Raw genomic sequence first — 288,358 nt, 5'->3', positions numbered from 1 at the left:
ACTTCCTAGAGAGGGAACTCAGTAAGAATCCTATTAAAGCTAAAAATCCAGAGGTTGCCTGGTCATTTGGTTGCTGTTAGATGAGGAGGCAATGGGTTTAGTTTATCATGAAGAAGTGTAATTGCTGTTACACAATGGGGATAGAGAGAAATGTGTTTAGAATTTGTGGGATCCATAGGGCATCTCTTGGTATGCCTAAATTTAACTGTGAATGGGCAATTACTCAACCATCACCCAAGAAGATCATGGTTACCAGCAGCCCCCCAGGAGTGAAGGCCAAGATGAAGATCAACCCATCAGGTAAGCAACTTAGCAAAAGGGCTAGGAAAGGGTGAGGAAATATAAAATGGATAATATGATTAGTTTCAGCCTTCACACCGGTTGAGGCAGCAGAGATTATAGTTTGTGTCAGTGATCCATCTCTTGCAAGTTTTCTCACTATACATTGTGACCAAGCACCATTCTGAGGCACACAAGGGAAAGGACTGAAATATGGGTGCATATGAGCAGTTCAAGGAGTGAACCATAGTAGGAAGACTTGGTGCTCTGCTCCACTCAGATGTCATTGACTGCCATTATACCACTTCTGTGAACAGCTTGGGTGTACTTTTTTCCCCCTGGAAGATTGAACTTGAGCTATGTATCTCCACATCCTTTAGAGACCCAGAAATGCCCAGAAATGTATCCCCCTGACCTCCTACTGTCAGTTCTCATGAATGACTGATAAGCACAAGACTGATAAGCTTTCTTGCCTAAGAGCTCCAAGGTGTAAGTCACACTCTAGAGCAGGGTTTCTCAACCTTGGCACTGTTGACATTTTGGATGTGATAGTTCTTTGTTGTGAGGGCTGCCCTATGCACTGATAGTCACATGCCTGCCTTCTACCCACTGGATGCTGGTAGCAACCCCCAATCATGACCATCAGAAAATATCTCCAGATATTTCCAGATGCCCCCTGGGGTCAAAAATCACCCCCTATTGAGAACCACTGCTTTAGAGGTTTCCTCCAGGATGGGAGGCAACTAGTTTCTGTACTACTTTCAGGGCTTGCCTGAGAGTGTACTCTTCATTGGCTTTCTCCCATCTCTTGCTTCCAACTCCCTTACAGCTTTCCCTAGAAGGATGTCCTTAATGAGTCACCTGCTCAAAGATCCTCATTTTGGGAACTACTTACAAAGCACTCAACCTAAGACAGCATCCATATTTAGTCAGTCCAGGTGGCTTAAAGTACTAAATGTAAATGGCAAAAGCATAACACCTTTTGAAAAGTTATAAAAAAATTTTTTTGTGACCTTGCTGTAGGTCAGGTTTTCTCAGATAAGATACAAAAACCATTACCCACAAAGGAAATGACTGATCAATTCTAGTGAAGTAATATTAAGAACTGTCCATATACAAAATCTCTATAAAAAGGGAGAAAAGACAAGCCATTGAATGTTAAAGATACGCACAACACATAGAGCCAACAAGAACTAGTATCCATATATAAAGAATGATCATAAGTTGACAAGAAACACAGACATCCCAATTGAAAAGTGGGCAAAGGACTTGGGTAGGCCTCTTCTGAAAATCTAACTCCAAATAAGCAATAATCATATAAGCAATAATCATATAAAAAGATGTTCAGTCTCACTAGTAATAAGGAACTTGAAAATACACATGTGTTTTGATATATTAAGTACCTACCAGATTAACAATTAAGTCTAATAACAATAAATAATGATGAGGGTATGGAGCAATAGGAATTTTTAAACATTGAAGGTGGGAGCCTAAATTGGTAAAACCATTTCAGAAAATCATTTGGCATAATCTGCTAAAATTCACATATCCTGCAACCCTTCAATTCCTCTCCTAGTTATGTATACTAGAGAAAATAGTGCACAAATGAATCAGGATGCTTATACAAATATGTGCATTGTAGTACTGTGATAACAGCCCAAAATGGAAATGACCCAAAGTACATCAATAGTCAAATGGATAAGTTGTGGTGTGTTCATATAATATAATATTATATATCACTGAAAATTAAAGAACTATAGCTATCTGAAAAATATGGTTGTATATTACAAACATAAGGAAAGAACAAAAAGTCAATTACAAAAGAGTGCATTCAAAATGACTCCATTTAAATATAGTTCAAAAATAGAGAAAACCAAACTATATTGTTTAGGGAAAACACATAGGTAGCAAAACTACAGAAAAGCCAGAAATGATTTTCACAAGAGTCTTCTGAAGAAAGAAAGGGGGTATTGGATCAAAGGGCTTCTAGGATCCTGGAAACTGTTTTTTTTTTTTTGACGTAGTGGTTCATTTCGTAATTATTTTAAAAATCTTAATTTTATGTACAATTTTTCTCACATAAAAGAGTTCAAAGAAAATCTAATATTCTTCTCTTTGATCACTGTTTTAATTTGTTCAGGCTGCGCTGACAAATTACCATAGACTGTGTGGTTTATAAACAACGGACATTTATTTCTCACATTTCTGGAGCTGAAAGTGGGAGATCAAAGAACCAGCATATTCCGTGTCTAGTGAGAGCCCACTTTCTGGTTCACAGATGCGCCTTCTCCCTGGGTCCTCACATAGTGAAAGTGGTGAACTAACTCTCTGGGCTCTCTCTCTTTTTTTTTCTTTTTTATGTATATTTTTTTTTTATTGGAGTTCAATTTCCCAACATATAGTATAACATCCAGTGCTCATCTCCTCAGTGTCTCTGGGATCTCTTTCATGAGGCTGCTAATCTCACTCATGAGGGCTCTATCCTTATGATCTAATCACCTCCCAAAGGGCCATCCCTTGAAACCATCACCTTGGGGGGTGCGCAAGGATTTCAACATATGAATTTTAGGGGACACTCAGACCAGAGCAACCACAATCTTTTATACACCCCAGTATCTCAACCCATTCTTCAATGTCAGATTTCAATGTTACCTTAGTCCGTTGATTCCTTTTTATTTTATTTTTTTCTTAACAGCCACCAATCCTTGCCTGATTAGCCCTTTCTCCTCTGGCGACCCTCTGGCATTTCATACTTGTCATTCATGTTGTGTTAGCACTTTCAACATCTTTAGTCTCTTTCCTTCTCACCATATTCACTCAGGAAACTGCCGACGTTGGCAGTTTTGATTATCTACCTTTTCACAGGCTCTGGAATCTGGGGTGATGCAGGGATGATCAAACATTAAAAGATATTTACAACTTGACTCACTTATGTTATTTAGTCTTGGTTAGACTGTCAATCTGCTTGGAAATCATTTTTATGGTCCCAGTTTGCTTTTTACTCTATTCTCTCAAGCAACTGTGCTATAATTTTATCACTTGGCTAAAATTCCCTACCATGTTTTTGCTGAGTTTTATGCCCTTTTTATAAATGTTCCACTGGATACCACATCCTGAAAATCATATAGACACTTCAAACTCAGTATGGCCACATTGAAATCATCATATCCCTTATTCTCCTTCGAAGAAGGAATACCTGCTCCCGGTACACACCACCCAGGAATCTAAGCCGCCAGACACCCATGACTCAGTGTCCCAGTCCTCTTTCTTAATAATATCACCAATTCTTCACCATGTCTCATACTGAACAAACTCAGTGTAATTTATTTTTCTTCTCCTTCTTTAGCCTCTAAGGCACTGTTCTAATGCCATCCACCGTGATTTCTCAAGGAGACAGTTGAAGAACTGTCTCTATAGATTTTCTGTCTCCGGACTCACTGTGAAGCATAACCACTGCATGCCAACTACTCATGCAATTATGCAGGTAATATTATTTGAGAGTGCCCCAAACTTATAGGGAAAAAACCCTCCAACTCTGTAGCCTGTGTATATAGTTTTTATAATCTGAACACAGACTCCTGACTGACTCCTCTACTGTCCTGTCTCCCATTTATTCTTTGGTCCAGCCAAAGTGACCTTTTTGCTCTCATCTAATTATGCCTCCATGTCTTTTATTTATGCATGTCCATGTCATGCATAAATAAAATCTTAAAAAAAACCTTCCTATTTCTGGAATTATCACAAAAACTGCTAGCCTTAACACAACGACTTCATGCATAGTGCTGTATCTTTAAATTTGGGGATGACTGGTGATGTGGAATAGGAGAAGACTTAGGTTTAAGGGAATGCATAGAAAAATTATCATAACATTTTTATAAAGATGTCATGAGAATTTTTAAAAAGTATTTTATTTATTCATGAGAGAGAAAGAGAGAGAGAGAGAGAGAGAGAGAGAGAGAGAGGCAGAGACACAGGCAGAGGGAGAAGCAGAGACACAGGCAGAGGGAGAAGCAGGCTCCATGCAGGGAGCTGGACGTGGAACTCGATCCTGCGTCTCCAGGATCATGCCCTGGGCTGAAGGCAGTGCTAAACCGCTGAGCCACCTGGGTTGCCCAAGAGTTTTTAAAGCTCTATAAAGTAAAAACAAGTCTTCTCGTCTGCTTTTTTATGCCTGTACTTAAAGGGGATAGAGGATATAGAGCATTCATACTACAATAGTGGATCAAAGGTCTAGATTACAAGAGATAGCTATAAATCTACAAGGCCTCAATAAATATCCTTCATATTATGCTCCATGCATGGAAGAAATTGCTAGCTGGTTGTCAAATGGATAAGTTGTCCTCTTTACCTGGGCACTTTGAATGACCATTTTTCCAGATTCCCAGGGAGACAGGTAAGGCCACATGACTCAGTTCTGCCAATGGATTGTGAGTGGAAAGGACATGTGCTGTATTCTAGCTGAGTCACAGAAACCTCCCATGCTAATCTTCCTTGCTCTTTTCCACTTGCTGGTGGCAGGAATGGAAAAGATTCCTATGGGGACCATGGAAACCAGATGTTAAAAAAGAGAGCACAAGATGGAGAGAAAAGACTCTGTTCTTTTGCCACTGGAAGGAGGAAAGGTACTCAACCAGGAATATCCAGAGATCAGACTGTTATGTGAACAAGAAATAAACTTTTATTGTGAAAAGTGCTGAATGGCGAGATCTGTTTGTTATAGTAGTAAGCCTAATCCTAAACTATACAGAAAAATATTTCCTTTCTCAGCTATTTGTTCATGCATTCCTTTCCTTTGAATTATTTAAAATGTGCAAATAGGTTTGGGCCATTTTTCTTCTACTCCCATTTTAATAAGAAAAACAAATTTAAAAAAGAGTTTTATCCATACTCAAGCCCTGTGGATACAAAATCTCACTTTACCGCTTTGCCATGCACTCTAGCTTGTCCTTGTCTGAATCCGTTAGGTGGCTCATCTCCCTGAACATCCTTCTGACCTTAGGAAAAGGGGAAAGAGAGATTCCAGAGCCAGCAGCTTTTGAGTTAAAGAGATGATGACTCAGAATTACACACAGCACTTCCTCTCACACCTCATTTATTTGAAGCTGGTTATACAGCAAGAGAAGTGGAAAATGTAGTCTCTAGATGGCAGGCTGTTACCAGCTTCTACTACTAAAATAAAGAAGAGAAAGGGATGCCTGGGTGGCTCAGTGGTTGAGCGTCTGCCTTCAGCCTAGGGCATGATCCTGGAGTCCTGGGATCAAGTTCCATATCAGGCTCCATGTATGGAGCCTGCTTCTCCTTCTGCCTGTTTCTGCCTCTTTCTCTCTGTGTGTGTTTCTCATGAATAAATAAATAAAATCTTAAAAAATAGAAAGAAAAGAGAAAATGGGTATTGGGGAATAAGTAGCTGTTCTGTTGACTTAAGTATCCATATACACTTATTTTCACTTTTATACCACCTTAGTTCTCTCCCCAAGACAGACAAATCAGCTCAGACTCCAGAACATTAAGTGGTACACAGTCCTTTCCATCAGTTTCAAATGTGGTTCTTTGGGTTCTAGAAACCTAAAGAGTAATACATAAATAATGTATATCTACTTCTCATCCATAATAATCATCTATTACTGTGTAATAAATTACTCTAAAATTTAGCAGCTTAAAAGAACAAACATCTATATCTCACAGTTTATATGGTTCAGATGGGACAGGTCCTAGGGAGGGAGTCTTCCTACTGCTGCTGCTATCAATTCTCCACCGACACCTTTCACAGAGGCACAGCCCCTAAAGTCTCACAAGGATGCACTACAATGTATGAGTGACAATTCATATCTTACCACTATTCAGGTGGCAAGGTGGAAGGAAGGCTTTTGTTCTTTGTTTTTGTAATTTTCTACTCATATTTGGGCAACTCTGGGGGGAGGGACAGGGTAATGTGGTGGAGGAAAGTCCTTGCTGTGACTATTTTGATATTCATTAGAAACAATATATCCTTTCTGAGATTTTTGCAGTATTATTAAAGAATGGAAAAGGTTAAAAAAGTTCGAGAGTGACTTTCATGGAAAGTTCTGGTTCAGGGTCTCTCATAAGTTTCATTCAAGACGTTGGCCAGGTCTGCAATCATCTGAAGACTGAACTGGGGCTGAGGATCTACTTCCAAGATGGTGCACGCATTTGGTTCTTGGTAGGAGGCTTGAATTATTTGCTATATGGACATCCCCAAAAGGTTGCTTGAGTATCTTCACGACATAGAAGCAGCTTTCCTTTCTTTTTGTTTATCTTTTTACAAGTTTTATTTAAATTCCAGTTAGTTAACATACAGTGTAATATTAGTTTCAGGTGTGCAATTTAGTAATTCATCACTTACAATACCCAGTGCTCATCACAAGTGCCTTCCTTAATCCCTATCAACCATTTAAAACATGCCCCTGCCCACCTCTCCTTCAATAACCTCAGTTTTTTTCTCTATAGTTAAGAGTTTGTTTCCTTGCTTGCTTCTCTTTTCTTCCCTCTATGTTCATCTGTTTTCTTACTTAAATTCCACATATGTGTCAGATCATATGGTATTTGTCTTTCTCTGACTGCTTTTTTCACTTAGCATAATACTCTCCAGCTCCATTCATGATATTGCAAATGGCAAGATTTCAATCTTTTTTTTTTATGGTTGAATGACATTCCATTGTATATATATGCCATTTCTTTATCAATTCATCAGTCGATGGACATTTGGTCTCTTTCCATAATATGGCTATTGTTGAGAAGGTTGCTATAAATATCAGGGTGCATGTATCCCTTTGAATCAGTAGTTTTATATAAAAGGATAGTAGTGTAATTGCTGAATCATAGCATAGTTCTTTTTTTTTAATTTTTATTTATTTACGATAGTCACAGAGAGACAGAGAGAGAGAGAGAGAGAGGCAGAGACACAGGCAGATGGAGAAGCAGGCTCCATGCACCGGGAGCCTGACGTGGGATTCGATCCTGGGTCTCCAGGATCGCGCCCTGGGCCAAAGGCAGGCGCTAAACCGCTGCACCACCCAGGGATCCCCATAGCATAGTTCTGTTGACAGCTGTTTTCCCCTATGGTGACTGATCAAACAGAGAGAGACCATCAAAACACCTTTTTTTTTTTTTTAAAGATTTCATTTATTTATTCATGAGAGACACACAGAGAGAGGCAGAGACACAGGCAGAGGAAGAGGCAGGCTCCATGTAGGGAGCCTGATGTGGAACTCGATCACGGGACTCCAGGATCACGTCCTGAGCCAAAGGCAGACACTCAACTGTTGAGCCACCCAAGCATCCCACATCTTTTGTGACCTAGTCTTGAATGTCACACACCACTGTCATATCCACTATCCTTTACTCACTAATAGCAAATTACCAAGTCTAGCCCACACTCAAGGGGAGGGGAATTGGGCTCCACCTTTTGAAGAGAAGATTACAAAAAAAAATCTGTGATCATATTTAAAACGATCACAGCCTGCTTTCTGGCTGTGTGTGTATATGTGATTATGTTCTTCACATATATTTTTATTGTAGTAAAATATATATAACATAAAATTTACCATTTTAACCTTTTTTAGTGTACAATTCAGTGGCATTAATAAGTACATTCACATTTTTTGCATGGCCATATATTTTTTACATTTGTCCCACACTCAGCATATACTCATCCCTTCCCATATCTCCTCCCAAATCTCAACTCATATATGTCAGCTCTAGGATTTGACTTTGCCCTCTTGAAAAGCCTATAAACTAGCCTATTGCTGTTTCATGGATGCTGGGTGAAAAGAAAACATTTTATTAATCACAGAACAGCACACAGTAGGAGTATCACATTTGGATCGGGTCCCTTGTTCTCTGAATCCCATAGAGGTGGTACAGAGAGGCCCAGGTGGGCATGTAGGGTGCCAGAAAGTGAATGCTGTGGATTTCTATCACAGTTGAGTTACCCTGAGCTTGGAAATCTCCCTCTTTTATGGCAAGCTAGCATTTTGTCCCTGTCATCAAATGGCATGGCATTCTTTCTATGTCTCCATCTTCATATATTGTTTTCTATTTCCAAAGAACAATAGTCATATTGGATTAGGGCCCATCCTAATGACCTCAACTTAACTTAATTACATCTGCAAAGACTATTTTCCAATAAATTGCTGTCTATAGGTACTCTGGGCTAGAACTTCAATATATCCTTGTTGGAGGAAGAGCTCAAGCCAGCACACCCCCATCATTCCTTTTTACAATACTCATGGTAATTATTCTATGTTCACCTTCCCAGGTAGAACATTTTTCCCTTTTTCATTGGATCCCCATTGTTTGAAATAACAGAGCACTTGTTAAATGGCTGACTGTGAGCTGAAAAGCAAAGCATTGGGCTGAATGAAGACTGGAAAAGCAGGTCAACCAAGAAATTGAAGCTGGAAAGTTCCAATCTAAAATAAAAAGCAGAATCAAATCACAAGCCAGGGTTAGACACAGAGTGGGTAGAGATGTAGGGGAGTTATAGGGAAGAGGAAGGTCAACTCAAGAACAAATTTTATAAAAGCAGAATTTCAAAATGCTCCCTCTGTTTTGCATGAGGTCTGCCAAGACTCTTGAGCAGGAGACAGAGCCCTAAATTATTCATTTATTTTTTTTCGTCAGAGTTGCTGAAATGGTTTCCTCATACTTCCCTTAGACTAAGGGGTGTGATTATGACCACACAATCTGGGTTCCTCAACACAAATTTTATGATACAAAGGAAAAACAACAGAACACAGAGAACATACACAATATTTATGGGTGTATCATTATGTTTCTGTAGCTTTTGTTTATTACCTTTTCCTGAAAAGATATTTTTATTTGTATAATTCAGTGGCTGACTGTGTATGCCCTTGTCTCCCCACTTCCCAGTTCAGCTACAGTTTAGTTTTTGATTCACTACCACTGTAAACAAATAAAAAATTTCATACTACATGATATGAAAATCTTTCAACTTAGTAATTTAAAAATATTTTTAATAAGGTGCTGGTAAAAGTTAATGCAATTGATAGGTTAAAATCAGTACTTCCAGTACTATGTTGAATAGCAGTGGTGAGAGTGGACATCCCTGTCTTGTTCCTGATCTTAGGGGAAAGTCTCCCAGTGCTTCTCCATTGAGAATGATATTTGCTGTGGGATTTTCGTAGATGGCTTTTAAGATGTCGAGGAATGTTCCCTCTATCCCTACACTCTGAAGAGTTTTGATCAGGAATGGATGCTGTATTTTGTCAAATGCTTTCTCTGCATCTAATGAGAGGATCATATGGTTCTTGGTTTTTCTCTTACTGATATGATGAATCACACTGATTGTTTTATGAGTGTTGAACCAGCCTTGCATCCCGGGAATAAATCCTACTTGGTCATGGTGAATAATTTTCTTAATGTATTGTTGGATCCTATTGGCTAGTTCTTTTTTTTTTAATTTTTATGTATTTATGGTAGTCACTCAGAGAGAGAGAGAGAGAGAGGCAGAGACACAGGCAGAGGGAGAAGCAGCACCAAGAGCCCGACGTGGGACTCGATCCCGGGTCTCCAGGATCGCGCCCTGGGCCAAAGGCAGGTGCCAAACCGCTGTGCCACCCAGGGATCCCCCTATTGGCTAGTTCTTGTTGAGAATTTTTGCATCCATGTTCATCAGGGATATTGGTCTGTAATTCTCCTTTTTGGTGGGGTCTTTGTCTGGTTTTGGAATTAAGGTGATGCTGGCCTCATAGAACGAATTTGGAAGTACTCCATCTCTTTCTATCTTTCCAAACAGCTTTAGTAGAATAGGTATGGTTTCTTCTTTAAATGTTTGATAGAATTCCCCTGGGAAGCCATCTGGCCCTGGACTTTTGTGTCTTGGGAGGTTTTTGATGACTGCTTCAATTTCCTCCCTGGTTATTGGCCTCTTCAGGTTTTCTATTTCTTCCTGTTCCAGTTTTGGTAGTTTGTGGCTTTCCAGAAATGCGTCCATTTCTTCTAGATTGCCTAATTTATTGGCGTATAGCTGCTCATAATATGTTTTTAAAATCATCTGTATTTCCTTGGTGTTGGTAGTGATCTCTCCTTTCTCATTCATGATTTTATTAATTTGAGTCCTCTCTCTCTTCTTTTTAATAAGGCTGGCTAATGGTTTATCTATCTTATTAATTCTTTCAAAGAACCAACTCCTGGTTTTGTTGATCTGTTTCATGTTCTTCTGGTCTCTATTTCATTGAGTTCTGCTCGAATCTTTATTAACTCTCTTCTTCTGCTGGGTGTAGGATCTATTTGCTGTTTTTTCTCTAGCTCCTTTATGTGTAAGGTTAGCTTTTGCATTTGCGTTCTTTCCAGTTTTTGGATGGATGCTTGTATTGCGATGTATTTCCCCCTCAGGACTGCTTTAACTGCATCCCAAAGATTTTGAATGGTTGTATCTTCATTCTCATTAGTTTCCATGAATCTTTTTAATTCTTCCTTAATTTCCTGGTTGATCCTTTCATCTTTTAGCAGGATGGTCCTTAACCTCCACGTGTTTGAGGTCCTTCCAAACTTCTTGTTGTGATTTAGCTCTAATTTCAAGGCATTATGGTCTGAGAATATGCAGGGGACGATCCCAATCTTTTGGTATCAGTTCAGACCCAATTTGTGACCCAGTATGTGGTCTATTCTGGAGAAAGTTCCATGTGCACTTGAGAAGAATGTGTTTGGATGTAAAGTTCTGTAGTTATCTGTGAAATCCATCCGTTCCAGTGTATCATTTAAAGCTCTTGTTTCTTTGGAGATGTTGTGCTTAGAAGACCTATAGAGGGTAAAAAGCACTAGATTGAAGTCACCAAGTATAAGTGTATTATTATCTAAGTATTTTTTCACTTTGGTTATTTATTGATTTAAATATTTGGGAGCTCCCACATTTGGGGCATATATATTGAGGATTGTTAAGTCCTCTTGTTGGGTAGATCCTTTAAGTATGATATAGTGTCCCTCTTCATCTCTCACTACAGTCTTAGGGATAAACTTTAGTTTATCTGATATAAGGATGGCTACCCCTGCTTTCTTTTGAGGACCATTTGAATGGTACATGGTTCTCCAACCTTTTATTTTCAGGCTGTAGGTGTCCTTCTGTCTAAAATGAGTCTCTTGTAGACAGCAAATAGATGGGTCCTGCTCTTTTATCCAGTCTGAAACCCTGCACCTTTTGATGGGGTCATTAAGCCCATTCACGTTCAGAGTTACTATTGAAAGATATGAGTTTAGTGTCATCATGATACATATTCAGTCCCTGTTTTTGTGGATTGTTCCATTGGACTTCTTAAATTTTAAGAGTTCCCCTTAAAATTTCTTACAGAGCTGGATTGGTGGTCACATATTCTTTCAGTTCCTGCCTGTTTTGGAAGCTCTTTATCTCTCCTTCTATTCTGAATGAAAGCCTTGCTGGATAAAGTATTCTTGGCTGCATGTTCTTCTCATTTAGGACCTTGAATATATCCTGCCAGCCCTTTCTGGCCTGCCAGGTCCCTGTGGAGAGGTCTGTTGTTAATCTAATATTTCTCCCCATAAAATTTAGAGATTTCTTAACTCTTCCTGCTTTCAGGATCTTCTCTTTATCTTTGGAATTTGCAAGCTTCACTATTAAATGTCAAGGTGTTGATCGGTTTTTATTGATTTTAGGGGGGCAGGTATCTCTCTATTTCCTGGATCTGAATGCCTGTTTCCCTTCTCAGATTAGGAAAGTTTTCAGCTATGATTTGTTCAAATACATATTCTGGCCCTCTGTCCCTTTCGGTGCCCTCGGGAACCCCAATTAAACGTAGGTTTTTCTTCCTCAGGCTGTCATTTATTTCCCTTAATCTATCCTCATGATCTTTTTAATTGTTTGTCTCTTTTTTCCTCAGTTTCCCTCTTTGCCATCAACTTGTCTTCTATGTCACTCACTTGTTCTTCCACCTTGTTAACCCTCGTCGTTAGGACTTCTAGTTTGGATTGCATCTCATTTAACTGATTTTTCATTTCTGCCTGATTGGATCTAAATTCTGCAGTCATGAAGTCTCTTGAGTCCTTTATGCTTTTTTCTAGAGTCACCAGCAGCTTTATAATTGTGCTTTTGAATTGGCTTTCTGACATTGAATTGTAATCCAGATTTTGTAACTCTGTGGGAGAGAGGACTGTTTCTAATTCTTTCTTTTGAGGTGAGGTTTTCCTTCTAGTCATTTTGCTCAGTGCAGAGTGGCCAAAAACAAGTTGCATTGGGAAAAGGAGAAAAAGAGAGAAGAGAAAGAAGAAAAGAAAAAAGAAAAAAGAAAAAAGAAAAAAGAAAGAAAGGAAAAAAAAAGAGAAAAAAAAGAAGAAAAGAAAAAAGAAAAAAGGGGGGGAAGCAAACAGAAATCAAAAAACAAAAAACAAGGGGGAGTATCCTCCGATTCTGTATACTGTAAATACCTTGACTTCCCCTGGAACTTTCCAGTGTTGCTTGGTCAATAATTTGTTTTCCCCCGTCCATCTAGCTGGTCTTCTGGGGGAGGGGCCTGCTGTGCTGATTTTCAGGTCTTTTTTTTTTTTTTAATTTTTTTTAATTTTTATTTATTTATGATAGTCACACACACAGAGAGAGAGAGAGAGAGAGGCAGAGACACAGGCAGAGGGAGAAGCAGGCTCCATGCACTGGGAGCCTGACGTGGGATTCGATCCCGGGTCTCCAGGATCGCGCCCTGGGCCAAAGGCAAGCGCCAAACCGCTGCGCCACCCAGGGATCCCCTGATTTTCAGGTCTTAGCACTTGGGGGAGCTGCTCAGCCCCCTGCCTGGTGCACTGCTCAGTGAAAGATGTTTAACCTGTTTATCAGGTGAGGCCACTGTGAGGCTCAGTGGGGGTTGTTTACCCGGTGAGGCCCCAGGAGGAACAACCGCAGTGGCAGCGCCCAGCTCTCCAGCCCTGGAGTCAGCTCCTGCAGTAACTATGGAGCTTTCCGCCTGCAGGGCCTGGAGGCTCCGGGGCGGGGCCGCTGATCTGCTCAGCTCGGGGCAGGAGCGTCCTTGCTGTCCTGGGCCCTCCCGGTCTCTGCCTGTCCCGGGGGGAGGCCGGATCCTGGGCTGTGTCCCGGCGCCCTGTGCTCCCGGTCTGCCCTGTTGAATTCGGCTCCCGGCTGCGCAGCCCCCTCCGCGGAGCCGCCGCCCGAGCCCCTCCGAGCTGCTCCTGGGTCCCGCGGTGCGCGCTGAAGCTCTTCAGGGAGCTCGGCGCACTCTCCCCGGGGCGCAGGTGTCTGTTAGTGTCCCAGGGAGCCCGAGGGCATCCCCGCCCTCCTGGGTCCTGCTCCAACTCCCTGCTAGCGCCTTTCCGCTTGGGAAGGTTGGTGCAGCTCCTGCTTCTCCGGGACGGGGCTCTCCTGTCCTGGGGACACTCGCCCCGGCCTCAGCCCGGCTCCTCGCGGGGCCCCTCCCCCTTGGAGGCCTTTTGCTTCTTTATTTCTTTTTCCCCGTCTTCCTACCTTGATAGAAGCGTGAACTCTTCTCACTGTAGCGTTCCAGCTGGTCTCTCTTTAAATCTCAGGCCGAATTCGTAGATTTTCAGGATGATTTGAAGGTTATCTAGGTAATTTGGTGGGGACAGGTGACCTGGGGACCCTACTCTTCCGCCATCTTGCCCCGCCTCTCCCTGTGTCCTTTTTAACTCTGCCCTTTACTCATTCTACCTTTGTTGGCCTCATGATCTTTGCCCCCTGATACTCCTTCAGTCTGGAATGCTCTTTCCCAACATAATGTCTTGGCTCATGCCTCTTGTAGGATCTTTGGTTAGATGCTATCCTTTCCATGATGTTTAAATTGCAACCTCCCACAACAATTCTTTCCTCCCTTCTCTGCCTTATTTTTCCTGTTGCAACCATGATCATCTAACACAGTATATGCAATCTCACAGTGATCCAAACTCCATCAGAGAAGGATTTTTGACTAAGCTTTTCATTGATGGATTCCCAGAATCTAAAATGGTGCCTGGCACAAAACAGATGCTCCACAAATAGTTGAAGAAATGAATGAATGAATGATAAGCACTAGTCAGTCTTTTCCATCTAGGCAAGGGCCTTTGTGGCCCTAGAGGCTTATAATTAATTTTCTTAAGACCACTTGACCAGCAGGGGTGGGGGAGTGGTAGGATGGGGTGTGGAAGCCAGAGGTGAGACAGAGGGGACTAGTTGGAAATAGGGGGGCAGGATTTGAGGGGAGCTCAGAAACCTTGCTCTATAAAGCCAAAGTTCATAGGATTGATATGGCAGTTTCTATGGGCTGTGAAATTGGAGTTTAAACCAAATGAACAAATATTTAATCATGGTGTAAGCATTTGTTCCAGGAAGGGGCTGGAATCTGCGGGAGACTGAGGGTTTGGGTCAATATAATGGGTATTGCAAATTTCCCAAGTCCTCGGAGTTGTTCTTATCTCTCACTGATCCTATTCCCCCCTCCCACATACACACATCACAAGCTTCCTTTAAAAACATTCCTTGTATGTTGTTGCTGCTTTTTTGTTGTCAGCCTAATTGTGGAAGGAAGTAGGGCATGCTAAGAAAGCACATGCAGGCTTATGTGTAAGCCAGAAGTTGAGAGGAGTCTTTATCTCCAGGGGTACACATGACAGATCAGTAGCATAAGCTTCCTTTTTGGGAACCACGATAGTGGTCTGAGCAGTTTGGTGGAGTTGTGTGGAAAGGGCAACTATTCCTAAAACAACATTCCAACCCAACTGAAGTATGTGTGCTATTGTTTAAACAGAGGTCCCTTTCCTTGGTTTTCTCTGAAAGCAGATATTGAAATTATACACAGACTTGTCTTCCGAAATACATACCAAGAAAGGGGATCTGGCCGTTAAAGTGAAAATGACAATTCTTCAGGCCAGGTATTTCAAGGTTGAGTGTTTTCCCCAAGGCTGAGTGTTTGATTTAAAACAACAAAACAAGCTGGCAGGTTGCAGACGGGGCTTGACACATTCTCAATATAAATGATGAAGCACAGTGCAGGCCCTGGAGTTCACCTCCCCTTAGGCATCAAAAAAAAAAAAAAAAAACCAACAACAACAACAACAAAACCACACAAAACAAACAAAAACAAAAACCAAAAAACCCCACAAACAAACAGGGAGGTGCCCACGTCCCAGGATCTGAGCAGCAGCCAGTTCAAGTGCCAGTATTTACCTTCTTTGCATCAGCAGTGGTCACTGAGAAAGATTAAGTGAACTCCACACTCCCTCTTAATGAGACAAAATGCTACTTCATCAATGTCAACTGCTCAATACCTGAGTTTCACTTTGTATTAAGCAAAAAAGCAAAATCTAATTCCTTCTCAGAACCATGAGACAAAATCCAGATTTATGCTCTCACCACAAACTGGATGACACACTTATTTTAGAACTCAAAAGGAGAGAGAAGACTAATAGGGGAAAAAAAACCCACAAGAAAAACTAGTGTCCTACAGCAGAGGGAGAGATGGGTGTCTTTTTACATTGTGCATCAGATTGTTTTATAAACATTTATGAAAGATTAAAAACCACTGAGCATATTAAGTCACTTCTGTATTTATGAGACTTTATCACTTATGAATTACAACTCTGGGCCTTAACCAGTGAGTAATACTGACAGTGGATGAAAAAAATTAACTTTGGATAAAAAGGCTTTATTGTATCTGTATTAAGTGTGTGTGTTTGTGTGTATGTGTAAACCAGCTAAGTACTTTTAACATTTACTACACAGTCAGATTCTTTTTCAGTTCAAATTAAGGCGGTTTCAAATTAAACATCACAGTTTCACATACATGGCCTAATTGAGTCTCACAACAAGGAGGTGGTTATGATTATTTCTCTTTTGGAGATGAAGGACCGAGATGAATGACCCTTAGCTGAGGGTCACACAGCTAGCAACGAGGACCAGAACACCTAAATGTAGTGACCTTTCTCTGTTCCATTAGCTGCCATTCACTCATCAAGCTACCATTTATTCAGTACTTCCTACATGTTGTAGGTTTGGTTTTTTTAAAAAAAGATTTATTCATTTGAGAGAGAGAGAGAGAGAGAGTACGAGTGAGGGAGAGGGGCAGAGGGAGAAGCAGACTCCCCACTTGGTCCAAGGACCAAGGACCAAGGCCATGACCTGAGCTGAAGGCAGATACTTTACTGACTGAGCCACCCCAGAACCCCGTCCTGGGTTTTTATATATTGTATTTCATGCACATGAACAACCCTGCAACAATAACCCTACAAAGTGTGTGTTTTTAATCACCACTCCCGGTTTACAGAGGAAGAAATTGATAGAAGTCATTGGAGAAACCTGTCTTAGGTTTCTCCACTAGTAGATGATGATGCCATATTGTCACAGGACTTCTGATGCCAAAGCAGTCACCCTTTCTATGTAGCACACTGCCTGAGAAGATTTTTAAAAAGATTTCTCTCCTTTAAAAACAAGACCAGAAAAACACAGAAACAAACCAACAAAAAACTTGAAGTTCATACAAATGTAATCATAAATAAAGGTATTTTGAATATGGTTCATAGTAGAAAATGAAAATAAAACTCATAGAAGAATATGCCAGTGTGGTGTGACAAGTAGAAGGTGTTTTTCAGCTTTCTCATGTACTATATTTTTGTGCTTCATATGATCCTGCTTTGGTGAGCTTCCTGTGAGTCTTTAGTCTTTCTTGCAGTCTCCCCAAACATTTTCCTTAGCTGAGTGGCAGGGCATTCCTTCCTCACTGGAGGACCTCGAGCAGTCACAGGGATATATTCATATTCCCAGGGAGCAAAGTGGAGGGAAAGCTGTGAAATAGGTCTAAAGAATATACTTTATCTGATCCTTAAGATAAAAATCAAATGCTATTGAAAGGCACAAAATCAATTTTCTATTTAGTTGACAGATGCTAAACAATAAAAAAAAGTCTAATTACTTAGATGCCTAAAATCCCATATTTTGAAACTTCATTTACTTTTGTAAGGATAAGTATTTCCATGGAACAATTCCACCTGCAGAAAATGCTGGTTTTCTGAGAGAGGAATGCACCTTCTGAAAGCATGAAGAGGATGACTAGATGAAGAGACACTAGTCCCAAACATAAATGCTATCTCCTTGAGATATCTCACATTCCCTCTCCAGCCCCACAGCCCTTTCTTAGAGATCCCACTCTCAAAACTGCCCCTATAATTTTTGTTCAGACCCTGAGGGACCTACTTCCCTGGGTCCAGAGAAGTTGCTCAATAAACAGTTGTGGACTGTACTAGTTTTCTGTTATTGCTGCACAAATGACCATAAACTTAGTGGTTTAAAACAATGAGAATTTTTTATCTTACCTTTCAGGAGGCCAGAAGTTCAAAATGTGTCTCACTATGCTAACATCAAGGTGTCAGGAGGGCTGGATTTCTTCTGGAGGCTCCAGGGGAGATGAGTTTCTTACCTTTTTCACCTTCTAGAGGCTGCTCACATTAGTTGGTTTGTGCCCTCTTCCTCCCTCCTCACAACTAGTGATGTCGTGCCAAGTCCTTTCCAGGTTGCCTTCTTTCTGGTACCCCCTTTTCTACCTCCCTCTTTTACTTTTAAGGACCCTTGTGATTACATCAGACCCACACACATAATCTGGGATGATCTCCCCATCTCAGAGTCAGCTCATTAGTAACCGTAATTCCATCTGCAACCTTGTATCCTCTTTACAGGTCACACGGCATAGTCCTAGATCTGGGGATTAGAACATAGACGTCATCAAGGGAGAGGATGAGTGAAGATGCAGTTCATACATACTGATGGACTGGATGAACAAACTAGAAAAAAATAAGTTTTGCCTCATCATCCATTTTTTAATTCAAAGCATGGTTTTGAATTGACGGTGTATAAAGACCATAAATTTCAAAAGAACCCAAAGACTGGAAGCTTGCATTCATCACTTTGCAAGGTCCACCGACTGTCTAATGACTTCAAGAACAATAATCTACAATGATAGTGGGAGATCAAGTGATTGATATCACAGAGTATTTAAATCTCTATGCTGTAAAAATAAAAATCAAGCGTTTTCATCAGGAAAAATAAATTATGAAAAGGCTCAAAACCATTGTATCTATTTTATATCTGGCTTCCTGATCATGCTAAAATACTTAGTATGGACTGAGGAAATGCCAAAAATCCCAGGGATATCACTTTCTTGAATACAGATCCTCATTAGAGCAAAACCAAAGGAACTGAACTGTTTTATCACTATCCTGGGGGGAATAGTGCTTAAATATATGTGTTAATAATACATTTAAAAAAAATTTCTGTGACATACAACAGTGAACTTTGTTCTTCCTATCAATAGCCTCATTGCCTGACACTTTACTAGCAGGAAACTTATGTAAGGCCTTCACTGACCATCTCCACTCCACTGGCGTGGGATGAGTTTCACACCACAAAGTAACCCAGATACATCTTTCTTTTTTCCCATCAGAGGAACAGGAATACAACTCTCTCCACCCAATTGGAAGGGCGTGTAAAACTAGATATTAAGTTTCCAAAAGACATTTAAGGTCACTAGTAGCATCTAGTATCTGGCATCCTTTTATACAAAATAAAAGTGCATTTTGGATGCACTTTTCCCAAACCACAGTAATATCCCCATGCCTCTCACATCTACAGGGCATGAAACTGACCACATCCAGAGAAGTAATCCTCTCACTTGGAATTTAGAATCTCCTATGTCCTCTTTAATATATCCTCAGTTAAAATTTTTTTTTTCAAGTTTTCTTTTGGGATCTCACTGTTGTTGATGACCTACCATATCTTAAGGGACAATTGAAAACAATCTACCAGAAGTAGAAAGCCATCAGTTCTAGCTGGTAATTTCCCATATTACTCTTTTTTCTTAATACAGGCCAAATTACTCTACTAAGCATCACATAGATTACCTTATTTAGTTTAATACTAAGAAAACTATCCCCACTTAACAGATAATGAAAATTAGGGCTAAGCAAAATTAACATACTTAATATCTGACTTCTAGAAATTGTGGATTAGGGACTCTAACCTGTCTGAGGTCAGTATCCATGACTTTGAATGAAGAAAATTAGTGTGACCATTCCCAGGAGCTAGAATGATTTTATTTTATTCTCTTATGAAGAAATCTAATAAAATCATTATTGAATGTTTAATAGGACCTATAGAAAAGTAAAATCTTTTAAAAAGCTATCTCAGAACTGTCATGCAACATTAACATCATACTATTACTTTGTTAATAATCTAAATATATGGTAGCATAGGATCTGAAATTCAAAGAATTGCAAAAAAAAAAAAATGTGTTTCTAGATCTTGTAAAAGGGCAGAGTTTTCTATTGATTCCTCACTGCCTTTTCTAAATTTTACTCTCCCATTTCAAAAATCACAAAATGACACATTTTGGTAATAAATATTGTTTTGATCTTTTAAAAGTAACTTTGAGGGAATCCTAGGGTAGCTCGGTGGTTGAGTGCCTGCCTTTGGCCCAGGGTATGATCCTGGAGTCCTGGGATCAAGTCCTACCTCAGGCTCCCTGTATGGAGCCTGCTTCTCCCTCTGTCTGTGTCTCTGCCTCTCTCTCTCCTCTGTGTCTTTCATGAATAAATAAATAAAATCTTAAAATAAATAAATAAATAAATAAATAAATAAATAAACAAACAAACAAATAAATAAATGGATCCCTGGGTGGCGCAGTGGTTTAGCGCCTGCCTTTGGCCCGGGGCACAATCCTGGAGACCCGGGATCGAGTCCCTCGTTGGGCTCCCGGTGCATGGAGCCTGCTTCTCCCTCTGCCCGTGTCTCTGCCTCTCTCTCTCTCACTGTGTGCCTATCATAAATAAATAAAATAAAAAAAATTTAAATAAATAAATATAACTTTGAGCAGCTATGGTATACAACTGTTTGTGTTTATATATCATATATAAATATATCTAATTTTAACTGTAGTAAAAACATAATATAATATTTACCATGTTAACCATTTTTAAACGTACAGTGCAGTTGTGCTAGGTTTATTCATTGTTGTACAACAGATATCCAGAACCTTTTCATCCTGCAAAACTCAAACTCTATATTCATTAAACAAAAAAAATCCCCATTTCTGCCTCTTCCCCTCAGTCCTTGGCAACCTCCACTCTATTTTATGTCTCAATGAATATGACTACTTTAAAAACCTCATATAAGTGTAATCAGACAGTATTTGTCCTTTTGTAACTGACTTATTTCACTTAGAATAATGTCCTCAAGGTTTATCCATGTTGTAGCAGGTGACAGTATTTCCTTCTTTTTTAAGGCTGAATATATTCCATTGTATGTATAAAACACATTTTGTTTACCCATTCATCCATTGATGGAGCTTGGGTTGCTTCCACTTTTGACCTGTTGTGAATAAAGCTGCTATGAACATGAATGAGCAAGTATTTCTTTGACACTCTGTTTTCAGTTCTTCTAGCTATAAACCCAGAAGTGGAACTGTTGGAACATATGGTAATTCTATCATATGAATTTTCTCTTGAGGAATTCCCATGCTGTTTTCCAGAGTAGCTTTACCATTTTACATTCCCATCAACTGTGCACAGGGTTCTAATTTCTCCACATGCTCATCAACACTTGTTATCTAAATGCAAAGGAAAGAAACTGGACTCTGACACTATATACAAAAATTACCTCAAATGAAGTTAAGATCTAAATGTAGAAAAAAAAAAAAGATCTAAATGTAGGACCTGAAACTATCAAACTCCTAGAAGAAAACAAGGGAAAAACTTTATGGTAGCATTTTTTTTAAGATTTATTTATTTATTTATGATAGACATAGAGGGAGAGAGAGAGGCAGAGACACAGGAGGAGGGAGAAGCAGGCTCAATGCTGGGAGCCTGATGTGGGACTCGATCCCGGGACTCCAAGATCGTGCCCTGGGCCAAAGGCAGGCACTAAACCATTGAGCCACCCAGGGATCCCCTATGGTAGCATATTTGACAATCATTTTTTGTTTATGATACTGTTTAAAGACAACAAAAGCAAAAATAGATAAATGAGACTGAATCAACTTTAACTTCAACGTTGTGCATCAGAAGACATAATCATCAGAGTGCAAAAGCAACAGATTGAGAGAAAATATTTTCAAATCACATATTTGATAAGGGTTTAATATCCAAAATATATAAAAACTCTCACAACTCAACAAAAAATAACCCGATGAAAAAAATATGGGCAAAAAACTTGAATAGACATTTCTCCAAAGATGCTATATAAATGGCCAATAAGCATGTGAAGAGATATTCAGCACCAATAATCATTAGGAAATGCAAATCAAAACCACAATGAGGGGCACCTGGGTGGCTCAGTGGTTGAGCATCTGCTTTTGGCTCAGGTTGTGATCTCGGGGTCCTGGGATCCAGTCCTACATCAGGCTCCCCGCAGGAAGCCTGCTTCTCTCTGCTTATGTCTCTGCCTCTCTCTCTCTGTGTCTCTTATGAATAAATAAATAAAATCTTAAAAAAAAACCCACAATGTGATACCTCACATCTATTAGGTAGAGTATTGTTAAAAAAACAACAGAAAACAACCTGCGTTTTCATATATTTCAACATTCATTAGTTTTTCATTGGTTTGCTACATTAAAACATGGCATCCTATAAGTTTATAATGATATACAAATAAAGGTATGTTCTAACTATTGTTTAATGACTTCAGTTGTGAATTTTCATCCAGTGGGTAAAAGTAAGCCCAGAACTAATGATAGAAACCCATTATGTTCCCACAGGCACATTCATGTACTCAACACACTTGTATTTCGTCTCTGGTCTTTGGGTTGGAGCCACAAAGTGGCCTTTTCCCTGGACTCTATTTCCTTGAAAGATTTAAAGCATATGTTGTTTTCCATTTGGGATTGACATTGTACTTTATGGAATCTGTTAGGCTTGTGGGATTTGTTGTTTAGTTCACAATAAACAAGGTCCAGCTAGTTCATATCATTACTTTGTGTGAATTAGGAAAAGGTCGCTTGCTTGTATAGACTGGGCCTCATAACTCAAATCTCATTAAGTGGAATGAGGGGCTAGGTTCAGCATCTACAGCCCATTCATTTAGGTGTCCTTGTGCGATCCAGGAGAATAATTTTAGATATTAATTCCTCTTAGAGGATCTTGATAATATGGTACTTAATAAAATAGCATATTTAGCTCTCAAAACAAGCCTTTTTGTGACTTGATTTTCATAATGCCTTTAATCCTTTATCTTCTTCCAAGGCCAGACTCTTTGGAGGAGGTGGTCTGAGCTATTCTTTTGCTGTGAAGCCAGGAAGTGGGTTTCTCAAGAGAAGCTGGCACCTCTGCTTCAAAGAGCAACCTGAGTAGAATTCCTCAAAAGACAATTATGCAGTATGATGCTTTGGCCTATAGGGATTATTGTCTATTTGTAATGGTAGGACTATGATCATTGGCAATCTTCTGCCTGCTCAGAAAGCTTTGCTTGTATTTAACTTGTAAATGCATCTGAGGTCATCCTATTAATGAATTATTTATTCATTTATTGTATACATTTTTTCTTGCTATGTTCTTGGAAGACACAATGTAGAATTCTTCTCTGCTCAAGGAATTAAATATTCGGCAGAGCAAGCTAATGAACACCTTCTTACATTTTACTCAAGTGGGTACATGCAATATAGGTCAAATAGATCTTGTTGAGTGTCTGACTTAATTTTGCAAATGAAAGATGCTGTAGCTCTTGATATGAATGGATAGAATCGAATCTTTATGCTTTGGTTATTTTAAATCAATGCTGTACTCTAAAAAGACCATTTCAGACTACATATAAATGAATAAAAAACCTGAAAGGTCAAGAACTTTGAATTCTTCAGAATAAGCTGTCAAATATATTATAATCTACCTAGTATTGAACATATCTGAAATTACTCTGAGGATTCTACAGGGTACTTATCAAAGAAAATTAAAATCACAATTTAAAATAAAAATTTTTGAAGTAGCAAAATATATCCTTTCTTTTCATATTTAATATTTTAATTCTCATAAAGATTTTACTTATATCTGAAGACTTCTTTTTCACAGTAACAATGTCAGGTTAAGGAGGACAGATAAGAAAGCCTATTCTTTAACTATATTGATTGCTCTGCCTTACACTTTCAGTTCTTACAGTATTTTTTTTATGCTATTAAATCACTTAATTGCTCAAGAGAGTGAGATAAAGAAGATCAGAGCTTTTCCTGAAGTAATTCAAGGTTGGATCTATATAAATCAGGCAATTGTATTTTCTTGCCACAAACCTGTTTCTTTGGAGCAGGAGATGTTTCCTTAAAGATAAGACAGTCTAGAAAACAGACTCTGGAGATGTAAATATGAATTCTTTTTTTTTTTTTCAAACATGAATTCTTAATCTCACCTAAGAACCACAAGATCTCACCACTCCAAACAAAAAATAAGTACATCTTTTACACATGTTTTCCTCTCTGTATGTTATTTATCTTTTTACTCAACCAAGGATCTTATTTTATCTGAATGTCAGATAAAATTTTCCAGTATTATAGACTGCAGACTATAAGTCAGATTTTACTCTGAGACTTGAATTTATGTCTTTGATAGGAGATACAATTTAACTCCAGTTTTGCTTGCTAGCAGATGCTCATAAACTTAATGCCTGAAGAACATTTAGAAGAATGAGCTAATTGATTATTGACCCTACTTAGCAAACCACTGGCCTGGGATACACCTGAATCAATCTTCATGATTTCCTGCTTTAATTGACTACCAACTCCATAATAAATAGATTAATTTGCAAAGGAAATAGGCTGTCTTGCTTAAAGATTTTTGATTAACCTTGGAGTAGCTGTACAAGTGTTAAACATAGTTGTTTTAAAAGATTATGAAATGACTACGGTTTGTGCTCTGAGAATCGAGCCTTCAGACCAGGTATTGTGTGCTCTGATTTATACAGGAGAAGCATATTTCTAAAAAGGCATAATGAAATTACACATTCAGAGTAGGCATGACTTTTCCATAATTGCTATAGCCAGAGATGGGATTAGTAAAAGAAAAAAAGCCTCCCAGAAAGTTAACAGGGCTTGAATATTATTTAAAATATTAAAATAATTTTGATTTATAGTTGATTCGTAAATTCTAAACTTTGGGCAAAGTATTTTAGAACTGAAATAGACCACATACTCTAGTTTCCTTACTTTACAAACAAGGCAACTAAAGATCAGAAACATAAAATAAGCAATGGCCGCATCAGGATTGGAACCGAGATCTCTGATGGCAGAAATATTTCTATTTTAACCATCATATTCCAAAACAGCAATTCGGTACTGATATTGTTATAAGGTCTTTCCTGAAAATTCTCCGTAAAATAGAGGGATCCTTATTCTCACATATTGCATGCATTAATCACTCTGCAAGAATTTGGATTATGGATATCCCAATCGCTGAGTTCTGTGGTCCAGTAATATCTATTAAACTTTAAGAATGAGTCAGGGAATACTTTTGGGCCTTTTGAAGAGGATTTAAATGCAAGGGAAATGAAGGTCTTTCCATGGAGAGTGGGCAGTGTAGGACAAAGTGGGAGAGGGACTGGGAAAGTGAGAGATGGAGAAATCATATTGAGAAAACCAAAGGAAACTGGGCCAAATAAGAGATTGAGATGAATCAGAAGTCCTGAGTAAATGATGGGATTCAGTGGTGAGTTATCTTTTTAATTAGACTAGCTTGGGACCAATCTAGTGACATTGGAGCAAAGAGGGAAATGATCTTACTTGTCTAAATCTCTTTCTAAAGCCATTGCAGTTACTTGGAGCAATGTTGATGCTAAGCTGAGGCAATCTTGCATAGCTTGACACTGAGACGGTTTTGCTCTAAAGGCACAAATTCGGTAACACACGTTATTTATTCCCTATTAAAACTGGATAATTATTGTAAAGAATTGTAATTATTGTGTGCGTTGAATTGAAATATTTTGTAGCATGAATGATGGCAAAAAACTTGAATATGATAATTGTCAATTAATATGTAAATTATTCTGAGCAGAAAAATAGTTTATCATTTTTATAAAAATTTATTTTTTATGGAATGGCATAAGCTCTTTGATGATCTAAAAGTTCATTTTTTTTTAACAGAATGGAAATTTTAAGAGAACATCTAGAAGTTCAAAATTTATGTTAGGAGAATAAGGAAAGAAACGTTCTAGTTATTTATTTTGAACTTTTAAAAAAAGATTTATTCATTTATTTGAGAAAGAGAGAGCTCAAGCAGGGGGAGGGGCAGAGTTAGAAGAAGAGAGAGAATCTTGAGCAGACTCCTCACTGAGGGCAGGGACTGACAAGAGGCTTGATCTCAAGACCCTAAGATCATAACCTGAGCCAAAATCCGGAGTTGGATGCTTAACCGACTGAGCCACCCAGGTGCTCCTTGAACTTTCTGTTAGTAATTTGGTAATTGTTTTTTCATAATCACACTGCCTGTGTCAATATTATTCTCTTGAAGCTTCTGAAATGCAGTATTTTTTTATGAACAACCTCTAGAGAACTAAAAACAAAATAATAATGAAGGAGCAGAAGGCAAGCTGAGGGCAAAGCACAAGCTGACACCACACAGCCCCACCCCCCAGTGGGATATGTGTGACATTCCTCAGGTGCTCCTGGCTGCCCTGGAACAAAGGAAAGGGAAAAAACAAATGGTTAACTGATAGAGATCACAGTCCTGCAGTACATAAGTCTCCATCAGTTTGCAACTATCTTATTGATTTACAAGAAAAAAGCAATCTTATCAATAGCCAAACTTCCAGAAATCTATAGACTCAATATTCTAGACCGCTAACATCACCCTCCCCTCCATAGGATAAAAAATCTATAATCAGTCACCACTAGCACTTAGAATGCAGCTCTTTCTGCCCACCAGTCCAGTCCTTGCACTTTAATAAAACCACCTTTTTGCACCAAGACACCTCCAGAATTTTTTCTTGGCCATTGGCTCCAACCCCACCACTCCAAACCACATAAGTAATGTGACAAAGAATATACTCATTGGCAAGGTCCTAGGAGTCTCTGAAAATGAATTCCACAGTATAAGAACGGAGGTCTGTGAGGAAAGTAGTTTTCAATTCTTTGAACATTTATTTTCAAAGAGTATAATGAACCAATGAAGACTAATAGGTGCTCTGGCCTTAAAATGTAAAATAGTGTGAGTACCACACACATAACAGAGAAAAGCATATTCCCACTCTGAGCCTCATTAATGATGAGTATTTACTATATTTTATGTTCAGTGCTTTTCAGGCATTATCTCCTATAATTTTCCAGCTTTATGAAATATGTGATTTTGAACTTAGGGATGTTAATCAGTTCTTCCAAGGCCACAGAGCTGGATTTCATGTATAAATATTGTGATAAACTCTTTGTTTTGGGGATGATATCTGTGGTTATCACATCTCCGATAGAGAGTGTGTAGGGCATCTGAGGTAACTGCAGACCTCCTGCCTCTAGCCCAGGTGCTCTGACGGAGCAGCCTTAGGTTCTTGGGCAAATTCCGGCACATGGCCTTTAAGGGTGAAGAGATGGGTGCGACCCACAATTGTAGTTAAACATCTTTTCTAATGCAATTTTTCTGAACTCCTTATAAAGAAACAATGACCCCTTGCCGGGAGTGCAGTCCTTAGATTCTTGCAGCTTCGTGTAAAATTTAAGGCTCTTTCGAAAGGCTCAAGAAAGAGGTCAAAGAGGGTTTTCTTCTATTTGTATCAGGGAGACAACCATACTTCTGCTCTTTTAACTTTCCTCCATTATAACAGTGGAAGGGATTGAATTTGCTATTCTTTCTAGCATAGCACTGACTTATGCTGACAAAAGATTCTGAGGGTTGGCTTGGTAATTATGCTCAACAGACCAACTGAAAAGTTGGTATTTTAGCTCCAGGGGACTCCTGTGAGTGAGGCTGCATTTAAAAAATATGCAAAAAAGTGAAGTAGAAAACTAAAGATTTCATATATAGACAGAATGGAAATTCTATTTGCTATGTCTTTAGTTGGTTTTATTGTACCTAATACTGCAATTGTTAAACAAATAGGAAAATAAACATTACAAACTGTGAACATGAAAAACAAATTAAGAGCTAAAGAAGGTCTAGGCATAGAGGCTGCTTTTAGACAACAGGCTGGAACAATGGAAACTTGATCAAGACAAAAGAGCCCACCTGGCTGGATGAGCTACTTAAAACCAGCACAGTTACCAAAAAAAAAAAAAAAAAAAAAAAAAAGGAAAATCCCATATGTCCCTATATACCTCCTTATCTTCTTGCTTTTAATTTAGCCCCCACCCACTAGTCCATTGCAGACAGTCTCTGTTCTGCTATCCTGCCCCTCCCTGAGGTATGTTCCTGCCCACACCACCAGCTTCCACCTGACCATCATCCCACATTCGGGAGCCCTGAAAATTTATCCATAGTGTCTTTCCAAAACTTTGTTTTTATAATTTTGTTTCCTTAATATTGACTTTGTCCTTTCAAAATTCCACATATTTCTGTAGCACATCTTTTTTATGAGTAATAATCATTATTAACCATCTCCACGTAACCAGGGTACAGGATCACAAGAGCCACTGGCTGGGGGTGGGGGTGGGGGACCCAAACAGGCTAGGTTTGGCCACTTGTCACTGACAAAATCTTTCTGGCTCAAGGCAGTCCTTATTGCTTGTCAGAAGGAGGGGGTAGCTTTGGTTCCCATCTGGGATGCTTTGCCCTCAGGGTTTTTGCCTGAGTTTAGAGATAACCTGGAAAGAATTACTTAATCAATTAGAAAGTACAGACTGAGGTCAAAATGGAGGTAGTTGGTGTCCTCTTTCAGATCCCCACTATCAAAACACCATTCCATTTCTATGGAAGGAAAAGGGACAATGGTCATTTCTTCTGTAACTACTTCTTGATGACCAGGGGTGACATAGGGAATGGAAGACTTTGACAGGGTAGGAGAACTTCATTTATTTAATCTCTCTTGAAACCAAGTGAGGGCGTCTCCATGCTTGTGCAAATAGCACAGGCTCCTGTTTGACAAACAGAAGAAGTCAAACAATAACCAAAAAGAAAAAGAACAAGAAATATAATGATGCTTAGCATGGCATGTTTCCATTTGGAAGGAATCAGATTCAATCAACTGCTAAAAGGATCTATAGCCAGGACATCTATAGCAGTGATATATTTAAATCTTTCATGGCTTCAGTTATGCTTTTTTTGGAATATATATAATGCAACACTGTTTTAATGAGAGCACAGATTCCTCTTTGGGCTGCAAGCAAGATACTGAGGACCATTTGGTTTTGAAGGACCACTTTTCGAATCTGTGGGTGACTGCATGCCAGGTTTCTTTAAAGATGCCCATGGTATGCTGGGCTAAAGCCTCTACTCTTAATTCTGTATCATCAGAGGTGCCTCCTGAGACAAATACAGCTGAGGGATAAAACCATCAAGAAGCCCTCTTTGCCTGCTGTCTATCTATAATAATATCCTAATTATGAGGAATCATTGTTAGGTGGGAGATGGCTTGTCCCAGGAGATAAGGGCTTCCCCAAATGTATCATCCAATCCAGTCATTAAGGAAAGTGGGATCATCCACTATTTCCACAAGTCCATAGCTGACTCCAGTGGGGGTATGCTCCAGCTTTTAAGAGCAATTTCTCCATGCCAGCCACATAGAATCAGTCAAGGTGAGAGGTGAGTTACTAATTATTGGTGAGTCCATTCTATTGTCCAGCTGTTCAAATAATCATATACCCATGGGGTATTTTTATTACCCCACAGGGCAATAGGCATGAAGATTGTCTATACATGAGCTATGGTGGCAATTTCTCTGAAATCTACCTCAAATTGTCTAGTTTCAGTTTGCAGGGCTTCATGAAACAGAGCAGTTTTAGTTCTCAATGATTTAAAGTAAAGAAAATGAAGGAAAATTAGAAGTCTTAGGAGAGTCATAGCCAGATAGAAAAAAAGAGAGGAATTTAGGGTCTAGCCCAGTTTCACAGGCATACAGAAACATTCAAAGACAATTGATCAGAACTAGAATCTAACATTCATAAAGATGTATTACTGAAAAAAAATTTTCTCTCTAAATTCACTCTCATTTCCATCAAAGATAACCAAATTGAGACGAATTGTAAAATAATCTTGTTTTAACAAACTTGGCCTTAATTATTTAGATAAGCACAGCAAGAAGCGGGGTTGACTATATAAATTCTTTTAAATCTGCTTTGCTAGAACTTTTTATAAGGAATTTCACATTGAACTGTTAATAGCCTCTGCAGGCCAGAAGCCAAGTCAAATACTTGCCATCAGATTTGCTTGTAATACATAGATTTGGGTGAATTCCTCTTCTTGGGGTCCCCCCAAATATCCTGAGGTTTCCTGTACCTGCCAGGAAGGAATATGCACCTGGTGAGGCTGCTGGGAACTCTGTAAGCAAGGTCCCCCCAATTTCTGGGGGCTCTATTGACTCCATAAAGTCAACCCTTAGTTCCTTAAAGCTATCTGGCCATATATGAGTCTATGCATGCCTCTCTCAAATATGACATTCTAGTTAAAGTCTTGGTAAAATAACCAAAGTTTCTGATGGTGTACTGTTACAAGGAGAACAGGTTCCCGTTGAACCTAGGCAAATCACTTTAATTGCCATGAAAGAAAAAATACTCACTGAAAGTTTCTGAGTTCTGGAGGGTTCAGGTAGGGAGAAAAGCTAAATGCCTCAATTTGTTCACAAAGAATATTTTATCATATTTTTGTAAGTCATGGATATCTTAAGAGAGCCTCCTTAAATCTGGAAGAGGAAACATTAGACAACTAGCAATGTTTTAAACAAGAGTCAGAAAAACTATAATCACCTTCCTTAATTCATTTGGTCCCATGTTAGTAATTCTTGTTCTGTTGGATGTAGCTTTTCCTTTAGTTCTGGAAATTCCCGCCCAGTTTAGTTTTATGATCTTAAAGATATCCATCTGAAACCTGTACTCAACAAAAGTCCTTTCCATGAATTTCCTTGAAGAAGAAACACATTTTCAAGAGCACCAGAATAATGACAAAAGACTAAAAAACAGACATGGTTAAAGATCTGATGAGAGTTCATTACAATGCAGTTGAAATGAAAATCGGGTTGTAAGAAAATCGAGTTGTATATGTGATACACAACATTTCAACGATTAGAATGTCAAGAGGTGACCTTATATCAGGATACATTAAAACTTTAGGAATTTCATATACTTTCTAGAACACTTATAGTATTTGCCCATATAGTAAAACCCAACATTTATCATTTGTTTGATAATATTTCTCATGTAACTTAACATACCAAAGCCTAATTAGCCAAAATGACTTCAATTATAATTCGAAGCTTGGGAAGTTTGTTAAAAGCACAGACGTAAATAGGATTACAGGTCATTACACAACTTAATATTTAATTATATATTTACCCAAGGTGGCAATGAGAGATTCTACAGAAGGTTATACGGTTGTTAGCAAAACTTAACTCCTTTAATATGGAGAAGTTTTAATTTTCTTAAGTAATCAAAGACCTCTAAAGACAAAACATAGAAACAAACTTTGGCTTTCTGGGTTGATAAAAGAAAGAAAAAACTTTGTTTATAATTAAACATATAATTAAACTTTGTTTATAAAAACAGACCAACAATCTGAGAAAACTTTGTCTCTCTAACGGAGAAGAAAGTCAAATCACAATCCTTCACTAGTGTAATTTTATTTTATTTTATTTTTTAAGATTTTATTTATTTATTCATGAGAGACACAGAGGCAGAGACACAGGCAGAGGGAGAAGCAGGCTCCATGCAGGGAGCCTGATGTGGGACTCGATCCTGGTCCCCAGGGTCATGCCCTGGGCTGAAGGTGGTGCCAAACTGCTGAGCTACCTGGGCTGCCTATACACTAGTGTAATTTTAAAACTCATTCATTCCAATCTTAGTTGTGACCATGCATAAACTTCTTTTCCAAAGACTTTCTTTTACAAACATTCCACATCTTTCTTTTTCATTCAGATTTTTCCTAAGTTTTTTTCTTCCTAAATAACCAGTCTCATTTTAGGACAAAATTACTTTCTAAAAAAAGAAAAAAATGAAAATAAAAAACAAAACAAAATTACTTTCTTTTCCCCTCAACAAAAATGTATTCCCATTCCTGTATTCCTATTCCTCATACCTTTTTAAATCAAAACACATCTTACTTTCTTTGCATACACAGTTGCTCTCCTTATTATTTTCCAGCAGTCTTAATTACATTGATCAGAATTTTACTTTTAGAAACATTAGTCTCCAGGGAAAACTAAGTAGTAACCGATTGTAAACTGTTTGTTACCTCAGGATTATTTAAATCAAAAATTTATGAATATATTTCATAATCTCTAGAAGCATGCTTTTTTTAGTACAACTTTAAATTTTTTTAAAATTTATTTATGATAGTCACAGAGAGAGAGAGGCAGAGACACAGGCAGAGGGAGAAGCAGGCTCCATGCACCGGGAGCCCGACGTGGGATTCGATCCTGGGTCTCCAGGATCGCGCCCTGGGCCAAAGGCAGGCACTAAACCACTGCACCACCCAGGGATCCCTTTTAGTACAACTTTAAATAAAGCACCAAGCATGTTTACTAATAGACACAAGCATCCTTGGTTTCTCTGCAATAAGAAGCCAAAGCAGATAAACCTACATTCAATAATGAACACTTTAGTATTCTATCTTATTTGGAAAAGACTTAGATATCCAGTGAATTCAACCCAATTTATCATTTAGCTTATCAAAACTTCAAGATTACTAAAGGTTTTGAAAGGCATAAACCATTTTATTTACTTAAACTACTGTCCCTTAACAGTTGCCCATGAAAACTTTATGAAACAAACAAAATTGACGATCATTTTAAGTCATCTTTTTGCTGACAAACTGCAACAGAGATAACATGAACTTATGTGATTTTTAGTAATCCATCGTAGAACAAAAGTTTTATATTTAATGCTGAGAACTCTAAAGAAATGTTTATTTTAATTGAACCAACAACCTTGAATTAGCTTTAATATTGAATATGTTGCACCTGTATCCATAAAAAGTCAATCTGTTTGTTCCCCGCTGTCAATTTTACCTGCCGCTCCTGTGGGGAAATCTGAAGTGAGCTGTTAAAGGCCAGGGGAGTCCTTGGGTCCCTGTGTGCTGGTTTGGGAGGTGCTTCAGTTTGAACCTCACGAGGAGGTGGCCCAACAGCTTCAGGTGCTTTTTGCTCCTTGCTAGTGAGGGTAGGAGGAGCAGAAGCTGTTGGTGTGGAGGTGCTGAGGGTGGTATAGGGGCCAGCTGTGGGAGCAGCCCAAGAGGTGATACAGGAACCGGAATGGGGTCAGGAGGCAGAGGCACAAAGGTGCCACCAGCGAGGCTGAAGAAAGATTCAAAGTTTGGACTAACATTTCTTTTTCTCCACCTCCTGTCTCTCCTTCCTGTGAAATAGGCCTTTTCTGTTGCTTTTCAGCCCTCTTCACTATTTACTCAGAATATGTCCTAATGGACTCTCTTTTAAAACAGAGGGAGTATTCCCCTTCTTTCTAGGCAAAAGTTCAGGAAAAACACAGAAGAAATAAAACTATAATTAAATGAAGCCCAGAGTACCTCTGTCAGTCTTTGTTAATCCCCCAAAGTCTGGGGACTCACTGATTGAACCAAATGACTTCCTAGTTTCTGGTTCTTTCCCATAAGTCAGAGCTTCACCAATGGAACCAAATGGCTTCCCAGATGAGCTGAGAGAGCCAAACAAAAAAAAAACCCCTATTGGAGTTTTTTTTTTTCTTTGCCTATTTGGAGACAACCAAATGGGAGGAAGGAATCCAAGAGAGCCATTCAGTAGTCATTGGTCATCTTTCCTCTGAGCTTGATATATACGTAGACCAGGTGGTGTTCCAATAAAAGTCATTTTCTTCTCAGTCATAGGTCTATAACTTGGTTATAGGTTAAAAGTTGACCGTTGGACAATATTCTTCCTAGGAGGCTTTGGAAGGGAATAGGATTAGCATTCTCTATCATGTACACACATACAGACACACACACACTCCAACAGTGATCTCCCCAAATGTGTACCTGGCTTCCCATTTTATCTCACACCCATTCCTCTTCACAGATTATAGCAGTCCCTGCTTGATTATAGCAGTCAAGCTATGCAAGCCTGAACCAATGGGTTATGGAAACCTGACAAATGTTTGAAAATTACCCAATAGCAATGAGCCAAGAAAGGACAGGACGGTGTGCACTTACCAGGGAACTTACCAGTCGGTGATGAATTTCTAGGGCCTGCTACTTCTTTTTTTTTTTTTTTAAGGTTTTATTTATTTATTCATGAGAGACAGAGAGAGAGGAGAGACACGCAGAGACACAGGTGGAGAGAGAAGCAGGCCCCATGCAGAGAGCCCGATGTGGGACTCGATCCCGGGTCTCCAGGATCAGGCCCTGGGCTGAAGGCAGTGCTAAATCGCTGAGCCACCAGGGCTGCCCGGGCCTGTTACTTCTAATTCATTTCTCTGTTTCACAAATGCAGTTAAGGCAGTTGATGCGAGTCCATGGTGAAAGAGAAAGAACACTGTTGAAGTGAAACAGGTTTCAGCAGCTGCAGAGGACTTCTGTCCTGTCCTCCCCATCCAGGGTGGACTAGCCACAAGTAGTTCACACTGACCTGTCACAGCCACTAGCTCAGAAAATGAATGAGTGAGCCCTGGTGCACTGCCCTGGTCAACTGCTCCATCCCGGGGACTCCAGACTGGTGGAGGGAAAGCACTAGAGAAATCAGAAGCACTGTTCCTGGCTGGCTCACCAAAATTGCAGCCATGCGCAGGGCTGTAAGAACACCTGGCTTCTGGGATTCCAAGCATACTGGATTCGGCCCCTCACTGCCAACCAAATCCAGAAGCAGAGCAGTGGTGGTACAACAAAAAAGGCATTTGTTTCAATGAGTCCAACACCAGGAAGACAGTGGACTAACATCTCAAAGACTCTCCAAGTTGCTGAAAATACTTCTAGGTTTATATAAGGAAAATGCGAGACAAAGTTGGGTGGGAACAAGTAGGTGGGCAGTAAAGGTCAGGTTGATCTTTATCTTGGGGTCAGTCAGGTGGGGTCTTGATGGCTCAGGGTAGTCCTTATTTCTTGGGGACTAGTTTCTGTTACCATCAAGGGATGCTTTCCCTGCAGGGTCCTTTGCCAGAGTTAAGAGATTAGCTGGAAAGAAGAACTTATTCAATTAACAAGTACAAACTAAGATAAAAAGGGAGGTGGTTGAAGTCCTTTTTTAATTGCAATGGACTTCTCTGGACTAGAGAACAAGAGAAGGAATTTCTTTCTTTCTTTTTTTTTTTTAAGATTTTATTTATTTATTGGAGAGAGAGAAAGCATGAACAGTCGGGAGGGGCAGAGGGAGAGGGAAAACCAAGCTTCCTGCTGAGCACAGAGCCTGGCAGATCCCAGGCTCGATCTCAGGACCCTGAGATTGCAACCTGAGCTGAAATCAAGAGTCAACGCATAATCAACTGAGCCACCCAGGCACCCCAGAGAAGGAATTTCATTCGCACAGGATGAGAAACCAACAGGGAATATGTGTGAATCTAATCGTGTTCTAATTGCACTAAAAAAATTAGAACAATTTGTTGACTGATAAATCTAGTGTCTTCTACTATATCTCCACACCCCTATCTCCTTGGAGAGAGCAAAGAAGCAATGATGCAATGCCCTGAAATACTACAAAATCACAACTCAGTCAATCCAAATTTCTAGTCATATGAGGAAACTCAAGTGGATAAAGTATCGAGCATAGCTCAATAACTTGATTTTTAACAAGACTTTATTCCTTTTGTTTGAGTTATTTCTTTTTATTTTTTACTAACATTTTCTATTAACATATAATATATAACATACATACAGAAAAGTGCAAAAATCCCAACTGTAAAAATTGTTGCATTAACACGAAATGAACCCCCCTGTGCAACCAGGACAAAATAGGATAAAAACAAACATTCAGGTTCCAACTGATATCCTGGGATACTTTACCTGCTTTTTATTGTGCCTGACTTCAGTGGTATCTCTTGGCCACATAAAGCTACTAGAATATTTTCTCAGTTTCTTCTTTATGAGGCTGCTGTTTAGGAGTTGCCACAGGCCTACAGGAAAGGTGGTCCTGAACGTTGGCTTACCTCACCACGTATTCCTTTGCAGTATGTTGGTTCCTCAATTCTGCTGCCCTGTTAGCTCTCTGATACCTTCAAACAAATATTTTGAATGGATTATCTGGTTTGCAGTTGTTTTCCTTGGGAGGATTGGTCTGCACAAAGCTATTCCAGGGAAATGGAAAAATGTGAGTTATTTCCTTCACCTGCTTAATGCTTCAGATTGAAAGTGGCATCCTCGATTTTTTGTAGTATCAGAAACATCTGGGGAAGAAAACTTGAAATGAAGGAATATTTCTTGAATCCTTATCATGTACTCAAAATATCATGGCTATTTCTTTATTAAATAAAGAAATATTTATTTCTTCACTTTATTATCTGCTTTGCAAAACTATAAATAACTGAATTGTACTTCTGTGTATGCACAAAATTTTTGCCTACAGAGCAGACCCAAGAATCCTTGGTTTATTTCCATGATGAATAGAAGAGGATGTTTAAATGTTAGGAAACATAAAGATCCTTGGTTCTTATTAGAATCCACCCCTTTAGGCAAGAAAGTGGTTTTGTGCTGAGAAATTTTAGTGCACACGATTTTTCCAGAAGTCACAATAACCATTTTGTGAACCGTCAGGGATAGCTGCTTTGCTCTATTTTTGTATGGTGATATTAAATCTGAATCCCAAACAAAAATGATTTACTTTACCTCCAGTTTGTTAAGGAGAATTACCTTTACATTATAAAATAAGATGGGCTTTTATATATGTGATTCCTTCTTTACACTTTTTTTTGGTATTTTTTTATTGGAGTTCGATTTGCCAACATATAGTATAACATCCAGTGCTCATCCCGTCAAGTGTCCCCCTCAGTGCCTGTCACCCAGTAACCCCATCCCCCACCCACTTCCCCTTCCACTACCCCTTGTTTCCCAGAGTTAGCAGTCTCTCATGTTCTGTCACCCTCTCATGGCAGATTTTTAAAGATGTTACTCTTAGGTAAATGGACAAACTTGGGGGGGCTGGAACTGTAAAGATTCGTCTGAGATACTTAGGGAAATGGTTAACATCAGGGAGGAGGAGGAGGAAGAGGAGGAGGAGGAGGAATGTCTGGAGTTGTAGCAGGGTGGAAGTAATCAAAGTAGACTTTAGCAAGCTGAAAAGTCTCTTCTCTGTGAAAGGACACAGGAATTCTGTGATTCCTACTCCCACCCCCACCCTTGCTGGGTTCTAAACGCAGACCACTGAAGCCATCAACCCCTCACAAGGACCTAGACCAGAATAGCTGAATTCTTTGGTCTCTGTTCCTGGGAGTGCTTGAGTGTGACCTTTGTAACAGAAAGTCTAGAAAAATGTGGAACAGTAATTACAGGGAAATATTGATTAAATATCATTTGTGTGCCCTCAGCTTGGCCTAAAGCTATGCTCATCTCAGGATGCTGGCTTATCTGGAGGATATGGCTTATGATCTTCAAAAAGATTGATTTTTGTATGTTACACCATCCTTGTATCCCAGAGGTAAATCCTACTTCATCATGGTGAATGATCCTTTCAATGTGCTGCTGAATTTGATTTGCTAATATTTTACTGAGACCTTTTGCATCTATCAGGGATATTGACATATTTGTTTTCCCCCTCAGGAAAGATTGGGAAATCTCCTGAACAAGAGTTTATCTTAGAGGAAGCTGTTGGGCCCACATCCTTTGTCAGAGAACAAGCCTTAGTCGGAAGGAGGAGATATGTCACTTAGAACGTCCTCCTGCACAAACTGGTCTGCCAGCCACACTCATCATAAGCTGTTTGCCCCACACTTTGTTTCCACCCTCATTGTTGATGCTCTGAGACCTCATGATGCCTCTTTCCTGCCACTGCTTTTATGCTCACCTTAGAATAACAGTGTCAAAGCTATGGTCATTATTATCTGGTGTTCTCAAAGTTATCAGCCCTCAGTGTACATGAGATTTTTGTTCCACTTTCCCTAGAGGGTTTTGCACTTTATACATTAAGAACCTAACATAGTCTAAATTCTGAATCTCATGTCGTCCTTCCATATACCCCAACAGCAACTCCTTCTCTCTATTTCTCCTTTTGCACTCTGGGTCTTTCCCTAAAACCCTCATCTGCTTTTACCCAAAAGTAATGTCCTTATGCAAACCAATTTATGCAAATTTTCTTGTTTTAAATAGCTGACTACCTCTCTGGTTTGCTTTAGGTAAGTAAAGATAATCTTGAAGGCCCGCAGTGAACACAGCCCCGTGTCACTAGCAGGTATTACTGTCCAATTTCAAACTGGGTACTGGTAACACAAGCCTTTGTTAGAAAAGTAATCTCTACTTTTTTAACTATATTCCTATTAAACTCATTATAATAACATGTTATAAATGCATCTATTGCCCCCAAACCTGTAGGATCTGTATTAAAATACCATGGCTATTACTAGTTCTGCTTCATCTTGAAAGAGCTCAAGGTACTCGTCCAGGATAAACGTTAGCATTTTTCCATGGCTAAATTCTGCACAAACTACATGAAATTAGAATGGTGTTTGATACTTGGTTTAGCTTAGTGATAACAGAATGGGAATACATTGGTCTTTTATTTTATGATGAAACAGGATTAAATTCTCTTACCTAAAATGGTTTCTGAGACAAAAAAAAAAAAAAAGGAAGCATTTTCATCAGAAATAAACAGAAACAGTTGGATTAAAGACTAAAATAGTTGTTTAATGAAAAATAGCATAGTACAGTAGCAAACAAAAACCCAATGAGCCTGGACACAGGAAGGCTGCACATACATCCCAGATGCTCTAATAAGTAGTTTAGGGACCTTAATTAACACTCTGAGTCTTAGATTCCTCAGATATTAAGTGGGGATAAACATCTAAAGTCACTTTGTGAGTATCACGTTGAGGTGATGCTTATAATATCTCCAACTTAGTAAGGCAAATGAAGGGCAGTTATGTTTCTTCAATCTTGGAATTTTGAATTGGATTTGCATGACAAGTGTTTAAAAGCATCTGGCACTACTACAGTTCTCTTTGTTGGTCTTGCAAAGTTTACATTTTAGCAAACTTCTAAAGGAACACATTTTTTCTGGAATCATTCTTAAAAGCTGCTTTAAAATTTTCTGGTTTTTAGTTTGTTTTGTTTATGGTATCATAAGATGCAAAAGACTTGGTCCAGGTGAAAAGCCAATAAGCTGCTATCACTTCAGTTTTGCCAGGTTACAGAAAGAGAGAGAAATGTCTAAGATACTGTAAAATAGAGAAATGATCATTTTCCTATTATTAGTATTATTTGCATAGAAATATTCTTGAGAGTCTCTGAAATTGAAAGTCTGGGCAATTGGCTAAATGAGCAGATGCTGAAAATATTTGGATGTTGGATAAACAGTGCTGGATATAATAGCAAACAATACCACCAAAAATGATCATGGACAAGCTTGAGAAGAAGAAAAAGAAATCCTTGGATCCCATAAGTAGAGAAGGAATCTAAATAAACTCAGGATGGGTTCTGGGAGAAAATTTCCATAGGAAAACTTCCCCATCCCAGGACAAAACAGATTACTGAAGAATAACATAAGCACACTGAGAATCACGAACTCATAATGAAACATTATTAACCAGACAGGGAAACAAAGCACCATGAGAAAAAAAATCAGAAAGTAGACAAACATTTCCTCTCAAAAAAGCCCTTTAAGAACTGTAGATAATAGAAAGAGGCTATAGATTAAGTATAGTGGGATGGAAAAAAGATGAAAGAATAGAAACTGTAATGAAAGAAAAGAGCATCAGAAAAAAATGTTTACACAGTAGTTTTGTATACTTCATTCTTTAAAACTTTCTCCCCTATTTCTAGTCCCTTTGCATCAACAGATGTTTTTGCTACTTTGAAGACACCTCTACTAGTTTACTAGAGATGCTGTAGCAAAGTGCTTCAGATTGAGTGGCTTAAACAACAGAAATGTATTGTCTCACGGTTCTGGAAGCTGGAAGTCTGAGATCTAGGTTGGTCACTCCAGGCCTATGAGGGCAAGTCTGCTTCCCTAGATCTTTCGTAGCTTCCAGGGGTTTTCTGACCAGCTTTGGTGTTCTTTGGCTTCTGCTGCATCACCCCAATTTCTACTTTTATCTTCACATGATGTTGAGGACATCCCAACATCTCCCTCCCTACTCCAGTATGACTTCATTTTAACCAATTACTCCTGGTCTGTATATGTTAAATCTAGAGAAAGGAATATTCTACAGGTTGAAGAAGGTCCCATCTGATGGTCTCTCTTTTCTGTGTGAAGTATAAGACCAGACCATCCATGGAAAATTATAAGTGGTAATGAAAGAATCTGAAAAGGGTGGGGTGCCTGGGTGACTCAGTTGGCTAAGCATCTGCCTTCGGCTCAGGTCATGATTTCAGAGTCTTGGGATCAAGTCCTGCATCAGGTTCCCTGGTCAGTCGGGAGTCTGCTTCTCCTTCTCTGTTTACCTCTCCCCCAACCCACCACTCATGCTTTCTCTCTTTCTCTCACATAAATAAATAAAAATCTATTTTTTAAAAAAAGAGAATTTGAGAAGGGTAAAGGATTGGAACTGTTACCCCAAAGAATACAAACATCAGCTGAATGGAGAGAGTTCTGAGTCCAATTAAACCAACAGTCCAATTGAAGCCATCATTTTGTATCTGAGGCCCATAAAAACAGTGTTATCTTACTTCTATTCTATTCTATTCTATTCTATTCTATTCTATTCTATTCTATTCTATTCTATTCTATTCTATTCCATTCCATTCTATCCTATGCTATGCTATTCTATTCTATTCTATGCCATGCCATTCCATTCCATTCCATTCCATTCCATTCCATTCCATTCCATTCCATTCCATTCCATTCCTATCTTGTGTATTGGATTTTACTTTATCTTACTTGATTTAATTGGTCGAGGCAAAGCTGGGGATCTTTGAGCACAAACTAAGACATATGAGATTGCACTTGTCCAGGACTGGCTTTGCTGCTTGGCAGCACAGAGAGAAGAAGCTGAAGAAGCAAGTAGGGTGGTTAGAGCTCCCGACGAGGCAGGCAGGATGGGCTAAAGGTGGAAAACAAATCTCTCCATGGTGGAAGAACAGCTATGGCGGCAGGATGGGGATGAGAGAAATGGAAAGATGGGAGGCATTGTAAGAAAGTGAGATTTTTTAATCTGAGAAGTTGGAGGGGGAACAGTTCCAAATAGTTGACCTATGGTCTGGGGTGCAGAATATGGAGTGCTTCTAGGCAGCCAAGGGGGTGGGCTAAGCAAGGGCATGAAGGCTTCACTTGAGGGTCGCCTTAACAGGAGGTGAAGGTGTTCACAAAGGCCAACTCTATTTTCCAGTCTTATAGTCCCCAGATGTGCTCCTGTAATAGCTATGATTTCAAAATAGGTGGCTTTTCTTACTTAGCTTTCTCTCCACACCATCTTCTATCTCTCTAAGGTCATGTAACAAATCACTTTCCCAATAAGGAGCAGCACAGGGACATAAATCAGTGTAATTCATGTATGTTTCCTTCTTTCTCAAAGACTTGTCTAAATGAAACGTTACAATATATTTTAGTTACACAAATTACATGTGGGCTTTTAAAAACTTAGTACGTGTACTTTTTAACCTTCAAAGAACTTTATAGATATTAAGGTCATTAATCTTCTTAACACTTTCAGAGGTAGCATAATTCAGTCTTTGAGTTGAACTCATTCAAAAGATTAATACAGAGGGTGATGAAGTATTTGGCCACCTGATACAATTCTCAGATACTATATCTGGTCTCGGTGAAAGTATTGCTTTGGTCACTTCTGACAGTTTTATCTTTGTTCCTCTGTTCATCAAGTGGGAAGCTGTCATCAGCAAGGACCCACTTAAAGCTTCACAAAAATCAAAATTATAGATTAAAGCTAATAATCAGATTAGAATTCCAAAGGGTAAGAGTAATTTGTGATAATTTCCTCTGAAACCCATAAGCCAACTAAAGTAATTCTGGGCTTTCTGAGCTCTCTCTTCTCCTGCTTCTCGTTTATTTTCACTGTTTATATCTCTTTTTTTTGTAGTTCTCTCTTTCTACATATTTCTCTGTATGTAGGGGATCTTTATTCACCTCTGGAAATCTTCCTGGGTGCTACTCTCTTAATGGATCTGGCTCCTCCTTCTTAGTCTTCTAGCTCTCTTCCATTTCTTTCTTCCACTCTACCAACTATTCTTCAACATGTATGCCTCCTGAGCTTGTCTTTTGGCCATGTGGAAGCAATCTATTTCCTGGCCCAGACCCTGGGATATCATCTTTTCTATCCTCACTTTCACGTTTCATTACTATCATCACAACAAAGGCTACAGTTATTAATTAACATGTATTGAGCACATACCATGTGCCAGGTGAGTAGATTACTTCTCATTGTGAAGATGCCATCAAAAAGGCAACAACACAAAGAGACAGTGATTTGTACTTGCTCTGAGTCTCCAAGTAGGGAAAAAACTAAAATAGGTTGTCAATTGTGGTTTAGAATAAAATGCCTCGTCATCAGCCTTTGCTCTGTTACTGATAAAGTGAAACATCAGGTAAGAAGCAGAGGACAAAAATGATGACATTGATTGAACCAATAGCAGTGAAACTATGCAGTGGGTATCAACCCAGCATTGCTCTCAAACAACAGAAAAGACTGAGATGAATTTTCTTTGTACTGTAGTCAATCACTTGGGTGGCCGAGACACATGTAGAATTCAATTTCTGATTGCTGCATGAAAATGTCCAGGAAGAAGCTATATCTGTAGAAGACATTTTTCTCACCTGTTCAAGGTTGCAGAAGTAGTTCTGGGGCTTGTGAAGCATGCAAAAGTGTGAAGGGCATACATCAGAGGATAATGGAAAGAAGTTTGCTGTCTATTTTGCAGGAACTATTTCCTAAGGAAGAATCAAAACCCCAGAGCTGAGAGGGGAATTAGTATCTAAAAATTCTCAGTGAAACAAGTGTTTGCAAATTGTAGGTGACATAGGTGCCTAATGATTACACAGCTGGGAAATATAGAGTTGCCTCCATTCTTTGCTGAGGCGGAAGAAATATTAGCTGCTGGAATGGATTTGTAGGTGGGAGCGAAGGAGTTCTTGAACACTTGGAGGACTGTGGTTCATTGTTGCATGGCTACATGCTGGCTGCAGCGAGATCATGATTCCTTACCTACCCTGGTTGGGGAAACAGTGCAAGTGGGGAGGACATACCTCTTCAGTTTTCCATAATTCATTGTAAGTCTTAATTGGGGCTTCTGTACCTTCAGAAAGGCAGGAAACCTTAACCCTAGTCTTTTGAAGGGTTCTTCTCTCTTCATGAAACTTGTGTCATAGTTGTAAGAACTTACTTCCTACTAGGAATTCGTGGCATGGCATCTGGTCATTGAGGCACGTCACTGAGCCACTAACGCACACATGTGAACAGTAAGACAGCCATTCTGGCTTTCAGTCCTTGAGGCCCTCAAGGTCCTCTGGCTCCTTGGTACACCCCTTGCCTTGTGTCCATTTCCAAGGTGCACTCAGAACCATTTCCCCTCTGTGATGTTTCCACTGCCTTGTCTGCACTGCCCACCAAGCGAGCAGCAGGCCCCACCTTCTCATTTCCTGCAGCCCCGGAGAATCCCTCCGCTGGGGCTATTTGTTCTCAACCCCATGCTTCTTAAAAATATTTTGTTAACACCATGTAACCTTCCTCCTCTGGAGCTTGTGTGTTTGGAATCCAAAGGCTGGAGAAACTCAGAGTAAATTCTGCTTTTTTGTTGTTAGATTACACTTCCCAGTCAAGAAATGCATGACTGTGTCATTTCTCTCAAGGGAGAGAAAGAAACTTAGGTATCAAAAATCAAAAACATTATCTGGTGGCAGTTGTGTATATAAGTTTCCAGAATTTAAAAAGCTCTGGCCAGTTGCCTGGAGCTGTGGTCACCTGTCAAGGACAGATATGTGCCATGCCAGTGACAGAGGACACAGTGCTGTTCTTCAGAATTTCTTTTTTTCTTTTTTTTTTAATTTTTTTAAATTTATTTATGATAGTCGCAGAGAGAGAGAGAGGCAGAGACACAGGCAGAGGGAGAAGCAGGCTCCATGCACCGGGAGCCCGACGTGGGATTCGATCCCGGGTCTCCAGGATCGCGCCCTGGGCCAAAGGCAGGTGCCAAACCGCTGCGCCACCCAGGGATCCCCTGTTCTTCAGAATTTCAATGGATGAGACCAGAATGGCCAACCGCAGCCCACCATTTCACTCATTAGCCTAATTCTTGGTTTTGCTACTCCTGTGACTTAATGCTAGTGAGGCAGGCATTTAGATATACACACCTTTTTTGGAATTGTTGGCACATAGAGGTGCTTCAGAAGTCTTCCTGGATGTGTGCTGTGACTTCTTTTCTTTCATTTTTATTTTTATGAGCTTTAGTTTTTTTTTTTATGAATTAATTTTTATTGGTGTTCAATTTACCAACATACAGAATAACACCCAGTGCTCATCCCATCAAGTGTACCCCTCAGTGCCCGTCACCCATTCACCCCCACCCCCCGCCCTCCTCCCCCTCCACCACCCCTAGTTCATTTCCCAGAGTTAGAAGTCTTTATGTTCTGTCTCCCTTTCTGATATTTCCCACACATTTCTTCTCCCTTCCCTTATATTCCCTTTCACTATTATTCATATTCCCCAAATGAATGAGAACATACACTGTTTGTCCTTCTCCGGTTACTGTGGCCAAGTTCAAAAAGGGTGTTGCCTGAGTTCTTCTCTGGGATTTTGATGGAATCTTGTCTCACATTTAGATCTTTCATCCATTTTGAGTTTATCTTTGTGTATGGTGCAAGAGAGTGGTCCAGTTTCATTCTTCTGCATGTGGATGTCCAATTTTCCCAGCACCATTTATTGAAGAGACTGTCTTTCTTCTAGTGGATCGTCTTTCCTCCTTTATCGTATATTAGTTGAGCATAAAGTTTAGGGTCCACTTCTGGGTTCTCTGTTCTGTTCCATTGATCTATGTGTCTGTTTTTGTGCCAGTACCACACTGTCTTGATGAACACAGCTTTGTAGTACAACCTGAAATCTGGCATTGTGATGCCCCCAGATATGGTTTTCTTTTTTTAAAATTCCCCTGGCTGTTTGGGGTCTTTTCTGATTCCACACAAATCTTAAAATAATTTGTTCTAAGTCTCTGAAGAAAGTCCATGGTATTTTGATAGGGATTGCATTATACGTGTAAATTGCCCTGGGTAACATTGACATTTTCACAATATTAATTCTGCCAATCCATGAGCATGGAATATTTTTCCATCTCTTTGTGTCTTCCTCAATTTCTTTCAGAAGTGTTCTGTAGTTTTTAGGGTATATTTTGAGAACCATTTGAATGGTAAATGGTTCTCCAACCTTTTATTTTCAGGTTGTAGGTGTCCTTCTGTCTAAAATGAGTCTCTTGTAGACAGCAAATAGATGGGTCCTGTTTTTTTTATCCAGTCTGAAACTCTGCGCCTTTTGATGGGGTCATTAAGCCCATTCACGTTCAGAGTTACTTGAACTTCTTCTTAAAGGGGAGTTTTAAGAGTTCCCCTTAAAATTTCTTGCAGAGCTGGTTTGGAGGTCACATATTCTTTCAGTTCCTGCCTGTCTTGGAAGCTCTTTATCTCTCCTTCCATTTTGAATGAGAGCCTTGCTGGATAAAGTATTCTTGGTTGCATGTTCTTCTCATTTAGGACCCTGAATATATCCTGCCAGCCCTTTCTGGCCTGCCAGGTCTCTGTGGAGAGGTCTGCTGTTACCCTAATATTCCTCCCCATGAAAGTCAGGGACTTCTTGTCTCTTGCTGCTTTAAGGATCTTCTCTTTATCTTTGGAATTTGCAAGCTTCACTATTAAATGTCGAGGTGTTGAACGGTTTTTATTGATTTTAGGGGGGGATCTCTCTATTTCCTGGATCTGAATGCCTGTTTCCCTTCCCAGATTGGGAAAATTTTCAGCTAGGATTTGTTCAAATACATATTCTGGCCCACTGTCCCTTTCGGCGCCCTCGGGAACCCCAATTAAACGTAGGTTTTTCTTCCTCAGACTGTCATTTATTTGCCTTAATCTGTCTTCATGGTCCCTTAATTGATTGTCTCTTTTTTCCTCAGTTTCCCTCTTTGCCATTAACTTGTCTTCTATGTCACTCACTCGTTCTTCCACCTCGTTAACCCTCGTCGTTAGGACTTCTAGTTTGGATTGCATCTCATTCAATTGATTTTTCATTTCTGCCTGATTGGATCTAAATTCTGCAGTCATGAAGTCTCTTGAGTCCTTTATGCTTTTTTCTAGAGCCACCAGTAGCTGTATAATGGTGCTTCTGAATTGGCTTTCTGACATTGAAGTGTAATCCAGATTTTGTAACTCTGTGGGAAAGAGGGCTGTTTCTGATTCTTTCTTTTGAAGTGAGGTTTTCCTTCTAGTCATTTTGCTCAGTGCAGAGTGGCCAAAAACAAGTTGTGTTGGAACACGGGGGAGTATCACTGGTCCGTCCAGCTGGTCTTCTGGGGGAGGGGCCTGCTGTGCTGATTTTCAGGTGTTAGCACTTGGGGGAGCTGCTCTGCCCCTGCCTGCTGCAGGGCTCAGCGGGGGTTGTTTACCCCGTCGGGCCCCAGGAGGATCAGCCGCAGTTGCTATGGCAACTCTGGAAGCCTGGATTCAGCCTCCGCAGGAACTACGGGGCTCAGGGCTCTCGGTTCTCCGTCCGCAGGGCCTGGAGGCTCCGGGGCGGGGCCGCTGATCTGCTCAGCTCGGGGCAGGAGCGTCCTCGCTGTCCTGGGCCCTCCCGGCCTCTGCCTGTCCCGGGGGAGGCCGGATCCTGGGCTGTGTCCCGGCGCCCTGTGCTCCGGGGCCTGCGCTGTGGGATTCGCGCTCCCGCCCCGCATCCCCCTCCGCGGAGCCGCCGCCCGAGCCCCTCCGAGCTGCTCCGGCCCCGCCGTGCGCGCTGCAGCCCTTAGGGAGCTCGGCGCACTCTCCCGGGGCGCAGGTGTCTGTTAGTGTACCCGGGAGCCCGAGGGCATCCCCGCCCTCCTGGGTCCTGCTCCACCTCCCTGCGGGCCCCTTTCCGCCCGCCCGGGAAGGTTGGTGCAGCTCCTGCTCCTCCGGGACGGGGCTCTCCTGTCCTGGGGACACTCGCCCCGGCCTCAGCCCGGCTCCTCGCGGGGCCCCTCCCCCTCGGAGGGCTTTTGTTCCTTTATTTCTTTTTCCCCGTCTTCCTACCTTGATAGAAGCGTGAACTCCTCTCACTGTAGCGTTCCAGCTGGTCTCTCTTTACATCTCAGGCTGAATTCGTAGATTTTCAGGATGGTTTGAAGGTTATCTAGGTAACTTGGTGGGGACAGGTGATTTGGGGACCCTGCTCTTCCGCCATCTTGCCCCTCCCTCTGAGCTTTAGTTTTTAAAGAATTTATTAAATTTTTAAATTAAGATTAAGATTTATTTTTATTTTATTTTATTTTATTTTATTTTGTTTTATTTTATTTTATTTTATTTTATTTTATTTTATTTTATTTTATTATATTATTTTGCCACTGGGTTCCTACTTGGAGCAGAAGCAAACAGAACAGAGGAAAACCTTCAGTGGTGCTTTGAGAACAGAATTCCAGCTTATAGACACTGAAAGGATGGCATGCCCGGTACAGTTTTTTGGTGTGTGTGTTACTTTTTCCTAAAGATGCCAGAAACTATGGAATTGGGTCACACACAGAAAGCTCGAGCAAGAATTATGGAGTCAGGCCGCTTGTCCTAGTGTAGGATCAAAGCCAGGAGCTCTTTATGTGTAGATAGTTGGGCTCCTGAAAACTGGATTCTTCCACTTTCCTGCTCTTCCATGTCTTGCCTCTGTTTGGGATGACTACTGTGGTCAAGAAGAACAAGACAGTAATGGAATTCTCCTAGTTCTGTGTATGTATAAACCCTATTCAAAATATATTATAATTGAAACTAACTTTGTATGATCACAAGAGCCCATTTATAACGGAAAACGGCATAAAAGCTTGGCAGCAACAAGCCAGGGGGAGAGCAGTTATTTAAAATGATTCATTAGCAACAAGAAAACACTGTAGGGCATGAGATATTATCTACCATAGGGAAAAATGTGGCTTGGAGACTAGTGCTTTTGAACTCCTTCAGGTCATCACTATTTAGAAACAAATGGTATGGTCAAAAGGTGTTTTTTCGGTTGCATTGTATAACTTCTTTCAGAGGCCCTGAGAGAGATACACAAATTTTATTCTCCACTCTGAGAGGGAGAGCTCTCTGTGTGGGTGGCCAGGGAAGGTTATTTAACAGTATATATTCCCAGAGTACCTGCCATGGTAATTCACTAATAACTGGCTGAAATAATTATGATAGAGTTTCAGTGAGCATTATGCTGTGTTAACCACAGAATATTGTAATTGCTGTGAGAATGACCATGAAATGAGCCATACAATTTCAAAACATACTTAGCTATTTCCAGAAAGGGTGCAAATGGGAGTTATTATGCCTCAAAGATTCAAGGAAAGCTGATTAACAGAACTATGAATGGAGAGAGGATTAATGACCACATTTTTTATGCTTTATGGTCGTCTGAAGTTTCCTTTCTGATTTTATATTAACATTCCATGAGAGTCCATACATCATTGGATATTTCGGAAAAGATACTGAGGGTAATTTATTGATATTTCGAAGTTAGGTGTAATGAGGAGAGACTTCCCTCTCTCTGAATTTCTAAACTGAAGATTCCAGAATGCTCATCAAGCCCCCTCCCTTAACCCTTCCCCCGTCAAAGTCCAGACTGAGAGCAGGCATAGATTGGTCCCATTTAGGACATGTGGTATGATGACCAGTGAATGGCAAGCTATGCAAGAAACTGAATTACTATTCCTGTTTCTCTTTCAATGCATGCTCCCTAGATCTGTCTATCCTCCTGTTTATCTATGTCTGGATTTTCCTCCAAGAGAGTTACCACATCAGAACAGGAGCCAGCATGCTATAGCTGTATAGGAGAGAGCTTAGATATCTGGTGGTCAATGAGGATACTGTAAACTAAGAAAGAAAATCCTGGAGAAAAAGCAGGTTTAAAGGAAAAGATAACATCCTAACTGTGATTTCATTTAGCTCATATTCTTCCATATGTCCAAATAATATAATTTTAAAAAGCCCATGTAAACACTTATTATTTGTAGATACACTATGTAGCCACATTCCCTTGATTACCAGTCTGGAGACCCTATTGGAAAAAGGAAGCAAGTTTTATTTGATATGATTAGAAATTGACTGGGCTTTGCATCCCTCTTCTGTACCTTCTTTGATCAATATTAATAAACTGTTATTAAGCACTTGCAATTGGAAGTATTTCATACTCTTATTGTCTAGTCAACTCTGTTGGACTATAGTCTGAGGAGTTTACAAATGTGTGTATCTGAGTCACAAGAAGAGTCAAAGCTCACTAATTGCTTTGCTCCTAACACTTCAGCCAATCACAGCTATCTAAGGTCTTTATTAGCAAAATAAAAGAAGTCTGAAATTTTAATCAAAATTTTAGGAGACATGAAATTGTTTATCTGACATCCAATTTTGATTCCAATTTAGGGCACTATGTTTGGAATAATAACTCCTTGTACAGGGGCATTGTGACAAACTGCCACAGGAAATGACATTGGAAACACTCTTTTTTTAAGGTAAAATCACAATATAGTCTTGTACTCTGCTTGTTTTGTAGACAGCTGTTCATACTACTTATATTCTTTTCCAAGTCACTTATTTATCTTTGAGGCTGTTTCTATTTATGCCAACAGTTTGATTGGTTTGTGGAAGAATGTATGGGGTAGAGGAACTCTAATTAGATGACTTAAATGCATGAGAAGCTTGAAGCTGTTCTCAGTAGTTTGACTAATTGAACCCTACCCACGTTTCAAGGTCATGTGTCCATAAGCATGGCATGTTACTTAAAAGTGTAGAACATGACCAGTGGCAACTGCATTCACACCAGGAGCATGTCCCTTCTGAAAGAAGCAACTGCTGGTCCTTGTTGTCATGAGGGGTTGTGAGGTCATTATTTATAGATCTTTTGATATTTCAATAGAGGATAAAACATTTTATGTGAGGTCTATTACAAGATGCTATTAATAATTCACAGTAAACATATGCTGTGCAAGCCAAGCAAAACTTGCCCTCAGATCAGAAATGCCCCACTGGTTTGTAGCATCAATATTAGAGCATCTCTCTTTTTTTTAATTTTTATTTATTTATGATAGTCACAGAGAGAGAGAGAGAGGCAGAGACATAGGCAGAGGGAGAAGCAGGCTCCACGCACCGGGAGCCTGACGTGGGATTCGATCCTGGGTCTCCAGGATCACGCCCTGGGCCAAAGGCAGGCGCTAAACCGCTGCGCCACCCAGGGATCCCTAGAGCATCTCTTAATATGGCAGCTGAGGAAAAAGCATTTACATGAAAGGTTTAAAGGAAAAATAGTAGAATATGGCCCCTTACTGCTTAACTCATTTTAAATTTTTTTTAATTTTTTTATTTTATTTATGATAGTCACACACAGAGAGAGAGAGGCAGAGACACAGGCAGAGGGAGAAGCAGGCTCCATGCACCGGGAGCCCGACGTGGGATTCGATCCCGGGTCTCCAGGATCGCGCCCTGGGCCAAAGGCAGGCGCCAAACCGCTGCGCCACCCAGGGACCCCCTCTATCAAACTTTTAAGGAGAAACAACACCTATTCTACTAAAGCTGTTCCGAAAGATAGAAAGGGACACAGAATACCACCAATCTCATTTTATGAGGCCAACATCACCTTAATTCCAAAACCAAAGACCCCACCAAAAAGGAGTTTTAAAGACCAGTATCCCTGATGAACACGGATGCAAAATTTCTCAACAAGATACTAGCCAATAGAATCCAATAGTACATTAAGATTATGCACTATGACCAAGTGGGATTTATCCCTAGGATGCAAGTTTGGTTCAACACTCATAAAACAATCAACTTGATAGATCACATCAATGAGAGAAAAAAATGAGAACCATATGATCCTCTCAATAGATGCAAAGAAAGCGTTCGACAAAACACAACATCCATTCCTGATCAAAACTCTTCAGAGTGTAGGGATAGAGGGAACATTCCTCAGCATCTTAAAAGCCATCTATGAAAAGCCCACAGCTTTATAGGGGAAAGGAAAGAAAATCAGTGGGAAATATCAGAGAGGGAGACAAAACGTGAGGGACTCCTAACTCTGGGAAATGAACAAAGGGTAGTGGAAGGGGAGGTGGATGGGGGGATGGGGCACTGAGGGGGGCACTTGAGGGGATGAGCACTGGGTGTTGTACTATATGTTGGCAAATTGAACTCCAATAAAAAATATACTAAAAACCCCATAACAAATATCATTTTCAGTAGGGAAACACTGAGAGCCTTTCTCCTAAGATCAGGAACACAACAGGGATGTCCACTCTCACCACTGCTATTCAACATAGTACTAGAAGTCCTAGCCTCAGCAATCAGGCAACAAAAATAAATAAAAGGCATTCAAATTGACAAAGAAGAAGTCAAACTCTCCCTGTTCACAGATGTCATGAAACTTTACGTAGAAACCCAAAAGATTCCACCCCAAGATTGCTAGAACTCATACAGCAATTCGGCAGTGTGGCAGGATACAAAATCAATGCCCAGAAATCAATGGCGTTTCTACACACTAACAATGAGACTGAAGAAAGAGAAATTGAGGAGTCAATCCCATTTACAATTGCACCCAAAAGCATAAGATACCTAGGAATAAACCTAGCCAAGGAGGTAAAGGATCTATACCCTAAAAACTACAGAACACTTCTGAAAGAAATTGAGGAAGACACAAAGAGATGGAAAAACATTCCATGCTCATAGATTGGCAGAATTAATATTGTGAAAATGTCTATGCTTCCCAGGGCAATGTACATGTTCAATGCAATCCCTATCAAAATACCATGGACTCTCTTCAGAGAGTTGGAACAAATCATCTTAAGATTTGTGTGGAATCAGAAAAGACCCCGAATAGCCAGGGGAATATTGAAAAAGAAAACCGGAGCGGGGGGCATCACAATGCCGGATTTCAAGTTGTACTACAAAGCTATGGTCATCGAGACAGTGTGGTACTGCCACAGAAACAGACACATAGATCAATGGAACAGAATAAAGAACCCAGAAATGGGCCCTCAACTCTATGGTCAACTCATCTTCGACAAAGCAGGAAATACTGTCTCCTGGAAAAAGGACAGTCTCTTCAATAAATGGTGCTGGGAAAATTGGACAGCCATGTGCAGGAGAATGAAACTAGACCATTCTCTTGCACCATACACAAAGATAAACTCAAAATGGATGAAAGATCTAAATGTGAGACAAGAATCCATCAAAATCCTAGAGGAGAGCACAGGCAACACCCTTTTTGAACTTGGCCACAGCAGCTTCTTGCAAGATACATCTATGGAGGCAAGAGAAACAAAAGCAAAAATGAACTATTGAGACTTCATCAAGATAAGAAGCTTTTGCACAGCAAAGGATACAGTCAACAAAACTAAAAGACAACCTACAGAATGGGAGAAGGTATTTGAAAATGACACATCAGATAAGGGCTAGTATCCAAGATCTATAAAGAACTTAATCAAACTCAACACCCAAGAAACAAACAATCCAATCATGAAATGGGAAATAGACATGAACAGAAATTTCACCAAAGAAGACATACACATGGCCAACAAGCCCATGAAAAAAATGCTCCGCATCACTGGCCGTCAGGGAAATACAAATCAAAACCACAATGAGATACCACCTCACACCAGCGATAGTGGTGAAAATTAACAGGACAGGAAACAACAAATGTTGGAGAGGATGTGGAGAGAAGGGAACCCTCTTGCACTGTTGGTGAGAATGTGCACTGGTGCAGCCACTCTGGAAAACTGTGTGGAGGTTCCTCAAAGAGTTAAAAATAGACCTGCCCTACGATCCAGCAATTGCACTGCTGCGGAATTGCCCCAAAGATACAGATGCAGTGAAAGACCAAGACACCTGCACCCCAATGTTCATAGCAGCAATGTCCACAATAGTCAAGCTGTGGAATGAGACTTGGCTGCCCATCGAAAGATGAATGGGTAAAGAAGATGTGGTGTATGTACACAATGGAATATTACTCGGCCATTAGAAATGACAAATACCCACCATTTGCTTCAATGTGGATGGAACTGGAGGGTATTATGCTGAGTGAAGTAAGTCAATCAGAGAAGGACAAACATTATATGGTCTTTTTCATTTGGGGAATATAAAAAATAGTGAAAGGGATTATAGAGGAAGGGAGAGAAAATGAATGGGAAATATCAGTGAGGGTGACAGAACATGTGAGACTCCTAACTCTGGGAAATGAACAAGGAGTAGTGGAAGGGGAGATGGGCGGGACGTTGGTGTGACTGGGTGATGGGCACTGAGGGGAGCTTGATGGGATGAGCACTTGGTGTCATAATATAGGTTGGCAAATCGAACTCTAATAAAAAATATACACACACACAAAAAAGAAGTGTATTGACCAGAAGGTAGAATGTGTTTTGAATAAGTTAGTTGTTTTGAAAAAAAAAAATTGAGTGTGTTAAATATTTAAAAAAATGTGATCTGCTGATTGCTCAACAAATTTTTATACATCCTAAGATTGCTTTGAAAATTTCTTGTTAAGTTATTCCAACACCTATTCATTGAATGCTGTCTTTCTTCTACTCACTAGTCTAGGCATATAGAGACTCACATAGTCATTGCTCTCAGGAAACTTAACATCCTGGTGTCTGTGGGGTTGTAGGTGGCTTATAGTCCTATTCTCTCATAATTGGCATCCATGACAAAACAAGGACTACTGCATACCACCTCATTCTAAAGAGAACCATTAAACTGCTGCTCACTACTGGGGCCCAATCACCTCACAGAAGTTTCCTAGGCTTTATAGAACCAGACTTTCTATGGGCCAAGTCCATATATGGTGAGCAATGTCGAGGGAAGAAACTCTGGGGGTTCCTTGTTACTTATTTGGTAGGGAAAATATGGAGGAGGACAGAAAGGTGCTTTCCATTCCCAGAATCTAAATGGGAAGGGCAAGGGAAACTCTGAAATAGAAGCTTATAGAGGTTTGGGATGCTGGCAAGAAAATGGGGGACACTGGCATTTTGTTTATTGTTGGAAGGCGGTTTGGGCAGAATTTTGCCAACGTGTCCCTTTTTCTACACGATTTGAGAGAAGAAAATTGGAGTGGACAACAGGGCTTAGAGAAGGGCAGTGCTGGAGAAGCCAACTCCATCCATTTGGTGTGTACAGATGTCAGAGCATCCAACGGATCAAATGGAAAGTGGTCACAGAATTATTTTGCTCATATCCCCCACAAAAGGCCTGTCCCCTAAGCAAGGGACACTGACAAGAAGAGCCTTGGGATAAGAATTTGGCGATAAGAGTTGAGCAAGAATGGAAGAGGCAGAGTTGCTGGGAATCCCCACGTGATGGCAAGGCCTTCTGCATTTCCCCCACACTGTTGAGAGATCCAGCCCTGGACTTTGATTCCCAGAGTCCATTAGTGGCATTTGTGTAAGCTGGGTCAGCAGCTACAGCCAGCAAGCAGAGAACCACAACCTGGAACAGTTAAGTACAATGATGTCCTTTCCCTGGTTTGTGTTCTCTGCTTCTAACCCTCAGGAAGCTAAAGCTAGAAGGGAAAGGCAGCCACAAAACTGAATTGGATATGAGACTAGCATTTTGAAATTGAAATAGTTTTAATAACAAAAGAGACTAGAGATTTTATTGTCTCTCTTAGATGTCTGGAAGTAATAGGAAATGTATATGCCATACATCAAAAGTGAATAAAAGATTAAATATTGTTTACTATTGAATTGGGACCTGCCAATATCCAGTTATACAAACAAAGAGGATAGTTCCAGAAGTTGAGTGCTATGAAGAAAATAAATGGAAGAAATGAGATAGAATTTCATGGAGGAAGGAGAGAAGAAGCTGCTTTGCCTTGGGTAGGCAACCGAGACTTATTTCATTCAACAAAATTTTATTGTTTTTCTGTCCATGCACTATTCCCAGCTTTGAGGATATAGTAATAAACAATGCAGACAAAAGTAAAACCATCAATAATCTGTTTTGAAGGTGTGAGACAGGAATTATATGAAGGGGGTAACCAAGCAAAGATAGGAGACAAAGAGCAGAAAAAGAACAAGAAAGGAAGAAGCATAGTATATTAGAGTTTTAGAAGGAGAAGTCAGTGGCTAAAGCCTATGAAAAAAGTAGAGATTTAGAGAGGGTGTGGGGGGGAAGAGATAAGATTGGCTGCAGCCTGGATGGCTCAGTGGTTTAGCACTGCCTTCAGCCCAGGGTGTGATCCTGGAGACCCAGGATCGAGTCCCATGTCGGGCTCCCTGCGTGGAGTCTGCTTCTCCCTCTGCCTCTCTCTCTCTCTGTCTCTCATGAATAAATAAATAAAATCTTTTTAAAAAAAGATTGGGCTTAAGGACAGGTGAGATCCATGAAGAGCATGCTGAAGAGTGGGGATTTTACTCTGGGAATCCCCATTGGATGGGATGGGAAGCCATTCGGAGACTTTTAAATAGGGGAAGTAGATGTTTATGTTTTATGTATGTCTTATGTTTTTAGTAAAATTACTCTGATTGCTTTGTGGTGGGGGGCGGGTAGGAAATAAGAATAGAGGTAGGGAGATAAAATGTGGGTTCTCACTATGTTCCTGACAATCTCATCCGTTCTTTGTAGTAAGAATAAATGATGTTGGTCACTTTTCAGCACTCCTTTTCCTTCATTTCAAAATACTCAGGGATAGAGATACTTTGATCTGAGAAAATTAAAATGTTCAGCACTTTTGTGCTTTAGTAGGCCTAGAAAGAATTTAATTGATTTAGGTTAAGTAAGACTTACATTAAACTGATTGCTTTTGATTTAATATTATCTTTCATATGAGAATGGAAATTATTTTCACATGGTTGGCAATGTTGGAAATAATTACTCAACTTCAGTTGATAAACGGTCTAAAAATTACTTTATTAGCTCTCCTAAGAGCACATTTATTACAAATAACACTAGCCACATGAGAGAAGAACCACGAGAAGGGTCAAGGACATCCTATGAGTAACTGAGGTAAAGGCTAAAATACCATGTTCTCCTAATATATGATGCACTGACAGCATTTGGCAAAACCATCTGGAAGAGACCCAAACTGAGACAATAATCCCAGTTAATAAGCTCCACTGAGTGATGTTCATCAACTGATAATGTGAACTTAGGTTGAACTCTAGTCATAAGACTTGGAAAGAGGGAAGTTTGAGAAATTGTATGTTCCTCACTGTGAAGTGATGGGCCAGAGTATAAGATCAATTCTAGGGACAGCCCGGGTGGCTCAACGGTTTAGCACGGCCTTCAGTCCAGGGTGTGGTCCTGGAGACCCGGGATTAAGTCCCACATTGGGCTCCCTGCATAGAGCCTACTTCTCCCTCTGCCTGTGTGTCTGCCTCTCTCTCTCTCTTTCTGTGTGTGTCTCTCATGAATAAATAAATTAAATCTTAAAAAAAAAGTTCAATTATAAGAATGACTCTAAGGGGCAGATAATTTCAAGGCCAAACCTCCAAAAACCAGAAACCACTAAGCACCTGTTGATCATCTCAAGTTCTATTTCCAAACCCATCTCAACTGAAGAGCTTTTGGGAGACCCATTGCAGGACTGAAGTTTTTTTTCTCTAATTTGAACTGACAGTCACATTTTTCTGTAAATCACAATTAAACAGTCACTGGAATGTGTTGGGCATGCAGGCATCACAGTCCAGGAACTCACAGATCTGGAGGACTGTTTTTATCATTTATAAGTAAAATCCCAAGTAGACTAATGCAGTCTATCTATTAGGGAAATATGGGTTAGCAATTGTCTGGTCATGATTTTTTTTTTTTTGACTTTGAAAAAGTAAATTTTTTTTGTATTTTTTCTTTAAAGATATAATACAGGCTTACTATAGAAAATTTGGAAGTTGGGCAAATGTAAAATAGAAGAAAACCTTAAAATTAGATGTAAATACCACCCCTATGGGTGGTCACCACCATTGACATATACACACACAATGAGCAATTACAATAGGACCCATTTGTAATCTTTCAAATGCTCAACAGACCCTATTCCTTGCCATTAAATCCAACTGATTTCAGCATAATGTGACTGTCAGGGAATGTTCTGAGATTTCCAAAATATGCTAGAATTTACACATTCAGAGCAGTCACTTTGGGAGTTCATGGTATATGTTTATTCAAATGCTGATACTGAGCAACAAATTTGTGACAGTCTTTTTGCTATCTACCGAGGGAAGGCATGTGGCACATGGCCAGGGCCCTGCCATACCCTGTCTCTTTTGGGACAGGAGAAATGAAATCCCTCACCCTCACTCCCAGAGCAAGACTGTCATGGTGTGTCTGGTGTGAAGGATGGGGAGGGGGAGGACTACATATTGTAACACGAGACCCTTTGATCTTAACTTAATGTCATAGGCATGAGAGCATCATATGGCCCTTTTGAGATTTCTGACCCAGGATCTGCCCTGTCCTTGAGATGACAGGTACTCACTCTCCAGAGATCATTTGGAAGGCAGGGCCTCCTCTGTGTGTTCCTACCCTATGCCTGTCTCTCTTTATTGTCAAGGGAGGGCTCTCGGCTCCAGGCAAGTGAATTATAATTGAGATCATTTCATACCAATGGAAGCCTTTCAAAAACCCTCCCTAGAGACAAAATATTTGAAATAAACTCAGTCCCTGCCCTCAAGGAGCTCACAGAATAATAAACTTGCTCTTTTGCTTGTTTTAATCACAGTGCCATTTCAGCAGCCAGGCACCTGGGGTACTTGACTAAATCAGCTTTTCTGCCACGTTCCTTTGCCATCTCTCACATATTATTTTACTTGTGTCTGGACAGCCATGGAGTGAAAATGCAGGCTGAAGTTTCCCTCCCCCTTCTGCAGGGTCTCTGCTCTTGGCTTTGTTCACACCTTCATTTCTTCACACTTATCCTACTGTGTTTAAAATCTTTAAAATGTACTGAAAATAACAAATCATCAGGTAGCTTATTCAGTTTTGGCAGGGGGCGGGGGGTATTCTATTGCACAAATCACATTTCCTCTTCCTTTCTAATTCATCAGTTAACTATTTCATTTGTTTTCAGTTTTCTAGATCTTTACTGAAATATTCATCTGTTGTTATTATTCTTTCTTCTGTTCTTTCAATTTTGTTTCTTACCCTTTACTATTAATATATGGAGTCTTAGAAAAGAGAAAATATAGAGTCGCATGCTCATGGTACCATTTTGAATGAAAAGTCTACTTTGACATGACCTAGAGAGGTGGGATTTGCATTAGGGTTCATCAGGTATACTTTGTGATCCACCCCCAGCCTGCTCTCCCAAACTTAACTCCTACTTTTAGGCTTTATGTTTTTCTGACTCTGGTCATCTACTTCTCATCTCCAATCCCTTTGGTCTTTCTTGAAACCTGCAGCTGAACATGCTCTTTCTCCTCCATCTCAAATCCCAGAACACTGTGGTACTTCACTGGTGTTGTGCCCCATGATTTCTTCTTTATTACGATCATTTCTATGCATAATTTCATTTCCATGTTACACAGAAGCTTCTAACGAGTAGTTGCCAAATCCTTTAGTAGGGGAAAAAAAAAACCTGGGCTTGAAATCAGGTGCAGCCATACTCAAGTAATAATTGTAAGAGTAAGAAAGGTTTAAATTTACAAATTCTCCATAGCTGCAGGAAAGAAAAAGCACTTGATAGGATTAAATAACTGCTAATGATGAAAAAACATCCCCTAGCAACTAGGAAAGAGCTTTCTTAAACTATAATGTTTATAGATTTAAATAAAACTTACAAGAAAACATTACTCTTGATGGACATACCAGCTCAGACATATTCCCTTTAAGAAAAAGGAAGAAGGATGCCAACTATCACTGCCCCGGTGTAACATATTACTGAAGATAGAGGCTAAAACAACAAATCTTAGCTTCTATATGATCTTTAGTTGCAATCATGCAACTATTCTGGCCAATGGCATGTAAGTGAAGGTTACCAGTTATACCACTTGCCAGTCTGGCCTAGAAAACCTCATGTGAATGATCCTTCATTCTTTCCCCCTCTGCTAGGTAATTGGGAAGATGACTTTGCAGAATAAGAGGAACTATAAGCTTAGAACCCTAAATAGCTGTGCAGAGCAGAAATCACTCCCTTTCCCCTTCCCAATTCACAATGGACAGTTATATGAGCAAAATTACCAACTTTAATTGTGCTGAGCCCTAAAATTTTGGCCTTACCTTTATAGCATTTAGCCTGTCGAATACAGAAATAGAGATGCTACCATAGCAAAACCCTGAAATGATGGCATTGGTTTAGTATTTGACTGTCAGGAGAATGAGATATTCCTTCAGGAAAGTGGACTATTGATGCTATGATTGGTGAGTGGTATCTATGATACCTTGGAAGGGATACATGCCTTCTGCATCTAGAGTATAGGAGAATGGTTAGAACCCAAGTTTTAGTGTTTGCTCATTGTTATTTGCTTTTAACAGTATTATAACAAAAAGTGAGTTTAGGAAAGAATTGGCTGATTTTCAAGAAGAAATTAAGAATCTCAGAGTGTTGGGGAAAGCAAATGCTTCCAGACCTAAAACAATAGGACAAATAAGACTGAAAAGAGACTTAGAGGAAAAAGACATCAATGCTTCTCATTAACTAAAAGAACGCAGCCCTGGGCTGAGATCACATCGAGAATATTGCTTTTTATCATAGCCCATTATTTAAGATGCCCCAAAGGAGCTGTCACTCAGTTAGAGGCAAGGATTAATGCAAGTACACAAAGAAATGAAAAAAATTATAATTTTGTCTTGGAAATAACTGATTAAACACAAATTGACTAGAAGTCACTTAATTATCTAAGGGATTCCTTGTCTCCAAAGTAAGTGTGAGCCTGGCTTGAAAAAGCTTGTGCCTTTTTCTCTATAAAACAACCCTAGCACCATTAGAAAATGTGTTATCAAATTTGAATAGCTCACAAGCTGGCACACTGCTCACCACTTGCTTCAAATGTGGCCAAGTGATTTAATGACCAAGAAGAACATACAAAGGGCAAAGCCAAAAGCAAAGTGCACTCCCACAGAGAACAGCAGACACTTCAATATCCTGGGCAGGAATCTTCACAATGTTTGCCTATCGGATTCTCTCCGTGCCACAGACCAATGACTGATGTGTGTTTCATATTCGTCTCTTTTTTGGATGGTAATTTTTATTGCAGAGAGCCTATCTCTGCCACTATGTATTGGGTATAGCAGTGGGCAGAAAACTTGCCTTCTTATTTTTTTGATTGTCTGACCATGGAGAACTACATATCAACCCGATGAGAAAACTGGACATTACCAAGAGGTCCTGGGCTTTGAGCCATGTGCAGTAACAGTGGGGAGAAGAATGTGATATATGTGTGAAAATAAGACTGTACATGAATATGTCATGACTAGAGGCATGGGTCATGGCAGAGACTGGCAGCTAGCAAGTAAAATCCATTCTACCTTTATTACTGGGCACAGGACTTGACTTTTGCCAGACTTCCTTGCAATTAAGTGTGGCAGTGTGACTGAATACTATAGAATGTTAATAGAATGCAAGTTGAGAAATGGCCATTCCCTACCCACCTCCTTTTAGTTCTTGATTCACGAGAAGGATGGATCAAACCTCTCATGTGTGCTCCTACTTACTATTTTTCTCTTTTCTGGAATAGTGATGTCCAGGGAAATTTTGGAAACCATGTGTCGACAATGGCAAAGATGCTATCAGCTTAGATCCGTAAATGACTATGCAAAAGATAATCTCTATTCTCCACTGCCCTGGAGTATTTCTGCACCATTATCTGAACAAAAAAATAGACTGCTATGTGTTAGCATCATTACATTTTGGGTCTTAGCATACCTTTATTCCTGGGCACAGGACTTGACTTTTGCTAGACTTCCTTGCAATTAAGTGTGGCAGTGTGACTGAATTAAAGCCACATGCAATCCGGTGGGTTAGATAATGTAGCAGTAGTTTCAGGCAATGACAATATTCAGACTCAAATGGATGGCATCAAACAGTGTGGGTAGGTTTAGAATCATGATCACATCAGGTCCTGAGGATACAGAGAAGTTATCTCTCACAAGAATAGGCTATCCAAGTGGTCAGCAACGAGATGAAAGAGTTCAAGTCCATTTTCCAATACAAGTGGAGGAATTGTGGGAAAAGCCATTCTTATAAATCTAAAAATCTGTATTGGTCACTTTAAGAATCCTTTTTCCAACTACCAGGAAACACAGTACCATTCTCACTTCCAAGTATGTCTACAGAAAACTTGAAAAAATACATGAACTCTTTGTCCTAGTTTAAAAAATTTTTTTTAAATAAAGAGAGAAAGAGTAGACATGCATGGGGGCATGTAGGAGGGAAGAGGAAGAGAGAGAATCTTAAACAGTCTCCACAGCCAGCATGGTGCCTGACATGGGGCTCAATCTCATGACCCTGAGGTCATGTTTGAGCTGAAAACAAGAGTCAGATACTTAACCAACTAAACCACCCAGTCACCCCTTGGTCTACCTTAGTTTTTATTTCAAGAAAGAGTTACTATATGAATAATATATCATTGTGGTGGGCTCTATTTTGAGCCCAGTGGAGAGTTATGATGTGATGACCCTCTGTATTGCCCTTGAGATTCTCACAGTACACCCTGCAAGCAAGAGAAGAGTAAATCACATGATTTGAGAGGTCATGCTGTATAGCTGGATTGAACATGAATAAGGGAAGAAGACTGGGAACTTGGACTTCTATATATTGGAAGCTTTGTAATAACCCTGAAGTGAGAAGATCAAAACAAACTATCAGATATTTTTTTTAAAAAATCATTTCATGGTTATCATTACATAGAGGATTGTGCTTAGCTTTAGAAGTGAAAAAGAACTGTTATATATATGTCAGCATAAATGGATAACATAACTCCCATACCTTTTGCTCAAATGGCCCAATAAGAGAGAGATGGATTCTTTTGGGTGTTCTTCATAAGCCCCTGTGGGAACCAAGGGCACTGCGGAATGAGGGGGCTCTCAGATATCTGGGAATAAACACTATCCTCTAGTAGACTTAGTTTGAGAGGAAAACAGATGCATGATATTCAGCATTCCATTGTTGGGATGACACTCTGTTACTGCTTCCTTGGGTTTCTAAGAGGGAGAAGTGCCTGAGTCTTTCAAACAAGGATTTAAATGATGTAAAATTTGTTGAGCTCACGGAAGATCACCTGCACCTCACACTGCACCAAACTGATAGATCTCCTAATATGAAAAAAATAGTTAAGACCATAGCACATTCAAAAAATAGGATCACATTCCTTTTGAAGTACACAGACCAGGTTATTTTACTCATGAATTTTTCTGTTTTGCAGTTTCTTTGAAACATTTATCCTTCAACTTTCAAGGATGATTTTTGCCAAGTCACAGCACATTTTGAGCACACCCAAAAACATGTTTCCTGAGATATGGACAATGATGCGACATCAAGATGTTGCTGGCATTCAGTTTTAACATAGAGCTCTAGCTTACAGATACTCAACAGGATCCTGCGATGTTGGTACCACCTCATTTTAAATTAGTGCCTCTTGACAACAAGAAAAAAGAAATTATTGAATATTGCTGCACTTTTTTTCTGAACTTATTAATTTATGCACCTGTATTTTTTTTCTAGTTAGGAGTAAACATACTGTTTTCTACATTTTTAAGAATAAACTAGTGTCTATCTCAAGGGTTTTGTGAAGATCACACTAAATGTTTAAAACACATGGTACATGGTAAATGCTCAATAAATGTTAACATATCATTATCCATGAAGTTTGTGTTTAAAATAAATTTAAATGGTAAAATGTTTATTGAATACAAAATTGTACTATGATGCTGTGGTAATAAAAAAGGAAAAAAAATTCAATCTTGATTCTGCTAAGACCTTAAAATCTAAGATATATACTGCCAGTGTTCACATTTATGCAGCAAAATGAAACAAATCATTGTTATAATCACAAACAGGTCACTTAGGGAGAAGAGACAGTTTAGGAAGGTTTATGAATCCAGGAAGCACACGGAATTAGAGAAGAGAATTCTCTTTTTGAAGAGAGTATGTCAAAATGATCAAAACTTTCTGGGTTTAAAAGTAAATAGATTCAGTAATTTTTTTTTTTTGGTATGTGTCTCATACCAAAAAAAGAGAGAGAGAGAACACAAGCAGTGAGGAGAGGGTCAGAGGGAGAAGCAGATTCCCCACTGAGCAGGGACTTGATCTCAGGACCCTGAGATCATGACTGAGCTGAAAGCAGACACTTAACCACTTGAGCCACTTGGTACCCCTAGAATCAGTAATTCTGAGAATAATGGCTATGCTTCTGTCAGTTTAATCATTTAATATCCAAAATATAGTGACTTCGTACTTTGAGGAAATTTTTACTTTGAGGTAAAGTATATACACTGTAACTGACACTTAAAAATTTATAGGTTGGTTCTATTATTAGCTGTTAAGCACAAATGACAAGAATGTTTTTCATAACATTCTGAATCTCTATATGCTTTCCAACTAATTCTCGAAGAAGGGAAAGAAAGCAAGTCAGATGTATGAGAGGGGAAGGTTTTTTTTCCAATTAAAAATCCCTACAGTGAGTGAGGGAGTGTTGGATGTTTTTAAAATGATGAAAATTAGTAGATTACTTGCTTTTCTCACTGAGATCCAATTTCTCTAAATCTATTGTCTTCAAAACAAACTTACTTTTTCCATTTAATCTCAAGGAATATTTTATTTTATTTTATTTTCAAGAATATTTTTAAAGTTACTAATGACAAACTGACATCCTAAAAGGCAGCTGATGTCATTTCATACATCTAATCAGGGAAAACACATTGTAATATTCCAGCAATGAAAGATAAGAAATACTAGCTTTCCTGTTTTGCAAACAAAATAGCAAGATGGCAAAAAGAAATACAGGAACAGCCTTTAAAGGCTAAATATTTCACAGGGCAGTTAAAGTGGATTGGCCACAGAATTCTATGCTGCTTTGCTGGTAGTAAGGAAGAGTTTGTCACAGATGATGTTAATCAGAGCTGTCCTATATAAAGCACCTGCCTGGTTTGGGGCACTCCCTATACACCTCATCTCACATGAATGTCAAGGCCTTTTTGGGATGTAGTTAGTCTTATCCTCACATTACAGATAAGGAAACTGAAGTTATATGGATAAACAAGTAAGGGTTTGATCTGAATCCAAAACTGATTCTCTTTCTATACCAGTCCAGACTAAGCCTTTATACCATTATGAATAGTGTCATTTTAAATATTAAGAAAGGCATCATGAGATAAGAGCATGTTTTGTGAAGCTTCATAGGAGTTGCAAAAAATGAATTAAAATCCCTACTCCTGAGGACTCATAGTTAAGTAGGGGATAGAATTCAGATCATAGTAAATGCAGGACGATATGCATGAGGGCTGTGAGGATTCAGACTACATGTTTCAATCTCGAAGCTGGAAGTGGGTTATTGGTTAGTTGCCAGTGTACATATTATAGCTGAACACAGCTGAGGGCACAATATACTCATTAGATAGGTTCCAGTTGACACAGTAACAGGCCTGTGCATGATACTGGGTAGAATTTTGTATTGATTTTTGTTTCGATGACATTTTGCTCTTGGGAGTTTTTTTATGAGAAATTTGCTACATTTGATAAGACAAATACTTAAATTAAGACAGAAGGCTCTTGATCTATTACTGTATATTAATATACTAAAATATCCCTTCCTCCATGTCATTCCTTGGCTCCCTATGGTCCTCACTCACGCATTTCTCACCTTTCTCCATTCCTTCCCCATCATGTAGACCCTCTGCTTACACCGACAAGCAAACACCCTGGCCTCAGGATAAAATTTTCTAATCACCCTGACTCCAGTCTCAATTTTAAGAAATTCAACATGAACCATTCACGTTGGCCTCCAAGGTAAGATTTCCTTACTATAATCTTACTAATTTCCTTACTATAATCTATAATCTTAGGCTGATTTAATTATAAAAATATAAAGAGAGTAAAGGTGATTTCTTTCTACAAGCATTAAGTTCAAATATGAAAAGTCCATAGATGGAAGTATAGAGAAATTAACTGGAAAAGTTCCAAGAGGTTAAAACAATTCATACTTTAATTATTCTCTGAATTCTCTTACTCTTGTTGAGATGGGACAGACACTCTGGTCTATTGTCTTTGACTTGCAAATTTCTTTAGAGACAAGCCTAATTCCCTGTTCTCTCTTGGTTCAACATTTTATTTTTATGAAAAAAGTACATTTAAAGTTGCCTTGGTGCTTGAGTAATTCACTTGATTAACCCAATAATACAGTTAAACTACTTTAATAATATATATTCTTATTTTCAGTTAAAGAGTCAATTCAACACAAGAACACTCTCAGAACAAACAAGAAGGTTAAGATTTAGATTTTGTACTTTATTTAAAAAAATTTAAGCTGCTAGGCCCAAATATGTACATAATATTATTTACTTGATTATCACACAATGAAAAGCCACAAGGATTTTTAGTAATTCGGAAATACAGCATTGCAGGAGGGTACTCCTTTGTTTTTATATGATTTTTTAAGTTTTACTATAAATGAGTGATAGTTCTATGATTACAGAGCCCTAGTTTCATGCCTAGAAATTTCTTTTGGATTATTTAGCCTGCTTTTCAAAGCTTTATTAAAGAGAAAATAGGACTGGATGTATTAAATAATTCAATTGAGAGCACAGAACAACCTATTAAAATATTCACCTGCTTGTCAAGTTTGCACATCTTATTCCATTTATAAAGTTATTAAGTTTGCACTTACAGAGTTATTAACTTTTCAAGGAAAAGTCATTAATTCTTTTCTTTGCCAGGATGCCATGATCTCTTAAATAAATAACTCTTCCAGTGGAACACAACCCATCAGTCAGTGCCCTGAAAGAGTTAACACCGGACTGTCACCCAAATTCTTTTAAATAGATCATTTACACATGTGTAACATGTCACTTTTTAAAATGGGAAAATTTTTTTGCGTTGATTTGTGTTGAGGATGAAAGTGAGTGTCATTTTATATATCTATACCTATAATGTATGTGTTTACACATGTGTGCAGGGACTCTCCAAGCACAAGGTTTATTAATGTGACTAAAATATCATCATCATCAGTGTAATACCCTACCTTGCAATGGAAGGAAATATTAGGATTGCAAGTCCCCTAAATATATTTAAAACAATGACAAGTCTCCGAACTTTGGAATGAGAACTTAGATTTCATCTAGATATTACAAGCTTTTCCTTTGACAGCACAATCATTGAAATGCAATAACAGAATAAGTCAGTTGTAAAGAACTGTGGACAAAGCCAAGTGAAGTTTGGGGATCAGAATTCCAAATCAATTAATTATAAAAATAATGCTAACACAAAAAAGCAAGCATGAAAGGAAATAATTATTCTTCATTTTGGGATGAGCAGAGGCATTTTCCATTATCAAGTCACTGGACTCCTCATGATGAAATTTTCATCCTCAAGTTATACCACTTAGGAGAGGAATACAATATATTAGAGTACGTAATTCACACATTCATTTTTCATTTGGCTGAAGTCCTGTGTCTTTGACTTCTTCCAAAATTTGGCTTGATGAGCAGATTCTCATGAATTACTTTTCTGCAGAAGGATTATAGAGGGGAAAAGAAGCAGTGGTATGAGACATATTTAAGCACAATAGGAAATTAATGTGTAAAATACACTTTCGAATTCTACATTCTCACGGAGGTGTCCTTGAATATAATTATTAGGAAATGAAAGGAATTTTCTTTCAGTTTAGCACTATTAGAGAATAATATGTGAAGAAAAAAAGAATTTCTTAGAAAATCTATTCTAAAAGCCTTTGGTAAGTCACAAACATAGTAATCCTGTTCCTAATTTCTAAAGAGATGAGAAACTAACACAGAACTTGTATAGGGGCTGCATATGGTGGGAAGGCAGCAGCTGATAAGTGAGTTGAATTACATATGTGTCTTTGAACCAAGGCAACCTCCCTAGTCTACAATCTTTCTTGGGAATAACTTTGTTTTTTGGACATAAGCAATAAGAAGTCTGTACAGCACCACACTGCTAAATTCCTCTCTAGCAGTGGGAAAAGGGTGCTGGGTTGGTTTCTTTCATCAAATCTGACCCTCAACCTTTCTTGGCTAGAAAGTTGGATTTATATTACTCCTGCAGAGTGAGTTAAAAGGAGGAGAAGAGTCTTTGCTCTTGTGAAAATGGAGAGTTTTCCACAGTTTCTTCTATTTGGGTATCACGGGATCTTTGTATCCCAAACATTCTCCTGTGAGAAATGAGCTATAGAATCACCTCTGGGGCAGCCCTGGTGGCTCAGTGGTTTAGTGCTGCCTTCAGCCCAGGGTGTGATCCTGTAGACCCAGGATCGAGTCCCACGTCAGGCTCCCTGCATGGAGCCTGCTTCTCCCTCTGCCTGTGTCTCTTCCTCTATTTCTCTCTCTGTATCTCTCATGAATAAATAAATAAATATTAAAAAAAAAAAGAATCACCTCCGGCCACCACCATGGGCAGCTCACTCAGATCCATTTAGTCTCACTTCCTATCAGGCATAAACTATGTGCAAGTTCATGGTAATTAAAGTAATTACTACTTTACACCCTAACATTTCTAGTTCTCTTTGAGATGGCATGGTTCCTCTGTCTCTTGCTGTCTTGGACTTGTACATTTCTTCATAGAAGTATGCTATGAAAATAGGACTAGAGTATTTTTAAATAATTTTATATATTTCCCTATATTTCCTGTAAGATAGATCAGATTTTATAACCCATGTCACTAACTTACTAAGACACATTTAATAACTTCACTTGTGCAAATATGGGGAAATAAAAGAAGTCTGAAATTTGGTTCATTTGACTTTCTCCTGTCTTTCCATATATTTGAGGCATGAACTCAGAACCAAAGCATTAATCTTGCTAATATATAGAAATGCACATAATTCCCTGGGTACAGCATATTTGGTCGTCTCCTATGCTTTCTGTCATGTTGTCCATCTGCCCGGAACTGCCTTATCTTGCCCTGCGTAATGTTCATGGGTTTGGGTGGCAATCGCTCCATTTTAGAAACAGCATAAAAACATTCTTTTTTAAAATAATGCATAATATAGGTTAAAAATACAGACATTAGTTCCACCTGCAAGTCCTATGACAAGATAGCCTTAGTAAGTGAAATGAATCTGGCACATGACTCAAAATTTTGTTAAGTATCAACAAATTGTTTTTTTTTTTAATCCATTTTGCTGAGAACCTTGCATATGCAATTTACTCTATAAAGCATGACTTTCCTAGGACTAAGTACTTAGGTAACAATCATGGTTAAGCTTTAAGAACAATCCACAAAATAACTTAATGATGCAAGTCCTGCCTATAGGTTATGTAGCTAGAATGAATTTTAAAACTTTCCTTCCTCATTCCAAAGTCTAGGAAACCTAGCAAGTCTTTTGAAGATAAGTGCTTAGTCCTAGGTTAAAACTAGAATCCAAAAATTTACAGGTCTTCAGTTCTATCATGACTTTTTAAAAGTATTTATTTATTTATTTATTTATTTATTTATTTATTTATTTATCTATTTATGAGACAGGGAGAAGGGCAAAGGGAAGGGGAGAGAGAGAATCTCAAACAGACTCCCTGCTGAGTGCAGAGCCTGCCTCAGGCTCAATCCTACAACCCTGAGATCATGATCTGAGCCAAAAACCAAGAGTCAGAGGCTCAACTGACTGAGGTACCCAGGTGCCCCTTCATGATTTTTTATAATTATGGAAAAAGCCTAGTTGATTTTGTAGAAGGAGAAGTCAGGTCATTTTTGCTTGAGCCTTAAAGCCCATTTCACAGAGATTTGTTCTTGGTGGACATCTCCCAAAATAGACATCACTTGGGCTTATGCTTCAGGTGACATCTAATAGGAACTATATGCTTAATTATCGAGGTTGTACAAGAGCCATAATGAATGAAATCAATAAAATTGGCTTGGTATTTAAACCAATAGCTGAGGGAGCCACCACTACTCAGCTCTTACAAATTACTCTCATGCTGGTACAGAGGCTCCAGGGTTGTTAGGGTTTACATTTTTTTTCCTGTGAGATAGTACTAATATTTGTGTGTTTTTTAATGTAAAAATTTCCTATTTTTCTAAGTTGGCAATGAATGCTCTTTTAAAAAACCACTGTGGAAGTTAAAACTATTCTGTGTGAACAAAATTGACCTGCAGTTTTCCACATGTTGTGTATCTACCGAGCACCTGCAGGTAGAAATGAAAACAGAGGGCCAGGTGACTAGCCAGTCGTGCAGAGAAGGTCATTTGGGCATAGAGCCTGCATTATTTATTAGAGCTAACAGGCGTGAGCACTTACTATGGCCAAGAACTATTGCAACTGTTTTACTGGCTGTAGCTCATTTCATCCTCATGAAATTCCATGAGGTTGACATTATCATTATGTTCATATTAAATTATCACCACATTAACTATCATTATCTCCATATTAGTAGCTTGCGCATGGTTACACAGCAAGTAAGTGCTGAAATATGGATGCAAATTCAGGTCTAGCTGAAGATAAGGGGCTCTTAAACTATGCCTACTGTAAGGTCTCTTATAAAAACTTTGCAGTTTAGAAAATAGGAAGTATACAAAAGAATTTAACTTTGCTTTTAGTTACAGTATTTGCTTTACTTTTTTTTTTTTTTAAGATACTTTGTGCCTAAGGGATAATTTCACTATGCCGAAGACAAATGTTCACATAAAAATTCTTTACAGAGGTAGCGTTGAGGAAATAGAATATAAAAGAATCCTAATTGGGCATACCCCTCCCAACTTGGAAAGTAGTAACTAATTTATTTCCCTCCCCAAAAGACAAAAGGCATAAAGAATATTAGCACCAACCTGGATTTCTTGTTTCTACAGAACCTCAGGGTCTACATCTTCCTGAGATGCAACTTGGGCAGGAAGTGAACTTTTCTATGAATAAAATCCAGAAAAATATTAATGCCACAATTTTCAAAACTTAAAACCTTATAAAAAATGCCTCAAGTTCAAAAAACTTTTTTTTGGCTAACGTTTGTTTTCTTTTGATGAAAATATGCTTTGTAAAGGTTACTTTTGGAAAAATGCACAATTTCATAGATAATTACAAACTTTGATTTACACTTGTATTTGTATTTTGAAATAGTATTTGATATTTTCATAGGTAAATTGTTACCCCCGAACACTGACTTTCATATTTCCCTGCTGTAATGAAAAGCTAAAATGGAAAGTTTTTTTAAAAAGAGGCAAGATGTCTTAGCATATTGATCATGATCCAATTTTTCTATATATTTACAGAAGATTTTCTCTGAATTTTGCCAACTAAGTATTTTGTTGACTTTTTTTTTATTTTAGAGCATCAGTCAAGAGAGAAGACAACTCGTTTTGCCATATGTGCCCAATCACAAGGAGATTATTTTCCCCTAGTATTTATACCACAGACAAGAGGTGTCATCTTACATTCACACTTGTACAACATCCCTCGTGTCCCAACAGGCACTCTCAATCACTTTTATTAAGAAGTATTCTTTAGAGAAGATACATTTACATAGAGTAATGATAATCAATCATAAGTTTGGATCATTATAGAAGTCACCCAATGGAAGTTGTTGTTATACACTTGTCATTGCAACGTTGTTACCCTTCTACATAAGCCTTTTTTAAAAGACTACATATATAGAGGTTAGGGTGTGGAGATCACAAAGAGAGATCAAGAACAGAGAATAAACGAGAACTCAACCATAGCATTCTTTGGTGACCAGGTACTTAATGATCTAGGATTATAGTTCTAATTATAGCATCAGAAATATACACACAAGTGCTGTGTCTTAAACATCTTAGAAAGTTATAGTCAACATTACATGTTTTGGAATGTTGTATCATATGGATTTAAAGTTAGCTTTAGTGATGAAAAAAACCACTCATGCTGGAAAACACATGGGTGGGGTTTGAAAAATTTGTACCAGGAAATATTAGAATGAAAAAAAGCAAAAGTTTTAAACATGTGTAAATACATCAAGTTAGTTTAAATATTTTGCACACACAAGTTAAAATACATACTATAATTAGAAATTTGATTGTTTCGTCTATATCCACCAAATTACATTAAATCAAATGAGACAAAAACTTTGAAAATTTTTTCGTTGCAAAGTGGGGGAGACCTTTATATTTTGAGTTCCTTCATAGGGCAAATGCAAAAAACTACTTCCACCTGAATAACCCAGTGACTTATATGTGTCCAGTTGAAAAAGATGGGAGTTTTACGCAGTTTTGCTTCTCTTTGAGTTTAATTGAACTCAGAGGAATAGAGTTGTTCACACAAGCACTTACAGCAAAATTAAAAACTGAATTCTCACCTTTGTCAGTTGGCCAATACAGAAGGCAATTGAGAGGATAGTTACAATGATACCAAGCATTACTGCATAAATAATCCCTATTATCACTATGGGAGAAAAAGAGAACAGAAAATTACCAAAGTGTGAAATAAACTACCACATATCAACTGAAAAATAAAACAATTAAAATCAGGGTAATATCACTTTGTCTTTTTATAGGAAATACATTAATATACTTTTATGTATATTATATATTAAAAAAATAGATTTTTCACAGTAACCACATGGGAGACTGGAACTTGGAGCACTAACGTCTTGTCCAAGGTCACACATCTAATGACAACCAAGACTGCAGAGTTCCAACTCACTCCCATTGTTCTTTACAGGACCTCACAGGCATAATTATGGATAAGAGCCATGAGGACATTCTACCTCGATATGGAAAAAAACCACACACCCTTTCATAGTTTCAAAACTATGAGAGAAAATAATGTCTTGATGTACAAAAGGATATTGGACAGATCATTGAATCTTGTTGGAAAGTTTTGGAGGAAATAAACTAAATATAATATACACTAATATTTTATAACATGTGTATACTAATTAGTGTAGTTCTAATGTAATATACAATATAGACTATACTGGAGGTATACTAAAATATTTCTCAAGTTTTACATGTTGAAAATGAAACAAAATTTAAGTTAGAAGTAGTCTTGCCTATTTGTGCATATTTGTAGTGCTTTCAAATGAGGTCAATAGAACTGAAGGCAAGACATACAAGTAAAATGGCACATTTATTTGGCTAATTTATGTTTAAAATACTTATTATTGATATTTAAAAAGTAAAAGTAGCTTTTCCTGCCACTAATATTGCCCAAACTTCGTGTCCATGTAGCTGTAACTCATGAGCTAGTGATTCGGTTCTACAACCCTTTTTCTTGTGTGAAGTATGGACACAAGCCAACTGTGAAGGGAGACTTAGAAAGGCCAAATAGTAAATGAGCTCATAAATCAACTAAAGCCTGATCCACAGCAGCACCAAAGAAGGGGGGTGACAGTCCTCCAGGCACAGAAGACTGGGAGAATAACCCCAAAGTGGTAGCATAAGGCCCAAAATGAATCAGAATTGAGATATAAATGGTTCATATTTAGTCTCGACATGTGCCAATTAATCAAATGATTTTAAGCTTCTTGCTTTCTTTACAAGTAGGAAAGAAGGAAGTTCAATTGTTTTATAAGTTCCGACGATACTTTTCTCAAGTAACCGTGTTGGTTATGAAGCTAAAAAACCTAAATTAAAAGAAAAAGTATTATCGTATTATGTACTTCTAGTTCCAAAATATTTAGGAAAATAAGAAATGCATATTTCGATTTTAAAAAGAGCATATATTGCTTGCCTTTACAATCTTATATCATGAAAGTTAATAATATACCCTATTCTGTTTTAAAAATTGATGCTTTTTGGGGCACCTGAGTGGCTCAGTCAGTTAGATATCTGACTCTTAATTCCGATTCAGGCCAAGATCTAGGGGGTGTGAGATTGGGCCCCACATTGGGCTCCATACTTAGCACAAAGTCAGCTTGGCATTCTTTTGCTCTTCCTTTCCCTCCCCTCTGTTGCTGTCCTCTCTCTCTTTGAAATAAATAAATAAAATCTTTTAAAAATACAAAAGATAAAAATTGATGCTTCTTATTTTCTTAGACATTGGGAACTAGCAATGTATAATTTAAGATGAAATTATTGTTATTCTATGTCAAATATTAACTTACCTGGTTCAGAGAAAATGTGGACAAGTTGTTGTCGTCTTGCTTCTAAAAAGACAAAATTTCAAAATAAAGTCAGAATACATATGGTAAGTCTTTAAACTTCCATATTGGAATTAGATTGTTTAGTGGGTCTCTTTTTAACTGTGTTTGGGGAGCTACTGTTCAATTTAAGTAGTTAGCTAGTAAAACTTATGAAGTACTGTGTCAATCTTAACACTAGTAATTCCACTATCTACTTTGAACTACTCAACAAATACTCATGGGCAGAAATTAGCAAACCATCTCCTTAAATGAAGGAAAGGGTATGAGAAAGTACTGGAAGAACCATTTATTGACTTCTACAAAAAGCAGGGCATTTAAAAATAGGTGTAAAAATGGAGAGAAGAAAGGAGACACAATAAGCCATCACCCCACATGAACTTCAGTCCAAAGCCAACAGAGTCATGTTGGTATCAATTTTCCAGACTTATGCCAGAGCCACCATCTGAAGCCAAATCCTTATTGTGTCTCTTCTGAGCTTTTGTCTGGATTCCCTATCTGCAGAAGTTTCTAGTGTTGTTGCCTTAATGTACCTTAATGCACCACTAGCATTAACCTGATTACATTTCTTTCTCTGCTGTCACCAATACCCCTTTATGTCATGAAGTAGTAAGACTACTACAGCCTTACGGTCTTCTTGAATATAACACATTATACCACATGGTATCATGTAGTCAAGGACTTGGTTATATTTGGTCATTCTTTAGAGTTTATGTTTAAAGCTTAATTGGGGCTTATCTTCTCTTTCTTCATGGCAGTTGATGGTTGTATATGAGCTCTGGAGCAAGATAGGTGGGTTTTCATTCACAAGAATCTCTCTTACTAGTTATGGGTGTTGGACACGTTACTTAATTTCTCTGTGCTTTAGTAATTTCTTAGGCAGACAAAGATTATAGTTCCTATCTCTTTGGGTTCCTATGAGGATAAAATTAGGTAATGCATGAAAACACTTGCAATGCCCCACCATGCTAGCCATTATTTCTAAAATTCAGGGCATATAGCATTGTGTGTCTGTATTTGACTTTTAAATGTTTTCTGGTTGGACACCATCATATTGGCTTCACATTGAAGTCACTTTGAAAATTAGATTGTTTCATTGAATGCAGAAACCTAATAATTAGTTCCAAGCACTTAACCTAATTTTCCTCCCGTGGTCTCTGTTCTTAAAATCTGCTGCTTCCATTTATCCCAGAGCATTTTCTCCATGTTTCTATTAACTAATGATCCTGCAGTCACTCTAGGTATTTTCTGAGTTTAAAAAAAAAAAAAAATCTGGAGTATCCTGCCTAACCCCCCTTCAAGAGACACTCCCTTCCTACTTTCAACCAGCTCTTGTGGAGTCATTGTTTCCTGAGAAAAATAGAGGCAGTGAATGTAGCCTGACTGCACTTCTCTTAATACCCAGCGTGGCTTAAAGTTCTCATTTAGCAGGCAGTTATGATATGTCAGGCTCGGGGTGGAGCAATTTTGCATACAGCTTCTTATTTGACCTCTAGAGAAATACTATAAGATGAATATTATGGGCCCATTTTAAAATGAAGAAGATAGAAAGCCTTTGCAGAAACTACCTCAGCGTTAGCAGGTGGGACAGCTGAGCCCTGCATGGTTTGACCCAGGGCCCTCATCACCACTGTACAATAAGATCCCTTCTATCTGGCCCACCATTTCATGGTCACTTTCGGTAATTATACACTCTGCTAGATGGTTTTAGTTGCTTTATCCCACAGTATTATTTCTGTGAGATATTCCAGAAGTGAGAATTCCCTTGGAGTAAGGATTGCATCCACTTAGCGGTGTTTCTCAGTGTTGGTCAGAGTTTCACCAGTGACAGGTTCAATTAAATAGAGTTGCATCATAACAGTGCACTCAGAAGCAACTATTTTAAAACATGAATAAACCCTGTTTTTTTGTGTTTCTTTTTTCTTTGTTTCTTAAATTCCATATATGAGTGAAATCATATGGTATTTGTTTTTCTCTGACTTATCTCACTTAGCATTATACTCTCTAGATCCATCCACATTGTTGCAAAAGGCAAGATTTCACTCTTTTTTATGGCTGAGTAACATTCCATTGTGTATATGTACTATATCCTCCTTAATCCATTCATCTATGGATGGACACTTGGGCTGTTTCCATATCTTGGCTACTGTAAATAATGCTCTAGTGAACATAGGGATGCATATATATTTTCAAATTAGTGTTTTCATTTTCATTGGGAAAATATTCAGGAGTGGAATTACTGGCTCATGTGGTATTTCTATTTTTAATTTTTTGAGGAAACTCCATACTGTTTTTCACAGTGGCTGCACCAGCTTGCGTTTCCACCGGTAATGAGATAGGTGAAGGGGATTACAAGTACATTTCTTGTGATCATTATATTGTACATCCAGAACTAATATACTGTATGTTATTTATACTTGAATAAAAAAAAATGGTGAGCTAACTTTGTCCCCCATTTGGGAGATGTTGGTACATATTGCCTGAAGGGTCTTGTCTTGTACTAGGAATGTTGAATGATGGGTCTTCTGTGGAAATGAAACCTGTATAAAACAGAAGTTGGAAAAAAAAACAGCAATGAGGTGAATGAGTGGATTCTAGAGCATATCATAATGCAAATTTATCCCATGTCCCTTCCAGTAGCAGATCCAGAATTTCTACATAGCAAGGGCTCACAGAAAAGTCTATCTTAATTCCCTCATGTGTAAAATGATGAAATCTGCCTCAAAATGTCATTGTAAGGACTGAACTAGTTTTGTGCAGGTGTGTACATATACATACACACGCTAGTAGAGTACTTGGCACCTAATGAGCATTACATGCATGTTGCTTATTATTATCATTCTTATAAAAGAAGGAGAGGCTGGAAGCTGCTTTTGCATGGCATTTTCCATAACTTTGGATAATTGTCAATGTTAAAGAAAGGAAGAGACCCATGACAATTATGTAGGACATAAGTTCTGCCCCATGTCTTCCTGTCTCCACCTCCTTGGTACCATTCTATTTCACTGGTAAAGATTAAAACAGAGACATGAACTGAATTCAATTTTCTTCTCACTTGATAGAGGATGAGTCAATTCTAAAGTTCCCCACCCATACTTCTTTTTTCTTTTTCAAAAATAGCATTTCAGAATTGTAATGGAATGGTGGGAAATGATAGCTCAATTCTAAGATTACAGGCTGGGGATCCAGACAACCAAGTGATACATTGAGTTCTAGGCCATGGTTATTCTTTAGAATAAAAATATAGGCACACAAACATGAATATAAGGTATGTATTCTCATATATCCTTTTAAAATCTCATTACATTGTAAATTGATTTTTATAGTTACACAATTATGCTTGCATTTTTAAATTTTATGAATATGAAATTTATGAATTATTTTTTAAAATTTTTATAAGTTAAATAGGATTTTTTTTAAATTACAAGAGTAATCTGGGGCAACTAGGTGGCTCAGTCTGTTAAGCATCTGCCTTTGGCTCAGGTCATAATCTCAGGGTCTTGAGATTGAGCCCTGTGTCTGGCTCCTTGCTCTGTGGAGAGTCTGTTTCTCCCTCTCTCTTTGTCCCTCCCCACTTACCTTGCTCTCTCAAGCTCTCTCTTTCTATCGCTAGTAAATAAATAAAATATTTTTTTTAAAAAGTAATCTAGATTCAATAAAGAAAAGTTGGGAATAAAACCACCCAGAGATGGACACTTTAAACATATTGATGTATAGCCATCTGAACTTTAAGCTGTTGCATCCAAATATAGGATCATTGTGTTTAAGTATATATAAATATGTATATAGTGTTTTATATATATGCTAAGACATGTGCCCTTTGTTGTTGAGTATTCTCCTATGACAAGATTTTTTTTTATAAACTCTTATTTTTTTAATTTTTATTTATTTATGATAGTCACAGAGAGAGAGAGAAAGGGAGGCAGAGACACAGGCAGAGGGAGAAGCAGGCTCCATGCACCGGGAGCCTGATGTGGGATTTGATCCCGGGTCTCCAGGATCACGCCCTGGGCCAAAGGCAGGCGCCAAACCGCTGCGCCACCCAGGGATCCCTATGACAAGATTTTTAATGGCTGCATAGTATTCCACTATGTAAATGTACCATAGTTTAGTTATCAATCTTTGACTTCAAGCATTTATGTTATTTTTATGCTTTTGAGAGTTGTAAATCATCTTAGATGACCATCAGTGAGCTAAACTCTGAGGATGTATTTCTGCTCATTCCTTTGAGACATTCTAGTGAGGGAAATGGTGTCCAGGTATGAGGAAGAAGGGGTGGAAGAGCACCTGCAGACATTCCTCAAAGAGACTGTCACCTTGGCTCTTCAGCTAAATGTTTGATGTTTCCTGGAGAGTCCACAAAGAATTGAAAATGTCCTTGACATTTCTAGTCAGCTTACTCGAGGATCAAGTACCAAGACCTGCCTCTTTCTATCAGCTGCCAACTCATCCTTACATACAAATTGTGCAGGCAGGAATCATTGTCCTCAAACTCTGCAATGTTTTCTCCTCTCTTATAAATTCTGTTTTCATCTTGTTCCTCGACTTGGTCCTACTACCTGATTCATCACATGTATTTAAGCAATTGCTACACAAATTAACTAAATAGCATGAAAAATGACATATATCTCTAAGCTCATCTTCAACACTCAGCTGTGAGATTTCAAAGATAATATAAGAAGAACTACTTTAAAACAATAAATTGATAATAGAAATTTTAAGTTTTGGCAAATATTAAAATCAAAAGTAAAGAAAGGAATATTTTTATTAAGAATCAATGAAAGTATGTAAAAAATATCAAAAGGGATAACTAATGAACAAAAATAATCTATATTTCTTAGTTAATGTTACATCTCCTTTCCATCTTTCAGTTCAGTGTGATTATTTACAGGTAGGGCATAAACCTATAATCACTTTAGGATACCAAATGGACTCTTTTGAGACATAAAATTTGTTTCTGGGGCTGCTAGTTCCCAGAGCTAGCTCCTTTTGAATCTCCTCAGCATTAGAACAGTGTTTTGTACATAAGAGGGGTTCAGTCAAATACTAATAGTTATAAATTTTTAGCTAATTTCTTAAGAGAAACAACTGAATGAGTTTCCAGATCACATCTAAAATGAAAACAATGAATTAAACAAGCCATATGGCAAAGTGGCATGTACAGAATGAGTACAAGCATATTTGAAAATCACACATTCATAGAAGACCAACAAAATATTTTCAACATTTCAGTAACATGTACACACACACTTTTAAGACTGGAAAACAACAACAACAACAACAACAACAACAACAACAAAAAACTTAAACTGAAAAGCAAAGCAAACCACACCAAAGTTTTTAAGTGTTAAAAGAGTTAAAATGTTAAAAATGTAACCAAAGCCACTGAGGAATTTTGACTGTGAACACAAATATGCCCTCCTCCAGGCTGCCTAACTCTTCTGCAGGTCATCAGGGACAGCCTGAATTGGGATTAGCAGGGGTCAGTTAGGGAGGTGCTCAGTCTATGGGTTGATGCTCCTCCTCCTTCTGAACACCTATAAGACCCTACGTGATCCAGCCTCCCCCCCCACCTCCCCATTTCATTGCTCGCCCCTCAACCTTCTCTCTCCAGGCTCCAGCCACACTAGACACCTCTTGTTTCCTCAAATGCACCGCACTCTTTCCCACGTCCACACCTTTGTTCCTCCTCTTCTCTTTGCCTGAAGCATCCCCTCCCACTCCCATCTTGCCTAACTGTCTGCTTTTCAGGTCTCAGCCCAATACCATTTCCTTTTGGAGGCTCTTTCTTATCTCCCCTACTTGGACCATAAACTCCACCAAGTCCCCAGTGTTTGGCATGGTGTGAGAAAGGCTCAATGAAATCTTATGATTGACTGTTTGGAATCCAGATATGTCTTCCAAGGGCTCTGGTGGTTACTGGGAACTTTGGGTATTCATTCATTTATTCGTTAGTTCACAAAAGTATTTTTGCATTCCTACTTTGTGCTATGTACAAAGAACACAATAGATAGATAGATAGATAGATAGATAGATAGATAGATAGATAATAAATAGATAGATAGATAATAAATTTCCCTGCAGGGAAATTCCAACTTAGTAAAGAGACACAACAATTCGATCTAAGTCTCATAAGGTATTTTAGTGTGGTGGTGATGTGGCACACAAAAAAGGCTGTGGTCAGTTCTATGGGGAGGAAGAGGAGATGGAAAGACCTCATGGAGGTGTTCTTTGAACTCATCTTGTAAGAACTGTAGGATTTCGACTGTGTGGACATTTAGGTGCAGTTAGCAGTGCCAGCAATGCCCTGAAACTGAGACATCATTGAGGGAACTTCAAGCATCTATGGGGCTGCAGAGTAAGACGTGGAGAGAGCAATGCAGTGAGCAAGGGAAACAGCTGAAGAGGTGGTGGAACACCATGTTCCCTGGGCCCTGGCAGGGAAGTCAGACTTTATCCTTAAACCAGTGGAGAGACAAGAAAGATCTGAACCAAAATTTCATTTTAGGGAGATCACTGTCAATGGTGGGTTGGATGATGTGGGGAAAAACAGCATGCCTAGAACTTATCATAAGAGGACCCCATCTTGTGTTCTGTAGTGGCCAAGATAAGCAGTCCCTTCGTAAACCAGCCAGCCACTCCTCCTCCCACAGGGTCCTTATCACTACTTGGTGTTGCTTCTGGTGGAGAAGACCTATAGTCTGAGAGCTTCACAGACTAGAAAATTGTATATATATATATATATAAAAGATCCAGCAAGAGGATTTAGCATCTCTTAAAATTGGTACTTTAGGGGCACCTGGGTGGCTCAGCGGTTGAGTGTCTGCTGTGGCCCAGGGCGTGATCCCGGGGTCCAGAGTCCCACATCCGGCTCCCTGCTTCTCTCTCTGCCTGTGTCTCTGCCTCTCTCTCTGTGTCTCTCCTGAATAAATAAATCTTAAAAAAACAAAACAAAACTGGTACTTTAGGGCTTTGAATTTTAAACAAAGAGAAGGAGAAAAAAGTATTTTAAATGTAGAAATAAAGTATATATAACTTTTTTTTGTATAAAAATTGAGAAGATGCTTAGGGAGACAGAGCACATTAAATTAAGTTTTGAACTTTATCAAAACCATTTTCATCCTCTACCAAATAGGTGTCCTTCTTCTCCAACAGCTATTTCTCAGAGGAAGCAAGCGAGCATTTAATGGAAATTTTGTTCTAAAGAAGTAGAGACTGAAGCTCAAGGCTCCCAACTAGTCAGAACTCAGGAATATCAAACATTGAAGACAACACATTGTTTAGAGAAACAAAGTCCTTGAGGTAATTTTCAAAAATTGCATTTACTTGTTTCAAGTCCCAACTGCCAATGTTGCATTCTACTTGCACCCTTACGAAAACTGATTGGTGGCCAAATTGATTTGAAGCTGAAATTTTCCACTATTGTTCCTAGAAATAGTTGCTTTAGTTCTCCAGATTTAGTTGCTTTGATGCAATTTCTTATTATAGTCACCTTAAGCCACCAACACTGTAAGTAAATAAATACGGTAAATAAATGCCCTAAGAGCAACTTGATAAAAAAATGTACAAAGAGATACTTCTTTTCTCAACAATCAAATATCTAGACTTCTCTAAAAATGATCTTTGTCATAGTTTTCCTTCCATTTTTGGGAAAAAAATAAAAATATAAGTATTTCGATAGTAGTTAACACCCATGCTTGCTTAGCAGTGTGAGGAGGGCTTAGACATCTCTTACTAAAATACACAGTTCCCAAAGGAAAAAAAAAAAGTCGGCTTGAAGGAACAATAGCTCTGCTCACTCACATACGTTTTCTATTTTTTAGGAATTCAGTTAAGTTTTAAAGAACTTGCTGGTTATTCTAAGACAAATTCACATAAGACAATCTGAAGAATTTTATCAATCAGTTCAAATTAAATATACTAGCTGCTGGTTGAAAAATGTCACGAGAGACAAAAGAAGTATCTCTTTGTACGTTCTCAGGTGCTTAAGCTACTTTCAAAATTCAGGGTAAGGAAACCAAAATCCCACAATACCCCTAAAAACCACCAAGGAATGTTTTGATGCCTACATTTAACAGTAAGAGTCCCTTAAGTCTGTGTAGCTCTCCCACATTCCCTGAGCCCCAACCAGCTAAGTAAGAGATATCTGTGGACATATGCAGTGATGCAAAGCTGCAAAATTTCTGTGAATACAGGGATTTTAAGTAGGGCTTTTTACAATAGAATCTTTAGTTGGGTTGACGAGGTAAAAGTATCCGAGCAAATCTGTAACCATTAAATAACAGATGTGAGTTGCTTACAACTCTTAGGGTTATGAGAAATGTCTCTCTCTCTTTTTTCTCCCGTGCTCTGGGCCACTAGATCTCTATAGCTAAATCACGTTTCAGCAAATCCTATTGCATCATTTGCAAATCAAAGGTCAACTTAAATACTGTCCTCTTTAATTCAGAATGTGCTTTTATACTTTATATTATAAGGTCTTTTTTTTTTTTTTAAAGGCTCTAGTTATTTATTCATGAGAGACACACAGAGAGAGAGGAAGAGATACAGGCAGAGGGAGAAGCAGGTTCCCTGCTGGGAGCCCCATGTGGAACACAAGCCCCAGATGTGAGATCACACCCTGAGTGGAAGGCAGATGCTCAATCACTGGGCCACCCAGGTGTACCTATTACAAGGTCTTTTGGAACATATAATCCAAGTTCCTTACTTTACAGATAAGAAATTTGATATCATAAAAAATAACTGATAAACTTAATTTAACACAGCTGGTAAGGAAGAGAATGGTGACCTAATTCTGCTGACTTCCAATAATATATCCATTTCCAGATCTGTGCCTGGTCAAATCTTGTCAGCAAGATTTCTTGGATGTTTTAGCATATTAGTTGGTGAACATTGGGGTGCATTGTGCACACACACAAAAAGACAATTAAATTCCTTGAGATTCTGGGATCCCAGGGGCTAGGAGTTTTAAAATAGTCATATATTCTTCATTTTGATTTTTTCATACTAATTTATTGAACTAATTATATCTCTTAGCTTTCAGTGTTCTCTTGATATAGTCACTATGAGAAGCTGTTTTCTGTTCTAGTAACATTCACATGAGGATCATTTTTTTTAAATCTGTTCACTTCTTTTAGGAAGAACATATCCAGGGTCACCTGGGTGACTCAGTTGGTTAAGCATCTGCCTTCACCTCAGGTCATGATCCCAGGGTCCTGGGATCCAGCCCCGTATCAGGCTCCCTGCTTGATGGGCAGCCTGCTTCTCCCTCTCCACCACTTGTGCTCTCTCACACACTCTCTCAAATAAATAAAATCTTAAAAAAAATAACAAAGTGCAATTTTGGACAAATACTCTATAGTCTTGCTTAATGCCCCAGCTTCAGGTAGCTGAGCTCCTGTCATGATGTGATAAAGCCAGCTCTTGCAGCTGCTGGTTTGGATTTGGTTCCTTTCTGACTTGCATTTGATAGAAGTCTTATCTTGCAAGAGCAAACTCTAACAAGGCCACACCCTGCATATGAAATGCCTGTAAGTAGTTTCCAAGTCAGAAAACTAAATTCTCTAAGTGCTGTAGTTTTTATTTTGGCATTGTAATGACCATAAAAATTGATTGATAAATTTATCTCTGGAAGTTCTACACAGCTCATTTGTGGTAAAATAGGGACAAAAATTCACATCTCTTGACTTCCAACTCAGTATCTTTCCTGCCAGGCCCTATTGTTTTATACAGAGTAAATTTATACATGGGGGATCTGTGTGCTCCAAAAAATGTTTGGAGAAGACTATTGCTGTGAAGCAATATTTTAAAGGAAGTATTTGGTTTTGCTCTTGAACCAAAGCATTAACAAACTCAGTCTGGCTCGAGTTATAATAATATAATTAGATGTTCATCCTGTCCGTTGTCATTCATTTTTCTTTTTTGAAAGGGTTTAGTAGGCTGAAATAGCCCTTAATATCTAGAAAAATTGAGCTTTCTAAAGAATAAAGTGGTTGTTGTGATAACATCTGAGCCTAGTGTTTTGGAGAGCCCTCAATATTTTTGAACTCTCTGATAGACAGCTCTTAAAGAAGGAAGCAGCCTGGTAACTGGTGCAGTTATTGGGAGAAGTGTCAATGCAAAGACCCAGTTTCTGTTCATTTACAGAGTGGCATCCTCTGGCAGTTCCCACGCAGCTGAGTGATCACATTTCCACCTTCCTTAACTTGATAGAATAAGAGCTCCTCACTGAGTCTGCCTTGAAGCTGCTGTGGACTAGGATAACAACAGCTTTCCTCAAGGGACCTTGAACATGATAGCCTGCTTCTGGATGGCCCAGCTGCTGGCTATCCTTACTGTCCCAAGTTATTGGTGAAGCAGCAGGGATGGAAAGAAAAATCAGCCTATAATCTCAGCCATTGTGCTTTCTTTGGCCCAGACAGAAAGCAAGAGATATTTATGTCTATTATCTTAGTGATAAAGGAGATCAGATTTCAGTCTGATATGATTGATGCAGCTGCTGCCACTAACTAGTTGATGATATGATTATGTCACTGAACACATCTGGGCCTCGGTTTCTTGCTTCTAATACGAGAGTAATGGAACAGATATCCTCTAAGGAACCTCACTAGTCCCTGGATATTTATATGGCTGAGATAATAATATTCATATTAGCGCATTGTGTATTTACCACATTCTGGGTACCCTTTTTTGCTATCTTCAAAGCAATTACCTGAGCACATATTATATATTAATCATTATTTGTAGAGGAGAAAAACAAAGATCAGAAACATTGCCTAGCTTGCCTAAGATTGTTGAATAATAGCAGAGCTGGGTTTTGAATTCAGATCTATTTGACTGCAGAACCATCTGTGAAGGTCTACCATGATCTATGCAGAATAAAAAGAAATGAGACCACCAAATAAATTGTTCTCAGAGATTAAATTCTCAAAAAATTATGTAACAACTCTGAAGAAACCTTCATTTATGGCAAATCAGGGCTAACTGAAGAATACAAAAATAATAATTTACCTTGTGCATAACTGAGGTGGGAGGGGCATACCCCTAACATAGAAGTGTAGAGTGTATAGAATAGAATGTAGCCACATTATGGAAAGACAGGTGTTTTCTGTTAAGCAACAATTTGCTACCTGAAATATCATCTTTTTGAGCCAAGCATCTTCCAATCCAATTACCATTGCCTATTTTAAATTCTCAGGACAGAAGAGGATTTCACATAGTTCAAGTGTGCCAGCTTTATTTAAGGCATTGGCATTTTGGTAGCTCCTCCACACATTAGGTTTGAGCTTAAAAAGGTTAGACTGGGTTTGAAAAATTCTAATGAAAAGTGAAAATTTTATCTCAAAGCTCTCACACCACTGCCCCTGCTTGAACAATGACAAATGGCAACAATAGAAACTAGATCAGTATTCTCAGTCCTGATCGCATATTAGAATCAATCATCTGTGATACACAGATATGAGATTCCAGGGGGCTGCCAGCAGTGAGAGCCACTGCTCCAGACTAACGTCACACGTAGAAACTTCATTTTCCAGAGTTTTAAGATCTCTTATTACATTTTCTTTAAAAAAATTATTTTAGCTATTTATTTGACAGAGAGAGAGAGCACATTGCAGGTAGACAGAGAGGTGAGAGAAAAGTAGGCTCCCTGCTCAGCTGATGCTCAGCCCCAATGAGGGGTGGATCCCAGGACTCTGGGATCACATTCTGAGCCAAAGGCAGATGTTTAACTGACTGACCCACCCAGATGCCCCTCTTACATTTTCTAAGGTTCTTGCATCACCCTTATCTAGAGCTTGAACAAATTCAGAAAAACAACTAGATATTAGCCTGATTTGCTTGAGAAATAAAAATGTACACCATTTGCCATATTAAATGATGATATTTCTTGTGGTTTTGTCTTAGAAAAGCCCCTCTCCCCCACATTTGATTTAAAGTTATGCATTTTCCAAGGGTAAGTGTGGAACAGAGAAAGCAGAATGGCTTGGATGGAAACATGGGTAGTAGGCCTGGAGCCTCACACCCTGTGTCCATGGCCAGCTGGGAGCAGTTCCAAGAAACCCCACAAGAACTTATTGTTCTTTAGTCTAAAACTTAGTTTTCAAATTGCAGTTTTCAAATTGATATCCCTTGGCAGACTTTCTGTAAAAGGACAAAGAATACAGAATAAATATTTTAGGCTTTGCAGGCATCATGGTTAGTCTCTGTTACAAATCTTTCATGATGTCATTACAGTACAAAAGCAGCCATAGACAATACATAAGCCAAAGCATAAATAACTAAGTATGGATTTGTTCCAATAATTACTCATGGATACTAACATTTTAATTTCATATAATATTCTCTTGACACAAAATATTATTCTTTTGATTTTTTAAAACACCTAAAAAGCAAAAACCTTTGTTAACTTGAAGGTTGAAGGTTGTACAAAACCAGGTAGTGGGTTGGATTTGGCTCACAGGCTGTCGTTCGCTGGTGCTTACATTACTGTATTTAGAATCTCTGGCTATAGAACCCAATCATCACTATTTTTCTAGAGACAGCCTCTTAGATGATTCTAGCATTTACTCAAGATAGTGAATTCCTACAGTAATCAGCCTTAAAATCAACTCACTGTGTCGTTACTGGCATTAAAATATTAAACTATATGAAACAGAAGACAGTGCATCACACATAATAAGGACAGTTATTATTTTGTGGAATTTTAATTCATATATGTTTATGCATTTGTGTAAAGTGAGTTGCAATGTACATTCACTATGTCTTAACCACATTTGAATACATCTGTAGATTAATATGCCTTGCTATACTCTACCTGAACACCTGGCCCCCAGAGGGGCTGAGAGAATCAACAGCCCATGACACAACTGAAATCCATTCAAGGCACAAATGAGTTGTTGGCGGGGTAGTTGACTCCACCATAGAACAATATTATACAGATTTTCTAAGGTCCGTTAAAGCAGAGTTTCTATGTGTACTGTGCCATTAAAATGATTAGAGAGCTCTGAGAGAGAATTCATTAAGCACATAAAGTTAGCTAACAGGATAATTACAAATAGGCTATGTACCTTCAAAACATGTCAGAGAATAAAGGCAAACTGACCATAGCATATAGGTCAAAACATCAGAAATAAATCATTAAAAAAAGAAAGTATGGAATAAAGACAACAAAAGATACTAATAGGAGTTGTGAATCCATAAATGCATATACATTAAATTTCCAGACTAAACTAAAAAGACTTTTAGATTTAGTCAAAATAGAAGGGAAAAAAGACTCCAATGCATGTATGCTAGATCACAGGGAACACAAATAAAAGAATGCAAGATGTGTAAAAAAATAAATGCAAAGGTATATTAGACAAGTAAAAATAAGTAAAAACAGGAATCGAAATTTTAAAACTAGAAAAAGTACAATTAAAAGCAAAGACAATTAAAAAGACATGGAGGATTAATTTATACCATTAAAGGATATATTGCACAAGGACTTTTAGGTAAATATGGGCCATTATATCCCGAAAATATAGTAACAAGATATAGAGAACAAAAGAAGAAATTGACAGAATTACAATATTAGTGGAAAGTTTTAACAGTTTTGTGATAGGTCAATGAAGCAAAAATATAAACACTGACCGGACCTGAAAAACACCTGGCTTGCAACCACAAGTGATTGCGTGTTCCTATATTCCCATACACTCATTTTGAAGTGACATTGCTGAATTGCCTGTCAGGATGCTTTTCAGATCTGTACCTGACAGAGTAGTTCAGGGAGGACACAAGAGACATATCTGTGCAGTGTTTCTCCTAGCAGGATGCAACTTCACTGCCATGATTCATCTTTCCAGTTGCCTTCAACCCATGTACTGTATTCATGTTTAATACTTTGGGATTATTTTATTTCATTTGAAGTGATAATCATGAAAGGGAGATCCTGAGATAAAAGACTTATCTAGCCCAGATTAAAAGGAACAAAAGGCTAGTATCATAGCCACACAATTCAAGTTCATTAACTGCACCAGAAGACCATCAGCCTTCATTACAGTCTCCACTTTAGTGAAAGCACAAGCAGAGCACTGAGGGACAACGTTGCAAGGAGAGGAAGTGTCGAAACCTGGACTATTGCTCTGAAAGAGACAAATTAGGCAATTTAATGTATTGATTAAGGGCACGGATTCTAGAGCCAGCCTGCATGGGTTCAAACTAATTTCCCTAACTACTTGCTGAGTCCTTGGGCAGCTTGATTAATCTCTCTATACCTTTGTTTCATCTTTTGTAAAATGGGGATAATAATTGTCTCTATCTTAAAAATTATTGACTGAATTAAATGACATCTAATTAAAATATGTCTAAATTTTCACACAAATAGGAAAGCTGCTCTTAAACATGGAATTGCTAGGAACCACAAATAACCAAACTAATCTTGAACAGAAGTGGAGGACTTACACTTCAAAATTTCAAAACTTACTACAATGCAACAGTAATCAAAACAGTATGCTGCTGCTCAGAGAATCAATGGAATAGAATCAAGAGTCTAGAAGTAAACCCATACATATATCAATTGATTTTCAACAACGGTGCCGAGGCCATCAAATGGAGAAAGAATAGTCTCTTCAACAAACCGTGCTAGGACAACTAGTATCCTAATGTGAAAGAATGAAGTCGGATTCTTATCCTACATCATCTAAAAAAATCAAGTAAAAAAAATGGACCAAAGACATAAATATATGAGTTAAACTATAAAACCTTTAGAAGGAAACATGAGAGTAAGACCTTGGATTTGCAGTCAGTGGTTTTCTTTTTTAAAATATGATGCGAAAAGCACCTGCAAAATTTTTTTTAAAAAATAGATAAATTGGACTTCATCAAAATTACAAACTTTTGTGTATCAAAGGATGCTCTTAGGAGAGTAAAAAGATAATCCACAGGGTGGGAGAAAATATTTGCAAATCATCTGTCTACTAAGAGGCTAGTATCCAGAATATATAAAGAACTATTACAATGTAACAAAAACTCAAACAGCCCAATTTAAATATGGGCAAAGCACTCAAGTAGACATTTCTCAAAAAAAGACATACAAATGGCCAACATGAAAAGACGCTAAATACCATCAGTCACTGAGGAAATGCAGATCAAACCCACAATGAGATACGACTTCACATCCACTAGAAAATAACAAGTTTGGCCGAAGATGTAGAGAGATTGGAGCCCTCATACACTCCTGGAGGGGCTGTAAAATAGGGCAGCTTCTGTGGAAAAAAGTATGGCATCTCCTCAATAAGTTATACATAAAACACCACAAGACACCAAATTTCTACTCCTTAGGTAACCTCAAAAGAGAATTGAAAACAGGAGTTCAAAAAAAAAAGTACAGAAATCTTTATTTATAATAGCACTTTTTACAAAAGCCAAACAAGTAGAAATGACCCAATGTCCGTCAATTGATGAATGAGTAAATAAAATGTGGTATATCCATGCAACGGAAGAGTATTCATTTATGAAGAGACACTTGACACTTGCTACAACATGGATGAAAGCACTTAGCATACTAAGTGAGGAAAGCCGGACATAAAGGGCCATGTGTTGGATGATTACATTCATATGAAATATTCAGAATAGGAAAACTGGTAGAAACAGAAAGTAAATTAATGGTTGCCAAGGGTTGGTGGGAGAGGAAATGAGAGTTTAATGATCTGGTATTTTCTTTTAGTGTTATGAAAATGTTCTGTGATTAGATTGACACTATGGGTTTACGACATGGTGAATGTACTAAATACCACCTAGTTGCATATTTTAAAATGGTGCAAATGGTGAAATTTGTTACATGTATATCTCCACAATAAAAAAAAATTAGGGGTAGCCCAGGTGGCTCAGCGGTTTAGCACCACCTTCGGCCCAGGGTGTGATCCTAGAGACCGGGGATCAAGTCCCAAGTCGGGCTCCCTGCATGAGGCTTGCTTCTGCCTCTGCCTGTGTCTCTGCCTCTCTCTCCCTCTCTCTCTCTCTCCCTCCCTCCCTCTCTCTCTCTCTCTCTCTGTGTGTTTCTCATGAATGAATAAATAAAATACTAAAAAAAAAAAGACAGTAACAGAACATGTAAAATACCTCTCCAAAAAGGAGACACATATATTTATCTAAAGTTTCTTTCAGAATTCTTTTCAAACTCTTTGGAGGATATAAGATAGGACTCAGTGGAAAAACATGATATATTCCAAATTCAGAGATTTATAATTGCAAAATTTTTTATTTGCTATGAGCCAATTTATTCATTTAATTCCATCATTCATTTTATTCTTACCAAATAACGTAGGAGTATTTTTATGCTGCTCTAAGGATGACTTTCCCAAAGGATTCTGAAATTCATCTGGAAGAATAAACAAAAACTTCTGGCTTCAGGGGCACCCGGGTGGCTCAGTGGTTGAGCATCTGCCTTTGGCTCAGGGCATGATCCTGGAGTCCCGGGATTGAGTCCCGCATCGGCAGACCCTGCTGTCCTGGTAGGCTGTGATGCCCTCCCTAGATACCTTACATTTGCTCAGCTTCTCTACTTATTATGGACAGGAGGCTTGGTCTGCAACAAGCTGGTTTGCCTTGAACCGAAGCCAGAAGTTTGTGTTGTTTTTTTTTTTTGTTTTGTTTTTTTAAAGATTTAATTATTCATGAGAGACACAGAGAGAGGCAGAGACATAGGCAGAGGGAGAAGCAGGCTCCCTTCATGGAGCCTGATGTGGGACTCGATCCCGGGACTCTGGGGTCATGACCTGAGCCAAAGGCAGATGTTCAACTCCTGAGCCACCCAGGTGTCCCAACTAACTAGAATTTAAATAAAAACTTGAAACAACAAACAAAAGGCTGGAAAGCAGAAATGACCTAAAGTATTTGAAATGTGGCATAGGTTAAATAAACTCTGATTATACATCAGATGTAATATTGTGAAGCCATTAAGAAGTTTTATAAGTGCTATTTACTAAAATGGAAAATATGCTCTTTCAGATTTCAGAATACTGCATAGAGTAACTTTTTAAAGTATATGTTTATAAACATACCTAGAAAAAAATTTCTGGAATATTTGTACCAAAATGTCAACAGTGCTTCTTTCTAGATAGCAGATTTGGAATGATTGTTCTCTTCTCTTGAGAAAAGAAGTAGAACATGTTGGTTAAGGCTGAGGGCTCTACAGTCAAACCTCCTGGAATTGCATCCAGTTTTCCTGCTCACTATGTGTCTTTAGGCACTTTAAAAATATTTTATTTATTTACTTGAGAGAGAGAGAAAGCGGAAGGCAGGACGGGAGGAGCAGAGAGAGGGATATGCGGACTCTGCTGATCACGGAGCCCAACGCCGGACTCAAGCTCATGACTCTGAGATCATGACCTGGGCCAAAATCAAGAGTATGGATGCTTAACCAACTGAGCCACCCAGGTGCCCCTCTTAGGCAAGTTTTTAAAACTCTCTGAACCTCTGTTTTTTCATCTGCACAATGAGGATAATATCTATTCCATAGTTATTGTCAGAATAAAATCCATGTAAGGGGCTTAGCATGGTGCCTGTATAGAAAGTGTTCAGTTTTAGCCACTAATATTTTCCAATTCTTATCTTTCCTCTAATAAATATGTGAAAAGTTAAATATAGGCCCTGACCCTTGTCTTCTCTTTACCTATGGTTTTTGTCGAGTGGAAAACTCTTTGTAGCACTGAGTAAATATTTTGTATCACTGGACTCACAGTACCTAGGGTCAGAGGCAGTGAAAGTAGACCTGTGATCGCTATTTGTATGGAGACTTTGAAGGTATAGTAACAAGTTAGGGCCACAGGAGGCTAATACTACAAAAGACTAATGTCAATCACAAAGAAGTCTGGTTCTCATATTGGATTAGAAGAAACATAGCTTAGCAGAAAACCCTTAACTTGACTCATTCTCCACTTACTACCAGGGATCTAAACTCTTCTTCCCTACATCAAGCAAGTTTGTTTTTCCTGAGGTACCTAGTTAATCGCTTACACTTAACACCTCCACCGGTTGGTTATGTACACCTCGGAGAGAAACCCGGCACTTTGCTTGGATCTTCAAAAGCCACTTGCTAAATTTGGTCTGATTCTAAAATGCCAAGGGAGATGAGACTCCAGCCGGAAGAGGGTAGAATCTCCTCCTGCACTTTTGCTTTGGAGGCTGGTATCGAGCTCAGGGACTGAAAGAAGACTGTACAGTGTTTTATGGTTTGGGGCTTACGATGATTTTACAGTCACGTACTTTTCTGAGACAGACATGGGCCAGAACACTCCATGACTCCCATGAGGGATAGAAGTCTCTTAGCGAACAAAGCGCTCTAAGGTTCTATATGCTGCCACTTTTCTGGTACTCTCAGCTGCTGGAACATGGCAGCTGGCAACTTGGGTTGTGTATCATAACAGAGTTGTGTGTCACAGGACATGTGTATGAATTGTGTATCATAACAGAAAACACAAACCTTATAAATAATGGAAAATGGGAAAATTATCAAGGATGGTTTATTTCATCTGTTCACCAACAATTCTTGCTTTTTTTCACTACCAGATCCCTGAAATCAGTTTCACTAGGCATTATAACCAAGTTTATTTGAGGAGTAATAACCACAATGAAATGCATCTGCCAGGAATGGATAAAGAAGATGTGGTTTATGTACACAATGGAATATTACTCAGCCATTAGAAACGACAAATACCCACCATTTGCTTCAACGTGGATGGAACTGGAGGGTATTATGCTGAGTGAAGTAAGTCAATCGGAGAAGGACAAACAGTGTATGTTCTCATTCATTTGGGGAATATGAATAATAGTGAAAGGGAATAGAAGGGAAGGGAGAGGAAATGTGTGGGAAATATCAGAAAGGGAGACAGAACATAAAGACTCCTAACTCTGGGAAATGAACTAGGGGTGGTGGAAGGGGAGGAGGGCAGGGGGTGGGGGTGAGTGGGTGATGGGCACTGAGGGGGACACGACGGGATGATCACTGGGTGTTATTCTGTATGTTGGTAAATTGAACACCAATAAAAATTAATTTATTTAAAAAAAAAGAAGTCAATCAGAGAAGGACAAACTATATGGTCTCATTCATTTGGGGAATATAAAAAATAGTGAAAGGAATAGAGGGGAAAGGAGAAGAAATAAGTGGGAAATATCAGAAAGGGAGACAGAACATGTAGACTCCTAACTCTGGGAAATGTACTAGGGGTGGTCGAAGGGGAGGTGGGCGGGGGGTGGGGGTGACTGGGTGACGGGCACTGAGGTGGGCACTTGACGGGATGAGCACTGGGTGTTATTCTGTATATTGGCAAATTGAACACCAATAAAAAATAAATTTATTAAAAAATAAAAGAAAAAGAAATGCATCTGCCAGGATCTTGGTTTTACTGCTAATATTTGTCAGCATCGTTTCATGATAGAGGCCTTAGAAAGCAGAGGTTATTTGTTCAGTTTACTTTTAATTTTTTTTAACTTTTCCTAATTACATTTTATTGATTCTCTGCAGAAAATTTAAAAAGCCTTAGAAAACAATAAAAAAAAGTCACCTACAATCCCAACACGCAGAAATAACCTTGGGATGTTTCTCCTCAGGACTTTTGTGTTAGTTTCAACCTAGGTCATGTCTCATAGAAGACCACACAGGCAGGTACTTATTAAATATGCAGAAATGTTGATAATGGCTGGAAATCTATTACATACCTGCTTGTGTCGGTAACTCACTTGATTTTTCATGAGGAATGATTTCAGTGACAGCTTGAGTAGAAACATAACCTATAAAAACAAGTTGGAGAAATTACTTAAAATGTGCTTCCCAAATTGGTTTATAGATATTTTTTTTTAAAAAAGATTTTATTTATATATTCATGAGAGGCACAGAGAGAGAGAGAGGCAGAGACAAAGGCAGAGGGAGAAGCAGGCTCCCTGCAGGGATCCCGATGTGGGACTTGATCCCAGGACCCTGGGATCACGATTTGAGCAAAAGGCAGATGTTCAACCACTGGGCCACCCAGGGGCCTCCTTTCTTTTTAAGATAAATGTTTTCAATAATTCTCTATAAATCAAAGTAAAAAGAAATTCATCACAAGAGTGTTAAATCCGGTTCCCAATTTAAAATTAGTGCCAGTTTTTTTTTTTTTAAGTTTATTTATTTACTTGAGAGAGAGACAGAGAACACGAGCAAGAGAGGCAGGAAGAGGAAGAGAATCTCAAGCAGATTTCCTGCTGAGTGAAGAGCCTGACCTGGAGCTCCACAACCTGAGCCAAAACCAAGAGTGGGACACTTCACCAACTGTGCTACCCAGGCACCCCAAGTGCCTGTCAATTTTGAGGTACCATCTCTTCTTTCCCTTCTCTTAGGGATCTTTCCCCAGGCGTTCATAGTGGAGTGCCCATTTCTTTCTAAAAACCCAGTTTCACACCAAGCTAATGAGATTCATAGGTTTGGGAACTCCACTACAGGCCATCTCAGGCTGAGCTTTGAGAAGTCACTGAATGTTAGGATGGAAGGGAGTTTAGGTACTATCTACTCTGTATTTTATTCAATAGGCACAAGGAGGAAAGTCTCTTGGATTGTTGAAGAAAAAGGAGATGCCTTGTTTCTTTACTTAGTCACTCTAAGCATGTGCTTTTCAAACTGCTATACCTGCAGACCTATGTAGTAAGAGGCTCAGGGTATCCGGGTTTATCTCCATGGAGCTCTCATTTTTTCTAAGCAAATGACAATGAATATTCCTTCTTTTCTTCTCCTCTCTCCCTCCCTTCTCCTTTCCTTCCCTCCCTTTACCTGCTTCCTTGTTGATTCAACCAATATCCTACTACATGTCGAGAGTTGTGCTAGATTCTGGAGATACCCTAATGAAGAAAACAGCCATAATACCTGCCCCTTTGGATCTTCCAATTAAATTAGTATATTATGGCCTAGAATACAAATTTTTGCAAAAATTTTAAAGTAAAATCAGGGAACTTTTAGAGGATCTCAGTTGATGACATTATGTGCTGGTGGGAGTGTTGCAATACCATATTCTCAAATCCTTCTTAGTGTCAGAATTTGATTTTCAAAGAAAGGTTTTGAACACACTTAAGTTTTCTCCCATGTCAGAGTTTTTGACCTTGCCCTTCCCTTTTCCTTCCATGCCTTCCCCCCAGATTTCTTAAGTTGGCTTTTTTTTTGGGGGGGGGGTCAGTTCTCAGCATAAATGTCACTTGCTCTGACAAAAATTTCCTGCTACCCTTTTGCAAGTCAGCCTTCTGCATTATGTGTATCACCTTTCCTGGTTTAATTTTCTGTGTGGTATTTATCATTGTTCTTGTGTGAGTAATTTACGGATTGGGTGGAGTGTTGGTGATCCTTCCCACTGTGGGGTGCCCCCACCCACCCTGAGTTGATCCTCCTGTGGAGCTCACTGGTCTGCTGTGGCCTCAGCATCCAGCCCCTGGCACAGAAATGCCAAAAGAACACTTGAATTCAGGGACTAGGAATCCCATAATTTCAAGAGAACTGGCTCTCCATTTGGAGGATGACATCTGATAAATTTAGAATTAGAAATATCTGCATGGGGGTTGGGGTAACTGGGTGACAGGCACTAAGGAGGGCACTTGATGGTATGAGCACTGGGTGTTATACTACATGCTGGCAAATTGAATTTAAATAAAATGCATTTTTGAAAGACTCAAATATTGTTTTTACCCTTAAGATTCCTTGAGAAATAAAAAGAACCTCTTTTTTTCTCTCTCCCTAACCAAAGATGTTGAATTAGCCTCTCACTTTCCAGTTTCTTCATCTCAACTGATAAGGAGGGGGGAGTGGGGGCAGGATCCTGTTCAAACACCTTCCATTATTCTATAAAGTAGTCACATCCAGAGAATTTCTTCAGATGTTTCAGAAAAGGCAAAGATGGTAGCAGCACTGGCACTGATGGCAAAGGGGGTCTTTGGGATCACGTGGCCTTGATGAGCTCTCAGGAAGTGTCATCAAAGGTCTTAGTACACTATTGCTTGAGCAGTTGTAAACCTGAAGAAGTTCTTTCTTTACCAGGAAACTTTTCCAAATATCCCACCCCAACACCACCGCAAAAAAAAAAAAAAAAAAAAGGAATAATGCATCCAGTTTGATGGAGTAGGCCCCCTCTGCCCTCTGAACAACACAGAGAATACCTCTTCTCTCTTCTGTGTAATAGCTCTCCAAGTATGGGACTACATTTAAATATTACCACGTCTCCTCTGCTTGTTTCTTCTTCTTCAAGCTAAATGTCCTTATTTATGCTTTATGACTTGAGAACAAATGAGAGCAATTGTGTTAGTTTTCTGTTTTCCTGAAAACACTCAGAAATCATCATCCCGTCCCCAGATTTGCTCTCTAATCAATCATTACTCTCATAGCTAAGTTATTTATTAATTTACTATGACTTTGTTTAGTCTCCATTCCTAGCAGGCAGGTACCAACATCATGCACATTTTACAGATGAAGACACTGAAGCAAAGAGAGGATCCTTTGCCTTAATATTCCCCAGCCTTTCAGGTGTGGAAGAAGGTTTGAGCTAGTTCCATCTGTTCCTCATGCTTACGTTTTAGCCATTAAACTATTTTTTAAAAAGATTGTATTTATTCATGAGAGACACACAGAGAGAGGCAGAGACAGGCAGAGGGAGAAGCAGGCTCCCTGCAGGGAGCCCAATGCGGGACTCGATCCCAGGACCCTGGGATCATGACCTGAGCTGAAGGTAGATGCTCAACCGCTGAGCCACCCAGGCATCCCACCATTACACTATTTGATCCTCTAATTATATCTTGGAAAATGCTAGATCCGTTCCGTGTCTCCTACAGAGGTCCTTGACGTGTGCTCCAACTTGAGACATTTCAAGTAACTGCCTGCTCCTTACCTCTGTGCCAGGCACTACTAATATTTTCAGCACATAAACACTGCATTTGAGAAGACATTGACTATATTACTCTCAGGAAGAGGCCAAAAATATTGCTAATTTAATACAACTTAACAATACTCCATGTCATGATCTCAGAGATCGTGAGATGGAACCCCTCATTGGCCTCAGCACTGAGCATGGAACGCTCAGGATTCTTTCTCTCCCTTTCCCTCTGCCCCTCCCTGCCTGCTTGCTCTCTCTCTCAAGATAAAAAAATAAAAAATAATAATACTCCATGTTATTTATTTATTGTAATGAATTGATTTTGATATTTTGATTTCTTCCCAAACCACGTAATAAGCCAATAAACCAATAAGCATTGCTTTCTCTTTTTCCTCTAATCATACCTCAGTAACAGACCCCAGAGTGGGAAACAACTCCCCCCATGAATTCAGAGTTCCTTCTTGTAGCTTGGACTCTTTTGGCAGGTGGAGGAAATTCGAATTTTTCATAAAACTTTTTGAAACCCGAGGACCAAATAACCATTTAGAAGTTGAAGACAAGGCAACAAATTTATTCACACAGAGATATTTCTCATGATATTTAATGCAATTCTTTTCCCTCCAGCTAGGCTTAGCACTGAAGCATGCTTTTCATATTAGAAAATTGTGATCCAGCCATGATTACCAACCACCTCAATCCAATTCCTTCCACCCTACCAGCTCAGGCCCAATAAAGATCCATCCACCAGACTGGGATCTGAAATACTATTCATTTAGTTTTTTGTTTAAGTAAGAACTAAAAGCAGGCAGTTTATATTTTAATCTATAATTTAATATCCACTATAACAGCATCATGCTAAAAAAAATCCACTTACCTGAGAGTAGTAATACAATTACTATTTTTTCATACATCCTGAGATGAGGAGCTGGCTCTCAAAACTCAAAACTCAGTGCCTGTAACCCACCAAGGACGGGCTGCTGTGGCGGTCCAAGGCCCCAGCCCGGGTGCTGTTATCTTTCAGACACACATTTTTGAGGCAGCAGTTGATAGGCCTGGGAGGTATTTTAAATTATGCACATTTGTCAAACATTTGTCAGTGAAGATACATGGATAGCTACCTGGCATTATTAAAGTATTAAGTAAAATCTTTACTGCAGGCAACCGGCTGCTGCTACGTGTTAAACTTCCTTTGCTTAAGTGGGCATTGCAAGGCAGTGGTCTTCAGGATCTATCCAATAGGACAAATCAAAACTGGGCCTTTGCCTTTGAGGCCTGAGGCTGGGGTCCTGAATCAGGCTGGAGTAGCTGTGTGGGAGCCAGAGAGCTCCTCATTCTTCATGCAGAGATTCTTGCGGGCCAGGATGAAAGTGGCTTCTTAGGTGTGAAATGAATGTATTGGAGAACTTACATTACCGTTGAGTGCTCTGAGGTTTGATAGAACTTTCAAACTCCTGACAAGTCACACAGTGATAGGAGAATACATGAGACACAAGACAATTTTAATTCAAAACAGCGTTTCAACTGAACAGCTAGTGCCCACATGGCTGCAGTCAGAGCATCATTCCCCTCCAAATTACACCTCCCTCAGCAAGCACAAGTGAGGGCCAGCACAATAAATGCAAACACTCACAAATAAAAACAGACGCCCCTGAGACCTTGTTGTAAAGCAGATTAAAATGAGGAGTATGGCAGCTTGAGGAAGACCCATTTTATTTTATTTTATTTAAAAATTTTTTTAAAAATTTATTTATTTATGATAGTCACACACAGAGAGAGAGAGAGAGGCAGAGACACAGGCAGAGGGAGAAGCAGGCTCCATGCACCGGGAGCCTGATATGGGATTCAATCCCGGGTCTCCAGGATCGCGCCCTGAGCCAAAGGCAGGAGCCAAACCACTGCGCCACCCAGGGATCCCGAGGAAGACCCATTTTAAAGGGAGGCAGAAAAAAAAAAAAAAAAACACCCCACAATCTGAATTAAATCTGAAACAGCTCAAAAGAAGGTGATTTGGTACTCTACCTAAATCTTTCTGTTAGAGTCGTGAATATCTTTCCTGCTCGCCCCAGAAAATCAACTTGCTAAGTCAGCAACTTGTCAAATAAACTTTATGTATACTTTTACCCAAAATGTGGTTTAAAAAACTATTTATGAAACTAATGGTTTGTAGCCTCAGAAAATGGAGCCACGGGGGTGGGTGGGGGTGGGTGGGACAACACCTTTACTGGGGAAAAGATGGAGATAAATGTCAGCTAACATCCCAAACAGGGGGCTCTGAGGAACAGTGCAAGAAAGTTAAAGCCCTGGAATCTTGGAGGCTCTCGGAAGACATGGCCAATTTATGTAAAACAATTACAGCAAAGTTTACAAATAGTTAAAATGTAACCAATATTTAGGAAACCAATAACTTGCTTAAATTTAGTATTTGCTATGGCTGGATATCAGGTTAGGTTGCAGAAATTGTTTTCAACAGGTAGCCAAATAAAGGAGATTTATTTTGGATATTAATCTGAGCAATAAAGATTATTTCACATGATTTCATATTTTTAAGGAGAGAACAATTAGCATGACCTTTAAAAATGCTATTTCCCTTTGAAAATAGGTAAATAGATTAGTCACTACCCTCACAATGGATTACTAGTCAGGTACTAGAATCATGTTTTCGAAAAAATAAAATCATGTTTCGAAAACAGTTGATATGGAGACTCAGAATAAAAATAGAAAATGGCAAGATCCAAAACTGTATATACAAAAATAAAATCCTGTTTGATTTTTTTTTCTTCTGTACTTGTTACCTCTGCCCGGAACATACTTACTATCTTCTTACATGATCTATTTCTATTCTGCTTAGGATCTCAGTTTAAGAGTATTTCCTCCAGGAAGTCTTCCATGACTTCCTAAGTCTTGGTCAGGGGTCCCTGCTGTGTACTCATATCGTACCCCGTAAGTCATGGGACTTACCATAGTGCACTACAGTCATCTTTGTGTCCTCAGTGGACTATAAATTCTAAACGTGCATGCTCTGCTTGAGGCTATCTTATTTACCACTGAGTTCTGGGAGCACAGCTGACAAAAAATATTTGTCAAATCAATAAATGATAAATGCATACTGCACTGCAGAGAGAAGCGATTTCTCTCCGGCAATCTTGGGGAGCAGAGGCAGATCTATCCAGCGCTCTCTCCCCTATCTACCTACCTAACTCCTATGTAGTATGGTAGATTCAGGTTACCCCCAACATGGAAATCTCTCACTAAGGCGGAAAGAGAAAAGGAAAATCAGTCTAAAATCCGTGCCTTCTTCAGCGTGGACTGAGTGGCCTCCGAGAACACTTTTCTTAATGTGACCCCCTGCTTTCCTAGATAATCCCTTGATTAACCACTCTTGGAGCTCTTGTAAAACTCAGCACTAGTTCATTTGTTGTCCTGCGTGATTATCTCATCGTCTTTCTAGGTCTTGTCTCCCTTGTTCCACCTCCAGCATCCGACAGGACAGCCTGCAGAGGCTGACGGGCAGTCGGGGAGTCATCGCCAGTGCTGGCCCCTGGAAGGCCCAGACCGCCGCTTGCGTGAACGCGAGGCCGCAGGGCAGAGTGGATGCTTCGCTCTTGGTCACCGGGAAGGACTTGCTCTTACTAATGTGAAGAGCGGGAATTGATCTTGGAAACCGATTTGTAGCATCCTTCAGGCAGACTTGTTGACTCCACCTGACCGGATTAAGGACAGGCAAAACCAGGAGTGTTCTCAGGACAGAGAGTGGAGGTGAGCCCAGGCATAGCACACGAGGTGCCTGGAAGCAGGACTGCGTAGTGACCTCTTGTGGCATGTCTGCATAATGGAGAGGAAAATGTAAGACCTGAAAAAAAGCAACAGAAAAAAACATGCATCAGATTATACTTCTCCCTTCCACGCATTTCCCCAGTTTTCTTTATATTCTTACTGAAACACGTATTCCAGATCACCGTAAAACCCCACCTGTGAGATACATCATGCAAATGTGTCAGACAAATTTACGTATCTTTTGAGAATTTTGAGTCAACGCCTAAAGTAAACAAAAACTTTCCGGACATTTAATCGAACATAGGAAGCTTATTTCAATTTTTTTTAAAGATTTTATTTATTTATTTATTTATTCATGAGAGACACAGAGATATAGAGAAGCAGAGACACAGGCAGAGGGAGAAGCAGGCTCCATGCAGGGAGCCGGATGTGGGACTCGATCCTTGGACTCCAGGATCATGCCCTGGGCTGAAGGCAGACACTCAACTGCTGAGAGGCACTGTATGGCTTTGGGCTATTTTTTCATCATTGCCACTAGTCCAGAAGAAGGATTAATTACAATGGGCAAAGGAGGAAAATCAGTTTGGATCTACCAGTCTAGCCCCAACTTGATTCACCATGGGGAAGTATGCCTTTTTGCCAATTGCTTATGTCCCAGCTATCTCAGGATCAGACTATTATTCCTCAAGCTGGTTGCACGCGGGTCTAAGCAGTCTGTGGCGAGGTCTACTGTATTTGTTTCACACGGAGAACACAAGAGGATGCGAAGGGGCGACCGGGCTTGCGCTAATGGGCCCCTCATTAGTCACCCTAGGAAGCCGTAGCCTACCTTGCCAGAATGGTTTAACTTCTTTCCCTGACCTTCTTTCATTGTCTTAGCATTTCAAAATTAAGTAAACACAAATTCCACGAATCTGATGCTCAAAATAACCGTATTAGAGAGGCACAACAGGGTCAGGTTTCCCCTGCTATCCAAAAGTAGAGTGTTTTTGTGAAACTTTTCGTAGATCAAAATGGCATAAACCAAAGAAGCAATTACCATTAATTTATATAGAATTATATCTGAGCATTTCCAGAATCCCCCCCAAAAAAACCTCTCTCAGACTTTTCTAATACCTTAGGACACATCTTGCTAACGGATGCACAAACAAGTTGAGATAAAGCCCTGGAGCTCACAGACACAGCTCGGGCGGTGGGGCTTGAAGCTGAGATGCAGCGGCGCGCGTGGGGTCCCCGGGGGGGGGGAGCTCGCGGGGCTGCCCCGGCTGCTCCGGGTTCTGCGGCCTCCACAGCTGTCAGCTGCCAAACACACACCCAATACTAGTTCCACTTGTCTTTTTTCCTAAAAGCAAAAATGCTTTGCAGATTTCTTGTGGTTCCTGGAAACAGGTTCTACCATAGGGCCCTTGTAAAAGCCAAGTTGCAAGACGAACTTTCAAAAACGCAGGGGATACGGGTCTTATCATTCTTGTTTTATACATGAAAAAATAAAGGGGCAGATAAGAGATTGAAAATGTATTCCTTAATTTGATTTTAAGCATATTGATTTAGTTGCCACTATTTAGGAGGAGGTGTATTTTAATTGAAAATCAGGAAAGGGGGGTGTCTGGGTGACTCAGGTGGTTTCATGTCTACCTTCAGTTCAGGTCATGAGCCCAGAGTCCTGAGATCCAGGCCCGGTGGCCCCGTGGGCTCCCTGCTCAGCGGAGACTCTGCTTCTTCTTCTCCCTCTGCCCCTCCTCCCACACGGCCGGGCACCCATGCCCGCTCTGTCTCTCAAATAAATAAATAAAATCTTTAAAAAAATAAAAAATAGGGAAAGGATTTACTAATTGTTTAATGAAAATGATTTATTGTACATATTAGGCATTTATTAGCAGAGGATTTACTTAAAAGTCTCTCCCCTCTTAAACATCAGAAATATTTGTCAAGAGTGAGCTTGCGTTCCCAAATAGCCAGGATCCCCTGGAGTTGAGGGAGGACTGGCTGTCCCTTGGGACTGATAGTCTTTCTTGAGTTAGCCTCCCCCTTTCACCAGCTTGCAGCAGTCAGCTTAGACTACCTTATAATCTGGAAGAATGCCAAAACCTCAGTGTCTTCAGCAGTGCTGGTTCATTTCCTACTCACCTTACTTTTTGTCTATTGAAAAGCTAGGGTTTCCATGATGGAGACTGAAGGAGCAGCCCCAACTTGGAATATGCTGTTCTTGGTGCAGAGGGGAGAGAAAAATGGCCAAACAGGACAATGTGTTGTTGTTTGTTTGTTTTTAAAGAGTTATGTATTCATGAGAGACACACAGAGAGAGAAGCAGGCAGAGAGAGAAGCAAGCTCCATGCAGGGAGCCCGATGGGGGACTCAATCCCAGGCCTCCTGGAGTCACTCCCTGAGCTAAAGGCAGATGCTCAACCACTGAGTCACCCAGGTTGCCCCAGGGCAATGGCTTTTAACTCTTCTGCTCACACATGGAACATGCCACTTTTGCCCACAGTTTTCAGCCAAAGCATATCACAGGCCAAGCTGACATCAGTGGGGCCAGGAAATATACTTCTTCCAGAGAGAAGTTCTGCAAGTCATACGGTAATGGTGAGGATATATAACACACTTTCGAGAAGGGCAGTAATCATTGAGGACAATAATTTTAATCGACCGTATCTACTTATACTCTGGGCCCAGCTTCGGTCTGCATCTGAGTTTATAAATCCAGTTTAGTTAGGACACCTGTCTAGGGCTTTTTAGATTTAACCCAGGTCCCATTTCCTTTCTTTACAACCATGAGATAATATGCTGTGTGTTGGAGGCGTGCTGGGTAAATGCCCAAGAGGTCAGAAATTCTCATCTCAACATGAGGAGTATGCCATGAACAAGTGCTCCAGGCTGTTTCCACTTCCATTGAGCCATCCCACTGGAATCTGGTATCAGGCATGATCTTTCCATGGAGGCTTAACAGGTCCAGTTGGCTCTGCATCTGATCAACCATTCAACAAATGATTAGTGAGCACCTACCAGGCACTGTATCAAGTGCCAGAAATACAATCATCAGTAACTCAGGTTCCTCTTCAGGAGCTTGCAGCTCACCTGGGGGGCAGATAAGTAAGAAGGCAATCATATTCTGAAGCGCCAGAGTACATAATAGTGAGCAAAGGGCACCATAGGAACACAAAGAGAGGTTCCAGACTCAAAATGAAGGGCATTAATATGTGCCAAAATCCAGTTATAGAATAAGTAACTCACAGAGATGAAAGTACATCATAGGAAATACAGTTAATAATATTGTAATAATAGGGGTGCCTGGGTGGCTCAGTTGATTAAGCATCTGACTCTTGATTTCTGCTCAGGTCATGATCTCAGGGTTGTGGGATCAAGCCCCATGTTGGGCTCAGTGCTCAGTGGGAAGTCTGCTTGTCCCTCTGTCCCTCCCCCCCACTCATGCTCTCTCATTCTCTCTCTCTCAAATGAATAAATAACACCTAAAAAATATTGTAATAATACATGGTGACAGATGGTGACTACACTTATTGTGGTGAGCACTGGATAATGTATCAGTATGTTGTACACCTGAAACTAATACAGCATTGTATGTAAATCATATTTCAATAATAAAAATTTTTTAAAAGGAAGGCTTCTAACTCAAACATCAGGTTCTGGAAAGACTTTCCAGATGAAGCAAATAGACATAGAGGATGAGTAACCAGGTCAAGGGAGAAGAAAGCACATTTTAGGTAAAGAAAATAGCATAAATAGCGGTCTGGAATAGCGGTCTGGAATTGAGAAACAGCATCATAGTGGTTTGCAAAACTGAAATTCTAAGGACATTCACAAAAATGTGCATGTTTATGCTTTTCAGTGTCTAGGATGTCAATTCATTCTGCCCCTTACCTCTGTGTATGTGAATTTGGCCCTCATTCTCTACATAAAGAAATACTGGGGGAAGTGTATCAGCAAAAGATAAAAGACAAATATATAGTAATTTCTTATGTATTTTTTACTGAGATATACACAAAATTTAAGTGTGCAACATGATGTATCAGTTATATATACACACACGTACGTGTGTGCGTGTGTGCGTGTGTGTGTGTGTGTGAAACCACCTCACAGATGAGTATATAGAACTTTCCAACATTCCCAGTGATTTCTCTCTTTCTCCTTCCCGGTCCCTATCCTGCTCACTGAGGTAACCACTACTCTAACTTCTAACATCATTGATTGTTTTTGTCAATTCTTGAATTTCATATGAATCAAATGACATATTATCCAGTTATACTCTTTCATGTCTGGATTTTTCCCTGCTTAACATGAAATCTAAGAGATTCACTCAGGTTGCTAAGGAGATGTTTCTTCTATGTCACTATAGTTACCCAATTGACTCTGCACACCTTATTGAAAAGATCATCTGTTCCCAAGGTAATTCACTGAGGGTAATGTGTGCTTTTGTCTTCCAGCTGCTTTTAAGATTTTTCTCTTTGTCTTATATTCTTAGGATTTTGGTTATTATATGTCTGCATGTAATTGGGGGAAAGGGAATCTGAGCTTCATAAATTTGTGAATTGACATTTTTAGCAGTTTTGGAACATCTTGACCATTGTTCCTTCAAATATATTCAATTATTGTTTCTCACTTTACCCTCTGGGTTTCTGGTTAAGTATACATTAGATTTTTTTTAAACTATCCTCATTTTACATATTTTTTCCCATTCCTTTTTTTTCTTATGTGCTTTAGTTTGGATATTATCTAATGACTTTTAATAAGCCTGCCATTTGCTGTGTCTAGTATGCTGTTAAATGTACATTATGATGGGTGCGTGGGTGGCTCAGTCAGTCAAGCATCTGACTCTTGCTTTCACTCAGGTCATGGTCTCAGGGTTGTCAGACGGATCCCCACAACCAGCTCCATGTTCAGGGGAGTCTGCTTGGGATTCTCTTTCTCCCTCCTCTTCTGCCCTTTCCTCTATTTGTGCTTTCTTTCCCTCTCTCTAAAATAAATAAATAAAATCTTTTTTAAAAAAAAAAAACCTATATCATGAGTTCTTTGATTCTGATATTACATTTTAAATTCAGAATGTGCATTTGATTCTTGATGTAAGTTCCCATTCTCAGCTAAAATTCTGCTTATTTTCATCTGTTCTATGTAACTTTTACTTTGATTTCTTGAACATAACTAATCATAGTTATTCTAGTGTTCTTGTCTGCTGACTCTAAAATCTGGACAGATGTAGTTCAGCTTTTATCTTAGTTATTTTTATTATGGTGAAATATGTGTCACATAAAATTTATCATTTTAACAATTTTTAAGCTTACCTTTGAATGGCATACTTAAGTTTATTCACAGTGCTATATAACTATCAGCTTTTGTTTTTAAAAATAATTTTTTGGTACATTTTCCTATCTCTTTGCATGCCTAATAATTTTTTTTAATGTAGGACATATAAAAAGCCAAGCTTTTCAGCTTCCCATCTATACAGTTTCAATGAAGATGTCCCAAGGAAGAGATTCATTATGGTTTGTTGGAGGCACTTCCCTCTGGCAGGAGCTTGTTCTGTTTTTTCCAAGGTAGCTCCCCAGACTACTGTACCTTTCTAGATTTCTGCGGTGTGCTGAGGGAGAAACAGGCTTTATGGTTGGGGCTCCTCTAGTCCCCAACCTGTTATGCCAGCACTGATTAACCTCCAAAATCTCTGATGATTTTTCCTCCCTATAGTGTCATTCTGCTTGCAGCTTATTAATCTTCCCATGGAAGAAATCAACAGATAGGAGAAGGCACACCCCTGGCCCCCCCACCCCTACCAGGGAAAGAAAAGATTCCCTCTATGAGACTATGTAACTCCCTATTATCTCTCATATCTGCAGAGAATTAGGACACCAATAGCAGAATGTTCAATGATGTTCTCACCTTTCTCCCCCAAATGCCGAATGTGGAAGAGTAGTTGGATCACATGTTTCAAATGTCAATGAGCAAATAGCCAAGAGTCATTTTTAGTAATGGACTTCCAATTTTTTAAAAACTTAAAAAAAATAACCCAAAGAAACTGGTGGTATTTGATAAAATTCTGGGATTATTCATCCCAATATCTCTCCTATTTTGTTTTTTCTTGACTACATTCTTAAAGTCAGAGGACAGAAACTGTGGGGCTTGCTATAGTCATAAATACAGAAGAGCTTCTGTAAATGAGCTTCTATTTGGGGCCAGTCTAACCACAAATAATGCATTTATTTTCAGGTTACAAAACCATAGGATACCTATTATACTGTTACTCTGTTGGCTTTGTCTGATAAATCCATGACATTAATGAAAAGTTATTGAATACTAACCAAGGATCAAGCATTGTACTAATTACTTCTTGTGGGTAATTTATTAATCCTCATCATGATTCTATGAATTAACTACCATTCCCCTAGAGTGTGGTGGAGTCAGGATTTGAATCCAAGCAGTCTGTCACCAAGGGCCAGGTTTATATTCTATAAACTATATTCCCTCCTGTTTTACTGGACCATAGAATGTAAGGTCAGTTAGCATGGTCTAGAAGGACAGGGAGAGATCAAATACTAAAATTAGGGCATTGTTCCTTATTTGCATGCAAGGGTAGGTAAAGATGTTTTAAATAGAGACTTCTCTGTGCCCTGAGACAGGTGCATACTGTTCAGATGAGTGGACTGGACTCATTATGGCCAGGGAATAGAGAGTGAGAGGTGAGAATGGCAAAAGGTATGGCTAAAGATGGTGGTCAGTGAGATCATCAACCATGTTGGAATTTGAAGTTTCATACCATGGACAATTGCTAAGCCATGGCAGGCTGTGCAGCAGTAAGGTGCCATACTTCCTCAGGATGGAAAACAGCTGCTAGGGAGACAACTCCGCTGCCAAGAAGAGTAAGAAGACCTTAGCAGAAACTGAAGGACAGAAAAGTCAGGTGTTTTGAGGAGTTTGTTGAAATTATTCAACAACAATTTAGAACTCAATATTGAATGCTCTTGTATTTAACTGGATGAGGGGAATGAGAGGCAGGCCACATGTGCTTTCAACCTTTCTAGGGGATTCTACAAGCAAACCAGGTTTCAAAACCAGGTTTGTGAAGGAAGATCATGAGTTTCATTTGGGTATGCTGAGATTGAGATTTCTCTAGAAGATCAAGGAGTCAAGGAGGAAATGGAGAGGTCAAGGAGGAAATGGATGATTAAATTTGGCACTCAGAAGAGGGATCTGGAATGGAGACAAAGGTGCAGAGCTGTCAGCCTATAGAGAGAAGGAACTACTACTGGACAGGAGACAAGGGAAAGTTCATACAGTCTCTAGGCTGAGTGGTCAGGTCCCAGAATATTGCTAAGCCTTCCCCTCAGGAACTGGAGTCATGGAGGTGGCCCAAGCTATATTGTCAAATAAGTTCCAGATTTCTAGAACATCCAGCTGAAACCTTACAGAAGACATGTTTCTGCCCAAGAATTCAACCCTTTTCTTGGGGAGCCTTTCTTCCCTTCAGAGGCAGGCCCACAGATGACATATATTTTATTATGTGACCACTAATTTTGACCATAGCTAATTAGCTCACACATGGACACCTGATACAACTATCTGGTTCCCCTCTGGAGAATATTTTATTGAAAAACACTGAAAAGTAGAAGTTAGAGGTTAAGCTCTATTAATGATGGTGTTCTTGGGTGAACATCAACAAAAATGTCCTGAGCTCCATTGAACTGCTGGGATGTTCTGGCCATATCCATATAGGCCCTTTAGTCCTGCCTTGACACTCCCATAAGTGAGATGTGAGCCTGCACTGTCTCTTCCAGACAAGAAGGGTTTTGTTTTTGTTTTTGTGTTTTTTTTTTTTTAACTATCTGTCTAGTGTAGAAGGGATTCAATTACCCTATAGCCTTAAAAATATGCCAAAGGATGGTGCTGGCCTTCTGTGGCTTGGAGCAAGCTCATATTGCACAAATCTGTTTCTCATTTATGTGGTTCAGCCAAAGAGCCAGGGCTGGTTTTTTCCCTCATAGAATGTGACAGTACAGAAGGCCGGCATCCTTTTTATTCAGACATTCTGTTCAGATCCTGGACAGAAGAGGGAAGAAGAAATTACTGGAAAATTTCGATGTCTGGTTTTATAGGACAAAAACTCTTGGAACAAGAAATGATAGGAGAAGGCATTTTCAAACACACAGCTAATTACTATGTTACTAGACTCACATTCTATTAGCTGGTATGATTTAATAAATGAGTCATATGGAATGTTCCTAATGCCTTCAGTATAAAAACTGTGACTGATGCTAGACATAGCTTGAAAGAATATACAAGAAAATACTGCGTCATAAGAAAGAAAACAAGATTGCAGGAATGTGGTCCTGCAATAGTTTCCGTGGTGATTTAGAGATCTCTGTGTTTAAATTTTATAGATTATAATGATTCTGCAAGATGCCATAACTAATAAAAAATTAAAACCTAGAAATAAACATTATTCCTTAAAAGGTACAAGACTGTCAATGAGACACCTAGTTAACATCATTGCTTATCTGGGGAGAACATTAAAGTACAAAGTAAATGTCTCACTTTGATGACATGTACCATTCAGTAAAGAACAACTACTTTGGCTCTCTATAGAGGCTTTGCCTTGGGTGAGCAGGGTCGAAGAGGTAACTGTGTGCATTCCACATGGTATTTTGAGTAGAGAGACTCAAGCAGAGAATATCGCTTGAGCTGGTTCTTCCTATCCAGACCCAGGAGAAACTGTCCTGTAATACCTTTCTCCTGGATCCTCTGAGCTACTCTTTTTATTCACCTTTTTTTCCCCAATTTTAATTTTTGGCTTCATTACTTGCCAGTATTGGCAAATAGAAGGCACACATTAGAAATTTGGAATCTGAGGCTATGCTATGCCCCAGGACCCTAGCATGTCCAGTATAGCTGGGGGTCTTTTAATCAAAGCACTATCATGTTTGTGGCATCTGTATCTTCATGTGGGGAGAAGGCTGAAGACTGAGAAGACAGCCCATGAAGCCCCAATGTCTGTGGAGGAGGTGTTTCTACTTTTGTTATTCAATCTTGGGAAAAAGCCAACACGCTAGTTGTAGCTCCTGGGAGACCAGCAGTGCCTTGAGAGGATGGCTTGAAAGCAAGGGCAAGTTGGTTGGACCTTAATACATGTCCTTCAACTTAACCAAATGATACTTCTGCCACAAAGAATGGTTTATGTACGTTGCTCCGAGGCAGTGTCTCTCAATTTTTTTAGGTCATGCCACTCATCCCTTCTATCCTTCCTCATTTTTAATTAACCCTGGAGATTTTATTGATTTTTACTTTCTGTAATTAGTATTGAGAAATTAAAAGTATATGAACACAGTTTTTAAAAGTGACAGTCCTGTGAGATTCTAATGCATCCTCCTGGGATGGAGAGGGAGTGTGCAGAGTAGTTGCTGAATACGGTACATCTCTTTGACAGTGTAAACTCATAAAGCAGTTAGCCAGGAAATTTAATTTATACATTCAGAAAGTATTTCAGAATGTGAAATGTGTATTTCAGAATTATCTTACTCAGATAATTGCGAAAGCAGATGTCCAGAATTCCTCTTCTCCTTGCTTTCCCTTATACTGCAAACTTTACCTAGGCATTATTTAACTGTGTATTTACTCTATGAATGCAAAAAACATTGAGGAAATTAAGCCTTTAGCAACAATTTTCCATGTAGAATTTTTAGTCGATAGCTAGTAAATAAGTAAATTAAGAATAATTAGGGTTTTTCACTGATGTGGGAGCCATACGTCTATATGTGTTTACAAAACAGAATTCCTCAGAACCTGAAAATCTGCATGTTCCTTTCCTCAAGTGGCATAAGCTCACATTACTGAACAAGTGCTATTATGTAGCTCTCGTACAGCATTTCTCTTGCTTCCCTTTTTAGCCACAAGCTTTAAGGAATGCTTGCATGGTGGCTCTGCACGTAGACTGCCAGAGTTTCCAGTTTACCACATGTTCCCTGTGGATGACACTTTGATCGTGTCTAGGTGACTGTTTTTTTCTTAGAATTATTTGGCAATTTGACACTATGAATTGAAAACCATTCCGTGTGGCACATTTGTTGAACCAGAGATGTCATTTCTGAGACTTTATTTTGATGCTATAATGCTGGTGGAGCCCAAAGAATTAGCCCCAAGGACAGGAGAAAAAATGTAAAACAACCTAAATAGCCAGTAGTAGAGAAATGTTTAAATCCATTATTATGAAATATTAAGTGGGCAAAAAAATTATCATAGAAGGATATTTAATGGCATGGAAAGAAAGTCACAATTTATTGTTAAAAATATAAGTTGCAAAATAAATGCCCCATACGATCCTTTGTGGAGAATTACTTACTTTTGTATGTTGCTGGGAACCTGTATGTGAATGCATAGAAACAGGACTGCAAAGCATATATTCTCAAATAATGGGATTTTTTTTCTCCTTTTGCATCTGAAGTATTCTACTATGAGAATACACTGCTCTTTGCTAATAATAAAAATTAGTTACAGTTAATTTATTTAAATAATGACTAGAAAAATTACAAAACAGATGTATAATTTCTGATTTAAGAAGATCCCTCTCTTCTAAAGGGGGGAAAAAAAACCCTGGGGGTTTGTTCCCATTTTGATCACTAGAGGTCACCAAAGTCACAAAGATTATTAGTAAAATTTTTTCTTTTCCTGAGTCACAGAGGGATGTTTCTGGCCTCTCCTGTTACGCAGTTTTTGAAGCATTTACTGGAAAGCCTCTTGCTGCCTAGTCTTAAGGAGAGTAAACTGTTTGGACTAGTTTTTTCTAACATTAAATATTCCCTGAAACAGAGAGTCATCTATCTATGGGACTATTCAAAACAGATGGGTGTTTCTGTAGAATGTGATTTATTTCCTCCTCTGATACCAAAGGGCCTATTGGCTGATACCTGCTGAATGTGAGTTCTGAGCAATGTTGTTGAGACAGAACCACAGAACACCCAGCAGCAGCACACATCGTTTCAAATGAAACAGCATGGACCATTTCAAGGAAAAAACGTTGTACCTTTACTGGTAACATGTGTGGTGTATGAGGGCTTTAATGAAGCAGAACATTCAAGAACACCCATTGCATCTTTTGAATTACAGACCACACTACTTTTTTTGCACATCAATAATTCTGCACTTTTTAAATTCAACATAAGCCTAAATCCTGAGACCCTAAGATTATGGAGAACTGGGGAAGATTTAAAAGCTTGATTGGAATCTTGCAAACATTGAAAGAAACTGTCTCATTCCAGAGGGTGCATCAAGCAGCGAAAGATATAACAACCAATTTCAATGTGCTTAGCGTGCCCCCGTAATTCATATTTTAAAAATGAGGTTTCTGTAATTAAGCAAGATGTGGCATATGGAAGGTGTATGTTTGTCAGGAGTTACAAATAAAGGACAGAAATGCAATAGATGAGAAGCCTCTCATATTTTCAGTGTTTCAGTTACCAATAGTGAAATTAGTTACCTGGTCATGTTGATGAGTCTGTGTTTGAATTAGCCTCCCAGAGAAACTAAGCAAACCATTCTTTTCTATAAGAACTCTCAGTGCTCAGATACCTGACAAATCCAAGGTTAAGGCTTTGGTACAACCATAAACTAAGAGACTTCAAGCCAATATCAACGTGATACATTTTGCATTCAGGCTTGTTCCTTATTCGGTGGACTTCATTTGCGTTTGATCTTGGTTAACTTTGAGGTATCCAAGGTTCCCATATTTCATAAGTTTCTTTTTTTTTTTTTAAGTTCAATCCAACAGGCAGGCAAGGGAAATCTAAACCTTTAAAAGAAGTGAAAACAACTAGACACAGTTATATATTTTCACCACTTTGTTTAAAGTAGCACATCGCTGTACGTAAAACACTTCATATCATTGCATTATTTATTAAGCTGTAAATAGAAGTCACATTTTTCTGTTATGTTTTCAGAGACACATTGGAAAACATGTTGTTGGGAACCTGTTGTAGGATTCAGGGGAAAATTTAGTTCAATCTACAGATAGTAGTTAATGATGTCCTGAAAAATCATTACCAAGAAATAGCTGTTAACCTAAAGGAAATATTTATATAGGGATTCTAATATTGTAGATCTCATACCTGAAAGCTTGCTTCTTTACGGAATTTCACAGACTGTATTCTAAAGTCTACTAGACATCCAGGTTTGCATTTGTATTTATTAAGTGATCCAGAGCACTCATTAATTTTGTTTTACTCTTATTATGCTTCCGATTTCTGGGACTATTTTTTCTCATTATGATACAGTAATTTTATTTAATAATGAAGTACATATATACAATCACACGGGTACATATGTATGCATATGTGTGTGTATGTGTATGAAGTGATCATTTGCACGAAAGTAGAATCAGTTGTTTTGTTTATAAAATTTGTCTTAGAAAGTATTAGGGAGAAATTTTCTTTTTTTGAGAGATTTTGAAATTTAGCCGACCCAGGTACCATTTCTCTCTTCTGTGATGCTTTGCTTCCGTAGTCATTCTCTTTTGTCTAAATCTGCAAAGTGGAACTTTCCTCTATTAAAGAGAACCAGCACATTTATGTGATTCCAGATTCTTAGCAGTGTCCGGAGGGCATTTCTTGTTACTATGTTGGAGCTTTTCCAGCAAGTAGCAAAGAGTGTGAGTTATCATTCAGGTCATCTGGAAGAGTTAATTCTCTTTTGAGCAAGTCTGATTCTGTCAAAATACAAACCAGAATTGTTATTGGACATGTAGTCTGAACAGTGATGCACTTAAGAACTTGGTACAATTGAATTACCCGTGGGTTTGAGGAACATTTTGGAGTGGAATATACTCTTCATATATCTGGAGACAAGAGGTCTCGTTCCTATATCAACTCTTTACCTTCCCATGGACATCAGGAGGAAAAACAGAAAGGAATTTATTCACTTGTCTATAATGAGGAAACTTAGGGAAGTCTACCCGTTCTCCTGGATGAAAACCATTGCTGTAGAATGAGATACATGGTAGATGCTAAGTCTCTCATGGCTTTGACTGTGTTCTTTGAGATGACACTGGAAGCCACCTTAGTAGGCTATGATATCTGTAACGGCATGCGGCCAGGCACTGGATTTTGGATCTCAGTGCTCTTAGCTTGATCCTAAAGCTTTGTGATACTAAAAAGTTTCTTAACTTCTTTCCATATCAATTTATCATCTGCAAAATGGAGATAATACATGCCTTAGAAGAGTATTGTGAAGACAAGGAGAATCTCAATGTAAAGCGTTAACATAACGTCTAGATTGTAGTAAATGCTTAATAAAAATGTGTTCCCTTCCACAGAAAGTTGTTGTAGGATTAAATAGCTTAATATTTGTGAAAGTGCTTTGTAACCTACAAAATGCTAATCCAATGTCAATCATTGTTAATGTTTTTTTTTTTTTAAGCTGTATTTGATATGTACCTGCTTCTTTTGGACAACTTCAGGCATAAATATACTGCCTGGACTGGACAAATATTCTATATTCTAACAAATAATCCAAAACTAAATTTTAGAATCTACATTTTCTCCCAATAAAAATCATAACTGATTTAACAAAGAACTAACCTTATTTTTTTGGAATAGCTCTCATCTTTCTTACGAACACCAAAATGCTCCAAAGGTAAATAAGAAAATACATAGGGGGGGGGGGGGGCAAGAGAAAGAAAGAAAAGAAGGAAATCAGGAAGAAAGCAGAACAATCTACCTTGTGGATGATTAAATGTGGCCTGTGTTCCTAATTACTTTAAAGAATGGAAAACATGGGCAGTCCGGGTGGCTCAGCAGTTGAGCGCCGCTTTCAGTCCAGGGTGTGATCCTGGAGACCCAGGATCGAGTCCCATGTCGGGCTCCCTGCATGGAGCCTGCTTATCCCTCTGCCTGTGTCTCTGCCTCTCTGTGTGTGTGTCTCTCATGAATGAATGAATAAATAAAATCTTTATTAAAAAAAAAGAATGGAAAACCATTTTAAGATGTAGTTTATTTTGAAAGAAATGTCTATTTGACACCTACAAGTAAACACATATCAGTAAATAGGCCTGGAAAAGCCTGAAAGCATACTTTTGAGGAGGAAGCTATTCTGGAAGTTCCCACCTGTGTATAGGAAAAATTTAAATTGTGCAGACGAAGTCCTAAGTCCATCCTGGTAAAAGCTAATGCCACTTGAGGGATAGACCCTGAGAATTTAGTGCTCTTCAAGAAATATTACTGTGTACTTCTGAGGGGACATTAAAAATAGAAACTGAATATGTAAGTCACTAGAACACAGAATATATACAGACTTTTCTCCTCTGAGCAGGAAGCAATTGGAATTCGTTAAATCCAGGTTAATTCTCTGTGGGGATGTTTCTTCATAAATCAGGGTCCTAATGTACAGTGACTTGTGCAAAGTCTTAGAAGATATCTTAGAAGAATCAAGGTCATAAGTCAATCTTGATATGAAATTACAAGGCAATGAGTCAGAAGAGAAGAAACAGCAAATAGGCTGAGAGAACTTGCTTTAGTGTTAAACTAGCCTGTTCCTGCCCCTTACTTTGTGACTTTGGTCAACTTGCTCAAACTACAAGCTTCAATTTCTTCATCTAGAAGATGGAGATAATAATGATATGTTGCAGCACTGGCTTGCAGATTAAATGAGAAAGTGTGTTTAAAAATTTTAGTACCGTGTTCAGCAAATAATAAGTAGCTGTGACTATGAATAATATTATTAATAAAATACTCCATCATGAAGATAGGGGCCTCCAACCAAGGGCCCTTTGTGGAAATATGTTAGGAATGCAGGGGCTGTCCTGAAGAATGTTCTGTGCTAATTTTAACTGAGAGTGAAAAATGACTGCTTAGATAACAAGAACCAAACAAAATGGGAATCATATTCTAATATGTTCTTTCAATGTCTCTTCAAATAATAGTGACACTAGACTAAGTAGAAACAGCCTCAACCTAGAAGATGTGTCCCTTGAACTTTGGAAATCACGTATTGTGCCCAGAGAACTTAAAACATATTATTTACTTTTAGCTTTGGCTAAAATAAGGCTAAAATAAAAAATATTTTATTTTATTTTATACAAGTCAGCTAGAGGAGGTACATTAAAAATGCTATATTCCTATAAATATATATAAAATACATTCAAACTCCTACTTGATCTTAGTTCTTTTTGGTTACTTCAGCTGACAAAATTGATGGCCCAGAATTGATATGGTAATTTTACCAGATAATCCAAAGCCAAATTCAAGACGGCATCCATTTTTTTTTCCCTAAGAAAAATTTTATAATAATTAACAAAAAATTAACTTTATTATTTGGAACAATTACCAACTTTTTTCCTCTGAATACCAAAATGCTCCAAAGTAGGTAACTGTTGATAGCCAAGGGGAAAATGATGCATCATCTTCACTCTGTTATTTTTCTTCATCATCTACACTTAACTCTGGGGCTGCCTGAGGTTGCCCCTAGTCTGACAGCCTGTGCCAAGTATTGTGAAGTCTACCTGGAAGGGTGAGGGGATTTCCTAAAGGAAGGCCAAACAAAACCCCAACTAGAGTGAATGTTCCAAGAGAGGCAGAGGAAGGGATGATTTTTCCTCAGGCAGATTTTCTCTTGATACTGCCAAGATTTGCATCTACAATCCCTAAATCCTCTTGGATGGTTCATTGAATTGGTCAATAAAAGCCATGCCTTTTCACAATGGGTAGGTATAATTTGTCCAGGTATTTGTTTGTTTTCTCATGAAAATAATTACAGTCTTTGTTCAAAAAATATTAGCATTACAGTGTTCAGTAAAGCAGTCATAGAAGTAGAAGATAAAAATACATGATTATAGCTCAATAAAATCAAATTACCATTAGTGTTTCCAAGAGTAAGTAACAAGCCCATCATGGCAACAGAGAGCCATGGGTAAGAGAAGATTGAAAATCAAGATAGGGATACAGTCTGGGAGATTGAACAAAATTTGTGCTAAGGCAAGTAGCAGTGGGGCTGGAATGGAGAAGGGAATCGATCCCTTAAAGATAAGGGGTGGAGTGCATGTAAGGGGTGACATGGAAGAATGTTTTTAATTTTTAAAGATTTTACTTATTTATTTGACAAAGAGAAAGAAAGAGTACATAAACAGGGGGAGTATCAGGTAGAAGGACAGGGAGAAGGAACCTAATGCAGACTCAACCCTAGGACCTTGGAATCATGACCTGAGCCAAAGGCAGAGGCTTAACCAACTGAGCCACCCAGGCGCCCAGATGGGAGAGTCTGAAGATGACTCTTGGGTTTCTAGAGTAGACTGTGAGGGGGTGGAGCTATTCCCTGGAATGAGGGAAAAAAAAAAACAACAACAACAGAGAGTAAGTATGAAGGGAAAGCTAATGTGTTTGCCTTGGATGGTTGAATCATCAGATATAACCAATGCAAATAGATATTAAGATCTAATTCTCTGAAATAACATTAAAAATAAAAAGCAATCAAATATGCAGCAGTATACATCAAGAACATTTGGTGCTATAACAGATAGAGTTCAAAATGCCAAGCCAAAAAACTCAGAAAATATATTGAGCTTTTAATACTAATTAGTTTTATATTGACTCGAAGATGTTCTAATAAAACTCAAGTCATTTACCAGACAATATACTGAAGTATTCTAAGTTTAGTTCAGTTAGTTAATCTTAGGATAGAAAGATTATACTTTGATTTATTTTTAAACAGGTCCAAGTATTTTTTGGAGTATTTTGTAGAGATTCAAATGTAATAACTAGGCTCCTTGGTTGGTAACTATTAAGATGCTTTTGCTTTTCGGGTGGCCCACTTTACCAAAGGTACTATGTGCCTGGTCTAGAGAGTCTCTAAGGAAACTTCTAATTCTAAAATTCATTGATTTTTAGCAGATATTTATTAAATACCTTGTAAGTGCAAGGCACAGTGCTTTCTTAGTCAACGGTACTACAGTCCAAGATTCATGAGGAATCTGAAGGTGTTTTTGGAAAGAAAAGTTGGTGCAAATGTTTATTTTTTATTTGCACCATGAAATCTAGGCCCTGCCCCAACACATCAGAGGTTGGCATTTGGAGATATAAAAAGCAATACAGAAGTTTTCTGAAGCATTTACAGAGTTTCAATAGCTCACTACATGAAGTGGGGCATATTTGTGGACTTAGTTTGTCCTGAGAAGTTTCTGCAGATACCCCAACAATGTCTTTCCTGGTGTTTTAATGTTTACTGGTATTTCCTTCTGCAGGATATCTGCTCTGCTTGTCTTCCCGCATGAGAGAGTGCAGATGTTCCCAAAAGCATCTTTGCAGGATTTACTTGAAGCAGGATGCTGAAAGAAGCGGTAAAACTTGAAGGGAGCTGGCAGAGTGAGAGAGAAGACAGAGGAAGGCAGCTGGGCAGGGTTTTCCAGGCTACAAGCATAACCTGTTGTCTAGGAAACAGCTTCACTTTTTTTTTTTTTTAAATGAGAATGATCTCTTGGTGTTACAGAGGCCAGAGATGTTCTAGCACTCTTTCAAATTTTCATCATCCAAATAACCCTATTATGATGACACTCTTGGATATTCTGTTTGTCTCACTGAGGCCCTGATTTTGCAATTTGGTGTTTCAATTGGTGAGTGTTTTTAAAAATGAAATTACTAAAACATTTCTGTGTTTGAGATACACTAGGCCTGGAGATAGGACAGATAGTTTCAAGGAAAAGGAAGACCTGATTTGACTCCAAGCAAGTAAAATAAATGAGTGATTGTAAACTCTAGTCAAAGGAGCTCTATAAACAGTTCTCAAAGTACTATGCATATGATAAAGCCGCTACCATTCTGGAAAGGCGATTTCAACCAAAACTCTAGGATGTAGGTGACTACAAGTGCACATAAGTAAATATTTAATAACCTGTGGTATAGTGCACTCTTGAGAGTGACTAGGTGCTTCTCTGAAGATGGGAAGCATTGAGTGTTTCCCCAGGGAGTTGAGGACTTACTAGAGAGGGAGGAATGCTTTAAGGATATTACCATCAACTGACTAAGTCAAAGAGACAAATTCAGAAGTACATGTATACACTGTGATGATAAATGCATTCTGAAAGAATGGGGACCATACTCTCAAAATTGTACGTAAAGCAATGCACACAAAGTAGTTCATACTGTAGCTTGTGGACTAATACGGATCTGTTCCAAGAGAAGCACAGTAGGGCTTTTAAATATGTATTTGTGCTAAACCAAACCAAATTTGTCTACCAAGGAATGCAGAAATTTCTTGGCCATGTTCAAGTCACAAGGCAGATGGAGAAACCATAAAGGTGAATCTGGGAAGAAAAAAAAACAACAACAAAGCCACTGACCTCATCTTTCCTCAACACTTTTCCAAAGGACAACAGCTTGCCCCAGAAATTAAATTAAATGAATGAGTAATGAGCAGAGATAGAATAAGATAGGAAAGAGGCCTACTTAGAAGTTTGACCTTCAAACTGTGCTGAATAGCCATGAACTTCTGGCTTCTCCCAACCAAATCCTTGAATATATATACATGGCATGAATTATTAGGGATGGGACCACGGTTGGGTGGATGACTCTCTCAATGACCATCTCCTTTTAGAATGATTAGTCACTCTTTCCTCTTTATCATCATCATTGTGAAGCAAAGCCAGTTCTCTGAGATGAGAAAAAGATGTCAGAACTCATGAGATGGACAAAGCATGAAAGTTGGGCAGTTTGAAGAGGAATGGAAAAGAAAAAAGAGATTATTTCCCATTTACCAACTCCAGGACTAGGTATAAAGGAGGAGTAATTAAGATTTAGCTAATGTTTGTGGTACTGCATAGCAGTAGTGATTTATGTATATTACTTCATGTAAACCTAACAATTCAAAGAGAGAGGTCTCCACATTTTGCAAATGAGAAAATCAGAGGTCAATTATATTAATGAATTGCCAAAACTCATACCCAGCTGTGAGTGGCAGACTTCAGTTTTGAATCATGTCTTTTTCCATGACTTCTCTGGAAAGTCCTATCTCTTTCTATTCCCCAGTGCCTCTTTCCTCATCAGCCCTGCATAAGTTGCATGAATTGGCCTGGTAGCACTGCCAAGACGGAATCCGCTGCTCTGCCCTTCTTTGGATGGCTTGCTTTTACCTGAGGACTCTACTTTCCCCCCAGGTGTCCTAATTAGTCCCTCCTTCACTTCATTCTGTTCCCCACTCAGCTATTACCTCCTTGACCTCACCACTGAATATGTGACTTCTGTTATTTGCAATCACCTTTTGCTCCCTACTTTTCTTCACAGAACTCGTCTGTATGTGATATTATCTATTTGCATAGTTGTTTAATTTTTTACTCATATTGAAATGTATGTATGCTTCATGGAGTCAAGCACTTTGTTTTGTTCATTGGTGTATCTATAGAGCTTAAGCCTAAAATTTAAGAGATGTTCTATATGTACTTGTTTGGTCAATGAATCAGTTAAGTGTTGCTATGAATATTCCATAAGCAGAGGGAAAAAATCATGACTAGCCTCAAATCTCTAATTCTAACTTCTACCCTCCCTCCATTTCCCCTTCCATATATAACTGAAATATCAAGCCTCAATTTACTCATCACCTTGTTGAACTGCAAAATTTACTACCAGTGGAGGGGAAGACAATTGTGGCACAGATGGCCACACGTTCAGCAGAACCCACATTTCTCCTTCCACATTGAGGCATAGGGCTCCGGGGTGACTGGTTAGCTAAAGCTAGTTCCCTAAACCCTCTCCCTGAACCTTGAGGCAGCCACACAATTAGTCTTCAATGATAGAATATGAAAAGAAGTTGTTTCAGAGTTGGTTTTTTGAGCAGCAAGTATGCCTTCTACATTTTTACATTTTTTCCTTCCCTCCAACTCAGTGAAGATGATAGTGATAAGATCCCAAGGGTGGTGGACCCAAAAGATGGAAGAAGTTCAGGTCTCTGAATCACCACGTGGAGGAAAATCACCTGCTATCCTTAGGAGTAACAGACATTTCGAATAATTGTAAATAAACTTCCATTAGATTAAGTCTCTGCAAATTTAGGGTTTGCTTAAATATCTGTTACCTATATTTGTGAATAGCTCGGTAAAATTTTAGGTGATAAGGATTTGGTGGAAATTTTGAAATAGGTTTGCAGATGTTTTGGACTAGAAGAAATGTCAGAGATACTTTGTATTTTTCTAAGTTTCAGTATAATCTTGTGAAAGCAATCAGTACAACTCATTTGCTGTTTTTTTTTTTTTTTGATGTACAAACAGGTCCCTTTTTATCCAGAAAAGAGCCAAGTGAGAAGAATTTGTGGATAAAGATTTTCTTAGGTAGTTGGAATTCTCTAATCAGGTCAAATCGACTCTTGTCTTGATGATATTATGTCTCATGCTTTCCAGGATTAAGATTGTATGAATACCTTTCCCTGAAATGTGATTGAGGTCACTGGACTCAGCTGTTTGGGATACCCCCAGGACTCCAGTTATCACGTAAATAAATATAGTGTCGTAGTTACTCTACATAATTTGTTTTGCTGCTACTTGTGTTATAAACCTTGAAAAGAAGTCTATTAATTTTATAAAATTCATGGCTTGCCTTTCAGTAAATGAATTATTACTTACCTTTGTGCAGATCAAATAGGTCCATTGAGAAAGAAAGCATTAATTTGGTAGATTCCCTGTGTTACTGTGGTAAAGGCTCTTTATGGGAAAAGGGTGTTCTCCTTGTCTCCTTATAAAGTTGGCAGGCAGGCAGAAAATACTCATACCAATTCTGCTGCTGCTTTGTCATCTTCCTCACCACAAGCATCAACCTTCGCTTCCTCCCTGGTTTGAAATGGCAGCTGGTTTATGAATGACTTATTATCAGACTAATCTAGGTGGGTAAGTTGGTACAATATTTCTTCCAGAATTAGACAAAATTTGTTTAATGTAGTTCTTTCATTAATTAAATAAATAAGTAAATAAATGGAAACAAGGAAGGAAGGAAAATTTTTAAAGAAAAAATGAACTGGGAATCCATACGCTTAATTTTGTCAGCCAGCAGGCCCATCTTTCATGATTATTACTTTGATAATACAGAAGATAGAGCACATCTCTTTTCCTAAGCAATGTAAACTGAGGGGGCAAAGCTATTTTAAAAACTTCTTATTGATATAAAATGCATATATTGAAATGTGTATTTATCTTAAGTGTATCCTTGATGAATTTTTCACAAACTGAAAAGACTTCTGAAACTGGAACCTAAGAACAAAACCAAGCCAACAGAACCAACACTGTGGAACCCCTCAGATGCTCCTTTCCAATCATAAGATGAACCACTATCCTGACTTCTAACAGCACAGTTTAGTTTTGCCTTTTTTTGTAATTTATACAAATGGGATCATACAGTAGGTACTCTTTTTTGCCTGACTTATTTTGCTGAATTTTTTTTTTGCAAGATTTACCCTATTGTTGCATGTACTTGCAGACCATTCATGCTCATGGCTGTACAAAATTCCATTGAGTAAATATGCCACAATTTATTTGTATACTCTACTGCTAATAGACATCTGGATAGTATCCAGTTTGGTTTGGAGCTATTACAAATAGTGTTGCTATGAACACTCCAGTTAAGTCTTTGGTAAATCCAAGCATGTATTTTTGTTGAAAAAGATATGTATATATTCCTAAAAGAATTAACTGATACTATGAACAGTTTTACTAGCTAATTTACACCACTACCAGCAGTGGATAAAGATTTGAGTTACTTCATATCTTTGTCAATACTTGGATATTTTTTATCTTTATTGTTTTAGTCATTTAATGGGATTATATTGAAGTTAAATCAGCATTTTCTTGATGACTAATGAACTTGAGGATTTTTCCCTATGTTTATTGGCCATTGGGATAGACTCTTTTATAAAGTACCTCTTTAAATTTCAGCTCATTTCTCTATTCAGTTGTCCACATTTTTCTCATTGATTTGTAGGAGTTCTTTGTATGCTCTAGATAATAGTCCTTTGTGATATATATTTATAAATATTTTTATCCACTCTGTGAGTTGCCCTATTGGTCTCTTAATGTTATTATTTTGATGAACAGAAGTTCTTAATTTTAATTAGGCAAAACTATTAAGCAAAAATGATACTATACTAAGACTTGAAAAGAGATGATTAGATTCCATGTGTAGAATTGGGGTTAGGATTCACAGCACTGTTAGACTGTGTATCAAACTCACAGAAAGTCACATCTTTCTGCAACTTGCTCTTTCCAGCCATTATGTTGGAAAAGCAGTAGCTGTTTGTAGGGGTAATTAGAATAAAGGGGAGGTTTTTGAAATCATACTACTCAAGGATTCCCATCTGAAGACTTAAACAATGAAAATCTTAGCAAAGATGACTAGAACGGTAAAGGGCACTATATAGTTTTCACTGTTAACTTGATACTAGCCACATTTAGTATTAAATTGACAATTTTTAAAAGAGATTTTATTTATTTATTCATGAGAGACACAGAGAGGGGCAGAGACATAGGCAGAGGGAGAAGCAGGCTCCGTGCAGGAGCCAGACGTGGGACTTGATCCCAGAACTCCAGGATCACGTCCTGAGCCAAAGGCAGATGCTCAACTGCTGAGCCATCCAAGCATCCCAACAAATTGACAAATTTTAAGTCAAAGATTTACCTCTGAGACTCTTCTTAGGACCTGAGTTGTAGGATTCTGTAATCAGTGATATTTTTAATTAAGGAAAATCAGTACATGAAATAGTATTATAGTGTTATCTTAATGTCTAGAACTGGTTCAAATCCAGCATAAGATTCATGCTGGAGAAAAACAAATAAACAAAGCAAATTACAGCTCTCTATGCAATAACATAAATTAGTGGACATATTCTCTAGAAAAATGGAATTTACTATGTGAAATCTTATAAATAAGGGATATTTTTAAAAAATCTTGGCTGTAAAGTGATTTAGTGACATGATTATTTTCCTCATAAGACAAAATAAATTCTTGTCATATTATTAAACATTTTACAACTTCAAATGCTGTTTTATAGTGGACTAACTAAAATTTAGAATTAAAGCCGACTGTATTATGGTCTGGTCAGAGTTTAAGCAGAGGACATAGTTTCTAGAATTTTTTCCTTCAGTCTGGGTATCAAAGACCGCTCAGCAGGTTTATTGTCTGTGTGTGCTGCCTCCCCACCATTCCCCGGAGAAAGGGCCATTTACCCTAAATACTATTTGTGCCTTTTTTTTTAAGAAAATATTTTATTTATTTATTCATGAGAGACACAGAGAGAAGCAGAGACATAGGCAGAGGGATAAGCAGGCTCCACACAGGGAGCACGATGTGGGACTCGATCCCAGGACCCCAGGATGATGACCCCAGCCAAAGGCAGATGCTTAACCACTGAACCACCTATTTGTGCCCTTTTTATATTTCCATCAAATCAATTACAGGAAAATTTTGTTATACACAAAGTCCTGGCAAAAACAAACACCCAAAGTGTCAAAGGAAATACCTCCAATAATCATATGCAAGTAAAAATGAGATCGAAACACTACTCTCTCCAATACCAAAGGATTTAAGGACTATTGGGTGTTTGTGTACTTTGCCAGAACACCAGGTCCTGCGAGGTAGATCCAGTTTTATTCAGCTTTCTGTCCTTCATTATCCCTGGCATATTGCCGCATGCCCAACTTGTGGACTAAGTGAACGTCAACTTCAACTTTTGAAAACATAAAGTGTGCATTTAACAGATGTTGTCTCTTATTATTCATTTTCTATGTACTCAGAACTTGGAAGATGGATATTGTCTCTCCAGGTATGTTCTTTCTGTTAACAAAAAATGATGAAAAGAAAGGAAAAAAAACCCCTCAAACCATTAAAAAGTTTTAAGGTATCAAATCTTTCCTCTAGGAATGTGTAAAGAGATAACTTAAGGACAGGCTAACACAATTTTTTTATGGGTTACATTTTCTCTAAATGTGATCTTGTTTTATTTTGAAATACAAAATTTTTAAAAGCATACACTATGCTTTTAAAATTGGTTTTAAGCACATATAAGACTTCACAAATGTTTAGGATCATGGTGTTATTTCCATGACTACGAGGTTTCATAAACATCATATAGCAACTACTTATTGTTCAGCTCACTTCTACATAATGGGCGGTTTATTAAATATGAAGATATTTTCTATCCATTACTGAGACAGCTATGTTTTGTTATATTCTAAATGAGATTTTACATACATATCTGTACAAAATGTAATTTTTTTCTCTCTGATTATATATCTGCCTGAAGTGCATGTACAGTTAACAGTGTTCAATTCCAGCTAACTTTCGGTCAGCCCTACAAAGGTAAACTGATATTACAGGCAAAACTGACTCTTTTTCATGTGCTGCATTTAGAACACTTGCTGTTCAAACTACTGAATTAATAGAATTTTCACTGCCTATTCAGCCTAGTGCAATATTAATTCTGTTTACTTATCCTCGACATACAGTGGAATTAAAACTATAAAAGAAAATCTCTTTTTCCAATTAGACTGTTGAAAAAAAGAATCTCATATTTTGTGATATCTGTTTCTAATTTTTCTTTGGAGAAAGGAATGCCAAGTAGTTGCCTCGTTTCCCCCTTCAGACATTCAGAACCTCACCAAACTGCAGTCAAACCAGGATGCACACCCCAGCATGTGATATTTTTTTCCTCAGGATCATAGTCAATAAATTTGATTAGTTTGTAAAGCATTCCAAGCCACCAGCCCACAAAGCAGGTTGAGCCAATACCTTCACTCATTCCCTGTTCCTTCTAGACCACCAGGGCTCTAGTTTGTATTTTTAAACCTGGGTTAAATTGTGGCATAACCACAAACCATTGTATGCTATTAACAGTGGGGTTCCAATGAATGACTGACAAACAAAATCTGAGCACACAAAGTCGACTTCTCTCAATGGTAAACACATGTTATTAATGAAACGTTTCTAACGGGCGCAGGCAGTTTGAAGTCTGTCTTGACTGACAAGACTGTATTTTGCTATCTGGGCTAAACAAACAAAATAAAACATTTAAACTAGTATATTGGAAGAATATGTTTTGGTGAATCACAAAGATATAATTTGCCGTTCTGGTTCCTGAACTTCACTTCCCCTCCTCCAAACTTGGTTTCTAGTATAATATTTTTCCAGGGTTCGAAGACAGTATCTAGTACCTGTATCTTCCTTAAGAAGATCTGGATGGTGTGAAATTCAACCCTTGGTCCAGCCTCAAAGAGAGCCATCCTGATGCACAAAGGCCTCAACACAGCTATTACGTGGGTTGCTGCAGGAGGTTCCAGGTGAGTGTCTGTTTTATATGCAGTTTGAAGAGTCAGAATCTAGTTCCTCAGATAGAAATTGCTACCATGAGGTAGTGTGCTAAATAAAGATCAGATGTGATTTATCCTCAGCTTCTTCCTCTGACCTCATGAGGTAGGTGAGTGGAGACTTTGTCTATGTCTATTTGATGTTTTCCTTTATCAGTAACACTGGCTACTTAGTATGTAGGCATCCATGAAAATAGACAGTGAGTCTTTTGTGCAATTTTTCCAAACTCCTGTTTAACATAAAGGGATAGCAAACCCCAAACCAAATAAAACAACACTGGCATTGCATTTTAGATGTCTTTGAAACATTCCAATGTTTTGGACCACCAAACTCGAACCCACGATGGTTGCATTTCATTTTGATCAAATTGGGCAGTGCTGCCTCAAGCTGGTTTGCATTTCTTCTCTTCCAATTTATCCTGACTCTGTGAGAGTAACCAGAGAATTACAGGAGAACAATGTACCGTTAATCTGTTCTGTAGAGTTCTTTTGAAAGGGAATTAAGTTGTGAGGAAATGAGGGACAGACTCTAATTTCAGAGTGATACCAGTATTATCAAAACAGTTCCAAATATCAAAATTTTTAGGAGCAGATTATCACTGCCGCTAACGGGATCAAAGTAGCCAATCAAAGGTAAAAACTTAAACTACATATCCATGCTGGACTTTATTCCTTTCCTTGAATTACCTGGGTTACTTTGCCCTCACTGAATCGACAAATTAACATCATAGGTACAGGCTGAAATTACGCTGAGAGCCTATACACCTTACAACAGTTAAAGGGCAATATTGAAAAAAAAAAGTTTGGATATGCACTAATGAACAAGTGAATCGATTAAGAAGTCTTACCCCTCGCACTCAGCCTTGTTCCACTCTTCGTTTCTTTTCTGATCTCTATGCCACAGTGCCTTACAACCAAGAACATTGCTTCCCCATTCTTCCTCCCACTTGCCCAGGTAGGCTCCCTGTGATCTGTGTGGCCCGTCTACTTACCGCAGCAGTCCTTATTGTTAATTTCCTCTGGGGGATGGCATAGCCAGGAGCATGGGGCTTCTGGTACCATTGTCGGGTGCCCGGCATCTTCCCTCTGCTCTCTGGAGGGGCCCTTCAGGGTCCTGACTTGCCAGGCGGACCCCCCACTACTCCTCCTGTCTAAAACTTTCCTACTTGCTATCCCTTTCTCTAAAGTTCCTACTAGTGTACTTGATAATCTAAAAATGCTCTGTCAGGCCAAGATGATAACAGTTTGTTCAAACTATCTTTGGTGCATTTCAAAATATGATGCTTAGAATGATCATGCCTTACAATGCATTAATCAATCGTAATTGACAAGCATTGAAGATGATGTTAAGGAGAAAAGGAAGGTTACCGGTTACCCCTCACGTCCTACCCCATGGCTGAGTAGCTGCCCTGACTCTGTTAAATGCTGCCTGGAGCCCATTTAATCTTCTTTACCTGAATGCTTGGTATTTAGAGTTTACATCTTATAGTTTATTTACTCATATTCTCATTTATCAAGTAAAATAAAACAGGAAAGAGACTATTCTTTGGAGTTTGAATAAAGAAGCTTGGTCTATATTTGTTTTCACTTATGTGTAGAGAAAAATGAAGGGCACTTTCAAAATATACTTAATAATGAAGAATTAGAGAATTCTAGGATTTTACAGCTGGTAGGAAACTAAAGGAACATAAGACATAATAACAGAATGAAGACTAGAACTCAAGACCTTTTGGCTTTTCAAGTCCTTGTGCTTATATGGGATCATACATTTCAGTGAAAATTATGTTGTATAAATATTCTAACTATATTACTTGTAATGTATTTCATTAAAAGTACTTAAGTTACTGGTAGCTCAGTTGAATAGAATGCTAATGTTATACACACACACACAGACTTGAGGAATCAGAGAACTTTTTTTTTTTAATTTAAATTCAATTTGCCAATATATAGTATAACACCCAGTGCTCATCACAACATGGTGCCCTCCTTAAATTCTTATTCGGAGATTTAACTGTCAATAAACTTTCAATGTGTTCTTTTAGATTTGATATTCATACAAACTCCAGGATAAGAAAATAACTATTATGTCATCATCTCAGTATTAGGAAGCCAGCCACAGTACAACATCAACATCTATTTCTTGGCTTGGCTTTTAAATCGATGAGTACTCAGTCATAAAATTAGTGCTTCAAAGATTTAGGAGCCTGGATGAGACAGATGTTCCTTCATGCATAATTCTCAGATCTTATCCTAAATAAGGCACTACAACATCACTGAATATTTCATTCATTCGTTCCATAAGTATTTATGAAGTATTTATTATTAGCCAAGTGTTGTGCTAGGCACTGAGGAACATAGAAAGTAGAATAAGACATTTCTGCCTATGGCAGTAACCATTGATCCTTACCAGTATTTGTGTTCTCCTCTTCTTTTGGGACACACAGCTAGATTGCATTTTCCAGTCTCCTTTACCATGTTCCTACCAACAGAATGCAATGGAAGTGTCATGTGCCTCTTTTAGACCTTCCCCATAAATATATCCCATGTGTGATTCTCACCTCTATCTCTCTTTTCATCGGCTACATAAATGAAGAGGACTCAAAGGACCTGAAATAGAGAGAGCGGAATCACAAGAAGACAGGAGCCTGGGTTCCTGGCTATGTAGTACATAGATTCTTCCCATTCCTGTCAATCTACATTTGCATGTGATTAAACAAGAAATAAATTTCATTGCATTAGGCCACTAAGATGCTCTAACTGCTTATTAGAGCAGTTAGTTAACTGTAAGTTTTCCTATATAACAAACACCCTCCAAATTTAGTGGCTTAGAACAGAAGCATTCTGTGTGTTAGCAGTTTGAACATGGTCAACTAGGATGGATCATCTGTTTTCCTCAAGGCACTGCTAGGCTTACTCAAGGGTTCACGGTCAGTTTGTAAGTCAGTTAGAAGCTGACCAGTACCAATGGGCTTCTCTCATGAGTCTGGTAGTTGGTGCTGGCTGTTTGCTCAGCGATGCTTCCAGCATGCTAGCCTGGACTTCTTTGAGAGGTAAGGCAAGCCTCACTTTCTAAGCATCTTTAAAGCCTCTGCATGAATCATGTTTACCAGTGTTCTATTGCCCCAAACCAATCATATAGCCAGGCTTAGAGTCAATTTGCACATTGCACAAGATTATGGCTATGGAGAAACATGATTCCCTAGGAGCTAGCAGCTTAACAATCACTACACCACACTTGATGAGTACATTGCTCTTAGTGAGCTCAGAATTCTAAGAGAGAGGCATATAAATAATTACAATACTCTTATGAGAAGCATTAGAACCAAAGCATGAGAACAATGCTAAGGGGGCACTCAAAAGGGGAATGGCTAACTCTGCTTAGTCTGAGCCTCATGGCAAAACTTACACAAATAAGGTAATTTTGGTGCTGGCTGTTGGAAGATGAGAGGATTTTGTTAGGAGTGCCGTGAGTACATGACTTGGTGGTGGAAAAGGAGAAAGGACAGTCTAGAAAGGGAAAGTAAGAGTACATGAAAAAACATGGAAGTCAGAAAGAATATGGCCTGTGTGGGAGTTCAGAAGAGCTTAATCATACTGAGGTTTTAGTAGACAGTACTGCGAAATGGGCTGCACACATAGGTAGTGCCAGGTGATGATAAAAGTCTATGCCAAGGAGTTAGGAATAAATTGACACTGTTGGATCAGAGAATATACTTTATCAGGGTACTCAGAATATCGGTGGTCAAACAATTGGTGACATTGGAAGATGAACCCAATGCAGCATTTTGGTGGGACAAGAAGGTGACTCCAGCAGGCACAAGGAGAGAATGTATCTCAGTACACACACTTGAGTGTATAAGTAAGATTATTTTCTTAATTTTACTAAAATTGAACATAATTTCTGCCTTATACCTCCATTCTACAGGATGACAAAAGAAAAAAGTGGTCAGTAACTTTTTGGGTACCTCTTTACTTCAGAATTGTGTATAGGCTTTGCAGGGCTAACCTAGTACAAAGGGTACCCAGGCTCCTCTGGGATATGTCTTCAGGCTATGAAAGGTCTAGCAGTTCCCTCTCTTAACTCCATGCTGTTTGGGGATATATAGAGGTCCCTCTCGGGAACCTGTGCCACAGAGAAGAGGACAACTCTATGAGCCTATCTCTGGCCTTTTGTGCCTAGACATACTGCAGTGTTTCTTCACTGGAGACTTCTGTCTTCCTGAGGCTGTACCCAGAGATGGACACAAGTCTTTTTTGCTCCCAGGTTCTACAGACATCTGAGACCTTTATCTTTCACGAGAAATTTCTCAGAGACAGCAAAACAATCTTTTCTATTCCAGGTACTATTGCTTCATAATAAATCAGCTTAAAATTTAGCATCTTAAATAACTTCTTATGATCTCAGAGAATTGGGTGGGTTGAGAATTGAGACTAGGCACAGCAGGCATGCTGGCTCTGCTCTGCCACACCTGGTCTTCAGCTGGGGAGACTCAATGACTGGGACTGGAGTCATCTGAAGATGCATTCATTCACTCACTTGTCTGGAGCTGAGTGGGGAAAGCTTGAGACTAGGACTGCTGACTGGAGCTCCTACCACGGCCTCTCTATGTGGCTTGGCTTCCTCAGAGCATGGTGGCCTCAAGTTTTAGCGAGGATTCTTACATGGCAGTTTTTGGCACTGAGAGCCCTTGTTCTAGAAAGTAAGGTAGAAGCTGCCTTATGGCCCAGCCTTACAAGTCACACAAGGTACTTCTGCCATACTCTACTGGTTGTAGAAATTAAAAGCCCATGCAGATTCAAGGCAAGGAGACCTAGACCTCCACCTCTCCATGGGAGGAGGGTGTCAAGGAATTTGGGAGCCAAGTTTGAAAACCACCCAACTTGTCTCTTATCTCTGATGTTCATTTTCTCTTTCAACCTGAGTATTTTGTCATAGTCTGAGGCCCTGGGTGGGATGGGAACATAAGGGATGAGGAATATTTGCTCTGACTCATGCTGTCTTGTCTAAAATATTTTATCCACACCTGAGTTCTTTCCATTCATTAAGAGCCTGAGTGTTTTGAAACTCAAAAGCCAGAAAGAGGCAGAAAGAAAGAACACTGCCTTTTGTTGTCACATTCCTTCCCTGAGGTAAAAAGATCTACAGATAAACCTAACTACCTGAAGGATGAGGAAAATACTGGGGAGGGCTGTGGGAAGGGGGCGGAAGGAGCCAGTTAATATTGTCATTATTTATTTTTTATTCCATATGTTTAACATTTAAATGCTATTCCAGCAAACATGCAACAAAGCAAAACAAAAATATTATTGCTCTTCTCTGATATTTTACTACTAATAATTTTGCTGTATATATATATATATATATAGTTTTTTCTCACCTTCTCTCATTTATTGTTTTGTTTTCTACAATTAGTTTTTAAAATATTTTCTTCAATTTAACGGACACAATATATGGGAATATTCCAGCAATTTTAAGACATAGGAACCCCTACCCTTTAAGGCATATCAGAATCTATAGTGTAACCCCTCCTGCTAATCTCATACCATATGCAATCAAATAGCTTACTTTTCATCTTCTTTACCCCACAGATAAGAGATATAAGCCTTTGGAGCAAAGTGAGTTATCCGAGGGTAAAAAAATCCTTTGAATTCCCCATGAAAGCTCACAGAAAGGCTAAGAACTGTATACAGCAGCCTCTTCTTAGGACCTTTTGAGCCAAAAGCCTTTCCAGAGAAAGATGATGTTAAGTTAATATCAACAGTGTAGATGTTGCCAGTAGTCATGCAGTTCAACTTGAGCTTTGAGCTACCCTATAATGTAGTTACTTGGCTCATACTTTTTCTGTACTTTATGTCCACCCCTATTTCTGAATCAGTCACATCAATTGGCGAGTTTGAAAATATTACTCAGTTCCATTCTTGAAACTGGGACGGCAGGGGTGAGGCAAGGAATCAGCTTCCTAGGAGATACAGGGGCTATTCCTGGGGGTCAGTTAAGATTCTGTATGAAGGAAGAAGCAGAGAGTAAAATGCAACTGATCATATTTACTACAGAGAAAAAATAGAAAATTTGAAGTCTGAGCTAAAGGATTGATATCAATGGCAAGTACCTGTGAGCCTAATATTCATTCAAGAAGTGGTCAGACATTGTTTTGAGGACTGAAAGAGTGAGCGTGTTGACAATGCTGCTGATTGGATTTTATATCAGGTCAGAGGCAAGGCAGCCAAGTGGCCAAGAAGTTGCCTGCCAGCTTGTGGAAATTACCAAGAGGAGTGAACCTCCTCTATAGATTGTAATGTAGACAACCCCAGACTCTTGGAAAATGATGCCTGCTAGATCCTAGAGCAGCAAAGAAGAGAAAGAAAAGTGAACTTGATTTTAAAGAGATGAAAGATAGATCCATACTCCTACTTGGAAGTACTCTAATAGCTATGTGTTTAAATCTATCAAGACAACCTTGACTTACAAACAGATTTATAGATAAATGAACAAATGGCCTTTGAGAACCTTATGTCAGCTTTTTATATTTAGGGTACTATTCTCTGCTTCAGAGCTGAATGGATCTTTGAAATCCCAGGACCTCTGGGCCAGTGTGAAGTACAGGTGTCAGGAAACTAACATTTGGAAGCCATTTTTCTTTTGAGTTAGGACAGGAGTTTGCATAAAATCCAGCCTGAGTCAACTTCTAAAGAATGAAATTCAAGTTTACGAAGCTTACTTACAAGCCTGAAACAGCTTATTTATATATTTTTAACATTTGCCTTAAAAAGAAACATTGGTCTATAACTCTGTAAAATGGCAAGCTGAATACTCAGCAGAATCAAACTTCCACTGCTTCAAAACTTTTCCCTGCGCTGGCAGTGGTGCCATGGTAACAGTACAGTAAACAGGGCACCAGGCTGCAAAACAGGAATCCTGCGAACCCCTCTTTGCCTGAACATTAAGGAATTCTTGACCTTGGACAAGTCTCTTCCTTTCTCTAGGTGGGAAAGAAACTAGCGTGTTAGATGGGATGCCTAAGGCACTAAAACATGTTAATTGCTATTTTCATCTGATTTGAAGGTTGAAGAGTCTGAGTACAGTTAAGCTACTTGTCCCTGGTCAAATACTGAGTCACTAGGCTAGGAATGGCCTGCATGTCCTGTGACTCCTCAGACTGGGACTCTCTCTTTCTCCTATCGCACTTTCCAGAATTTGTCAGTAAATCTGGCTGTGTCTAATGAAAGGGCACCCACTGCCAGTGCCACCCAAATATAAGCATCTTTGACTCTGGAGCTCCTACCACGGATCTCTAGTATTGTGGTAGGCTTATCTCATGAACCCCACCTGCCTTGGCATCTCTATAGCCCAGGCTACAAACAAGCAGAGGACATAAGGAATAATCCCTTGCAATGAACAAATATCTTCTTAAATCCTGAACAAGCTCAGAGGAGCATAACTGGGATTAGTGGATTAAATGCTTTAGTTTAAGTGATCTCACTAATTTTGCATTATATAATAAGTGAAAAACCTCAGAGTGATGGGAATATTTCTTTGCAAAGCCAGCTGGGAAAGTTTAGAGATAAGATACTGCAACATAAAAGGCTTTTAAACCTTTTAATGCCTCTAACAGTGTAAGAGAGAGAATTAGCAAACATTCAAGGTACTCAGGTCAGTGATGATAAAAAAAGAAGAAACTGGCTTGTAGCCCTGTGATTCTCCATTGCAATTTCTCCCAGAAAAGTTTAAGAAAATGGTCCACTTTACTGGGGCTTGGGAAAGCCTATCTTCTGTATTGAAAAACCTGCAAAGTTGAGAGAGATAAAGTCATGATTTTAAATGGTTGTCACCTAGGAATACATCCCTCTATTTCATTGGTTAAGTGAACAACCAGCTTACAAGGTTCTCACAAGATACCACATCAGGATATCACTGGCCACACCATGGGGATCCAGAGAATATAGGCTTGGCATGTCAGACCCTGCCTACCCCTGACCTCTTTCTCTCCTACCTTTCCACACATTCAAGGGCCAAGTGACCCCTCTGACAGGCTCACTACTGTGTCCTCGAGAGTTAAGTCTTTTTAACCAAAATGGCTCATTGTTCATACAAGTTGCTCATCTATAAAATGGGGATAATCATGAAACCTATCTCAGAGGTTAGTATGAATGTTAAATAAGGTACAGTATGTAAAGCACTTAGTACAGAGTCTATAAAAGCTGCTTAATAACTTTAAGCAATTAATATTAATATCAAGAAAATATATACAAAAGTATAGTGATTCTATACTAAAAGGGTCTTTTCCCCTAAACTGGATTGTAGATTTTTTAAAAGTCAGGGGCTATGTTGGAAAGGGTTTTCCAATCTCCTTCAGAACTAAGCCAAATGTAGGGTACGTACTTACTAGGTAGTAAAAGTGAATAGAGTTCTTGATTGACTTGAAACAAGAATAAGATATAATACCCTATTGCTAGGGCTCAGATTGGAATCTTGTACATGTGTGCTGAGAAAATAAAGAATAAGTCAGTTTTTGGAAAGCAGGAATTGTGAGCCCAGACAATGCAGGAATTGTGAGCCCACAATGAGCCCACACTGTTACCTACATCATGTCACGATCCCAGGGCATGCCAGCCATGAAGGACAGAGCTAAGTCTTTAGCTGGTCCTCAGTCACTAAACACTCTGCAGGACCCTGGATTGAAATTGCATGCAAGCTGTCAGATTCCGAAAAAATTACTTTGTTTATACGTGAAGGATTCTTCACACTGGTGTAAAGAAAACGTTCTTGCTCATCATTGTTGACTCCTAATTATTAATTGGATCTAGCAACTGTAAGGCCTTAAAAGACATAGCTCTTTTCTGTCAGGTACAAGAAAACAGCTATCAGGATGTAGCCCTGATGAAAAAGAAAAGGGGAGGGGGGATAAAAATAGATAATAAGGGGCAGTGAGAGCAGCACACCTCAACCATCACTCGTTAAAAAACAACTCTTTGGGGGATCCCTGGGTGGCGCAGCGGTTTGGTGCCTGCCTTTGGCTCAGGGCGCGATCCTGGAGACCTGGGATCGAATCCCACATCGGGTTCCTGGTGCATGGAGCCTGCTTCTCCCTCTGCCTATGTCTCTGCCTCTCTCTCTCTCTCTCTGTGACTATCATAAATAAATAAAAAAAATTTTAAAAAAATAAAAAATAATAAAAAAACAACTCTTTGGATGTGTTTATGTATATAGAAAGTTTTTTTATAAATACAATGTAGTTAAAACAGATTTATGAAATCCTTTCTTTCATCGATGAGTGATGGTGGACTTGAGATACCTGGATTATATTACTGAGTATTGAAATTAAAAAGGCAGAAAACAGATTTTCAACAATAATCACAATTTTTACTGGTTTAGAGATTTATCCTAACATTTTTCTTCAATTGCCTTTAGGCATCCAACTATGTATTTCCTTCTAGTCTTTTAACTAAATCATATTCATAAGTGTATACCTGTTGCCTTGGAATGTAGCCAGAGAAAGGAAAGGTAAAACTATTATGCATATACTAAATGTTATTAGTAATTTTGGGAGCTTGAATATGTTGGTAGCCTCAAAGATGACAATCACTACTACAGGGAACCCTGGGTGGCGCAGCGGTTTGGCGCCTGCCTTTGGCCCAGGGTGCGATCTTGCAGACCCGGGATCAAATCCCACGTCAGGCTCCCGGTGCATGGAGCCTGCTTCTCCCTCTGCCCATGTCTCTGCCTCTCTCTCTCCCTGTGTGACTATCATAAATAAATAAAAATTAAAAAAAAAAACCTACTGATATCAATTAAATCTGAATCTCTGGGACTAGGGCTCGGTAATCTTAAAAAAAATCACTACTACATTTGAATTTTGCTTAAGATATTTAAGAGACAGCCCTATAAATTCTATAGGAAGAAATATTTTGCTCAGCTTATGTTTTATGGCATGGATAAAACAACACTACCTTCAATCATCATGGGCTTTACTGTTAATTTTAAAAAGTGAAGACTAGATTTTTTTCACCCCATGATTTTATTTCAATTATTGTTCTAGTATTTCCCAGGTAAAAGACTTGACTTCTTTTTAAAAACAAACAAACAAACAAACAAACAAAAAATTCTTGTACTGAAAATCAAAGATTGAGCAGGGATTAAATCAGTGCCTGTTTTGGAATATCAGAAATGATTGCCTGAAAGATGAGCTTTACAAACATAATTTTATTAAAGCTGATGTGTTTTGTAGTATCAAAAAGTATTGGATGTAAGCATGTTCCAGCAATGTTTATTGACATGAAGGAAGTGAAGCTGGGACACTCGGCTTGCTGGTTAGCCAGCTGGTAAGAGATGAAATATGTACTCCCCAGGAGGTTCCCAGATCATCTTGTCTGTGTTTCTACATTTGCAATTGTGTGCATACAAACTGTACTTCCTTTAGAGGCTAGATAGTATTCTTTATGCCCTCTTATCCCTATCCTGCCCTATGTTCCCTTCTAACCCAATCCTCTCACTGCAGGATGGAGATCTAGGTGACCAGGACCAGCCTGGGATACTTAGATGTCATTAGGTTAGTCTGGAGGAAATGCTATTCAATAGAGTAACACGCCTGGTTCCTAGCCTCACTCCTTACACACTGTTCCTCCTTTGCCATTCCTCTCTCTGACTGGTGTAACATTTCTTCATGCAGAAGACAAATCTATTAAAGGCCTGTACATACAGGGGATTTCCTCTTTTCTTCCCTACCTAAACAGGCCAATGCAGCAATTCTGGGTATTGTGTTAACATATTTTCACAAGACCAACATTCATGGTGGTTTGAGTTTTGAAAGGAAACAAAACAAAACAAAACAAAACAAAAAACACCCAGGGCTGCTATTTAAGCCATGTCCTCTAATCTAGCTATTACATAAAGTTGGTATTTTCATCTCTGACTGACTGATTGCTCTTTCAATATTCAGAATTCAGGCAATTCTTCAGGGCTCAGACATGGAAAAGGGGTATCATTTACCCTGCATCCTCAAATCTCAACAACTATGTGAGCAAGTATAATCCAAATTTTCAACTTATTCCACTCCGTTACTTAGCTTAAGGATTTTCTCAAATAATGGATTGTTGAAATAAATCTCAGGACGACATGCCTCAGTCTTCAGTAAGAATATGAAAAGTGTTTCCTTTTACTTTCCTACAATTTTTATAGGTGATTTTTTAGTAGCTATAAAATAGTTGCAGTTTATAACACCTTATGATTATTTTGTCAGAATTAAGTCCCTTTAAAAAGTCTCCAATTTTCTACAATATAAAATTTTCAGAGAACTTTTAGAATTTGAACTATTTATAGATTGCCAACATATGTCTGCAATTAAATTCTTATAAATTATGGAGTTTACTCAATACTCAGTGAAGTTGGTTTCCGGCAACCACAGTCAATGATTTGTGACATATATATACTAGAGTCAGAACATGTGAGCCCTTAACACAATAGTTTGGATATATCACTGAGCTTTTTTTTCATCTTACCTGGACCTTGAGAAAAAGAACATGTATCTTATCTACCTCATGAGGCTGCCACGAAGGCCAGATGATGTGAAAATTTAATGAAAAGTAAAGTGTTTTGCAACTTTCTTTGTCTGACTGTCCTCCAAGTACCATTTAATACAGCAGAGCCCCCCTTTTCTCTTGGTATTCATGGCACTCATCTTCTGGTTTTCCTCTGCCATTTGGGCTTCTACTTTAACATCTACTGAACTGGCTCAGATGGTCCTTTCTTACCAGACAGACTGGATTTCCCAGAAAGGAGATAAGAGCCTGCAGGCAGGTCATTTATTTGGGTGGTGATTCTAGGAAGCAAGATTGAGGGATGGGAGAGTATAATAGAAAAAGAAGGAAAACCAATGCAAAGGTGAATTGGCCTCCACTTTGGGAAATTAGTCTGAAATCCTACAGGAACTTTTGAGGAGCCTTATGAAATTCATCTCAGAACTGTCTACCCAGGGAGGAGGAGAAGCATTTGTCTATTACCTCTTGGTCTCCCATTGGAGATGCCATGGACAATAACTGTTGCTGACTTCCAGAGGACACTTGCATGGGTACTGAATTATTCCTGAGAGTGTCCTTAGGCAGCACAGCAGAGAAGCTCCAGTGTGGGCCGATTAAGAGACCTTGTCAGCTTGCACCTGTGAAGAGATAGAAAAGCTCATGGAATGAGTCTACCATGCCAGTGGCCAGAATAAGAGGGATATCAAATGGACTAAAGAGATAAAAAGAGGTACAAAAATACAGATAACTAATATTTAGGTTCCTGGATCCTCTTCTCCCTTAATAAATCTTACTCTTTCTAGGTGATCACATCTCTTCTTGTGATTGTAATTATCATCTATAAGCTTATTATTCCCAAATTTATATCATTCTCTCAGATTACACTTCTGAATTCCACATTCATTTATTCTGTACTCTACATATTATCAGCTATAGAATATTTTAAAGCACACACATTTCTATATGTTTAAAACCAACTCTTTATCTTTCCCTACAGGTCTATTCCTTTCCTAGCTTTATCACCTTAGCAAATACTAGCAACCTTTGCTTAAGCAAATGCATTATTTATCTTTTTCAGTGTGACAAATTACCACAATATTCAGTGGTTGAGAAAAACAATTTGGTATCTCACAGGTTCTGTGGGTAAGGAGTGCCAGAGCAGCTCAGCTGGGTGGGTCTGGCTTTGGGTCTGTCATGAAACTGCAGTTATTATGTTGGCTGGGGCTACAGTCAGTGGAAGATTCTATTAGACCTGGAAGACTCGCTCCTGAACTGTTCCCCTCACGTGGATTTTAGCAAGAAACCTGAATCCCTTAATGGTTGTTAGCAGGAAGCCTCAATTTCCTGCCACATGGGCCTCTTTGTGGGATTGCTTCCACTAAATCAGGTGATTCAAGAGAAGCAGAAGCTACAATGTCTTTTATGACTTTGCCTTCTAAGCCACATGACATTGCTTCTACTTATTCTACTGATCACACAGACTGACACAACGTAGGAGGGAATCACACAAGAGTGTGAATATCAGGAGGTAGGGAAACTTGCTGGCCATCATGGAGGCTGCCTATCACTGCAAGAAATCTGAGAGTAATCTTTGATCTTTTTTCTTCCAAGATTTGTTGTCTCAGCAAGTCCTGTTGATTTACCCCGAAATATATTTCAAATATATTTCAAATATATTTACTTTACCCTGTCTTCACTGCCATCATAATATCTTGCTTGGACTGAAGTCTTCTCGCTCAGTTTTCTTGTCTTTACTCATGCTTCTTTTTTTTTTTTTTTAATATTTTATTTATTCATTCATGAGACACACAGAAAGGAGAAAGGCAGAGACACAGGCAGAGGAAGAGGCAGGCTCCATGCAGGGAGCCCGATGTGGGACTCAATCCCGGGACTCCAGGATCATGCCCTGGGCCGAAGGCAGGCACTAAACCGCTGAGCCACCCAGGGATCCCCCTCATGCTTCTTTTTATTTTTAAGATTTTATTTATTTATTCATGAGAGACACACCGAGAAAGAGGCAGAGACACAGGCAGAGGGAGAAGCAGGCTCCATGCAGGGAGCCTGATGTGGGACTTGATTCCGGGGCTCCAGGATCATGCCCTGGGCTAAAGGCAGCGCTAAACTGCTGAGACACCCGGGCTGCTCTACTCATGCTTCTTTCTAATCCACTTTTCAGGGTAGCCAGTGTGATTTTTGAAAATATGTCACATTATGTCACTCTTGCTATTCTCCAATAATGCCATGCCCCTCTTAGAATAAAATTTAAACTTATCAATGCCTGCAGAACTCATCTCTTGAACTGCTCCCCTCTAAGACTTTCAGTACAGATCCCTATCTCACCCTCCCCACACACTCTCTTCCACCAGCTACCATTTGCACTCTTTCTTTGACCACCTTTGACTAACCTTCAATGATTGGATTAAGCTTTAGGGGAATCTTTCCTAGCTTCCCACTTATGTCCCATCTTTTTATCCTAAGAGCCTCACCCTTTGTTTATGACACTTGCCAACATTTATCATTAGAAATGTTGCTGTGTGTTTATTGGCATTTGCCTTGGTGAGCAGAGATCATGCCTATTTTGCGCACGTATGTCTATCTACTGAGGTGCATAGTACTTAGAGCAACACAGTTATTAATTAAACACTATACCCAAGAAAGTCTTTCTGTTGTCATAGTTTAAACAAAAAACGATCCTGTCTCTCTATGTCAAAATTTCCCACAAGTTATGAATGACTGTTTATCGAAGAATAAAGAAGAACTCTACTAAAGGAAATAAAATATGGGTCACTGTCCTCATTGCTATAAACTTAATGGAATGAGATACAAGCAACCAGAAAGATAACAAACACAGAGAGAAACAAACAAAAAGTTATTTCAAATGAGGCCATCGAGCTCACAATGTTGTGATAAGTGAAAATGCCAACATAGAGCTGCAATACGGTCAAGGAGTTCAAGTCAAACTGAAAAATAAATGACTTTACATGTAATGCTTTGCTTTCTAGATCATTAATCTCCTGACGGTGACAAAACATAAAGATAAAGCCAATATCCTTGAAAAGTTCATTGTTCCTATGCTGCATCCTGAGCATGATTAATCAAATGCAATCTTTCTATACAAAACAATCCTTTTTTCATTCTTAATGGTATCAAGCTGAAGCTTATTATACACAGAAGAACGAAAGTGTTCACACATGATCTGCACATGATAGACCACTACCACAGTTGAGTGCATTTCAAACCTTTACCGAGGGTTTTTGTGACCATTCCTTTCTCAGCCTCTTGAAATTATTTTCAAACATTTTTTTTGAAATGCTTTCCCATCCTCTATCATCATCATTTATCTTTCATGCACAAACATTGATGTTTGGCATTATAGAACTCTTACTCCTTTTTCAGGAAAATCAGCCTTTCTTTTCTTTAAAATTCAGTTGTTATACTTTACAATGCCCATTGGTAGCAATCAATGGCATTGAAATGTTTTCCCCTCTCTCTTTTTCTATCTTTTCCCTCATTCCTTCACCCACACATCAACCTGGGACACTGTAATAAATGTAATTACCATTTTTCTAATGTGTCTCTGAACAAATTATTACTTCTATAAACATTTAACAAACCTAGCCGATGAAGGGTGGGAATGAAGTGCTCTAAACCCATGAAGGGACAAACCTAACTGTTTCATAGATATATAATCAAAAGGGATTTCTCTTTCAATTGCTGAAGCGAGAACTAAAGTCTCTTTGAGAATATGAACTATCAGTGTTTCCTCTATGATTTCTCTTAGCTTAAAGAAACGAATCTTGTCTCACATTTAGATCTTTCATCCATTTTGAGTTTATCTTTGTGTATGGTGAAAGAGAGTGGTCTAGTTTCATTCTTCTGCATGTGGCTATCAAAATCCTAGAGGAGAACACAGGCAACACCCTTTTTGAACTCGGCCACAGTAACTTCTTGCAAGATACATCCACGAAGGCAAAAGAAACAAAAGGAAAAATGAACTATTGGGACTTCATCAAGATAAGAAGCTTTTGCACAGCGAAGGATACAGTCAACAAAACTCAAAGACAACCTACAGAATAGGAGAAGATATTTGCAAATGACGTTATCAGATAAAGGGCTAGTTTCCAAGATTTATAAAGAACTTATTAAACTCAACACCCAAGAAACAAACAATCCAATCATGAAATGGGCAAAAGACATGAAGAGAAATCTCATACAGGAAGACATAGACATGGCCAACATGCACATGAGAAAATGCTCTGCATCACTTGCCATCAGGGAAATACAAATCAAAACCACAATGAGATACCACCTCACACCAGTGAGAATGGGGAACATTAACAAGGCAGGAAACCACAAATGTTGGAGAGGATGCGGAGAAAAGGGAACCCTCTTACACTGTTGATGGGAATGTGAACTGGTGCAGCCACTCTGGAAAACTGTGTGGAGGTTCCTCAAAGAGTTAAAAATAGACCTTCCCTACAAACCAGCAATTGCACTGCTGGGGATTTACCCCAAAGATACAGATGCAGTGAAACGCCGGGACACCTGCACCCCGATGTTTCTAGCAGCAATGTCCACAATAGCCAAACTGTGGAAGGAGCCTCGGTGTCCATCGAAAGATGAATGGATAAAGAAGATGTGGTTTATGTATACAATGGAATATTACTCAGCCATTAGAAATGACGAATACCCACCATTCGCTTCGACGTGGATGGAACTGGAGGGTATTACGCTGAGTGAAATAAGTCAATCGGAGAAGGACAAACATTGTATGTTCTCATTCATTTGGGGAATATAAATAATAGTGAAAGGGAATAGAAGGGAAGGGAGAAGAAATGGGTAGGAAATATCAGAAAGGGAGACAGAACATGAAGACTCCTAACTCTGGGAAACGAACTAGGGGTGGTGGAAGGGGAGGAGGGCGGGGGGTGGGGGTGAATGGGTGACGGGCACTGAGTGGGGCACTTGACGGGTTAAGCACTGGGTGTTATTCTGTATGTTGGTAAATTGAACACCAATAAAAAATAAATTTATTATTAGAAAAAAAGAAACAAACTTTTAAAAATTACTTTTCCGTGGTCAGTTGAGACCTAACTCCTTGGAATGAACATACAATTTCTTAGAAGGTGATGAAAGAAACAGTAAAAAGAAAATGAATTTCAGCACTTGGTCATATAAAACATCTCTGGAAGCTCTCACTACATCTGCAAAGTTGATCTGGCCTAATGAGCACATAAATGTTTCTTGAAGTAAAGGGAAATCTATTTTTTAAATCCTATATGTCATTTAAATTGGGTTACAGATAGCTTCTAGCAACAGGATGGTGTTCCAAAATGATTTTTTTCATGCATTTCAGAATTATTGATAGAATGAGACCTTAAACATAATGAAAGGGGACTTGTTGATAGAATACACATGTTACTATGGTGATATTTTTGGATCATACTGTTTGCCAGGAACATGGTGTAATTCTGGCTAATTTCAGTTCAAATTAAATGCTGTTGTGACACAACAGAAATGTCTCTAGGTCACATCAGTGTGATTTGCACTAGGAAATTAGATTATTCTGTATTGGAAACATCAGCTACAAGGCATGACCACACAGCTTCATAAATCTTTCTGATGTAGAAATGGAAAATGTGCTCTTGTAATGTAATCATTATTAATAAGTGCTCTACATTCTCAGGATACTAGCTTGCAACTAGAAAACAACTCAGATCTTCACCCTCCTAACTGCTCCTCCTGCAAGTCCCTATGAGGGTTCCAGTTATCAGCTGACAAGGTGTGCAAACATATATGGATTCTGAGTCATAGCTTTCCTGGAGTAAATGTGGCACATCTCAGCAACTCCTATTACATAGGAAACTTTATGGTAGTTCTATAAGACCCTGCTTGATTTGATATCTTTTCATATATTTGCAAAAGCCGTTTGGAAGATAGGCTTATTGTTCTGCACTGTGAAGTGATGAAAGCGGTTGGCCCCATTATTTACTATGTGACACTTAGTGTCTGTGGGGACCTAGGAGCTAATACAAATATATATTTACATGATGTCAATAGATGTTCAGGATGTTCAGATGTTAAGAAGGAGGGAGAACAAATGTTTATTTGACTGATACTTTGTGCTTGTCTTCTGAACATGGGCCTGTAGGTTGTACTGTGTATTTCTCATGTAGAGATTAAACCAATACTTCCCTATCCTCTGTGGATAGAACACATAGAAAATGGCAATATTTGTACAGCACATTGGGATGGGTGGATAGGTTTGTTTGAGGCTGCATCCCACCTACTGAAGGCCCCAGGCCCAACCCACAACGCTGGGATCATCGATATTCTGGAGCATCTATGACCTGTGGCACTCTCAGTGTGCCACAGTTGAAGAGTGGAAGGCTTTGGCTAACCAATCTGTTTTTTTCCCTTTCTCATAGATGCCTACAGCAATTTTCTCTGAATCCAATCTAAGTCACCTCCATTAGTTTAAAGTGAACAGTCCAGAACTGTATCCGGGGTCTTGAAAGTAATGTGATAAATCTATTTCGATATTTACCTTTTAGTTCCTACAAACTATGGTTTGAGATTAAGCATTTCAATGTGATATATTTTCTTTAAATAACCAAAACAACCAACCAAATAACAACAGATATACATCTTCTAATTTAGTTTATGATCAACTATAATCTCTGATCTTTTGATTAAGTCACATTCCTAGAACAATTTCCCATGAGCTAAAAAGCATTAGATATGTTTTCAATGAGCCTAAATTTGGGAAATATATTAAAAACAAGGGTAGCCATCAATTTGAAATTGGACCCCAAAACTCTAATACCTTCTATCTGTAAACAACTGACTTTATTTTTCTGAGTAGAATGAAACCTTTGGTGTACATAATTCTCTCTTTATTCAGAAGTTTGATAGCCTTCGCATCTCAAGGGACAAAGGGTACTCTGTTTGACTTTATTTTCTTTTTTTTTTTTTAAATAGATTTTTTAATTTTTTTTTTTTATTTATGATAGCCACAGAGAGAGAGAGAGAGGCAGAGACATAGGCAGAGGGAGAAGCAGGCTCCATGCACCGGGAGCCCGACGTGGGATTCGATCCCGGGTCTCCAGGATCGCGCCCTGGGCCAAAGGCAGGCGCCAAACCGCTGCGCCACCCAGGGATCCCTTGACTTTATTTTCTATGATACACTCATATCACACTCTCTCTCACAACACACAAACACATACACTTTGACTCTGTTCAATTTCTGCCCATCTGTGTGTATGTATGTGTGTGCACACATGCCTATATGTATATATCCCTAATGGAAAGATATTCTGTAAACAGCATTTGTGGTAGCAAGAACTCTTTAGCTTTCACGACAGTTAGGTTTTACAAATTGTACTTTATTTTGTTTTAAATATTCTTTCTTTCCTTTATCATCTGTCTCCACAGATTCAAATGAGATTTAGCACTGTATTTTATTTAGAATAGTGAATTCCATGGGTTTCATCTCCTGAATAATGTTGAAACCAGTCTGTAAAAATAGCTCTATACAAAACTAAAAAAAAAAAAAAAGACCCTGTTTCTCACATTGTTATAGACAGCTTCATTTCTTTTTTCCCAAAATACTTTTATCTATAACTGTCTAGACTAGGTAGTCAACAACTCACTACAGTGTCACAGGACTAAGAAATTACAGTCGGGAAATGTTAAGACTGAAAAACAAATCATGGAGGTTAACTTGTTTAACCCCATAATTAAAAAAAAAAACCTTAGAGATTAACATATTTTAACCTCATAATTTTAAAAGGAAGAAACTAACATGGAAAGATGAAATGACTTTTTCCCTCATAGTTAATTAGTGGCAGAATTAGGGCAGGAACTCAGGTCTTCTGTTTTCCAACTTGGTAGTTTTGCTGGTATACCTGCTTTTGCTCATTACGTTACTTGAAAGAAAAAGGATTAAATGAGATGAAAAGACTCAGGATAATTATAATTTAGTCTTTCATTTATGTATCTTTTTTAAATACTCTTCAGGTGAGAAAGATACTAGCAATGTTTGTGTATTTTTTCACCTGAGTAAATACATGGTATTTGGGGGAATATGTTTATTGCCAAAATACATAGAAGTTGTTGAATATCAAGAGTTGGTTAGTTTGACTTGTGTATGACAGATAATTTGTATACTGAAAAAGCTACAGAAGTTCTAGTGGCTTTTAAAAAATCCTCACACAATTGAAATTATGATCTAACCTTTTTTTGAAATTCCCTCCTCCCTTTATATTCCTGAGTTTGTTATTTCTTAGATCTGCCCTCTCACACTTTTGCTGTATGTGTTTCCCACCCAGTCTCCTAAAGGCGAGACCCCAAGAGACCTCCACAGTTTCTTTGCTTACACTCATACTGTAGGAGACCCTATGTCCTATATGATAATTGTGTGCATAAGCATCACTTCCATATGCCACTCCTGTCCCCTCTGACAGAAGAATTGTCAATGACTCATGTTTTTCATGGCAAGTGCCAATGCCCGAGTTTGGCTTTTATTGCCCATCTTCAATTGGTTTCACCTAATGTATTGAAATGTATCTTCCACTTCTTCCCATATTGGATTTCTTCCTTCAGCTGGGAAGTCCTTCACCATTCTTTGCAGTAAGCTTGCTTATTTCTTTCTTTTGTCGTTACACTTGAGTTTCTGCTCAATAGAGAAGCACAAGCCCTTCTACCTCTAGAGACAAAGCCAAAACATTCCCAGATTGCAGAGCCTCCATGATGCTTTTACAGATGAACTTTAACTGAAATACCCACCCCATTAAAAATTCCAACAGAATATATTTCTATTCATCTCAACTAGAATGTTTCCATCGCTTCCCCTCCTCCTAATAGTACACAGTTAATTGGTTGCCACAAAGATAGTAATTGACAACTAAATATTAAAAACTTAAATTCATTTACATTATTTTTATATTCATCATTTTAATTGATACAACACCTTTATGAGATTGATAGGGAAATTATTATTAATGTGCTTATTAGTAAGGAAATGGAAGATCAGGTAATCGAAATTACTAATAAATGGAAATATTAGTATTTAATTTTGCCAAGTATAACATTAAAAACAAGCCTACTATCTATAATTTTCACATTTTCATAGAGGAAATGACATTTTGCTTCTGGGAGTAAGATGCGTGAAATCAGGGGAAATTTAACTTTTTGCAGAAATTCACTATGTTTTTTACTTTGCCTCATTCTAGTGAAAATGTCATTATAGACTAAGGAAAATTTTTAAAATTCTTCCACAGTTATCAGTCTGTGACTTACCTAATCAAGGAAAGAGATCATTTAAGCCTTCTTTTCACTTCTTTTCACTTTTCTTACAAATCTATTGGTTGTTGCCTTGGTTGTCAGTGTGGAATAAATAAGAGTTATTATAGAGTACTCAGAGAAATGTTACATGACATCATCACTTTATAACAAGGAGCTGAAAACTGTCTGAAGCTGACTTGGGCCCAACTTAAAGGACTTAAAGATTACTTAGAAAACTCAAAATCCGACAAATTGATTTCTGAGAAGCCATTTTTGTCAAATGGCTTTTTCTTTACTCAGCTTTCACTATATATTTTTCTTTTTTAAACTACAGTTTTTATCAGCTTCCTAAAGGTATGGAAATCAGACACATTCCAATACCGTACAAAGAAAACCGAAGTAGGCAGATGAGACATTTAGGGCTGTGGGCCATTCACTTACTCAAAGCCCCAAGGCACAGGGCCACGTGGGGCCACCCTGCACTAGCCAGAGGCTAAACCAGCCCTGCCATTGGCTTGACCTATTCAGTGTCCACTAAATCACACAAGCACAAGGCAGAGGAAATAGCACTGAATGGGGAGTTAGGGACTAGATTCTGCAGCTGACTCTGTCCCTTCTCCACTGTTATGTCCTTGAGCAAAAAGTTAGAAGATAAGAATAGGTAATTTTCTATTCCCTTGGCTCTAAAATTCCCTGGATTTTATGATGAGAGTTTTGCCAGGATGCCAGGATGTGCCCACTATTCAATTTTAGTCTATGATCACCAGCCTGCCCTTCCTTTTCCATCCCAGAACCCAGCAACAGTCAATTTTGGGCCTGGTTTAATGTCATCTGTGGGCTTGCCGGGGAGCTGTGGGAATGTGCTGGGAGGCCCTTTAATGGACTAGCTTGCTTCAGTAACTCCATATCTGTTTCTTCTACTTTGTTTGCACCGAGGGACAGATATTGATACAGCATGACTTTTGCTCTCTGCTCCCAAACAGATTCCAGACTGAACTGTGTCTATGAAAAAGATGCGGCTGTCAGATGCTGCAATTATGCCAACTAGGAAGAAGTTGGCCCACAGGTGCAGTATGAGGGCATCTTTCCACCATTTCTTGCTATGATCTCTGCTCAGAGCTTGTCCCTCAAATACAACAACCTATCCCTTTGATGTCCTAATAAAGATTTTATATATATATATATATATATATATATATATATATATATATATATATCCCTTTGGGAGATACTGCTTGACAAATTTGAACTCTCCTCTTTTCTACTTTACCCTTGGTCCTAAACACACATCCATGTACACTTGTTCTTATGTAATCACGTAAGAACATTTTCTTAAGAGAGATGACCATTGTTTTCTTTTGAATATTCTTTGTCACATAAAGTAGAATACATTTTTGTCATAGGATTTTTAAGACAATATAAAGTGAAATAGTCCATAAAATAGGCATAATTATGAGCAACGTAGCTGAGAGTTGAAGTACCTTCATAAGCTGCCATAAAATGATGGACTTCATACTTAAGGCAAATGTCAAACTTCAAAAATAAACTCTCTTAGGGAATGATTATTGGTTTAATATTTAATTTAAATGCCCTCCATCTGCTACTCAAAGTTTTTTTTTTCTGTTTTGCCTTATTCTGTTTTTTTAATAATAAATTTATTTTTTATTGGTGTTCAATTTGCCAACATACAGAATAACACCCAGTGCTCATCCCGTCAAGTGCCCCCCTCAGTGCCCGTCACCCATTCACCCCCATCCCCCGCCCTCCTCCCCTTACACCACCCCCAGTTCGCTTCCCAGTGTTACCCAAAGTTTTTAATCTTTTTTCTGTGTTTCTTCTTTTTTTTTTAAGGATGGGGAATGTGGGGGAAAATGGGTTCTAAAAACAAGATAAGAAAGTTTTTGAAAAATGAGTTCATGTAGTTTTAAACTGTAATCATTCTATCCTCTGGTGTTTTTAAATACAACACTTTTCCACATTCCAGAACATCTGTTGTGTTCATGTTTCTAAGGACCTAAGAAGTTTTGCACCAATTTGAAACCTACAACCTATGTGCTTTTTGAGGGGATATGGCTCCACAAATTTAGCTTTCGAGAAGGCCCACCCAAGTGGGCAAATAGTTGTAAGCATAAGAGAATGTTACCATTTAAAAAAATCCAGATTTGTATAAAGAATTCTAGAACCCCTTGGCCAGGGTCCTATAATCAATCTATCTGAATCTCAAATAGTTTCCTAACTTTGCTTTCGAACATCAGTGGTAAGTTTTGGTTTTCTAATAGTGAGGTATTAGGAGTATTTGGCTATCCTTTCTTCCCAAATCTGGGATTTTTGTCCAGCAGATGTTTTCAGTTGTGTTAATGGTGTTGAGTTGTGTGTGGGGTATGATGATGTAGAAACCAAGGGAATAGTTTGAGACCAAGCCAAACGTTGTTGCTTGCTGTGTACTATGGGCCAAATTTGAACTCATGCTTCCAAGGGTTCAAAAGCTAGTACACTAGCTTCTCTTGGAAAATACAAACTCCAGAACAATAAATCATTCTCAGAAGAAAATTCAGTCATTTTGAAACATCAAATCATTCCTACAGAAGCCCTTTCCCTTTTAAAAGCAGAAAGATGCTTAATGTCATCTCCCCAAACTCAGAAAGCAAGTTCCTTTTGCAGACTGAAGAAAATATGTTCTAATGAGGAAATATCCTAAAAACATTGTCAGTATAAAATCCACAGTCAGGAGACTAGTAACGCATCCAATATCTACAGGGAAGATGAAAAAAAAAAAAAGACCCAAATAGTATTATATTTCTTCTGGGGTTTTCCTCTCTCCTGGTGTGGATGGGAGCTTGAGGTTTTATCATAAAAGGATAAAATGGCAAGAAATCATTTACTGGCTTGCAGTCATGGAGAAAAGGCATTCACATCTGTTTCTGGTATTTGTTGAAGAATATCTCCAGTTGATAATTTGGATTGGAAACAAATTGGTTTGTTTTCATAGGTCGTTTTCTTCCAAGCTCAGATAAAACAAACCTATCTTGTGGGTGCAATGGTTTGCATTCTGCATTTTTGGTTTACATGGCACAAAATCCCTCTATTATATTGCTAACACATTATCCATCTTGAGGTGAACAATCTAGCTAAGTTTTAGCAGGATTTATGTTACATAAGCTCCCATTACACACAACTTCTCACTTGGAAGACTACCCTAACATGTCCCTAACGTGTTAAAAATAAGGATTCAATCAAGTGACTAAAGGTGACTATAGTCTTTTCTGATAAAGTGGATGTTCTTTTTCTCGCTTAACTTCTGTTATTTGAAGAATATGGAGTGTTTTTTTTTCTTTAGTAATCAATCAGTAACGGATGAAGAAAATACCTTGCATAGACAAGTTTTTAAGGTCAAGAAAGACAAAGTTTCTCTCTTCCTCAAGTTTAAAATACATTAAAAGGGGTCAAGTGCAAAAGTAAATGAAAAATTTTTAAAAAGGTGCAAATGTAGAAATGCATAAAAACATGCATACATGTACCGAATATGGCTGTGTATTAGGTTTGGTGAAAGGCTAACATGGCTACAGTCAAGTAGAGGCAAATTAGGGAGGAGACAGGAAGTGGTGTTTAAAAGGAATGAGAAAAAAAGAGAAGTCTGGACTACAGAAAGGGAAAGACAGTGTTAGATGAAAGATGCTTAATAGGCATCTAATTAATCACAAAAGTTATTTGTTCTTGCTTTTACTTTATTTCTGCTGAAATACAGCTGTAGGTCTTCTCCTGAATAAAGTGTAGAGGGAAAACATTTTCCAAAATTATTACAAAATTAAGTGAAACTCCTCAACATGGCTCTGGTTCCTTCCATTCAATTTTTAACAAGAGATTCAAATTGAGTCAATGACTAGTCTTTTGAAGTGACAGAACTTTAAAAAAAAAACTTCGCAAAGATAATTTTGGGAGAGTTATAGTAAGAGGCTGAAAAAATGTGAAATAGCTTTAGAAAAAAATGTTGTCTCTTTGTCTTTTCCCAAGGCACAGCAATATAAACAAGTAGCGGATTTCCTGTATGGCCTAATGAGACATAAACACAGATAGTAAAAAAGAAATGAACACCAGAACACATTGTTTTTTTTTTTTTTAAATTATGAAACTGGTGACATTCATAGATCTATTGAGACATATTGTTTGGGATTATGAGACTTTTCTAGTTAAAAAGAAACATTAAGCTGCCTCACTTGATTTGCTGACACCATTTTGAAATTGTTTACCATCTTAGAGCAGCTTACTGACTCAGAGTTTTCCCTATAACCTCTCTTTCCTATATTCCATACCTCAGTGGGATAACATTCTTTTTCCTATTGCAAGAATTTATCTTTCATGCAAAAATATGTAACTTTTTTAGATCTCTGAAACCTTACAATTTAAAAGGCTTGAATAGACATAAAACCAATAAAAAAATAATTAGTAAATTATTTTTACATAGCCTTATGGCAAAAGCGTACCTCCAGAGGAACTAGTCAATCTTATGTTTTGTAGAACAAAAAACATAAAACCAAACAAAATCAACAGAATTAAACTTTTGGAAAAAGTTACCAAGAAAAGCCTAAACAGACAAAAGAGCCATACTGTGGTTTAAAATCCAGCATTGCTGGGTTGAAATAAAAGCAATTGGTGCTTTAAACAAATGTTATTTGTTTCTGCTTTTACCCCACTTCCTACCCCCCAGCCCATGTGAATTATTTTATTATTTAGTATGCTTAAAAAGTTGATCAATGAGTCTGGAACCTTTAATTAACCGATTATTTTTCATTATTTGGTATTTCATATGAAAAGGCAAGTCAAAGACAACCAGCTGATGGCAGGAATTTGTTAGGAAAAAAAACCCCACAAATTCAAAATATGCCCTGGGTGATCTTGGAGTCCCAGGATCGAGTCCCACGTCAGGCTCCCTGCATGGAGCTTGCTTTTCCCTCTGCCTGTGTCTCTGCCTCTCCTTCTCTTTCTCTCTCATGAATAAATAAAAAATAAAATCTTAATATATATATATATATATATATATATATATATATATATATATATATACATACCCTGGGCTGAGTAAAATCATAGCATACAAGGCCTGGGAGTAATCTCAAAAGCAGACAAGCCCTAAAATGCACAAGCTTTGCAGTTGGACAAATGTGGTTTAAGGCTTTGGGGTCATACAGACACCTGAGCAGGATTCCCAGTTGTTTCACACCCTGGGTATGGGAGCTTGGGAAGCTGTTTAACTTCTTTGACTGTCAGTATTCCTATCTGTAAAATGGGAGTAAATACAATGTTAGGATGTAAGGTCAAAGAGTTATTTTATGTCAAGTGCCTGGCATTCAATATATGCAGGTGTTTTTAATTGTCTAAAAAATATTGCCCACTCACTGAATATTTTTTGTGGAGCACATAGGAGATAGTCAATAAATATGTCAAAGTTATAAGATGTCCGGATGTAATTTTAAAATAAAACAAATGTCTCTAATATTCCCTAACCCATTAAGTTTTAAATCTATAATGATATTATTTTAAAGCACAGGAATTTCTCCCAAAGTGATTTTGAAAAGTTTTCTCTAATACACTAGGTTTTTGAGAGAACTGAACATAATGGATGAATCATGTTCTTATGAATGAAACATATAATAATGAGCAATTTTGAGCTTGACTTTGGGAACTACTGCACATTTAGAAGAGAAGCACTTTTCCTCTCTGTGTTCAACTCTTTCATATTTTTATTACTTTTTCACTGTTGAGACTAAGGGGTACATTTTAAGCATGGAAAAAGATAAAACGTTAGACTTTAAAATGTAGTAAAATTACCCTGAATATTGTTGAAGTTCATAACCTGAGTCACTCAGAGAAAAGTGAAGATGGGTTTTACAATGTTTTTTAAAAAAGTGGTGTCACCAATCCAAAATGTTTAGGAAATATTCTAGATTGTGAAATATTCAGTATTATGACAATATATTTAGGGCACAAAACTTAATTTTTGAAAATTATGGCAAATAAAAATACATGTAAACAGAATTATTACTGCTCTTCTTGCTAACAGATACACTTATTGGGTTCATATAACTAATGTGGACTTCTTCACCAGGCAAGAGATTTTCTCTAAGACTTTGTATAAAATGATTCTTCCACCATGGCAGCTTACTGGAGGCAGCACCCCTAATTATACAAATGGTATTCTCTTTTGAAAGCATGCAACACAGCAACTTTTCATCCCTAATTAAAGGGGGGAGGAGGTCCTAGGTAATACATAGTTTCATAGTTTTCATAGTTTGTTTTAAATCTTTGGCTCATTATGTAAATTAGCCCATTGTAGAAAAATCCCTACCCTCTCATTCCTCTGGTAAAGACAATGATAGTAATAAGAAGAAGAATGAGTGTGGGGAGAAAAAGGAAAGAGGGGAAGAGAAGAAGGAGGAAGAGGAAGAGGAGACAAAGTAAGGAAGAAAGGAAGGGAGGAAAGGTGGCCAAGGGTCAGATTACCCACATGCTTTCACCTTGAGGATAAAAATCTCAGAATTGATGCTGCATGAGAATTGCCTGGGAGCTAGATTTTAAAACAGATTTCTCTGTTCCACCCCCAGATATTCTGATACAAGGTGTCTGAAGTAGGGCCTAGGAAACTGCACTTAAAATATGACTCCACAGGTCTGTAGACAACCCTTTGAGAAATGCGGCTTTGCAACTTTAGAAAATGAAAGAGTTGTGTCTCATGTCTACTCCTGGAGACAGCCACTCAAAACTGTCTATGCTTCTGGCTTTGCCAAGGGCCACCACTTACCTCACAACCATGGGAGGGCCACCTGCCATCCTGCACTCCTTCTCTTCATGGTATTGGTGCAAGGGGACATGTGGAGTTGTACACCTATTCTCTCTCTGCCCACTCTTGTGTCTGTTTTCCCTTGCCACGCAATGCTAACAGAAGAGGGGATCCCAGACTTCAACGAAGGGCTGAGGTCCACTAGGGGAAGCAAAGACACAGGATGTAAACGCAAAGCTACATGGTTTACAAGCTGGCCGATAGCTCTTTTCCATGAGAAGAGAATGCACATCAAGTATGCCCTTGTAGACAAACCCTGATTCTCAGTGCCAGTCCTGCAGACTTGGCCCAGATGTTCCTGGACTCTTCTTAAGGAAACATCCGCACCTCTCCCACAAGGATATTGTTGTCTGATGACTCATTCCTTTCTCTTTATCTAGCACTGCCGAAGACACAGTGTCCCCAGAAGAACATCCGTAGTTTCTGAAATTGGAGTACAGCAGTTTAGCCTCATTGGCAGGGGGTGGATGAGGAGTGACTTCCTACAGCAGGATGGTGCAGTGTCAGCTTTGACACTTCAGGCCTCGACTCCTTAAAAATGTCCCAAGACAGTTATCAGTGCAGAATGATGGATTTATCTAGTTATCTGGAGCGTGCATACACACCCCAGACACCACACAGGCTCAGGCACACACAGCTCACAAAGATAAACATATTAATTCACACAGACATTGTAATCTCGACTTTAGGTCCACAGGAAGAAAGAAAACAAAATCCCAGTGAGTAATATGGCCTGTGTGGGATGGCTATCCACGTGAAAATAAAATGTGGATATTACCAGTTGGGTAATGTCAGTCCTCTTTTTGATTAGGCTTTATCGGGGGCCTTTACAAGTATCTAAGAATTAGTGCTCATTATCAAGCCCTCTACTCACAGAGACTAACATACAGACGCAGTGGAAACTTTCAAATTACGCATCAGGGTACATTTCTAGGTTTGTTGTGAGCAGAAGAGATGCAATATGATTTGTGACCTTCCTGTGTAGAGCAGTTCCTCAGGGGTTGAAGTTTGGTTGGAGGTGTTTAGCTTACATTTCCAGGTTTAGTTATGAATGCTTTACATTTCTTTGGTGTTTTGTATTTATTATTTTTGTTATTTTAAAATAATTTTTTATTAACATATAGTAAAATTAACTTTTATTTTTGGTTTAAAGTTCTATGAATTTTAACACATTGTGTAGATTGTGTAGCCATCAACACAACGGGATCCAGAGCAGTTCCATTACTCCCAAATCCTCCTCATGCTGTCTTTATAGTTACACCCACCTCCTTACCCAATCCTGGCCACCACTCCACCACTGATCTATTCTCTGTCATATAATTTTGTCTTTTTGAGAATGTCACACAAATGGAATGATGTAGTGGGTACTTTTTTGAGACTGGCTCTTTCACTCATAAAATGCCTGGAGATTAATTCAAGTTTTTTCCTGTATCACTGATTTGCTTTTTTTTACTGCTGAATAGTATTCCATTGTAAGGACATTTGAGTAATTTCCACATTTTAGCTATTATGAATAGAGCTGCCATAGTTATCCATATATGGGTTTTTGAACACAAATTTTCATTTCTTTGAGTAAATATGTAGGAGTTGGATTGCAGGGTGATATGGGAAGTGTATGTTTAAATTTATGAGAAACTGCCAAATTGTTTTCCTGAATGGCTGTACATTATGCATTCTGACCATATTATCCGGAAATTCTATACTCCCCTTGTCAGCTCTAGGTACCATCAGTATTCTTCCTTTTAGCATCCCTAACAGGTGTATTAGAAGTGTTTAGCCTATCTAGTAATATAGATAGGGGTATATTAGTGGTATCCCATCATCATTTTGATTTGTATCATTTCCCTAGTGACTACAAATATCATTCTTTTCTTCTTTAGAATACATCTTTCCTTGCAAATCTTGCATTGTCCATTTCAGGAATACCACTCAAGAATGAGTGAGGTGCTGGGCATAGAGGGATGAATTAGAAGATGAAAGTAAAGTTCCTGCCCCCAGGAAACTCACAATACGGTGGTAGGTAAAAATCCTGATCATGATACCATAGATATGTAGACAATGTAAATTAAGAACAAAATTATGAAAAGAAGACTAAATGACTGTAATATTTTTCTTATAGAGTTAAAAATATCGATCCTTCTCTCTGCTGTCCATTAACACAAATATGTACAATTATTATTATTTACAGATAGTAATGAAAGAAGGAGTTATGAGGGGAAGGGGAGATGGAAGGGGAAGGAGGGAGAGAGAGAGAGAGAGAGAGAGAGCTTGCATAAGTTTAAAAAGCAATTGGAAACTATTCTCATTAAGTCAAAAAATTATTTGCAAATTATTTAAGGTAAAACTCTATTGAATATGAAATCTCAACCATTAAAATTGGCTTAGTCTTAAGCCCAAAAGACATAGATCTATTTTAAAAGATACCAAGCCATATCCAAGCTATGTGACCTAATGCCCATCAGTCTCTGAGAACTCTTCTATTGTGTGTAAAAAGAGAAAAACAAAAATGATCAAAATATTTATTGCTGCCTACCTATGCAAGAATACCCCATCTCGTGAATACTATGTTAGAATCACCATGTACATATATTACATACACGTATATGTCCTATCATGTCCATACCTCAGCTAAGGGCTCACTTTTCCAATGGAATCCCAGTGGTGGCTTCTGTGATACCTTCTTTTTGTTTGCCACTCTTTTGCCTCATGTTTTTCTCTTGGTCTCTCAATCCTGCCACCTACCCTGTTGAACAGTGCTAGCCCTAAAATAGGCCCATGGCCAGAGCTGGCCCCACTAATATTACTCTCAGGTTTCTGCTCCAGACTCAGACTCCTGCTCTCTTTTGCCCAGTTCTTGCTCCTGCTGTGCCATAACCGAGAAAGCTTGGGGAAAATAATGGAATCATAAGGGAAATAACAGTAGAAAAGGGGAAGGGGAAGAAAGGAAGAATCTCAAGCTACTACCTGTTGTTATCATAGTTTCTTCTCCTTACCCCATTTCTCAGTGTGCGACTCCTGCCCTTATCAGTCCTCTTCCCCCATCAGAATATCTAACTCGAATCTTCACCCCACTGCTCCCATCAGTGCTCCAAGCCTGAGTCTTACCACAACATAACATTAGTTGTCATTGGAATGGGGAGTGGTGGATAATGCTGACTCAGACTGGTGACAGGATTTGGGAATTGATGGAGAAAAGAAAGGAAAACAAATAGAAAGGAAAGCTACTTCTTTCATAATCTCCTGGGATTCTTTTCGATGTATGCATTTCATCTCATTCCCTTCAGACTCAACCTCTATTCTCTAGGCCTTCAGAGATCACCAGTTGAAGTACCTAAGTTCTCGCTTTACCTGTCTACCAAGAGTGCCAGACCTCACTATGGGATTGGTGTCAGGGTAGATTATCCCTGAAATTCTCGGTTGGAGCTATGATCCCATTTGTTCAGAGAAATCCTGTTCTTGGAAGGCTAGACTTTAAAAAAAAACAGATGTACTCAAGACATGGAAGATTGACACTGAGATTATAAGAATTGCTGTGATGGTGATGGTAACCATCATGAAGCCTCTGCTGCCGATAAATTCTCCTCCAGATCAAAATTGTTCAGCAGGCAGGGAGGGAATGTCACCCTCTTCCAATTCCATTCCATGATGCTTTTTGACAAATTTGGCAGGATCTTATGCCAAAGAATCTCCTTATCTTCTCTTCTGCCCATCAGCATTTTAACAGTATCCATCCTGTTATCTCAGCTCTTTGTGCTTTCAGCTTTCACTAAAGCCACAGTCTAGGAAAAAATGCTTTGTTAATGTGTTCCAGAAACTATTCTGCCTATGGTCACCAATGATCTTTTGTAATATCAGAATCATTTTATGTTTTTTGTCCAGCCCTACTTTATTTTTTAAAAAACTAAGGTATAATTTACCTACAGTGAAGTGTCTGGAACTTAAGAGTTGGATCCAATTTGACCCATAGAAAGGTAACCTATATCCTATCAAGATATAGAACGGTTCTATCATTTCAGAAATTTCCATTGTGCTCTTGCAGAAGCAGCCATGATTCCGTTTTTTATCATCTTTGATTGCTCTCCATTACTTATTTTAGAACTTCATATAAACAGAATCATACACCACATATATTTTTTGTCCTGGCTTATTTTTCTCAGAATTTTTGTTTTGAGATTTAATATTTATTGAACACTCAGTAGTCCATTCCTTTTGTTGCTAACTAATATTCCATAATGTGAGCATTCCACAGTTTATTAATTCTCCTGTTGATAGACACCTGGCATACAGTTTTTCAGTTATGAATAAGGCAGGTATGAAAATTTATTTTATTTAGAAGGTTTTCTATGGACATATGTTTTCATTTTTCTTGATAAACAACTATGAGTAGAATGCTAGGTCAAGGGATAGATGTACGTTTCACTGCTCAAGAAACTGGCAAACAGTTTTACAAAGAAGTTTTAATATTTTACTCCCCAAACCAGCAATATATAAGAGCTCTAGATGGTCTGCATATTCAGTAAAATTTAGTATTGCCAGTTGTTTTCAACTTGCTACTACGTGATGTAAAATGTGATCTTGTCATTTGAATTTATAGTTTTCTGACAGGAAACGATGTTGCTCCTATTTTCATACACTTATTAGCTATTTGTGTATCTTTTTTGTTAGTGTCTCTCCTTTCACCCTTTTTAGGAAAGACTTTATTATGGGTGAAGGGAAATGGCAGATATACAGGCTTCTAGTTATGGAATGAATAAGTATAGGAATAAAAGGTGTAGCATAAGTAATAAGATCAATGACATTGTAATAGTGTTGTATGGTGACAGATAGTAGCTACACTTGTGGTGAGCACAGCATAATGTATAAACTTATAGAACCACTATGTTGTATAGCTGAAAGTAATGTAAGATTGTGTGTCAACCTTACTCAAAATTTAAAGAATAAATAAATTAAGAAGACTTTATTTTTCCCATTTTTTAAAAAAATGAGGGTTCTTTTCTGTTTTTATTGTTGAGTTTAATTTTTGTATATTCTGCATACATGTCTTCTGTCAGACATGTGTTGTAAATATTTTCTCCCACTCACTGGTTTCTGTTGTTTCTTTTGATAACCAAAAGTTTTAAATTTTGATGAGCTCAAATTTAACAATTTTATCTTGTATATTTAGTACTTTTTGTATTCTTTTTAAGAAATTTTCACTGATTCCCAAGGCTGTGAAAATAATTTCCATTACAGTTCTAGCTCTTACACTTAAGTTTCTGATCCTTTTGGAATTAATTTTGTGTATGATATGAGGAAAGGATAACGTTACTTTTCCATGTAAATATACAGGTGTTCCAGTACCATTTGTTGAAATTTACCATTTTCATTGAATTGCCTTGGTAGCCTTACCAAAAATAATTTCATCCAATATTTATTAGAGACATTTCTATGCTCTCTATTCTATTCTGTTGGTCTATTTGTCTCTCCTTTCATCAATACCATGTTGTCTTGATTACTGCAGCTTTATCCTAGGTTTAGAAACCATGCAGTATAGATCATCTGACTATTCTTTTTCAACATTGTTTGTAAATTCTAGTTCCTTTGCATTTCTATATTAGATTCAAGTTGTCACTTTCTTTCTTTTTTTTTTAAAGGCTACTTCAATTTTGATTAGGATTGCATTAGATCTATAGATCAATTTAGAGAAAATGTCCTTTTTTTAAATTTTATTTATTTATGTCTCATGAGAGACACACAGAGGCAGAGACACAGGCAGAGGGAGAAGCAGGCTCCACGCAGGGAGCCCGATGTGGGCCTCGACCCCAGGACCCCAGGATCACACCCTGAGCCGAAGGGAGACACTCAACCACTGAGCCATCCAGGCGCTCCCTAAGTTCCATTTTTATTCTAAATGTCTGTTATGTTACTATAAGTTTCAATTGTGTGTTTTCTTCCCAGAAAATTAAATTCCAAAAAGTACATGAATATCTTGCAAAATTTCAAATTAAACACTTTTGCTGACAGTCATGCTAACAAAAATTCAAGTTATGTTCTAGATTATCTTTCTAATTCTTAAAGGATCAGATTTAACTATCTAGGATAAAACTACACATCTTTGAGAACACTTACAGGTTTCTCTTCAAGGACAAAATTTCTTGATTGACATAATATTCCTATTGCTACCATGCACTTTCATTTATATTCTGTATCTAAAACCCAACTGTATGATACTCAGAGAGGTTAAATAACCTATCCAGGAGCACAGAGTAATCAGTGAGAGTGGACCTCAGGTCTTCCTACTCTCTTCCTGGTTCTGAGTGCTTTTTCAGTGCACCATCTTCACTATGCCCTGTGGTCTTGCTCCAAGGGCTCATGTTGAGCACACGGATCTGTCTTCTCTGAACCACCTCAGAGTCCTGAGGTAAAAACTCATTTTGAAATAAGAAACTGCTTTACCCCATACCATTATTCATATTCATCCTCTTTTTGCTAAAAAATGATTAGGCTATATTTGGTAATATTAGTTAGTTCCAAACAGTGCAACAACATTTGGGGTCAAGAGAGTATCCAATATATGTTCTCCTTACCACTGTTGGCTACTTTAAGGACTTGTTTGGTGATGTCTGTGTCCTCAGTTTATCACAGGTTCTTGTAGATCTTATATTACTTTCTCTACTTCCTTCACAGAAGGCTTAGATGACATTAGAGGGGTGGTGGCACTTCTTTATAGTCTCTGAAAATCATAGGTACGATTGCCTGTGAAACATGTTCTAGCGAACAGTGCTGGACTAAGGTGAAAACATATTTTGTTGACAGTTAAGTTTCTGGTTTGGTGCTTTTTACAAACTATTTCATAATAGAAAACAAATGTACTTTAAATGTGAAACGAAGGGAAAGTTACAAACTTATCACCCTAATTAAAGAATGGTTATCAAACATGTGTTTTTCACATAACTAAATCTAGAAGATACCTTCCTGAGTTGTATTTACTTGTCCTTGTGTATCTTGGGTGAATTTGCCTGTGACAATGAAAAAAACATATATGACTATAGCAAGACACTAACTTTCTTTGCCCCCCCCTTTTTAAACATAGTAGTAATCCTTACCTCTTCTCATTAATATTCCTATGAACTTCAACCGTACACTAAGATTTTGTTCCACTTCATCAGAGCTTTTCTACACATGGAATGGTCTTTGAAGCTAATTGGAGCCCTCCATGTTGAAGTGAGATGAGGGTACAACATGGAGTCCAGCATAGAACTTGTGATAACTTCCATTGCAGAACAAGGCACATTCTAATCACTGTAGAGAGAGCTCTGCACACAGGGGAGGCCTGAAGAGTAATATATTACAAACACAACTGGATGCTGGAGGAAAGTACAATGATCCAAATATGAAGGCAGACTGTTTTTGTTTCTCTTATGTGTGTAATATCACTGAACAGTTGACCCAGATGTAGAAAGAAATCAGAGGAATCATATTCATATTTATGCTAACATAAATAATACTCATTAGAAAAGTAGTTTATAACAATAAATTATTGATCATATCATCTATCAATATCTAAACCTAATATCCATTAAACTAAATATTATGACATGTCCTTTGAGGAAACATTATAGCCTCTGACTACTGGAATGTCTGTCTAAATCTAGTTCTCTTGCTCAGCTTATTGATCAGTAGTTTGTTACATGGACTAATGTTGTTTAGTTATAAAACAAGATGGTTTCTTTCAGCTTGGGAAGTACATTTATTAATTCTTCAACAATAATTTATTAAGCATATAATATGCTCTGAACATGGCATTAGTCACCCAAGATTCAAGGATGAACAAAGTAGAAATGGAGCTTGTAGTCTATCTCCTAGAATGAAGTCAATTAGTGGCTATATTCTGGTTCAGAAGTTATGCTGTGGCAATTTTTAGTGATAAAAATCACTAGTTTTTTAGTGATAAAAATTTAGCAATAAACAGTTTATCTAACACTTATATTATTAAGGTCCAATTTATTATTTTTATTATTATTAATTTATAGTGCACTTATGGCAAAGAATCTTCCTTACATTATCTCATTTAATTCTTTCAACAACACCATGAAATAGCTGTCTTTCTTCACTTTTAGCTGCTTGAGAGACAGATGAAAGGTTAAACAGTTTCATATCTTGCTCAGGGCCAGTGAGTGGAGAGTTCAAACGCAGATCTGCTTCATTCTAATGTTTAAAAACCATAGGCTATAAAGGTCTCTAAAATAAGAAGTATAATTTGCAAGACTTTCAAGTCACATGAAATCAAAAATCTTACTGCAACTGAGCATGACTAGGGAGTACAGGAGAAAAACAGTTTCTCAGAATCTTTCTTGACTATTAGGATCTGACTCCAGACAGAGTAGGAAGAGATACATATGCACCATGTTCTGCATTTTCTTTTCTGAAGTATTTGATAAAGCATCAGCTGCTTTGGGGTCCTTTTTTTTTAACATTTTGCTGATATGTGGTGTATAAAATAGACGGTTAGCAGAACATATGTAAGTGGATACCACACCACCATGTGCATTCTTGTTGGGTACTGCCACATGCTCTGCCCTGCCCTCTTCCCCAGCTGCTGGGTCTGCCCAAGATCTCCACACTCCACAGTCTTAACACTGGCCACAAAGTATACTCATTCATGTGTTTAAATGTTAAGAGGTTAAATGTAAACCTCTTGAATGTAAGGTTGAAGAAAATAATCCTGTGTACCCTGTCTCTGAATATGAAGTTATATTAAACCATTGTTAAAGATCTGAAATCATTGAGAATTTACTGGGGAGAATTGCTAATGAGGTTCTACATTCAAAATGACTTCATGAGAACTTGTTCCAAAGACAAGTCTGAAACATGAAGATTTCTCTGAAAACCTAGCCCATGTAATATTCATATACTCTGCATACAGCAGGGCAATATATTTATTAACTAAAAAAATATTTCTTTTAAACTTCTATGCCTAGATTTTTTTCCTCTGCTGTTACCTTTGAATAAATAGCACATGATGATAAAGTAATGGTATTGTAAGTAGAAAATTTGCTTTAAAGGTGAAAGTGCATGATAAGATCTTTTTGAGCATCCTAACAAATAAATATCAAAGACATAAATCTGCTTCTTTTGTCCAATGAACCCCAAACAAGCTGCTATCTCATAGGTAGGTTATAAGTTTGGTTGTATGATCACCTTATTTTCTGGAGGAAAAAACAGAACCATCTCTTTCCTAAGCAAATGTGACATGCTGTTAAATGGGCAACCCACAGCCACTCTCAGATGGCACCCCTCCAATGTGTTCTGAAACTTCAGTCAAAGTGATCTTTTCAACACAGAAATTTTCTCAGGAAATGGGAAATCCGTCTCATTCTCCAAGACTCAGTCAGATCCTACACACGCAGGTACAAGATAGGTAATGGAAATCCAGTTGAAATTTTACATATGATTGTTTCCTTATCTAATATTCTGTTTCCTCACTGTTCTTATTACTATTCTGAAGTCTCTGTGAGTTTGAGGCCAGGATGGTTTTGTTTTCTTAAGGTTGGTGCCTAGCAAATTATCTATCATGTACCAAGGGCTTAATAAATATCTATTGAATAAGGGAATCATTTGGATAAAAAAAACTGATAAAATATTTTTGAGTTAAGTTTAAAAGATTCCACAGGGTAATGAAAAGTACACCATAGGGAATATGGCCAATGGTATAGTAACAGTGAAGTGTGGTGGAAGATAGTAGCTACACTGGTGGAGAAAGGAGCATAATGTATAAAGTCATCTAGTCACCATGTTGTACACCTGAAACTAATGTAACATTATGTATCAATCATTCTTTAATTAAAAAAATAATAAATGATTCTGAAGCAGGAGAACTATTAGAGTTATTGAGTGCATGTCAAGCATCATGCCACATACTGTGTACACCATCTAATTCAATCATTACAAAAGCTGAACAACTAGTTATTCTTGTCATTATTTTATAGACAGGGAAATGGGTTGAGATAGATCACACAGATAGAAAATACTAGAATTATTCTTCTTATTGAGGTCTGAGTACTGATCCACACATTGGTCACAAATTGTTTGATAAAAAGGTACCTGTAAGTTTTAATATATGGGAAAGATAATAACGTTGGTATAAAATCTAAAACATCAATAGGGCACCTGGGTGGTTCAGATGGTTAAGCATCTGTCTTTGGCTCAAGTCATGATTTTTGGGTCCTGGGATCGAGCCCACCATCAAGCTCCTTGCTCGGCATGGAATCTGCTTCTCCTATTCTCTGCTCTTCTCCCCAGCTCATGCTCTCTCTTGCTCTCAAGTGAATAAATAAAATCTTTAAAAATTCATCAAGATTTGAAACTGGTCCAGATAATCCAGGAGGTATGATCACTAGACTTCCAACCAACCCAATGAACTAAGGTTTGCCTAATTTTCTTTCAACTATCATAGTCTTTCCTAGTACTTCCAGCATCCTCCTTCACTTGTTAGGGAAACATAACCCCAAGTTCTGTAGATGCAGTCCCAGTTTGTGTTTATTGTCCTGGTGAGATTATAAATAGCACCCTCTTTCACTCAAAAGTGTTGTATTTTTTAAAATATTTTTTTATTTATATTTAATTTTATTAAGTAGGCTCCATGCCCAGTACAGAGCCCAACATGGGATTCAAACTCTCAACTATGAGATCAAGACTTGAGCCAAGATCAAAAGCCGGATGCTCAATTGATTGAGCCACCCAGGGGTCCCCAAAGTATTGCATTTTAGATGATGTATCTCACCATCCTACCTTTCAGGGGTCTCTTGGCCACTACCTTCTCAGGATCCATTGTGGTTCCATTGTTTGGGGCCCAAACTATGACTGCATCTGCTAGGAACTTTGACTTCTATCACACTCTTTATCAAAGTTACTTGCCCCAAAAACGTACTTCCTTCAGGCCTTACTCTCTACTGCCAGCTATTCTATTCCATGCTCTGCTTAATTTAATGTTGCTCACAGGGGATACCAGTATAACCTAAATAGAGCTTCTTAGATACAGATTTTTTTTAAAACCCAAAGTAAATTAGCCCTTCTAATTACACTATGTTATAGTATCTGCCTTAATTAATCTACTTTAACATGAAAGCTGCTTTGAACTTGTATCCAATTTTCAGCAATTCTGGGTTTTCTGCACCTAATACTAAAGCTTCATAAGCAGTTTTTCACTGTTAGGGAAAAACCTATATTTTCTCTTTTCCAATATAGTCACTTCTTTGGAGCTCCTTTCATTTTAAGCTTTCCATAATCTTTTAAGTGCCATATGCAAATATTAGGGTGAGTCTTGGTAAACCTGGCTTAGGATGAAGTATTACCCCAATTCTAGAAGGACACATCAGATCAGCATATCTCATGTGTGCTTCTTTCCCACTGATGCTACATTGTACTCTTTCCTTCAGAGTACAATGAACAATCTTTTAAATGACTCAAATGAACAATATTTTATCACAATTTCTTATGACACAGCAACTCATATGACTCATAGATCCTTAACTATTTTATTCAGTGCTTTCCAGAAAATCTAAGTAAGACAGTTAATTTGTTAAAATCTCAGAAATATTTTGTCAAAATGAAAATGCCTTTATTATTTTTAAGAGAAAGTTATGTATCCAGTGATACAATTAGTATTCAAAAGGGAATTTATTGTTGTATGGAATAAAACTCTAATAGTTTATACTAAAAAAATTAATTTTTAGAATATAACCAATACTCTGTCACTTCAAAGGACATTTTCTTTACTGGGACTCTTATAGTTATTATGGCAAATAACAATGATCCAAAGAATTCTTTTTATTATTTATTTATTTATTTTTTATTTAAAATAATAGTTTTATTGGTGTTCAAAGAATTCTTTTTATCATAAATCTGCTAGTATTTTCTCTTCCTTCCCCTAAGCCAAATTTGAGGATTTTTAAAATTAAATTAACAACTTTTAACTGAAGTCACTTTTCAAAATGAATTTTAAATTTCTTCCATTTTTTAAAAAAATCCATCTACATTTAAAAAAAAAAAAACAAGGTGAAAAGTTATCTACTCAGGTTTCCCTGCTCCAATAAGATGGCTCAGAGACAAATTCAAACAAGAGGAGCATGAAGGAGAGAGAGGAGTTGGTATTGATTAAAAAGGTGGCATTAAGTCTAACTTCTGGTCCTCTACAGATTCAGAAGTGTGCCCCTTACTGTTCGTTAATTATAAAACAATAACCAGTATAGTCTAAGTCAAGAGTTTTCCAACATCATCAGAATCACCCAGGAACTTGTTAGAAATGCAGATTTGTAGACCCTATCCTTGAGCAACTGACACAGAAACTCTAAGGGTGGGGCTTAGCAAATCATGCTGTAACAGCCACCCCAGGTGATTCTAACACACCTAAAGTTTGAGGATTGTTGTTCCAGAATAAAACTTCTGAGCTAGATGCTGTAGACAGACAAGAATGTAAAAATAAATTCTCAAAGAACTTACCATCTGGTTGGAGAAAAACACCAACTGGGTGGAAAGATCATTCATGATTCCAACACAGTTAAATGCTACCTCCCAGTCTGCACAGGACCATAGATAGAGAGATCCCGTCTGGCTGGGTTATGGGAAAGTTGAGATTTGACATGGGTTTTTGTGGCTGAGACTACTAGCTGTTCACAAAAACCCTGTTTCCTTTCTTCCTTGGCACATAGCAGGGCCATATTCCCAGTTTCCTTTACTGTTACATGTAGCCAAAAGATCAAATTTTCTCAGTGTAATATGAGCAGAAGTGATATGTGTTGTTTCTGAGCCACAGCTTTTCAGAAGTGGGTATTTTCCGTCTATGAACTCTTTCTTTATATTTCTGTATGCTGCAAATAAGTGAAAATGTCAAGACTCTAGAAATGGTTGATTCTCAATGTGGAAGAAATCTGATTTTTTACAAGAAATTGATTTATTACATCTTTGGAGAAGTGAAGAAGAAGTAACACCCTAAGGAGTTTTAGTAATTATATATTTTGAGTTTATTTAATACAGAAGCTTAATTTACCCTAATAGGTAGGTTTACTACAATACCAGAAGTGAAAAAAAGATGTTCTTGCACTGAGAGAGAAAATATTAGTAAAATTATGGAAATATCACCAGGAATAGCAAATAGGAGCGACTATAGCATCAGTAGGGCCTGTGTGGACAAAACGACTGGTTTTAGAGGATGGGACAGGGAGGATTGAACAGATCCCAGGATGATATATAATTTAGGATGCTTTGGTTGCAAGTCACAGAGACCTGAAATTGGATTTTTTAAAGGATAGTTTATTATTTAATAAATCAAGGAATTCCGAGGAATCAGGCTCTGGATACATTTATAAGCCTTTGTGTAATGAAGTCTCTTGTCTCTCTCTTCTTCCGTGTGTTGATTTCACCCTCAGGTTTGAAACAAGAAGGCTATATCAGTTGCAGGTAAGATACCCAGATCTAACAGCATCCAGGAGCAAACACAAAAATTTCCTCCATGATCAGTATTTTGAAGTAAGGGAAAACTTCCCAGCATCATGTTCCCATGTATATAGACTTCTCATATCCCATTAGGATGCCCTACCATATGCCCATTTCTAAACAATGATTGTCAAGAGTAAATGAGATTACTGTCTTGTGGCTTCAATCACAGGTCTCAATCTTGTTTCCATGTTGGACCTTCCAGAGAGCTATCCTAAAAAGCTGATGCTCAACAATAGAGATTTGATTAACTGATCTGGCTTTGGTCTTGGTATTTTTAAAAATCTCCCTACAATATTCTATGTACAGTCAGAATTTAGAAATGCTAACTTAGATGGATAGAGATAGAGTAATGTTGGGAATTAAAAGACAACACTATAAATGCCTCATTTTAGTTTGAATTTTTACCTTATTTTCTAGGCTGAGGGAAGCCATGAATAGTTTCTAATCAGAGACTGGGGCTGTGTAATCTAAAGGTAACTCTGAGCTCTGGGCCTTACCACCTAGCTGAGAGCCTGTCCAAGACCTCAGGAGGTATTCAATCAACATCTGTTGAATGAAGGAATGGATGGAAGATGATGGAGACAAGGATGCTGGTCTGAAGGTGCAGCCCTTGCATCCACAGAGCATGTGAACCAGAACAGGTAAAAGATCCACCAAATATTCTGTTTTTATGTTCATTATAAGCAAACCTATGATGATTTTGGAAATCTGGATATATATATATATCAGATATTTCACTTTTTAGATAATTATTTTATGTTCTTATGTTATTATCTTATGTTCTATGCTGACTCTGAGTCTTTTTTAAGCTACAGGCATGCCTCATTTTTTGGCATATACTGCATATTTTACAAATTGAAGTTTTGTGACAGTCTTGTGTTAAGTGAACCTATTAGTGCCATTTTTCCAATGACATCTGCTTACTTCATGTCTCTGTGTCACATTTCAGACTTCTCGAAATATTTCAAACATTTTCATTATTATCATATTTGTTAGGGTGATCTGTGATTAATGATTTTTGATGTTGCTGCTGTAATTGTTTTGGGGGGCCATGACCCACACTTATATAAGGCAGTGACCTTAAGCAATACATGCTGTGTGTGTTCTGACTGCTCCAGTGACCAGCTATTGCCCCCATCTTTCTCCCTCTCCTCAGGCCTTCTTATTCCCTGAGACACAACAATATTGAAGTTAGGCTAATTATTAACCTTATGATGGCCTCTAAGTATTCAAGTGAGAGGACTAGTTGCACATCCCTCACTTCAAATAAAAAATTAGAAGTGATTAAGCTTAGTAAAGAAGGCACATCAAACGTTAAGATAGGCCAAAAGTTAGGCCTATTGTGCCAAAAAGCCAAATTGAGAGTGCAAAGGAAAAGTTCTTAAAGGAAATAAAAAGTGCTACCCCAGTGAGTATGTGAATGCTGGAAAGTGAAATAGCCCTATCACTGATACGGAGAAAGTTTTAGTGGTCTTGATAGAAGATCAAACCAGCCACAATATTCCCTTAAGCCAAAGCCTAACCCAGAGCAAGGCCCTAACACTCCTCAAATCTATGAGGGCTGAGAGAGGTGAGAAAGCTGCAGAAAAAAGTCTGGAACTAGCAAAGTTTGTTTCATGAGGTTTAAGGAAAGAAACCATTTCCAAAACATCAAATTGCAAAGTGAAGCAACAAGTGCAGATGTAGAAACTACAGCAAGTTATCCAGAAGGTCCAGTTAAGATAATTCATGAAGATGGCTACACTAAACAGATTTTCAATGTAGATAAAACAGCCTTCTATTGAAAGAAGATGACGTCTAGGACTTTCCAGATAGAAAGGAGAAGTCAATGACTGGCTTTAAAGCTTCCAAGTTCAAAGACAGGCTGACTCTCTTGTTAGGGGCTAATGTAGCTGGTGCCTTCAGGAAAAGTCAATGCTCAACTACCATTCTGAACATCCTAGGGTCCTTAAAAATGATACCAACTCTACTCTGCCCATGTTCTATCAATGGAACAAAAAGTCTGGATGACAGTGCATCTTTTTTTATAACATGGTTTACTGAAGATTATAAATCCACTCTTGAGACCTACTGCTCAGAAAAAGAGTCTTTTCAAAATATGACTGCTCATTGACAATACATCCAGTCACTTAAGAGCCCTTTCGGAGATAGACAACAAGATGAAAATTGTTTTCATGCCAGCTGACACAGCGTCCACTCTGCAGCTCATGAATCAAGGAGTCATTTTGACTTTCAAGTCTTATTTAAGAAATACACTTCATAAGACTATACCTGCCATATGTAATGATTTTTCTGATGGATCTGGGCAAAGTTAATAGAAACCCTTCCGGAAAGGATATGCCATTCTAGATGCCATTAAGAACATTTATGGGGCAGCCCAGGTGGCTCAGCAGTTTAGCGCTGCCTTCAGCCCAGGGTGTGGTCCTGGAGACTTGGGATCGAGTTCCATGTCAGGCTCCCTGCATGGAATGGAGCCTGCTTCTCCCTCTGCCTGTGTCAGTGCCTCTCTCTCTCTCTCTCTCTCTCTCTCATGAATAAATAAATTAAATCTTAAAAAAAAAGAACATTTATGGTTCATGGGAAGAGGTCAAAATATCAACATTAACAGGGGTTTGGAAGAATTTGATTCCAACCTTATGCATGCTTTTGAGGAATTCCAGACTTTAGAGGAGGAAGTAATCACAGATGTGGTGGGAATAGCAAGAGAACTAGAATTAGAAGTGGAGCCTGAAGCTGTGAATGACTTGTTGCCATCTCATGATAAAACTTGAATGAATGAGGAGTTGCTTTTGATAGATGAACAAAGAAAGTGATTTCTTGATATAGAAATTGCTCCTGGTGAAGATGATGTCAAGGTTGTTGAGATAAAAACAAAGGATTTAGAATATTCCATAAACTTGGCTGTTATAGTAGTGACAGGGGTTGACAGGATTGAAAGAAGTTCTGCTGTGGGTAAAATGCTATCCAACAGAATCACATACTACAGTGAAATCATTCATGAAAGGGAAGAATCAACCAATGCAGTGAATTTCATTATTGTCTTGTTTTAAGAAATTGCCACAGCCACCCTGACCTTCAGCAACCATCACCCTGAGCAGTCAGCAGCCAACAGCATTGAGGCAAGACCCTCCACCAGCAAAAAGATTATGACTCATTGAAAGTTCAGATGATTGTTAACAGCTTTTAGCAATAAAATATTTTTAAAATTAAAGTATATATCTTTTCTTTTTTTAGATGCAATGCTGTTGCACCCTTAATAGACTATAATATAGTATAAACTTAACTTTTATATATACTAGGAAACCAAAAAATTCATTTGATACACTTTTTTGCAATATTCACTTACTTTGGTGGTTTAGAACCAAGCCTACAATATGTCTGAGGTCTGCCTATAGTTCTGTTCTCAGGTTTGAATGCTCCTCAGAGCTCCTTGGATTACACTGTAGAACCATCTTCTGAAACACTGGTTCTCAGTCAGGGCTGAATGCCCCCCACACACACACACATACCGTGGCAGGGTATCTTTGGCAACATTTGCAGACAGTTTATGTCATCTCAACTGGGAAAGTGCTACTGGCATCTAACAGGAAGAGGCCATGGATGCTGATAAACATAGTGCACAGAAATCACAAAGAAATTATCTGGCCCCAATTGTCAATAGTGCTGAGGTTGAGAAACCGCACTCTAAGATATTAATCAAGCACATTTTTGCAGGCATCCTATAATGGATGCTGCAGTTATTTTGAAATATCCTAGGACTTCAGGAATTCTTAAAGACATATTGATTTTTAAAAAATATTTAATTTATTTATTCATGAGAGACAGAGAGAGAGAGAGAGACAGAGACATAGGCAGAGGGAGAAGCAGGCTCCCCACAAGGAACCCGATGTGAGACTCAATCCCGGACCCCAAGATCATGCCCTGAGCTGAAGGCAGACGCTCAACTGCTGAGCCACCCAGGCAGCCCAAGACATGTTGATTAATATTGGTGAAGACTCAGAGACTAGATCTTGACTATTTTGGGTAGATCTAGCTTTTGTGAAACCCTCAAACAAGCTGTTCCAAGCTTTGAAGCCTCGAGACAGGGGAACCGTGAGGTTCCCCTCACTAGCTGGCAGCCCTGTTGATGATGTTGTATGCAAGCAATGCCAGCCAGATGATTTTACCCCAATCAAGATTTGTATGAACATGACATTTTGTTTATTCTATTGCCTTTTTGTTCTTCTGATTCATAAACAGTAACAGCAGAACAGAACAATTATCCCTTCTTGTTGCAGACACAGATGTGTAGATGCATGGTGGCTTTCAATGAAGCCGGTGTTGCCAAAACAATTCATATTATACTTCATCTACTGCCCTATAAGATTTCAGACAACAAAAATGTACAAAACACTGTAACCCTCTATATTTATATTCGAATGGGCCTAGGAGTGGCCTCGTGGGATTCTGTATAGGCACATACTTTCAACACTTATGTTAAAATCATCAAAAACTCTCCATAGGCTCAGATCAAAACTTTTTGATTCAATCCCAGTGGATAATGTCCCATCAGATAGTAAAACATAAGTTCCAAAGTCTTGATCCAAAAACTTCATGTCTAGTTCTCCCTTCTCTGAAACTAGGAAGAAGGGTAACATTTGAACATTTAACTAGCTAAAAATAATAAGTGTAAGGGTTAAACAGTGCAATGTTGTGCAGATGCATTTCAACCTATTATATAAGGTAAGTGTCAGAAAACTTTCTGCAAAGGACCAGATGGCAAATATCTGGCTTTGTTGAACCATATAGGCTCATTTGCAACTGCTTCTGCATCATGAAAGCAGTCCTGAACAATATGTAAATAAAGGAATGCTGTGCTCATGACTTATTTGTGGACTCTGAAATTTGAATGTCATATAATTTTCATATGTCATAAAAAATTATTCTTTTTTCCTTTTTTCAACCTTTTTAAAAATAGAAAAATCATTCTCAGCTCATGAGCCACAAAACAGGCAATGAGTTGGAATTGGCCCACAAGCCACAGTTTACTCACCCCTGATCTAAGGGACATGCCTGTTTATAAAGAAAAACAAAAAATATAACACCAAGCAGAAGAAACATGATTATAGGAAAAGTAGGAGACCTACTTCAATTTTTCATCTTTAGCTTAAAAACACTTTAAATAAATTATTCTAATAATAACAAAGCCTTCTAATTCAGTAGTAAAAATAGTTTGATTTTTTAAATGAATATTTACAGTATCTCTGCTGTTATACTCTTTCATTAAAATAAAAAAATGTTTAAGAATATTTAAATTCTTTGACAGTATTCAATTTTCTTGAAGGGAATGATGATGGCTTGGAAAATAACCAGAGATATTCAATTGGGAACATTCTCTACATACTTTAAAGTCTTTCCCCCATATTTTCTTAATGCATTATGTTCTCAAGGGTTTGGTTCACGGTACATCTACTGTAATTAGTAAATAATATTATTGTTGTAAATAGTAGTAAATTTATCCCTAAATCCATTTTACTTAAGTGTCTGTGTTTCTCATTACTAGGAATAAGAGGAAATTCAGTGAACATATTTAGTTTCCCTACATACCTAAATCTGGTATGTATGTCCTTTAGGACATACACATACATGGTATCTAAGGGTTCAAGAAAGGGGTTTTGCCAATTAACCATTCCCTTTCTTCTCTATAAAAGAAAAAAAAGGTTCTGAATATTCATTTCAGAGACAATTACTTGGATAAGTACTCCTTTGATCTGAAAGGACTTGCCTCAAAAGGAACCATTAGAATAAGTGACAGTAATCTTGCCCTAAATAAATAACCATCTAATGAACATCCTTCCTCTCCTTCCTCTCAGCTGAATCTTGAAAATCAGTTTTTTGAAGTCAGTACTATCTGATTCCAAGGTTTCTGATGCCCACTATACCATTTGAAATTGGGTCCATTTCTTTCATGTTTTATTCTGCTGTTCCTCCTGCCTGAAGGCCCTTCGCTCTTATTGTTCGAGAGTAACTTAAATATAAATCTCCTCTAAGAATATTTTGGGCACTCACCTTACTTTCATACATGGCTGTGGTAGTTACTGTATAGTAGTGCTTATACCATTTCATACACTTACTAGTTTATGTATCCTGGCCCCCCATATTGTGCTATAAGCTCTTTGAGGGCAAAAGTTTTGTATTTTCAGCACCCAGCCTAAAGCTGCGTGTAGATGTAGAGTGATGTTAAACATTTAGGGTGTTCTTAATAACTTATAGGATAAACAGAGGTTGGTCTTATTGGCTCTCTCTCATATCATTTTGGTTATCTACAAGATATCTCCATTGAGGCTAATCATCACCTGCGACTTGGTGTCAGGCCCTCCTGAAGAGCCAATGCCCCTTTCCCTGTTGGAGCCCAGAAGAGCATGGAACATATTCCCTTTCCTCCTAATCCACAGGCAGCTCCAGAATGTCCCACTGAAGGAATTTAGAAGAAGAAATTTACTAAAAAGATGGGAATAAGGACCCCATCGGGCTCCCTGCTCAGAGAGGAGTCTGCTTTTCCCTCGTCCCTCCCCTCTGGCTCGTGCTCTCTAGCAAATAAATATATAAAATCTTAAAAAGAAAGAAAGAAAAAGAAAGAAAGAAAGAAAGAAAGAAAAAGAAAGAAAGAAAGAGAAAGAAAGAAAGAAGAGAGAAAGAAAGAAGAAAGAAAGAAAGAAAGAAAGAAAGAAAGAAAGAAAGAAAGAAAGAGGGAGAATAAAGAGGGGACCTAGAGAATGTCCTGAGGTAACATTTGCAGGGCAGGAACAATATTTTTATTGTGTGTTTATTTGGAGTGGCTTATATGAGCTTTCAGAGATAATAGGGAGATGGGCTTAAAACTCCGGCTATTTCTTTATACCATCCCCTCTTTTGCTTCTCAGTCCTTTCTACTTTTACCAGCATAACATTCTGAGCTGCAAAACATAAACATTTGTCCCCAGTGTCAAGTGAAATCTCAGAAAGAGGTTAAAATATAAGAGAAATTTTCTAGCTAATTTGGATTTTCTCTTTCATTGCACCAGGAAGTCTGACAAATAGCAACCCGAAAGGAATTTCTTTACTTTCTCCCAACAGAATGTGTATGCTTCCATCTATACTTTTGGTGGATTTAAAATTTCTCCAGAATTTCTTTGAATCCTCTCTTTAAGAGGTGAAACTTAATTTGTTACTTCCCCAATGTGAGCTGGACTTTGCTTCTAACACACAATATGGTGGAAGTGAGAGTGTGTCACTTTGGACTTGATCATAAAAGGCACTATAGTCTCTTTTTTACCTTCTCTCTTGAATCACTTGCTCTGGGAAAGTAGCTGACATGCTGCAAAAACACCCAAGGAGTCCTTTCGAGAGGTCCCTATGGAAAGGAAGTAAGAATTCCTACCACTAGTCATGTGAATACAGCGTTTTAAAGTGCATCCTCCAGCCTCAGTCAAGCCTTCAAGAGACTGTGGGCCTGAGTGACAACTTGACTGCAGCCTCAGGAGGAATTGTGAGAAGAAACCACCCAAATTACTGACTCTTTAATACTATGAGATAATAAATGTTTTTCTAAACAGTTAAGTTTGGGGATAATTTGTAATAAAATAATAGATGAGTAATACAGTATTTGTATTATCTCACCTTCCTGTGAAATGCTGAAAAAAATCAGTTGTGTTATAGGAAGAAAAAATAGTCTGCAAATAGTAATATTTAATGTAAGAGATCGATAAGTGAGTTTGTACTCAATTCTTGCATAAGTAGTTAGCAATAAAGTCATATAGGCAAACTGAGATTCTCTGTTTAGTTTCAGACTCATATCTAATTGTCTACACATTTCCACCAGGAAATGGTGGTAGACTGACTTCAAAGATTGCAGCAACAATTTCTCCCACGATTCTTTGCCTGGTGCTGTTTCCAACAAGAGTTGGAGTCTATTTCTCCTTCCCTTGAATCTGGGCTGTCTCTGACTTGCTTTGACCAACAGATTGTGGTAAAAGTGCAAGGCCCAGGCGTCAGTCCCAAGAGGCCTTGAGGCCTCTGCTTTTATTTTCTTAGATGGCTAGCCTGAGAGATCGCCATGTAAGGAAGCCAGTCTAGCCTACTGGAGGATGACAGACCAGGAGGTAAATGGGTTTCCCAGGCAGCAGCAAGTGCCAACTTTGAGATATGAATGAAATCTTCAGTTCATCTCAGAACTCCTAGACCATAAAATTATCCAGCTGAGCACAGCCACATGAGTTAGGTCAAATGAGACCATCAGGAGAGCCAGCAGCCAGGCAGCCAACCCTCAGAATTGTGAGAAATGACAAATTGCTGTTGTTTCAGGCCAGTATGTTTTGGAGTGAATCTTTACACAATAAAAAATAACTGATACAGAGTCTGTAGGTTCACCAAACTTAACATGTATGAGACTGAACTCTTTATTCCTAGTCAAATCCGACCTTTATCATGAGTTCTATTCTTAATGCTACCTAGTTGATCAAGCTAAATCCCTTGGTGTTATCCTTCTTGCCTTCCCTATTTTTATACTCCCATACAATCTATCAGCAATTTTTATATGTTCTCCCTCCAAAATATGTCTTTAGTATATCCTTTATACCACTCTGATTTTTTTTTTTTTTACTACTATGATCCTGGTCTAAAACATCATCAACTCTTGCATGAATTCCCGAAGTAGCCTCTTTGAAGATGTTCTTGTTTCACTCTGTCCAATTCTCCACATGTTAGCCAGTATGATCTTTTGAAAATGTAAATCAGATCATGGCACTTCCCTGCTTCATACCATCTGATGGCTTCCTGTCACAAATATTCTAATATTCAAATCCTTTGTCATAAATTGGTTCCTCCCAATATTTTTAATCTCATCTTGTACTAAAAGTCTCCTTTCATTTCCCCATGATGCAAAATGCAAGCACTTTTAGCCATAAGATATTTGCACTTACTAGTCTCCTCACCTAGAGTGCCCTTCTCTTGGCTCTTCTCAGGCTGCTTCTTTCTAATTCAGGAGATCTTAGCCCAAATTATCCTTAAAGGGTATTTTTAACATACAGCTCAAGGAGTCCCTCATCACAGTCAGCATTCAGTTAAAATGAAAGTCATTAAATACTTGCCAAATTATTGGGATAGCAAGAGTAGGAGGTTCTACGTTAGGCCTCCAACTGATTATTAAAAAAAAACACATACCAACAGAACCATTGTTTTTGCGCGTTTTGCAAACCAAGAGATCAGGAGGCACTATCGCAGCTGATGGCTGCAAAATCCTACCATCTTACTGCACATCCAGGGACTAAAAAGTGATGGCTGCAATTGTTACCTCTTAGGAATATACCTGTCATAACTATTGGCTCAAGAGCCATTCTGCACCCACTAGAACCTTCCTAGTGCCTCATGATCACTGCCTCCCACTCATGTCTGAGTTCAAGTCCTTTATGAATACATATGATTGGTAGAAACTATATCAGATCCAGAACTCTAGCTTTAAGAGGGTCTAAAAATAAAATTTTTCATTTTTGTTCTTTGCAGCTAGAAGGCACACTGGAAGGAGGTTGGAAATGATGCTGAGTGAGCCAATCCTCACGGTGGCAACCAAGGCATTGGCTACATAAGGACTAATGCTCACCTGTATAGGAGAAGAACAATGATGGGGAAGCATTGGCTCCAGTCCATGAGCAAAAATAAATATGGTACTCCCATTTCTGCTTCAATCTTCCCATCAATGAGAGGTGTCATGGATTCTTATTGAGGCCTATTTTTCATCATATCTTTTAAATATAAGAATTACTTATCATCTTAACAACATTTTAAAGAACTGCAAATTCCTATTATTTGCAAAACTCTGGCCCTTACCAATAGATTTCATAATTTCTCATAATTAGGCTGAGGAATGTCAGATTCTTTTCTTCTCTTTCTGGAAACCAGTGGCATCAATCAAGAACTACAATGACTTTTAACATCTTTTTTTCTTTGTTTATCAGGGCATGGTGAGGGTTCTGACTGAATTCTTTGGATACATTCTGATAAATCTGTGGGGTTAGGAGTAATGGGGTACCATCATTTTCTTACCAAAACACCAATAAAGAAGGTAAGAGGATAGTTGTCTAGAGTTAGTCCTGTCCAGACAACCATTGGCTATTGGTATCTTAACCTGTGGAACCATGTTTATTTTGCATCTTTTTGTAAGAGAAGCATTAGAAGAAGTAAAACCGGCGACTCACTTCATTTCTGCAAAAAATGCCAGTTGGACAAATGAGTTAGTTATTTTGTGTCCTCTTCCCTATTCTAATCATAGGCCTCATCTCACTTCAACATATTAGAGAAAATATCTTCTCATTCCCTTGAATCACTGTTTAGTGTCTGATGCAATATTTTATTGAAATATATTTGACATATAACATTGTATAAACTAATGGTATACAACATGCTGATTTGATACATTTGTATATTATAATTGCCATGGTAATGATAATAGAACTTCTATCATGTCACATAATTAAAATTTCTTTTTAGTGGCTTAAATAATTAAGATCTAGTTTCTTAATTTAACTTCTATAAATCTAATCTATAACATGGTACTGCCACAGATCAGAGAAAAAGGAAACAGAAGAATAGTAACCAAGTAGACTGTTTAGGAAGAATCAAAAAGAATAAAGTTTTAAACAGGAAAATGAAACACTGGAAGAACAAACAATTTTTGCCTCAGACAAAACAAATTCTATCTTTGTTCCTAAATTATGGTCAATTCCACTTTGCAAATAGGTTAAGACACAAGTCTATAATTAAGGATAGGAAAAACGTGAACAACTCACCTTTCCAACTGGAATATAATAGAGATGAGGATGGTCATATGTCCATAGAGACTAAGTGAAAGAAAGTGAAAACAATAGGCATAACATAAAGAAAGAAAAAAGTTGTTTCAAGTTTCCAAATAAGCAGAGAATGCCCATTAATCTTGGCAAATATAGAACTATAGCTCAAATACATGGAAAAGGCTCGCTTTGCTTGGTGCCAGTTTGGTGGACCAGTCCCAGGTTTAGCTTGATATGTGACAAGGGAACTATCACTGTACTGTGGGAGGCCAAGGCCTACAGTGCTGTGTGGCTCTATTCTCTTAAAGCAGTGAGAGAGAGCAACAAGTATGAGGACTTCCAAGACTTAGGTTTTGGTCAAAGTGGGTAGATGTTAAAATAAATGTTGATCTTTGGTGTTAAAGGGAAACTCGGGAGCTTACTATACAAAACCAGGAAGAGTCCTTGAAGCTTTTAACCTTCTCTTCAGAGTCTAGAAGTCACACATATGAGGCTTTAAGTTTATTCTAAACTCTTCAGTCTGTGATAGACAATAATGTGGTTTCTGTTTTTGCTTGCTATATTGCCTGTCTGTGTTTATTTGTGGGTTGCAGCTAACTGATCACACACCATATCTGTTCCATTGCGGTAGACCAGCACTATTTGCTTTGTTATTTTCCTGGAGGTTATTTGTAAAGTGTTTCCAGACGTCAAACAAATGAGTTATTCTAAGCACTCTTGTTTTCTAAGTATTTAATGCACCTCCTCCAGTGGCTTGGATTGAAACTCTGATCTGTTGATTTATGTGGCTAAAGTAGATGGATGGAAGATGGGTGGATGAGTGGACAGATAAGATAGATGATAGGAGGTAAGTTCATATGGATGAACTTCTTTATTAAATACCTTGTCTATGGATGTCTTGAGAATTAATTCTACAGTTGTATGTTAGGGTGGGAAAAGGGGAATGTGGATAATGAATACAAAAGGACATAAAAGGGAAAAAGAGAGAGAGAGAGAGACCAAGAAACATAGTGAAAGTCAGTTCAAGTGGGTGACTATAACCTCTGGCAAGAGATCAGACAAACAAGTTCAACCCAAAGTCAATTTAACTTTATTGGACCACACTGTCTCAGGCAATTAGAAAAATATTTGTAAAACAACAGATGAGAAAAAGGAACGTGGAGCCCAATAATGCAAAAACAATGTTTATAAGAGAGAAATCATGAAGTGGGAAGAGTAAACACAATTATTCTATCAGCACCTCCTGTTCTTCTAAAGATAACTTACATGTAGAGAACTCCTCTGAACAAACAAAATAGTTTCTTTAGAGCATACTCCTACTCCCAAAATGGTTATTACTTTTAAGCCCCCTCAAAGTCCCCCAAAACCAAAAACCCTGAGGAATTATCAATTTTAGGGAATTAGAAAATATTACATACTAGATTCCAAGGGATTGCAGATTATTTTTGGGCCAGTTGATAATACGAAGCTGAAGAGAAAATAAAAATTGTCTTTATAGTTCCTATTTTGTCTTGCATTTTATTTTAAGTGGAAAACTAATGGAGAGGACATAAGTGAGAGCCCCAAAGTTGAGACTATAATTATAAGCTTATTTGGAGAAGAGATTGCCCTTTAACTCCTTATCCAACTGGGCTTTTGAGGCTCTTATTCAACTCAGCATGGTATTAGATAGTTAAGCCTGTTTGATCAAGTCTTAGAGATGATAACAGCTGAGTATCTCGTGAAGCTGGAAAACATAAAGCATGATTTTATCATCTTCTATCATACATTCACACATACTACTCCTGGTCTGTACCTTAATCATGTCCATGTTCAATAAATGGTGGTTCTGCATATCTTCTTCCTCCAAATTCTTCTTTTCCACCAGGGCCCATTCTTTCACAGGACTTTGTCATTACCTATCTTTTATTTTTATTTCATCCCTCCTAATCACCAAATTCCATGCCTCCTATTGAAAAACAAACAAAAAAAATGGTCATACAATTTCCCTCTCAGCTCACACAAAAATACTGTATAAAAACAAAGTGAGGTTGATGATGGTCTTCCACTCTGCCATGGACATTGTATGTCCATGTTACTATGTCAACCCTCAGATCAAGTTCCACTTCCATTGGAAGAGCAATATCCATAAAAAAATCTTTGTCAGGTTCTTTTTATTTTAAAAACTAGCTATTATGAAATGCACACAAAAATATCTTTCATATATGACTCCTAAAGAAGTATTAGGTAATAAAAATACATATTTCTAAGATTTCTGTTACTGACTGCATTCTTGAATATTTCTAGAATGGAACTTCATTTGTGATCATCATTATTCCTTGAAGTCCAATAGAAGACTTCTTAAAAATGTCTTTAAAGGAAAAGAGAACCATTCACTATGCATTTACTATAGTTTTGTACAATTAGTAGGAGAATTTGGAGACTAACAGACGGGATGGCTCCATGCCTGTAGCGAGAAAATACTGAGAAGTAGAAACACCAACTAGACACTAAGCTGGAATCTGTATACATGTGTGTGTATATTTGTCCATGAGAATATTTCTATGTGTTAGTGTGTTTCCTTCTGCATCATTCTGCTTTGAATAGCTTTAGAATTTGAGGTATTTATTATGCCTCCCAGCCAAAACAGTGGAAGAAGGAAGCTTCCATGGGCATCTGGTCACTTTTTTAAGTACAATTATTGAATCAGTGTTCTTGGAAGAGACTGATGTGGTGAAACAAGTCTGTTAATTTTCCCTGAAGAATGTCACATTGGGTAATGTTCTGTGGGTGGTCATGTAATGAGACACTGGTGTCTGTCTATGACACATACTGTATATGAAAGGAGGCATAGATAAAGGTAACGTGAATTCCATCCCTCTTAGTGTTTATATGATGCTTATCGCCATGCTATCTAGACACCCAGACTAGAAGCTTTACAACAAGAAAAATTTCTACCTCCATTCAATTGAAATCAGTGTACAGTGAGTCTGGGCAAACTCTCGAAGAGTTAATATGCACACATGCTTCTGGGTAGTCAGAGATGAAAATGGACTGACCCAAGTGGCAACAATTTCCCCATTTCCAATAATGTAAGCAACTGCTTCAGTGAAATACCACTAGAAATGAATCTTCTATATTATAAACATATTCTAAGTGCATTTGCTGGCATCTAGCTATTTAAACTGTTTTTACCTAAACCAGGAACTTTTGTAAAAATATGGCTATTCACAGTCCTAGTTTATTTTGAAGAGTAATGGCATGGAAAATTTCAAAAGAAAATATTTAGCTATTTTTCCTGTAGGAGAAAGCAAGCTTTAGAGTGATTCTGCGTGTATATGTGTTATATGTATGTATATACATGTATGTCATATATATTACTTTTAATTAAAAAGAATTAAAAGTACATATTCCTCTTTTGTATGTAAATATAACTTTTAATAAAATTGGCCCCAAGATATTTCATTTTCCCTGTCCTGTGATAGAATTGACACAATAGAGCATGTTGTTGATTAAGACTAAACATCACAAAGTCCAACTGGACTTTTTACAAAGTCAAATTATAACAATAATGGAACTCTTAGAACATCTGTATTTTCTTTTGGAGAGTCTTTCACTTCCTTCCTCTTTCTAGCCCTTAACTTCCTTTGTTTTCTTTTAGTCTTGAACTGTAACCGGGACATTCTGGAACATAGATTTATTCATCTTGACCTCAGCTGTGATTAATCCACCCAAGACAAAGATCAACTTCTGGCAAACACTGGTTCCCTCTCCCTTATATCAATAATGCCAGCTCACCTTGTTGTTTGCAGTATCTGATCTAGGTGTGGCTAAAAAAGAAAATCCAGGGAGCAAAAATGCAAAAATTATCTGATTCATTTAACAAACACATGTAGGATGCCACTTAATGCACAGACCCTGGATAGGCAGTATACTTAATTAATAGATATCAATTTTACTGTTCTTGAAACTGAAATGTAAATGAGGCTTAAGAGGATGATGAATAGCTTACAGTCCACATTTATAAGTCCTGTTCTTGTTCCACCACCATATGGTATAGACGCAAAATTATAATTCTCTATGGTTGGGAGGAGGTCCTAGTATACATTAATCAAATGTACTGGCAGCTGAGATGAATGAAACCTTGGTTAATATGAAAGCCTCATTGGAACCATTAGTTCTGACCTCTTTACCAAAACTTTTACTCAGGCTGCTAACAATTAACAAAATTGATGAATCTAAGTTTCAGCCTCTGCCTTTTTTCTACTGGTCATTTGTCAATCAGTAACATTTATTGAGAATTCACTGTATACAGAATATTGTGCAGACATGGAGCCTCCAAACCCTACTAAGGGAAAACCAGCTTGTAGAAGTATTAATAGGCTTCTTAAGACAAAGTTATCACCTCTGCAAGTAAATTAGCTCAATAGTTATGAAATGGGTTTCTTGTGACCACAGGCCTTCTCAGCTTTGAATCTTCTAATGCATTGTTAATGTCTAAGAAGGGGATTTAGTATTCAGCATTTCCCATCACTAAACTTTGTTATCCAAGCACCAATTAATGTTTCCTGGAAATACTTCTTTGTGAATCTCAATAGAAGCCATGGTCTTAAAAAATAGATAAACAAATAAAATAAATAAAAAATTAGAAAAAAAAAAAGAAGCCATGGTCTTTGCATTCAGAGGGGAGGTTAATATCTCATAGAATTTATTCCAGAACCATACATCTTGAGTAAAGGACATCAGAGTTCATTTCACCCAGGATTCCCAAACCAAAGTCAATATTAAATTTTCCTTGGCAGGGATACCTGGGTGACTCAGCGATTTAGTGCCTGCCTTTGGCCCCGGGTGTGATCCTGGAGTCCTGGGATCAAGTCCCATATTGGGCTCCCTGCATAGAGCTTGCTTCTCCCTCTGCCGGTGTCTCTGCCTCTCTGTGTCTCTCATGAAAAAATAAATAAAATTTTTTTAAATAAATAAATAAATTTTCCTTGGCAGTCATTGAAAAATGTGAATTCTCAAAGTCTGCCCCTGCCCCCAAGACTTACTGACTTAGAATGTGGATAGATAGAATTCTCAAGGCCCTGAGTTGATTCTTTTTTTTTTTTTTTAAGATTTATTTATGAGAGTGAGAGAGGCAGAGACACAGGCAGAGGGAGAAGCAGGCTCCATGCCGGGAGCCCAACGTGGGATTTGATCCCGGGTCTCCGGGATCATGCCCTGGGCCAAAGGCAGGCACCAAACCGCTGAGCCACCCAGGGATCCCCTGAGTTGATTCTAATGCTGACTCATTTGACCAGCATTTGGCCTGGTCTTTCCAGGGCATTTAATGCCGAAGTCAGGGCAATATCCGTTCAAAGAATCTCTAAGCCTCATTGCTGAGATGTTGTTGTTCAATAGCAGATGACTATTTTCTCTGGTCTTTTCCCTGTGTGTCAGACAGGCGCTCCGGACCCATGGCCAACAGTATTAACATCCACAATGATGCAGACTGCAAAGATGACCCAGGCCCATCAACTTCTGTTAGCACTTTGCATTAGAAAATACAGAGATGATGGAGTCACAGTTCTCCAAGGGAACTGATATTGAGTATACACAGGAAAAATTCATGAGAAATTGAAACCCTGGTGGTTATTGAAGAAGTTTCAGACGCTAGAAGAAAAAACAAAAACAAAACAAAAGCCGAAAACCCTCCACAAACACACAAAAACGAACCAAAACCAAAAAACACAACAATAAACAGACTATATGGAGAAACTGAGCATTTCTAAAACTGTGGTATATATATTTAATACCAAATCAGACGGTAGGATTTTCCATGGGAGGTCTGCCTTGCTTTTTGCAGACTCATGTCTCTGAAGCTTTCAAAATAGAGGGACCTAAGGTGGGACAGTCTCTCAGACAGTGGTCTTCAGCCTTCACTATACATGAGAATCACCCAGGACTTTAAAAATACTGATGCTCAAGCCTCACCAGAAGATAATCTCCGGAAGTACTTTCTAGGCAAAGGTATTTTTAAATCACTCAGGTGATTCCAAAATGCAACCAAGGTTGGGACCTGCTGCTGGGGGATGGGAAACAAGGAGAGGGATATTTGTAGATTCCCTCTGCTCATCAAGAAGATGGAAGTGACGCACAAGCTGAGAATGTTATTGTCTTCATTTTTCCTGTGTTGCAAGGCTAGTGTACTGCATTATTTTGGTTTGTGGTAAAAATAAAAAGCGAATTGACTTTTAAAAAGTTCTTTAGGGACTAACAGAGTAGGTAGCAATCCAACATGGCAAAAATTGGATCACTGGATGCAGCTGAATGGGGTTTGGCAAAATCTGAGCCAGTCAACAGTGAGAGCAGAGAGGAGAAACATGCTGAGGGGAGCTGAGTCTCAGTAATGGTGACCCAGAAGACAAGATCCTGCTACTCTGGGTTCTTAGAGCTCATACTATTCTTCCTTTTAGTTTTTCCTTAGTTCCCACACAAAATAATTGAAATGATTACCCTCTCTCCTACACCTGTGAATAGGTCTCTTTCTCACAAGCAAAAAAAAAAAAAAAAAAAAAAACTTCCTAAAATAATTTCCTTCATAATATAACTATATATGGGACCATATAGATAAGTAATGTATTTCTTGTTCTTTAAGTATGAGTCTCTATTTTATAGCTATAATATTGAAGCATTACATTTTAAATGAATCTGTATTTTTAAAGTTTAAAAAGAGTCTCTAGCAGCTTCTTCACTCTCCAAGGCCACTCAAGCAATCAGCTGACCATAGTAGATCTTGCTTGGGCCCCCAGAATGGCATTTCTGCACACGGTCTACAAGGGAAGCATTGATCTCTTAGATTAAAAAAGAAGCTAGACAAAACAAAACAAAACAAAACCAAACCTGTGTTAGTACATACCATATATGCACACACACACACACACACACACACACACACACTATAAAACAACTACAAGTGTAACCAAACTGCAGCAGTCCAACTGAGTAGAACAATAAACAGGTGAGAATTAGCATCTTACCTATGGAGAAGACTTCATGAAGCAGGTAAGAAATAATTAGTATTTGCAAAAAGGGCAACACGGTTTTGGTGAAAGATAGGATAGGACTTCAAGGAGAGGCATGGACTTGCTAACATGATAAATATGTAAGCAAATGAGGAGATGCTTTGTTTGATTGAATATAAGGAAGCATTCAGTGGTTGGTGCCCTGCCATAAAGTCCATGACCCGGATTTTAAATATGGTTCAAGAATGATGTAGGAAGCCTATTAGCAGGTTAAAATGTTATTATTTTAAAGCTAACATGTAGTAAAACAAACTATGTTTAATGCACGGTGCTGAGTACTTTCTACCCTTTGACTCATTCATTCCTTCCAATATGTCCACAAAGTTGGGATGAACATGTCCCCCAAGATGTTAGGGAAGAAACAGAAGTTAAGGATGTCCAGCATTTTGCCCAAGGTTGGTAAGTGTTTTGGCTAGGATTCAAACACAGGCCATAATCCCTAGGCTATACTGAGAGTGTCATAAATATTTTCATTAGTCAAAATACATGTGAACCAGCTTCAGTGGAAAAGAGAAATCAAGTTGCCTCATTAATTCACTTCCTGGATCCTGAAATTTCTGTTTTGCAAGACTTATTTTTCTCTCATTAAAGTTGATACAATAAAAATATGCTTGAGCAGAAATTTGGAAAAGAGCCTAAAGGTTATGAAAACTACACTATAGGAATTTAGAGAATCTGAGGTGTTGCAGTGATTAGAAATGTGTGTTTTATAAAACACGTATTAAAATTGGAAATGTTTATTGTTTAGTTAGAAGGTAATGCTTTAAATTGATAAATTAGCTTAAACACTTCCATGAAGTAAGCTGTTTGAAGCACATTCCTTGATCATTTCAAAATCATGTGTTCTCTGAAAATATATAACTAAATATATTGTATAGGAAAAAAAATGACTAATGCATACATGCCAACCATTTTTCAAATTAATCCATCCTTTTCAAATGCTTCACATCCATGTCTCAAGGGAACTTGCATGCTTAGTAAAATTCTTCATTTTCCTAAAGGACTTGCAAGGAATTTTACTCGCTGGATTTTATAGCAAAAGAAACATAGATTTAGTGGGAAAATACTCATAATGACAGGAGCTTTGTTCAGGTAGAAATTCTTTAAGGGAGGGGGTGATAGTCACCTTCCTGGGGAAAGACATGTATGTGAGGCTAAACACGGCTGATGAGCGTTGTAGCCTAAGCTTCTATGATCATTTCTCACTTCTACCTTCATTAGTCTATTCTGATCTCATTGATGTTGTCTAAGGTTTTAATGAAGTTCATTGCATGAAAGAGAAAAGGATAGAAAATGAGGCATCTGGGTAGCTCCAATTGGTTAAGCATCTAACTTCTGCTCAGGTCATGATCCCAGGGTCTTGGGATCGAACCCCACATCAATCTCCATGCTCAGTGAGGGTCTACTTCTCCCTCTGTTCTCTCTTTTTCTCTTCTCAAGTAAATAAATTGTAAAAATCTTAAAAAAAAAAAAAGGATAAAAGGGGCCCCTGGGTGGCTCAGTGATTGAGCCTTCCCCTCGGGTCTTATCCTGGGGTCCTGGGATCAAGTTCCACATCGCACTCCCTGAGGGGAGCTTGCTTCTCCCTCTGCCTATGTCTGTGCCTCTCTCTCTATGTCTCTCATGAATAAATAAATTAAATCTAAAAAAAAAAAAAAAAAAGGAAAAAAATTGTAGGTCCTGGAAGCATTTTTCAAATCCTATCTATCTCTGTTAATTTATTTGTTTGTATGTGTCAATAGAAACACACAAAGATCCAGAATCTTCCTTCTCTTTTTGAGTTAAGGTACATTTTCCAGATATTTTTGTTCTGGGTCATGGAAACAGTAAAAAATAAATGAAAGAAAAGAGAAAGAAAGAAGTTCTCTGAGAGGCTAGTTCACATGGACCCGGATGATTCCAATTACCTTGCCATGGTTGAATTTATCTATCTATACTGAAAAGCCATGTGCTTTTGAAAACCTCTATAATAATATGCCACATATAATCACAATTACATAATTATACAATATAAAAACGATTACTTAAATAACATTACCGGTTAACCCTGGTAATTACCTGTACATGTATGTGGGCAAATAGGCAATTTCACTACAGAAGACAGCTTTGTTTGAAAATTTTTTATGATGAAATTGTGGCAGTTAAAAAAAAAAAACACCTCTCAAAACTAAAAAGGCACAGTTTTGATTGCTTGGCCTGTAAATAAACTTTCCAGAGTGCTTTTCAGATTTGGCACAGAATAATGTTGTAAGTCAAAGAATCAAAGACCACTTGCTGAAGAAAATTTATGTTGGGTTAGTAAATAATTCACTAGACTTTTTAGTCTGGTCTGAAACTTTAAACAGGAGATACTGTAATTGAGAGTAAAGTTGGAGAACTAGATATGTATACAAGTGAAATCATGCTTGCCTCAACTAATAATAGAGTTATATTAGCCAGATAAGGTCCTCCAGAATCCCGGACCCCCAGGAGCTGGAACAGAACAAGAGTAGAGACAGGAAGACAGATCCTCAGAACTCTTCTCTGAGGAAGAAACATCTCACTCATACCTAACCCCGAGAAGCAGCTCCCTCCAAAAATATTTTAATGCTATGAGTGCACTATAGGTTGTGTGATCCACTTGGTTAATCTCATTGAATGAGGAGCTGTTTTTCAAGAGAAAGAAACAAGCTCACCAATTTAGTGACAAGTCAAATGATGTGATTCAGTTGACCGTCACTCAGTCACCAAGGAACCCAGTTGTTGGCTTGGGCTATAGACCTAGTATGTGATGCAATTCCCTACAATTTTCTCTGTGTTCTACTGATGCCTAAACATTATAAACATTGGCAAGTGTAATTTTTTACAGAAGTTGAACAAAAAGATGATATTTCAATAAAGGCAGAGAATTAAACATTGATGGTGACTATATATTAAAAAAGAACTTCAGTGGAAAGCTTTAAAAAACATTTTTTCTTGCTTCACTTAGCTTTTTGTAAATCTCTTTCCTCTTAAAATCTGGCTCAAAATTTAATTCAGTTTTTCTCTTTGCTCCTAAACTTGTTGAGAGGTAGACTCCTCTACCTGGACCTGTTGATAGAGATCCATATGTAGTATCAAAGAAAAACAAGATGATTTATCAAGGAGAGACTGACTTTTCTCCCTTATACTTTTGTTCCCTGATCTGTCATATACCACAAGTTTCTTAGAATTTCTAAGCTAAAAAATGCATACTAATATATATTTATTTTAATAAGAATATCTCTTTGTAAGGAATAGTAAAAATGGAAAGATAAGCTAAGCATACCAAGCAGCAGATAAATCAAGTTACATTTGGCTGAAGAGAAGTTTATAAAATTGACACTCACCCCCAAACTAGCCCTTGAGTTACCAAAAAGACACAAATGCAAACATCACATAGAGTGAATTACCAACACTGAGTGTCAGTTCTTTCCAGCTGTTTAGGTATGTGGCAATGAAATGATCCATGGACAAGAAAAATACACACGTTGGTTCTGCAATATGCACTAAATAAGCTGAAGCAGGAACAGCCACACAAGTTCTAACACTTGTGTGCTCACACAGGGATTCCACGGAAAGGGGGTTAAGAAGGCACAGGGGGATAGATTGATCTTTTGGGAAAAAGAAAAAAAATAATAAAAGAATGAGGTTTGAAATTCTCCAGATACTAGCACACGAACTCCATTTTTTTTTCAAGGAACAAAAGCCAAATAAAGTCATCTTTGTCCCACTAATAAAAGCTTTGGAAAACACAACCACTAAAGACAGAGGTACATCCCAGAAAGATAAAGAAAACCAACAGAAAGCATACTTGAGACATTAAGATTTAAAAGATACTCACTTTTCCCTTTGATATTGAAATGTTAATTACTTTAAATTTATTTTAAAGAAAAACTAATGCCTGGTTAAGTCATCTGTAGGCAATTTTGTCATGTTGCTAGGTGAATAATAAAACTTCGGTGGAAGATCTAATGTTTACTTTTCCAGTGCCATAAATCATTCTGCTTTCCAAAGTCTTGAATTATGATGGCAACGTTTTTGGCCAGGTCTGATTTTGTAAAATTGATGTTCAGTAATGATGATGGCAGGATTTAAGTTTAGCCCAAGAGGGAAATCTGTGTGTAGTAGAAGTTCAGAGCAAAATCAGATTAGATTCACAAAACTCATTACACATTAATAAGCAGGACTTGGTTGTTTATAGTGCTTTATAATTTTCAAGGTTGTCACACTTTTTTTTTTAATGCTCAAAAAAAAATCTGTTATATGGAGTTGATTACTATCTCTACAAATGAATTACCAAGTTCTGAGAATCTAAGCAGCCTTCCTCCATTCTCTCAGAGCTCTTCTTGGAGTCCAAGGATTGAGTGTCTGGGGCATGTTCAGGAGGCATGGACCCTCTGAGCCACCTGTTCAGGCCTCTGACCCACGTTAGTCATTTGAAGGGTCACTATGTGTTACAGACCTGTCACCTGCTCTGCATTAGGATCCAGGCTTTGGCATCAAGCTCATCATAGTAGAGTAAAGACCAACAAAGCAGTCTGAACTTAGACTGGGAGGTGCTGCTTAAAACCTAGCCAGGGAAGTATAGACACCATGAGGTCAGGGGAGTCTTCCCCAACCTGCTTTCTGCTAAGCTGATAATTAAGTTAGACATAATATCTAATTTTTTTCAAAATAATGTTTATAGGATTGTCTTTTAATGATTTAGAGAACTGTCCAATTCCCCTAAAATGAAATCCCCCCAAGGAAATGCTTGATGAGTCCATCATATTGTAATTAAGCCACAGATGATGTTTTGCCTGATAAATTCAAATAAGGTTTGCCGAATAACCATGAAACTGTCTCATCTTAGAAAGGTTAAAAGGGTGATTCTGGAATCCAATCGCCTTGTATTTGAACCTCAGACAAGCTGCTTGCTAATTGACCAGTTTTGGGTATATTATCCAATCTCCTTTCTTTAGTGTTTACTTCTGAAAAATGGGAATCATAAGAAGAATGTCTACTGCGTAGTGTTTTTGTGAGGATTAATTAAATAATCCATGTAAAGCATTTAATGAGTGCATTTTAATATGAGCTCCTTCTGGGAGGCTTTTTGGAGACCCAAGCAAAATTCTCTATGACAGAACCTAACCATATCCTAATCATTGTCCTCACCCTAGCCCTAAACAAACACCACTTTACTCTGTCTCTATGAGTGATTTGACTTTTCTGGACACTTCATGTAGATGTAATCATACGACATGGGACCTTTTGTGCCTGGCTTCTTTCACTTTCCAAGGTCATACGTGTTGTAGCATGTATTGATAGTTCATTCCTTCTTACAGCTGAATAACATTCCATTGTGTGGCCATACCACATTTTGTTTAATCATTTATTAGTTGCTAACATTGGGACTGTTTCCACATTTGAACTATTATGAATAATGCAGCTACAAATATGCATGTACAAGTTTTTGTGTAAATTTATTTTTTTAATTCTTTTGTGTATATACCTATGTATAGAATTACTGAGTTACACGATAATTCTGTTTTAACTTTTTAGGAAATACCAAGCTATTTCTGAAGGTAACTACACCATTTTACATTCCTACCAGCAGTGTCGTGTATGAGGGTTCCAATTCCTCCACATTCTCACCAACACTTGTTATTATCTTTAAAAACAAAAACCAGGGATCCCTGGGTGGTGCAGCGGTTTGGCGCCTGCCTTTGGCCCAGGGCGCGATCCTGGAGACCCGGGATCGAATCCCACGTCAGGCTCCTGGTGCATGGAGCCTGCTTCTCCCTCTGCCTGTGTCTCTGCCTCTCTCTCTCTGTGTGTGACTATCATAAATAAATAAAAATTAAAAAACAAAAACCACGATTATCGTAGAGTATGAAGCAGTATTTCATTGTGGTTTTGATTTGCATTTCCCTAATGACTAATGATATTGAACATCTGGTCATGTGCTTTTGGCCATTTTATTTCTTCTTTGGAGAACTGTCTTTTCAAATCCTTTGTCCATTAAGAAAATTGCTTTTTGTCTTTTCATTATTGAGTTGTAAGGGTTCTTTATATATTCTATATACTAGATCCTTATGAAATACATTATGTGGAAATATTACTTCCCATTCAATGGATTATCTTCTAATTTTCTAAATAATGTCCTTGGAAGCATAAATATTTTTTAAATTTCAAAAAATTCTAATTTATCTATTTTCTTTAGGTGTTATACCTAAGAAACCGGTGCCTAATCCGGTTTCAAGATGCACACATATTTTTTTCTCTAGATATTTTATGGGTTTAACTATTACATTCAAGTATTTAATCCATTTTGATTTAATTTTTATATGAGCCAAGGGCCCCTCCTTCATTTTTCTGTATGTAGGTTTCAGCTGTCTTATCACCAGTTGTTAAAAAAATAATTCTTTACCTATTGGATTATCTTGCCATGTGTAAAATTAATTGACCATAAATGTATAGATTTATTTACAAATCTAATCCATATTGAGCTAATTTCTGGGTATGGGGTGGAATAAGAACCTAAGTTTATATTTCTGAGTTTGACTATCCAAATGTCCTAGTACCAATTGTTGAAAAGAGGACGATCCCTTCCTTACTGAAATTGCTTTGGCAACTGATCAAAAGTTGATCATAAATAAAAGGGTTTATTTATTTCTGGACTCTCAATTCTGTTCCAGTGACCTGTGTGTCCATCCTTAGGACTTGATTATTTTAAAATTTTGTCAGTAGACATACACAGTGAGGGAGCATATTCTGCTCACACAAGGAATTCCACATCACTTCTTCTAAAGAAAATAAAGTAAAATAGGTAGAAGTTAAACTGAAAAAAAAAGTAAAGTAAGGCACAGGTTAAGTGAAGCAATGGACTACTAGAAGAAGAGCCCTGGAAATCATAAGAACTAAATGTGAACTTTAACCAGCAGAGTTAAGATAATGGGAATTCCGTTGATAGCTTCCTATTTTTGCTAAATGAAGAAAGATTGATAGGAAACATAGAAAAAAGGAAGTCTCAGGGGCAGGGGTTCGGGTAGGGACACTATCAGTACTGATAGTAGATGGTATCTCAGGCTACATCCCCGAAATTCATTATCCTGCCACAGAATGCATCTTTATTATTCCCTTGGCAGTGAGCTAAATTAAAAGAGCAGGGAAAAGGAAAGAATTGTTGGCAGAATTCTACATGCAGTCAATGGTAGCCAGTGTCCTGGGAAGGAGGACTTACGGAACATTACCATTCTTGATGCAATGCACATGTTGTACTTGAGAAGGAATGTAGAGACTCTTGACAAGCAAAATATCATTTGCATATGCTGGCTTAGTTGACGGACAGTAGAGGCTCCTATACCTGCCTCAGGCATTTCAGCTCTACTTGTCATCAATCTTACGGAATGCTGCCTATGGAATGTGAGAGACTTAAAAAAAAAAAAAAATCAGGCCCAAAGAAACACAACAGGAGTGATGCTCATACATTCTTCTCCAACAGATCTGATATAGAAAACATTGGGAGAAACCACTATAGGAAAGATGGATAACTAGATTTCATTGTTTCCGGTTTTGCCTAAATTTCTAGTCATTTGTATTTAATAGTGTGATAAAAACAGAGGATAAATATATCGGAAAATGTCATAGAATTGAAACTAGAAATACATTAGTTCAGTAACAGTAAACAAGAAATTCATCTATGCTCTGGAAGACCAGATAATGGCACTCAATCCCAAATAGAGAGAGCAGAAGAGGTTTCAAGAGTCATGTGACTATTTAATAAACTTTACCTAGCTACTTCCAAAAAATTTTCAAAACAATTACCAGAAAACCCTAAATGACTAAAGGTAGAAGAGTGGAGTGCTTAAGAAAATGGATTCCAAGGCAAGACTCCCTGAGTATTGTTTCCAGATCTGCTTCAGACTGCTAGCTCTGTTAATTTAGGCAAGGAAGGTATCCTCTTCCAGCCTCTGTAGCTTCCTCTGTAGAAGGGGTGAACACTGTCACTACCTCACAGACTTGTAGTACTGATTACATAGGTCATTAGGTGGAAAGTGTTTGTGAATACTTGAAACATTAAGTGCCATGTGAGTGCTTGCTTTAATAATAGCTCGTTTTCTTTCATCATATATTCTTTTCAATTCCAACTGAAAAGCTTAAAGATATCAGGTCATCCCACTTTTGTAGTGAGGTTAGCAATAAAGTGGTATCAGTATTATTCAATGATAGCTAATAAGAAATATAATTTGATGTTTAGTGGTATATTAAAAGTGCAAATTACACGGTGTTCTTGATAGTGAAATTAGCACTCTGAAGAGTGAAAAATGGATAAAACTCCTTCAAAATGAAAAGTAAATCTATAATTATGGAGCCAATAAATATTTATTAGTGTGAAGCTTTTGCATATGATTTCTTATAAAATAGTTCTTACTTAGAAAAACAAACAGGGAAATCCAAGTTTACACTATTCTCATAGTAGATGTGTTACAGAAAGTTAGATACAGGCAGGGTATTTGAAAATTTAATAGAGTAATAATGATCTTTTTTGTGAAGTGACAGATCCTTTCTGACATGGGAAAAACCTTGCTAATTTAATTTGCATATACAGACAGGTGTTTAGAATTTAAAGTAAAATTAAGAAACGTGTATAAATGACGGTTAATGTGCAGTTTCTAGATGTCTTGGCATCTCTACATGATTAGGAGAACCAATCTCCCTCTTCTTTGTGGTCGCAGGAGCCTCTGGACAGGCCACGTGAGAAATAGATGCCCCCCTCAGGCTCTGGTCAATGTTAAAGTCAAGGCATGGCATAGGGCTGCTTCACGTGGCCAATGGAGTTTGGGACTGAGGAAATTGTACCCCCTTTCCTGTAGGCAGGAGATGGGCCACTCGTGGCTCCCTCACAGGCCTATGCCATCTCTGTCAAGTGCATGCTGGAACTGCAGCTGGCAGCTTCACTGCTCTGTCTTTACATGTAACTTAGTCCTCTTTTGCTTCTGCTTTTGTCTCTTACTTCCCGTCCCATCTACATGTACAGAATCTTATGTTTAAGAATGCCTCCTAAGGTAATTTTAGTCTCACCACTTTCCTTCTCCATTCCTCACCATCCCCCTATCTTTGCCCTAAAGTCCGTTTCTATTTACCACTCTCCCCAACCTGGCTGCTAGAGTTCCTCCAGCCATCCTGTCAGAGTTTTATGGTTTGTTTGCACCTATGGTATGTAATGCTACACTGTTCATTATGGTTGCCAAGCAATGGCATGTCATTAAGCCCCAAGGGAATCCTAAGTTCTCAAACACACTCATTCAAGAAGGTCACCCTCGAGACGTCTGTCTTCCTTTCTGACCTGCTGCCGATTGGCAACAGCTGTTGGGTCATACTCAGCTTGCATCATGTCTATTGTCTACTGCAATTATTACACACACACACACACACCCAAATTCTATGCTTCCTACAGGCTGAGATGCTAATCACACCAGCTGGGTCTATTCTTGGGCAGACTAATTCCCCATGAAGAGTGCTGGCCACTGTTCCCAGGAATGCTATCATCTAGAGAGACTATGCACCACTAATAAGGAAATAACTTCCCCTAGGCAATTCTGGGGTCACCCTTGCCTACAGTACCCATAGCAGCTGTCCTTCTAACAGCTCTCTATTGTTAGGTCCAAGGCAATATACCTCAAAACTCTTGTTTGGTGTGCAGTGCCCATCCTAAGTTCCATTGTTATTAATCCTGGTATTAGGCAAATCGGTATATTAGTGTATTGATTCCCTCTACACACCTAGCCTCTTGTCTACTTTTGTTCACAGTTGTTCCTCTGCATAGCATCCACTCCCTCAGTTGCTCTTCACTGGCCTCAGTCTAATCATCCTTTAAATTCAAACCCACGCCCCACCACCTTCCATTGACTCTGCCCAACTGACCCAGCCCTGTGAAATTTAGCCCCCTCTCAATTGCCTTTAGTGCTTTTTCTACCACTGATTTGACCATTACTACATTTCTTCTGTCAAATCCCAATATTTTAGGGGTGGAAGGGACTTTAGACAATTATATATTTGTTTGCTCTTTTATACAAGTGATAACTGAGGCCCATGGAATCCAAGTGATAACTAGGCCCATGGAATCCCAGCATCTCTTCCTCTGATCCTGAGGGGGTCTGAGTCTCTGCTTTTTCTTGGCTGATGTCTTGACATTGAAGAATAAGGCACTGGCTGTAGCTTAAAATATAGAAAAAGGGGAGCCTAAGTCTGAGCCCTGGATGAAGGAGGGCTCAGGAAGACCAAAAGTTTTAATTCCAAGGAAATAAGCCAAGGCCAACAATCTGCCACCAAATAAAGGGTTAGCCACAGGAAGTAATCACATTTGAGTGACTAGTTTTAGGATTTGATGCAGGAAATATCTACCATGTGGCCATGGTATCCAAGGGCATTAGAAACCTTTAAAAAATAATTAGAAAATAAGACCTTGAGGAATAAGCTACTAGAAATTGCATTCCAGTTTACACACAAAACTGACATAGTGGCAATGGCAGTAAATGTATATATACACACGTATATGTCTACAGACATGTATGTATATGTGTGTATGTACACGTTTGTGTGTATATATATATATGCCCAGTATATATACATATATACATGTACATCTGTGTATCTCGTATATGAATATGTCTTTTCCTGTACTTGATTGTAACTTTCTTGAGGACCATGACTATCTTTGACACATTAGCACTTGGATCAACTAGCTGTATCTCATTCATGATAGGCACACAATAAAAGTTGGTTGTCTATGATCATAAATTTCATCTGGTCCTTAGGAAATTTTCTTAAGTACCTATGCAAGTCATAAAGGAATAAGATGAGGGCCTTAATGAGTATGAACTCTCCTGAAACTTTCTTTCTACTTCTGAGTGCTCCAGCTACCTTCCCACCCCACAGTTGTATTAAATGCCACACTCAAGCACCAAGTTTACATCTGACCACAAGATGCATCCCACTGTTTCCTCAGGTTTCAGAGGTGAGTCAATCCACAGGGCATCTGAACATCAAGGTCTCTCTATGGCCTTCGGAAACCCCATCTGGCGTAGTGGTGTCCTGGCAAGAGAATTGACATGATCTGCTTACCAGACTTTGCCGAGACAGGCCCATGTTGAATTCCATCTAACTAGTGCAGACAAGTTAGCTGTAGTTTGAAATTTTTAGGATTCATTTCCAATTACAGTTGCCCCCCATTATCTGCAAGGGTAGATAATGTTCATGTTCCAAGACCCCCCCATGGATGCCTGAAACCACGGATAGCTCCGAACCCTATGTATACTATGCTTTTTTCTATATATGCACACATTTGGTAAAGATTAATTAAGATAATAAGAAAAAAAGAAATTAGTAGATTAGGCACAGTAAGAGATTAACAATATTAACTAATAAAAAAGAACAATTATAATAGTATTCTATAAAAAAAGTTATATCAATGTGTTCTCTCAAAATATCTTACTGTACTTGTTCAACCTTCTGGTGATAAAAGGAGATGATAAAATGCTTACAAATGAGAATAAATGAGGTGAATGATGGAGGTATTGTTATGTAGTGTTAGGCTACTATTGACCTTCTGACCTGTGTTAGAGGAGAATCCTCTGCTTCTGGACTGCAGTTGACCGTGGGTAACTGAAACCACAAAAAGCAAAACCGTGGATGGCGGGGGGACTACCACACCATGCTAGAGCCATTCAGAAAGAATGATGTTGTCACTTTCAGAGTAAGCCTTCCTGATGCCCTTGTCACCACCAGTCCTGTACCTATTGTCCTTTGGAACACACACTCCTGATTCTTCCTAGGCAGAGCTTGCCAAGGTGGCATTCTCGGTTCAGACTCATCTATTCTCCTACCGGAATTGGTCTCCTCCCAGGCTGACATTCAGTGGCAAAAATGCTTTGAAGTAAGTGGGAAACACAAGCTGCCTGTTGCTCAGTAAAGCACAGCATGAGCACACCTGTCCTGAGACCTAGGCAAACTTGGCTATGAAGGGAAAAGAAAAGTTTTAGCATTCATACCTCTTTTAGAAAATATGAATCAGAAGACATTCTGGCTCTGGAACAGCAAGGGGGTGGACCTGGATCATTAGGGAAATTTGAGGCATGAGAAATGGCATGAGAAAGGCCTGAGAAAGGCATGAGAAAGCACTTCCACGGCCTGTCTGACCCTTGATGCTCTGTTCCACTCAGACCCCAGGAAGTACTGTGGCTACAGCCAACTGTCGCTCAACCATGGTGATTGGGGTAGGGGAGCATGACTAATGGAGGTCCTTTGTGAATTCCCAAGCCTTGCTTTAGTCATTAATTTCATCTGTCTTCCAAACCAAACTTTTTACCAGAGCTGCTAAGTGGCCGGGTTGGTGTCTCAATTCCCAGCTCTGACATCTGCTGAGGTGCTAACTCACCTGGGATAGAGGTCTCAGCTCAGGTCCAAGGATCACAGTAAATTCATGATAAGACACACTGAGGGATGTCTGGCTAGCTCAGTGGTTGAGAGTCTGCCTTCAGCTCAGGTCATGGTCCCGTGGTCTTGGGATCGAGTCCCACATCAAGCTCCCTGTGAGAAACCTGCTTCTCCCTCTGCCTGTCTCTGCTCTCTCTGTCTCTCATGAATAAGTAAATTAAAAAAAAAAAAAGAAAGAAACACTGAAAGATTCTTCAAAGTAAAGAGATTCCCAACTTCCTGGGAAAGGCTATGATAACTGAAAATAGGGGGAGCTATGCCTGCCAAAACATGTCACCTAAAGTCAGGATTTAAGTACGTGTCTTTGCCTAGTCTTTAGGCATCCTGGGAAGTCCTAGTGACTCACTTATGGACAGAAGTAACCTGTCCCTACTCCTTCATCACAGTTAAATTCCTTCTTTAGATATAAATAGTGTTGATGGTAGAAGAAGCATAAACGTACTATTTATATAAATTAAAGAGTCGGGAAGAAAAGCTGAGCCTAGTGAATACTGCCTGAGCTGAGACCCATGGAGCAATGGTGCCCTCGGATATGTCATTGGCTTTGTGTTTGTGGGGGCTGGTATGGAGCAGATGCCTTGGGAGTCCCGTGTCAGCTATTGGCATCAGTGCCTGAAAACGCTTCAAAACAAATCAACCAATCCTTTGCATTAATGTTCAATTGATGAGTTCTCAGCTATCACCATAGTATAAGGCCCTCAGATATTGCCAGTCCTCCATACTCTCTTCCAACTCTTTTAATTGTAGATCCTTTTCACAGGCAAAAATCAGCTTCACATTTATGGTTGGAAAGATTTTTGCTTCTCTCACAGCTGTCTCTTCCAAGTCTGTAGAAAAGCCAACTGCGTGGGGGACCAAATGATGTCATATTAGTCATGGCATCATTTTTCAACGGGTGAAAAACTCCCTTCACCTGCAAAAATAAAATCGATATCATTCTCCATACATTTTTATATCATGTCCTAGAAAAAAGAATCTAGCCCCCAAACGCTTGATTATCACTTTATTCAGTGGTTGAAAAATGATGCTATGACTAAGAGGCCCCAGAAAGGACTAAGATTTAAGGAGAAAGCAGATCAAGGAGAAAACATTGAAGAAATGCACCTCTCATGTACCTTTCCCAAAAAGCAATGACACTTTTATGTGAAGTGCTGCAAAAATAACATTTAAAATATCTTTCAATCTTGGTCACAGTTTTAAAAGTTCCAAAAAGAATATCCCAAAATATGAAATATCTCCAAATTGTTTGTCACCAATCTTTTCCATATTATGTAAGTATGTGAGGACAGGAATGATGTCTTTTCCTTATTTTATACACTGCCTTATCATCAGCTAGAAAATGATAATCATCTTAATGGTATTTAAAACAATCCTGAAAAAAAACAATCCTGCATTTTATTTTATTTTTTTTATGTTAAATGTTCCTTATGGTTACACTAAAGGTATCTAAAGTAGTAATACTTTGGGACGCCTGGGTGGTTCAGTGGTTGAGTGTCTGCCTTTTGCTCAGGGCATGACTCTGGGGTCCTGGGATCTGAGTCCTGCATCGGGCTCCCTCTGCCTGTGTCTCTGCTTCTCTCTCTCTCATGAATAAATAAATAAAATCTTTTAAAAATAAAAATAAAATAAAGTAAGTAATACTTCTCTTGATTCCTGAAGTTGAGTTCCATTTATTACAACACTGTAGATGAGAAGTCGATGAAAAGACAGTCTTTTCTGGGATGTACATTCTTCTCTGGTTGTACATTAAGCAGCCGGAAGACTGCATCAGAAGCCAAGTAATATCATAATTAGATGCAGGTTGGCTATCTCGCTCTGGAAAATTGGCTGGACATGGAAAACTTAATTTTGGCGAACTTAAGAAAAATAGTGGAACGGAATCCAAAGTACTGATAAATAGACACTTTTCATTGTTCATATGCAGACAAGGGTGGGTAAAAGAACTTCGAAATTCCAAACCACCAATATTCTCAAGTATGAAAACCAGATTAGAAGGAAGAGGCTATGCATATTTTAGGCAGCCTGTGGTCACTCTCGTTTAATGCTCACAACCAAACCACCAGGATTTTACCAAGTTCACAACAAACTTTCAAGGTTATTTCTTTTGCAAATACACAAAAGCCTTTTACTTAGATATTTTAGATCATTGATTCAATCAAGAGCAAGTTAAAATGTGTAATCTCATGACAAGCCAAATCCAGATTTAAGCCAGTTCAAGGTCTTTATATGGGATAATTTTGGGAAAATAAATCAGGGTTTCTTTGTGCTTTTCTCTCTCTGTGTGTGTGTGTGTGTGTGTGTGTGTGTGTGTGTATATAATATAAATATATTAAAATATTAAAATATATATATATATATATATTTTAACTTATTGTCTTCTCCTAAATGATTCTGTCTTTAAATTCCTTTTATAGTGTACAAGCCACCATCCTCCTGGCTGGGAAAAGATCTTAGAAGATTGCTAATTTTCTTTTACAACCTTAGCTGTGAGTGAGAATCAGTTCAATTCAAAATACATTAAAAATACACTCAAAATACCTGAGTGGCTCAGTGGTTGAGCATCTGCCTTCAGCTCAGGTCATGATCCCAGGGCCCTAGGATGGAGTCCTGCATCAGGCTTCCTGCAGGGAGCCTGCTTCTCCCTCTGTCTTTGTCTCTGCCTCTCTCTGTGTGAGATTTTATTTTAAATAAAATAAATAAAATCTTTCAAATAATATATTAAAAATAAAATAAAAGCTTTTAAAAATATATTAAAAATTAGGAAAAAAAATTTCATTTTCAGAGGAAAATAACAGATAAAAAAATAAAAAAAAAGAAAATAACAGATAAAAAAACAAGTTATGACCTAAAACAGACAATAGGTTTCATCTTTGGGGCAAAGTTAAAATAATTCTGATCAAATGTCTATGTGAAATCACAGGAAAAAGCAACAGTTCTATTAAATTGATCCATTCTTATTATAGCTTATGAGAAGAGTTAGAAAAGACAAATTTATTAAATGAAGATATGAAGCGATTCTCTCAGAATAAGATTAATGTTTAAAAATGTATAAAGAGGTCAAGCTTACATAGAGCCATTGAGCTCTCTCCTTCCCACATGGGAGACAGCCCAGCTTTGAAGAAAGTCTTTGCACAAAATATTTGCTGCTATCTCTTTCCCTACCATGGCTTGCATCTGCCTTTTATAGCTTCCTTATGCTAAATGCTAAATCTTTCCTGCTAAAAAAAATGCTAAATCTTTTCTGAGTTCCATCACTATTAAAACTCACCTGCCCTAGGCCCTATTCTCTCTGTGTCTTAGAGAATTAATGTTTTACCTTTCCTACTTCAGCACTAATGCCTTCTAGAGGTCTGAAGATTTTGTCAGAAGGCACCAGAGCTTAGGTAACAGTATGTGCTTTGGGGTTTTTTCCCTTCTCTAGACTTTTGAGGATAGACAGTCCTCTTCCACCACAAATATCCTTTTTTTAAAAAAAAAAAATCTAACAATATTAATAGATTTCGCTTGGTTGTAATAAAGTCTCACAGATGTGAGACCTATTTATTATATTCTTAAAGTGACTTTCCCAACCTATAACCTGACCCACTTGCAAATTTCTTCATTTAATTTTCAGAAGGAAATTATTTCTTTTACTTAAAAAAAAGGCCTCACAGTGATTCCTCTCCTGCTACTACTTCTCTAAGAACTAAAAATTAGAAGTATGTTAAGAATAAAATTAAAATATGGACCGTGGCAAGTAAACTATTCAAAATTAATATGCATTTTCCACTAATGAAGAAATTAAAAACTCAACCATAGTTTGAACTACATAACCTTTAAGATCCTTTACAATTCCTAGTAACTATGATTCTTTTTTTTTTCACAAGTATAAATCCTTGCTTAATAATTTCAGTTATCATAGATAATAAAATCACAGTAGACAAAGGCCTTAGGACAACTAGTTCAAAATCGAGCACGATTTTCTCATTTCACAGAAAAAAAATGCATATGTAAAGTCTCACAGCTAGTAATTTAGCCCAGATAGGTTTCTGCTGTTTCACACATTCCATCCTGCCTCTAGAAATGTTTAGCAAGCATTAGAGAAATTAAAAAATTTAAGGTCTGTATTTTAAATGGTTCCTATTAAACTTTTAGCATGCGTACTTGACATAAATTTATTACATCTGCATTCTGCTCCTCTTCCTGAGATCTTTCTTGTTCTAAAATATATTTCTTAGTGTTTGTTTTGTTTTAGTGAGGGTCTGTCTAGTGACAAATATTCTTAAGATTACCTAAAAATGTCTTTATTTTACTTTCATTACTGAGTGGTGATTTCTCCGTACTTAAATCCTTAGCAGAAAATTATTGTCCCTCAGAATGTAGATGTGATTACATTATCTTCTTCATAAAGATGTAAAGTCTGCTACCAGGCAAAGGACACCTCTTTTGTAGATAAATTACCTTTTCTCTTGGATTTCTTTTCCAACTCTGGATAATGCTTTATTTATTATTTGAATATTACTTTCCCTATATTCTTGATCCTTCTAGGGTTCTTCTTAAACATAAACAAATACATTTTTTGTTTCTATGCACTTTCATCCTGTGTAATTTCCTAAGGCCTGTCTGCTAGTTCACTGATTCACTCTTTGGCTATATATAATTTACTTCATTACCTATCTGATAAATTTTTAATTTTAATGACCATGTATGTTAAACATCTTCTTAATGTTAAGTTTGAATCTATTCAAATCTGCCTGTTCATTTTTCATGTGGACCTATTTTATCATGAGTTCTATCTTTTTTTCATCTTGACATTTATTTTATAACTTTTTTCAGATTCTTCTAGTACCTTTAATTCTTGGGGAACTAACTTTATTGTCTATTAATTATTAATTATCCCTCAGTAATTAATGTCTCCTTGCAATTTATATATTTTTACTGTGAGCATTCTCATGCACATTCTCTCTCCTGTCTGACTCTCAGAGATATGTGAGAGTCTCACACCTTGTGAATATCTTTAGAAATTGGTTTCAAGTTTTCTTTTACCTAGGGCCTGCTGGTTTCATATTTTATATTAATTTCTTACATATAGTATTTATTTATTTTAAAATACATCTATATTAATTTCTTTTGGGGAACTCCCCACAAGTAGGGTAGTATCATCCCAAATCCCTAAGTTTTGCTGAGAGCTACCCTTTGGTTTCTTGTAGGTGCCTTTTTTTCTTATCCACAGTCCCAGATGGGTGCCTCTATTGCTGAATTCCTAGGAAGTGGAAAAGCTTTTCTAGCTCCCTTTTCATGGTCTGAGCAGTTTTTGGTTTTATGCAGGGGGCTTTATTCCAGATCTCTACCTTCTTGGATTTAAGACTTCATCTACTGTTATCTGAAAGTTGCTAAAACTCGCAGTATCCAATGTCTAGGGCCCATATCTGTGACTGATACGCTCAGCCACAGATTCACTATTCTTTATTATTTCTTCTGACACCTGGAGATTTTATTTCAAGTTTATTTTACTTATTTTGCTTTAATTTTTTATAGAATTGAGCAACAAGGTGGTCATTTATGTTTGTGTTGTCAAATATCCTAAAGCATTTAAAAGATTTTCTGCAGGTCCAGTTCATATATTTTCTCATTCTATTTTCATTGTGATTCTAATTTAATTGCTGATGCTCAATTTCCCAGAATATAAGGAAATGAATGGACATAAACTACCAACTGGATCAATTATCTCTTTAGTTCTTTTAGCATTAATTTTTAACAACACTAATAGCATAATATCTCAGAAAACAGCAGATTTCATATTTAACTATAGCCAATTTCTTCATGCAGGGTCAAAAACTTTGTAAAGTCTTATTGTTTGAGTCAAAATTTAAAAGACAGATATATGATCTCACCAGGCAGAGAAGAAGTATTTCTGGCATAGGGAGGAGGACAAGTAAAGATATGAACATAAAAGGGTACAGCAAGATCAGAGAACTATAAGTAGTTCTGTAGACAAAAGCATAAGATAAGTTTAAGGATAGAGAGAAATGGAATCATTGAGAACTGAAGCCAGAGGTGAGCAAAGATCAAACTGTGGTGGTTCTTTATACCAGGCTAAGGAATTTTAACTAGGTTCCTATGGGAAATAGTGAACAGTTTTAAGTTGATCAGCTTTGTGCTTTAGAAAGGCTTGTCTTAAAGACTGTTGTGCAGAATAATCAGAAAAGGAATAAAGCTGGAAGCAGAAAACTAATTAGTAATTCCTTGCAGAATAGGAGATACTGAATTAAAGAAGGAATAATAAGAATGAAAAGGAAATAGACAAATACACAGATTAATGAGCAAGAATTTGTCAGACTTAGTCATGTTTGAGTGATGCTTTCCACCATGACTTGAAATAGAGAAACAGGTTTGGAGACATCATCATGAGTACATTTAGAAATGTTGATTTTGAGGCACCTATGGGACATATGCAATTAGAACTACTAGGAAATTTACCTGGCTCAGATATATACATTTTGATAGAATCAGAAAGTTCTTTATTGAGCCAAAATCTCTCCTATAGCCTTGCTGAAGAAGAAAAAAAGAAGAATTTGGCTCTCTTAATGATTTCTTATACTGCATTTATTCTTTCATTTATGCTCTAAATTAATATTTATTTAGAACCTGCTCTGTGCTGAGCATTTCAGTCTGCACAGGAGATCTAGCAATGCACCAAAAAAAGTGATTCCTGTAGTCTTCCTCCCCTTCACAGAGCTTACAGTCAAATGGTAGAGATATAATAAATCAGTGAATAAATGGATAAATAAAATAATTACAGATTAAGATGAAGAACTTAGAATAGATAACAAGGAGTTATTTATAAAGAAAAATGATTGAGGGCTAATTTAGATGATCATGAAAAACCTATTTTTGGAAGTTCTGTTAAAAATTATGTCTGAAAAATGAGAAAAGGCCATGCAAAATGCCAGATAGTTTCAGACAGGTGGAATAGCAAGAACAAATCCTTTAAGGAAAGAAAAATGTTGGTGTGGTCTAGGAGATATCAGAATTTCAGGCAGCTTGGAAAACACAGGCTTAAGACAATGATGGAGAAATAAGGAGAAAAACGATCATGTAAGGAAAGACTAGCAGTTGCCTCATCATTATGAAGTTTTTGTAAAAAATAAGTTTTATAGTCACAAAAATAGTGTCCAAAATTGAAACTTTCTTATTTTCTTTATTCCTGATTTATATACATCCTCGAGGTTTCAGTTCGACTTGTGGTACAAAAGTTAATCTTGATAATTCAGACCAAACTTTTTCAATTTGGATTTTCCTTAGCTTCTTTTTGGGTAAAAGTAAATCACTTTAAGTTTATCCTTTGCCATTTCATTCATTCTCATATCTCTAATCTAATGATCAAGATTATTGAGTAGATAGAGATGAGATTAGAGAATGTGTGTGTGTGCGCGCATGTGTGCACACGGATGCCCATGTATTAACTGTACACCTTGGTTTGTCTGCTATGGTCTTGAGTTATTTCTTTGTCCTGGGGTCCAAACAGGTTTAGCAACTACCTTAAAGTTTAAAATTTTAATGAAATATTATTAATAATAATTTTATTAAAACAATAGAGGGTACCTGGGTGGTTCAGTCAGTTCAGTATCTACCTTTAGCTCAAGGCTCAGGTCATGATCCCAGGGTCCTAGAATAGAGGCCCACTTTGGGCTCCCTGATCAGCAGGAAGTCTGCTTCTCCCTCTCCTTCTGCCCCTGCTCCTGTGCTCTCTCTCTCTTGCTCACTCTCTCAAATAAGTAAGTAAATAAATAAAACTCTTTTAAAAGTAAAATAAAATAATCTGGAATGGGTTTGATAGACCTGCCCTTTGTACCTATAGCCTCCACATTGGCCTCCTGTAGTGGCATATAATACAGGTACATGGTGAACACAGTTTCCAGGTTGTATGTGAAAATCTGAAGATGACCAGTGATAACCTGCCTCTATTTTTTAAGCTTTCCTAGACCCAAGGAAACGAACATTTTCCTCTCAAGATCAGCATGGGAAGTACTTACTGACAAAATGCGTTTTATCATGAGCAACTTGGGAAGAGGAATTGGGTTTGTATTTCCATGTGTGGCACTGCTGCCCCTGCTGGTCACTTGGTGTAACAGCCAGTTAGGCAATAGCCACTGCCTGTGACATCCACAAAGTCACCTAGCTCAAGGACTTTGGAGCAGAATGAAACTATAAAAAATACACATTAGGTATCCTGAAAAATGTGCAGAAGGTAGAGGTTGAGCGTTTTTGCTTTAGAACATGTAGCATTGCTTACTGTGGTTTTGCTATTTATTGTATATTGTTAATCTAAAACAGATTTTTCAAATTATTTTTTGCTATGTCAATCAAGAGACAGATAGAACACCAGTTATCTCAAGAGCTACTTAATATAAATAATTTTTAACTATATCTAAATTGTTAACTAGTTTACTAAAAGGGTCAAACAAACAAAAACAAACAAAAAACCTGTAAGATAACACTGAGAGAACAACTTCAGGATGTAGTTACCTTCCCTAAGGCTGAAGGGACAAAGAGAAGAGATTGGAACTATTAAAACTTAGAAATTTAGAGGAGGGGTCTCCAGAGAGCTGAAACTCCAGGGTCTGAGGATGAGGCTCTTCTCAGGTACAACTGGTCAAAAAATACCCAGTTTTTAATGAGAAGCTCAGGCCACAAGGTCACTTGATGTCCTCTGATTTTGTGTACCAACTGCAAGGTCCACCTTACAAGCCAGGAGCTGCTTTTTCTCAAAAGAAGTTACCTGCAGAAGACAGCCTGGATTTTCCTCCAAAGCCAAACATTTGTGATGTGATTCTCTTCTTAGTGTTTGCCAAAGGTTCCATACAGGATCCTTATTTGCCTCAGATACTCCTTGGACATTCCTCAGACACTCCAGGTTTCAGAAGTTGAAACACAAGGACCCAATGGAAGAGCAGCTTACACTTCAGTATGGACTTAATGCAGCTTCTCTTGTTCCTGTCTCTACTCAGAACTGTCAATATGATGGATTACCTAGTAAATTAGTCAAAATAGCACACTTAAATATGGTATATGTATACGTACTCAAAAAATTAAAAAAAATATACCCACCACATACCATGCCTCAGTTTTAGTGGTAGGTGTCCAAGATACAGCAAATTATTTTTCCTATTGAAAAGGACTTCTCAACATGTTTCAGACTCCTAGACTCCCATGAAATCCACTGAGGTTGAGAACTACTTAAGTTCCTTGGACTTGTTCTCTCAACTTCTGTGTTGCATAGGTCTTCCTGAGGCACTTAAAGTACTTTTTAATCCCTCTCAACAGATGTAATCAGAAGAATGTCATCACTATCCTGGGCCAGTGGGATATTCCATGGAAGGGGAAGATGATCAAGATACCTGTAGATGACATTATGGTTGAGAGTAGCAAACTCAGGGCACCTGGGTGGCTCATTTGGTTGGGCATCTGCCTTTGGCTAGGGTCATGATCCCTAGGGTCTTGTTAGGGAGGGGAAGTCTAAGCTTCCCTTGGGCTCTTTGTAGGTCAGAGAGCAAATGTGAGAATCCTGCCAGTTGTCGAGTATATCTATTTCAACTGTAAATCCAGAAACTAGGAAAATAACCATAAAGTGCTTTTGTAGACTTACTGTGCCTAGTGTGATTCACACTTGGGCAAAGACTCCATTTAGTTACTTGATAATCATAAATCTCCATTATGACTAATGGACCAGAGTAGAATTTGTGGTTTTAAGAAATTACCATTATTTCAGGGCTAGTGTATAGTAATCAACAAATATATATATATATATATATATATATATATATATATGGCACCATCTTGATGGCAGCATCACCGCTCTCATATGTAGCCAACATAGGATAATCACCAGAAATCTTTTAAGGATGCAGATGTCCACTCACTAGTTTATTTCCCAAAGTCTTAGTGAAAGAGTCATGCTATGGGCCTTCTCATAGAATGGAATTGAGGAGTGGTAGTACAGATTGCAAGTAATCAATCTACTCCAGGGGATCCCTGGGTGGCTCAGCATTTTAACGCCTGCCTTTGGCTCAGGGTGTGATCCTGAGGTCCCCTTCCTCTGCCTGTGTCTCTGCCTCTCTCTGTGTCTCTCATGAATAAATAAATAAATCTTACAAATAAATAAGTAAATAAAAGTAAAGAAATAATCTACTCCAAAATTCCCATCTCTTAAACCTTTGAATTCCCTTTGTTTACATTATGTCAGGGAAGTTTTGGCATAGGCCAATGTTAAGTTTAGTCAACTAGCCAAATAAATGGCTAGAGTCATTTCTATATGTCTTAGTGTATCTCTCAGGCTTCAATAAGAGAAACAGAATCAGTACAGGTGGTATAGGATATGAGATTTATATAGAAACTTGACCTTATGCAATTGTGGGAGCTAATTAAGAAGTTTGTATGTGACTGTTACTTCTGAACTGGTGCTAGACCTGAGGTCAATAGGGAAGAAGTTGGAAAAGAAAGGTGAACATTGAAGCAAGGGATAATAGAAAAAATTGAAATCCATGAGAATGATCTGGAACCCATGGCAGTTTGTGTATGAAGCATTAAAAATTATAGCTTCAAAGATGTCTACATACTAACACCCAGAACCTGTGACTATGTTACATTACATGGCAAAAGAGAATTAGGTTTATAGATAGAGTCAATGATGTTAATCTGCTGATATTAAGATAGGGAGGTGTAATGGGAGAAAGGCAGAAGGGATGAGATGCAAGAGCAAATTGACCCACTATGTGAACTTTGAAGGTAGAGGAAAGGGGCCTATGATGGCAGCCTTGAAGAGCTGGGAATGGCTCTCAGCAGGCAGCTGCAAAGAAATAGGGGCCTCAGTACTACAAGAGATAGGAAATGAACTATGCCAACAACCTGAACAGGCAAGGAAACAGATTCCTTCTAGAATCCTTAGAAAGGAATGCACTCTAGCCAATACGAGGCCAGCTTTCTAACTGACAGAACTTATTATTGAGCTAACAAATTTGTTTTGTTTTAACCCACTAAGTTTGTGACAATTTGTAATAATAGCAATGCAAAAGTAATAGAGTCTGTTACCACTTCTAAACTTCCAACTTTGATCCTGTGGCTTGCAGCAAAAGCTGGCACTCACTGTTATGGCACTTGGTCCAGAATTCAGAAAACCTAGAGGAGGGGTGAAGCCAGGCAAACTGTGGCCAGGCTGCGGCCCCATGTCTCAAGGTAATTGATCCAGCATCCATAACTGTGTGAATGAGTGGCAGTACCCAGGGATCTGCATCATGCTTCCTAGCATTCAAAGGGCATGGCTGCTATTCCACATCCACTTACAAATCTTAAGTAACATGTCATTTGGCCCACGAAAATCCAGACCTGCTCATGGAAAGGAACTCTGATAAATGTAGTTTCAGCTTGGCTAAGTTACTATGGCATCAATCTGCCAGGAAGAGTTAGCACATTCATTCTGGAATCATTGGTAAGTAAACCACATAAATAAAGTTGACCTGATTTCATGTTATATTCTATTATGCTTGAGGACTTATTCCCACACATATTTATTTCCCAGGTTTCTTTCAATATAAACCTGCTAATTTTCTTAGTATATAAGTTATTGCTCCTAGTTCAAAATGTATCATTTCTTCCCTGGAGCACAAGGAAATCTGACATTATATAAAGAGCATAGAGGCAACAAGGGTATTTGGAAGGGTTTTGAGATGGTACGTGACAAAAGGCTAGGTGAAGTCATTAGAGGCTTTTCCAACACAGGGAAGGATGGTATTCTCAGACATGGAAGACAAGATATTTCCACTGACAAAAAACCTCAGCATGACTCAGGGGTACCAAATTGTCAGCTTCATCTAAGTCCAACCAGATGTTCTTCTTCCCAGTTAAAAGGCCCCCACTCCTGCCCGATCAATGCCTTAACTGTCATATGACATATTTGGAAAAACTGTGAATTCAATTGATGTTGTAATTCTGCAACCACACAATTAAATTTGGGATTTAATTTTCCATTAATATTGGCTATGTTACTATTAAAAATAAGAAATGTCTGCTATTAAAAATTGGGTGGCCAGAGAAATTCCATTTTGTTTTGTTTTGTTTTGTTTTAATTTTGAGCAAGAGCTTAAAACCTGAACTTGTCATTTTCTCTTTATAAATGCTCCTCTGCACTTAGAAGAATCTATCCTGTGCCAAAGACCTTCTAGTCATCATTATAACCATAATGGTCAAGTAAAGCAGTCATTTCCCCCCTAAATAATTTCTTCAGTAGGAATATTATTACAACTAACCACAGGTAGGTTAGTTTGATTAATCATGATGCACTGCATGCGATGAATTAATAGCATCCCATTTTGCACTGGCAAGAGGCTCAACGTTTCATTCAAGTCCAAAAACACAGCCAAACCATTGACCAAATCCCATCATCAAGTGCCTGCTTTTAGAGTCTACTTCTTATAGCAGTTATTATACCAGTCAGGGTCTAGTCAAAAGATAAACGACATCAATTATGAACAGAAAGAATTTAACACAAATGATTTGTCACTAGGTATAAGGATGTTAATGGGCTCATTGAATAGATAAGGTAACTTGATAAGCAAAAGGGACACTGAAGTAACAAGGAAATAGCACCTGAGGGAAGCAGCTGCAGCCCTTAGGGCTGACGGAGGAATCTGGTTCTGCAAATTTAGGAAAAACCAGCTCACCTGCAGCTCTAGGAAGGTTCTCCTCCAGATGTGGTGAGGATGCCTTGGTAGAGGGAGGCACACAGAAATCAAAAGCCTACAGTCACAGATTTGTAGCTTTAAGATGGAAAAGGTCTGAGGATCTAATGTGGAACATGGCAACTATTGTTGTTGAAACCTTATTGTATCATTGGAATTTGCTAAGACAATAGAAATTAAATGTTCTCACCACAGAATTGGGGAGGGGTAAATATGTAAGGTAATGGATGTGTTAATTGGGGAAATCCTTTTACACTGTATACATATATGACATGCCCTTTAAATATCTTACTATTTTACATGTCAGTTATAACTCAATAAAGCTGATATTTAAAAAAATAAAAGACATGCAAGGAGCCCACGGGAATAAACACATTAGGGGTCTTCCCTCTCCATCTAACAACCTCCTCATGGTCCTCCTCTCACTCCATTGTTATCAGAGTCTAACAAGGAGACAGCACCCAAAATCTGGGTTTACAAGATCCAGCTCCAGTGTCACAAAGCAGAATCTATCTAGGAGGGTGAGTTTGAAGTTGAAAGTAAAATTATGTGAAAACTGGCACGTTTGATAAATGCTTAAATTTTTTTGCAATAAGCCCTTTTTCAGCACCAAGATGTTCATGCAGGTGTAATGAATAATTAAGTACTAAGTTTCTATTTCTCAAGAGAGTTGATAGCAAACATGTGAATTACACAAAATAGTTTTGACTCCATGGAAGCTTTAGAGGTAAAATTAATCATGTAAAAACTGAAAATAAATAAATATGCTGAAGATAGCACCTATTTTTATTTATTTATTTATTTAAAGATTTTTATTTGTTTATTTCAGAGAAAGGGAGAGACAGAGCACACAAGCAAAGAAGGGGGCAGAAGGAAAGGGAGAAGTAAACTCCGTGGTGAGCAGTGAGCCCACATGGGGCTCCATCTTAGGACCCAGAAATCATAACCTGAGCCAAAAGCAGATACTTAACTGACTAAGCCACCCAGGAATCTTGCAGCAGCTATTTTTAGAGGTAATGATTATTTTTAGAAAACTGTGTCCAAATATATCAATTTCACAGGTGCACCTGTATTTATATATAATTCTGAAGTGTGACTTTTCATTGCAACCAAATTACTTTCCTTCTAAATTGATTTCATTCCTTTTTAAAAAGAGTTTATTTATTTAGACAGAGAGAGGGCATGCACGTGAGTGGAGGGAAGAGGGAGAGAGAATTTCAAGCAGACCCTGTGCTGAGTGTGCAGATGCAGGTTTCAATCTCATGTCCCTGAGATCACGACCTGAGCCGAAATCAAGAGTCTGACACTTAACCCACTGAGCCATTTAGGCACCTCTCATTCATTTTCTGAATCCAAGTGTTTCCTGTAAACCCATGGAAAGTAATAAGTATAATATGTTGGTTTTATTGGCAAAGGAAAATGTCCATAAACAGTTAAAGGATGCCATTTTGTAAAAGTTTAATAACATGCTTTGCATAGAAAATCAGTTATTCTATTATTGGTGGGATTTCTTTCATTAAATTCACATAACAAAGTAAAGCTTTTGGAAGGTCAGTCTGTTGAAGATAAATCTACTGTATGTTCAGTTAAAAAGTTCAGCATTACATATACAATTATTTTCTTTTGCAATATTAATATGGATGCATATTTAGCAGAGCACTGCACATCATGGATAAAATAATAGTCTTACTCAATAAAAGAAACTTACAGAGAGGGCAGCCCGGGTGGCTCAGCGGTTTAGCTCCACCTTCAACCCAGGGTGGGATCCTGGAGACCCAGAATCGAGTCCCATGTCAGGCTCCCTGCATGGAGCCTGCTTTTCCCTCTGCCTGTGTCTCTGCCTCTCCCTCTCTCTCTCTCTCTCTCTCTCTCTCTCTCTGTTTTTCATGAACAAATAAAATCTTAAAAAAAGAAACCAGAGAAAAGTACTCTTGGAATTGACTTTGGCATGCAAATAAGTTATAACTTCATCCAACAAACTGCCAATAGTCTACCATTTAAAGTAGAAACTTGATGTCAAAGTTTATAAACATTAAAGTTCTATAAAAATTTCACAATGAAGCTTATGTTAAGTATCCAAAATATACCTTTGCAAGGTCATAGGTGCTTTCTCTCTTGCTGTTCATCCTCAGATTTAGAAATGTTTCAGCCTGATTTACTTTGTAAATCAACCTACAAATCCTATAATGGCATTGAATATTTTCTTAACAACTCTGCATTAAAAAAAATGGTTGGGAATCTATTATCAAAATATCCAATGAATTAGAAGCCAGAAAACTTTAGTTTTTGCAATAGCTGCAAACAAAGGCAAATTTATTCCTACAAAAACAGGGACAAAAACAAATTAAATGATGAGGCCTCAAACAGTGTGGAAGATTTAATTTTAAAATTCTGTAAAAAGCCTTTGAAATGACTTTCAGAAAAAAATCTTTTGATCCAGTTTCCTTTTTTTTTTTTTTTTTGGTAATTGGATTATATTAGGTAGTGAAATGCAATGAAATTGAAAAGACGTATGATTTTACAGCATCTGTTTGGCAAAAACACTAAAATTATTATAAATAGAGAATTTATTTTATGTGCTTTATAGGGTAGATTTTTATAGGGTAAAGCTTTATAGGGTATATTTGTAGAAAAGAAAAACTCTAAATTGAGGCAAAAGACAGTGCCTATAAAAATACTTGGGCTGATACATTTACACATTTCTCAATTAAAATTGAGACTATCCTCCACTTAGAATTTTCTTTGAACACAAGAGGTAATTCAAAACCTCTAAATATTTCCTCAACTGAACTGTTATATAGTCTACAAGAAAAAGTATGTGTTCTTTTCAAGTGTATTCATATAAAATGTAACTGAGGATTTTAGGCAATTTTTAAAAATTAAAAAGATAAGACCATATTGAAAAAATAATACATCCTGCAGAAAAATATTAGTGAATTAATATTAGAGAAATATGGTTTGTGCTATATGTTTAGGCAATCAATATAATTTTTATTTTTGCTTTACAAAAGTAAAGCCATTTTACATTTTAGAAATAAGTTTTTACTTTTTAGAAATAACTTTATTTTTGAAAATAATTTTTAACAAAAACTATTTTATGTATCGGCCAATACAAATAATATAGTGAATTGTGGTTAAATGCATAAACATTCCAAATATAAAATTCCAGTTAATTTTAACGTACCCTTTCATTCTCAAAAATGTCTTTACTTGGTGTCTTATTCTGCTCAGGTTACCATAACAAGGTATTATAGACTGAGCAGCTTAAACAGCAGATATTTATTTTTTCACAGTTCTGGAGGCTGGAAGTCTGAGACCAGGGTACCAGCATGTATGGGTTCTGGATTCTGGTGAGAGCTCTCCTCCTAACTTGCAGATGGCTGCCTTCTCTCTATGTCTTCAGATGGTTGGGAGAGAGAGACCAAGATCTGTGCTGTCTCTACTTCCGAGGTCTCTAATCCTATCATGAGGGCCCCAGCCTCATGTCCTCATCTTCATGTAAGTACTTCTCAAAGGCTCCATCTTCAAAGATCACCACATCGTGGCTTAGGTTTTCATCACATGAATTTTTAGGGAGACACAGTTCAGTCCTTATCACTTGGACACTAAATTTTGAGGCCCCATACTTAGGAATCTTATTATCATGAAGTAAGGAACATCGTGTCCATTGCCATCAGATTTCAGATGCACAGTTTTGGCTCATCTTTGGTTGTCAACACCTAGTTCCACAGCGTCCGAATCCAAATTGACATATTTGTTTTTAATCTCTTTTCCAAGAATGGCTCATTTTCAATCCTCTTCTCCCTGTCTGTAAAAGATCCCTACTCTTCTGGCCTTCTCAATCACTTCTGTGTTCCTCTTGGGAAGATAGTACCTCCTTTCTGTCTTATAGAGAAGGATGGAATTCTGTGAGACTGCCCATTAGGCATTTTGCCTCAACTGGTCATTCTACCATTGCAACTCTACTGCTCAGATGCCATGATGAATGTCAGGTTTCTCTCTGAGGCTTGTAACTTCCTTAGGAAGTCAGCCAGTGGGTTCTCTGTAGTCTAGGATACCCTCAACATAATTTGAGGTTTGTATTGTTCCTCTCCACTCCTGCCACTTGCTTGAGGCGATGGCACTGGGATCCTATTCAGGGATTCATCACTGTCTCAGGTCTGATCACATCCTCTCTTATTTCTCCTTCCCAGAAAGTTGACTTTATCTCTTTTTGGTGAAAAACTAGCTCTTAAATCATTCCATAGTATTTACGTAGACATAGTTGAAAATTTGGCTGTTATTTTTTGGAACCCTCTATCAAATAGCTTCACACTTGCAGTCAAATGCCTTGGGTTTCAAGATTATTGTAGCTAAAATTAGTTTAAAAACAACAATAAAATTCAAATGACTTCATTGCTTACTATATTTACCCTTGTTGTAAGCAATGAAAGCGAGCAGCTTCATTGGGGAGGGCAACAACAGGAATGCTGGAAGGACAAACCTTAGTTATTACCTCAAAATGTCCTGCCAAAATGTTGGAATTTCAAGACTGAACAAAATCCTTATAATAAGTTATTCATCAAGTCCACCCTTTTGTTTTATAGATGTCCTGTGTAAAATGAGACCCAGAGAGATTAAATGATTTTCTTGTTTGACTGCACAGATTTTGAGCCACTGAAGTAGGCCCACAATGAACTTTGCCTCCACCAACTACCCAATTCCTATCACTGATTTACATGATTTCTATATGTATATGGAATTTTTATATATATGAATTTCTCTAAAAAAGAGGCATCAAAAATTAGACACATCACTTCGAGTGTGTTCAGAATATGGTAGAATTCTGATAGTCTGCTGATTGTTGGAAGCTACATTTCACCAAGTGCCAACCAAGACTCTCTCCTTTTGCATTTTGATGGTGTCTCATCTCAGTGGTGATTTGTCGTGAGCACATGCATTTATGCTGGCAATGCTGTCAAGCCAGTTCTCCTCTTTCTGTATCATGTGTGAAACACAATGTGATGATAATTTGTGAGATTGCATCCAAACTTCAGGGCATCAGAATGTCAGAGAATAAAGTTGTTTTAATAATTTATTTTGCTAAGGAAGAAGAAAGTGATCTATATTGTAGAAATGAAGCCCTTTCCAATTAGTGTATAATCTAAGTCTTAACTGCCTATTAAAAACATTTTCCCCACAGAATTGAAAATCTTTCCAAAGGTTTTCCATTTTAAGTTGACTTTCCAGGTACAGATGCATTGTGAAGTGCATTCTTTCCAGCTGTGGGACCCCAGTATTTTAACTCGTCCTATAAAATCCTTCACGTCTTGGCAAAAACTGCAACAGATCAGAATTTTTAGGGAAAATAATTCTAGAACTGTCTTACATGGCCAATGCTATGTCTATGTATGAGCAAGTTTCAATGGTCTTTGAAAGCATAAATTTGTTTCTGTGTGACACTTAATTGTTCCAATTGACTTGGTTACCTAATACAGAATTTTAAGAGCGATTAAAATCTTTGTTAGCAACTCATTCTTTCTCTATTTGTGATCTCTAATGATAATAAATGACAGCTTTCTCATCCTAAGAAATGCAGTCCCCGACAGCAAATGAATCTTCTATTTTATTACCTAAATAGGAGAGTTGTCTTATTTATTCCAGATTAATCATGTAGTTTTGTTTTTCTGCTCCCCATATTAATCAAAACTTTTTAAAACAGTGAGATCTTAAAACCTACATGCACACAAAGCAGATTCTCTTCATCTGTAAGAGAGAGAGAAAAAAATAAATCTGTTAAGAACATTGTTACAATTTTAGGGCCTAAGCATAGTTATTTTAAAAACATATGGAAGCACAAATAAGCAAGGGAAAATTTAATGCAAATGTAAGATAATTTATATAATTATTTCCTGTAATGCTTCATCTTTTGAAATAGGGTAATATAAGGGTGCTTTGCTTTAAAAAAAAACAATACATTGTGTATAAAGCAGAAAGCATGCATAGCAGCTCTGTTTAGAAGATAGCAAAGTACCATGTAAAAGGCCTCTGTGTACTTAGCCCACCCACCAACTGGAAGGAGAGCTAAACAGAGAAAGGAGCATCCAGTACATGGAGCTATTATCACTTTGTCAAACCTGGGATTTTATTTTCTAAACAGTGCTCACCAAGTGGGGTCTTAGAGCAATTATTCAATACCTTTTCTCAGGTATTTAACTCGAAAATTCAATCCAACATAAATTTCCGGTTTTATTTTGTTTTGTTTATAAAATGTGTTTCCATCTGACATATGGGGGGGGGGAACATATAAGATAGACATAGGCGAATGACAAGCAGTAATCATCCTATACCTTTGCACTCCATGCTCTAATGTTCGTATTCTTTTGTTGTTTGATGCTAACTGCAACCTTCTGTGGAAGAGTGGGTGCATGGGAGAACTCAGCCTCCAGTAGAAACGGCTAGAACCAGTTCGCACAGTTTACTCCTGCCAGAGTGTGGGTAATGATCTAGGTTTTCCGACTTTCAGGTTCCTGCTTTTTCTGTTAAATAACACTGGATACATAATGTTTATAATTTGTTATCACTTCGGTGAAACTGTATGCATGAAATAAAATGGTCATGAAAAGTTTATCCATTGCTTTGTGAAAATTGGGGTGCTGTAAGACCCTGCAATGTGATCCCACGTCACCCAGATTTCCAGCTTCCAGGTATCATGGGTGCCCTCAAACTGAACGCATGGAAAACTAAACACATTGGCTTATTCCAGGCAACCTGTTTCCTAACTTTCATGCCTGGAGCATAGTGTGCCAGTTTTGCCCTTACCCCACAGAGAGAGCCCCAGGTAGAGGGCACGGTGTAGTGCCCAGTGGAAGATCTGCACGCAGGGAGGAGTTACTGTCCCAGCTAGTGGAGTGGGGCTGGCCTCCCTGCCCACCACCATCACTGAGCCAGTTCCCATCTGCTCGGCCTGACCCACATGGCATCCCACTCATTTGACCTTCAATTTCAGCCCTTTAGATGCTTTCTTTTTCCCTTCTAAGTTCCTACCTGCAGTGTCCTTCCTAACCCAACTCTTCCTGGTATCAAAACACTGTTTACTCTGCAGCAACAAACTGTTCCATAGCCTGGATCGGGGACCTCTCCCTTTGGGTCTTCAGGATATCTGGATCCAGAATGCTAAATGGCTCCAAGTTTCTTTGGTGGCTCCTATGGCTGGAGAGAACACAACTTGTTCTCTCTCCTCACCAACCACATTCAATTAATAGTTGTCTAATTTGACTGTTTCTACCTCAGAGAATCTACTGTCCTCAGTATCCCTAATTAAACCAAGTTCAACCCCCATCTTCCTTTGCCCAGACTCTACCCCCGAGGAGCAAACCTAAGTATTTCACTTTATGACATGGAAAAGAATTCAGAGTTCAGTGATTACCAGAAATATAGCTAATTATGTGCATACCCATTGTATTTAGAGGAAATAGAAAACATCTCCTTAGTCTTCCCAATGAATCTTTTTTGGGTCCATAAGGAGTCTTCTTCCTATGGACAACTAGAATTCTACCCCATAACCCTTGATCACTTTCTCTTCTTCCTCACCCACTTTGTCACTCTAGCCTTCCACCTTTATCCCATGCCTTACTTTACCTTAAAAAGCCAGAAGCCAGACAGCCATTTTGGCCAAAGCAAACACAACTTTGAAGCTTTTACACACACTTCTCTTTGCTAACATTAATCACCACTGATTGGATAACTTTGTTAAGTATTATCATGCTTCCTTTTGAATTCCAGACTCATTTATCCCACTTCCTCCTCACCACTACTGCTTAAGCATTCTATCAATCAGGGTTTACTGCAGAAGAGAACCAGTAGGAGATACACATTATGAGATACATTACAAAGAATTGGCTTAAGCAAAACTGTGGGGTCTGGCTAGAGAAGCCTTAAAACCACAGGCAGGCTGCCAGGAAGGGCAGACTGGAACTCTCCTACCCAACCTGGAGCTACAGGACAAAGGAGGAATTGCTTTCTCAGGGAGACCTTAGCTAGGCTTTTGAGGTCTTTCAACTGATTGAGTTAGGCCCACCCAGAAGATCCAAGTAAACTCCCTTTTTGAAGTCAACCAGTTATGGACTTTACTAACATCTATAAAATACTTTCACAGCAACACTCAGATTAATGTTTGGTTAAACAATTGGTAGCTCTGGCTTAGCCAAGTTGATACAACAAAAGAGCAATATGGAAGTCTCATGGCTACATCTCAAAATTAACATGTCCCTGCTGACCACCTGCTCTTCTCTCCCCTCAGCACAGTTTGCAAACTGGCCACTTGCAATGGCAACTGCATCCTTTCAGTTGTTCAGGTCAAAAACAAAAAAGTAAACTCTCTTCCCCTCACACTCCACGTGGTAGGTTAAATAGGGGGATCCTGACCATCTCCATGCCCTAATCCCCAGAATATTTTATGGCAAAAGAGACTGTAGATGTAGCTAAGTTAAGGATTTTGAGATGGGAAGATTATCCTGGGTTCCCAATATTCCCAGTGGCACTTACAGGAGGGATGGACAGAATCTGAGTCAGAGGAGGACATGTAGCAGTGGAAATAGGGCTTGGCGTGGTGCAGTTTGAAGATGGAGAAAGGGGTCACAAGCCAAGGAATATAGGCAGCTTTCAGAAGCTGAAAGAGGCAAGGAATGAATTTTCCCTTCAGCCTCCAGCCTGAAACCATCTTGCTAACATCTTGACTTTAGCCCACTGAGACCAATTTCAGACTTCTGAGCTCCAGAACTGTAAAATAATTAGTTTATATTGTTCGAAGCCACTGTTCGTGATGCTTTATTATAGCAGCAATAGAGAACTAACATAGCCACTTTCTCAGGGAATGTCTTATTGATTTTATCTTCAATATGTCCAGGATGGAGCCTTTTCTCACTACCTCCCCTGCTGCCACCTGGTCCAAGACTTCATTGTCTCTGCTCTAGATGATTTCAGCAGAGTGCTAATGGTTCTCATCCACTGGTTTCCATTCTCCTGTCCTTTTCCCCTGGTCAGCCACTGCTAGCTCATATAGCAGCTTCAGGAGAAACTAAAAAAAAGTATCCTTCGTTCAAGCAGAAACAATCCCATGCCAGGGTATACAGTGAGGCAAGCAGAGTTGAGACTGAGTATCCTTATACAGAACACAGCCTCTGCATCTCTACATAGCAACGCTCCAATGGTCCTCTGCAACAGCGGGCTGGGTGACCCTATTAACAGGCAAGTCAGACCATGTCACTGTCCTGCTCAAACTCTCACAGGGCCTCCACGCCACTCAGTCTTCACAAGGGGACTGCAAGCCCTATGTCATCCAGCCAGTTACGTCTCAGATTCTGTCTCCTGCTATTCTCCCTTTCACTCACTGTTCCAGCCAAACCAGCCTTCTTGCTGTTCCTCAAATGCTCCAGACACATCTGTACCTCAGTCTTTGGTCTTTGTTTTTGCTGATCCTTTAGGCTGCAAAGATCTGTCTGCAACACCTAAATGACTGGTTTTCTCACATCCTTCAAGTATTTGGTCAAATGTCCCCTTCTTATTGACACCTACCCTGACATCCTATTAAAATTTGTAACCCATGTCTCTCTCCTTACACTTTCTAACCCTTTTATCCTGGCTTATTTTTTCTCTATAGCACTTACTACCATCTAACATTCTATGTATAACAACTTAATTATTGTATTTATTATAAGCTCTCAGAATGTAGGGATTTTTGTCTTATCTGTTCATGCCAGTATCCTCAAATAATACCTTATATCTAGTAGGTGCACAAAAAAATATTTGAATGAGTAAATAAAGAGTCCTGGAACACCTGGGTGGCTCAGTGGTTAAGCGTCTGCCTTCAGCTCAGGGCGTGATCCTGGAGTCCCAGGATTGAGTCCCACATCAGGCTCCCTGCATGGAGCCTGCTTCTCCCTCTGCCTGTCTTTGCCTCTCCCTCTTTGTGTCTCTCATGAGTAAATGAATAAAATCTTTAAAAATAAATAAATAAATAGTCCTTTCTGTTTCAGTTTGGGCTCTTCCAGAAGCTGACCCTCAGGCAGCAATCCAGGTGCAAGCAGTTTATTTGGAAGGTGATCCTAGTAAACAGTATTAGGGGTCTGGGCAAGTGAGACAGGGAAGGGAAGGCAGCTGATGAAGGGTAATGTTTTCAAACCCTCCAGTTAAATTGTGGGGAACTGGAGCGTAAGCCCAGGATGGGCACTCTGGAAATCAGAGAACATATCCTTCTGAAGGGGAAAAAAGACTTCTCCTCTACCCTCTCATGTTCTGCTGCTGGGCCTGAGATTTAAACTGACAAAAGACAGATTAGCAGGATAAAAGCACACGTGTTCTATTTGAGGTTAATATCTTTACATGATGTGAGGCCTTTCATAGATAAGAAATGAAAGCACAGAGAGGTAGATGGTCCCAAGAACTTATGGACTGGTTTAACAAAGACTAATAACCTGCGGACATGTGACAAGGCAAAGGGCAATGGGGTTTGCACTTTGAGGGGAGGTAAGCTGTGGGAAAATGACTGGAAAATACAAGGGAAACTAATAAATAATAAAGATCATTTTAGTAATTTTGTACAGATTCATCTTGGTATCAACTGCCTATATCCAGTGATAAGGATGTGCCCTCTTCCTGGTATAGGAAAGAACCTTTCTCATAGTAAATTTCCAGAAAGAGGAAGTCAGAGAACATTTGCTCTTTCTCAGTTGCTTTCAGTTCGAAATAATGTCAAAGTTGCCCATTTGGGGGTGCCACGTTGACCTTAGAGTTATTCCACAGGAGGCAGGGTCCTTGTCCATCAAGCTCCAGGAGGGGCACTGATTGTCTGGTGCCTCCCTTCTGCCACATGCACAGGGCAGAACTGACTTCATCCTCCAGAGTCTGCAAAGATATTATTGTCAGTGGCAGAAGTGAAGCCTATCTGCATGGAAATAGTAGGGACTGAAGGCATAAGAGTGGGGTTGCAATAGCATCTGCTATGCTTCTCCACCAGGGATGAGAAGATGAACCCCTATCTGTCATGGCAACGTGATGATCTGATCAAACACTGTCTTCAATTTGTGTTACATGACCCTTCTTATCTGTCACCAGAGGGGAAGGAGCATGAGGGATAAGGGCATCCCGTGGCTGTCCTGTGGGGCTCAAGTAAAGATGGACTTTCTTTGCAGGAACTGAAAGAGAAGCCTGAGTCAGAGTCCAGTAGAACAGATGGAGTGATATTTACTGGGAACACCGTGAGTTGGTGCTCTGGTTGTTTACAGTCAGCATCCTGATTGGTTGGTCCCTGCTACAGCGCTGCTCAATATTTTGAATATTAACCCTTCAAGGGGGCTCACTCATTAAGCCAGAGTTAGAATGTCAAAGGGTTGCCAACATAATGAGGAAGGCTTGGAGCAGACATGGGGATCTGGAATGTAGTAAGAGGCATCAAAGAGGAGGGAGTAATGGGTGGAGGGGATGAATGGGTGGGTGGTCTGGATAAATGCCTAAGATGAGAATTGTTCTCTTTGGAGGCTTTCTTGTATTTCTGCAGCATCATGTGTTGCTGGTCAGCTAGTTTTAGGTCAGGGCTCTGGGAATGGGTACATAAGGAAGACATCTTAGAGACAGGACTGCCTTATCATAAGGTCTTCTTGATATTTCAATCCACTAGAGTCAACACAGCCAGAATCTACAAAGAGAAAACTTCCCTAGTGACTCTCGTGATACAGACTCCATTCATGACAGGTTGGCAAAGAGTTGTAGGTGCCTCAGTGGCTATTGTGTCCTTTTGTCCGACCCACCCAGAAGCATCTCTTTGCCACATAAAGAGAGGGTCAGCACCCTCCCACCCACAATTTTACTAGAATGTCTTCGGGCTTGATGTTATTTTTCCTCTAAGCCTGTCCTTGCTTTTTTTTTTTTTTTTTTTTTTCTTTATGTGCCTGGCAGAAAGCACAGGCTAATTTGGATGACTGATAATGATGACAGTGAATGCTGTAATAATGGAATATAGAGAAAGGAAGTGAAAAAGAAGCAAATGAGTAATGACAAACAGATCACGTGAGTCCCACAAAGAGACCTCTGCTGGAATGGTGGGAGTTAGTTAGGAAGCCCATGGCGGAAATAATGAAGTGCAGGATAAGGGGCTGTCACAGGCATTCCTTCCTGCTCCAGATAAGTTAAAACAGCTTCCAATGGTATAAAACATCACTTTGAATTCTCATCAAAGTAGGGAAACCACTGTCTCGGGATTAGCGTTCCAAAAGTAGCCTGACCAGTGTAGCTTCACAACCATGACCATGTCTAAAACGGAAAGATGACTTTAGCAGCTGTTCTCACAAAATGGTTTCAACACGATGAGGTTATAATACAGAAAAGCTAGAGCTGAAAAAGTGAATATATATTCTTTTTAGAATAAAAGGAAATGACTACAAGCCTGGTAATAAATGTGGCAGCTTACTAGAAAGGCAGGTTTAAAGAATAAGGAAACTCGTGTTGGAGCTTAAATTGAAAACAGGTGCCAGGCCTATTTCATGGAGTCATAGAATGTCAGAACTGGAGGAGACCCAGGGGTAACGTGTCCAATTCCCACATTTGATGTATCAGGAAACCCAGGTCACAAGGAATGAAGTGACTTGCTCAATGCCACACACGGTGTCAGATTTATCTCCCACTTCAAACGTTAGTTGTTTTTTTTTTTTCCATAAATTTTAAGGCCTCTGGCACAAAATTAAAAAAGAAACTCCTGCTTCTTTTTATAAGATCCATTTTAAATTTGAATTCTAAATAATCACACCTATCAGACCATTTTCTCTGCACCACATCCCCTTAAACCTTACGCTTGCCCATATTGTCACCAGAGCTATTGTACTTCCCCAGTATCTTAGGTAGTTCAAAACCTTGACTTTTTTTTTGATCCTTTGACTTTTTCCTTCCTTGCTATCACCAAAGTACCAGTATGAGCCCCCAACATCTGTATCTTCCCCACTGTGTCAGTGGTCTTTTACCTTTGTTTTTGGCGTCCTGTGTTGCTTTTCTATTATCAGCTGTAGACATTGAGATCATCATCATGTCATTTTTTGTTTCCAAAAATCCTTAACATTCTTTTCATACCCACAAGAGCAAGTAGACTCGCTAATAAGCTCTTCAACTAACAATCTCTATCATCTAGTCATATCCTTCCTTATGTAATTAATAGCTGCCATTAATTATCAGTGTGAACCCCCAGCACCGCCCATCTCTGGACTGTTTCAGAAATAAGCTACATATATACCCTCTACACATAAACATATGCATACTACGCATAGCTTCCCTCAACAGCAATGCTTTTCTGTTCTTCTCTATCCATCCAAATCCCACCTGTTTTTCAAAGCCCAGGAAAAAAATGAAAAAAAAAAAAAAGAAAAAGAAAGAGAGAAAGGAAGATGAACATTTATGGTTATTCAGGCTCATGTGTATTTCCCATTCCTCTGAATTGCTGAATATATATTATTTTGCTAGTTTCTTAAATGTTCTATTAGTAACTGTTTTATGGATATCATAAAACACTGTCCCACATGTTCACAGCTTATAGTCTAACTGAAGCATTTTTCCTGTGTCCTTTCAATAGCAACTGTACATAAGGTTCAACGAAAGCCTACAAATGAATGAATGAATGAATGAATGAATGATGCAGCATCATGCCTGAGATTCACTATTGCTATTTGTCTTGGGAAATCTTTGTTGTCTCCACATGAAGTAAAAAAGGGGGTCAAACAATCCCTAAAAAACCATGCTCTTGAGCTGATGGACATTTGTTCATTTATTCATTCAGTCAGTCAATCAGCTGGTCATTCAATCAACAAATATTTGCTTATCTACTATCTATGTGCCATGGAATTTAGAGAACAGTAACTACTCCCTTCCCTTGTTACCGCCATCTTGGAGAGACCCACTTCCTCGTCTGGACCATGCTTCATAAGGTGATCATTTTTCACTGATACAACTTATAAGATGGAAACAAACTCTATTTCCATTCCTGAGCTCAGGCTTGGCTTTCTCCTTTAATGCTCTGGCTCCCTGAAGAGGTGAAGCCAAAGTGATTCCCACTAGACCCACTTGACTTCAGTTCCAAGGGACTGCTCTGGGACTCTGACATGAAGCCCTGATGCTTGTGCCTGCCCACAGGAAATGACTGACAGATTTTTCAGCTGATTGTGGATATACTTATTCGATCTCCCTGACCTGGGTCACCCATCCCCATCCATGCATTTAGTATGGTTATTTCCCCACTTCAGATTCTGTCCTCATCTCCTTCCTAATTTTATCAGAAAATCTGTACCCTTCAGACTCAGTTCTAACCGACATTTAATCTCTGCTCTACAGAGATTACATCACAGTAATAACAACAGCAACAATGACTAGCATTAGTTCAGCAACTACTATGTGTTAGACACTGTGGTGATGGAATATTATTATTTTAATTATTATTATTATTTCATTCAATCCTTACTACTTCTGAAGTAAACATGACTATTAGCTCCCTTTTGTAAATGAGGAAATATAAATTTCCACAGAGTCAGGGTAATTGTGTATTGTATCAGGGTTTTTTTTTAACGCCAGCTAGTAGCATCTAACAATTCGAACCACCAAGTGCTACATTTAATTACCCTTTCCCATCCACCACGAAATAATTTTCCCCTTCGTGTATGTAATTTTATATTAAAAACAGATATCATCCTTTTGGGGGAGAAGTCTCTTTTTTGTCTTTGTTATAAATATAGTAGTTTTAAGTTCACACACGCTGTAAAATATTGACTTTCAATACATCTATGATCAGGAACATTTAGTATATGTTAAAGTTTGAAATTTAACAAGCAAAATAGAATATAGAAATCCCTTTTCTAACATTAATATTTCATAAGGACTCCAGCCTAAACCAGTGTTACTGAAGTTATTTATCCAGGTTATTGTATTATGAGAATGTCAATTACCCATAAATCCTATAAAAATGAATTTCAGGGACAGAGTCCTCTAAACTAGAAACCCCTCCCTTTACCTCACATTGGGTCACCCCATTGGAGTCTTTAGGGACTCAAATGGTCTGGTGTAATAATGGATGAAGTTTTTAAGTGAGAAAAGAAAAGAGATTACATACTTCAAATTAAACTGGAAATCAGATCTCCTCTATCTGATTTTGGCCACTATTTCTCTGTATTTTCTGCCTTTCCTGATTATGAAACCATTGTGGCAAGCAAAAGCCTAAAGGTGACTTCTGCATGTGAGCTGCCCTTCTGAATGCCAAGTAGGAGCCAAAGGAGAGATCCAAATGGAAAAAAATTGTAAGCAAGTTCCTTGAGCTTGTCCCTAACCTAGAATTTGTGCAAAAGAATCAAGGAGCCCCAACATGGTTTTTCCCAGAATGTTGTGCTAGGAGATAATGCATCTGGCATCCTTACTAATGGTGAATGAATGGATGAATGAATGAACACCAATAATGAAGTGTTGCTTTTGCCTGGACTATCTTCATGCATAAATCATTAAGAAATTCAACATACAGATAGGTAACAGCTCAGAGATTTGATAATTGGGGTCCTGGCCTTCTCTTTCCATCTTTCAGGACAGACACTGAAGGCAGTAGAGAAATCACATTGTTGGAAATGACTGATGAATGCTGATACTTTGAATACTTTTTTTTTTCCTGGGCATTGAAAGGAGGTGATGCTGTCGCTGTGAATTTCCCTGATGCTGAGAGGTGGCACATTCAATTTGCTGTAATATTATTCCTTTGGTGAACTTCCTTTTAGATGATAGTTCAGAAATTAATTAAAACCACATACTCTCATTAATGAATTCTAAACATTTTATAACTGGTGCCACTGTCGTCCTCGGTCTCTTTTATTTAGAGTCGCTGAACAAGGTTATGTTCTCCTCTCTCTTGCCTTTTTCACACTTACGCTGAAAGCTTAACCAACTCCATTCAGAACTAAAGAAAGGAACAATGTGGTTTTGTACTTCATAACAGCAATGGCTCTATTTATAAGGAACAGCTTTCGAAGGACTCTGAGGAGAAACATCCATCTCCAGCCCCCATCTCTTCTAGTGCTCGCTTTCATAAGGTTCATCTCTACGTGTTTATTGCCCCATCACGAGGAAGAGAAGGGAGGGCTTTGGTCCTAGTTAAAAAAAAAAAAAAAAGTGTCCTTGTTTTTAGTGAAAGAAGTAAGTAGGAACTAAGTAGTGGTAAAATAATGTATTCAGGCACATTGCCCAGCTCTTTCTCCATGCTTTTCATAAAAGGAACCACGTCAAGGAAAAAAAGGAAAGTTCTGGTCCGAGATTCTCCGAGTTCTGGGTTACAAAGAGTCACAAAGGTGGTGATTTAATGCTGGTTTTCCACCCACATGGAGCAGAGCCCCACAGCTCCTATCACCCTGTTAGAGCCAAGCTAATTCCTAGCTTAAAAGAGCCAGCTTAAGTTCTGTAACTTTGCGTCAATTGTATGAGTTATTTAAGGTCTCAGTTTATCACTCCCAGCCAGTCCTGAAATGGTCCTAGGCCTCACTGGAAGTGTGCTACAGGAAACTGAGGCAGTGCAGCAGACTGTCCTCCAGGAAGACTCCTCATTCTGTACAGAATCAGGGAGAAAAAATTGAATTATGCTGTAGTCAGTCAGTAGATTAAAACGTTCTGTTTCATTGCTTAATTAATAATTCTCTACCTGTACTTGATAGCTCTTAATCATGTGAAGCATTGATTCTGATTCACAGTTCTCCAACTGTTTAACACAGGAAATTAATGCATTGTCATTGAACAACTAAAGTTCTGTAGAATAGAAACTTTCCATATGAGAGGCTCTTAACAGATGTAATAAAATGATAAGGAAAATGTTGGGATTCATGTGCAGTTATTTGCTTTAAAAGATGCACTTTGTTGGAAATTGAGCTTGCAGTGTGCCATTCTTTGAGGATGAGGTGATGTAATACAGGAAGTTACTACACATTTTACCAAAGAACAATGAACTGCATACATATAATTCATTCATACATGTAATTTCTTTAAAAAAGAAAGAATGGAATTAGTCACATGTAACTTCAAATATAGAAGTTTTAAAATTTCAGTCCAGGTTCCTAATGTATAGTTTTCAAAGGGATGCTACCATAGAACACAATTGTCATCAATAACACTTTCCCCTAAAGAAACCACTCGTATCATAACTCAAGTGTGAAATCCCCAAGAGAGAGGAGGCAAGCCACTGGGGGAGCATTTATTACGGTGGTTCAGAGCATTAACAAGTGGAGTCAGACCTACTGGGCTTCAGATCCCACTCTGCCTCTTTTATATTGAAGGACCCTGGGCAACGAAAGTGACTTATGGAAGCCTACATGATTTTCATCTGTAAAAATACTAACATAGCATGTCTCTTAGGTCGTTGTAATGTAAGGATCACAGTGTATAGCAGAGTGGCTGGCACACAGTAAGCATTCAATGCATCCCCACCCATTCTATTAGTAATAATATGCTCCTCAGTGTCCCAAGCAGTGATTCAGATTAGAAAACAAGGAAACATTTCCTAGAAAAAAAAAAATGAAAAGAAGCTGAACATCTCTTCTGAGAGACTCCTACAACATACTGATGGTTTGAAAATAAAAATCATAGCTTGTCTGTGAAAAAGCAAAGAAAAAGCAAAAGAATGAAATCTTCAACTGTGACCAGGAAAACTTCTCTTGGGAGAGCTTAAGATACTAAAGAAAAGACAGCGCGGAGAGATGTGAAAGTCTGAACCTCAGGTCTGAGAGAGACCTGTCACATGTCACAGTGACAAATATTGGCTAATGGAGAGAGGAGGAGTCCAAAGGAATAATAAACCTCCCAGCCATGGCTGATGACAATATTACACCAGAAAGCTTGTAAGGCAACAGATGAAGACATAACTGTAAATCACTCCACATCAACGCGATTCACAATAACTTGTGGAAGTATTTCAGAATTGTGCGTACTAGTTTAGTAACTTACTGCCGAGGATTGCTGAAAGACTCAAACTTCACATAATAGCAGGGACAGAGCAAAAGCTATGCAAGAATGCTTTAAAAAACAAAACAGACGAACACAGGGGAAGGGAAAATAAAAAAGAGGGAGGCAAGCCATAAGAGACTTTTAAGAACAGGGAACAAACTGAAGGTTGCTGGCGGGGAGGTGGGTGGGGAATGGGCTAAATGGGTGACAGGCGTTAGGGAGGGCACTTGCTGGGATGAGAGCCGAATGTTGTCTGTAAGTGATGAATCACTAAATTCTACTCCAGAAATCAATATTACCATATATGTTAACTAACTAGAAGTTAAATAAAAACTTAAAAAAAAAGCTGTGCAAGAACGCTAATATACTCTTCCAAGAATTGAGAGAAATTATACATATAATTTTTCTGCCCTCAATTTTGTGTTGCCAGTCATTATATTCTAAATTAAAGATCACATTTAAATTGATATTCTGGGGGGTGGTGCCTGGGTGGCTCAGTGGTTAAGCATCTGCCTTTGGCTCAAGTCATGATCTCAGGGTCCTGGGATCAAGTTTTACATCAGGTTCTCCACAGGGAGTCTGCTTCTCTCTCTGCCTCTCTCCCTCTGTGTCTTTCATGAATAAATAAAATAAAATATTTTAAAAATATAAATTAAATAAATGGATGTTCCGATTACTTAAGAGCATACAAAGTGGCACTGAATTCAAATATATAAATAAAAATTACCCAGGCCAGAACAAGCCCAGATCATAACAAATGTATTTTCCTTAATAAACTAATAATAAGAAAGCATTCAAGTTGGTTGCATACTCACTAATCCAATAAATGTATGAAGTCAACAAAATTGCCCAATTTCATACTTGCGTAGTTTGGTCAAGCCTTCTAACCATGCAATGAAAAAAATGCAGGCAGGTCATAGTAAGGGAAGGGTCACAGGTCCATGTGGGTGGAGCTGGGACCAGTTGGGTACCACGCTGAAATGGAGCAATAGGTTAGAATAGTGGAACCAAGCATCCTGAGTTCTAATGTCAGATATTGCACTAACTTTAGTTATTCAGAAGAGGTACTGTGCCTCCCAGTGCCAAACCTTTCTGATGTGCAAAATCAGGAGGTCGGACTAGTAATTTCTCAGGTTCCTTCCAGCCAGCCCCATCATTTTGTGATTTTAACTGTTCCTTTTTGTTGCTTGTGTTTTTCCTTCTGTGGTATCTTTTGTCACTCGCCACTATCCTCACATCTCCGTGGACACCAGGATAGAGACAAAGATTAGGTTCGGAATTGGACATAAGGCGTTATTCGAAGTAAGTATAGATAGAGAGTAATGACAGGCTATGTTGCAAAGTTAAAGCCATGTTGTTGATATTTACCCCCTTAGAAGTTGTACTTACTTTTTATCCTATGTTCAGTTCTTTGATATTTGGTAATGTAATAAATAGTAGCCTGTGCAATTGCTTGAAATTTTATCAGGTACAGGTATAATTGTGTAACTGATGGTTTTAATGGTATATATAACAAAGGGGGTCAAAAATCCCTAATTTTTTACACTTACAACATTGCACAGGTTTATACATTCTCCTAAATTGCATTGCTGCTAAAAGTTTCCTGGTTTTTGTGCTGAGCCTCATTCCACAAATTAATTCCCCTTTTCACTGTCACTGAAGTTTTACATTGCCCTTTCTGCTTTTGTCTTGGTTGGAACAGTCACTGAAGTAATTTTACCAATCACTTTTTTATTCTAAAACAGGGCATATGGTGGCTGTATTGCATCACGGCTCCACTTTGCAAGTGAATTGACTCTCTGCTATGATTCAGTTTACACTTCCACTTGCTGGCTGAAAACCATCACTTCCTTAAGCTTATCTGTGTTTTCTCAACATCCATCTTCAGTACAAGCTCTTGGTTCTCTCTCAGGCCATTTTCTCATTAAAAATTAAGTTCTTACTAATTTATGGAAGTTAATCCATATATGGGGTCGAAACCAATACAGTCATAAATCTATATTTGTGCTACCAGTACTAACGTGATCCGTGTTACCTGCTCACATACACACTTGCAGATGCCATGATCTCGCAGGTGGTGCAATTCATCCATTCTAAATTCTCTGCTCTTTGATGTTTTCACTGTTCCACAAACACCAAGCACTAGACTAATCATTTTATCTTGCATTTCATTAAACTCAATTCTCATAATAACTTCTTGAGGTAGCAGTTGTTACCACCTCAATTTACAGATGAAGTTTAGGAAGGTTCTGGCTCTAGTTCAAGGTCACTCATCCCTGGTAACAGAGCAAAGGTTTCACTGCAGCTCTCACTCCAGAGCCTCTCTTAAATACCCCACCGGCAAAACTGGAGATCACCACTTGTCATGGAACTTAGGAATCACTCTCAAATCATTGATATTGCAAAATTACATCCACGAGTGCCTGAATGTGCAATTCACCACCGTTCACGTTGCAACCGATGTTACAGGTGGTGGCAAGCACATAGCTGTGCCCAAAAACGACAATACATGGAAAAGTACTCCATATACTATAAGCCCAAAGAATATGTGTCTAGTAAGTGGATGCCAAAATTATATGTTTTCCCTTGCTGAATTGTAACTATAATAGACTGGACTTATCTATAAATTACAAATACTAAAAATGGCTTTTAAAATTTACTCCACAGTTTCTAATTGGTTTTTTGACCAGCATAAAGATAATCTCATTGGAAAGCTATTTCCTCATCAGCCCCTACATGTTCGTACGACTGTTAATATCTTTCATTTGGATGGTGGCTCTGAATAAAGGATCAACCATAGCATCTTATCTTGGACTTGGATAAAGATGAAGAGACCATCAAATAATGCACTAACTTTAAAGCAGTTTTCTAATTTTGGTGCCCAGGGGTATAGTTCATTTTGCTTAGAAAAAAAGTTTTGGGCCACCTGGATGGTACAGTCAGTTGAGCATCCAACTCTTGGTTTCAGCTCAGATCGTGATCTCAGGGTTGTGAGACTGAACCCCTCTCAGGCTTTGTGCTCAGCGCAGAATCTGCTTAAGTTTCTCTCCCTCTTCTTGCCCCTGCTCCCATGCTCATGCACACACGTTTTTTCTCTCTCTGTCACATAAATAAATAAATAAATAAATAAATAAATAAATAAATAAATAAATAAATATTGTTTTAAAAGTTTTTCCTTTGTAGACAAGTATTAAATATGCTTAAAAGTTATTGTGTTAAAATTTCTTGAAGTACAAAAAAGCGGTTCCGTTGTAATACATTATCCTTCAACCCTTTACCACTGCGCTTGGAAAGCAAAGTGGGGCAAAAGCAGAGTCAGGTCTCATCTCCCAAGCATTTGAGTCCAATTAACAGGTGGATAAGAAATTTATTTTTCTTAATAGAGTTCTATGTCTGGAATTTATTTAGTGGTTTGGAGGGAGACTGGAAAACAGGATTGCAAACAGGGTCGGAAAATAAGCCAGAAAAACCAAGATAATTTCCAGTTGAATTATGACCTCAAATGGATTCCTGAGAATGGAATTTCCATAATTCACAATCCTATTATTGGTTATTTCTGGAGCCTTGGAGCTGAGGGCAATAGCCTCTGTAGAATCCCGAGCCTCTTTCCTGACCTGTCAGTCTTCCGTCTCCATTCCCCATTTCACTAATTAATTGTATTTTATATGCTAACAACTTCCTAAAAGGAACTGAGGTGGCCTGTTTCAAATGCCAGAGAAATGGAATCATTAACTCAAGGGGAACACAAAGGAAAAGAGCCTTGTTCTTAAAAGAAGAGATAGCTGTGCTGTGATAGTAGCCTAAGAATAATTATGACAACGGAGCAGAAATGCTAAGTTTTCACCTTCCCAGCGGTCATTGAAAGCATGTTTGTCCCCACGTAGCAAGGATAACTAAAAAAAAAAAAAAAAAAAAAAAATTAAACAAGCTCTGGAAGAGCAAATTGCTAAGGGAAAATAGAGTCGGGTCACCCAAAGTCTGATGGAGGCGAGGAGAATCAGTGACAATACATAGTTGTCACTCAGAACAAAAGGAGGAAAAGAATCCTGTTAAAAGGAAAACACTTCGAAAGAGAGGAGTTAACACAACTGGAAATGTATGTTCCCCATGAATAAGCCCTCCCCTCAGAGGTTTCTGGATGCAATATTAATTCCAGACTGGGGAAGGAAATAACCAAATGTCACCCAAATGATCTGGAAGCCAATGTAACCTCCTAGCATATGATTTACTTTCAAGAAAACAATTTACTCTCAGTTAGATTCTGCCTGGAAAGCCGCTTCAAAAACTGGAGAGGGAGGCAAAATATATAGGCGAGGGCAGCTTCACCGCGCAGGCCCAGCAGAGGCCCAGCAGAGGCCCAGCAGAGGCCCAGCAGAGTGGAGGCCCATCACAGGTAGAAGGAGCTCAGAACCGCACGGTTTCTGCCCGTCTGCCGCCGCTGCCTACCAGCCGTGGGGGAACAGGACTGCGGAGGGGCCTGGCGCGGGGCTGGCTGGTTCGAGCCGCCTGCCCTAGCCGCCCCGGGCGCTCTCCTGGGCACAGCTGGCACCACTGTCTGGCACCCGGCTCCGTGGAGCCTCCAGCCTCCACCAGGGGACAAGGTGGCTTTTCTTAACCGTCCGTTCCCTTGGCTTCTAAGCTCTCACACTGCGTCTGCAACATCGTTCTCCACTAAGTGGAGACCTGCAGACAGAATGACACGTCCCCACACAGGTCTGGTGTCCCAGACCTGCTCTGATGGCATGTGATTTCTGCACAATGAGAACACATGGGCCTTTGTGCAATGTGCATCTGGAAAACTTCCCAGATCATGCATCTGCCCTCTGATTTACACCTTGCAGAATAAGGCTGACCCACAGGAAAGCAACGGAATCTATAGGCGGTGGGTGGGCTGTGCACCCTCCCCCAACCCCTGCCTCCTTCTTATTCTGAGAAACAATCGTGGGTGTTCCCACCTCCCCAAAACTCCCTCCCCTGAAAAAGAAGGGGAAAAGCTGCTTCCTGGCTGAATAAAGTTGAAACACCTGTGTGCCAGAAACATGCAGATGTAGACAGGCACAGTGCTGCTGCTGATCCATCTGCCTCCATCTGCCCAGTGTGCTCACTCGGGTGGTTTGGGGTGGCGACCAATTAGGGTGGGAAACCCACACCACAGGGAAAGATTCCTTTGGTCCTCATTATCCCCATTTCCTTGCAATTCTTCTTCTCACATTTCTCTCTCTCTCACCAGCTCTCTACCAAAAAATGAATACACAATGCCAAAAACAACCTTTTGCTTTTGAAAGGCCTGAGAGGCAGTTATATTTCAGGTGGTATCTTCCCTCCATCATCACTCATCCTGCCTTTTTGATCCAGGCTGGAAGGACGAATGGAAAGAAAAGCAATGTAATACTCAGTGTTAACAGAGCCTTTGTTATAACAAATCTGTCCTTTATGTCATGGTTGTGACTCTTTCGCTCATGTGGAATGTGAAGTGTGTGCTGAGCTTCCCTCACTCTGAAAATACCTATTGGGCGCAACTCTGCCTTGTATTGTGAGCAGCCCTGGAGCTATGACGCCTGGCAAAGGACCTCATCAGACCTTGTCCATGAACACGGTAAAAACAACTGCACTGTGGCGTGAAAAACAACCTCACATCTCATACATTCACAGTGTCGTCACTGTCATTCCACTACTTTTATCTATAACCTGATTTCTTCTTTCCTATGGGGTGGGTGTCCTCAGAGAGCCTAGAGCCGCACTACCTTGCTGAGTATGGCACGATGCATGGCACAGCCAGTTTATAACAGCTCTGCGAGGATAGTAAGACATTAAAAGTTGGGACACAGGGATGCCCAGGGGACTCAGTGGTTGAATGTCTGCCTTCTGCTCAGGGTGTGATCCTGGAGACCTGGAATGGAGTCCCTCATCGGGCTCCCTGCAGGGAGCCTGGCTCTCCCTCTGCCTGTGCCTCTGCCTCTCTCTGTATATCTTTCATGAATGAATAAATAAAATCTTAAAAAAAAAAAGTTGGGACACAGGAGTAGGCCTTTAAACACTGGGCATTACGCAAATGAACTTTCTAGACAGCTACAGAAAATGGACTGGGTCTAGAGAGTGGATGGGTGAGGAGAAGAGATGGAGGCTACCAATCAGAGCCTAAAACAAATCAGTCTTCGGACAAAAATTGTTGTTTTATTTTTGTATACTTTTCATTTTGAGACAATATTAGATTTACAGAAGAGATGCAGAGATGGTGCAGAGTTCCTGCAGAGCGTCTCTGTAGCTTCCCTGAATGCACGGTGCATGTACCCAAACTAAGACATTAAGTACAGTACAATGCTGTTGACTCTATGACAGACTTTATTTGATCTGAACCAGTTTTTCCACTAATAACCTCCTTCTGTTCTAAGATCTAATCCAGCATATCACATTGCATTTAGCTTTTGTTTAGTTTTAACTGAGGTATTTATCTCTTCTCAGTAGGAGTTATACTGTCACCATATCACCATTTTGGGGGAGGAAGTTCTGCCTCTTTGGATCTGTAAAATGCAGAAAAGGAGATCAGAAACAATACAAAGTAGAAAGATGGGGAAAAGCTTCTTTGATTTTTCTTCTTCTTCTTCTTATTATTTTTGTAATAAAAATGCATGCAAGGAGAACAGAGTAATTTAAGGAAGTGGTTTTTCTGACCCTTCCTATCTGCTCAGCCCCGGGAAAATGAAAGGTCAAGTACTCTGTTTTGGTAAATTTGTTAATCTCCTGGGACCTGACGGCCAGCTAGTCCGGCCAGCTAGTCCGATGCAGCCCTGGCTTTCTCTTTCCATGTCATAGATGGGGAAAATGCAGCCCTGCCTTGCTACGCGACCTGTGAAACATAGAGGAAGACTAAGCCTAAGGCTTACCGGGGAACTGAAGTGTCCTGAAGTCTCAGATATTAACTCTCATTACTGGAAATGGCATTGGTTTGCAAGGATACAAGCAAAGTGCTTTTACAAGGAAAAATGTGGAGCAGAAACTGCAAATGGAGTCCCTTAGCACATTGAGGGGGGTGGAGGGAGATGGGGGGCACACTCCCCTGTAGTAATGAACTCCGGCTGGCACACAGCTAAGTCTAGTAATTTCAATTGGTTTAAGCTGCAATCACAAGCAGCTAAGTAACGTGGGGCTTTCATATGTGTTATGTTTGAAAGCCAGTGACTCGGACTGGCCTGGGTGTTCTTGTGGACTTTGAAGTACAAAGTGACATCAAGAAACATTCTGAGGAGGCTCGTTGCATACTGGACCCAGGAACCTGAGCTACAGACTTCAGGGGATTCACTTCTCAGTTTGGCACATTTGTGAACCCAGCAGAAGCAAACATGCCGGAATTGCAACAGCAGGTAGTACAGTGACTTGACCGTAAAGATCATCCATCTTAGTCAAAATTACAAACAGGTCCCCCTGTCTCCCTCCTCCTCACTCCATCCATCCGCTTTCCTCATCGTCAAAGAATCAACATAAAGCAGAATGTGTTCATTCCTTTGCACCAATAATACTGCTGTCAGGACCCTCGCTGGATCAAAGAGGCCTCTCTAGCAGGGCAGCGTGCAGCAAGAGGACTTTCCTCTCTTCTCTGCCTCTCTCTCTCTCTCTTCCTCCCTCCCTCCCTCCCTCCCTCCCTCCCTCCCTCCCTCCCTCCCTCCCTCATGCCTGTCCTTTTTTTTTTCAACATTAGGCATTCTTTTATAGTTTCAAAATCACATTAAAGAACAATAACATAGTGACTTGAGGCTCTGATAAACAAACAAACAAAAACCTAGGGATACCTCCACAATAAAACTCTATAAAATGCACAAACTGGCACATTTTAAATGACTCTTTAGTACCAGAGGGGAGAAAAAAAGCATATGAGGTAAATCCTTCACCGGGTAACTCACCAGGGAGACTGGTAAAAATAAATTGCACAGCTCTAATTTTCCTAGCAGCTTCCATGCTATTCTTTGAAACTGAGTACGAACCCCTTGGCCTAATCCCAAGAGCCGATCTATAGTAAATAGTGCACACTTAATGCCTAAATTCCTTTTTAGCACCATTCAGACAGTGACTTCAGCCACAGAGCTTAGTCATAGCAGACATTTTTGTGGTGAAAGCATTAAACCCACATGCAGCTCTCTTTCTGTGGCCACTGGGGGTCATGCTCCCTTCCCATTAGCTGAATAAATCATAAAGTCGGCTCAGACCACCCAAGGAGCAAGACCAGAGAGCCACAGGCGATGCCTACAGCCGCTTATTTCTTTTCAGAATCTACAGGGGGGGAAAAAAGAGCAGAAAAAGAAAAACAAGAAAAAAACACTGCAAAACAGACTGGCTGTAGGAAATTATTTGATTTTTTAAAAATGTGATCTCCTTGAGAGTAACCCAGAGACTTGTTTATTTGTTTATTTATTTTGTTAAAACCAGGGAGCCTGATTTAAGAAGAAAAGTAGTGGAAAAATAAAGCCACATGCACGCCTTTTGTCGTTTGCTGGAGTTTGTTGACAAAATGGTTTTGTGATTTTTTTTTTTTTTCCTCTCTGTGGATTTTAAATGAAGGGAGGCCACCCTGTGTGGCCGGGCTCTTCAGGTGGCTCCGATAAGACACCAGGCGGCCGCGATTCCGTGGTCCACGCGGTGTAACAAGGCAGCAGACGTTGTCGCCTGATGCTCCCTGTGTCAAGTCGGGGAGGAAGGGCTGCGAAGTCGCGTTCCCATCAATCAGTAAATAAGATAAGAAACAGGAATTTTAAGCACAACAATTAGCAGGCAGGGCCCGGCTCCTTGGCCTGCAGCCCCTTGGCGGGGTGCGGGGCAGACACCGGGGCTTTGCTTGCAGGTCTTGAAAGTGCGCTGGACTGAAAACTACTGTGCCACAGCCTAATAGGCACGGAAACTGCGACCCTTCCTCTTCTCCCCAACTATTACCCCTCCCCCCACTACTGTTTGGCAGAAAGGGAAATGCATTCTACGTGGATTCTCCGGAGTCCCAAAGTCTCTCCGGCAGGTAGTGCTCAGGACCCTGATGGAGGCTGAAGCTAAGTGACCGTCCCTTGTGAACTGCCTCCCTGGCATCTGACAAACTTCAGTTTGTGATCTTGAGACTTGCTTGTTAGCTTTCATTTGTTATTTAGGAAAATAAAGTTCTTAAAGCAATAAACTGTATTTAACCTTGGCCTAAAAAGTCAAGGGAGCGCAGGTGACTTCTCCATGAGTCACATAAAGCTGCCTGAAAACTCCCCAGAGTCCTGGTCTGCGGGGAGCTCTCTCTCACTGCTGAAGGCAAGACAGCCAGTGGGTCCACCCTGGGACCCATTACAAGGTGATTTTGTGGCATGTGCCCACTAGGGAGGAGGGCAAGATCGCTTCTATCATTTGTGACCTAATATGTGAGTTTCAGGGTCACGGTGAAGCAATCCTAACTGTCAACAGTGCATGTCCTGGAAATCACAGCCAGAAGATCAGTAAATCCATCTATCCATGACCTATGCCCATTAAAATTAGGTAAAGTCTGCATTTGTGAGCTTACACATCGACTTGACCATATAAAAAGAAAAGCAGGAACATGGCGACAGGCACCACAGAGACATAAAAACATAGTAAATAAAACCCTTCGCTCACAAACTTTTCACTCATCTTGTGGAGTGATTTTCATTTCTCTTCTTTCATATGCATATTTTCCACATCACTGAGAAATAAGCTAAGCTGGGGCAGATGCTCTGAAGCTTCCTTCCTAAGTAAGAGCACTTGGAAGAATCAGGCCAACTGTTGCACAGTGTCTAGCTGGTTATCTGTGACCCACCTAACTCCTCCTGGGAGGGCATCCCCTAGCCACATCAGACACAGCGTGAACAAAGTGGTCTGCACTTGCATCTTTGGGGTCTCTGAATTGCAGGAGAAGGTAAACAATTCCAAGGAAAATAGTCCAGAAGAAATAGAAACCCCACTGAAAAACAGAAGAATTTTTTTAAAAAACTGTGGAAACAAACTCCTTTCATTATTAATAGACATCAGTCACTTGGAAGATTGGCTCTTATGCTGTATAATTTGCAACTTTCTCGCATTTAGTTAACCTCTGCCAGAACTGATTTGCTTTGGTGGCACTAAAACTGTGCGTTTGCGTACTAGAGGTCATGTGTATAGACTATATCACTTGGATGCACACCGATTGGAAATTTTATAGATGGTGACGTAAAAAATTGAGAAGCTGGAACTTTGAGTCATGACAATTAAGATAGTAGCATTGGAGTGGATCACTTTACTTCACAAACAATACTGTTTTCAACACAGGTTACCCACCCCCAGCCTAACAGTGACCACACTTCTTCAGATAGGATCTAGGGGTGGCCACCCCCCCCTCTCTCTCTCTGTTCTTCTCCTGGCCTCTGCTCTCTTAGGCATGGCCTGCCCACGCCGTCCCCTTCCATTTTACTTTTGCCTTCTCCCCAAAGTAGACTTGTCCCTCCTCAGTACAGTTGAACTCTGGTCATGAGAAAAGCAACTACTGTAACACAAGTTATACACCACATGAAAAATCCACTTGTTACAAAATCAGCATACATTTCTTCCCCAGTCTAAAGCCTAAAATTAATGAATAATAATATCTTTTTAAACTGGAATCACCACCACCAAGCACCTATCAAGTTGAGCCATACTGTATTGCCTACATTCAAGCTTTTGGTCCACATGTGATTTATCGTTATAAGGAGAAACCTACTAGATGGTTGGTATTATCAGAGATAATGGGCATGGCACTTAAAAAAAAAGTAATGATGCTTCAACTCCCAGTTTATTTATTTTTAAAAATTTATTTATTTATTTATTTATTTATTTATTTATTTATTATTTATTTGAGAGACAGAGAGAGAGAGAGAGAGAGAGAGAGAGAGAGAGAGAGATGGAGGGTTGGTGACAGGCAGAGGGAAAAGCAGACTCCCACTGAGCAGGAAGCCTGATGTGGGACTCCATCCTGGAACTCTGGGATCATGACCTGAGCTAAAGGCTGACACACAACTGAACCAGCCCAGTTTAATGCAACCTATGTAACCTTGGACAAGGTTCTCGATCTTTTGGTGACTCAGTTGTCTTATCTATAAATTGAGAATAATAATGGTACCTCAATAATCATTAGCTATTATTATGATGTACTGGAAGCAGAAAAGTTACAAGACATGGGATCCTGCCTGCCTTTTGGAGCTTCATAGTCTTATGAGGACCTATGATGTGGTGAATGCCAGGGTTGTTGCTACTTTGCATGGTGACTTTGAATTAATTAGCAAGTGACACGCGCTTTGAATGGATGAACTTGCCGTCAGAGCAGTGATCTTTGGTGCTATGCACAGCCTGCCACAATCACTTGCAGCGTCCTTGGAAAGGCATATGATATAGAAGTACGCACAGGGTGCTTTGACAGCACGTAGATGTGAGGGTTCTCTTTGAGTAATACTGGACACTTTGGCCCCACTTCAGATTCAGAATATAAGCAAATAAAAAACCCACTAAAGGCAGATCACTGAACTTAGAAAATTGTCACCTATTTGTGTCTGTTAATTACGAATGGCTCCCCCATGAATGGTGAATGTGCTTTCCCCCCTTTCCTATTCCCTTCTCAGGACTTGAGACCTACTACACCTTAGTATCCTCACATCCTCTCATCAAGTTTCTGATTCTTCTGGGCCTTTATTTTGACCCTGGACACTCAGGTTTAGAAGGCAGGACCTTTGGGCTCAACTAGCTGGGTCCTACAAGCAGCCCCTAGCACCCTTCCCCTTTGCTCACCATTTCCACCTTCCTCTGAGCCACTCCTCAGCCCAGCCTCCAGCCTGGAAGCCAATACCAGGGGACCCCCTACGTGTAGGCACTCTTCCAAAGTGCTCTACAACCATTGTAACCATCTGAACATACCTTCTCTCCTGGATCTGGGCAGTCTTTTGACCTTCTTTGTCTCTGGTTCACATAAAACCTCAAAAACATACATGGATGTGAAGAAGCTGTCACCTCGTGTTCTGTTTCAGAAAGGCCTGGGGAAGAAGGGAAGTCCTACCTGGAGAGGTGATGCCTGTGGACAGGGCACAAGATGGGACACATAACCCCACCCTTGAGTAGCATGTGGCCCATTAGATAAACAAACATGGAATGCCTGGGTGGCTCAGTGGTTTAGTGCCTGCCTTCAGCCCAGGGTGTGATCCTGGAGACCCGGGATCAAGTCCCACATCTGGCTCACTGCATGGAGCCTGCTTCTCCCTCTGCTTGTGTCTCTGCCTCTCTCTGTGTGTGTCTCTCATGAATCAATACATAAAATCTTTAAAAAAAAAAAAAACAAACACATTATTCCATGATAGTGTGATGTGGGGTATAGGGAAATAATGCATACCATATAGAAACAAAATCCAGGGTGGTAGGCAGGCTAAAGATTTAGAAAAGTAAAGGGATAACGAAGGAGCGAGATGTGAGAAAAATGATCGAACTAAAAGTGGAGAAATGGGTTGTGAAGTAAAGAAAATGACCCCCAACCCACAAATGGGGGAAAGGGATAAGTGTGGCAGCAAGATTATGGATCGTGTTTAGGTAGAGGCATTCTACCTAGAGAGTAGTTCCTGCTCAATGGCCCGGCTTGTGTTGGAAATGAAACCTCTGTCTGGGGGCTAGGAGTCGGGGGCAGATAGAACAATACAAAGAATGGACACAGTTTGTGCGATCTACTGAGAGGAACGAGATAGTTGATCAAAGAGGAGTGAGTAAAGAGATAGAAAAATGGCACAACAATTCCAAATGAGCTGAGAAGGCAAAAGATTACAATGATGCCAGCCATCCTAGCTGTGCAATGTTCCTCAATAGCACTGAGCTACTGAGAAAAAGGATTCGAGGAGGCAGATTTTAATTGGATCCAAGCTTGTGATTCAAAGATGTCATAGAACTAGTAAGAGTAAATATATGATTGACTAGGGGTCTAGTTTGGGCATAGCTCTATTGCTGTTGGGATAAAGTCAAAATCCTTAAACACTAACCCAACAATCCACATGATTTGGCCCTGCTATAGCTCTCTCAGCCTTTATTCTTTGGCACAGCTTCTATACCCCAGACTCACTGGGATATTTTCTGTTTCTTTGTACACCTTGAAAGTGTAAATATCTCATACCTCAGAGTTTTTAAACATGTTTATCTCTCTGTGGGAATGCCTTTCTTAACTCTCTGCATGGTTAGCTTCTCATTCTTCAGTTTCTACTTCAGAGAAAGCATGTCACAGAAACATTCTTAGGTCCCCTGGCTAGGTAAGCTCCCCTTAACTCTATTCCTTAATGTTCATCACACACGTAATTACTTGCCCACCATCTTTCTTCCCCTATATTTTGCAAGCTCATTGAGTATGTTTCTCCTATTTACTACTCCCTCCTGCATTTTTCATAGTGCTCTGCTCATAACAGATGCTCAACGAACATTTGCTGAGAGAATGACCTGATGAGTTAATAATCCTAAAAGGCCCTCACGAGGCTACAAGGGAAGACATGAGAGAGTGAGCATGGGCAGATGGAGGATGGAGTTGGAGAGATTCACCACAATAGCATTGCTCAAGGTGCCCAGAGAGCATTATGCAGTGAGTGGTGGCATCTGCAGTTGTAAATTTCAAGGAACTGGAACACTGGTGTGTTAGAGTCTTTATTTCCTCAAGTGACCATGGAAAGCACTCACCATATTGGTACAACTGTGGTTGGAAAACAGCATAAAATCCTAGGGTCCAAATCCTTAGTTAAGAATGAAGAATGATGAATAAATAAAGAAGATGTGGTCTATGTATACAATGGAATATTCCTCAGCCATTAGAAATGACAAATACCCACCATTTGCTTTGACATGGATGGAACCGGAGGGTATTATGGTGAGTGAAATAAGTCAATGAGAGAAGGACAAACATTATATGGTCTCATTCATTTGGGGAATATAAAAAATAGTGAAAGGGAATAAAGGGGAAAGGAGAGAAAATGAGTGATAATATCAGTGAGGGTGACAAAACATGAGAGACACCTAACTCTGGGAAATGAAAAAGGGGTAGTGGAAAGGGAGGTGGGTGGGGGGTTGGGGTGACTGGGTGATGGGCACTGAGAGGGGCACTTGGCAGGATGAGCACTGGGTGTTATGCTATATGTTGGCAAATTGAATTCCAATTATATATATATATAATGGAGAATGATGGAAAAATGGGTTCATAACATAAACAAGGAGAAATGGGAGGTAAAGATATATGGCTTGAAATTCAAGGGAGAGGGAGATGAGTGACCATCATCAAGATTTCTGGGGTAATTACCATCATAGCACTGTGATGGCTAAATATTTGTTGAAAGTATAGTGCATATAATTTAGAAAGGTTTTAACAACAAGATCTTGAACTAAGTGGCATTTTCTGATTAACAAATGGGTAATCAGGGATCCCCGGGTGGCACAGCGGTTTGGCGCCTGCCTTTGGCCCAGGGCGCGATCCTGGAGACCCAGGATCGAATCCCACGTCGGGCTCCCGGTGCATGAAGCCTGCTTCTCCCTCTGCCTGTGTCTCTGCCTCTCTCTCTCTCTCTCTCTCTCTCTGTGTGACTATCATGAATAAATAAATAAAATCTTAAAAAACCCCAAAAACAAATGGGTAATCAAATAATTAAATTAGATGGAAAACTGTATTTCCAAAACTTTCTTGCTTTTTTTCTCCTTAGCACTTAATACTGGTCATCAAAATAAGCGTTTTACTTATTAGCATCTGTCTCCCACTGGTAGTGGTTTGATCTGTTTTATTCATTGCTATATCCTCACTGCCTAAATTAGGGCCTGAGGCATAGTGAATGCTCAAGAAGCATTTCTTAAATGAATGAACTCTATTTGATGAAGAGTTTGTTATTTGTTGGACTAGTTCAAATAGACTTGGTGAATAAGATGTATCTGAATTTTTAAGCCATCTCTAAAGCCATTTTGGAGATAGTACTATGTCTTTAAAAGATCTGGGATTTGTTTTGTTTTGTTTCAGTAAAAGAAATAAAGCAAACCTGAGAAGCCACTACTAGATCCCAAATCCTGTAATATCTCCATGTGATACCACAAACACATCTCTGTAATATATCTTGGTTATAAATGATAAGCATAATGAAGCAGTTCCTACCCTCCTCCTCCACACATCTATTTAATACACTTGCATGAATTTGAGAGCTGTTAGTGAATCACTTCTCAAAGGTGTTGACTTCTGCAATGGCACTTCCAGTAATTTCCTTAGGATTCAACCCACTTTCAAAAATAAAATTTCAAGTTATGTTGCTAAATACCATGTTCCTTGATTTCCTGTGAGTTTTTCATTTGTTTTTGTCACAGCTGTTGTTTTTGTTTTAGGGTGGCTAAAATAACTTTTGAGTTGGGGAGAATCTTCATTCATTTACAAAGTAATACATAGTACCAAAGCCAATTATTGTCCCAAGCAGTGCTACAGAGTCTAATTTCCTTTTAGAACCATTAAAATATTGCGTAAGAAAGTCTACTTTTGCGGTACCACCTGGAAACATGGCCATTCTTCTCTGCTTTCAGCTTGGAGCAGCAGTTGAGGCAGCCCTCCGAAGGTAGAGAAGCTCCTACCACTGCTCCGCTGTGTTTTTTGGTGGAGCAGCTACAGCTAGGAGAGAGGGGAATGCCCCTGCAGTGGGACCTAGTGAACAATGGGCTCACTGATCTAGGACCATTGTGAAAACACTGACATTGTAGATCTCCAATGGTACCTGTGGTCGCTAGATATAGCAAACATACACAGGATGGCCGGCTAAATTAAAATTTCTGGTAAACAATGAATAATATTTTGTCTCAAATGTTGCATGGGACATGTTCATATGGAAACATTATTTGTTTTTTATCTGAATTCAAACTTCACTGGGTGTCCTTTATTTAATCTGGCAGTCCTAAGTGTGCCCTCGTTTTCCTGCTATAGTTCATAGCACTGGGACTCACTCCCCTAAGATGTGGACAATGAGCCACACAAGTGCCTTGATCCACACAAGTGGATCTCTTTGCTTATGTGGTAAGGGATGAAAGGGAGTGGCTCCCAAAAGAGAGAGTGGGCATATGAGCATGGCAAATCTCATTGTGAGGCTTTTTTTTTTTTTGATTCAGCTAATTAAATGAAGGTAAAAATGAGGCCTTGACAGCACGAGTAAAAAAAAGATTTTCACAGATGTAATAGGTAATGATGCAGAACACCATTAAGGAGTCAGCAAGCTGATTCTGTGGCAGCCAGCTGCCCCAGCCTCTGCCCACTTACTTCTTGTGCCTATGTATTAAGGGAAGTGGGGCAAGATTTCAGAGACTCAACTTGTAAGCATATCTCTGACAGTTTACTTTTAATAACATTGTTTGTATTGTGGAAATGAATAGAAAAAGAAATCATCAGTGGCAGTTTCAATGCTATTAAATGCCACCAGATAGCTAAACTATGCAAGAAGCTTCACTTTAAAAAGCTCACTGACTCTTAAGTTTCATTTGTAAAACTGGGGAAAGAAAACAAAAAGAGTATGAAATCGAACAATCGAATGATTGGTGAATAATGAAGGCCCAACTCCTTTACACAGCAATTCCTGTAAAATACTGGCTCTGATAGCATTCACTTGGCAGATTCATAGCAAAAGCTGAGTGCAGAAGATCCAGATAGATATTGTTGATTATAATATTTTTATACCAATTATTTTCTTAAGTAATGTTGAGGATGAGAAATACGGTCCATATATCTAGCCTTGCCACTAACCAGTTGGATATCCTTAGACAAGGCTAGGCTTCTTAGCCTTCATCTTTAAAATGCAAATAATAACGACCATTCTACAGTCATCATGAAACTAGTGACCTAAGTTGTAATAATAGTTCAGTATCCTGAAAAGCATCATGAAAAGCACCAAAATTCACTCCTGCTAGTTCATGTTAATGAATGACACAAATGACTTAGATAAATTACTAAAGAGGAATCTGAATTGACGTCGGTAGTAAGTCCAACTGTTGGAACATCGAAAGAGATTGGCAAAAACATCACTTTAGAAAAGTGCTGGTTTTCAGAGTGATGCTTACTAGAATGTGCATTGCTCTGTCTTAGGTATAAGCACAAAAGGAGGAGAAGATATGATCCCTTTCACAGGAAGGTGATAATCCATTTGCAGAAGAGACAAAAAAAAAAAAAAGAACATGCCCACTGCTAAGTAAGAATGCAAATTAGCTTATGATTTAGTGCCCAGCGATTGGTGATAATAATAGTTTCCCTTACAGGAGTCTGGATGGCTCAATCGGTTAAGACTCTACCTCTTGGTTTCAGCTCAGGTCATGATCTCAGGATCCTGGGATGGAGCCTCGTGTTAGGCTCCAGGCTCAGCAGGGAGTCTGCTTGTCCCTCTCCCTCTGCTCCTTCTCTCTTTCTCTCTCAAATAAATAAATCTTTTAAAAAATAATAGTTTCCCTTAGGGATCACAGCAGGATGTGGTCCCCATAAGGGAATGATTTTATATGGTTTTCAGGATGGCTAGAAAGGAGCTTGCAGAAATGAAGAGAAGAAGGAAAGGTATTCTAGCCAGAGGCATACATTAGAAAAGATGGTAGGGGACTTTGAAGACAGTAAGGAGGCTAGTTTGGTTGCATGAAAAATCTTTTCTAAGATTAATGTGTAAAAGATGAGCACCAAAAATAAAGTAATCATGCATAAAAATAAAGCTGGATAGATTGATCCAAGAGGGCAACAGGTATGGAACACCAGAATTGAGCGTTTGGACTTCTGAGCGACACATCTACTGACAAACAAATACAAATAAACTATATATGTGTACATTCTCCATATTTAACATAAAACAATTGATGTTTCCTCTGAATATGACTTAAGGATTGCTACTTGAAGAGTCCTCTCCATAGGCTGACTGGTATTTTGAAATCGTAGCTAACAGCAGCAAAAGCTATCACAGCTAGTGGCTCTTTTATTTAATTTTACAGGGCTCATGGCTTTTGCGGTAATAATTTCCTGATTGCTGTGTTCCCTATGATTGGCTTATCTGCTGCTCCAAGTTGAAATTCTGTTGCAGAATATTTTAGTTTCTTCCACTTCTAAGCTGTTTTGGTGTGGTTTGCTGCACAGACAATGGCCACTGTGGTTTCTGCTGTCATCCCTTCTGTACATATGTCTCACCCAGGGAATAATCTCCATTTCAACGCTGTTAGATTGGCTGCGTTACAGGCTTTTATTAATTCACTCCTGCTAGTTAATATTAACTAATAGCATAAGTGATTTTGATGAATTACTAAAGAGCCTTAATCAATTCCTGTAGCAGGTCCAAGTCTTGGAGCAGCAAAAGAGATTGGCCTGAATACTGCTTTGGAAAAAGCTTTGGTTTTTGAGAGTGATGCTTGATCGAATTGTGTCTCATTCCGTCCACCAGACTCCTGAAAGACATCCTGGCCTTATGGATTTAATTTTATGCATCTTGGTCAATCAGCACACTGTTAGATACAGTTCTGCCAAGGAAAGAAAATTCAGTGATGATTTTTAGCCATGTTGCCAATGAAAATCTTACATTGACTAAGTCTAACTTCCTTTGTTGAGTCTTTGAACTATGGCTGTGGAATATGGATTTAATAAAAATTGACCTATTACACAACTCTGTTTTAGTCCATTGGTAATGAGGAATGGATTGGCTGTGATGATGTCAATGGTGACACAATTGAACAAACCTTCATTAAGTAGCTTGGAGATCTTCATGAGCACTAGTCAAGAAGCCAAGCTTTTTTAGAGGTTGCCAAGGTCTATGGGAACAAAGCTTTATAAACTTTGAAACCAGTACTGGCATTCTCTGCACTTCTGTGTCAACCAAGATTACATCTCTATTGCATTGAGGTCAAATCTGCCTTGTGCTTTTTGAAATTGTACAGCAGGTTTCAGATCAGGATGCCACCAGTAGTAATCAAGCAGCTGCCATCAGAAACCATGTGTCATTGTCTCGTTCTCATGGATTGTGGAAAAGCTTCTGCAGACATTTATGTAAATCCTCCATGTGTGCTTCTGAATTTCATGCCATGTTGCAGGTCTTTGGGATATTTATTTTGCCTTGATGGTGAGATACTTTAAGATGCTCAAATTTGTGTTTTCCTATTATTAATGAACTTTTTTCCTTTCACTTGTATTACTTGAAACCATCTTAAGTTTCTGTGGCAGAAGCCACAATAGTGGATATACCTAATATTCATTCTACTTCGATGAAAGCCATGTAACCAGATACAAGTGTTCATTTTTCAGCTTCCCTCACAGGGGGAAAGACAATGGCATATAAGAGGAAATTGATGAGCAGAGCTTCCAGAAAAGTTCTTCAATAATTCGAGCAGTCTTTGGGCTCCTTCTTTATCATTTCTTCCCTAGAACATCGATGTGATGGCTGGAGTGATGGGGACCACCTTCCAAATACTAGGTGACCTCAAAAATGGTCACAAAGGAAGATACAACAGAAACATAGAAGGACCCTAGAAGGCTGATGATATTGGAGAACCTTTAAACTATCTATGAGCTGCCTACTCCCAGACTTGATTTTATATATGGGAGAAATAAACCCTTGCATTTGTTTAGGCCCCCTTTCCCTGTATCTTAACAACTAAGGGCCTACAGTAATTCCTAACTGACACTGTGTCCAATCTTTTTGCCTACTGGCATGTTTCAGAGTGGTATTTCCCCCTAAAGGTTTTTGGCTCTACCTGAGGCTATAAATTCTTCAAAAGTCAGGAACTGGTTTTATGCCATTTTTAAAATCTTTCTTTGGTACTTAACAAGCATCATATGCAACTAGAAGGCTATTAATAAATTATCTTTTTGCTATTAAAACCATCTGAAACCTTAAATACTGGCCTTTCCTGATCAGTGGCTGGATATATATGACACCTATACATGTATATAGATATACAACCACATATGTACATTTATTTGTTTGCTTGTTTATTTATTTATGTATAGCTTTATTTTATAAAGTTTTAATTTATTTATTCATGAGAGACACAGAGAGAGGCAGAGACATAGAGGGAGAAAACAGGCTCCCACAGAGAGCCCTATGCAGGATTCGATCCCTGGAACTGGAATCATGCCCTCACCTGAAGGCAGATGCTCAACCACTGAGCCACCCAGGTGTCCATTTATTTATTTATTTATGAAAGCTATTCTCAAGTCTCTGACATTTCACCTCTGGGGTGAATGTTTCTTTAAACACTGTAACCAAAAAAATAGTCTTGAAGATAGATATAAAAGAAAAATAATTAGGAAAGAGAATATCAAACTGCTAAACTTATTTTAAGGATTCACTTACTTTGGTAAAACTGATCTATTCCCTTTGAACTTAAAGCTATATCTAAGCATGAAAAAGACTAGACATTTCCCACATGCTCTGAACAAAGCCTTTATTCGATTCATATATCTAACAACAGTAGTCAGAGAGAGAAACACATAAAGATTTTGCCGAAGGGCCACTATACAGAAGACTCTTCCTTGACTTGCCAGTTCTCATTTCTTTCACAACTCATTCAAGAATGGTTTTCCCAGGGGCAGCTCTGGCGGCCCAGCGGTTTAGCGCTGCCTTCAGCCTGAGGTGTGATCCTGGAGACCCAGGATCGAGTCCCACGTCGGGCTCCTTGCATGGAGCCTGCTTCTCCCTCTGCCTGTGTCTCTGCCTCTCTCTCTCTCTCTCTCTCTCTCTCTCTGCTGTCATGAATAAATAAAATCTTTAAAAAAGAATGGTTTTCCCAGTAAGATACAACCATACCTCACCTCCCGAAAGAATTGTAAATACCAACATGGATTCTCATATATTCTAGACATTAATGGCTTTCGAATTTATTTCAAGTTCCCAATAAACACATTTGCCTCATAATATTTAAGTTCTCTTTGTTTGGTTTTGAGTAGGCCCAGAAACAAATAACCTTTTCTCCTAGAGCATCTTTTTCTTCACCAGGTTTCTCAAGGAAGAGAGAAAATAAGACAAAATAAGGCAGATGCAGATTAAAATGCCACCTTTTTTTAAATTGATAAGGTCTAGGTTGAAGCTTCGTTTTTACATACTGAATCCCAAAATTAAACTGATCAATCCGCTAGGCACAGGCACCACAGTACCCAACACCACTCCCCATAGAGGCCCAGTTCGTCTTACAGGGCAACCTGGTGGAGTATTCTTAGAACATGCTCTGAGTTCTGCAAGCAGTTAGCTCATAAGTAGAGAAGAGGAATGGATTCATCAAGAGGCTCCTCTGATTCAGAGGAAATCTAAGTGCTCTTAGAGCATCAACCACATCGGGAGACTAAAATTGATGTCATTGGTATGTTTGACTACTAGTGGAAAATGGGCCCAAGTCATTTTGCTAAATCAGAGGGCTTCCCCTCAGCACTGCCTTAAAAGATCAGGAAAACCAGGAGAGCAGAAATAGAATTCCAGCCCAAGCTGACCTCATTGGTTAGAAGATATTTCAATGTTGGATTAAAGTTTCATGTTCCCCCCAGCTGACCGAATTCAAGACACAAATGTTTATTTTATGTCTCTAATCATTAGGTAAGTATACCTACACTTATATTTAAGCATATATTTAAACAAGGTGTTATAGACACCTTGACTTTGTCTTTCTGATGGTAGGTTTAACTTTGAGAACCAAGAAACTAATACATTTCTATTGATTAAAAAAAACAAAAAACAAAACACCTAAGAAACTATATCTTTTTATCTAAACAAGCTAGCAAGAAGCTCTCACTTTATAGTTTTTTGAGTTAAATCTACCTAACTCATTCTTTCAACACTTTTAACTCCCATCACAGAGATTTCTTGGTAATATATGGTTTTTGATCTTATCTGAATTGCTGTTCCTCAACTACAACTCTCCATTTAAAATCACTTTCCTGAGAGTAATGTACATTTTGGGCATCTGAGTATATTTGTAGAACTAGTAGTTGTGGTAACAAGACTAAGTTTACATGTCTGTCCACATCAGCACCATGTACTCAAGATGGATTTCAGCTGCCAAAAAGGTCACTCCAAACTGCTTGCACAAACCTGTCTTTATGCCCCTGTTTATTATGCTCCCATGTAGTAGATGTCTTAGGCACTGAAACAGCACAGCCATATATCAACAGCTCTCGGGTGGTTCCGAATGTTCTAAACAAGAGCAAGGGTGCGCTGAACCTCCCATGTAAACTTTATACAACAGATTCAGCAGAACTGTAATTATTTACAAAATGATGGCATGAGAAATCTCTGGATTTATATCTTACGTTAAAGTAACTTAGATGGTGTCCACATAATTCTTGAATTCGTGGTAGGTTTGCAATTTATTTTGTTTTATTTTGGTTGCACTTGATACAGCTCTAAGGCTATTTTCATTGAAATTTCAAAAAGAAAACATCTAAGATTGGACAGGTTTCTGAAATGTATGTGACAAGTAAGCCTGGTGTATACATGGTACCATGGCAACTTAAACTTATTTTTGCATTGGCATAAAGTATTGTACATTGGATATAGAATGTAAAATCCATTTTGGTTTTTTACTTTTATAACAAAAACAAAATAATTAAGAAAAAATATAGCATTTTGGAGACATATCTGTAGACACTAGTCCAGCTAAATCAGGTGGAATTTAGAACTTCATGTCCCTTTTAAATTTTTTTTTTCAAATTTGTTTCTTGTCCAAAGTAGTGAATCTAAGCACAAAGCTCCCTTTGAGGTCAAGGGGACTCCCTGTTTGTACTGCCATTACAGGGTGGAGATGAAAAAAAGGAATAAAGCCTCTAAGAACATGGAAAAATCCGGTTTCAATGAAGATCACAGTCCCAAAGTTAGAGGATACAATGACATCAAATATCATATCTACTTGGAGTTGGATCTACACCAATTTGTAAACTATATTGCTAAGAAACATAAAATTGTTTTGTCACTTACTCAATACTTACACCTAAGTCTTAGCAGCACTGACAATCTGAACGAGGAAAAAGATCTACCCATCTTATGCCATATTTACAAAAATCAATGTGTTTAATTATTCTTTCTCTTCTCTTTTGCAGCTAAGAAGTTAAAATTTCTTCAGGAGAAAAAAAAAAGATAATATAATCGTCGGAATCCTTTGCTCACACACCAAAATGATTTTGAGTATGTCCTATTGAGATATTTCAGTGGGTATTTAGCCATAAGAGCATGAATAATCTGCTATGAAATGTTATCTTATTACTGTCAACATACTTTTCAAACTTTAACTAAATATTGCTCCTAACACCACTGTAGGAAAGAAAAAGATTATTATCATATCTTCTCACAGCAGGAAAACTGAAAAAAGAGCAGTTACTTAAGTGTTTTACTCAAGGCAAGAGAAAGTATTAGGGTTAGAAGTCAGATTAGACACTAGCCCAATACCCTGCTCTGCAGCCAGGACCAGGTTATGAACTACCTACCTACTGATTTAGGAGGATGAGGAGAGGAGTCCAGGGCATTGCCATTATTTTCCCCATATCATTAACTGGGAATGAATTAGGTCAGTTCTTCCAGAGAACATTCATTTTTTCAGAACTTGAAGAAGTCATTATTTATACTGTGTCAGGTCAAATGTACTATACTATACCATGTCAAATATTTCATCTAATACTGGAGAATATTTTACAAAACTAGAAATTTGTCAAACCTCCTCATGAAGCATGGTAAAAAAAATTAATCAATTCTGAAAATCACAGACTTAATATTTTCCAAATGAATTAGTTAATAAATAGTTTCCCTCTATGGAAATGACTTATTCCCCAGGAAAATATTATTTGATATGATGCCAAACCCAGAACCAGAAATTATGGGACAAATATGTAGAGGGTTGGGAGTTTTGAGGTTTGTCTTGGCTAAAGTGAATGCATTTTGAAAACATTGGAATTCACATTATAGTTCTGCATCTTATTTATTTATTTATATATTTATTTATTTATTTATTTAGATTTTATTTATTTATTCATGAGAGACACACAGAGAGAGAGAGAGAGAGAGAGAGAGAGAGAGGTAGAGACACAGGCAGAGGAAGAAGGAGGCTCCATGCAGGGAGCCCAATGTGGAACTCGATCCCGGGACTCCATATCATGCCTGAGCCAAAGGCAGATGCTCAAACACTGAAACACCCAGGCGTCCCATGTATCTCATTTTAAACATAAAATGGGAGTGATTACAATGGAGCTTAATTGGAAAAACTAGGAAAAAGGTAGCAAAATGGTAGTTACATTCTTTAGACCAATTTTCTCCAGGATCTTGAAATTGTCATATTTTATCATTTTGCAGTTGATTTTACATAAATGAAATTTCACTTGGTATAAATTTATTTTGAAGATTAGAGTTATATATAAAGATAAGTATACTTTAATGTCTTTTTAAGTGGAGATTCTGTTTTTTAAAAGATAATGTTATGGCATATCCTGAAGTTATTAAAGATGCCTCAAATCTTCTCTAAACAAGTGTCAAAAATCCAGGCTGGTCTTCAATATTTTGCATAAACTTTATTTAATTGCTTTTTAAAAATGAAGTTCATAAATAATGGAAAATAGGAATAGCCTTTTGCATAAAAAATAATACAAGGAAAATAGGACAATTAGAATTAAACTCTTAAAAAAAGTAAACCAGGGGCACATCCATTAGAAGCAATAATTGCCTTTCAAGTACAAGAAATCTGCTGAGATTCACTAAAGATTTTTAAATCTGCTGAACCAATACAAACCTCAGTGAAAATAATCTCAGATTTGTTCAAAGCTAGACCCAAGGAAGGAAGTGAAGCTCTCATGTGTCCAAAGATCTGTCAGTTATCCAGTCTAAGGGGCTGCACAAAATCATGACAACCCAAAGGATAAAGGGAAATAATTTTTACAAAAGCATCAATTCTTTTCTCCTCTCTGTGCTCTATCCATCTTTTCCCACCTCTTCCAGCTCCTTTTAGCAAATTGTGGGGTGTAGTTCACTGCATCAGAGATGGTTAGGAAAGAGTAAAAAGCAGAAGGAGAATACTACTGATGTTCCTGGCTTTGGTTTCCCAAATTTACATCCATGAAGACTGTTGTCGCTGTCTCTTACACCTGGCAAATCTCAGGCTGGGGACAGCTCCTCAAAGCTAGGGTTTTGGTGTTGCTATTTCTCTGAAATTTCCCTAGAGCCTGGGAGAGAACCTTGGAGACACAGATGGATTTCAAAAATCCTCTTCCTGGGGCACCTGGGTGGCTCAGCCGTTGAGCATCTGCGTTTGGCTCAGAGGGTAACCCCGGGGTCCTGGGATCGAGTCCCACATTGGGCTCCCCACAGGGAGCCTGCTTCTCCCTCTGCCTATGTCTCTGCCTCTCTCTGAGTGTGTCTCTCATCAATCAATAAATAAAATCTTAAAAAAAATAAGCCACCTCTTCCTGCTTCCTGGCAGCCTATCAAAGGCACAGTGAGAGTGAAATTGAAAGGACAGGTGAATGGGAAGGCAGGACTGCTTCACAGAGTCCTGGCACAGGGCACTCTGGTGTTGGGTGCTACACACTCCCACCACAATGATTTTTTTGGAGGATTTTAAAGGCATGAGATTCAACTTTCAAGTTTTTATGTAGGAGAACACTTGATGTTCAAGTCACTTCAAACTAAATAGCAGGCCAGATTCACAATGAAGAGAAACTTCAGCAAAGGCAGGGAGCTGCTGAGAGTCTTCACTTGCTTTCTCTGTATAACTCTTTCCGGAAATTGACTGAATTCCACTGTAGATTGATGAAAATCACTTTCTCTCAGAACTTTCCCAGAAGCCAAGACACAATTAAGCATTCTGGTTTCACAGGACATCACTTCCAACCACTTGCCATGGAAATGGATGAAAACTGTCCAAACCCCAAAGCAAGATTTGCTGAATGTCATTCAAATACTAATCATCCAGAGACTACTTGACATTTAAGTTCAACTTTGGAACAGAAATGAATAAATGTTAAGAGGGAAATGACTGAATTTAAATTTAAAATCCTGTAATCCCCACACTTCTAAGTCTGCAGGTGAACCTGACTTGCTCACTCATCACAGACTTCTCTGCATGGTCTGTCACCCTGTACATGCCCTGGTTCATCAGACCTAAGAGCACAAACTGACTGTACTCTACCCATAAATATTTGTTATTTTTCTTTTGTGTGTTATTCTGATTAATTACAAATACTTTGACTTGAAATGAGCCTGAGGAAGAGTTGTTTGTTTGTTTTAAGATTTTTATATATTTATTTATTCAAGGGAGTAAGAGATAACATGGAGGTCAGAGCAGAGGGAGAGGGACAAGCAGACTCTGTGCTGAGCACAGAGACTGACGCAGGACTCAATCTCAAGACCCTGAGATCATGACCTGAGTTGAAACCAAGAGTCAGGTGCTGAACAGACTGTGCCACCTAGGCACCCCAGTTTTTTTATTTTAAAAAGGTTTTCTTCTCAGCCTCATGACCACTGATGAGATGATTCCTGCCAGCATCACCCCTCCTCCCCCCTACCCCCCACTGCTTGGTGCCAGTGGTGGTCTGTTTCAAACTGGTGATTCTCTGTTGGGGAACATTCTAAGATATGGCGGACAACACAATATCAAACAGTATAGAGCTTCAAGCTCGCTCTTTAAAAATTGAACCCAAAAGTGACTGTAACTTTCCACTGGAGAGTTTAACATCCTACAATCATCAGTGTCTACAAGTGCTGTTAACCAGCTCTACTGATGCAAACATTTCTTTGTAAGCATTTACTGAGATATTATAAATTACTTAACTACAGCAGTGTACTTTCTCTCCCTTAATCTTGATCTGATCCCTGAGGGGCTATTTATTACAGATATATACAACTTGTCATTATAAGTGAAGTTAATGTAATATGACACAAGTAGCACACATTGTTTAAATGTGTTCCAGAAAGCTAGCAAATTTAGTTCAGGGAATACTTATATGCTCTTCTGCCTGAAAAGCAGCAAGAAAGGAGCGAGGCCGGAGCGGGGGTGGGTAGGAGCAAAATATTAAACACTGCTCACTGTAGGTGGCCAATTAATACCCTGTATCCAAGCTGAAACAAATCCTTCCACTATATACATAAAGCATATAATCTCTTATCTGCTTAGGCATTATCAAATATTTTAGCAAATCCTAGTAACTTCAAACACAGGTTTAATGGAATGCAGTGCTAAAACATGCAAAGTCAAGAATCAAGTTTTTTAAGAACATAATCTGTTTTAGAAGGTTTCAAGAGAACTACTTTGCAATCCCATTATAATCTCATCCCGTGAGGAAAGATGACTGATTTGGCAAAACAACATTACATGTGTTAAAGCAAAATGCACAGTTGATTTTGCCTTCTCAAAAAATCAAAGCCATAGGCAGAAAAATCATTTTAATTCCCTAGAAGCTGAAGGAGTACAGAGCCATGGTTCAAGTTCTCCACATTTGGTCCTAAGATAATATTAATTTGAGAGGGAATTCTACTAGTGGTCACATGATAGTAACAGTATAATCTAGCTGGGAAATGTGCCAGTATTAATTCAATGTTGTGGTTTTTATCTCATCATCAAGTTAAAAGTAATACAATTCATTATACCACAAGCATGCAAAAATCACAAAACAAAGCCCAAACACCAACATATCCAATAATAAAGCCCCAATAAAATTTCAGTTTTCACTCATTTGTACATATACTTTAAAAAGGATCCATTTCTCCAGTATATGTCCCTTTCTCCTGGATACCTGGAATATATTTTAAAGGTTTTTTTTTTTATTCTTCATCATTTCCATCTTCATCTGGGATTGTGTTCATGCACTCAGGGTGGTTTAGATGAAAAGTCAGAAAGTAGGTAAAGTGAGAGAAATCTCCCTTGCAGAATCAGGCAACCACAGCATGAAGCCAGAGAGAAAAGTGAAGAAGTGGACAGAGAGACACAGACAAAACTATATGTAGGAAACGGATCTTTCCATGTATTTTAAAGCAAAAGCTGAGTGATATACTTGATTTATAAGTGTAACATTTTATCCCTTTGATATAAACCAGAATATAGAGATCCAAAAGATAGTTCCTAGCTAAACATGGTGGGGAGGTGGGTGGGTGGGGAACCATTTAATTTTTTTTTAAAGGAATGATTTCTCAGTAGGGTTTGCATAGCTTAAGGAATCTAGTGCTTGTGAGTGATGCAAGATAACACTTTCTTGTAATTTTATATAGTAAGCAAAGATTTAGAATATTTACAGACCACCCTGAGTAAGAACGTCACTGGATTCTAGGAGCATGCTCATACCAGAACATTCATCTTAAAAAAAAAAAAAGTGTTCAATGGCCGTCGGGCCATATATGGCTGTAGGGGAAGGTATGTCTTTGACTTCCTAGTGCCTGCAGAAGTAGAGCACAAAGTCATGACAGCCTGCTGAAGGATTTTCTTTCTTTAATTTGTTATAATGACTGAGTTTTTATCAGATCTGGCCATCGACTGTACTAAAACACTAAGGTTCCCCACATTATAATCTCTGACAGAAAAAGATTGTAAAGACACTCGTACTGCTTTGAGTGACAGTCTGCTAGGGTGAATGATTCAGTGCAAAACAAAGTTCCTCAATCATTTGCATGCCCGCAAACTGCCATGTGTTGGTATTTGGGTGACACAGAGAGGAGGTCTGGGTATGATATTCTAGACTGTACACGGCCAGACTGGTATAAGCTCCTTTTTCTGATTTATGGGTCGGTCTTGAAACAGTCACAATTTCTCCTTATTAAAATGGATGCAGGAGCGTTCCAAACTTTGAGTCAGACAGAATTCCTTTCATTTTTATTCACTCCACTGTAATTGTAATGAATTACAGTATTCTACTATTTATATCCTCAACATACATTTTCACAGAAGTTCCCTGTCACTCTACATTAGTCAACAGATGCTACAATGTCTGATCTTAAAGATTTCGTGGCCCCTGTGGATTTTTCCCATTACTCAAGGCAGCGAGGTTTTCCCCATTGGTTATTTCCTCTATGGTAATAAAGTCACTTTTGGATAAGCATTAACTCTTTCATGGCTCCTCTAGCTGTAGCATGATATAGCAGTAAACAAAACAAATAACACTACATTTGTCTGAGGGAGGGCTCATTTCTACTTACACATGAATTTAATGGTTATTAAGTTATTCAGTTACCTTTTTCTGAAATGCTAAAAATAGTCTTAAAAAATCATTTACAGTAATTGCTTTCCTACCAAGCAACTGTTTACAGTGGGTGATTCCAGGCAACTGATACAGCAATGCTTTCTATCAGCAAGGACATATAACCAACACTCTGAACACTGCATGTTTACCTGCAAGTCATAATCTACTTGGGGTGTAGGTTGCCAAATACTTTGTTTTAGGGTATCGGTTCAATTTGTTTTTAATTAAATGGAACATCCTGGGTTTTCTTCCTTCCTGAAATCCTGAAGGATGTAATATAAGTCTTCAGTCTAACATTACTGTTCTAGAAAACATAGACTTATGCAAAACTCTCCTCGTCATTTAAGTTCTGCAACCATTAAGTCTAAACTATTTTAACAGAGTATCAGAGAACCTCAGATTTGGCGGTAATTCACAATATATAAGTATTTATTTTAAGAGTAGGCAAATATGACTTGCCTTCCTAAATTCAGGAGTTCGGCATTTCCAAACCACAATTATCTGTATGGATTTCTTGACTTGGATCAAAAAAAAAGTAGATGCTATTTCATCTATATATTTAACCACAGGGTCTATATGCTTTACTTTATGCACATTAATCCATTTATTGCTTTTAAAAATATTTTTAGTAGCCCTTGTACTAAATTACAGAGGTTCATGAGGTTCATAAAGATCACTTCTTAATGTCTAGGAGATCTGGAGTTCTGGTAGGCATCTTGCTAAAAATGTGGTACCAACACAGATTGTGTCTTTACCCAGTATGCCTGTGAGAAAAATTACCTTAAGTCAAATTCTCTTTCGTTGGACATCAAAAAGTAGATCATAAGATACCGTTCAAGTGTGGGATTGCCTACTGTCTTTCAGAAATGACTCACTATTACCTTCCCTCACCTGATTCTGGAGGGCTGAAGGGACAGCATGTATGCAAATGTTGACAGGAGGAAAACTTGACTGACCTAAACCCTTCTCATTCCTGGAGCTCACACATTTTAGGGATTTGCATCCAGAGGCACACACAAGACTTGAAGACACATATAATACTTGCTGAGAGTATTTTAAAAGATATTCTTTGAATCTCAGCTAGTGGGAAATACATTTGTTATCTTCCACGGAAAAGCTTTCTGATTGCAGAAGATTTATTTCTCAGAACTGTTTATAAGGAATCAGAAAAAGCAAACAAAAACAATAATCCTGAGAATATTCAAATTTTGCAATTTTCAAAAACCCTTTGGATTGTATGATTTAGGTTACATTTTCAAAACTCACAATACTCAACGAGCAACCTATGGCTTACTCAAAATCAGGGGCTTCCCCACAGTGTCCCTGGGAGGCTCAGTAGGAAAGGAGCTCAAAGGGAGGTGGGAGGGATACCTGGGTGGCACAGCGGTTTGGCGCCTGCCTTTGGCCCAGGGCGCGATCCTGGGGACCCGGGATCGAATCCCACGTCGGGCTCCCGGTGCATGGAGCCTGCTTCTCCCTCTGCCTATGTCTCTGCCTCTCTCTCTCACTGTGTGCCTATCATAAATAAAAAAAAAATAAATAAAAAAAAAAGGAGGTGGGAGAAAGGCCCAGAGAGAAAACTACCCTTTCAGCCACATGACCATACATTTGGCTGTTGTGTACATAGAAGGTCATCATAAGATTCCATTTGGGAAAAGATTCTGCCCCTCAGAGAAAGAAAGAAATATCACAAAATACATACTCTAAATTAATGTGTTACCAGAGGGATTGCAGAAATCCAGAATGGCTGTTTTTTAGCAAGAAGACTCTGTTTTTTTCCCCTCAAATAAGAATTTATGTAGACTAGTAGAATTGTCTTGAAATTTGAATAAATTCAGTATTCAATATGGAAATGTAAATCAGTTATTAACCTACAGAAAAAAAGTAAGAAAAGATTTTATAAGGAAGCAACTAAGGAGAGGAGTGTGCTAATATAAAAAATAATTATTCTTTGGGCTATAAACATAATACGTTTCCATTGTCAAAAAATTTGGACATGTAGAAAGGAATTTTTAAAGTGAGATCAAATCAAATGTAGGCCCATTATCAGCTATTCCGTGGATGTGTGGATGCAGAAACATCGCCACTATCATAATGAATACACTTCTGTAGCCTAGGTATTTAATTTAACATTGTCTTGTGTGGTTACTTATGCATTAAAAAAAAACACATTTCTCTTAAGGAGGAAATTGAAAAGACAGAAATGAAGAAAGTTGTCATTGGTATAAAATTTTAAGAAGCATGAAACAGGAACGTTAGGTCTTTTCAAACATCTCCACCTTTTCCATTTGGACAATCCCAGGTAATAAGCAGGATTTGTCTTGAAGCTATTTTCTTGGAGGTAGGAACCTTAGTGTTCTGGGTCTCTAGAAATTCCATTTTATCTATCTGAGGGATATCATCCCCACTGGTCTACACTTCACTTTCCTAGTTTCTTTTTCCATTATCTCATAAAGAAAATAGCTATAAAATAAATAAAAAGCAATTTCTACTGTGAGAAGAAAAGCCAAATAATCAGTTCAAAAATAATTGTCTTAATGAACTGCTAAGTCTAAATTAGACCTCCTGATGTAAACTAAAATAAAATGCCCACAGCTTGTGATAAATTAGTGATTATTGCACATGTTAAGCAAAAAATTATCTAGTCTGTCTGCGAGCTAAAAAAAGGCAAGATTTCCCAACCAAAGGTCAGAGGAAATGGGTTTGGGGGATGGAGAGACTCACCCAATGCTAAGTGTGAAGGTCTACTAGGATTTTCTCCAAATGCATTTTAGATTAAGTACCATAGAATTGATGATCTACTTAAAGTTCACAGCTACTACAACTATTTAACCACATTGGGATAAGTGTTAATCCCACTACAGAGAAACTGAAACACTCAGCCTAGTGGTAATCGTAATCTAGAAATAGGTTAAAGGCCTCTCTAGCTTCTTTGAGCCTCTCTCTATAACCTGCCCCTGCAACGAAGTTAGTATGGTTAACTTTTAATTATCATGTTAGTTTAGTTATAGGCTTCACATCCTCCCTAACTTTGCCTGAAACCAGCCCTGGGTTGCCTACCCTCCCATTGACTCAGAAGGCAGCCTATAAATCCTCTACCGTAACAACAGCTTTTCTACCTGTCTCTCTGCTCGCATCATTTTCCCCAATATCCAAGGAAGTCCTAGTCATTGGGTGTTCAACAACATCCATTACATAAATGAACAAACAAGTGACGACAAACACATTACTTAATTAAAATAAAAATGAAATTAAAGGAATAAATGTATAGGAAGGGAAATAAAATTTTACCTGAGATGTTGCCATTATAGTGTCAGCACGGCACTTTTGCCATTTGTTTTTGTGCATGCACCTAGGACATTAAACTCCACACTACCAGGTGAATTCCACTTGCCAGCTGTAACCATTAAAACATCACCTGCTGTCAAACATACCTTTCAGTCCCTGAGTGTTATTTAAGAGAACTAAGGACCTCAGCCTATAGCATTTCTTTTGAATAAAAAATCATTAAGGGTTAATGACCCAGTGCCTTGCTCTAGGCCCAAAACTATTTCTAATCAGTCATTAGTCTCCCCCTACATGGCCTGAAACTCCATGATTATTGCTTAATTTAAGCACAAACTACTATGCGGGCAGAACATTGCCTATCTCTCTCCTTTAAACATAATGAGCACAGATTTCCATGAATTTAATCAGTTGTTTACATGTGACTTGGTTCTTGGCAATAACAAAAATTGTGTCCTTCACTTTTATAAAATTTTAAACATACTATCCTGAGAGGTCAGGTCATATTGGTTATTTCTTCCATGGATCAAATCATGATATTTAAGATTTGATATTTTAAAAGTAACAAATTGTATAACATTTTATTTCAATGTCCTATGTAACTCTCTATTCACCTTTTCTCTTTTAGCACAAATTTGATTCATTTCTTGAAATCTATAATAGCGTTATCTAACGACAAAGTGACCCATGTTTCTTCAGGCAATTTGATAATCATATGATTTCAGAAATACCTTGGATTTCTTAAATTAGTAACAGAAAATGTATCATGGATTTTTCCAAAGTTTTGCTTTACAAATATTTACTGCCACACCAAACTTTGTTTTAGTTCTTCCGTCTACTTGATAATCCCCTGATTAGACCATCCCATGCTCAGAGGAGCCAAAGAAAAATTGTGGAGCCTGCCAAAGGCAAATAGACTGTGTATTTCTTTCAAAATTCTATTTTTTTTTCAATAGCTTGTGCTTTTTTTCTGATAAAATAAACGATTCAGACTAACAAGCCACTCATTGATCTTTGACCTTTTCAGCCACATCAAAAGCATCTTAAAAGCCAATTAGTGGAAATACAAAGAAAAGGTCATTTTGTTACAGCGCTCAACATCGGAACCATAATATTTTACATAGATTCAAGTTATCCATGGCTTTCATTACAAAAGTAGAAAGATAAATACTTTAATCATAAAGCAGGTAGGTATTTTGTGCATGCACAAATGATTTTTGTTTTCCTCATGTTGAGTACAGTCATTTCCTTAGCACAGCCAATGCACAGGGTCTCTAGTAAATGCTTTCTTGATGATCTCTTTTGATGTAGAACAGGGACAACACTGATAAATGATGGCTATTGATAATCCCCAAACCTCATTTTAACCTCTGCTTTAATTGCTTTCTCAAAACAGCCCTTTACCAGACTATTTCAGAAAAAAAAGAAATACACATAAGATTAAACATTGGCTTTTTTTTCTCTTTCTCCCTTTTCTGCCCTGATAGTACTGATTTTAGGTAGCATAACAGAAAACACAGAGAAAATCCAGGACTTAGATGACTGCAGAACTGAATAGAAGCCCTCAGAAATTAAAATAATGATTTTATTAAGATTATTATTCAATATATTTGTAGTTAAATGTCTAAAGATCAATTGTTTTGGGGACTCGTTTATTAATTTTTTTAATTTTTTTTTGAAGATCGACAATTTTCAGGGCCCTAGGCTAGATATACTTTGACATACATAATAATACAAAAGACATGATTACTGTCCTAAGAAAATTGTATTTACTAGAGGATGATATAATCTGGTAAATCCTTCCTTATGTTGTGCTGCATGTGATGTCTTTCTGCCAGTTTAATACAAAACAATAGAAATCATTTTGATTTTGGTAGCAAGCATTTTCCTGTGGGACAGAGAATCAATTCATCTTATTTTTAAATGAGAGTATCTGATTTTTTCTCTAAGCAAGACATTATTTTGTATATACGGCAGAAAAGTAAACAAGTATATATATTTAAAGAAAAACATAGAACAAAAATTTAAATATATCCTGAAATGAAGCATAATGCTATAATCTAAAAAATATGTGGAACTTGTAGAATAAAGTCTCCAAGGTCACTTGTAACATACAAGTATCAGGTATTGAAAAACTGTATTAGACTTTGATTTTCTGAGCAGGAATTTCCAGTCTTTTCCTAAATGCTTTTCCTTTAAAGTACAAGCAGACCACATTCATCAAAACCAGATGCTAATGTCTCTCTGCTCAGCTTCAGTTATCAATATCAAGCTTGAAAGATCCAAAACATTTTTGTAAAAAATTGACTGTGCGTGTGATCAGGTCGTATTCACCAGGGTTGACATGAGCCAAGGACCATAAATGCCTTTGAAATGAAAAAAGAAAAAAAAATCAAGGTCCTTCAGACCATGTTTTTCTCTTTATTTTTTTTAATTTAAAAAATTATTTGTTCAAGAAATGTTACATACATGTGCAGTATGCATGCATGTACACACACACACACACACACACACACACAGAGTTTTGTTAAGGTCTGCTAAATATTAGGCCAGGAGGAAAACCAAACTCCCTCATTTGGCCCTTTGAAAATTGCTGACATTGAACGGATCAGCCCTTCAAAATCTGCACTGCTCTGTTGTCCACAGTGTGTCCTTATGATGGAGGTGTACAGTCAGCAATCAAGGGCACCAGCCTTGCCGCTCCCACAGTCTTGAGTGAATGGAGCAAACCACAAGCTATAGCTTCACAGCTAGTACTAATATGTTGGTAGAGATGGGGCTACATTTTATGCTAATATCCTTAAGAGAGTAAAGAAATCCTTAAGTTCCTTTGATACTCTTCCCTTGGGCATCCAAAATTCTAACCATATATCACTTTTCTCCAGCTATATTTAAATAGTCTACATAAAAATCTTTCCTTTCCTTTTAGAGGATAATACTAATGGCAATGATATATTAAACAAAAACATACCGGTTTTTAAAACACATTTACATCCTTGATTTAAACTTTTAAAATTCACTGCAGCTACAGAAGTTCAAAGAAATAAGTAATCAAATTTTTTAAAAAACAACTTGACTTCATGAATTCACTAATTGCCATAGAATTGATTAGAAATACCAACTTGATGTTAATATTGTAGTATAATATATGACAGCAGGTAGCATAATTTAATGCTACCTCTGTATTAAATGTAAGCTACTATATTAAATATGATCTAAACACTATTTAGAATTTTAATCTTAAAGATAGTTAAATGCTGTGTTAGGCATTAAATGTTCAATGATAAACAAAGCAATCAGAAGCTCTGCCCTCATAGGACTTATAATCATACAATAAACACACTCATGAACACCTAAACCAACAAGTAAATAAATGAAATGGTAATATGTACAATGAAGAAAACAAACAATACAGTAAGACTTATTTAATTTTGTCATTCATAGATAGTGTGATGGTTAATATTATAGGTCTAGTGGTCCATGGGTGCCTAGATATTTAATTAAACATTTTTCTGGGTATGTCTGTGAGGATGTTTCTTTTTTATTTTCCTTTTTTTAAAAAAAAATATTTATTTAAGAGACAGAGAAAGAGAGCACAAGAAGGAGGAACAACAGAAGGTGAGGGAGCAGCAGGTTACCCACTGAGCAGGGAGTTCGATGTTGGGCTTGATCCCAGGACCCTGAGATTATGACCTAAACCAAGGCAGATGCTTAACTGCTTAACCAACTGAGCCACTCAGGCACCCTTGTGAGATTAACGTTTGAATTGATAGACTAAATAGAAAAAAGCAGATTGCTCTCTCCAACGTGAGTGGGCTTCATCCAATCAGTTGGATCCCTGAATAGAACAAAAAGTTGGAGCACAGGATAACTCCTCCTGTCTAGGACATCCTATCTTCTGATTCAAACTGAAATGTTAGCTCTTCCTGGGTCTCCAGCCTACCGACCTTTGTACCAGAACTACACCATTGGCTCTCCAGGGTCTCCAGCTTGCCAACTGCCAGTCTTGGAAACTGTTAACCTGTTAACAGTTTAACAGGTTAAAAACTGTTAAAAGCTGAAACTGTTTTTAAAAGTTGGATCACTACAAGTCGTGATTGGAGAGAACAAATTAAAGATGCTGAATGGGTTGAAAGCAACATAAGACAGAAAGAAGAGTGGTGGTAAAGACGGAAAGGAGGAAACATGGTTTTGAAGGTAAAGTCACCAAAAGTAGCTCATGGCTGAGAAACATGAAGAAGAAGGTGGTAATGTGAAGGACGATTCTTATGGTGATGGCTTGAGCAGGTGAGTTGAAACAATTAGATGAGAAATAGATGTGTAAAGGGATAACAATAGTAAAATATGGGGCATATTTACTTTCTAAACATTGTAGTCCAAATGGTGATTTCCAAAAAAAAAGAAAAGAAAAAAAATGCATGTAAGAATCTGAAGAGGGATCCCTGGGTGGCTCAGTGGTTTAGTGCCTGCCTTTGGCCCAGGGCGTGATCCTGGAGTCTCAGGATGGAGTCCCACGTCAGGCTTCTGGCATGGAACCTGCTTCTCCCTCTGCCTGTGTCTCTGCCTCTCCCTCTCTCTCTCTCTCTATCATGAATAAATAAACAAAATCTTAAAAGAAGAAGAAGAAGAAGAAGAAGAAGAAGAAGAAGAAGAAGAAGAAGAAGAAGAGTGTCTTTAAAAGAAGAGCTCTTCTTTAAAAAAAAAAAAGAATCTGAAGAAATAGATTCAGGAAGGAAAGAAGTCTTAATTGAAGAGTTATCTTTGGGACCCATAGACTTGTAAATAGTATTAAAGGTGTGGCAATGACTGAGATCACTTAGACAATGAACACAGACTCAGAAGAAAAGACCACATAGGGCTGACTCCTGAGTAACAATTTAAAGTTTGGGAAGACAATGAGCCCACAGAAAATACTAAATGATCAGTAAGCAACATCAGGAGAGTATGGTGTCTCAGAAGTCATATGAAGAAGTGTCATGAAGAATGGTGGAAGCAAGAGTGTAAATAAGAGTGTTAGCAGTTCATGAGAACTGTTAAGAGGAGACTATTAAAATTTGGCAGATGGAAATGACTGAGAGATGAGGGGAAAAACCCATAAAGAAGTAAGTATCACCATATCTTGTAGAGTGAAAGATCTCCTTAGTAAATGATTCTTTCAAAACTAAGAAGTTCGTATCATAACCAACATAACAGATTTGAGGAAAATCTGAAAATAGAAGAATTCTATACATAATCTCAAGAATTGCCAGCTTTTCTAAAATGGTGTGTCAATTCAATATACACCATTCCACTGAGGGCATTATTATGTTAGAAATATATTTTAATAGGTAGTTTTTCTATAAAGTTAAATTCTTATTGTGCAACGAAAAAACTGTGCCAAAATTCCTAAGAAGTTCCATTGAAAATCTAACTCAAAGATCTTATCATGCTAGAGAACTAGGCCTGGTGTTGTCTCCTTGCCATAAACAGCTATAAAACTGGAAAGAATATGAGTAACAATTATTCACAGACATTGAGATAGCACAAAGTATAGCACTATAATCCCTGAAAGAAAGGAAACAAGGCAAGTCCCCCATGCTGCCCTGGCTCTCTGCTTAGAGATATGCCTGACTTGTGGTATAAAAAGAAGGATCTCAAGCAGAGCACAGGTGTATTACTAATTTGAGGAGACAGAGACAATTGGAATTTAAGGAGCAGAGTATTGGAAAGAAGGGAGAAATCCATGGAAGAACTCAAGATCTCTCCTTAAGGGTTCCCTTAAGCCTTTGGCCGAATACTAAGCCATATATACTTAGTATAAAGCTCAGTGGGTCTGAGCAAAGAATGACCAAAGATCTGAATCATTCTCAGACATTATTCATGAGATATTTATGTACAAATTTCCATAGTGCAAAAATTTCTTCAACATTTGAGAAATTTGGTAAAGATCTCAGAAAGGTCATTCTTAAGTAGGAAATCTAAACTGCATTGGAGTAGTCCTCATTGAGCTTTAAAAACAGGATGAAAAGATCAAGATGACATGTAAGTAATGAACTGCCTGCCAGAATAAATCCAGCACTCGTAAAAAGAAGAAAACACAAACCATATAGTCACCAATGTAGCATTGATGATGTCTACAATCTAATGAAAAGATTTCTAGATTGGTGATAGGGATAAGTTAATAGGAAAATATAATCCACATCCAGGAGAAAAATCAGTAGAAAGTAATAGACTCAAAAATGACAGAGACAATACAATTAGCAGATGAGGACTTTAAAAATATAACATCTGAAATGAAAATTTAACTGAAAGGGATTAACAATAGAATAGACACTCAGAAGAAAATATCAGTGAGCTTGAATACAGAAGATACTTTTCAAAGTAAAGCACAAACTGAAACATGAAAATGAAATTAACAGAGCCTGTGGGAAAATATCAAGGAATCTAATATCCGTGTAATGCTAATCTTGAAAAGTGGGGCAGAGGAGAAGAGGAGAAATATTGGAAGACTAATTGAAAATTTTTCAAATAAAAACTACAAACCTATGGTTTATAAATCCATAACAATTCTAAAAAGCCCAATAAACCTTACGCAGAATAAAAAGAAAACTATGTCTAGGCATATCATAATTAAACTGCTGAAAAAATTCAGAGAAAAACAAGCACATCTTGTGGAAAGGAACAAAGATAAGAATGACTACAGACATCTTGAATTAAACTGTGCAAGCCAGAAGATCTTTAAAGTGCTGAAAGAATGAGGGGGAAAAAATGTCATTCTGGAAATAACCTTCTAAAATGCAAGCAAAATCAGGCCAACAAAAAACTATGAAACTGTAGCTAGCAGTTTCCTCCTCTACAGGAAATGTTAAAGAGAGTTCTTTCAGTAAAAGGAAATGATAACAGATGGAAACTTATGTCTATTTCAAAGAATGAAAAGAGCCAAAATGGTAAGTATGTGATTAAATATTAAGAATCTTTCCTAAAAAAAAAAGAATCTTTCCTAATTTAAAATATATATACATATTTGACTAATTAAAACAATGAAGGTATTTATGATGTTTATAACCTGTAGAAAATGAAATATATGACAAAAATAGAACAAAGTTCAAGAGATAAAATGGAAATACACTGTTTTAAGGATACTACCTTATATATTAGGTGGTATAGTATTATATGAAGGTAGAATATGATACATTAATGATGCATATTCTGAACTCCAGAGCAAGTACTAAAATATTAAATAACTTTAGCTTAAAATTGAAGAGTAAAAATGACATGATTGCTAAAATATAGATAATTATCCAAAAGAAGGCAGGGAATGAGAAAACAAAGAATAATTAGAAAACAAGTAGATGCTAGATTTAAAGGAAACCCTGTCAATAATTACATTGGATGCAAATGATATAAACCATACAAGTGACAGCAGGGATTATTGTACTGGATTTTTTTAAAAAGAGCAAGACTTAACTATATTGTCTCTACAGAAATACAATTTAAATATACAGACACTGGTCACAAGTACAATGATTGAAAATATATATCATGCTCACAATAACCTAAAGGAAGTTGGGGTAGCTATATTAATAACAAACAAAGTAAATTTCAGAACAAAAATTACCATAAGGGAAGAATATTTTGTAATGATAAAGAAGATAAAACAATTTCAAATGTGCATACACCAAACAAGAGAAGTTCAAAATAGATGAAGGAAAAGCAAAAATCCTCTCTGAGTAATTGATAGCATAAGTAGACAAAATCAGCAGGATTTAACAGGCATGTATACACTATCAACCAATTTGACCTAATTATCATTTATTGAGCATTCTCCTCGACATCAGCAGAATGCACACATCACTATCAAAGGCACATGGACACTTACAAGCTACATGTTGGTCAATCAAACAAGTGTCAATAGATCTAAAAGGATTATAATCATCTAGAATATGTTAACATCAATGGAATTAAATCATAAGTCAATAATGAAATGTATTCTTACATTCCCAAATATTTGAAAATAAACACATTTCTAAATAACCAAGGGTCAAAGAAGATATCACAGGGGATATTGGAAAATATTTTTAACTGAGTTGAGATGAAATCACAGCACATTAAAATGTGTGGGTTAAAGCTAAAACAATGCTGACTAAAACTAAAAAAAAATGCTTATATCAGAAAATCATAAATGTCTAAAATCAATGATCCTTATATTTTCCACCACAAACTAGAAAAAACAGTGCAAATTACACTCAGGAGAAGAAAGGAAATAATGGAATGTAAACCAATGAAATAGATCATAAACAATTACAAAATAAAACCAAAACCTGGTTCTCTGAAAAGAGTAATAAAATTCATAAGGCTAAAATTAGATTGATGAGAAAAAAAGATGGAGAGAAAAGACACAAAAACTAATATCAAGAGTGAAAGGGGAACATCTCTACGAAACCTATAGATAGTAAATTATAATAAGGAATTATTAGAACAAATATATGCCCATAATTTGTAAGCTTAGATAAAAAAATTAACACATTCCTTGAAATAGAAAAATTTCCAAAACTGACCAAACAGGTAATTAAAATTTGAATAGCCCTATGGTTATTAAAACTATAATGAAAAACCTCTTCTCATCCAATTTTAAAATAAATAAGTCTTAGAGATGTAACTTACAGACAGCATGGTGACTATAGTTAATAATACTGTATTTCATATTTGAAGTTGCTGAGAGAATAGATCCTAAAAGTTCTTTTTTTTTTTAAGATTTTTTTTTTTTATGATAGACATGGGGGGGTGGGGGACACAGGAGGAGGGAGAAGCAGGCTCCATGCCAGGACTCCAGGATCGCACCCTGGGTCAAAGGCAGGTGCCAAACCACTGAGCCACCCAGGGATCCCCTAGATCCTAAAAGTTCTCATCACAAGAAAAAAATTCTGTAGCAATGTATGTTAACTAGACTTATTGTGGTGATCATTTCCAATACATTCAAATGCCAAATTATTATATCACACATGTGAACCAATGTAATGTATGTCTATTATACCTCAATTAAAATTTTTTTAAATTTCCCTTAAAGAGTAATAAAGGTTCAGATAGCTTCACCCGAAAATTATAACAAATATTTACTGAATAAATAATGCCAATCTTATGCAAATTATTTTAGAAAGTAGAGGAGGGAAGGCACATTTCTTAATTTATTTTATCAAAATTAGTACCTCCAAAAAATTGATACCACCAGCAGACCGAGTTTTTTTTATATAAATTAATTTTTATTGGTGTTCAATTTACCAACATACAGAATAACACCCAGTGCTCATCCCGTCAAGTGTCCCCCTCAGTGCCCGTCACCCATTCACCCCCACCCCCCGCCCTCCTCCCCCTCCACCACCCCTAGTTCATTTCCCAGAGTTAGAAGTCTTTATGTTCTGTCTCCCTTTCTGATATTTCTCACACATTTCTTCTCCCTTCCTTTATATTCCCTTTCACTATTATTCATATTCTCCAAATGAATGAGAACATACACTGTTTGTCCTTCTCCGGTTACTGTGGCCAAGTTCAAAAAGGGTGTTGCCTGAGTTCTCCTCTAGGATTTTGATGGAATCTTGTCTCACATTTAGATCTTTCATCCATTTTGAGTTTACCTTTGTGTATGGTGCAAGAGAGTGGTCCAGTTTCATTCTTCTGCATGTGGATGTCCAATTTTCCCAGCACCATTTATTGAAGAGACTGTCTTTCTTCCAGTGGATCGTCTTTCCTCCTTTATCGAATATTAGTTGACCATAAAGTTCAGGGTCCACCTCTGGGTTCTCTATTCTGTTCCATTGATCTATGTGTCTGTTTTTGTGCCAGTACCACACTGTCTTGATGACCACAGCTTTGTAGTACAACCTGAAATCTGGCATTGTGATGCCCCCAGATATGGTTTTCTTTTTTAAAATTACCCTGGCTATTCGGGGTCTTTTCTGATTCCACACAAATCTTAAAATAATTTGTTCTAAGTCTCTGAAGAAAGTCCATGGTATTTTGATAGGGATTGCATTATACGTGTAAATTGCCCTGGGTAACATTGACATTTTCACAATATTAATTCCAGCAGACCGAGTTTAAAGAAAATTGCAGACTCATACCCCTTGTGAAATTAGATGCAGAAATGCATTAGAAAATATTGGCAAATCAAATCTAATAATACGCAAAAAGATACATCATTTTTTCAATTTTACTTTTTACGTTTGGGTTCAAAGCTGTCTGTGAAAGAACAAACTCCCTGGGAGACTCAGGTTCGAACTGCTTTCAAATCGACCAAAATCTAACTTCAGGTCTCTGGTAAAATGCAAAAAAAAAAAAAAAGAGGACAACAAATTATTTTTATTCATGAAGGCATGCTCCTTTGCAATGTTACTTTAAAATTTCATCCCATCAAGAGGAATACTCTATGCCTCCATCCTTGGAATCTGTCCTCATTCACCGCTTTGGCCAATAGAAAACAGCAGAGGTGAATTCAGTTGGTTCAAGCTTAGAACTCAAGAGACCTTGTTTCCATTCTTGCTTTTGGAAGCCTGCCACAACACAAGAACAAGCCTGAGCTGTACTGCTGGATGATAAGCGACCACTGGGAAGAGAGCCAGTGTTCCCTAACTTACAGCTACCATGGAGCAGATCCCAGACACCTGAGATGAGTTGAGTCCAACCTATGGCAGCAAACTGTCAGCAGAACCTAGATCAAACGGCTGACCTGAAAATCATTTCCAACTTTCAACTTCTTTCACAACTTTGCCCTGCTAAGTGATCGGCAGGGAGGAGAGGGATCAAACTAAAATGAAGGACCGGAGTGACTTTAAAGAATTATTTAATTAGAAATACAAGCAGTTCCCTTGACCTTGATCTTCAACTTTATTTATACATTTGACTTGTTTTTGATGCAGTGTATTATGGCTATCAATATATAAAGAAGGGACATAAATAGTTAAATAATTGATATATTTTTTTCATTTTAGTGTACATTTCCAAGGAAAATAAAATTAAAAAATAATCTTCATTAGAATAGTTCGGTCATTATGGATTAATTTATATGAGCCTTATTTGGAATCATGTCTCCTGCCAGAAGTTGTTAATGCCAGATGTTTGTGTTGAAATCTCCAATATGTAGCTCATTAATTTATACACTCAGCAAACATTTCTTCATTATCTACTATGTGCTAGGCCCGATACTAGACTAATATTACAACAATGGAGAAGACAAAGACCCTCTTGCAGCTTCTCAAAGCCCTGGTTTTTAGAGATTATCACTGGAGTGAATTGCGCTTTAGTTAGTAGAGCCCTAAAGCTTTTAAATTATATTGTTTTAAGGATCTCTGTATTAGAAATGCACCCTCTGTTATTTACATTTTTTCTGTACTATTTTAAGTAGAAGAGAAAGGGATGAGGCTGTAGTCCCTAGATCTAATTCTAGATGTACCCATGAAATGTCACACATGGTGGAGGGCATCTGTTATGTATTTTTGCCACAGAAATACAATCAAGTACTGCTGTGGGAGAGGGCACATATATGACTAAGCCGTTGTGAACAGGATGCCAGAGTACAGGATCATCTAGGTGAGAAGGCCATAGTGAAAGCTTTATATCCAAGTTAACTCTTGATGTGGGAGGTAAATGGGTGCTTCTACTTGGACAAGATGTCAAAGAAAGAGAGCATATTGCAGGTATACGGAACGATATTACCAAAGATGTAAAATGAAGGAAATGGTGCTTGGCATGGATATTAATATGTCATGGGGCATGAAGCAGGGAGAGGAAGGAGCGGGATTAGCAGCAAAACAGGTAAGAGGTGAAAGAGAGTGTCTGAGGCTGGATCATGGAGAGCTCAGCATGCCACACCATGCTGAGTTCAGACTTGTCTCTGTAGATGATAGGGAAATTACTGAAGCATTCTGAGCAAGTGAGCAGTGAGAATTAGACTTATATTTTAGAAAGATTTCTCTGGAGGTATTTTGGACAGTAAATGGGTGCATGGAGACAAGTGAGTCATAGTTAAAAACAGCAGCAACAACAACAACAACAACTATTATAATAGAACAGTGAGAGAAAGCAAAAGCCTAAGCGGTAGGCTACCTCAGTGGGAGCGAAAGAGGGGAACGCTTGTTGATCATTAGGACTTGATCCTGTTGGAATGTGATTGGGGACAGAAGAGGAAGAGGCCAAGATGACTCATCTTTTGGATCTGGGGCATCTACTATGTGAAGAGTAGACTCATGAAGCACACTAGGAAACAAGCCAACACATTTCTGGGGATTTCAAAAGATTGATGATGTTAGCAGACTGTGGTACCTGCTTGTCCTTGAAATAGAGTCTGGAAGAGGTGATTTTCTGGGATGTCCAAGGGGAGTGTTTCACAGGTATCTGCTTCCTCAGTTCTGCCCACTGGCTGAGAAAGGGTCTCATACACACTTATGCTAATGCTGAAGGATAATGGACTAATAATCTTCTTTCTCTTTCAGATGAAAAAGGAATGACACTATGAACCAGAAGTCAGTGCAGAGTCTACCCCAAAGAATCAAAAAGTTCTTTTGTATTTACATTGTTCTGGAATTAATGACCATGTGCTCTTAAGCCAGTCTCTGGACCTCATTTTTCTGAGTATGCTGAACTACATGGTTCCTACATTCTCCATCTGGCTCCTTTAACAACAAAATCTGTACTGTGTTGGACAACAACAAGCCAACGACCTCATTATTGAATGAGTCCTAAAAGAGTGAGTCGGCATGCTTATTAGAATGGAATGGGTATGCCATCTCATCAAAAAAATTTCCAGAGCTTCGTCAGCTGGAGGCTTTCCTTTTAGGATAGCACCTCCATTCTCTAAGTATTTTGACACTAAGATATCTTTTTCTTTTAGGAACTATGACTCTCAGAGTGCCAAATATGATAAGATATTCTGAAGCAGAAGTCAAATAACAAAGGGTATCTATTTACTATTCCTTTTTTCTATAAAATAAAAATTAAACATTTTTTCCTTTCCTAAATTTAATATTCAGCCTGTCAAAGGACTCAAAAATAACCTTTTTCTTATGAAAAAGACCAAGGCAAAACCCTGAAGACATTTTTTAATGTTTAGTAATAGTGTTCTTGACTGGTTTAAGGTTATCTTCACAAAAGCAATGTAAATTTAAAGGAAAGTAGTGGAACTGAATTTTTTCAGTTTTTCATATGAATGCTCAAGAGAATGAGTTTGACATTACTGCCTCTATGACCATCAGGATATCATTTCCCTTCCTCTGCCCATACAGTTGTATATTCAAGAAAACCAGAAACTCATTTATTGGTTTTGCTTCTTCTCCCCATGGGACTTGCCAGTGTTCTCAATTTAAATCTAAGGCATAAGTGCAATGGGCTGACTTTAGCTTAATGATAAAGTCACAAAATCACAAATATATAAGAAATATGTTGCATGGATTCAAATATCCCACAAACTATTCAGTTTCAGTTGATAGTTCTGCTTTCTTCAAATATACTGCATGTTTTAAATCCTTATTTTTGCATGTTTATGAATGGGAACTGAAGAATTTGTGACAATATTAAGCATATGGAAGATCTGGGTAGCTCCCAATTAGTCTTTTTTGGTGTTATTAGCCTTATTTGGTGTTATTATCATGCAGATGAGTTAGGTCTGCTATTGATATAAAATCCTGAACACTGGGGGCACCTGGGTGGTTCAGTGGTTGAGCGTCTAACTTTCGCTCACATCATGATCTCAGGCTCCTGGGATCCAAGTCCCTGAGGGGAGCCTGCTTCTCCCTCTGCCTATGTCTCTGCCTTTCTCTGAGTCTTTCATGAATAAATAAATAAAATAAAAAATCTTGTTAAAAAACCCTGAACACTGAATTCAGTGATGGACTTGTAAATAATGAAATTGCGACTTACTTTCGTTCTCAACTCAAGAAGGTGGTTAGGGGACCATGTTTCTGTAGGGGTCTGGTCTTCCAAATATGTTGGCAGTTCTTGGCTTCCCCTCAGGTTCTGGTTGGTATGGAATCTGTTTTTCTTTGAAGGCTATTCCAAGACTTGAGTAGAATGATTTGTATCTGGGTCTGTTTTGCTTCTCAGGTGGTATCATACTCCCTTGCAGAGACCTTGCCAGGAATAACCTCTGTTGGAAGGAAAGGGAAAGGAGGGAGGCAGAGAGGGATAAGGAAGAAACAGAGCATATCAGATGGACTTTATATTTCAGAGTTTTGAGAAAGAAAGCAGGACTTACTGTGGAATTCATTTAAATAAATATTCCATTACCTAGATAATCATACTCGAGTGTTTTGGTACAAGATAGGAAAGATATAGCTTGATGGTTATTCACAGACGGCTGTGAGTACAATATTAACCCACAGTGCGATTTGATGCATGAAAAAAAAAAAGACCTTATTAGGCTGCACTGTTGGAAACATGGTGCCTGAATCATAGAATGCAGAAGTCCCTCTGGATGCTGTTGCTTTCACATTGCTTTGAAGGATTGCAGTGAATCCAACTATCAATCTAAAGAGGATGGTAACAAATTAGAACTTACCTAAATTGGCCACCAAGTAACCCTAGCACTAAAGACAAGATATTTGTGGAAGAATAAAAGAGAGTCAACATATTTATCTCAGACTCAACAAGGAGTATGTTGCATTTCTAAAGTGTGTTTGACTGACACCTGAGTCAGAATCACTTTTTTTATTTTTAATGCAGATTTCTTGGCTGCACCTGTAAATTACAGAATCAGAATCCTGAGGGCCAGCTGGGGAGTGATGCACTTCTTAAAGCTTCTCAGGTGACCTTCCTGCACACAAGCATTTGAGAACCGCTGGAATGGAGAGTCTGAGTGCAATCTTCCAGAGATCAATGGGCCATCATAACGTAGGCAGAGGAGGGGATGCATGTGATATTGATCCATAGATGGAACACAACCACAGGGAGGCAGATTTCAGTAAAACGAACCCTTGAAATCAGAAGCATTTTTTTCATCAGAGACAGTTTTATTTTCTTCCGCATACCTTCATTTCTCAACAAAGTACATTCGTGTTATGGTGCCAGGTAAATAATTGTAGAATGGGCAAGTGAGTAACTCTCTAATCAGAATGATCATATATTCTGGTTATTTGGTTTCATAGGGCGGTTCTTGCTTTACACCTCTTAAAGCAATAGCTTTTCCAGTTTAGCATTTTCTCCTGGATTTCTCTTTTAATTTTAATTCCAGCATAGTTAACATGCAGTGCTGCATTAGTTTCAGGTGCACAGTATTTAATACAGTGATTCAACAATTCCATATATCACACATCGCTCAGTGCTAGATTTCTCATTTTTTTAAAGGAAAGTGTTATTATTATCACTAGGTACATTAAAACAAGACAGGGTAGTTAAGCCTACTTCCACTTTGTATTTCCAGCTTCTGCCATGGTCTCACCCACTACTTGTGCGGTATACGTAGGTAAACAGAATTCTCACTTTTAACATGTGGTTAAATCTGAAAGGTGACCAGCAATGATTCTTCCTCTGTTTCCCGTATCCATTCCCAACACCGCCCTTTATAAGACAACATGCAGAAAGCTGGCTGGTAAATCAGTACCTTAGGATCCCAACAACCGAGGGCAGCTAACTTGGTCCAGCCACAGATAGTGCAGAGATAAGCAGTCTATGTTGCTATTGCTGTGGGCCACTTGGTGGCCCAATCTACCATGCCTTTGCTCATACTTGGCTTGCAAGGTACACAAAGCCACCATGCACCAGTCAGCAAGGGCAGAAAAGAATGTAGAAAATGACAAAGTAGGTGTTCATAGCCATATGCAGGAACAGAACATGAAACAAATAATTGGAACAAACAGTGTTGGATCTTCAATTTTTTCGTTATTTTACTATTTAATTCTATTTTTATTTTTTCAACAAACCCTGTTAGCAACAGTATGCTGGAAAAAAATGAAACTATATGTGTAATTAAAATTTAAGTTCTGAATTTCTAGTTCACAAAATTTATTGACAATTCCCTGTCATACAAATCCAGAAAACACTAATCTGCTAACAACGCATTAGTGTTTCATTAGGTTGAACTATATAAAATTGCTATTTTGTAGATCCAATGCAAAGAGTTTCAGTAATATCATACAATTCAATTAAAATACCTCCTGTTATTAGTTATAGTATGATGATAATTTATCATGACACTAACACTTTCTGTTAAGTGAATTTATGTATTATTTTTGAAACCTAACTTTCCATTTAATCAAATGACTACTTTCATACACAAATTTCACTCATTTTCCATTATAGGAGTTGTGGGGTTTTATTTTGTATGCATTACCAAAAGTTGACTTTGTTAGCAATAAAAGAACTTGCAAACATTTAAATGATACCAGTTTCATATCAGGAAATATCAGATGCTTCAACTGAGAAATCAGCTAAGTAGATTATAACTGGAAATTCACAAGTGGCAAAGTACCTTGGTAATATGAATACAAATTTTGGAGGAGCAAATAACTTTAGTGAAATAAATTTTCTTTCCAAATTAAGAAACCTGTGAAACAGAAATATACTTAGAATTGGATTTGCCGGGATGCCTGGGTGGCTCAGAGTTTGAGCAGCTGCCTTTGGCTCAGGGGGTGATCCCAGGATCTGGGATTGAGTCCCACACAGGGTTCCTTGTGAGGAGCCTGCTTCTCCTTCTGCTTGTGTCTCTGCCTCTCTCTCTTTCTCTGTCTTTCATGAATAAATAATAAAATCTAAAAAAAAAAAAAAAAAGAATTGGTTTTGCCATACAAATAATTCGTGATTGCATCTCACAATAGGATGATCTCGAGTTGTTAAAATTTATACTTTCACATTCACATAAAGCAATAATCTCTGAATTGTGATGAAACCTATGTTAAATAAGAGAAATTCATTTAACAGGGTAATATACACTTTTTTTCTTTCCCGTCCATCATCAGTTCAGCACTAGAAATGACAAGCTTCTAAAGAACTTCTTTGTAAATTGTCTACATATCCTAAATAGCAGGGAACTTTTTGTATGTAACTCCTCTAGATTTTGGTTACAGCTTTTTTAATCAATAAAAATATTTAATCAAAGTCTTCAACAAACAAATTTTCTTTTTTTTATTGTTTCAAGTTTTTATTTAAATTCTAGCTAGTTAACATATAGTGTAATACTGGTTTCAGAAACAGAAATTAGTGATTCATCACTTACATATACCACCCAGTGTACATCACAAATAAACATTTTCAAAAAGCAGGTGAAGGGATCCCTGGGTGGCGCAGCGGTTTGGCGCCTGCCTTTGGCTCAGGGCGCGATCCTGGAGACCCGGGATTGAATCCCATATCGGGCTGCCGGTGCATGGAGCCTGCTTCTCCCTCTGCCTATGTCTCTGCCTCTCTCTCTCTCTGTGACTATCATAAATAAATAAATTAAAAAAAAAAAAGCAGGTGAAGTTTTAAAAAAATTGCAATAATTGAAAGCAAAGTTTACAGACCAGAACACATTGAAATTGCTCCCCTTAGAAGCAAGGGAATAACTGAGCAAACACAGCCAGGAGAGCTCAAATTCTGTACCAGATTTCATTTTTAAATCCTAGAATTACCTTTTGAAATATTTTGAGTTGTGGGAAGAATCATTTGATCAAGTTCCTACTTTTATTGGATATATGTATCTTCTAAATAAGAATGAAATGAGGGCAGCCCGGGTGGCTCAGCGGTTTAGCACCGTTTTTGGACAAGGGCCTGATCCTGGAGACCTGGGATCGAGTCCCCCATCGGGCTCCCTGCATGGAGCCTGCTTTTCACCCTGCCTGTGTCCCTGCCCCCCGCCCCCCGCCGTCTCTCATAGATAAAAAAAAAAAAAAGAATGAAATTGAAAAGGCATAATTTTACAGCATTTAAATTTGGTGAAATGTCTAAAAGAATTATAAGTAGATCTTATTTATAGCAAAGAAAAATACCCTGCATCAAGGCAAAAACATAGCACCTGTGAAAATATCTATGCATTTCAATGTAGAAAAAAAATTAGAATTGAAAGTTTCCTTTAGTAGAATTTGCTCTGAGCTTACCAGTCACCTCAGTATGTGCATAAATTAATTTCTCAATTATAAATATCATGGTATAGAGAAGGATCAATTGATGATGTCAATAATTTCATATGCATTCATCATAAAATATCATTTTGAAGTGGATTGAAGACAATTTTATGAAAAAATTAAAATATTAAGACCACATTGAAATAATATGTTCCTTGGCAAAATGCCAATGACATGTTTTTAGAGATATACATAGCTAAGAAATTAACCAATACAGGAATGTGTACAAGAAAGAACTATTTCGACTATGTGATTTTTTAAAATGTTGAGATCAATATGAGGAATCATTTTAAATGTTTTAATTTATATAGATGTTTTGAAATAGTTTTCAAATACAACTATTTTATAGGTCCACCAATTTACTAAGATCAATTTGTCAATCAATAAACATTTCAAAAATTAAATTACTGAATTAGTTTTAATATCCATCCTCTTGGTTTTAAATGTATCACAGTTTTGACAAATTGTGTGGTCGTCCTTCTTTCAGTGGCCAATGAGAGCTAGATTAGGCATCACAGGAAGACAGTAGTGGATGTCATGTCCTCCAGAATTTTGAGAACAGAATAAAATGAGCCTGGTAAAGGATGCTGAAGATGGCACATCTGAATCAGGAGAGAAGTTAGACTAAATCACTGGATTTCAATCTTTCACATCTGGTCGGTATAATCACTTTTTAATTTTAGATGACATCTGTGCAGAAGAGAGAAGTAAAGCCATCATTTTTTAATTGTTGTCCATCAAGTAAGAAAATGGAAGGAAAGAGGAAGAGAGGGAAGGAGGGGAGGAAAGGAAGGAGAAAGAGAGGATGGAAAGGAGAGAGAGAAAGGCAGCAGAAGGGCCAGGAGGATCTAACAACCAAGATGCCCTTCCCCTGTAAGGACATTATGCTGAAGGATTACTTTCTTCTTGAACCATACCTAAGTGTCCGCGAGTGATCTCCTTTACAGTCTTCTTAAGGCAATGATCCTTATGCCAGGAAATGGCCAAGGGCCTAGCACAACACCTGCAGAACGTAGTCGAGACAGATGCTGGTGGGGAGGAAGAAAGGAAGACTAGGAGAAGCACTCATGGTCCTGTTTGCTGCACCCAAGTAAGCATAGATCTGTGGACAGGCACAACCAGCTGGAGCTCGAATGTCACACGGGGCGGCGGGGGTGGGGGACAGCACACGGAGTGAAGGTGAAGTTTTCTTGGTAGCTATCAGGAAAACTGCAGACCAGACTATGTCAGCATCTCACTGGGAACAGTAGCACCTCTAGGTGAGTCAGTGAGCTGTGAAGGCCTCATGATGCTGCCCTAGCTACTGCAGTGTGATCATTCAGGTCACAGCACGGGGAGCCCCTCACTTTGAATCAAGGCATGGCTGACTCCACACCTCATAGCCTAGATGATCCTGAGTAGTGTCCTGAACATATCTAAGCCTGTGTCTTCATTTGTAAAGTGAAGATAATTTTTTTTTATATCATTCTGCTTTGGGGAGGATTAAGTAAAAGAATGTATAACCAATGCTTTGTTTATTGCCTGATAATATTGGGTAAGCACTCATTAAATCACAGCTGTTATTACTTATTACCAACATTATTGTTGTTAATGTGATTATTATTATTTTATGACTAGGTAGCTTTCTGGTTTTCTGCTGTGCCCTTCAGAACTTCAGTATTATGATTATTGTTTCATTCTTTCAACAAATGTTTATCATTTATTTTTTAAGATTTTATTTATTTGAGAGAGATAGGGAGAGAGAGCAAGCACGAGCAGGGCGGGGAGAGGCAGAGGGAGAAGGAAAGGGAGAAGCAGACTCCCCACTGAGCAGGGAGCCCGACATGGGGCTCGATTCCAGGACCCCAAGATTACAACCTGAGCTGAAGGCAGATGCTTAACTAACTGAGCCACCCAGGTGCCCCTCAACAAATGTTTATTAAATTCCTACCAAATGCAGGATACTGAAATTATCGGCATTGAAAGGTGAATAGACATGTTGCAAGATCTCATGTCTAGCTGAGGAAACTAGACTTTTTTGCCTCTTTGGGAACAGTCCATTCAAAAGTGGTATAACTGAATCTCTATTGCTTTGTCATATGACCTAAGTCAAGGAAGAGTCGTGTTGTGCTCCTTGGGACAGTTTGCTATCTGTGTATTCTTTGTTGAGCATCAGTTGGACCTTACTATGGATTAGAGAGACAAGTCAGTGTTGCCAAAATTATCTTAAGTGGCAGTATGGTGGCAATGGCAGTGTGTGGTTTGTGGCAAATGGGGCTTAGCTGCTGACTTTGCCATACCTCAACTGTCTTCCCTCTGAGCTGCCTGCAGGCTCCTGAGAAGGCAGGGCTATTTGTGCCTCCACACAGAAGATTTCGTAAATTGCTTCCTTTGTTCCAACCATCCATCCCTGACCAGCCAGCAGAGCAGCCTAATCTCCCAACTTGGCCTGTATGTCATCTCCTCTAGGAAGCCCTACTGACAAACTGGCCCCGAGGCCGATCACTCTCTATAAACTTCTGTAATTACACAGGAAATACTTTTTGTTCTTCAATGATACATGTTTCTATCTTTGCACTAATGATAAATCTCTTAGAGATAGAAACTATTTCTTACCGATCTTCTATCTCTGGCACAACAATACCTAGGACATAAGTGGAAATCTAAAAAGAACTTTGCAGAATAGGCGGGTGAATGACTGAATTAGTGTAATGATTATAGTAGTACAGATATGTAGGATTAATTATTCTACCCTGAAACTTTTCCTGCATCATCAACAGTCTGTGGAAGTGACCTAATTTTTTTTTTATTTCACGATCCTGATTCTCTTACTCTAGCCAAACTGACAGAACTATCCCCTACCTACTTCTACTAACCAATCTCTGAACATCCAACTAAATGTTTCAGAACCTAAATACCATCCTACCCAGATACTTCGGACAACTGCTGCCAGACATTCTCACTCACCTACAAACCATCTAGATTTGTCATCACTTTTATTTTCCTATAAGCCCCAACATTCTTTCTGCATTACTTCCAAACCTGATGACAATCCTAATTCTCTTCCTTCTCCCAACCTCCAAGACCGTAGCCCTTCCACCTGTCTTGACCCCATATCTCCTCAATTGTTGATAACCCTGGCCTCAAGCTTGCTCCTCTTCTACTTTTCATTAATCTATTTCTCCTTCAGGATCTTTCTCAGCTTTGTTCAAGAGAGTTGGCTTTTACTTTTCAAAAACAGTCATCACTGAATTTCAGCTGCCCCTTCACCCAATACATGTTCTTTTGTTATTAATCTCTTATCCCTGTCCTCCTCCCCAGGCTCCTTTCAGGGCACATTTGGATGTGCACAGGTCTTGCTTATCCTCGCAAAGTTATCACGATATTCCACATGTTAATCCAACTGCCACTCGAGATTCTCCTACTGTTCATCATGTCTAAATCCATGGGGAAATTCCTTATTCCCTTCCAATTTGAGACTTAATTGCAGTAGTAACAAGAAATTAACAAGTCAGTTTCAGAGTCAAAGCCAAAGTCAACTGCTGCTTCTCAAGATTTTGACTTTTGGTCCTGCCCACTCTCTATCTTCAGCACTGCAGATATTGACCACTTTTGTGTTTGTTCACTTCCCGTCTCTAATCAGTCATTGATTCAACACCATCTTTCTGGTTCCATTATAACCAAACAACACTCAACCTGTATTGTAAGCACTGAGAAATATTCAATTTGATATGAACGCTCTTAGGCAACTAGTGCAATGTGTGGCACATAATAGTTCCTTAAATATCAACTCTTTATGTTTCCTCTTCTCTTTGTCCATAGCAACACCATGAGATTTTATTTCACAGGCAGAAACTGAGTACCAAAAGATTGATTAAATTTTCCTAGCTTTTAGGTCTAATCACTAACTGTATAAGAACCAGGAACCAGCGGTTACATCTCCAGGTACAGGTATACTGATTGTCCATTTGACTTTTCTGCTGCTAAAGTATACTTTATACCATGAAATTTCATTTCTGCAAACTCCAAGGAGACTTCCAGATTTAGCAATTATTTGAAACAGGGAGTTCTAACCATACGATTGGTAAATATGCCCCAGTTTAAAACAAACTAAGAGATGCAAAGACAAAACGAATTTGAAAAACAGAGAAGAGCACTGGGTGTTATTCTGTATGTTGGCAAATTGAACACCAATAAAAAATAAATTTATTATTAAAAAAAAAGAAAAAAGAAAAACAGAGAAGAATGCATTACAAAAAGATACTTGTTTTACCAAGAGGGACCTGCTGATAGAAGTACCGCTAAAAAGTGCAGTAGATTGTTACTTAAAATCTGATGTAAATTATACAATTTGTATAATTAAATATACATATTGTTGTATAAATATTCTGTCATTTAAAAAAGCATTTAATTGGGCAGCCCAGGTGGCTCAGTGGTTTAGCACCACTTCAGCCCAGGGCCTGATCCTGGAGACCCGGGATCGAGTCCCACGTCAGGCTCCCTGCATGGAGCCTGCTTCCCCCTCTGCCTGTGTCTCTGCCTTTCTCTCTCTCTCTCTGTGTCTCTCATGAATAAATAAATAAAATCTTTTTTAAAAAAAGCATTTAATCTTCAGAGTTTGATTTACATAAAAACTTTTCAAAACCATCATGTGAACCATGAGGTATGTGGTGACACCCTATAAGTAGGTGCCACAGCTGGGTGCTCAGCGAGGGTTGCATGCACCAATAAGATGACATGATGCTGACTTTGTGAATCTTATTACAATGCTCTCTGATAGCTTCACCACTGACTAGCTTGGCAACCTGGGGAAAATTATCTCACCTCTACTAAACTATGGTTGATGCATTTATAAAATGGTGATGATGCCCTAGAATGAAAAATAATGTTTATCTAGTGCCTGATGTAACACTTGGCACAATATAAAGCTGTTTTCCTTTATTTCTCCTCTGCTAGCCTCTTCATGAGAGTTTCTGAAAGCGATCTCCCTCTAGTCCATAAAGTTAACACTCCCACTACAAACCCTAAAGCATTTCTTCAGAAATCACACCTCTGTTCTTTCACATGTTTGTAATAGGAAAAAAATAAAAGGAAATATCCTCAATGCCCAGCTATAAGGAGTTGGTTAAACATACTTTGAAACACCCATTTATGTGAAATGGTCCATTCTACATGAAATGTTAATGTGGATTTTTTTATTTATTAGTATCAAGAGCAATTCATGATATATTAATTGAAAATGACAGGTGCAAAATAATACATACAATATGATACTATTTAAATAAGTCTTATGCATATAGGCACATATATATTTACACATAACAACATATATCATAACTGAATTCTTTATAGGTGGACATTGAGGATGTTTCTTTTTGTTTTTTCCTCTTATAAGCAAGCTAAAGAACATAAATTCAATTTCCTAAAAAAAAAAAAAGGTTTCACACAGTATGGAGATTGTACTTTAAAATTTCAACTAAAAATTGTTATCTCAATGTAGAGGCTCTGGGTGGCTCAGTGGTTGAGCATCTGTCTTTCGCTCAGGTCTTGATCCCGGGGTCCTCCCACAAGGAGCCTGCTTCTCCCTCTGCCTGTCTCCACCTCTCTCTGTGTCTCTCATGAATAAATAAATACATTTTTTAAAGAATTTTTATCTCAGCATAATGGGATTCTGCTTGATTTAAAGATTTTTTAAAGTCTATATTACTTAACTTTTCAAAAAATAAATATATATTACTTGCTTAATTTTAAAAAATTATAAAAGTGGACAAAAACAAACAAACCCTATGTTCATTGTACTACATCATATACCCTGGCAGGTCAACATACCACACATATATCTCTCATGCACAGGTGACATGCTGAAAGTCTAAATGGCAAAATACAGCAATTCCCTTTTTAAACTCATACAAGTATCTGTTATCAATGTTAATTTATTAATGCCTTTGTGTTTATGCAAATTCTAAATGTGACTAATAGTTTAAATACCATTACTAAATCATCACTACAGTCAATATACAAGTATTGATGTAGCTTGTATTTGTAGAGGGGAAGAAAGCATACAGATTCAAACAAACTTGGAAAATCCAAACAGAGTCTTTTATTAGTGGCTCCTAATGACCCACAATGAAGGCTAAACATCTTGGCTAAACAATTATCTTTGAGAATTGAAATGTAAACAGAAAAAAAATTCACTGTTTTCCCTTACCCTGTGTGGCTATTCCTCTCAGGCAATAACAAATCCACATACATTCCATCAATTTTTTAAAGTTTCTGTTGCAACTTTAAAAGTTGTCACTTTCTTATTTAGAAAACAAAATTATGTAATTATGTATCTGTGTACCCAAACAAATGGCCTTTCCTCTAAACAAAATCCAGTATGAAACTATGTAAGAAATCATCAACTTTGTTCCTAGAACCAGGCATATAAAATGCCTCTAAGTGTTATTTCTTATTTTGCTCCTTCTACTCATGGTTGCTTCTCAAACTTTATCATGCCACTTGGCAAAATTTGGGCATATTTATCTGCATGCCAGTCTGTAGAATTGTGTCCCAAGAGCTGTTCAATGGTAGAAGTTCTGGTGCTGATTAAAAGCCCTAGAAATAAACTGTAAAATGTGTGGAGGTCTCTCTGTGTGTTTAGAAGAAGGGGGCTTCCCAAAAATCAATTTCTGCCTTAACACTGGGCCCTAAGGAAATGAGATGAGTACAAACTGAAGAAATTGATCTGGTGCCTCTATAAGCCCCAAGCTGCTAGATGAAAGTCAATGAGGATACCATTTGTTAAAACTCAGAACATTATAGTCTCATAGACTTTAACTTGATGGACATTATTTTTAGACTAATTTCCTACAACTATCATGAATAAGGAACCATTTCAGAATCCTCCCTTTAAGAGTTACAAACTCTTTATTATAGAGATAGAACTAAAATAAATTTCTTTCATTTTATTTTTCTACAAACATCAACCTGTGCAAAGATAGAGACAAACAACATTGCCAAAAGCAAATATCACTTCCAGCTGCTGGTATTAACAGTGTATCAACCTTTATTGCCTTGCCTTGGGACTCTTGTTGCCTACTTACTAAAGAAATGAGACTTCTTAAAAAGTGCAAATGTTCTAACATGGCACTCATAATAAATGGAGAGAAAAGCACAATAAAAAAGGAAATAGTAGATAATTATATTAAACCCTGTAGCCCTTTACTTGGCCATCTGTCTTCAATTTCAGGCATGTTGATTTTGAGTAGTGTCCCATTGTAACCAAATATAATAGGATAGGCAAGCTAATGGACTACAACACATCCCATCTTTAATGTGATGTATCACTAAGGCAAAGCCACCCAAGATGCAAGGCAGCTACTGTTTTTCTGTGTAGCTACTAGTTTTTAGTACAGGACCCTGGGGAAAATAGTAGCCTCATTTATCCCTGTGTTTGTTGTAAATTCTCAGACTGCTGCCCTACCCTTTTTCTCCCTTCTTGACTTTAACCTTCAAAAAAAAAAAAAAAAAGAAAGATGTGGTGAAGCTACAAAAAAGATGTAGGCAAAGAAGAGAGAGGTAAGATTTGGATTCCTCTGAAAGAAAAATATATGTTTATTATTTTCATCACCAGTCAGGATTTCTCAGTAAATTGTAAAATCAATTTTCCCAACATGGAAACAGTCATTGGCCAATGTAATTAGTGATCAACTGTGTCTTTCTGTTTTCCTCTCCAGGAACTAAATCTTTTCTTCAGAAAATACCTATTTGGCTTATGTTTTTAAAGTTTATTTAGAATATGTATAAAACAGGGGGATCCCTGGGTGGCTCAATGGTTTAGCGCCTGCCTGTGGCCCAGAGCGTGATCCTGGTAGTCCCGGGATCGAGTCCTGCATCAGGCTCCCTGCGTGGAGCCTTCTTCTCCCTTTGCCTGTGTCTCTGCCTCTCTCTCTCTGTCTCTCATGAGTAAATAAATAAAATCTTAAAAAAAAGAATATGTATAAAACACTATTCCCTGAAGTGCTGCATTTAATTTCTCGCCTGTGAAAAATATTGAAAATATTATTAGAAATGAAATACAGTGTGTTACAAACTAGGGAACTTAAGAGATTGTACTGGAGAGCAAGAGTCTCCTTAATCCATTTCCATTTGTGTATAGAACAGATTGAGTGATTCTGACTTAACAGGATAGTTGATTATAAAGCTCATTAATATGAGATTAAGGATCTCTTCCTGAATTCATTTCCTTCTCTAACTGACTTTACCTTTTCCATCTATTCCACTTTAATGATTCAAATGAAAAAGCATCCTCCCTATTCATTTGAGCTGCTTTAGAACAGAAAGTTGATTCCTCATTCACAAGAGCTAAGAAGTAGTATGAACTGCTTCAGGCTAGAATTCTCCTTTTTCTAGGGGGGGTTCTTACTTGTGCACATCATTCTTATGTAGAGTGTGGTAGGCAGAATTCTGAAAGTCCTCCCTACAGTGTGCACACACTGCAGACTCCCTCTCCTTGAGTGTGAATGAGATTGTGAATATGATGGGTTTCACTACTGTCATTCGATCACATTATAGTAAATGTGACAAGTTTTTGCAGGTGTAATTAATGTTCCAAATCAAATGACTTTTAGTAAGAAAAGGGGAAATGCTGAATAGCTGTGGCCTAATCAAGTGAACCCTGAGAAGGGATGAGTCCATCTTCAAAGAAGAGATTCAAAGTGCAAGGGCTTCTCCTGCTGGCCCTAAAGGAGCAAACTGCTTCCTTATAGAGATGGCCAGATACAGGAAATGGTGAATGGCATGTAGGAGTGGAGAGTGACCCCTATCTGATGGCCTGTAAGAAAATGGGAACCTGAGTCCTATAGCTGCAAGAAACTAAAGTCTTCCAAAACCTGAATGAGTTTGGAAGACCCTGAGTCTCAGATGAAATCAGAGCCCAGACTGATACCTTGACTTTAACCTAGTGACATGATGAACAGAGGACCCAGGGAACTTGTGTCTGGGCTCCTGATCTATGAAAACTTATGAGATAATGTTCTATTTTGTTTTAAGTCACTACACTGTGGTCCTTTGTTATAGACAACTAATACACACAGCACGTGAATCCATTCAAGGGCATTGTAAGGTGTTTGGTAATTAATTTCCCCCAATCAGCAGCTTTACATTCATTCCTCTGAACTGTCACTATTTGAGACAACTCATGATAGATACGTAATAGCAAAGACAAACTCATTTCATCTTTGGAATATTTAAGCTGAAACCTAGACCCCTCCTATTTTATAGATGAGAAAACAGGTTCAGAATAATTGACTAGTAAACGGTTACCAGTAGAAAGTCAAAATTAGAAAAAAAAAATTGATCTATTCCAAAGTCCTTTCCACAATGGTTGACAACTAAGTCTTTCCACAATGGTTGAGAACTAGGTTAAGATTTTCAACTGTTTAGTTATAATGAAATTAATCCCTCCCACTTCTGTATTGTGTTAGCACTGTTCTGTGTGGTTGATCTTTGTATTTTCTGTAGCACCCAATATGATCTTTTAGAATTGTAAACTCTAAAAAAAGAAACTCTTTTAGAGTTTCTCACAGTGTATCATATCAGCAGAGTACCTTGTAACCGTCAAGTATTTAATGAATAGTTTGTGAATTAGTGAATGACTTTAATGAGGCTGTATAGAAGGGAGAGATAAGTAGAAACAGTCTGTCTATAAATTATAATTGAGTGGAAGAATAGGGGCAGGTAATTATGAAAGCACAAAGGCTTTACAACCAAATGCCTTAAAAATTAAGATTTAGAGACATATTTACAATACATATTGATGAAATACTTAAAACACTACTATAGTCAAACAAAATCACCAATTAGAATCATCATAATGAAACAGAATTCCAGGGCTATGATTTCACCTAAAGCTTCAGCAGTATAATCATCTTTCCTTCTTGCCTCACGTGTCACTCTTTCTATGAAGACTGCTATCTCAAAAATTAGGTCAATGTGAAAAAATGCCTTCACCAATCTCAGGTCATGCTAACATCTCTTTCAGGGGAACTTCAACAGTATTCTAGATTGGAAAGACATAGAACCCCACATTAGCCTCTGAATTCCTCAGCTCTTGCTTTAATGAGGGATGTTCATTGATTGAACTCTACAGTTTTCTGAAGGTTCTCATTATGTAATTGGAAGGATCATCAGGAAACTTGAGACTACTTGAGGGAAATTACTAGTTTTCCAATTCTTATCCTCAGGGTCTAGTGTGAGGTTTCTGTATGAAATCGGAGTAAATGATGTAATTCACTCCTGGTGATTCCCCAGTTGTCAAAAGCTCAGACCTCAATGAGGTTGGCATTAGCATCTTATGGGAGATCCAGGCATTCGGGGGCAGCAGTACTGAAGGCAGACTAGCTCGTGGAATATGGCTGTGTGAAACATAACCAATTTAAGAAGTCACTGTTTCTTACTGAGGATCTTGAAGATTTTCTGTCTTTCTCAAGTCTAATCTCCTCTTGAATAAAAGACATAAAAATGTATGCTTCCTAGAGCAAATTTTTATTTTGCATCCACCAAGGTTTTTATGTAAGGGGAAAATGCTGACATTTGCATTAGATTTATTCTTAATTTCAGAAAAACATGACCAATAAAAATGCTATTGAAGTGTGAGTACAGTAATTGAAGGACAAAATAAGGAAAAGGACCAAATGTCATCCAAAACAAACTATTCTGGAATGTTATTTACTCCAGTGTTGGACTTCGACGTAAGTGAGCCACAAACTGAAGGTCCAATCTGGAGTAGATAGATTACCCTGGCCCCAAGGCCCAAAGGTCACTATTAGGGCAGCAATCCAGGAAAAGAATGCTCAATAAAGGCTCTATGTCAGAGACATGCAGACCCTGTTTGTTAGTTTTTTAGTCCTGGTTTTTAGTCTTGAACTCCTAGAAGGAACCATTATTCGTTGATATCATATGGATACGCTTTATCCATAAAGCAATCATTTGCCAAGAGCAGTAGAAGTGTTGGCTAACATGGTAATCATATTTCAATACAT

This window comes from Nyctereutes procyonoides, unplaced genomic scaffold (genome assembly GCF_905146905.1).
Source record: "Nyctereutes procyonoides isolate TBG_1078 unplaced genomic scaffold, NYPRO_anot_genome, whole genome shotgun sequence".
Taxonomy (NCBI): Eukaryota; Metazoa; Chordata; class Mammalia; order Carnivora; family Canidae; genus Nyctereutes; species Nyctereutes procyonoides.
The sequence above is the reverse complement of the archived record's forward strand: the minus strand, read 5'-3'. Positions refer to the sequence as shown.